General features: G+C 33.5%; 4 protein-coding genes and 1 long non-coding RNA gene across 5 annotated transcripts; 1 reads left to right on the top strand and 4 right to left on the bottom strand.

The window, feature by feature from the left end:
- Window positions 1-44,792: 44,792 nt before the first annotated feature.
- On the bottom strand, window positions 44,793-46,049 carry LOC130450043 (uncharacterized). Its single transcript, XM_056788204.1, has one exon. The coding sequence runs from the start codon at window positions 46,047-46,049 to the stop codon at window positions 44,793-44,795; it is 1,257 nt and encodes a 418-aa protein (XP_056644182.1).
- Window positions 46,050-68,787: 22,738 nt separating this feature from the next.
- Window positions 68,788-70,271, bottom strand: LOC130450104 (uncharacterized). The gene is made up of 2 exons (XR_008910538.1): window positions 69,283-70,271; window positions 68,788-69,199 (listed from the first exon to the last, which is right to left on the bottom strand). It is a non-coding gene; the product is annotated as an uncharacterized LOC130450104 (long non-coding RNA).
- A 13,776-nt stretch (window positions 70,272-84,047) lies between these two features.
- Window positions 84,048-87,643, top strand: LOC130450041 (piggyBac transposable element-derived protein 1-like). Its single transcript, XM_056788203.1, has 3 exons — window positions 84,048-84,159; window positions 84,205-85,719; window positions 87,441-87,643. Exons 1-3 carry the CDS (start codon window positions 84,048-84,050, stop codon window positions 87,641-87,643), a joined length of 1,830 nt encoding a protein of 609 aa, XP_056644181.1.
- Window positions 87,644-111,635: 23,992 nt separating this feature from the next.
- Window positions 111,636-111,995, bottom strand: LOC130450040 (uncharacterized). Its single transcript, XM_056788202.1, has one exon. It carries the CDS (start codon window positions 111,993-111,995, stop codon window positions 111,636-111,638), a length of 360 nt encoding a protein of 119 aa, XP_056644180.1.
- Window positions 111,996-112,650: 655 nt separating this feature from the next.
- On the bottom strand, window positions 112,651-265,081 carry LOC130450039 (putative ammonium transporter 2). Its single transcript, XM_056788201.1, has 11 exons — window positions 264,955-265,081; window positions 249,877-249,963; window positions 245,817-246,015; window positions 242,728-242,873; window positions 241,321-241,484; window positions 224,982-225,171; window positions 223,801-223,871; window positions 181,919-181,976; window positions 173,341-173,418; window positions 129,356-129,534; window positions 112,651-112,971 (listed from the first exon to the last, which is right to left on the bottom strand). The coding sequence occupies exons 1-11, from the start codon at window positions 265,079-265,081 to the stop codon at window positions 112,666-112,668; spliced, it is 1,605 nt and encodes a 534-aa protein (XP_056644179.1). The 3' UTR covers window positions 112,651-112,665.
- Between the last annotated feature and the right edge of the window lie 23,277 nt (window positions 265,082-288,358).

Raw genomic sequence — 288,358 nt, 5'->3', positions numbered from 1 at the left:
TAGGATAGGTTAGGTTAGGTTAGGATAGGTTAGGTTAGGTTAGGTTAGGTTAGTTTAAAGTTTTATGAGAATAGAAACTGTTCGAGGTGTAACATATAAAAGTTGTATGAAATAGTAATAATAACGAAAAAAAAATCGTGTCTATAAAACCGTGCCAAGTTTGGCGTCTGGCCGGCAGAGGGCGCTAGTGTCTATAAAACCGTGTCAAGTTTGGCGTCTGACCGGCAGAGTGCGCTAGTGTCTATAAAACCGTGTTAAGTTTGGCGTCTGGCCGGCAGAGGGCGCTAGTGTCTATAAAACCGTGTTAAGTTTGGCGTTTGGCCGGCAGAGGGTGCTAGTGTCTATAAAACCGTGTCAAGTTTGGGGTCTGGCCGGCAGAGGGCGCTAGTGTCTATAAAACCGTGTTAAGGTAGGCGTCTGGCCGGCAGAGGGCGCTAGTGTCTATAAAACCGTGTTAAGTTTGGCGTCTGGCCGGCAGAGGGCGCTAGTGTCTATAAAACCGTGTTTAGTTTGTCTTCTGGCCGGTAGGATATAAGAACTTGTCGAAAAAGATGAATTGCGAAAATTGAATGGAGATGTTTTTTATGTAGAAGCCGTTCGAGGTGTGTTATATAAAAGTTGTATGGAAATAGATGTTCGCTCGATGTATGAAATTGTCGAAAAAGATCAATTGTGAAAATTGAATGGGGGTGTTTTGTATGTAGAAGCCGTTCGGGGTGTAACATATAAAAGTTGTATGAAAATAGTAATACAAAGGGAAAAAAGTATTATGAAATTAGATTGCCGCTCAATATAGGTACTTGTCCAAAAATAAAGAGATAGATGTATGTTAGGTTAGGTTGTGTGAAGCGATGCATATCTGGGACACTTTCTGATTGGTATTATGAAGATTTGCCCATCCACACTAAAAAAAAGGTTAGGTTAGGTTAGGTTAGGTTAGGATAGGATAGGTTAGGTTAGGTTAGGACAGGTTAGGTTAGGTTAGGATAGGTTAGGTTAGTTTAAAGTTTTATGAGAATAGAAACTGTTCGAGGTGTAACATATGAAAGTTGTATGAAATAGTAATAATAACGAAAAAAAAATCGTGTCTATAAAACCGTGTCAAGTTTGGCGTCTGGCCGGCAGAGGGCGCTAGTGTCTATGACACCGTGTCAAGATTGGCGTCTGGCCGGCAGAGGGCGCTAGTGTCTATAAAACCGTGTTAAGTTTGGCGTTTGGCCGGCAGAGGGCGCTAGTGTCTATAAAACCGTGTCAAGTTTGGCGTCTGGCCGGCAGAGGGCGCTAGTGTCTATAAAACCGTGTAAAGTTTGGCGTCTGGCCGGCAGGGTGCGCTAGTGTCTATAAAACCGTGTTAAGTTTGGCGTCTGGCCGGCAGAGGGCGCTAGTGTCTATAAAACCGTGTTAAGTTTGGCGTTTGGCCGGCAGAGGGTGCTAGTGTCTATAAAACCGTGTCAAGTTTGGGGTCTGGCCGGCAGAGGGCGCTAGTGTCTATAAAACCGTGTTAAGGTAGGCGTCTGGCCGGCAGAGGGCGCTAGTGTCTATAAAACCGTGTTAAGTTTGGCGTCTGGCCGGCAGAGGGCGCTAGTGTCTATAAAACCGTGTTTAGTTTGTCTTCTGGCCGGTAGGATATAAGAACTTGTCGAAAAAGATGAATTGCGAAAATTGAATGGAGATGTTTTTTATGTAGAAGCCGTTCGAGGTGTGTTATATAAAAGTTGTATGGAAATAGATGTTCGCTCGATGTATGAAATTGTCGAAAAAGATCAATTGTGAAAATTGAATGGGGGTGTTTTGTATGTAGAAGCCGTTCGGGGTGTAACATATAAAAGTTGTATGAAAATAGTAATACAAAGGGAAAAAAGTATTATGAAATTAGATTGCCGCTCAATATAGGTACTTGTCCAAAAATAAAGAGATAGATGTATGTTAGGTTAGGTTGTGTGAAGCGATGCATATCTGGGACACTTTCTGATTGGTATTATGAAGATTTGCCCATCCACACTAAAAAAAAGGTTAGGTTAGGTTAGGTTAGGTTAGGATAGGATAGGTTAGGTTAGGTTAGGACAGGTTAGGTTAGGTTAGGATAGGTTAGGTTAGTTTAAAGTTTTATGAGAATAGAAACTGTTCGAGGTGTAACATATGAAAGTTGTATGAAATAGTAATAATAACGAAAAAAAAATCGTGTCTATAAAACCGTGTCAAGTTTGGCGTCTGGCCGGCAGAGGGCGCTAGTGTCTATGACACCGTGTTAAGTTTGGCGTTTGGCCGGCAGAGGGCGCTAGTGTCTATAAAACCGTGTCAAGTTTGGCGTCTGGCCGGCAGAGGGCGCTAGTGTCTATAAAACCGTGTAAAGTTTGGCGTCTGGCCGGCAGGGTGCGCTAGTGTCTATAAAACCGTGTTAAGTTTGGCGTCTGGTCGGCAGAGGGCGCTAGTTAGAATTATGAAAACCAAAGTATTATGAAATTAGATGTTCGCTCGAAGTATGAAATTGTCGAATAAGATCAATTGTGAAAATTGAATGGGGGTGTTTTGTATGTAGAAGCCGTTCGGGGTGTAACATATAAAACTTGTATGAAAATAGTAATACAAAGGGAAAAAAGTATTATGAAATTAGATTGCCGCTCGATATAGGTACTTGTCCAAAAATAAATAGATGTATGTTAGGTTAGGTTGTGTGAAGCGATGCACATCTGGGACACTTTATGATTGGTATTATGAAGATTTGCCCATCCACACTAAAAAAAAGGTTAGGTTAGGCTAGGTTAGGTTAGGATAGGATAGGATAGGTTAGGTTAGGTTAGGATAGGTTAGGTTAGGTTAGGTTAGGTTAGTTTAAAGTTTTATGAGAATAGAAACTGTTCGAGGTGTAACATATAAAAGTTGTATGAAATACTAATAATAACGAAAAAAAAATCGTGTCTATAAAACCGTGCCAAGTTTGGCGTCTGACCGGCAGAGTGCGCTAGTGTCTATAAAACCGTGTTAAGTTTGGCGTCTGGCCGGCAGAGGGCGCTAGTGTCTATAAAACCGTGTTAAGTTTGGCGTTTGGCCGGCAGAGGGCGCTAGTGTCTATAAAACCGTGTCAAGTTTGGGGTCTGGCCGGCAGAGGGCGCTAGTGTCTATAAAACCGTGTTAAGGTTGGCGTCTGGCCGGCAGGGGGCGCTAGTGTCTATAAACCCGTGTTAAGTTTGGCGTCTGGCCGGCAGAGGGCGCTAGTGTCTATAAAACCGTGCCAAGTTCGGCGTCTGGCGGGCAGAGGGGGCTAGTGTCTATAAAACCGTGTTAAGTTTGGCGTCTGGCCGGCAGAGGGCGCTAGTGTCTATAAAACCGTGTTTAGTTTGTCTTCTGGCCGGTAGGATATAAGAACTTGTCGAACAAGATGAATTGCGAAAATTGAATGGAGATGTTTTTTATGTAGAAGCCGTTCGAGGTGTGTAATATAAAAGTTGTATGGAAATAGATGTTCGCTCGATGTATGAAATTGTCGAATAAGATCAATTGTGAAAATTGAATGGGGGTGTTTTGTATGTAGAAGCCGTTCGGGGTGTAACATATAAAAGTTGTATGAAAATAGTAATACAAAGGGAAAAAAGTATTATGAAATTAGATTGCCGCTCGATATAGGTACTTGTCCAAAAATAAAGAGATAGATGTATGTTAGGTTAGGTTGTGTGAAGCGATGCACATCTGGGACACTTTCTGATTGGTATTATGAAGATTTGCCCATCCACACTAAAAAAAAGGTTAGGTTAGGCTAGGTTAGGTTAGGTTAGGATAGGATAGGATAGGTTAGGTTAGGATAGGTTAGGTTAGGTTAGTTTAAAGTTTTATGAGAATAGAAACTGTTCGAGGTGTAACAAATAAAAGTTGTATGAAATAGTAATAATAACGAAAAAAAAATCGTGTCTATAAAACCGTTCCAAGTTTGGCGTCTGGCCGGCAGAGGGCGCTAGTGTCTATAAAACCGTGTTAAGTTTGGCGTCTGGCCGGCAGAGGGCGCTAGTGTCTATAAAACCGTGTTAAGTTTGGCGTTTGGCCGGCAGAGGGCGCTAGTGTCTATAAAACCGTGTCAAATTTGGGGTCTGGCCGGCAGAGGGCGCTAGTGTCTATAAAACCGTGTTAAGTTTGGCGTCTGGCCGGCAGAGGGCGCTAGTGTCTATAAAACCGTGTTAAGTTTGGCGTCTGGCCGGCAGGGGGCGCTAGTGTCTATAAAACCGTGTTAAGTTCGGCGTCTGGCGGGCAGAGGGGGCTAGTGTCTATAAAACCGTGTTAAGTTTGGCGTCTGGCCGGCAGAGGGCGCTAGTGTCTATAAAACCGTGTTTAGTTTGTCTTCTGGCCGGTAGGATATAAGAACTTGTCGAACAAGATGAATTGCGAAAATTGAATGGAGATGTTTTTTATGTAGAAGCCGTTCGAGGTGTGTTATATAAAAGTTGTATGGAAATAGATGTTCGCTCGATGTATGAAATTGTCGAATAAGATCAATTGTGAAAATTGAATGGGGGTATTTTGTATGTAGAAGCCGTTCGGGGTGTAACATATAAAAGTTGTATGAAAATAGTAATACAAAGGGAAAAAAGTATTATGAAATTAGATTGCCGCTCGATATAGGTACTTGTCCAAAAATAAAGAGATAGATGTATGTTAGGTTAGGTTGTGTGAAGCGATGCACATCTGGGACACTTTCTGATTGGTATTATGAAGATTTGCCCATCCACACTAAAAAAAGGTTAGGTTAGGCTAGGTTAGGTTAGGATAGGATAGGATAGGTTAGGTTAGGTTAGGATAGGTTAGGTTAGGTTAGTTTAAAGTTTTATGAGAATAGAAACTGTTCGAGGTGTAACAAATAAAAGTTGTATGAAATAGTAATAATAACGAAAAAAAAATCGTGTCTATAAAACCGTGCCAAGTTTGGCGTCTGGCCGGCAGAGGGCGCTAGTGTCTATAAAACCGTGTTAAGTTTGGCGTCTGGCCGGCAGAGGGCGCTAGTGTCTATAAAACCGTGTTAAGTTTGGCGTTTGGCCGGCAGAGGGCGCTAGTGTCTATAAAACCGTGTCAAATTTGGGGTCTGGCTGGCAGAGGGCGCTAGTGTCTATAAAACTGTTTTAAGTTTGGCGTCTGGCCGGCAGGGGGCGCTAGTGTCTATAAAACCGTGTTAAGTTTGGCGTCTGGCCGGCAGAGGGCGCTAGTGTCTATAAAACCGTGTTAAGTTTGGCGTCTAGCCGGCAGGGGGCGATAGTGTCTATAAAACCGTGTTATGTTTGGCGTCTGGCCGGCAGAGGGGGCTAGTGTCTATAAAACCGTGTTAAGTTTGGCGTCTGGCCGGCAGAGGGCGCTAGTGTCTATAAAACCGTGTTTAGTTTGTCTTCTGGCCGGTAGGATATAAGAACTTGTCGAAAAAGATGAATTGCGAAAATTGAATGGAGATGTTTTTTATGTAGAAGCCGTTCGAGGTGTGTTATATAAAAGTTGTACGGAAATAGATGTTCGCTCGATGTATGAAATTGTCGAATAAGATCAATTGTGAAAATTGAATGGGGGTGTTTTGTATGTAGAAGCCGTTCGGGGTGTAACATAAAAAATTTGTATGAAAATAGTAATACAAAGGGAAAAAAGTATTATGAAATTAGATTGCCGCTCGATATAGGTACTTGTCCAAAAATAAAGAGATAGATGTATGTTAGGTTAGGTTGTGTGAAGCGATGCACATCTGGGACACTTTCTGATTGGTATTATGAAGATTTGCCCATCCACACTAAAAAAAAGGTTAGGTTAGGTTAGGTAAGGTTAGGATAGGATAGGTTAGGTTAGGATAGGTTAGGTTAGGTTAGGATAGGTTAGGTTAGGTTAGGTTAGTTTAAAGTTTTATGAGAATAGAAACTGTTCGAGGTGTAACAAATAAAAGTTAAGTTTGGCGCCTGGTCGGCAGAGGGCGCTAGTGTCTATAAAACCGTGTTAAGTTTGGCGTCTGGCCGGCAGAGGGCGCTAGTGTCTATAAAACCGTGTTAAGTTTGGCGTTTGGCCGGCAGAGGGCGCTAGTGTCTATAAAACCGTGTCAAATTTGGGGTCTGGCCGGCAGAGGGCGCTAGTGTCTATAAAACCGTGTTAAGTTTGGCGTCTGGCCGGCAGAGGGCGCTAGTGTCTATAAAACCGTGTTAAGTTTGGCGTCTGGCCGGCAGGGGGCGCTAGTGTCTATAAAACCGTGTTAAGTTCGGCGTCTGGCGGGCAGAGGGGGCTAGTGTCTATAAAACCGTGTTAAGTTTGGCGTCTGGCCGGCAGAGGGCGCTAGTGTCTATAAAACCGTGTTTAGTTTGTCTTCTGGCCGGTAGGATATAAGAACTTGTCGAACAAGATGAATTGCGAAAATTGAATGGAGATGTTTTTTATGTAGAAGCCGTTCGAGGTGTGTTATATAAAAGTTGTATGGAAATAGATGTTCGCTCGATGTATGAAATTGTCGAATAAGATCAATTGTGAAAATTGAATGGGGGTATTTTGTATGTAGAAGCCGTTCGGGGTGTAACATATAAAAGTTGTATGAAAATAGTAATACAAAGGGAAAAAAGTATTATGAAATTAGATTGCCGCTCGATATAGGTACTTGTCCAAAAATAAAGAGATAGATGTATGTTAGGTTAGGTTGTGTGAAGCGATGCACATCTGGGACACTTTCTGATTGGTATTATGAAGATTTGCCCATCCACACTAAAAAAAGGTTAGGTTAGGCTAGGTTAGGTTAGGATAGGATAGGATAGGTTAGGTTAGGTTAGGATAGGTTAGGTTAGGTTAGTTTAAAGTTTTATGAGAATAGAAACTGTTCGAGGTGTAACAAATAAAAGTTGTATGAAATAGTAATAATAACGAAAAAAAAATCGTGTCTATAAAACCGTGCCAAGTTTGGCGTCTGGCCGGCAGAGGGCGCTAGTGTCTATAAAACCGTGTTAAGTTTGGCGTCTGGCCGGCAGAGGGCGCTAGTGTCTATAAAACCGTGTTAAGTTTGGCGTTTGGCCGGCAGAGGGCGCTAGTGTCTATAAAACCGTGTCAAATTTGGGGTCTGGCTGGCAGAGGGCGCTAGTGTCTATAAAACTGTTTTAAGTTTGGCGTCTGGCCGGCAGGGGGCGCTAGTGTCTATAAAACCGTGTTAAGTTTGGCGTCTGGCCGGCAGAGGGCGCTAGTGTCTATAAAACCGTGTTAAGTTTGGCGTCTAGCCGGCAGGGGGCGATAGTGTCTATAAAACCGTGTTATGTTTGGCGTCTGGCCGGCAGAGGGGGCTAGTGTCTATAAAACCGTGTTAAGTTTGGCGTCTGGCCGGCAGAGGGCGCTAGTGTCTATAAAACCGTGTTTAGTTTGTCTTCTGGCCGGTAGGATATAAGAACTTGTCGAAAAAGATGAATTGCGAAAATTGAATGGAGATGTTTTTTATGTAGAAGCCGTTCGAGGTGTGTTATATAAAAGTTGTACGGAAATAGATGTTCGCTCGATGTATGAAATTGTCGAATAAGATCAATTGTGAAAATTGAATGGGGGTGTTTTGTATGTAGAAGCCGTTCGGGGTGTAACATAAAAAATTTGTATGAAAATAGTAATACAAAGGGAAAAAAGTATTATGAAATTAGATTGCCGCTCGATATAGGTACTTGTCCAAAAATAAAGAGATAGATGTATGTTAGGTTAGGTTGTGTGAAGCGATGCACATCTGGGACACTTTCTGATTGGTATTATGAAGATTTGCCCATCCACACTAAAAAAAAGGTTAGGTTAGGTTAGGTAAGGTTAGGATAGGATAGGTTAGGTTAGGATAGGTTAGGTTAGGTTAGGATAGGTTAGGTTAGGTTAGGTTAGTTTAAAGTTTTATGAGAATAGAAACTGTTCGAGGTGTAACAAATAAAAGTTAAGTTTGGCGCCTGGTCGGCAGAGGGCACTAGTGTCTATAAAACAGTGTCAAGTTTGGCGTCCGGCCGGCAGAGGGCGCTAGTGTCTATAAAACCGTGTTAAGTTTGGCGTTTGGCCGGCAGAGGGCGCTAGTGTCTATAAAACCGTGTCAAATTTGGGGTCTGGCCGGCAGAGGGCGCTAGTGTCTATAAAACCGTGTTATGTTTGGCGTCTGGCCGGCAGAGGGCGCTAGTGTCTATAAAACCGTGTCAAGTTTGGGGTCTGGCCGGCAGAGGGCGCTAGTGTCTATAAATCCGTGTTAAGGTTGGCGTCTGGCCGGCAGGGGGCGCTAGTGTCTATAGAACCGTGTTAAGTTTGGCGTCTGGCCGGCAGAGGGCGCTAGTGTCTATAAAACCGTGTTAAGTTTGGCGTCTGGCCGGCAGGGGGCGCTAGTGTCTATAAAACCGTGTTAAGTTTGGCGTCTGGCCGGCAGAGGGGGCTAGTGTCTATAAAACCGTGTTAAGTTTGGCGTTTGGCCGGCAGAGGGCGCTAGTGTCTATAAAACCGTGTTTAGTTTGTCTTCTGGCCGGTAGGATACAAGAACTTGTCGAAAAAGATGAATTGCGAAAATTGAATGGAGATGTTTTTTATGTAGAAGCCGTTCGAGGTGTGTTATATAAAAGTTGTATGGAAATAGATGTTCGCTCGATGTATGAAATTGTCGAAAAAGATCAATTGTGAAAATTGAATGGGGGTGTTTTGTATGTAGAAGCCGTTCGGGGTGTAACATATAAAAGTTGTATGAAAATAGTAATACAAAGGGAAAAAAGTATTATGAAATTAGATTGCCGCTCGATATAGGTACTTGTCCAAAAATAAAGAGATAGATGTATGTTAGGTTAGGTTGTGTGAAGCGATGCACATCTGGGACACTTTCTGATTGGTATTATGAAGATTTGCCCATCCACACTAAAAAAAAGGTTAGGTTAGGTTAGGTTAGGATAGGATAGGTAAGGTTAGGTTAGGATAGGTTAGGTTAGGTTAGGTTAGTTTAAAGTTTTATGAGAATAGAAACTGTTTGAGGTGTAATATATAAAAGTTGTATGAAATAGTAATAATAACGAAAAAAAAATCGTGTCTATAATACCGTGTTAAGTTTGGCGTCTGGCCGGCAGAGGGCGCTAGTGTCTATAAAACCGTGTCAAGTTTGGCGTTTGGCCGGCAGAGGGCGCTAGTGTCTATGAAACCGTGTCAAGTTTGGCGTCTGACCGGCAGAGAGCGCTAGTGTCTATGAAACCGCGTTAAGTTCGGTGGCTCGCCGGCAGAGGGCGCTGGTATCTATGAAACCGTGTTAAGTTTGGTAAATGACCGGCAGAGGGCGCTAGCGTCTATGAAACCGTGTTAAGTTCGGTGACTGGCCGGCAGAGGGCGCTAGTTTAGTATTATGAAATTAGATTCAGCTCGATATAGGAACTTGTCGAAAAAGATGAATTGTGAAAATTGATTGGAGATGTTTTGTATGTAGAAGCCGTTCGAGGTGTGTTATATAAAAGTTTTATGAAGATAGTAATAATGATGAAAAACAAGTATTATGAAATTAGATTTTCCCAAATATATGAACTTGTTGAAAAAGATGAATTGTGAAAATTGAATGGAGATTTTTCCATCCACACTAAGAAAGAGGTTAGGTTAGATTAGGTTAGGATATATTAGGTTAGGTTAGGTTAGGTTAGGTTAGGTACTTGTCCAAAAATAAAGAGATAGATGTATGTTAGGTTAGGTTGTGTGAAGCGATGCACATCTGGGACACTTTCTGATTGGTATTATGAAGATTTGCCCATCCACACTAAAAAAAGGTTAGGTTAGGCTAGGTTAGGTTAGGATAGGATAGGATAGGTTAGGTTAGGTTAGGATAGGTTAGGTTAGGTTAGTTTAAAGTTTTATGAGAATAGAAACTGTTCGAGGTGTAACAAATAAAAGTTGTATGAAATAGTAATAATAACGAAAAAAAAATCGTGTCTATAAAACCGTGCCAAGTTTGGCGTCTGGCCGGCAGAGGGCGCTAGTGTCTATAAAACCGTGTTAAGTTTGGCGTCTGGCCGGCAGAGGGCGCTAGTGTCTATAAAACCGTGTTAAGTTTGGCGTTTGGCCGGCAGAGGGCGCTAGTGTCTATAAAACCGTGTCAAATTTGGGGTCTGGCTGGCAGAGGGCGCTAGTGTCTATAAAACTGTGTTAAGTTTGGCGTCTGGCCGGCAGAGGGCGCTAGTGTCTATGACACCGTGTCAAGTTTGGCGTCTGGCCGGCAGAGGGCGCTAGTGTCTATAAAACCGTGTTAAGTTTGGCGTTTGGCCGGCAGAGGGCGCTAGTGTCTATAAAACCGTGTCAAGTTTGGCGTCTGGCCGGCAGAGGGGGCTAGTGTCTATAAAACCGTGTTAAGTTTGGCGTCTGGCCGGCAGAGGGCGCTAGTGTCTATAAAACCGTGTTTAGTTTGTCTTCTGGCCGGTAGGATATAAGAACTTGTCGAAAAAGATGAATTGCGAAAATTGAATGGAGATGTTTTTTATGTAGAAGCCGTTCGAGGTGTGTTATATAAAAGTTGTATGGAAATAGATGTTCGCTCGATGTATGAAATTGTCGAATAAGATCAATTGTGAAAATTGAATGGGGGTGTTTTGTATGTAGAAGCCGTTCGGGGTGTAACATATAAAAGTTGTATGAAAATAGTAATACAAAGGGAAAAAAGTATTATGAAATTAGATTGCCGCTCGATATAGGTACTTGTCCAAAAATAAAGAGATAGATGTATGTTAGGTTAGGTTGTGTGAAGCGATGCACATCTGGGACACTTTCTGATTGGTATTATGAAGATTTGCCCATCCACACTAAAAAAAAGGTTAGGTTAGGTTAGGTAAGGTTAGGATAGGATAGGTTAGGTTAGGATAGGTTAGGTTAGGTTAGGATAGGTTAGGTTAGGTTAGGTTAGTTTAAAGTTTTATGAGAATAGAAACTGTTCGAGGTGTAACAAATAAAAGTTAAGTTTGGCGCCTGGTCGGCAGAGGGCACTAGTGTCTATAAAACAGTGTCAAGTTTGGCGTCCGGCCGGCAGAGGGCGCTAGTGTCTATAAAACCGTGTTAAGTTCGGCGTTTGGCCGGCAGAGGGCGCTAGTGTCTATAAAACCGTGTCAAATTTGGGGTCTGGCCGGCAGAGGGCGCTAGTGTCTATAAAACCGTGTTATGTTTGGCGTCTGGCCGGCAGAGGGCGCTAGTGTCTATAAAACCGTGTCAAGTTTGGGGTCTGGCCGGCAGAGGGCGCTAGTGTCTATAGAACCGTGTTAAGTTTGGCGTCTGGCCGGCAGAGGGCGCTAGTGTCTATAGAACCGTGTTAAGTTTGGCGTCTGGCCGGCAGAGGGCGCTAGTGTCTATAAAACCGTGTTAAGTTTGGCGTCTGGCCGGCAGGGGGCGCTAGTGTCTATAAAACCGTGTTAAGTTTGGCGTCTGGCCGGCAGAGGGGGCTAGTGTCTATAAAACCGTGTTAAGTTTGGCGTTTGGCCGGCAGAGGGCGCTAGTGTCTATAAAACCGTGTTTAGTTTGTCTTCTGGCCGGTAGGATACAAGAACTTGTCGAAAAAGATGAATTGCGAAAATTGAATGGAGATGTTTTTTATGTAGAAGCCGTTCGAGGTGTGTTATATAAAAGTTGTATGGAAATAGATGTTCGCTCGATGTATGAAATTGTCGAAAAAGATCAATTGTGAAAATTGAATGGGGGTGTTTTGTATGTAGAAGCCGTTCGGGGTGTAACATATAAAAGTTGTATGAAAATAGTAATACAAAGGGAAAAAAGTATTATGAAATTAGATTGCCGCTCGATATAGGTACTTGTCCAAAAATAAAGAGATAGATGTATGTTAGGTTAGGTTGTGTGAAGTGATGCACATCTGGGACACTTTCTGATTGGTATTATGAAGATTTGCCCATCCACACTAAAAAAAAGGTTAGGTTAGGTTAGGTTAGGATAGGATAGGTAAGGTTAGGTTAGGATAGGTTAGGTTAGGTTAGGTTAGTTTAAAGTTTTATGAGAATAGAAACTGTTTGAGGTGTAATATATAAAAGTTGTATGAAATAGTAATAATAACGAAAAAAAAATCGTGTCTATAATACCGTGTTAAGTTTGGCGTCTGGCCGGCAGAGGGCGCTAGTGTCTATAAAACCGTGTCAAGTTTGGCGTTTGGCCGGCAGAGGGCGCTAGTGTCTATGAAACCGTGTCAAGTTTGGCGTCTGACCGGCAGAGGGCGCTAGTGTCTATGAAACCGCGTTAAGTTCGGTGGCTCGCCGGCAGAGGGCGCTGGTATCTATGAAACCGTGTTAAGTTTGGTAAATGGCCGGCAGAGGGCGCTAGCGTCTATGAAACCGTGTTAAGTTCGGTGACTGGCCGGCAGAGGGCGCTAGTTTAGTATTATGAAATTAGATTCAGCTCGATATAGGAACTTGTCGAAAAAGATGAATTGTGAAAATTGATTGGAGATGTTTTGTATGTAGAAGCCGTTCGAGGTGTGTTATATAAAAGTTTTATGAAGATAGTAATAATGATGAAATACAAGTATTATGAAATTAGATTTTCCCAAATATATGAACTTGTTGAAAAAGATGAATTGTGAAAATTGAATGGAGATTTTTCCATCCACACTAAGAAAGAGGTTAGGTTAGATTAGGTTAGGATATATTAGGTTAGGTTAGGTTAGGTTAGGTTGGGTTAGTTTAAAGTTTTATGAAAATAGAAACCGACAGAGGGCGCTAGTGTCTAGTATTATGAAATTAGATTCCGCTCGATATAGGACCTTGTCGAAAAAGATGAATTGTGAAAATTGAATGGAGATGTTTTGTATGTAGAAGCCGTTCGAGGTGTGTTATATAAAAGTTTTATGAAGATAGTAATAATGATGAAAAACAAGTATTATGAAATTAGATTTTCCCAAATATATGAACTTGTTGGAAAAGATGAATTGTGAAAATTGAATGGAGATTTTTCCATCCACACTAAGAAAGAGGTTAGGTTAGGTTAGGTTAGGATAGATTAGGTTAGGTTAGGTTAGTTTAAAGTTTTATGAAAATAGAAACCGGCAGAGGGCGCTAGTGTCTAGTATTATGAAATGAGATTCCCCTATATATATATGAACTTGTCGTGTATGATATAAAATTATATTGTATTATATATGTATTATATAAAAGTAATAAAAAGTATTATGAAATGAGATGTATGTTAGGTTAGGTTGTGTGAAGCGATGCACACCTGGGACAACTTCTGATGGATATTATGAAGATTTTTCCATCCACACTAAAAAAAAGGTTAGGTTAGGTTAGTTTAAAGTTTTATGAAAATAGAAACCGTTCGAGGTGTAATATATAAAAGCTGTATGAAATAGTAATAACGAAAAAAAAAATAATTTATTATCAAAGTAGATTCTGCTCGATATATAAACTTGACGAGATAGATGTATTGTGAAAATTAGATTAGAAAAAGTTCGTGTTTAGTTTGTCGTTTGGCCGGCAGAGGGCGCTAATGTCTATAAAACCGTGTTAAGTTTGGTGACTCGCCGGCAGAGGGCGCTAGTGTCTATAAAACCGTGTTAAGTTTGTCGTCTGGCCGGCAGAGGGCGCTAGTGTCTAGTATTATGAAATGAGATTTCCCTAAAAATATGAACTTGTCGAAAAAGATGAATTGTGGAAATTGAATGGAGATGTTTTGTATGAAGAAGCCGTTCGAGGTATATTATATAAAAGTGTTATGGAAAATATCAACAATAACGAAAAAAAGTATTATGAAATTAGATTCCGCTCGATATAGGAACTTGTCGAAAAAGATGAATTGTGAAAATTGAATGGAGGTGTTTTGTATGTAGAAGCCGTTCGGGGTGTAACATATAAAAGTTGTATGAAAATAGTAATACAAAGGGAAAAAAATATTATGAAATTATATTCCGCTCGATCTAATAGGTACCTGTCCAAAAATAAAGAAATAATGTATGTTGGGTTAGGTTGTGTGAAGCGATGCACACCTGGGACAACTTCTGATGGATATTATGAAGATTTTTCCATCCACACACACAATTTTGATCGTGGGATTATGGATATTTTTTTGTCCCCAAAACGTACTTCCCATTTCTTCGCTATCGTGTAACGTAAAAAAGTTCCACACCCCCAATTGAGGTTCTCCGAAAATTCGGACTTTTGGATCCACCTAGACCTCCCAAAAAAAGGGGCCAATTTCAAAAATTCGAATATTTTTGGATTGAGAAAAATCACGACTATCAAGCTAGGCTGAAAATTTTCCGAGATTCGAAAAAAATATTTTTGGGGATTTACTTTTCAATTTTTCCCCGTAAATTTTTTCAAATGAAAAAATCGGTTTATGTATTGCATACATTGTACACATTATTCTCTATCCCAATAATTTTTCAATTTTTCTCTAGCTCGAATAATAAAAAAGTGGGTTTCAGCTGCACCGTAGAACTTTTTTGAGGGGGGATTATCGGGGTGGACATAATTTTTTTCGTTAGCCGAAATACTCGAATAGAAACATTTGAAACATCTCGTGAACGTAACTGGTATTAAATTGTTTTCTCCAAATTTGATTCTCCATCCATCTATGTGATTATTTTCGCCAGCTAGCGTCATCAAAAAAGTGGCACGGTTCGCTATTAATGGGAGGACAATCCGAGGCTTGATTATTAGTATTATTTTTTAGATTGGAAATATCGTTTTTACGAAAATTCAATTTTCATGGATTTTCACGGATTATCCCCTTGTCAAATTTTTTTTCCGGAAACTGACAACTATTGTCGAATCCCTATATCATTTAACCCCCATGTACAAAATTTAATTGAAATCGGAGTCAAAAGATTTTTTCTCCATTTTCATTCCACAGGGGTAACCCTTTGAAATGTCGAATTCCGTTGCAAAAGCTCAAAGTCAAAGCTCTCTAACTCGCCTTGTGTAGCCAAGTGAAGAGAGGTATATTTTTTCTATGATAGTACCTATGGTCTTATTTCGATTTTTCCTCATTACCACGTTTTAGCTGATGATCTGTAGATAATATGAATTTTTATGTGGAATTTTTTGAGAAAAAAATTTGTCTCGACTTTCACCCTGTATAATACGCGTATGTTTGGAATGAAGAATTGCAATGAGACTAATGAGTGAAATGGAGATTTTCTTAATCGATTGATACTATAAATAGCATGATAACTCTCATAGTTTCGAATTTATTCAATATTATACTCAGGGATGACAACAATATTCCGGAAATTTCTCGGTTTTGTGCCAAATTTTTGAAAATATGGGTTCGTCTTAAAGTATGGGGAAAAAGATTAAATATCATATATTCGTCAACAGAGATTTCAGAAAAAGTATTATTTTTTAGATTGGAAATATCGTTTTTACGAAAATTCAATTTTCATGGATTTTCACGGATTTTCCCCTTGTCAAATTTTTTTTTCCGGAAACTGACAACTCTTGTCGAATCCCTATATCATTTAACCCCCATGTACAAAATTTAATTGAAATCGGAGTCAAAAGATTTTTTGTCCATTTTCATTCCACAGGGATAACCCTTTGACATGTCGAATTCCGTTGCAAAAGCTCAAAGTCAAAGCTCTCTAACTCGCCTTGTGTAACCAAGGGAAAAGAGGTATATTTTTTCTATGATAGTACCTATGGTCTTTTTTCGATTTTTCTTCATTACCACGTTTTAGCTGATGATCTGTAGATAATATGAATTTTTATGTGGAATTTTTTGAGAAAAAAATTTGTCTCGACTTTCACCCTGTATAATACGCGTATGTTTGGAATGAAGAATTGCAATGAGACTAATGAGTGAAATGGAGATTTTCTTAATCGATTGATACCATAGATAGCATGATAACTCTCATAGTTTCGAATTTATTCAATATTATACTCAGGGATGACAACAATATTCCGGAAATTTCTCGGTTTTGTGCCAAATTTTTGAAAATATGGGTTCGTCTTAAATTATGGGGAAAAAGATTAAATATCATATATTCGTCAACGGAGATTTCAGAAAAAGTATTATTTTTTAGATTGGAAATATCGATTTTACGAAAATTCAATTTTCATGGATTTTCACGGATTTTCCCCTTGTCAAATTTTTTTTTCCGGAAACTGACAACTCTTGTCGAATCCCTATATCATTTAACCCCCATGTACAAAATTTAATTGAAATCGGAGTCAAAAGATTTTTTGTCCATTTTCATTCCACAGGGATAACCCTTTGACATGTCGAATTCCGTTGCAAAAGCTCAAAGTCAAAGCTCTCTAACTCGCCTTGTGTAACCAAGGGAAAAGAGGTATATTTTTTCTATGATAGTACCTATGGTCTTTTTTCGATTTTTCCTCATTACCACGTTTTAGCTGATGATCTGTAGATAATATGAATTTTTATGTGGAATTTTTTGAGAAAAAAATTTGTCTCGACTTTCACCCTGTATAATACGCGTATGTTTGGAATGAAGAATTGCAATGAGGCTAATGAGTGAAATGGAGATTTTCTTAATCGATTGATACCATGAATAGCATGATAACTCTCATAGTTTCGAATTTATTCAATATTATACTCAGGGATGACAACAATATTCCGGAAATTTCTCGGTTTTGTGCCAAATTTTTGAAAATATGGGTTCGTCTAAAAGTATTGGAAAAAAGATCAAATATCATATATCCGTCGCCGGAGATTCCAGAGAATGTATTATTTTTTAGATTGGAAATATTGTTTTTACGAAAATTCAATTTTCATGGATTTTCACGGATTTTCTCCTTGTTATAATTTTTTTTCCGAAAACTGACAACTCTTGTCGAATCCCTATATCATTTGACCCCTATGTACGAAATTTGGTTGAAATCGGAGCCAAAATATTAAGAAGAAAAGTACAATGATTACTCGACTCATTATTTTCAGCTCAACGGATTTATTATTACTATTATACTAAATTCGAATTTCAAATTTTTTTGTTCTTATGTTCAAGGGTAAAATAAGGAGAATATATTCTATTCAAACAATATCATTGTTGTGCTTTCGGATTCTGTATATTTTTATTCATATTATTATACCATAGACGTGGGATATATAATTTTTCAAGGGATATAATTTACAAAAAATTTTGAATCTTAATTCGAATAAAATTCAAATATTGTGGATCGTGTGATGGAAAAAATGAAATAAGGCGTATTTTTATACGAGGATACCAATTTTTGAGTTATTTTGCCGAAGTTTTATAGTTGAAAAGAGAAAAAAAATATTTTCTAAAAATTCTTCAAGTAAAGTACGAGGAAAAATACTAATATCACCATCGGCTTTCTCATCCCCGAAAACCCCTTATCTCAAATGTTCAGCCAAATCGTAAAACAAAATTTAACAACCCCTCCTTAGCCGGTCCTGATGAAATTTTCGAAGTCAATTTTAACCCCTTAAACCTAGTTTTGGAAAATTTTTATGATCGGAACCGTTCTTCTGGCCAAATTTTACCCCTCCTCACAAATTTTCATCCAAATCGGAGCACCTTGAAAATTTGCCCTTCAGAGCCGGTCCTTGTACTAGTTAACGCGCAACATGAGCTGGGTTTTTGAAGGGGAAGGAGACGTCGTAGAAAAAAAATAAAAAAACCGTTGTATAGAAAATCAAAAATAATGAAGATTGGGATAGCTTCGGATCCTTCTAAAAAATCTTCAGAGGGGTAGGGGGGCGGCCCCCCCTTTCAAAAATTTTTGGCTACTCACCTGGTTATACTTTATGATGAAGGGTCTGAATTGTTTCGACAAAAATGTCATGCCCCCCTCAAGCGAAGCTTACCTCCCTCTCAATATCATAAATAAAAAACAACTTTCTTAGTATGACCAATACCAAAAATATGCAAGAGACAAAAAATATTGGGAAAATAAAAATACGTATATAGGCATATAGATATCACCTTCACCTCACGAGATTATCCTCGAAATTTCGAGATTACGAAAACTTTTCGAAACCACTCTGTATATGAGCAAAAAAATTCTATGTTTCTCCTCTATCGATTGATATATATAACTTCACCCATCGGTGTTAATAAATGACGTCACACGTGACGCTAAATTTTGAGGTTAAAATTTTTTTCTCACTTTGGTAGCTATATGCAGCATCTACCTAAAAACACCATTTTGATACTATTCGGAGCAACTCTTGGGAGGGTGGTGTGCTAAAAATATTTCGAGCCTATTTCAATTATAGGCGCTCAAAATCCGGAAGATCCTGCGAAAATCGCATCTCCAGGTTCAATATTTAGCGATTCCTGGCACCCTCACAAAGTGGAGGGAATTCAGTAATAATTTATACCAATGACTAGGGTATGTCAAGGCGCTTCCCGCTGGTATATTTAAATGTCAAAATTCCAGAAAAACCTCCCGTGGATCCCCCAAAATTTTGTTCGTGGGATTATGGATATTTTTTGTCCCCAAAACGAACTTTCCATTTTTTCGCTATTTTGTAACGTGAAAAAGTTGCAAACTCCCAATTGAGGTTCTCCGAAAATTCCGACTTTTGGCTCCATCTAGACCCCCCAAAGGGGTAATTTCAAAAATTCGGATATTTTTGGATTGCGAAAAATCAGGTCTCCCGAGCTAGGCTAAAAATTTTCCGAAATTCGGAGAAAAATTTTTTGGGAATTTACTTTTCAATTTCAATTTGCGAAGCGAGGGATGTCGATTAACCCGACAAAGAGTGTTGCCATATCGGTTAACGTTAACCAAGGCAACAAACACTCTTACGTGGTTACTCGGCCTCTATTCGCGGCAGAGGGTCAGTTCATCCGCCAATTAACACCTCAGGATATGTTTAAATACCTGGGCAGGCAGTATGGAGTCTTGGGACAGACTCGATCCACCATTTCCGACCTCAAAATCCAACTCGATAGAATAAACAAAGCAGGACTTCAACCGGTACAGAAACTTAACATCGTTAAACACTTCTTGTTACCGCGCATACAAGATCAATTACAAAGCGCCATAGTCACCAAGAAGACTTTAGAAGCCGCTGATACGATCATCAGAGTATCCGTTAGAAAGTTTCTTCGTCTGAACCGAACATGTGCTAATGATTATCTGCATGCCCCTATAAGAGGTGGCGGCCTGGGTAAAACTTGCTTATCCGAACAAGTGTCCGCCATAATGAAAAGACGCTTCAATAATTTAATAAATAGTGCTATGCCAACAACGGCAGCTGTTCTTTCCCTGCCTTATAGCGTCAAACTATATGAAAAACTGTTGATGTGGACAAATAACAGCGGCGGCAGCAGTAGCATCATCGCACGGCAGATGATCGAGAGACTGGAAAACGGATATTCTGGCAATGGTCTCCATCAAGGTGACTGCTCCACAGAAAGTGGTAGCTGGGTCAACAACCTTCCACCCTACTGGTCAGGGACAGATTTTAAAAGAGCTATGCAGCTTCGAGGCAATCTTCTACCCATACTTCTACCAATCCTGTCCAATCCACTACATGAGAGAAAATGTAGGATGGGATGTGATCGTAACGAGTTACTTAGCCATGTATTACAAAAACGTCCTGCGTCACATTGGCAGAGAATAAGGCGGCACGACCAGCTCGTTAATTCGCGAAAAATTGCCGAGAAGAAATGATGAGTAGTAGAATTTGAACCCGACATTACATGCATCGACGGCGCATTAAAGAAACCCGATCTCGTGCTCCAAATAGGTTAAAGAGCCATAGTGTGCTAGCTCCCTTTCCCTAGCCGCTCTAAATAGGAGCGCCATTTATAGCGTGCCACGCTTCCCAAGTGCCATGACATCCCGATACCCTGGGAAACATATCGTCGTGGCCCCTCTAGTCGTGAGAGCACGTGGAATCTGGTGTCGAGATAATATCATTTCTAGTATTCTAAGCAAGACATCAGATCTTACATTAACAAAACTATTATTGGCAGCCTTTCAATTTATCGCTATTTTATGGCTCAATCTTAAATAGACTGACGAAACATCTACTCAAACTAAGAAGCCTCAATATGATTTTCTCCCGAAGGTGTACTACCATTAGATACAGGTAGATTTAATATTTTATATTTTTATTCTAAATATTTTTATAGATACCATCCACCTTCGGCTATCGAGGACCACTGTGCACTTCCAGACCTGGTACCTGGGAACATGGACAGGGAGTGTCGTGGGATCCTTTCACACGCGCACCAGCCTAATACAGCTGGGGAATACAATGTCTTGGCCTCGCTTTGGAAAGGAGTCCGTCCTGGAAAGTGGCGCGGACTATGAAAACGAAATATTGGCGAGGCAGGTTAATTCCTAAGGCCCCATGTCGTGCTGTTGTGACCACCGAGTACCACCTTTATTGATTTAAGGAACCAGGGTGAACTAGGGTGGCACGTAGTCTCCACTGAAGGGACTGGCAAATGGAAGAAGCGGGGTTTGGGACCTTGTATGTGACAGACCACTTTGAGTAGATGATGACAAGTGTTGAGAACTGGCTCTGTCCAGGTCCGTGCGGCTTGCCGCGAAAAGACACACCTAGTAATAATGATGTATTATGAAATAGTATATAGTATTATGAAATTAGATTGCTCTCGATATAGGAACTTGTCGAAAAAGATGAATTGTGAAATTTTAATGGAGTTGTTTTGTATGTAGAAGCCGTCCGAGGTGTATCACATAAAAGTGTTATGAAAATAGTAACAAAAACGAAAAAAGTATTATGAAATTAGATGCCGCTCGATGTATGAACGTCCGAGGTGTATTATATAAAAGTTGTATGAAATTAGTGATAATAATGAAAAACAAGTATTATGAAATTAGATTGCGCTCGATATAGGAACTTGTCGAAAAATATGAATTGTGAAAATTGAATGGAGACAATTTGTATGTAGAAGCCGTCTGAGGTGTGTTATATAAAAGTTGTATGAAAGTAGTAATAATAATGAAAAACAAGTATTAGGAAATTAGATTCCCCTATATATATGAATTTGTCGTAAAAGATGAATTATGAAAATTGTATGGAGACGTTTTGTATGTAGAAGCCATTCGAGGTATATTATATAAAAGTGTTATGAAATATAAACAATAAGAGAAAAAAGTATTATGAAATTAGATGGCCGCTCGATGTATGAACGTCCGAGGTATATAAAACTTGTATGAAAATAGTAATAATAATGAAAAACAAGTATTATGAAATTAGATTCCCCTATATCAGTGGTGCTCAAACGGTCGATCGCGATCGACCAGTCGATACAAAGTTTATTATTAAATAGTGGAAAATGAGTGCAGTGAAGAAATCTAAAACGTATCATTTTAATAAGGATTGGGAGGAAGAATTTTTCTTTTGTATGGTGAAGGATAAGTGCATTTGTGTTATTTGTCGTGCGTCAGTTGCAATACCTAAGCGTGGTAACTTAGAGAGGCATCATAAAACGGTTCATAAAAACTATCAAAAGGATTTTCCGCTACAGAGTGAGTTAAGAAAACGAAAAGTAAGTGATTTTATATCTTGTTTAAAATAAGAATAAACCATGTTCAGAAGACCAGCCAAACAATCAAAAGCTGCTACGATCGCGTCATTTAAAATATCTGATATATTTGCGAAACACAAGAAACCATTCGAAGATGGATCGGTGGTGAAGGAAGCATTTATTGAAGCGGGTGAGACTTTATTTGGAGATTTTAAAAATAAAACAGAAATCATGTCTGCTATTAGAGAACTTCAGTTATCTCGTCCGACTGTCACAAGGCGTATTGTCAGGAGTCAGGACATCGCAGATAAACTAAAACATGATATCATGGAATGTACATACTTTTCTTTACAGTTCGACGAATCCACCGGTATGACAGACACTGCCCAGCTGTGTATTTTTATTCGGATGGTATTCAATGACATGTCGGCTAAGGAAGAATTTTTGACAATCATTCCTCTGAAGAGGAAGACCCGTGGCGAAGATATATAAGAAGTTTTCTTTAATTTTGTAAAAAACTACGAGCTACCAATATATAAATTAGTGTGCATTACAACCGATGGAGCACCAGCAATGACTGGAAACAAAAACGATTTTGTGGCATTGTGTCGAGCTAATGAAGAATTCCCTTCATTTTTTTCATTCCATTGCATTATACATCAACAAGTTTTGTGTTCCAAAGTTTTAAACACGGAGGAAATTATGGGCATTGCAACAAAAATTGTGAATTCCATCCGTGCACGTAGCTTGCAACGGCGGCTCTTTCAGTTGCATTTGGAAGATAGGGGGTCAGCTGAACACACTGATTTAGTTCTTCACACAGACGTCAGGTGGTTAATTCGCGGAAAGTTCCTACAAAGGTTTCAAGAATGATTGCCCGAAATAACAGCTTTTCTAGACGAAAGAGGTGATGACACTCAGATTTTGAAAAACGAAAAATGGATTCCTCAGTTTAATTATGATATGTATGAGGTTGAATTATCAAATATTTTGAGACAATTCGAAATGCGTTTTTATGATTGCAGTAAATTGGAAAATATAACATTATTTATGAGTTATCCTTTTTCATGTGAAAACATTGAGGAATTAGCTACTGAAATAGCAAGTCGGTTTAATATGAACTCATGTTCTGTTGAAAATGAGTTGGTGCAGATTATATCAGATATACATCTCAAAGCTACAGCATCTGATACAAATTTCTGGTGTTTTATATCTGAAGATAAATATCCAAATCTAAGGCAAATCGCCCTTCAACTGTCGGCATTGTTTGGGTCAACTTACATGTGCGAGTCTGCATTTTCTGAACTGAAGATAATTAAGTCAAAATATCGCAATCGACTAACTGACGATCATATGTCATCATGATTGCGATTAGCACTCAGTGGTTACGTACCATCTTATGGAAAGTATACTGATGACATGCAGTGCCACGCTTCAACATCTACCGCCACTCTTTAAATAGGTTTAACACCATATGTAACTCTTTTGTTTTGTAACAACCATAAAACTCGCAATTTTGAATAACTATGAGTTTTTCATTGATATTGTAGAGAAGAACCTAACTGAACCTAACCCAAACCTTGACTAAAATAATGTACCTATATTGTGCAAAAGCTAATATCTATAATATCTATATCTATAACATAAGCTAATATCTATAATAATATATACCTACCTAGGTAGGGTGTATTGTGTATGTACGACAACCCTGCATCACACATACTTGCAGCCTCTCAGAGTCGATCGTAAGTATTCTAAAAATATTGAGGTAGATCGCCAGCAGTTCAAGTTTGAGCACCTCTACCCTATATATATGAACTTGTCGAAAATGATGAATTGTGAAAATTGTATGGAGCCGTCCGAGGTGTGTTTTATAAAAGTTGTATGAAAATAGTAATAATAATGAAAAACAAGTATTAGGAAATTAGATTCCCCTATATATATGAACTTGTCGAAAAAGATGAATTGTGAAAATTGAATGGAGATGTTTTGTATGTAGAAGCCGTCCAAGGTGTATCACATAAAAGTGATATGAACATATTAACAATAAGGGAGCTTTTGTGAGCTTTTACAGTTTGCAGCCCCTCCTAATCAAGTTCTGTACACCTCCGTGGTAGAGTCGGTAACACGCTAGAATTTATTTTGGCGTGGCTAACGTACAGAGCGCCCCAGATAGGATTCTTAGTCTTGATCCAACACGGCAATCTCTTGGCTATTCTAAAAGATTGGGATTATCCGAAGACTGCCCCACGGTCACCTATCTGGCTCCTTTATCGGACCGTGCCCACCTCCAGACTCCAGGGGGTTTTAGTTTTAGGGATAGTACACCTTCCGACTTTTTATCTAAGTGGTAGACAAGTCTTTTCCTGTCTATCCAACTATCCCCTAACAACTGAATCGAACTTACGACAGACCTAGTTTCAGTCCTAGAACTATGGTCTTGTGCATATGTGGTAAAACTTTCGCCACTGATACTGGGCTTCAAACCCATTTAAGAAGGCTACGCTGCCGGGGTGCACCCCCGGCTGACGGCAATGTTTGCTCCGTATGGAAACAAACTTATAAGTCTTAAGCTGGAATGCGACAACACATGCGGAGAACACACCCCGTGGAGTACAATGAGGAGCTTGAGAATATCTACGAAAAGCCTAATGCCCCCGTTGAATTCGAGGATGAAGACTACATAGAAATGTCCAAACACGAACTCGCCTATACTGGCCGTTTTATTAACAAACATCTCCAGAGTATCTATTTTAACCATACAATCGACTCAATCGAATATAGACGGAAACAGGATGGATACAAGGAACTCCTCGAATTCCTTAGAAAAGAAAACAACATCGAGGCCCTCGAACAACTTGAGAACGAAAACGCGCGGCCCCACGAGGAAGCAGAAGGTGAAGTAGTGGAGTTCTCTCTTCTCGAGAGTCCTTGAGATCGAGGCAGGGACTCGAGCTTTAAAGATCGTCAAAGTCTTAATCCGAATGCTGAGGAGTTCGTACCCATTGCGATAGAACACCAGCATAACACTATCTCTATGTTTTTATACAATTACTGGCACGCTAATGACGGATGGAACACTTATGATAGCACTTTATTCTGTTACTCTCATTTCACCAACCTAGCCCGCCATAGTGAGGGAGTGAGAAAAGAGGTGAATTAATATATTACTGCACTCTTTAACGAAGCAGGGACTGGGAAGCCCAAAGCGAAGGCAAATTGAAACCGCAGGGCCCCAGTCTTTAATAACAGGAACCATGAGCGTTTTTATAAATACAATGTCGTCCAACGACGATATCGATCCGATCGAGCCGCTCTGGCGCGTGATATCCTGGACGGGAAATCGCTCTGGGGAGATGATGTACTACCTGACATTGCGTCAATAGAGTCCGAGTACAGGGGCATATTCGGAAGTCCCTCTCTCCTAGACAACAAACCAATCTTAGATCAGAAAGAGGAACATAACCTGGACCAGCCAATTACAGAGTCAGATATCCTATGGGCCATTACATCAAAATCAGGGGCAGCTGGTCTAGACGCAGTGCCCCTGCTAGCTCTTAAAACGGCCCCTGTGAAGAGATTGGTTCTATTATATAATGTCATGTTTCTCTTTGGAGTTACTCCCGAGGTGCTCCGAGGGAACAGAACAACACTTATTCCTAAACGCTTGATTAACAACTGGATACCGATCACAATATCATCGGTCATTGTCAAGGTGTTTCATCGTGTCCTTGGCAAGCGTTTCTGGGCGTTACCGATACACGCCAACCAAAGAGGTTTCAAGAAGATCAATGGTGACTTGCTGAATAACATCTCACACCAAACGCTCATTAAGTAAAGAAGACGTAGAGTTAAGCCATACGACATCTTGTCGTTAGACCTTTCTAAAGCCTTCGACACAGTATCGCAATGGTCCATTCTGCGAGCTCTGAAAAGGTTCGGTATAGACGAGACAACAAAAAGGTATATAATGGACTCCTACCTGAAATCTTATACCATAGTCTCTGCTGGCAACAAGAAAACAAGGAGAATTAACAAATGTCATGGTATATTATATAAAAGTTTTATGAAAATATTAACAATAAGGGAAAAAAGTATTATGATATTAGATGGCCGCTCGATGTTTGAACGTCTGAGGTGTATTATATAAAAGTTGTATGAAAGTAGTAATAATAATGAAAAACAAGTATTAGGAAATTAGATTCCCCCATATATATTAGCTTGTCGAAAAAGATGAATTGTGAAAATTGAATGGAGAAGTTTTGTATGTAGAAGCCGTTCAAAGTGTATCACATAAAAGTGTTATGAAAATATTAACAATAAGGGAGCTTTTGTGAGCTTTTAAAGTTTGCAGCCCCTCTTAATCAAGTTCTGTACACCTCTCCGTGGTAGAGTCCAATAGTACACCTTCCGACTTTTTATCTAAGTGGTAGACAAGTCTTTTCCTGTCTATCCAACTATCCCCTAACAACCGAATCGAACTTACGACAGACCTAGTTTCAGTCCTAGAACTATGGTCTTGTGCATATGTGGTAAAACTTTCGCCACTGATACTGGGCTTCAAACCCATTTAAGAAGGCTACGCTGCCGGGGTGCACCCCCGGCTGACGGCAATGTTTGCTCCGTATGGAAACAAACTTATAAGTCTTAAGCTGGAATGCGACAACACATGCGGAGAACACACCCCGTGGAGTACAATGAGGAGCTTGAGAATATCTACGAAAAGCCTAATGCCCCCGTTGAATTCGAGGATGAAGACTACATAGAAATGTCCAAACACGAACTCGCCTATACTGGCCGTTTTATTAACAAACATCTCCAGAGTATCTATTTTAACCATACAATCGACTCAATCGAATATAGACGGAAACAGGATGGATACAAGGAACTCCTCGAATTCCTTAGAAAAGAAAACAACATCGAGGCCCTCGAACAACTTGAGAACGAAAACGCGCGGCCCCACGAGGAAGCAGAAGGTGAAGTAGTGGAGTTCTCTCTTCTCGAGAGTCCTTGAGATCGAGGCAGGGACTCGAGCTTTAAAGATCGTCAAAGTCTTAATCCGAATGCTGAGGAGTTCGTACCCATTGCGATAGAACACCAGCATAACACTATCTCTATGTTTTTATACAATTACTGGCACGCTCTCTCGGGAGAGCCTGTAACTCCTAGAGAGCGCGTCCCCGGGTGGCGGATAGGGGAATGCTTCCCAGATATGGGTGGTAGGGCGGAAATCAAATACGCCCCGTGGACCAACAGGAAAAATCTGCAGCGTCTGACCCAGAGTGGGCGGCTGCAAACAGCGACGGCTCCCCAGGTTAGGGGCGGCTGAACCTACACTCACCAAGACGTCTGGCCAACGTGGTGTTTTATGGCTAAACCCCTCTCATATGAAGACATACCAAAAACAATGGCCCCCAGTGCCCAGCGGCTCGAACGACCCTGGCCAAGGTAGCGGTCAGACCAGTCGTAGAGCAGGGGGTGCTAAGAATCCCTGGGTAAAACAAGGCTGCCAACTTCACATTGCAACTTATAACGCTAGGTCAATTGGAAATGAGGAAAGGTTAACGGAACTACAGTACGAACTGGACAGAATAAACTGGGATATTCTGGGAATATCAGAAACAAGGAGAAGAGGTGAAGAATCCATTAGACTAAGATCAGGACATATCCTATTCTACAAAGGAAGAGAAGAAAATAGTTTGGGTGGTGTGGGTTTTCTTATCAACAAACGAATCTCCCCAAATCTTCAAATACTTAAAACCATATCAGATAGAGTAATATACATAACACTTAAGATTAACTCCAATATAACAATTAAAGTCGTTCAAATCTATGCCCCAACAAGTAGTCATGAGGACGAAGAGATCGAGGTGCTGTATGATGAAATCACACAGAGCCTAACAGAAAATAAGACAAGATACACGCTGATAATAGGAGACTTCAACGCAAGAATAGGAGAGCAGTGTAATAGCTCACAGTATGTTGGACAATTTGGACTGGGGAAACGAAATGAAAGAGGGACGATGCTTGCAAATTTCCTGGAAAAAGAACAACTATACATAATGAATACGTTTTTCAAAAAAAGACCTCACAAAAAATGGACCTGGGCCAGCCCGGATGGAATTACAAAAAACGAAATAGACTACGTGCTGACACCAAATAAACATATCGTCCAAGAAGTTGACGTTCTTAATTCCTTTAATACGGGCAGCGACCACAGATTAGTCCGGTGCAGGATCGTATTAAACACAAAATTGGAAAGAGCAAAAAAATTCAACAGCACGCAATACCGTATAGATCCTGATACAATAAGAGACAACAAGTCAATATATAGCAAAAGATTGACAGAACGACTAACAAAGGAAACAACATCATCACACGAGAGCTTGGACGAAACAAACAATAGACTGGTAAAAGAACTGAAAGAAACAACTACAAGTTTAGTATCATCAAAAACTAAAAGAATAGAAAAGTTTACAACACAAACCAAACAGCTACTGGAAAGAAGGAGAGAGCTCATTAAAGACAACAAAAGGAATACAGTAGAGTATGCCGAACTAAACAAAACAGCAAGGAAAATGGCCAAGCAGGACATACGAAAGTATCAAGAAAATCGAATAGAGGAGTTGATACAGCAAAACAGAGGTCTGAACATCTTTAAAAAAGAAAACGCACATAAAAAAGAAATGATCAAATTGAGAGACGGACAAGGTAACATAACAGAAGATCGAAGAGAGATACTCAAGGTAACAGAGAAGTTCTACACAGGTCTGTACGAGTCCAAAATAGACAATGAGTATGTTAGAAAAGCAAACAGTGACCATAAAAACAGGATATGTAACGTTGGCTCCGAGGATCTACCTGAGATTGAAGAGGAAGAAATTGTAAAAGCTTTAAATCAACTAAAAAACGGAAAGGCGGCAGGTGACGATAACATCATACCGGAAATGTTGAAGGAAGGTGGAAGCCTACTGATAAGAGAGCTTAAATCATTATTTAATACATGCCTAACCGAGGGAAGAATACCACAGGATTGGAACACCGCGATAGTCATACTGATATATAAGAAAGGTGATCCAAGCATCCTAGAAAACTATAGACCAATCAGCCTGCTATCACAGATCTACAAGCTTTTTATGAGAATAATAGCAAACCGCCTTGAATTCAAACTCGACGCATACCAACCCTATGAGCAGGCGGGCTTCAGAAAAGGCATGAGTACAATAGAACATCTCCACACCGTAAGGACACTGAACGAAAAAGTAACGGAATATAACATCCCATTATGGATTGCCTTCATAGATTTTAGAAAGGCCTTCGACACAGTTGAATTTTGGGCAATTATCAGGTCAATGAAAAATGCAAGAATAGACCAACGATATATTGACATTATACAGACACTAAACGACAACTCAAAAATGAAAGTAAGGCTATATGAAGACACTGAGGAAATCATAATTAAAAGAGGCGTTAGACAAGGAGACATTGTGTCACCCAAATTGTTTACACTGGTGCTAGAAGACGTTTTTAAGAGCCTACATTGGGAAGACAGAGGAATTGATATATCGGGAGAAAAACTAAGTAACCTAAGATTTGCCGATGACATTGCCATTTTTGCCCCAAACAGTGAAGAATTAGAATACATGCTTATAGAACTACAACAAGAAGCAAGAAAAGTAGGCCTAGAAATGAACATTTCTAAAACCAAATTCATGACAAACCAACGGACAAACAAAGAGAGTATAAATGTGCGAGGACAACAGATAAAGAAAGTGAACTCTTATATCTACCTAGGTCAAGAATTAACATTGGGTAAAACCAATCAAGAACTTGAAATTAACCATAGAATACATCTAGGATGGGCGGCCTACGGGAAGATGCGACACGTCTTCAACTCCAACCTACCCCTCAAACTAAAAACCAAGGTTTACGTGGAATGCATTCTCCCAGTAACAACCTACGGATGTGAAACATGGGTCCTAACAAAGAAAATCTTGAATAAATTAAAGGTACATCAAAGATCAATAGAACGGAAAATGATAGGAATAACGCTTAAAGACCATAAAACCAATGAGTGGATAAGAAATAGAACCAAAATCGAGGACATAGTGAGGCGAATAGGTAGTCTTAAATGGAACTGGGCCGGACATGTTGCTCGAAATAACACCAACTGGAGCGGAAAAATAACAAGATGGAGACCTTGGGGGGAGAAAAGAAGCACCGGCAGACCACAACAAAGATGGTATGATGATATCAAGAGAACAGCCGGACTTAACTGGTACCAAGTGGCACAGAACAGGGAAAACTGGAAAAATATGAGAGAGGCCTATATCCAAAGGATAGAAAACGGCTAGAAGAGAGAGAGAGAAGAGAGAGACTGGCACGCTAATGACAGATGGAACACTTATGATAGCACTTTATTCCGTTACTCTCATTTCACCAACCTAGACCGCCATAGAGAGGGAGTGAGACAAGAGGTGAATAAATATATTACTGCACTCTTCAACGAAGCAGGGACTGGGAAGCCCAAAAAGGAGGCAAATTGAAACCGCAGGGCCCCAGTCTTTAATAACAGGAACCATGAGCGTTTTTATAAATACAATGTCGTCCAACGACGATAGCGATCCGATCGAGCCGCTTTGGCGCGTGAAATCCTAGACGGGAAACCACTCTGGGGGGACGATGTACAACCTGACATTGCGTCAATAGAGTCCGAGTACAGGGGCATATTCGGAAGTCCCTCTCTCCTAGACAACAAACCAATCTTAGATCAGAAAGAGGAACATAACCTGGACCAGCCAATTACAGAGTAAGATATCCTATGGGCCATTACATCTAAATCAAGGGCGGCTGGTCTAGACGCAGTGCCCCTGCTAGCTCTTAAAACGGCCCCTGTGAAGAGATTGGTTCTATTATATAATGTCATGTTTCTCTTTGGAGTTACTCCCGAGGTGCTCCGAGGGAACAGAACAACACTTATTCCTAAACGCTTGATTAACAACTGGATACCGATCACAATATCATCGGTCATTGTCAGGGTGTTTCATCGTGTCCTTGGCAAGCGTTTCGGGGCGTTACCGATACACGCCAACCAAAGAGGTTTCAAGAAGATCAATGGTGACTTGCTGAATAACATCTCACACCAAACGCTCATCAAGGAAAGAAGACGTAGAGTTAAGCCATACAACATCTTGTCGTTAGACCTTTCTAGAGCCTTCGACACAGTATCGCAATGGTCCATTCTGCGAGCTCTGAACAGGTTCGTTATAGACGAGACAACAAAAAGGTATATAATGGTCTCCTACCTGAAATCTTATACCATAGTCTCTGATGGCAACAAGAAAACAAGGAGAATTAACATCGATAGAGGCGTAAAGCAGGGAGACCCTTTATCGGCCTATCTTTTCAACTTAGTAGGGCGAACTAGAGAATGGTGAGTCGGGCATACCTGTCTCAAATGACATGAAGGTGTCAGTACTAGCGTATGCGGATGACCTTGTGCTGTTGGCAGAGTCTGTCAAGGGTGCCACTAAGCAGTTTAGAACTGTTACTGAGTTCTTTGCGAAGCGAGGGATGTCAACTAACCCGACCAAGAGTGTTGCCATATCGGTTAACGTCAACCGAGGCAACAAACACTCTTACGTGGTTACTCGGCCTCTATTCGCGGCAGAGGGTCAGTTCATCCGCCAATTAACACCTCAGGATATGTTTAAATACCTGGGCAGGCGGTATGGAGTCATGGGACAGACTCGATCCACCATTTCCGACCTCAAAATCCAGCTCTATAGAATAAACAAAGTAGGACTTCAACCGGCATAGAAACTTAACATCGTTAAACACTTCTTGTTGCCGCCCATACAAGATCAATTACAAAGCGCCATAGTCACCAAGAAGGCTTTAAAATCCGCTGAGACGATCATCAGAGTATCCGTTAGAAAGTTTCTTGGTCTGAGCCGAACATGTGCGGATGCTTATCTGCATGCCCCTATAAGAGGTGGCGGCCTGAGTATAACTTGCTTATCCCAACAAGTGCCCGCCATAATGAAAAGACGCTTTAATAATTTAATAAATAGTGCTACGCCAACAACGGCAGCTGTTCTTTCCCTGCCTTATAGCGTCAAACTATATGAAAAACTATTGAAGTGGACAAATAACATCGGCGGAAGCAGTAGCATCATCGCACGGCAGATGATCGAGAGACTGGAAAACATATATTCTGGCAATGGTCTCCACAGAAAGGGGTAGCTGGGTCAACAACCCTCAGCCCTACTGGTCAGGGTCAGATTTTGAAAGAGCTGTGCAACTTCGAGGCAATCTCCTACCCACTAGGGGAATCCCGTCCAATCCACTACATGAGAGAAAATGTAGGATGGAATGTGATCGTAACGAGTCACTTAGCCATGTATTACAAAAACGTCCAACGTCACATTGGCAGAGAATAAGGCAGCACGACCAGCTTGTTACGCATACGCGAAAAATTGCCGAGTAGAAATGATGGGTAGTAGAAGTTGAACCCCACATTAGATGCATCGACGGCGCATTAAAAAAACCCGATCTCGTGCTCCAGATGGGTTCAAGAGCCATACTGTGTGACATTGCCGTCAGCTGGGAGGGATCTAGCTCCCTTTCCCTAGCCGCTGTGAACAAGAGCGCCATTTATAGCGAGCCACGTTTCCTAAGTGCCATGACATCCCGTACCCTGGGAAACATCGTCGTGGCCCCTCTAGTCGTGGTGGGAGCGCGTGGAATCTAGTGTCGAGATAATAATATCATTTCTAGTATTCTAAGCAAGACATCAGATCTTATATTACCAAAACTATTATTGGCAGCCTTTCAATTTATCGCTATTTTATGGCTCAATCTTAAATAGACTGATGAAAAATCTACTCAAACTAAGAAGCCTCAATATGATTTTCGCCCGAAGGTGTACTACCATTAGATATAGGTAGGTTTAATATTTTATATTTTTATTCTAAATATTTTTATACATACCATCAACCTTCGGCTATCGAGGACCACTGTGCACTTCCAGGGAACATGGACAGGGAGTGTCGTGAGATCCTTTCAGACGCGCACCAGCTTAATACAGCTGGGGAATACAATGTCTTGACCTCGCTTTGGAAAGGAGTCCGTCCTGGAAAGTGGCGCGGACTATGAAAACGAAATATTGGCGGGGCAGGTTAATTCCTAAGGCCTCATGTCGTGCTGTTGTGGCCACCGAGACCCACCTTTATTGATTTAAGGGTCCAGGGTGAACTAGGGTGGCACGTAGTCCCCACTGAAGGGACTGGCAAATGGAAGAGGCGGGGTTTGGGACCTTGTATGTGACAGGCCACTTTGACTGCATGATGACAAGTGTTGAGAACTGGCTCTGTCCAGGTCCGTGCGGCTTGCCGCGAAAAGACCCACCTAGTAATAATGATGTATTATGAAATAGTATATAGTATTATGAAATTAGATTGCTCTCTATATAGGAACTTGTCGAAAAAGATGATTTGTGAAAATTGAATGGAGATGTTTTGTATGTAGAAGCCGTTGAAGGTATATTATATAAAAGTGTTATGAAAATATTAACAATAAGGGAAAAAAGTATTATGATATTAGATGGCCGCTCGATGTTTGAACGTCTGAGGTGTATTATATAAAAGCTGTATGAAAGTAGTAATAATAATGAAAAACAAGTATTAGGAAATTAGATTCCCCCATATATATGAGCTTGTCGAAAAAGATGAATTGTGAAAATTTAATGGAGAAGTTTTGTATGTAGAAGCCGTTCAAAGTGTATCACATAAAAGTGTTATGAAAATATTAACAATAAGGGAGCTTTTGTGAGCTTTTAAAGTTTGCAGCCCCTCTTAATCAAGTTCTGTACACCTCTCCGTGGTAGAGTCCAATAGTACACCTTCCGACTTTTTATCTAAGTGGTAGACAAGTCTTTTCCTGTCTATCCAACTATCCCCTAACAACTGAATCGAACTTACGACAGACCTAGTTTCAGTCCTAGAACTATGGTCTTGTGCATATGTGGTAAAACTTTCGCCACTGATACTGGGCTTCAAACCCATTTAAGAAGGCTACGCTGCCGGGGTGCACCCCCGGCTGACGGCAGTGTTTGCTCCGTATGGAAACAAACTTATGAGTCTTAAGCTGGAATGCGACAACACATGCGGAGAACACACCCCGTGGAGTACAATGAGGAGCTTGAGAATATCTACGAAAAGCCTAATGCCCCCGTTGAATTCGAGGATGAAGACTACATAGAAATGTCCAAACACGAACTCGCCTATACTGGCCGTTTTATTAACAAACATCTCCAGAGTATCTATTCTAACCGTACAATCGAAACAATCGAATATAGACGGAAACAGGATGGATACAAGGAACTCCTCGAATTCCTTAGAAAAGAAAACAACATCGAGGCCCTCGAACAACTTGAGAACGAAAACGCGCGGCCCCACGAGGAAGCAGAAGGTGAAGTAGTGGAGTTCTCTCTTCTCGAGAGTCCTTGAGATCGAGGCAGGGACTCGAGCTTTAAAGATCGTCAAAGTCTTAATCCGAATGCTGAGGAGTTCGTACCCATTGCGATAGAACACCAGCACAACACTATCTCTATGTTTTTATACAATTACTGGCACGCTAATGACGGATGGAACACTTATGATAGCACTTTATTCCGTTACTCTCATTTCACCAACCTAGACCGCCATAGAGAGGGAGTGCGAAAAGAGGTGAATTAATATATTACTGCACTCTTCAACGAAGCAGGGACTGGGAAGCCCAAAGCGGAGACAAATTGAAACCGCAGGGCCCCAGTCTTTAATAACAGGAACCATGAGAGTTTTTATAAATACAATGTCATCCAACGACGATAGCGATCCGATCGAGCCGCTTTGGCGCGTGAAATCCTAGACGGGAAACCACTCTGGGGGGGGGGGGCGATGTACAACCTGACATTGCGTCAATAGAGTCCGAGTACAGGGGCATATTCGGAAGTCCCTCTCTCCTAGACAACAAACCAATCTTAGATCAGAAAGAGGAACATAACCTGGACCAGCCAATTACAGAGTCAGATATCCTATGGGCCATTACATCAAAATCAGGGGCGGCTGGTCTAGACGCAGTGCCCCTGCTAGCTCTTAAAACGGTCCCTATGAAGAGATTGGTTCTATTATATAATGTCATGTTTCTCTTTGGAGTTACTCCCGAGGTGCTCTGAGGGAACAGAACAACACTTATTCCTAAACGCTTGATTAACAACTGGATACAGGGTGTTTCATCGTGTTTTTGGTAAGCGTTTCTGGGCGTTACCGATACACGCCAACCAAAAAGGTTTCAAGAAGATCAATGGTGTCCTGCTGAATAACATCTTACACCAAACGCTCATCAAGGAAAGAAGACGTAGAGTTAAGCCATACAACATCTTGTCGTTACACCTTTCTAAAGCCTTCGACACAGTATCGCAATGGTCCACCCTACGAGCTCTGAACAGGTTCGGTATAGACGAGACAACATAAAGGTATATAATGGACTCCTGCCTAAAATCTTATACCATAGTCTCTGCTGGCAACAAGGAAACAAGGAGAATCAACATCGATAGAGGCGTAAAGCAGGGAGACCCCTTATCGCCCTATCTTTTTAACTTAGTAGTGGATTAGTAGGGCGAACTGGAGAATGGTGGGTCGGGCATACCTGTCTCAGATGACATGAAGGAGTCAGTACTAGCGTATGCGGATGACCTAGTGCTATTGGCAGAGTCTGTCAAGAGTGCCACTAAGCAGCTTAGAAATGTTACTGAGTTCTTTGCGAAGCGAGGGATGTCGATTAACCCGACAAAGAGTGTTGCCATATCGGTTAACGTCAACTGAGGCAACAAACACTCTTACGTGGTTACTCGGCCTCTATTCGCGGCAGAGGGTCAGTTCATCCGCCAATTAACACCTCAGGATATGTTTAAATACCTGGGCAGGCGGTATGGAGTCATGGGACAGACTCGATCCACCATTTCCGACCTCAAAATCCAGCTCTATAGAATAAACAAATTAGGACTTCAACCGGCACAGAAACTTAACATCGTTAAACACTTCTTGTTGCCGCGCATACAAGATCAATTACAAAGCGCCATGGTCACCAAGAAGACTTTAAAAACCGCTGATACGATCATCAGAGTATCCGTTAGAAAGTTTCTTGGTCTGAACCGAACATGTGCGGATGCTTATCTGCATACCCCTATAAGAGGTGGCGGCCTGGGTATAACTTGCTTATCTCAACAAGTGCAAGCCATAATGAAAAGACGCTTCAATAATTTAATAAATAGTGCCACGCCAATAACGGCAGCTGTTCTTTCCCTGCCTTATAGTAGTAATGTAGTAAATGTAGAAAATTGCCGAGTAGAAATGATGGGTAGTAGAAGTTGAACCCAACATTAGATGCATCGACGGCGCATTAAAAAACCTGATCTCGTGCTCCAAATGGATTCAAGAGCCATACTGTGTGACATTGCCGTCAGCTGGGAGGGATCTAGCTCCCTTTCCCTAGCCGCTCTGAACAAGAGCGCCATTTATAGCGAGCCACGCTTCCCAAGTGCCATGACATCCCGATACCCTGGAAACATATCGTCGTGGCCCCACTAGTCGGGGGAGCGCGTGGAATCTGGTGTCGAGATAATAATATCATTTCTAGTATTCTAAGCAAGACATCAGATCTTACATTACCAAAACTATTATTGGCAGCCTTTCAATTCATCGCTATTTTATGGCTCAATCTTAAATAGACTGATGAAACATCTACTCAAACTAAGAAGCCTCAATATGATTTTCGCCCGAAGGTGTACTACCATTGGATATAGGTAGATTAGTAGATGAGCAACGTATGTCTGACTACAGAAATAGGGAAAACCGTGTGTTAGAGAGAGAGCAGCGAGACAATGTGTAAGACAGAGAGAGAGAGACTCCGTTTTTGCGCATGCGTAAAGTTATATATTCGTTGCGATGATAACAGCGGGAGCCCTGATATACCAGGTCGGTTAAAAGTTTTTGGGTTTTTTAAAAATTATATATTCCGTTATTAATGTGATTGGAAATTAGTTTTTTGAGGATAGCAGAAGAGTGAAGATCATGTTAATCATTATATTAGCTGCAGTACTATGTCCAGTACTATGCGTTGTCGACCAACATTATGCTATGAAGTATTTACACCGGTTCGGGTACGCAAATGAAAATGATTTGACTAAACTTGAGGATTATTTGTTGAGTTTTCAAGAAAGATATAATATCCCTGCAACGGGAGAATTAGATGAAAATACAATTCAACTTCTAAATAGACCAAGATGTAATGTGAGTGAAGCAGCTTCCGACGATGATCATTCTTTTAGAGTTAAATCAAAATGGTCAAAATTTGATTTGAAATGGTATTTCCCTCAGGCAACTCCAGAATATCTTAAAGTAACCAAAAAGGCTTTTGAAGTGTGGAATAACAGTTCAAAGTTTAAATTTGAATTAATACACAAAATACGGCCTTATGCTCCCGATATATCTATTACAGTTGTACGGGGAAAGCACTATTTTCGAGCAAATTGCCAAGGTAGAGGTGAGTGCTCCAGTACATTTGATGGCCCCGGAAAGGTGTTGGCACATGCTTATTTCCCAAAAGGCAACAGTTGTATAGAGCTTCATATTGATGCTGATGAGAAGTGGGATTTAAGTTTGGATGGATCAAGTTCAGAAGATCAGACTAGCCTACTTATGGTATTAATTCATGAAATTGGGCATATTTTAAGAATTGCTCACAGTGTTATTGAGACAGCAATAATGTATCCATGGTATCAATTCAACATTGCTCCTAAATTGGATGAGGATGATAAAATGGCCCTTGAAGCTCTTTATGGACCAATCAATACATATGTAAATAATCCTTTCAAACCCACATCAGCGCTGCCACCGACTACAAAGACACTTGCACATCAACCAAATGAATCGGATAAAAATTTATGTGTCATAATACCGGAGTATATGTTCATTGCCATGGCTGGTGAATTTGAAAATTACCATTTATATATTATTAATGAAAATTCCCTATGGAAAATTGATTTGAACTCGAAACTTATTCCCTCGCAACGAGAAATACTCGATGATTATTTACCTGAAGAAGTGGGTCCCATAATTCAGATTTTTCAAAGTTCTTCAGATAATTTAATAGCAGTCAATGACCGTAAATACTATGTAGCAGATTTTCCCGCTCTACAAATATTTGAGGAAAATAATTTAATTATACCTAAGAATTCTCAAATAAACACAATGTTTCAAAGCAATCATGGGAAAATATATGTATTTTATAACAGTAATTATATTGAATTTGACAAGAACTTGAAAACTGTTCGGAATAGAGGACAAATAAAAGATATTTTCCCTGGACTACCCACAGATGTTACAGGAGCATTCCAGTACATTGACGGACACATGTACTTTTTCAAAAACACCACATACTACAAATATAATGAGTTTACCAAAAAACTTGTTGCAGCCGAACCCTTTAATTGGAACGTGTTCGATATTCCATGTCCAAATGGAGACCTTTTAAATCATCTCAAAATTTTATTAACAAAAATAATTTCTTTTTATCAATGATGTTGTATATTTTAAATAAACTCTTATTAAATTTTTTTTTTTTTGGAAATTCCCGAACGCCAATCTTAAGATAACTTTTACCTATTAATAAGAAATTTTTTGATAACGCAGGAAATTGATAAGAATATTTCTAAACCAAATGGACCACATGTACAGGAAATAGTGAAAATTTATTAGAATATTCGGAAACCATATGGACCACATTTACAGGAAATTACAAAATTGTCAAAATTTTTTCTAGAACATTCTATCACAATCGTATGAAGATAATGACATGAGTATAAATAAGATGTTGCATTGTGTTGGAGTCGGTCTCTTCCACTGCCAGCAAGAGAAACCAGCTCTGAAGAACAAATACTAGTATCTGTTAAAATTGTGCCTTAACAAAAAATGTAAGTATTTTTTTTTCTTGTGCGTTACGCGCTCTCTCTCTTTTCAGATGGATTTAAAAAAAATTAACGCAACGTCTCTAATTACAGAGAGAAAACCAATAACAAAAATACAAGAACCTTTGAATACTCTGAGGGCTATAAAGAAGGCAAAAATAGTCAATTCCAAATTCGGAGAATCAGTTTTATTGGATTTAGATACAGAAGTAGTGTTTTTACCGCAAAGAGTCACAAGTGTCTACAAACCAGTCATTGAAGAATTTGAAAAGGAAAAATACGGAATTATATTCAAGGGATTAGTGGATGTTGGAAAAAATCAACGGCTAGCGTCATTTGAAATTGAGGAACTATAGACGTGCCTAAGACACACAAAGAGAGAGAGAGAGAGAGAGAGAGAGAGAGAGAGAGAGAGGTGAGTACCATGAATATTGTAAAAAAATCTGAAAATTTACTGCAAGTCATTAAAAATGTCAGAAAAATATTGTTTGATAAGATAACGGATAGAGATGTGGAAGTTTGGTTGAATCGATTGAAAAAACAAATTAAAGTATGTAATTTGACAATTAAAAAAGGAGGACTGCATGTAGGTACAATTAGGAAATTACAAACATACATAGGACATTTCAAACATTTTAAACAACTTATTTCAAATAGGAATATAGGTATGGGGCTGAATAATAAACTGAAAAATAGGGTTAAATGGGAAAATGTAGCTTCTGCATTTACAAGAAGAATTAAAACCGGACTTATAGTAAATTTATATCATAAGGACTTAACGTAATTTTTAAATGATTGTCAAATAATTTTTAAAAATAAAATAAGGGAAATTTTTAGGAAAAAATATTTTGTTGTTAAAGTTTATGTTTGTTTTTGTGGAGAGTTCATTAAAAAATCTGGTGAAAATGAAATTTCTAGTTTCCATTATTTTAAGACTAAAAATTCTATTATCGATGTATCGACCGATATAGAGCGATGGTTTTTCGAGAACGTCAAAGATAAAATTAATTTTAAATTATCAGAATTTCAAGAGAGGGACTCTGGTTTTGCATTAAGTAAAATTATTTCTTTAGAAGTAAATTTCAATAAATTTGAAATTGGAAACGGCTCATCTTATATCAAACTTCCAGAACCTATTCAAAAAAAGCGAGGGTGCATAAACATTAAAAATTCTGACCAAGCATGTTTTTATTGGTCAATTGTTAGTGCTTTGTACCCAGCCAAAAATCATAAAGAACTCACTTCCTCATATCCATATTATAGCGCAGTCTTGAATACACAAGACTTGGAAGCTCCGATGCCCCTGCATCAAATTTCAAAGTTTGAAAAATCTAATAACATTTCCGTCAATGTCTATGCCTTGGATTTAATTGAAATAAATAATAAAAAACCATTTTACAAAGTATATCCAGTAAGACTTGCTAAATCAATACACGAGAAACATGTAAATCTTTTATTAATTCAAAATACATATTTTCCAAAGCTAAACGATTATGAAGCACCTCCTATAGATAATGACAATTCAGAAATTACATATCACTACTGCTGGATCAAAGATTTGCCACGTTTAATTAATAGTCAGTTAAGTAAAACTACATATAAAAAATTTATTTGCAATCGCTGCATAAATTATTTCAGTAGTGAACGTAAATTGAATGTCCACTTGAAATTATGCTCTGAATTAAATAATTATAAAATGTCTTTTCCAAAATATGAATCTGTTAGTTTTAGAAATTATATATATAAACAAACTACGCCTTTTGTAGTTTATGCCGACTTTGAGTGCATGCTAGAACAATTTACAGATAAAACACAGCTTCATAATAAGACAAATAAATATCAAAAACATATAGCATATAGTGCTGGTTACTATGTAAAATGTAGCTACAACGAAGACTTGAGTTTTTTCAAGAGCTACAGAGGTAGAGATTGCATGGATTGGTTTGCAAATGAATTATCGAATTTAGCTGAAAGTATTAAATCAGAAATTAAAACTATTACACCTATGGAAGAAAAACCAGATTTACGTGTGACAACAATGTGTCACATATGTGAAAAGGGTTTTTCCTCTACAGATATCATTGTTAGAGATCATTTTATTTTTTGCACATCAAGCATGCAATTTAAATTTCAAAAAACTGTTTGTTGTACCTACAGTTTTCTATAACTTAAGTAACTACGATAGCCATTTCATCATTTCGGAATTAAGTAAAAGAGGAAACATCAGTTTACTCCCCATAAATAAAGAAAAATACATTTCATTTACACTTAACGATTCAGATACAAATATAAAATTTCGATTCATAGATTCACTGAGGTTTTTGGGTGCTTCCTTGGAAGAATTGGCTGCTACATTGAATGATAATGATTTAAAAATTTCCAAAAGAGAATTTAGTAATTTAAGTGTCGAACAATTTAAATTAATAGCCAAAAAAGGGGTTTTCTGTTACGATTTTATAGATAGTTGGGAAAAATTAAATACTTGTGAACTACCACCAATAGAGGCATTTTATAATAAATTGGAGGATAAAAACATCAGTATTGAGAAGTATTCTCATGCTCATGCAGTGTGGAAATCATTTGATATTGAAAATTTGGGTCAGTATTCTGATCTGTACTTAAAGACCGATGTTTTACTTTTATCAGATGTTTTCGAACAATTTCGAAGAAAATGTTCAATTTCTTATGGTTTAGACCCTGCATGGTACTATACAATGCCTGGATATACTTGGGACTGTATGTTGAAATATGTAGGATGTAAATTAGAGTTATTGCATGACGTAGACATGATCATGTTTATCGAGAAAGCAATTCGAGGAGGAATTTCGGTTTGTAGCAGTAGATTATCGAATGCTAACAATAAGTACATGCCTGAATATGATTCTACAAAACCCTCAAAGTACTTACTCTACCTGGACGTCAATAATTTATACGGGTGGGCTATGTGTGAACCATTACCATACGGAGGATTTGAATGGTTAGATAATGAAAATTTTGATGTTATGTCTGTGGCAGATAATTCTTCCGTAGGATATATGTATATTACAAGTAGACTTGGAGTATCCACATGAATTACATGATCTTCACAGAGATTTTCCATTTGCTCCCGAACACCGCAAGCTTGTAGGCTCAAATTATTCCAAATTAATGACAACGCTTTATTGTAAAAAAGAATACACAGTTCACTATCGTAATTTAAAACAAATGTTAGCCAACGGTTTGAAAATTAAAAAGATACATAAAATTCTGAAATTCAATCAATCTGCATGGCTGCGGCCCTATATCGAACTAAATACTCGTTTGAGGGCTGCAGCTACCAATGACTTTGAGAAAAATTTATATAAATTGGCAAATAATGCTGTGTTTGGAAAGACGATGGAAAATATACGGAAGCACCGAATTGTAAAACTTGTTAAAACCTGGAATGGTCGATACAGCGCCAAAAATTTGATATCTAGTGTTAGGTTTCATAGTCGAACAGTTTTTAATGAAAACCTAATTGCAGTAGAACTCACTAAATCAGAATTGGTTTTCAATAAGCCTCTTTATGTTGGTATGACAGTTTTGGATTTGTCGAAGCTGTGTATGTATCAACTCCATTATGATTACATGATTCCGAAATTGGGTATTGATAGATGTAAATTAATGTATATGGACACAGACAGTTTTGTGTATGAGCTTATCTGTGATGATGCATATGAGGAGGTGCTAAAAGCTGATTTAACAAAATTCGATACTTCAGATTACCCCATCAATAATAACTATAATATTCCACAGGTAAATAAAAAAGTTCTGGGAGTTATGAAAAATGAAAACAAAGGCCAAATTATGACTCATTTTGCAGGCTTGAGGTCTAAAATGTATTCTATTAAAGTTCAATCAAGTGCAATAGTAAAGAAGGCAAAAGGAGTTCGATATAATGTAGTAAAAAACAAAATAAATTTTGAAGATTATGTAAACTGTTCAAATGATTTCAAAGAAAAAAATATTACTCAACGCTGTATTAGGTCATATGCTCATAACATATATAGCATAGAACATAGAACAAAAATTGCGCTAAGTCCTCATGACGATAAAAGATATTTGATTACCAATAGTTATGATACGCTGCCGTGGGGTCATTATAGTATTCCAAACTTACTCTCTTGTAGATAATGAACTCCTCAACATTAATGGAATTATGCATCATAAAAATTTGTGAAACGATAAAGTCAGCAGCCGATTTCGCAGAGCAATCCCCTCTTCCTCGGAAATTGACCGAAAAAATTGTGAAAAAATTTCCTGTTTACAAATGGAATGCGATGATAAAAGAGGCTGAGAGTAATCCAAATTCTTCATCCATTGGAATAGAATATATTGACTATAATAAAGAAATACCGTTATATTTAAGAAACACTAAACAAATTGGGGAGATATGTTTGAAGAATCTACTTACTTCGTATGGTCTAGTGGATATTCGCTTCCACAATATCGTATAAATGTTTGTAAATCATGTTATTTTGTATATAGAACGGTCCATAAATATTTAAAAAAGAACATTTTTGTTAATTATGATCACTGTCATGAAGTATTTGATGGTGACGAAATTGTTGAATGTGTATATCAAGAAATGTCCTATTGGTGTCAGAGTTGTTTTAACAAAGTCTTATTCATGATAAAATCACATGAGTCCTGTATTAATAATTTACATGAGATGCTTAGAAATAATCGTTTTGATGGTTCTGATATAGACAGTGACATTGATACTTTTGAGGCCGCTATGCAGTAAAAACAATATTCATGGAATGTATCTCTCTCTCTCTCTCATAAATGTAGAATATTGTCGTTTTCTTATTATAAAATTATTCCTGTGTTTTTGCGGTATTATGAACGGTGGCGGTTCATAATGCCACATCAAAATATCTGTTTTATCATAGTTTTTTAGTATGCGTTTTAGGTGATTTATATGAGCGTTGTTAGTGTTAGACATAAGTCTGTGCCCAACAGGGCTTTATTAGAAATGTATTTTTATTTTTTTTTCTTTCCACTGGTCATTGTGATGTCATCCTTCATGTATAAGTGTTATACTATGACAGTCACGAGAGTAATAAAGAGTTTCAGCGATAATGTGAGCTTTTATTTAAGAAAAAGCAGTAAAAACAATATTCATGGAATGAATCTCTCTCATAAATGTAGAATATTGTCGTTTTCTTATAATAAAATTATTTTTAAAATTCTTGTGTTTTTGTTAGTTTCCAATATATCTTTATGTAATAGCAGTAAAAACAATATTCATGAAATGTATCTCTCTTGTCGTTGCGTCAAACGTCACATCGTTACGTCACGTCGTTATGTCAAACGTCACGTCGTTACGTCAAACGTCACGTCGTTAAGTCAAACGTCAAGTGCTGCGTCAAACGATCATCAAACGTGTCTACGTATGAGAATGTTCTCTTTCGTAATATGTCTTCAGAAGAGTACAGACGTCGAATTGAAGAGTTTATTAATAGCATTGGCGAATTAAAGAAAGATATTGCTTTCTATGGAGATAAAAGTGAGGTTATGGAACAAATGCAGAATCTTAGTTTATTTGATAAGAAAGTGACGTGGAGCAGTCTTCACTGGGTACCTGAAGAGGTCCATCAGTTGGCCCGTAGACTGTCGCAAACTACTTATCCGTTAAGACGTATTCAACCTACACCATTTTCAACAGAACAGAAGGGGATATAAAAAATGAAATTAATTCTGTTTTTGCTATGTCATGTGTAATATTAGTGGCTGTATTTTTTTTAATTTAAAAAATTATTTTGAAAATTGTAAAACGAAAATTCCAATCTTCATGTAATATAAAAGTTGATGAATATACAGAGTGTTTCAATAAAACCCATATTTTTTAAAAAAAAAAAAACTTTATTTATAATGGTAATACAGTATTTAAAAACCAGTAACGGAGACGTTGTACATTTCTTTCAGTACATGAAAATAGTCCAGATGCGTGACAGGGGTTTGGATCTTGAGCAAAGTTTCCAGTTTCACAGGGTGTACCATCAAATTTGCAAACGTCAATAATATGTGGAAAAATACCGAAAATGTGACATTTCATTTGCAGAAACTCGACTTTTTGTTGTCCTCCTGCGACATACAATAACTTGCTTTCTAATATTTCATTTACTTTAGAATATTCTACATCTCCTGAAGAGTATCGAATGCCGTGCACATTTCTTTCCAAGTATGATGTGGTCTTTTTGTCCTCGTTACTTAATGTAGAAAACGGTCGCGGTGGTAAAAATATGTAATGTGAACTTTTGAAGCCAATTTCTATGGTGAGCTCGAGGCAACGAAAAGACCGTCTACGACAAAACCTTGAATGTCTACAAAAGCTACTCTCATGTTGACGTCTGATCGAACACTAACTCACAACATCTAGTTCAAGCTTTTAACAATTTCGGTGAGGGGGAAGTATTCCATTACACAATCGTGAATTATGATGCAATATACTTTGGTATTTTCGGGAAAACCTATGTTTGCTTCAATGTCAAGTTTCACATCGACTGTGGATGCCTTCATGCTTTCCTCCTGTTTTGAACAATCGATAACAAACAATGCTCGTTTCTTGAAAGAAGAATAATCCAGCAGGGGGCGCTTCTGTGTGGAGTTTGCGTAGTTGGGATAGAATTCAGTATAGTTAAAATAGGCTTCATTGTAATCAGTTTTAGCGAAATCCAATTGCATTCTTTCATTGTGCCAATAATAACCATTAAGTGACAGTCTTATACTTTGTACGTCGGTATTGTCAAATAAAGTCGGGTCAGCTGTACTCAAGTTACGTTTGTCGGTTTGAAAGAAAACAATAACAAAACGAGGTCTTTCAACTGAAGTGGATGTCTTGACAGCCCAAACTTCATGTCTTGCTCCTTTAGTAATTGAGGGTAATTCGTGTAACTCCCACTTCCTAAATGGAATAACTATAGGTTGATATTTTTGAATGGATTTCATGAGATTTAATTTTATGTCGTCATTAGGAAAGATATGTTTAACTTTTAGCTCAACGCTTGTAATGTTTAATTTAGCTGTTGTAGTGGAGAGCGTTCCAGAGACATTCTTTTCAGTAATATATAAGCAATCATTATCATTTCGTGCCCGAACTAGTCGTATTGTTTGACGCCCACATGTAATCAATGAATAATCGTTGAAAATGCTGAAAATATGTTTGAGAGGTATTTGAAGGTTGAAGGACTTGTCGCTAACATTCAGAATAGGATCTTTTGGGTAATTCCAGCCGGCTATAGCCATATGATTGGAATCTTCTTGGTTATAACAAGTCATAGCACGTACGGCACTCACTATTCCAGGATCCCGAACTGTTTCCATTTCTCTGGCACTTTCACTGTACGTACATGAATCGAATAGAAAGGCTCCAACATTATTTGCTAATTTTACGTCACCAGCTCCGTGTATTTCAAGCGAACCTTTAATGCACAACAAAGGTTCGCTCATTGCAAAGAACGAATCAACCTGATTAATGCTAAACTCCACAATGTCACTGCAATTGAATGACTTTATAAATGGAGCATAGGTTCTGTATTCAGCCTTTCGAATTGAATCGTCAAACATCGGCTTACGGTAGATATCAAACATTGGAGGCATGTTGTCGTTTTGGCGTTGACGTTTTCCATACATTGTTGTTATTTTTCAATTTAAAACCCAACGATTGCAGAACCAATTTGTTTGCGAACGTGAGTTGCTTTAGCTTTGATGGTAGCTTATCTAATGAAGTTGAATGCTCTGTAGACTGTCTTTTATGATTTATTATTAGTCCCATTTGCTTCGCGCTCTAAGCTCCAACACCAACGTACTTAGTTCTCCACGAAAGTTTACAGGCTGACCGTCTTGGTCTAAAGCGATGACGGTGATATTGGTTATTTCACGTTGTGGTATAACAGGTAAATAGAGCAAATTATGAGGAATTTCGTCTATGGAATATCCTGGATCCACTTGTATGACGAATTCGTATATAGTATGAGCAGGTCTGTTTGCATCGAAGGCTCCAGTGGTAATGTTACAATCGAAGCGACTACTAGATACTTTAATGATTTTGACGGGGAGATCTGACGAGTGTATTTTGTTTGCGTCGAGTATTTTCGGTCAAAAACCCAAAATTCTCCCAATACTATTATCTTCTTTGAATGAAATTTTGTATTTACTGGAAATTTCACATTTCAACGTATTGTGATTGGGTTTTAGTGAAAATATACCCTCTGGTCTAGTTGAATTGTCCACACCCAATTTATCTCGTATAAACGCTTCAAGATCGGCAATTTCGTAACATCCTGTGGGAAAATCAAAACTTTGAAGCTTGCCCTTGGTATCGTAGTAGTAAAACTTACAATTTTCAATGTTTAGTATACTGTGATAAGAATGAAAAGATCGCAAAGCTATTTAGTAATCATTATTCGGATCGAGCACAATAGGCGTAGTAGGTTGAAAGGTAAATTCATGATTGATGATGTTTACTCTCAGCAACTGTGACATGGTGACTAATGGAATTCGGGTGATGTTTGAATTTAAATAATACTACTTGTTTATTCTATTTATTGTTACAAAGAAAACAAGTGGCTTGAGAACTCGGAGGACCATCACAATGTGTTGTCCAATCAGGTCGGTTGTAATGGATGAAACAAGGTAGTCGTATTTGTAGTTCAAAATTTCCTCGATATTCATTGGGAAGTTTATGCCACATATCCAACAATTCCCAAGGTCTTACACACTCTATTAGATGTTCAATTGGAAAGTGCTTTAGTTCTTCGGCAGTAAAACTATTCAACGTTTTTCCATGGTAGATATGTTGTAGTAATAGTTCTACGCTCGTCATTGTTGCTGTAGAAATTTCAAACACAAATGTCCGCAATTTATTTGATTGTAGTTTTGATATTGGGTATTGTTGTAGAAAATTCTCGCACTCTTTCCCAGATATTCAACAACTTCTTTCGGCGGCTTCAAATTACCAAATGAATCAAAATACTCTACATCGTTGTTTATCTTTCTGTAAGCCTCCCAATGACTCCCACTATTCTTAGAGACATCTAAATTAACCACTGCGCATTCTTGTCTTCGAGGACCGTCTTTGGAGAGGGTGTCTCGCATGAAAACTCCTCGAAAATGTGATATTTTAAGTAATTTTGCATAATGCGCAATGTCAAAGTCAGATAGTGCATGATTGGGTAGCTTTATTAGTTTTTTTTTGTTTTTTTTTTAAATACAATCCAAATCCACCTTTTGAATACTTTTTCAAGTATAGGCCAGATCCTACACGTTCCTTATTATGACGTACATCTTCCTCCAATTTCTTTTGCGCATGCTTAGCATCAATGACGGTTTTTGCAATCCCAGCAGCACCACCTGACAAAGCTCCAAGTGCCGAAAGACCGGCAAACAAAGGAATAAGTGGTAGGAAACCTCCGGATTTCGCTACAGGTATTACTCGAGGAACCTCGACTTCTTTTTTGCCGCCAAATTCTTTAATAAGTGCTTTGGCTGCTCGTAAGGCAAACGTTGCGGTGTCTTTCATAGATGTTCCTCTCTTCAATGACTTTCCCACTTTCAGAATAACATCTCGATGCAAGGAACGACGTTTGCGACGACAACCCATTCCCAGCTTTCTTTTCACCTTCATTCCGCCTGTTACAAGTAATGCAGCAGCTTTCTCTCCCAGTGAAGCGTCTTTTGATTTGACGCGTGCCCAAGCTTTATCTTCAAGTATGATCGGCTTTGTGTCGTTCTTCGAGAGACTTATTCTTCCAGTAAGAAATATCGTGTTGTTTACAAGCAGCGTCCAAGGGGTTGATGCCCGGATCTCCACGATCAAGACGTTTTTCCAATTTTGTACCGGCTAAAAAAAAATGTATTTTTCGGAAAAAGGGTGGGGGGGGGCGGTGGTTTACTTACGTCCACAGTACTGATAGCTAGGTAAGTGAAGTTCAATAGTTTATTGATGAGAGAATTCAAAATACCATCTCCTTCAAACACCAACATTAAGACTGACACGCTCAATTGGTGACACCTATATTTAAAGAGTAGTACTACGAAAAACGACACACACAATGAAAATAATTCAACAAGAGCAGACTATACCCATTGAAAATCTGGATTTCACCTCAACACCAACTGTTGGCAAACATGGTAAATTGTTGCCAAATTCTTTCCGTGCCATTATATGTGGCCCCAGTGGGTGTGGTAAGACGAACGTCGTGCTGGCGCTCCTATTCAATCCAAATGGCGCGAAATTCAAAAATGTTTATGTCTATTCAAAATCGTTATTTCAACCAAAGTATCAATTGCTACAAGAAGTTATAGCGCAAGTCAAGGGTGTTGGGTATTTCCCATTTAAAGACAATGAGGAAATAATTAGTCCAGAGAAAGCTCGACCAAATTCCATCTTTTTATTCGATGACGTAGCCTGTGACGGTCAGCAGAAAATTCGTGAATACTACTCCATGTGTAGACATAAAGATATTGATGCTGCATATCTTTGTCAAACATACTCAAAAATACCGAAACAGCTTATTCGCGACAATTGTAATGTTATTGTGTTATTCAAGCAGGATGAGGTGAACTTGAAACATATATTCGACGAACACGTATCTCCAGACATAAAGTTTGACACATTCAAAAATGTGTGTTCAAAGTGTTGGTGTGATCGCTATGGTACTTTGGTAATTATGAAGGATTTTACCCTTAATGGTGGTAGGTATCGCAAAGGATTCGATAAATATATAAAATTGTAAGCTGCATCTTCAGTCCATACCAAAATGTCTGACGATAAGGTTGCTAATGCATTGCGCAAGAAAAAAGTGTCCGAACTTGCCAGATCGATTCGCAAAAAATACTTGTCGTTGAAATTAGGTAAATCAGAGCAAGATGAGTCTATTAATAAACTATTCAAACCGATATCTAAACCACTTGAAGAAATTGTGCAATCCTCAAAGACATTACAAAAAACGATTACAAATTTAAATCCAAAAGAGGAAATAAAGAAGGAAGAACCCGATGATGTGTTTACACCTTTTCTCGAAACGGAACCGGTGGCCGAAACCGATGAATTCGGAAATATTACACGTTCTCAATCTCCAGAAGAGATGCGCCCCGAAATTTCCCAGGAAGCTTTCGCAGACTATTTGGACCAATATCCAGCCATCAGTCATCAGTTCATTGAAGATTACTTCCAAAAAGATGATAAAATTGATAAAAATTATGGTCCGATATACAACGATGAAATCGGTTGGTCATTAGGCAAACGTCGAATTGCATTTGATGGAAAAACCGGTAATATAAACATACTACCTGAGAAAAACAAAGGAGGAAGATATGTAATTGGAACACCAGGATTGTATGAGCTTCTATTTTACCGAGACCCCAGTTACAATGATCAAGATTTACAGAACTATAAAAATCTTTTGACAACAACTGAAGTTCATTTAGACACGTTAGATCGTCTTAAGGGGTCAAGTACTGAAAAATATCACTACATCATAAAACCTTTATTCAAAACAAAATCTCTAACGACGACGAATAGATCGTCTCAGGTATTGACTCGTCTAAAATCGATTCCTTCAGCAAAAGGAAAAGGCATCGATCGTTTAAGATATAATGATAAACCTATGGAGTATATTTATTGGGATGATGCGAATGAATTGGTGGAACGTTTGAAGTAGTTGATTACTTCAAAAGAGGCAGGTAATACGTCACACGACAACGAAATAGTAGCAATTATCAATGAACTCAAGGAGGCTGATATAATAGAATAATACAAGTTGAAACTTGTTCATTTTAATTATGCCAGTCGATAAATTCGGACATAGACATCAAACGCCCTATGCGCGTTTACTAGTGAAAATTACGTTTCCTCATACACAGGACGGTAATATTGATATTGAAAATTTGTAATGTTAAGGAACCGACAACAAATAGTGATGCTGCAACAAAAAAATATGTTGATGTGCAGTTGAATGACCTACGTGCTATCAACTCGCCATTAATTCAAGCACGTGGTGTGGTGCTGCAGCAACAAGACCGTGATATAAAGGATTTAGCTGTAGGATTGAACGAAATGAGAAATGAGCTTCATAAGACGAAAATCCCCATATTACAGGCGCACATTACTAACTTACAAAATAAAACTAACGAAGTTGATACATTTATTTCGCGAAATCCCCCTGTAGCAGCTAGGGATATGGCTACGAAGAAATACGTTGACGATTCAATTGTTGCAGCCAAAATATTTATTCGAAAAGAATTCACTGCTTCTATTAACATGTGTGTTGATAGCATACGTGAGTTACAAAAAGAAATTACAGAAAATATCAGATCCGTCTCTGATATGAAAACTAACGTTTCGGGCATTGTAAACAATATTAAGGTTATGAATACGAATACCGTTAACCGCATTAACAGTCTGGAGCTGAAGCTAGCTGGTAGTACGTCATAATATGTATTCTAAAGAAAAAATTCATCTTGTAAACGAACTCCACAAACCGATACGGAAAAAATTTCCTCGGAGACGCACTATTATTAAGGGTCTTGACGATCTTTGGCAAATGGATCTTGCGGAGATGAGGAATTTTGCATCACAAAATAGGAATCATAAAATGATACTGGTCGTCATTGATTGTTTTTCAAAGTTTGTGTGGACAAGCCCACTAAAAACGAAGACCGGAGAGGAGATTACTCGGGCATTCTCGCTAGACGAACACCAAAAAATCTGCAATCTGATCAGGGAAAGGAGTTTTACAACAGCAAATTTCAAAATTTAATGAGAAAACACAACATAAATCATTATAGCGTATTTAGTACAATGAAAGCCTCTATGGCAGAGCGAGTTATAAGAACGCTAAAATCGAAACAAGTATTTCAGTTTAAATGGCACCTACAAATGGATTGATATTCTGCCTGAAATAACTCAAAACTATAACAATACAAAACATTCCACATCAAAATATAAACCTTCTCAAGTCAACAAATCCAACGAAAAATCTATTTTGAATAACACCTATAGTCATTTAAAGATAGCCGGTCCACGAAAATTTAAAGTTGGCGACATTGTGCGCATATCCAAGGCAAAGCATGTCTTTGAAAAAGGATATACACCCAATTGGACTACAGAACTATTCAAAATCACCAAAGTTAAAATTACCAATCCTGCTACGTATTTACTTGAAGACATGCAAGGTACACCAATCAGCGGCTGCTTCTATCATGAAGAACTACAGAAAATATCGAATCCAGACATTTACTTAGTTGAAAAGGTGCTCAGAAGAAAGGGTAACAAAATGTACGTCAAGTGGCTTGGTTTGGATAGCAAACACAACAGTTGGATAGAAAATATTGATATTGTATAGATTTTTTTTTTCGGTTCGCCGCGCTAAAAACCTTGAAATAAGATATATATATATATATATATATATATATATATATATAATATATAGATAAGATAGTGGTATTGTCGACATCGAATCTGATTCGAGTAACTACAGTTCAGAGTTAGATAGAATATTGGAAAACTATGAGACTGCTGTCAAGTCTGAAAACATTTACCTGCTTTCAACACAGTATCCAATTTCGGGGTATGAAGTAAAATGTGGAATAAGTCCTGCAAGATCATTCACACCTGCTGTTATCTTATCTCAACATCTTAAGTTCAGCAAAATATCTTTCAGTACTTATGAATGGAATACCTTTATCTCAATTATGTCACAACAGATCTTTCATACCGGAGACGAGTTCAAACCTGATTCATTACCATGTGGAGATTACTGTACCATCACCCCATTGAATTACGATGACAGTAAGGTAATTTTAGTCAAGAAACATGGTGTTGAGTATTACATGGATGAAGAAGAAGTATCGCAAATTTTAGAATTAAATAATTTAATTATACAACGTATATCTGTGTTAGACAATTTGAATTTTTGTGAATATTATTATAATGTTTTGAATTTCTGTAAAAATACCTTCTCCGAAAGTCCTTTACAAATTTTATACGCATTTTGTTCTATTACACCAAACGATATGGTACACAATGCTCTTAGAGAATTTGTATACTTTTATAAAGTTAAAGTTAAAGTTAAATGATTTAAATAAATAATTATTATTGTTATTGTTGTTTTTTTTTATGTTACTTTTAAGTCACCCGGTATACGTTACTTTTAACTGTATTTCAGTAATAAGACGCTATCAGTTAACCTCAGATTTTTATATTACAAGATTAGCGCTCCCGCTGTTATCATCGCAACGAATCTGTCTCGATTACGTGCGTGATACCTTACATTGACAAAAAATCTCTTTTTATTTATACGTTATACTTTTATGTTACAAGATTAGCGAATAATAATGGTATATATAATTTTTTAAAACCCAAAGACTTTTAACCGACCTGGTATATCAGCGCTCCCGCTGTTATCATCGCAACGAATATATAACTTTACGCATGCGCAAAAACGAAGTCTCTCTCTCTTTCTCTTACACATTGTCTCGCTGCTCTCTCTCTAACACACGGTTTTCCCTATTTCTGTAGTCAGACATACGTTGCTCATCTACTATTAACGCCTAATAAAAGGTGAATCTTCAACACCACCCATGGTTTCCGATTTTTTCTCATCTATTCTTGGAAATTACAATCGTAACCGGCGGAATTGCGATACTTTTCAACATTACGTATCATCTTTGTCTCAAGACTTGGTATATATGACTCACAATGGAAACATTAAGACCTCGAAACACATCTGCTTAAGCATAACTTGAAAAAGTATCACGAGCAGTCGTAAGGTTATCGATATAATAAATCGTTTCGGTCATTTTATAAGTTACACCGCAATCGAAGAGCTAGAAACAGAAGCAACGTTTTCAACAGTTTCACGAACCGGAATATGTCCAGAGTTTATTAATAAAGATAAGAATCTTGCAGCAGGTATGGCATATGACAATTATGACCGAATCGTTGAAACCAAGGATGGAAAAGACACTCTTCATGATACAGTTGGAATAATGTATCAAAATATTGACCCCGATTTCGTAGACAATGTAGATGAAGAAGATGATAGAGAAGAAACTGTAGTTAGTGGACGTAGAAGACGATCTTTTGCAGACATTGATGTTGAGTTACCACAATGTGCTAAAAAACTCAAAAAAACTACTAATATTCAAGCTGAAAGTCAGGAACAGAATAATATAATCGTGCATGGAAGTCTTTACAATCGGATTGATAATATTTTTCTGCTAAGTCATGCTTTGGGATTGTTAAATACCCCTATGTGGACTGGTTTTACCAGTAGGATAATGACAGATGACACTCCACGACAATTAATTTCGTATTTGACTCCGATTAATCACTCACCAACAAACAATGCAGTCGTTTTGGCAACTATGCAACAATGCATGTCAGCCTTGCAAGAGTTAAATCAAGAATACATGCAAGTAACTTATGATTTAGCTATTGCAAAGATTGCACTCCAAATTCAAGCGACAGAAAGTAATACTTTCAAAAAATTATTTATACATTTGGGTGCGTTTCATATAATGATATCGTATTTCAAGGCAATCGGAAAAGTTATAAATGATTGCGGTTTATCAACCATCATGGTTGAAAGCGAAATGCTTGCTAGTGGATCTGTTTCAAGTTTCATTGAAGGCAAACGTTTTAATCGCTGTAAAAGATTACATACAATGATGGCTTTAGGATTACAAATAATACATTTTAGATCTTTTCTAACACATAAAAATATTCAAATTTCCGAAGATATCATTGAAGAGATTGAACGATTACAGAGTTGTCAGACACATTCATTTTTCATTCACAATGAAAGCTTGAAAGAGATTTGTAATGATTATGCTATTTACGAGCAACAAACATTAAATGGTGAATATGATAAAACAGCTCAATTTTATATGATTTATATCAAACTCGTTCATCATTATTTACAACTGAGCAGGAGCATTCGTGCTGGTGACTATCAATTGTATCTTAATACTTTACCGAAAATTACAAATTTATTTTTTGTATGTAATCATCAAAATTATGCAAAATGGACGGTCCAATACCATTACAATTTAATTAAAGTTCCTACTACTCATCCAGGCTTAGAACAGGACTTTCAAAATGGATTTTTTGGAATCAAGCGTACCAGTAAGCCGTTTTCAAGACAGCCTATTGATCTTACATTAGAGCAGACTATTAATGCAGATGCTGCGAGAACGCTTACTGGTATTTCACATCTGACTCACTCGATTTCAGCTCGACAAAGGTGGGCGAGAAGTCACGACATTCGCTCAAGTATAATTACACACGTGTTGGATGAGTTAGGAATAACTAGAAAACAAGATATTTCAGTAGAGTTGCAACCACATAATATTAAGAAAAGTGTTCAACAACTCAAAAACTTTATCAATTCATTTCATCAATATGTAAATCCCTTCAGCTCAGATTTACCGCCTGATCAATTATTTAACATAAGTTCCGGGAAAGCTGCATCAACTCAAGTGGAAGAATTTCTCTTAAATATCCAAAATATTGGTGAAGAGCTACGAACATGTTTTATATCTGAATGTGCACCTGATCCGAAAAGATTTGAGAAAGCCATCAAGAAAACAACACTACACAATTTTTCAAGTCTACTTGTAAAGAAAAAATCTGTTAAAATTGGAGGTAAACAGCAAGAGATCAAGTTACAGCGAGATTTATTCGGACGTTTGTTGGGAATTTCGATGGATCACCAAATTGATGTTCTCAAAATTTTAGCGTATCCAATATCTCCTGTACCTCTCGCTTTATGTCACTTAGACGGTGGTTTCTGTAAAACTGATAAATCTGTACTAACAAAGTGCCTTGAACCCAATATTGATCAGGAACCACCACCTAATACAGATGTATTCTTAATTGATGGATTTTTCATTCTGCATTCTATGAAAAGTTCCCAAAACATTCGGAAGTATTTCTAAGAAATTTTTACAAATGGTATTAAAATATTCCACTCGGAGAATTGATGTAATCTTTGATCAATATTTGTTTCCATCAATAAAAGATAATGAAAGGTGTTTACGTCATGAAGCATCGTTGATTGATTACACAATATCAGGGCCTGAACAGGTGCGACCATCAGATTTTGCAAAAGAATTGAAGAATACTAAATTTAAGGAAGCTTTGGTAGATTTTTTTACAAATCATTGGTGTACTGAGGAAATGAAATCATTTTTGGGTAACCGACAAATTTTTTTAAATTTTCGAAATTGTCAATCATATAAAGTTATTGATGACAAAATTCAATCAAGTGTTGTTGAAAATTTATGTTGTCCTTTACATGAAGAAGCTGACACCAAGATTATTTATCATGCTTGCAATATCACTGACCAGTCGAATATTGTTATTAGATCTTCTGATACCGATATTTTAATTATAATGATTGGGAATATGAAACAATTACAAAATTCTAATTCTAATATTTGGATGCTCAATGGAACAGGAAATAACGAAAGATATATTGACGTCACAAAAATTTATAACGAGCTTGGTGAATTGTTAGCCAAAAGCTTAATCGGCTTCCATGCGTTCACTGGGTGTGATTTTAATCCGGCTTTCTTTAATAAAGGAAAGAAAAGACCTTTCACTTTGCCGAAAAAAAATGTAGAATTCCAACAAGCATTTGCTACTCTTGATGAAGAAAATTTGACTGAGGATCAGTTAAACGAGATGTTTAACAGTATTCAGAAGTTTACCTGCCAGCTCTACAATACGAAAAAATCAGTTGACGTTGATGATGGAAGGTACCAACTTTTCATCAGCAATTATAAAGCTTCGGATGTTAATGAAAATTTTAGCAAGAAAATTCAGAATTTTGATGCAAGCTCAATACCACCGTGTAAGAGTGAGCTTTACCAACAATTTCTAAGAGCAAATTATATTTCATCTGTTTGGAAAAATGCTTACAAAAAGCAACTTACTACGTTGGATCCATTAGAGTATGGTTGGATGGAACAAGATGATAAGTTTGTATTTAAATGGTTCGAAGGAGACCAACTTCCTACATCTGTGAGTGAGTTAATCACCAAAATCCCTGGTAAGTTTATACTAATTAATTCTTTACCCAATATATTGAATCAAGGAACCCATTATTTTTATTCTATTATTTACGTTTTATTTTTTCAGAATCCTATTCAAAGGATAATGAAGACGAGTTAGACAACGTCATATGTGACTCCGACGATGACGAATGAAGATTCAAATCAATATAAAAATATATATATTTTGTGAGGCATGATTTCTTTTTTTAATCTATTTTTATTATTTTAAAAGAATAAAAAAAAACAAAATAATATAAATGTTAAAATAATTATTTGTTATCTGTAATCAACCTCAATGTATGAGATTCATTCAAAATGGGTTTACTTTTTAATTATTAAACTTATAAATTTTATTCCACAATTAACAAAATTCAAAATTAATTACTATAAAAACATCATTGATGTAAAACATAGACAGTCTATGCATACATCTCTGACCGTGTAGTGACTAAGTTTTGTTATCTGCTGGAGTGTGTACTCAATGAAAACGTCTGCTGTGGCGAATATAGGTTTTTAAGACCCTATTAAACAAAATATATCAATGGCAGATCTGGTCAACTACTTTGAAAATTTTATTTTTTTTAGTACTTACTTTCATACCTGTCTGCCATAATGTTTAACGCGTGATAATGATCTGCCATTGTTATTTTTCGATAATAATAATAATATATTTTTAAATTTCTAAATGGCAGACGTGGTCAAATGAATTTAAAATTTTCTAAAAATCACTACCTGTCTTACCTGAGCGCCCGCCGCGTCCACCACTCTGGGCTTAGTGAGTCCCCATCTCATGTATGGTAGGTATAGGGGTCTCAATGTACAAAAGCCCAGGTCTGGTCAAATACATACAGGTAGCTTTTCACTGGCTCTTAGACTAAACCGAATCCGAGCGTTGAGACCTTCGCTTTGAATAGACTCACCTGGCGTAACCGTTTTCTGTCAGATAATTTTAGTTTATTTCGCAGCGTTGACAGAGCTACATGTTGTAAGCGTGATAGAATACTTAATATTTTTTAATTTCTTTTTATTTTAAATATTTGCATATACAGTTTTTTATGGAAAATGTCTAGTGACAAAGTGTGTGTTTTGTAACTTGCAAAAAAAATGAAAAATTCAATCTATTGACGGACGAAACTTTAAAAAAATGTCAAAGTATTTTCTGTGTCTGAATCTGTGTATTGAAGACGTCAGTTCATCGGTAGTTGGTGAAACTTAAAAAGATGATAATAATGCACAAGTTGATACACCATTAGAACAAGAAATTGGCGGTACTACTGAATCGGTAAACTCGCCATCAATAAGTATGGGTAATGTATGCTTCTTTTGTGACAAAAAAAAAACAAAAAATTTCGAGGAAAAATATTAGCTTTGCATACTTCTGAAAAAGAAAAATGTCGAAAAAGCGTCCTTGAAAATCTAAAGACTGATACCGATTAATATTCGGAAATAGATGATAAACTGCGAGATATTGATGGTGACAAAGTATATTATCATCATTCTTGTCGATATGACTTCCGGAACAAGCAGACAACATCAAACAAAAATCCTGAGCCTACCTCGTGGCATACTTCTCGAGAAACTTATCAAATTACTTTTGAAGAAATACAGGCAATGATTGAAGATTTTGTAATTTCAAAAGGACGTTATTTTATTCCATATTTACATAAGCAGTATATAGAGTTATTTAAAGAATTAAATAGCGACTTGGAAGAAACATCAAGCACAGTAGTTTCATTACAATACCTGGAAGACAAAATTCGTAAAAATTTTGCTGGTAAAATTCAAATTCTACACTGAGATCATAAAAAAGTAATTGCACCTATAGGAATCACTACGATTGATGAACTTGGTAACTTACTTTTTCTTACCAGTTCATTAGTGAACTGGAATGATCCCAATCTTATTCTTAGTAAAACATCAAAGCACACTTGAGAAAGATTATGATTCAGCTGCAGTTTTCTTAGTTGCCTGCCATTGTGTATTTTTAAAGATTTACTAATAGTAGATATTTTACTTTTATTCCTTTTATTAGCTCTTCCAGAACAGTTGGTTAGTACTTTCTTCTTTAGTTCTTTAACCATAAAATAAATCCCAAAGAAAAAAAATTCCGAGTAGTCAGATAAGTAGATAAAATAATAGTCCGAGTACTAGTACTAGCAAAAGGACATATCTACGAGTGCAAACAAGAAACACTCAACGAGTATATAAAACAGCTAGAAGGAATATTGACGGAATTCCAAAACAGATTTCAAGACTTGAAAATTTTGAAATCGTCTTGAGTTTTTTCTGAATCTATTTCCAATATAATTAGGACCCAAAAAACAGCTGGAGAATTAGAATTAGTAGAGATGCAAGAAGATCAAACTCTACAATTAAAATATAAGTCGACGCCGATTACTCAATTTTGGAAATTTGTACCAGAATCGAAGTATCCCGAATTAAAAAAGGCTGCTTGTCGAATTATTTCAATATTCGGAACAACGTACTTATGTGAATCATTTTATTCTACTTTAAAATTCTTGAAATCCAAACACCGATCAGTAGATCAGTATTAACTAACCAGCATCTGAAAGAATTATTGAGAAGTGCTCTGACAAATTATTCACCAAATTTTAAAAAATTATCAAAAAAATAAATCATGTTTAACTTTTAAATTCAATACAAACATTTTGTACTTTTATTTATATGTTTTCAATAAACATAATTTCTGTAAAAAAAGAAAAATAATACCCTTTTTGCCTACATTTTTAAATGCGGCTCGCGAAACATTTCAAATTTTTAAAAATGGCTTGGCAACCCCTGTCCTATATCTTTGTCCATAAAATTGTAAAAATTTTCTAGTCTCAATGAGGCTTATATATGTCTTAATACACTCGAAGACTAGCTGCCGGTACATGTAAACCTGTTTCTAAAGTTCGCAACAAAATTTTCTGATGTGATTCTTCTAATGTATCTAGTGTTTCCTATGTTATATTGGGACATTTGGTAAACACACAACTATCATTACATTTTATAGATTTAAATTTTTTGATCATTTATTGCGTTAATTTTCATAAAAAATTTATTTCGATTATAGTAGGCAGGGGCACATTGATACGTATCAATATGCCCCAATATTTTTTTGAATGTATGGTAATGTAAGACATATATTTTTATTTTCTTTATAGAAAAATCGTTCGAACATTTAAACGCAAAACGAACAGAACTTCAATCGATGAAATTTCTGCCATATTTGACGTGTTGGATGGAAAATTATCAATAAGAAAAACAGCTGCAGATCTAATTAAAGTGAGAAGAATCACATCAACTATTAAATTTTTTGTTGATGCGTTTAGTAACGATGATTCTTCCACATATGTTCATTTAGAAATTTAATTGTTCAAAAATACTTTAGAATGTATTTAGGGAGGATTATGTTGGAACAACCTCATAAACTATTGTTTCTGTAATTTTTTAGCCAAGCCATCTTCAACTATTCTTTATCAAGATGTATTCATTGCCTTTTTATTTCTGCTATTTGGAATCCAACAGAAAGCTATAATAGTGACGAACAAAGTTGAAACTATTATCGAAAATATAAAATTATGAGATACTTTTTATATAAGATTTAATTTATATGCGGAGAATCATATTACTTTTGAATTTTAGTTGATGCGTTTAATAACAATCATTCTCCCGCACGAGTTAATTTCAGTTTTTTCAAAGTGTGTTGGGAAAATTATTTTGGATTCCCGCAAATAATGCATACGTGTAAGTAATAGCTTCAAAACCGCGCGCTATTCACTTGTCTAGCAAAGCAAGTTAACATTTGTGTCACCGTTGATTCCATTATCCAAAGTTTAACATTTAAATAAGATATCATTTCAAATAGACAAATCTAAGTTATATACCAAAAATTGTTTGAAAGTTTTAAAAAATCTCTTAAAATTACGAAAGTATAAAATGTACAAAAGTTGTAAACGAAGTGTGGCGAAATTATAAATTACAAGCAAAGTTCGATAAAGAACTAGATATTAGTGTATCTAATCCAATCTACATTTTTTTCCAAGGTGGGTGACGAAATCATTTTAGGTACCTATGAGTAGTAGAAATATTAGACGATTATCTGTAAACCTGCAGAAAAAAACACAAATTATTCAGCAAGCTTCAAATATTAAAAACAGGAAGAGGATAAAATAAAACTCGGTAATTAATCACATCAACAGCAATGCAAAAATAATGATAATGCAGATAAACAGAGAGCAAAACCTCCTCAGGAAGCTATGAAAAATAAGATTACTCTACGTGAAAAAAATCTGAACGCTTTGTATTCTGCCAGAGATACTATGCCAAGCCGTGCTGAAGTTTATAAACAGATCATTAAGTTGCGAATACATTTTTATTTGAGATTGCAACAGATGATATAAGACGAACGGAATCTATTCGCAACGTAAAAACTGTTGATGAACTCACAGAAAAATTACGTAAAATAGATTTTGACATTAGTCGCAGTGGGACAGACCTTCGTTTAATTCCCAGAAAATCTAATTCTGTAGAGGGACGAAGACATATATCGACAGTCCCTGTTAAGCTCATTAGGGCTCAAACTGATCACCACCAGAGCTACTTAGCACCTCTCCTAATGCACATGGAATATAGAATCAAATTGCCTGACTAAGATTGGGAAATCGCTGAGCGTCATAAATTAATACCATCTGTTTATGCTGATATCAAAATCACTTCCAATATGCTAGGACAAATGCAAGCCGTTGGATATTCTGGACCAATATACATATACAAGTGGAAAGCTTAGCTCATCTACTGTTCCTGATTTTCCAGACATTAAATGATATTCATAACATGTGCGTGAAAGCCAATACTTGCTTCAAATTGTAAGACAAAATGCTGTCGTCCATGTAGTGGCCTATTCAGATTACTAGACAACAGGTTTCTTCCACCACCTGTAAAAGAAAAACAAACAGTTGATGACTTGGTTTTGGATGAAGGGGGGCAATTTCTTGATCTTCCAGTCAATTTAACTGTACGCTTAAGTGCTTCACTCAAATATTTCCTGCAAATGCCATACAATAATTTTTATCCGACGGTCAAATCGAGGCTATAAAGTCGAACACGCAAAACGTGTGGTCTTTGTCGTGCTTCCGTCAAGTCATTAAATCGTCACATCGAGAAGATCCATAAAAAAGGAAACACGCACAATGATAGGAAAGTTAGACCTGTAAGAGTCGCAGCTCGTCTTGCTAATGAACTGATGTATATTATTCAAAATTTAGAGGACCATGATGTTGAATGGCTCGATGAGAACGACGTAGACATTCCAAAATCGGATGAAAGTGAGCAGACTCACAACACTGATCAGCAATCCAATATCATCGAAAACTTAGAATTATGGATTCGGGTTTCATGGGCTGAAGACTTTTAATTTGAATGTATTATGTGTGTCAAAAATTTAAAATAATTTTGTTACCTCGTAAGATTACAATATTTTTGTCCCTAAGCCTCGATGACACTGGGTTAGTTTACAAGCTGCTAGTCGGCGAGATTAAAAGCCAGCGAGTGAGCGAGTAAGCGAGTGTCGATGACATGAAAATCTTTCTATTCGCTCAGTAGCCAACTAGCCAGCGAGTTGAAACCACGTGTTGTTTTGTGTGACTGTGTGGGGTGCTGTCTGCATTTTTCGTTTAAATTTTAAGCTGAAAAATGAAGTGGAACACTCGTGATATAATAGAGTTTCTCAATAACTACGAGCAGTACCCAATTCTAGGGAATATAAAAAACAAAGACTACTGTAACACAAAAGTAAAGGATGGAAGTTTCAAAAATCCCTTAGTTAAACTTAATGAAAAACAATTGACTGAGGGTATGGATGTGAAGCAATTAAAAGCAAAAATAAAATCAATTGAAGACGTATACAGGCAAGAAATAAATAAAATTAAAAGATCCAAGAAAAGTGAATGTGGTACTGAGGAAGTATACACGCCAACGTTGGTATTGTTCAATGTAGCGAAATTTTTGGCAGAGGTTAAGGTCACACGAAGGAGCAAATCAAACCACGTGAGTATTTTAGCTATTATATTAAAAAACTAGATATTAGACCGTTATTCCAGCTTTCTCCCACTGCCACGGCAAGAGAATTTCATCTGTAAAATGGGTAACATATGCTCTTCTGATCTCCTCAGCAGATCGACTGTGATGATTTCCACGTAAATGATTAATAGGCTGCATATTAATAGCATTTTCCCTCCAAAGTCCAGGTGTGATATTTCCGGTATTCAAGTCTCTCCATCTACTGCTTGTTGTGGCATGTAGTTACCAGGATCAGTCTTTCTTAGCCAGTGGTGAAGACAAAAAGCAGCCCAAATGACTTTATCTATTGTTTTCCGGCGCCAAATCAATCGGTCTCGAAAATATTCTGAATCGCCATACTAGTATTAGGCATTTTCTACGACTCGTCTGGCACGGGAAAGACTATAATTAAATATTTTTTCGACAGCACTAAGACCTATTTTACTGTACGGTTTCATGAGATTTCTCCTCAAAGAGAAATCATTATCTCCAATAATAACGCCATATTCAGGCAAGCCAAGAGTCTTAGTTTTCATTGCAATGTTCAACGTACTATCTCTAAATATTGCACTATCGCTTGCTCGTCCATTTGCACCTACGTCTATGTAAATAAAACAGTAATCAGCATCAACCATAGCAAATAATATTATACCGTAGGTTTTTTTGTAATTGAAACAGACTGAACCGGAACACGGCAGCCTCTTGACGATAACGTGTTTTCCGTCGTTTGCACCAAAACATCTAGGAAAATTCCAACGCTGAAGACATTTATTTTCGATTTCTTTCCATTCATCAGCTTGTTTTGGGACCTGAGAACAAATAGAAGTTAAATTTTAATGTATTTTCTAGGAACTGTCACAAAGTAGGTCAGACACAGCACAAGATGAAGACAATAAAAGTGTCGATTCTGAAAACGACAACGATGTCTTCTCAGAAGAAGTCGCCTGAAAAAATGGGAGCACCCTCGACGCCAAAGAATAGGTCTAAAAAACTACCAACATCCGAAACACCTACTGAAATATCGCAAGCTATTAAAAAATTGGATGAAATTGCCAAGGAGTCATCAGATGAGAAGCCTTATGACCAGTTTGGTAATATTGTAATTGTAATAAATCTACTCACGTTATATTTAAACCGTCCCCCACTCAGTTGTCTCGGGTATTTATTTTCATTTTCGCCGATACTAAAGAGTTTGACTATTCAAACTTCTACTGCTGTTATTATTTGGAGACTACTTTCAAACAAGAATTGTTACAAATAGCAGTTATAAGAATCAAGATGCAAAAACTGCAGATTCAAATAAAGCCATCAATTTGTCAAGTTTGAAATTCAAAGTTGATGAGTAGAGAAATAAGATCATTTTAAATGGAGATTTTTAAAATTTCTTTAAAAAACGAATATTGAAATAATTGGTTTGATATCAGTTTTGTGTTACGACGGTTTTCCGGCCTGCAAAATTTCTTGTGCTATTACACCGCTCTTATTTTAGGCTTAAACCGCACGTTAGAAAAGGTTTCACGGGCGCACGAACTTTTTCGTTTGGGAAAACCGGCTGGCATTTTCATATCCGACCTGTGCTGACCTTAAGAAGTGGCGTTTGGTGATGTACTAAGTTGGGGCCGCCAGTTTACAAGCTGAATTGATGCGCACCTTATCAACCCTGTTTTTTGTAACCAGCTCTGGGATTAATATTATCTCGATTGAAATAAGATCATCATACCTTATAATGTACAAGCAAACAAGCAGAAAGCGAAACTTATTATTCTCGTTGAACAATGTGAGTGGAAATAGTGGGTGTTCACACAGTCTTCTATGAATATATGAAATTTGAAAAAGACAATGTTCTAGAAGATGTACAACTGCTAAAACAAATTTATCAAACCTAAAATTTCTGGTAGCCCCTAGGGTTAATGTAACAGTATAAACTATAAAAAAATTTGTGCTCGGGCTAGGAGTTCTGAGTTATCCAGATAAAATAAAATTGGTTGATTAAATTGGTACCTTTAACACCAAAACTGGACCATAAAAAGTTCACATTTTCTTTTGCAGTTAAAACCAAAGTCAGTTCTATATCATATGGCTAACCAATTTGGATTTTTCAAGTTATGACAAGACACACTAGTCAACATATTGCCATATTTATTCCAACATATGATAATATGATCACTCCTATGTTTCCAATTCAACCAAACTTAATTTGTAGAAGATATGTTAATTTGTTATAACGACCAATGGTTGAGTCTTAAAATGTTTAATTGGAAATAATTTCGAATTTATGCATGAGAATACACCCCCTAAATCTAAATCCCATTGAAAAATAAAGCATACTTCAGCAGAATATGAAAAAATCTTTTTAAAATGAATATCTTAGATGTCAACTATAAATCAAAATCGACAATTCCAAATAAACTTCTTAACAAATGTACACTTTTGAATACAAATTTTATGATCTTGGCTGAATTTGATTAGTACTAGCATGCAAATATTAGGGATAGATAGGATTATTTTTTTCAATAGGATGTTTTCATTTGGTGAAACAAAAATATATTTCATTTACAACTGCTTGATCATATGAATTGGTTGTAGGATAGAACACCTTATCCGTACAAAATTATTCAAAGAATGCATTTCCTATATGGACAGGCAATAATGAAAATGTTAACTGGCCACTTTATAGTCCGGATTTGAGCCCTATTGAACTCTTCTTTTAAATATCTGACTTCCAATGATGCGTATAATAGTTGTTACTGAATGAGAAAAAATTTTCAAGGTAGAGCACGTTTCATATAAAAAGTATAATTAAATAAATATTATGCTATGTATAAAATAGATATTTATGCAACACGCGAGTAAAGTAGTCTTTTTTCGACAAATGTGACAATCACACGAATCGCACACATTATTTTTTCTACTGGCGAACATTTCATCAACATACAGAAGTTTGATGATAATTTTTATTATAAAATACTAATGTTGATGATGCACATTATGTAAGTAATACATTTTTCAACTTTTCTCTTCGCCATGCATAAATGCCACCTAAAAATAATTATTGCCATGTAATGGAATGAACTTGGAACCTCACACATGTGAGCCTCGTACTCTAACCATTACGCTACCTTAATAATTATTTTCTTTACGCCCTACTGCTCAAAATATGTTTATTTTGTATTTTGTTTTACTCAATCAAAAGTATGTCAAAAGTACGTACTTTACGCACGGTAATAGAAAGAATATATTATTTTATCCACAACTATTAATTAATATATCTGTTAAATATGCGATTTTTATCAAGTAATGCCATGCATTACCATATAGAATTGAATAATAATGACAGTTCGATGGAATAATATTACTCAATCGTTGCGTCAAATTTGACAATTTGCTTGTCATTGTATTGTAGATATACTGTCAGTCGGTTTGTGAGTTATTTGGTGTGAACATTCTTATCTCTGGTATCATTAGAGAAATGTCTAATAGTGAATCAGATTTAGAAGATATGTCTTATATACCGCCAGACATTTTAAAATTAGCAGCTAGCGCTACAGAAAATCTCCTACCTAACAAGTCAAAAGATAAATATGATACGGTGTACAAAAGTTTTATGGATTGGCAACTGGCAAAAAAAAACATCGTCTTTTTCTGAAAATGTTAGTGTATTTTGTTAAACTTGCTAAAAAATACAAGTCATCACCAATGTGGGAATATTATTCTATGCTGAAAAGTACATTGAATCTTTACCTTAGTATCCACCTAGAGACTTACATGAAGTTACGGGCATTTTTAAAACGTCAGTCCGAGGGCCATCAACCGAAAAAATCTAAAACATTTACACCCGAGGAAGTCAGTAAATTTATTAAAGAAGCACCAAATCATATCTATCTAATGACAAAGGTATTCTTACAATAACGTAATTTTCAGCTTAGAACTTTCCAATTTAATCAAATTATTTTTAGGTAACCTTAATCATGGGGCTAATGGGAGCGTGCCGCTCTAATTAATTATATTCTATGAAAATTGAAGATATAGAAGATTACAATGGAGCTCTTATAGTAAAATTCCTTTCACAAAAACAATGATTCTTAGATCATTTACTGTATCAGGTGAATTTTACGATATTTGCAAAAAGTATATAAATGCCCATCATTATTTTTAAATTATCAAAATGGCAAAGTTGCCGAAGGTTATATAGATGACAACATAACCAATAAAATAAGAAGAAGAAATCAGATTTCAAACGGAATTAACAAACATTATACTAGCTCTAATGAAGAAGTTTCATTTTTTTTATAGATAAATTATTAAATTATAAAAATTTAAGTAAAATAAAAAAAACACGTGAAAGCATTAATAAAATATCTCAAGAAATTAAAAAGTTATGGAACTTTGAAGTTGCGCTTGCAAGAATAATTTTATTACAAGCGGCGCTCCATCGTGTGACGTCATTTGACCTAGACGACGCAGCACGTATTCGCTGAGTACGTACGAATGTATTGTTGTGTAGTTGCTTGAATTGAACAGCGCGTTCAATTCGCATTTTGTTTATTACCCGATGGCAGAAGTTAAAAAAATGCCTACAAATATTGTATTGTTCCTATGTGTCAAAGCACAACAGTTAAAAGTCCCAATAAATTTTTTTTCGTGTACCAAATAATAACAAGGAAAAAGTGGTGCAAAGTAATGAAGCGTGATTTAATTGGCCCTAAAAGCACTAAATATGTCTGTGAAGATCATTTTGATGTAAGTAACTATTAATAATAGGTGCCTATTTCTGACCAATATACCTATTGAATGGTAAGTAGGTCTGGAATAACTTATTCAGTAAAAATAACTATATATTTTATGTAAATATATTTGTTATTTACTTCATATGTATGTAAGTACTGTGAATATCGAATTTATTTACAGGTTGAAAATGACACAGAAAATTTAGTTAAACATCGACTAGTTGGGGGAACATTGAAGTTAAAAGCCTCATAAATTTGACTGTCAAAAGACGATGAAACCTCAAAAAGAACGAGTAGCGTATGAAAAAAGATGCCGAATTGAATTTTATGAAAATCTATTAACAAAAGAAGTACCGTCGACTTCAAGTCAATCATCTTCGTTTCAATCTCTTGAAATGATTGTGTGATGAAATGGAGTTAGATGAAATAGAGGATCCGCTACCAGAGAGCATTATTTTTACAGAATCAGATAATCATCCCAATAAAAAGAGAAACAAAGGAGTTCAAGTAAATATGAAAACGTCACAGAAAAATCAAGCAGTGCAAACAATTGTAAAGAGAAATAGTGCGAAAAATACAGGAAATAAATACTCCCAAATTGTTTATGAATCTCCTCGGCACTCTCCATCGAGAATATCGATATCTTCTCAAAGCAGTTCCCAATCAAAAGCATCAATATTTTCATTGAACAGTACAAGTTCAGCTAGCTCCTTCTCAAACACAATCAAGCCTCAATATTGCAATGATACCATAAACAAAATAACTAAAAACGTTATTTTTTATATGGGGTTGCCACAAGAGATTTTTTTTCTCACGAAACTACTATCTGAAAGTGTTGTTAGTCCAGTAAGAGATATTTTAATATCATTGAAGAAAATTCGTTTAGACGATTCCTATGTACGTTTGGCTATAGATTTTGATATTTCTAAAAGCTCAGTAAGTAAAATATTCAATAAAACTGTTTCCTTAATAGCTGACCGAATGAAACAGTTAATATATTTTCCACCTATCGAAGAAATTCGTGAAAAGTTACCGATATCTTTTAGAAAGAGATATTCAACTAGTTAGTATTTTGGACTGTTTTGAAATAAGAATCGAAAAACCTTCAAATGCAATGCAACAAGCTTTGACGTGGTCCCAGTATAAACATTGTAATACAATGAAATATTTGATTTCCATTACACCTGTTGGACTTATTAATTTCATTTCTGAAGGTTATGGGGGCAGAGCTAGCGACACAATAATATTTGAAGATTGTGGATTTTTACAATATTTATCATTATGTTCTGTAATGGTTGACAGAGGATTCAAAAACGTATCCCACTTGTTACAAGGTAAAGGATGTCATCTAATAAGGCCTCCTAGCGTAACCAAAGGCAAAGCTAGTTCGAAACTGGAGGTCATTTTCTATGGTAGCACCTCACGCTTGCATCGATACTAGAGTAATTTATTTGTTAGATTCCATAGTTGTTATTGCTTGTGCTATGGTGAATGTTCAACAGAAATTAATAAACGTGTAATCAAAGCTTATTGAGTTTTATTTAATCATTTTATCAAAAATATGCTTCCAAAATAATGTACATTATTCACTAATTATTTTTCTACAATAATCTAAATTATAAAAAATTTCATAAACATCAACTTTTTGAGATGTCTCAAAATCTGCATGAGCAATGCAAAAAAAGGCTTTTGATTTATTCGCGAAATGCATTTGTAGTTGTACTTGAGCTTCACATTTTGCATTGTTGATGTATTTTTTCATGGTTTCAGTTTTCAGTGGACATTTAATTTCAATAGTATGTTCTTCTGTTATGCCGTCAGGAGAGGCCCCTAACATAGGATGTTCCTTGGACAAAAAAAGACCGCACTTTCCGATCTTGACTTTTTTAACAGTTTCTATGTGTGCTCTAACTTGGTCTTCAAGAAGTTTACCTTAAACAAATATAAAACAGGTACTTAAATACGCGAATATTTCTACGTTAATATAAAATTTATAGTTTTTATCAGTTGTATACCTCTTTGTATAGCAAATGGTTCTTTAAATTGATAAGCTCCTAAAATTTTTTCTACAAGTACACCATCCTCAGTATTACATTTCGATGCTTCATGAGCTATAGAAATCAGTCATTTCAATGTTAGTATCCATAAAATAGGTCATTATTTGCACGTTGTTAGTTCTACGATTTTTACATTCCTGTTCTACGATTTTTACATTCCGTTACGAATTTGTTAAAAAAGGTTGTATCTTCAGTAATATTTGAATCAGAATAGTTTTTGTTTTTAAAATCTTTAGCTTTTATAAATTTAATCTGACTTCCAACTTTAGAAAGTGCTGGTTTGGCCCAGTAACATTTTATTGACGTAGTGGCAGGTTCCTCACTTCTTTTAAAGAGCCATATCAAAAATGCAACAGTGTGTTTGCACCCTCCTTGATTAGCAGCACAATCATGACAGACTATACTTTCCACCATTCTTTCGTTTTCATTACAAACCAACGTGCAGTGATAAGGCTTACTTTTCACTTTATGTTCAGGTGAAATTCTGCATTTCACTGTGCATTTAGAGCCCTCACGTTTCACTTGAACATATCCAATAGCTTCATCTCTGTAAGATGCTCGACCGGCCCTGAAAAAATATTGATACATTTGATATCGTTTCCATCAATGCAACACGGTGGGCAATACACGTATGTATTGTAAACATGACGATCCAAACAACCAGTACTTAACTACAATCTGTTTATGAAATGTTTTTTATTTAGAAATCATAGTTGTAAGTTAGACCATGTGGTTGATGAAAGGAACTTAAAAGTATATACTTACTTAAAAAGTTTAACTCCTTTTATTTCAGAACTAACATAAGACGGATTTGACGAAAAAAAGTCCATTACTGTGTATACAGTGCTTTTCGGATAAAAGTATCCACCTTTAATAACTTTTGTAATACTGGTATTTAGAAAAAATCCAAAAACACGTCAATTTATGTTGGAAGGGGCAAGCATTATGGCTTATTTAAACTTACTGGAAAAGCCACCCCCTCACCCCTAGCAGCATCCCCTTTATTTTTTTAAATTACTTTTCATATTTTTATGTAAAATTTGGATACTCCTCATTGAGCTGATCTCAAAAATGTATAATACTTGTAGGTTAAAGTGGTTAGTTTATGAGATAAACAATTTTTCTTTCAAGAGCACAAATTTTACTTATTATTTACTTTCACCTTATTTGCCTGTACTAAAATGGGTTGTACAACAGTTCAAACTCTTTAATCTTTTTAACTGTGCTATTTATTCTACTTAAAAAATCCAAACAACAAAAAACTACTTTTTATTAAAGTTTGACATTGTCAACTAGAATTTGTAGTCACTACTGATAGTGTAATTTGATACATTATTTATTTTGTTTCTCTGAAATGGTTTACTCTTTGCAAGAAAGAATTGAAATTGTAGGGTCATACTACCAAAATAATAATTGTGCAAGAGCTGCTGCTAGAATATTTAACGAATTACATGACGGAAGACATGCAACTCATAAGTATGTAATTCAACTGATGGAGAAATTTACCACAACAGGGTCTGTTTGCAATAAAGTGCATAAGCGAGAGGGACTCGTAAATAACGAAGCAATCCAAGTGGCAATTTTAGGGCAAGTCAGCTTAGAGGCTCAACAACCCCAATCGTTGTCAACAACAAGTAGAGCGATCGGTGTTTCATCTTCTACAGTTTTCCGAGTTCTACATAAATTCAAGTACCACCCATACAAAGTTAAGTTGGTGCAAGAGTTGAATGAAGATGATTTTGATCGTCGTCTAGAGTTATGCGAATCAATGACGCAAATTATCAATAACAAACCACAATTGTTAAACAATATTTGCTTTTCTGATGAATGCTCATGGTCATTAAATGGCTTAGTAAGTAGGCATAATTGTAGATATTGGGCTGAAAGTGATCCACATATTATGCGTGAATTCCATACACAACATCCCCAAAAGTTAAACGTTTGGTGTGGTATCCTAGGTGACCACATTGTCGGACCTTTCTTCATCAACGGAAATTTGAATGGTGAATCATATCTTGAGTTACTCAGGGAAGGGGTTGACCCACGTATTACAACAATAATAGAAAATGATGATAACCTTTCCGAAGATTTACTGGTATTTCAACGAGACGGAGCTCCCCCACACTATGCTATGCCAGTCCGACAATTTTTAAACGAAACATTCCCCGCTCGTTGGATAGGTAGAAGAGGGCAGATGATGGAGTGGCCACCTAGGTCACCGGATTTAACACCACTAGACTTCTTTTTATGGGGGTATTTAAAAACAAAAGTTTATGCTACCCAACCAGAATATCTGGATGATTTACGAGAGAGGATAGAAAATGAATGTCGACAATTAAATCCAGCCGTATTAAGCAATGTCAGAGAGGCATTTCAAAATAGATTATACCATTGTATGGAAGTGAATGGTACTCATTTTGAACACTTATTGTAACTTCATAATAAATAGCACAGTTAAAAAGATTAAAGAGTTTGAACTGTTGTACAATCCATTTTAGTACAAGCAAATAAGGTGAAAGTAAATAATAAGTAAAATTTGTGCTCTTAAAAGAAAAATTGTTTATCTCATAAACTAACCACTTTAACCTACAAGTATTATACATTTTTGAAATCAGCCCAAAGAGGAGTATCCAAATTTTACATAAAAAATATGAAAAGTAATTTAAAAAAATGAAGGGGATGCTGCTAGGGGTGAGGGGGTGGCTTTTCCAGTAAGTTTAAATAAGCCATAATGCTTGCCCCTTCCAACATAAATTGACGTGTTTTTGGATTTTTTCTAAATACCAGTATTACAAAAGTTATTAAAGGTGGATACTTTTATCTGAAAAGCACTGATCAATATTAGACAAATTATCACTTTGCCCTTTGACGAAGCCTTCATTCATTATAGTGAAATAAAAACTACACGCTCATAAATAAAAAAGAAACAAAAATTATAAATTTCGGGTTTCGAAATTTATTTTTAAAAAACTTTATTTTTGAATATTTATATGAATACAATTAATCTCAAGATCGAACTAATTATAAACATTAAATATCGAATTGTTTACAAACATCTTATTTATAGTAAAATAGTGCTGATACATGTTTACGTTATTTGATACAAAAATAGAATAAATGCTGATACATGTTTATGATATTTGATACAATGGTATTGTTTTAAAAATGTCCTTCAGGAATTCTTCGCATGTAACTCCTCCATCCCTAAGAATGAAAAATGACGGAGGTATTTTTCATCCTTTGTTGTCTTTCCTCTTCTAATTCGATGTCTTCTTTCTTCATTTCTTCTATTTTTTGTTTTCTTACAAACTTATATTTATATTTACGAATTATCCAAAATATTATGAAAATTATACAAATTATTATTATTACAGTAAATAGTCCTATCGATACATGACTTTGTGGATTATAAATTTCATGGATTGATTTTATATTCTTAGCGATGTTATTAATTTCATACAATTTATTAAAATCTATATTAGTTAAATTAGGGGATTTATAAATTTCATTATTCAAAAATTTAAAGTTTAATTTCGGTAGTATTATTGATTTCCCTTTTTTAATTTGTACATTGGTTGAGAAAATTTCACTTCCTACTTGAATATTACAATTTTTTGGAATTTTTATAAGTGATGGATACATTAATTTAAAATAACGGTCTGATACACATTTAGAAATTACATCAGTTTCTGAATTTGGGATCACTAAAAGTTCATCATTTGTTACTTGTTCCAATATTGTTTCTTGAAGATTAATTTCACTAATTACACAATTTTTACCGGAATGTCCATTTAAAAGTTCAACAGTACAGTTATCTTGTAATTTGAAAGTTTCTTTACAATAATATTTTTCTTCTAACTCGGGGCATTCTTCTTTGATGAAAGTAACTTCTTTTTGACTTCTGGCCAAGTAAGGTTGTGGAGGGATAAATATTGTATGGTTTTGAATTACGGGGTATAAATGGAAAAATTCATAGGTTTTAGGATAGGAACATGGGTAGCAAATATTATTTTGGTTTTGGAAAAGGTTACTTGTGAACCAAGAAAGAGATAATATGTCATAATATTATTAAATTTTGGTATTTGTTCTTCATTATAAATGGTACTTAAATATTTTATCATTTCTAAAATTTCTTGGCTTAAAATGACTGAGCTGTGAATTGTATTTAATTTAGAAAACGTTATTGCATTTTCAATATTATCAATTAGTGTAATTAAACTCTGACAATCCAGATTAATTTGTGAAATTGTACTTTGAAATGTTATAAAATTATTTAAAGTTATTATTTTGTTTTCAATTGAAATGTGAAATTTCTCTATATTATCAAAAAGTTTCCGTTGATTATCCCATAGAGTCGTAATCGATTTGTTATAATGATCAATTAATTTTTTATGTAGTGATATTTGTAAATTAACTTCGTGAATTATTTGTTTCTGATTTTGTTGTAGGACATTTATAGCGTTATTATATCTTTCTTCATCGTCCGAATCTAAAGTTCCAAAAAGCCATTTATCTATTTTGCCTACAGCATTTATTAGTCCTCTTTTCAATCTTAAATGTGGGTAAATATTTTCTGATTTTTTATCTAAAGTGTTAATTAAAATTTCTGTTCTACTCAATGATTGTTCAGCTAAGTTATGGTATGAAATAGGATTTGTTGCGTTCGCTTGAGATAAATTATTTCTTAGGTTATAATAATATTGTTTTAAATTATTGATTTGTTTGTGAATGAATTCTAAATCTATATAGTAGATGAAAATATGTTTAGTATGTATAAGATTACTAGTTCCTAAATTGATAGGTAATAATAAATTATTTACGTTCGTAACTGTTATGTCTTCTGTTTTGGTCATCTTGTAAAGTAATAGTAACGTTAATACTATTGTCAACTTCATTATCTGTAACAATTTTTTTTGTTTTAGTTTTTTGGTTTTCTAATTATATTTTTATGATATGTCCCTTTGTTTGTTTCTAATAATATGCCAGAATCTTTTATAACTTCGGCTTTTTTGAATTTAGGTAGTTTCTTGCCTCGAAATTTTGTTTTAATGTAGGCTATGTTTTGATTTTCATATGATAGGGGATCGTTTCTGTTTTCATTTCTCTTATTAATTATTTTTTCTTTAATGTTAGTATTTCTATCTTTAATTTTTTCATATAATAATTTGGAGGTTTCTTTGTGATTTTGTATGTAATTAGATATTATTAAATGATCGTCTAAATCGAATGGATCAGGGTTATTTATATGGCCTTTAATAATTTCAAATGGCGTGAATTGCGTTACTGAATGAATTGAATTATTATATGCTAATATTGAGTGTTTTATCAATTGATCGGGAGTCAAATCGTTATTATTTTCTTTTATGCACCTAAAATGTTCGATTAAACTGGAATGAAAACGTTCAACAGGTGAATTAGAATTGCTATTTTTAGACGTGGTATAATGTAACTCAATTTTGTGTAATTTGCAAAAATCTTGTAGGTCATTATTTTTAAACTCTGAACCACAATCAGCTGTTATTTTATAAGGTAACCCATGATGAGTAACGTAATTTAATATGTTATCAACAACTGAAGTTCCATTCACACTTGACATTGAATAAGCTTGACCGTATCTAGAAAAAGCATCTATTATGGTTAAATATGATTGGTTTGCTATTTTAAAGGTGTCAATGTGAATGTGTTCAAATGGTCTACTAGCTGTTGGGGTTAAATTGAATTTTATTATCGGTGGATTTCTATCATATTTATTCTTTTGACATGTTTCACAATTATTAACGAAATTTTCTATATCTTGTATCATTTTAGGCCAGTAATATTTTTCGGTTAATGATTTTTTTAATTCATTGATCCCTCTATGTCCTTTCTTATATATATGATAATATTCTAATTTTTCTTTTTGTTCTTCCTCAGTTAAAATATCTTTTACTACATTTATACAATGAATAAATTTGAATGATGCGTTTTTGAAATATTTTTGTACAGTGGCTATAAATTGTTCTGGTTTTAGAGGTTCTCTAAAATATAATGCATAGAGTAATTTTGGGTCGATATATTCTTTAACAAATTGAATTATATTGCTTTCTAAATTTCTTTTAGATAAGATTACATATATACGAGTGTTGTCAAAACATTTTTCTCTTTTAATCCTTATATTATTTACTTCACCGCTTGTTATTAAAATTTGATGTTTATATGTATTCAATGATCTATTTGAAATTGGAATTTCTAATATTGGTTTTTCTAAAGAAGAATGTATAGTTTCTAAATCTGAATCTCTATTTAACGGTGGTCGTATTTGAATATCTGATATAATGTTTATTTTGTTATTATTTTTATTTTGTATAATTTCTTTGACATCGTCTAAATATGATAAGTCAGGTAATAAGTCATCGTTTATCGGCTCAAAATCATTTGGTAGGTTATCAATTTCTCTTTGAATTATTGAATCTAAGTCATCGATATTAACATTAAGTGATTCTGTTTCCAATGCATTTACGTCACAATCTGGTTTTATTCGTGATAATGGGTCTGCTACTAGATTGGATTTTCCTTTTAAATATTTAATTTCATAATCATATTCTTCTAGTTTCAATCTCCATCTTACTAATCTTGAGTGACATTCTTTGAGTGACATTAGCCATTGTAGAGGTTTATGATCTGTGTATATAGTGAATTTTCTTCCAAATAAATAGGGTCGATAATATTTACATGCCCATACTATTGCTAATAGTTCTTTTTCTATTGTTGAGTAATTCGTTTCTGCGTCGTTTAATGTTCTTGAAGCATAAGAAATTGGATGTCCTTCTTGAGATAATACTGCTCCTATTGCGTAGTTTGATGCATCAGTAGTCAAATCAAATTGTTTATTAAAATCTGGGTAGGCCAATATAGGTTCTGATGTTAAAAGTTGTTTACAAGTATTAAAACAATTAATAAATTCTTGTGTATGTTCTACTTTTCTATCTTTTTTTAAGCATGTCGTCATAGGTTTAGTAATTTTTGCGAAATTTTTAATAAATTTTCTGTATTATCCTAATAATCCAAGAAATGATTTAATTTGTTTTTGAGTATAAGATATAGGAAATTTTTTTATGGCTTTAATTTTTTTCGGGTTAAATTCAATTCCTTCTGGTGTAACAACGTGTCCAAGAAATTCTACTTCTTTGCATAAAAATTCACATTTGTCCAATTGAATTTTTAACTGGGCTTCTCTTAGTTTATAAAATATTGCTTGTAGATTCTGCATATGTTCTTGTAAACTTGTGCTAAATATTATGATGTCATCCATGTATACTAAACAAATTTTATTCTGTAGTTCTTGTAAAATTTCGTCCATTACTCTTTGAAATGTTGCGGGTGAATTCTTTAGTCCAAAGGGCATTCTAAGAAACTCGTAATGTCCATTATCTACACTAAACGCTGTCTTTTCTATTGATTCTGCCGACATTTGGATTTGATGAAAACCGCTGGCCAAATCTAATGTTGTGAAGTATTGCGCTCTTCCTAATTTGTCTAATATATCGGTAATATTTGGAATCGGGTATCTATCAGAAATAGTTTTTTCGTTTAATTTCCTATAATCAATTACTAATCTCCATTTCTGTTTTCCAGATGTATCTAATTTTTTACTGACGATCCATATAGGTGAACTCCAAGGGGAATATGATGCTCTTATTATTCCTTTTTCTAACATTTCGTTGATCTGTTTTTGTACTTCTTTTTTGTGTATGTATGGGTATCTATAAGACTTTACATGTACAGGAATTTCATCTGTTGTCTTTATTGAATGTTTTATTTTGGATGTAAATGTTAGTGGATCTCATGGCTTTAGAAAAATATCGGACAATTTCTTACATAGTTTAATTATATTGTTCCTTTCTTCCTCATTCATGTGACTAGTTCGAATTAGTTTACAGATATCTATTTTATTTTTTTGCCGATTATAAGTTTCTTGCCAATTATGATTTTCGTTAATTAGTTTTTTATCTTCTTTTGAATAATTAAAATTGTGAATTTCGTATTGATTTATTTCAAATGGTTGAGCTTTCAGGGGTTCATTTAAAGTTATAGGTATTGTTTTAAATGATTCATTTGTGTTATAATGATTATAATTTGATTTTTTATATTATTTTCTTTTCCCATTAGTTGAATAAATAAAGTTATGGATTATATTATTAAATTTCTTATATATATTCTTATAGTTTCTTTTAAAAGTTTACTAAATTTTTTTTTATATATATATTTTACTTATTTTATTTTCTATTGAATCTAAATCTTATCTATTCTTATAACATAATAATAAAAAGAAAGAAAAGTCTTTGTATAAAAATCCATTTTATAATTTCTTGAATTGCGTACCATTTTAATGAATGATAATATCTATTTTTCCAAAATAGTTCTTCAATTAAACTTTCATTTAGTTTAGCATCTAATTTTCTATTGAAATATTTTGAACTTATTTCATTATTATTTTTATCAAATTCTTTGTTAATTGTTCTATAACTAATCTCAACTTCGTCATTTTCATTATTTATTTCTCTTTTATCAATGATATTACTTTGATTTTGTATATTCAATATATTTGTATTTAATTCAGGTTTTATAACATAACATTCTTTTTCTAATATATCATTATCTATTTTTATAACATCATTTATATCTTTTTCGTCCCTTGTCATATCATTATTTATTTCATTTATTTCTCTGTTTAATTCTATTACATTTTCTTTTACTTCAATTTCATTATTCTTTTCATTCATTTTTATTTTATCTAATCCTATATTGTTTAATTCCACTTTTACAAATAATTTACTAAGATCTAGTTCTACTTGTTCATTTATTTCTTTACAATGATTTAATTCTGATTCTTTTATTTTTATTAATTTTTTAATTTCTGGTGATGAATTATTAGATGTGAAATTTATTTCAATTACTTGTTCACTGGGTTTTGATTCGTTAATCTCTATAAAATTTTCAAAATATGTTAATGCATCATTAGGAGTAAAATTTATTTCTTCTATGTTTGATTCTTTTTCCGAGGCTCTTTCCGAAAATTTACGATTCGATCATTACCTTCGTCGCGTTCAAACAAATGGTGAAAATCAATTATTTCTTCTTCTTCTTTATTTTTGTAATTATTATTATATAGTAAAATTCGGTTCATTTCGTGATTTAAAATATTTGTTATTATTTGTATTATTATTATAATTATTATTATTATTTATACGTCTACTTGGTCTGTCAGAAAAATTTCTTGATGTCGTTGACATCGGTTCGGGTCTAGGTAAACGATTTACAGGTATTTGGTTCGGGCGGAAAACATTTTTCCTAGGACCAAATACTTGCGCATTCGTTGGGTAATTTTGTCTTCTTTGCGGTATTGGATTTACATTTATTGGTTGACTAGGGAAATTATTATTGTTATTATTATTGTATCTTTCATTATAATAGTTATTATTATTTCTATCATAATTATTATATCTATTATAATTGTTATTATTAGGTTGTCGGTAGAAAGAATTATAATTGTTATGTTGATTGTTTCTATTATTTCTTGACGGATTCATTTGAACATTAGTATTATTATTATTATATTTAACTTTAGGTTCGTAAAATTGACCATAAAGTTTTTCGAAATTTTCAAACTCGTCTACATAAGCCATAGCGTCTTCCAGAGAATTAGGCTTTTTTAAGTACATATTGTTACGTATAACGCCTGAACATCCCGCAATAAAGGTGTTTAAAGCTGTTTTCTCACAGTGATTAATTTGACATCTTTTATCAATCTCTCCTAAGTTTAAATTATTACTTATAATTTGTTTAGTCTGACTTTTTAATAATTGCAATCTGTTACCAAAAGCTATCAAATTTTCATTTTTAAATGGTCGTGTTCTTATTAATTCCTGTAAAATACAATCCAAATCGCGCCTATCTGCAAAACATTGAATCAAGGCTTCTTTTAATTTAAACCATGTATTCAACTCAATTCTATTTCCCACCATTAACTCGGCTTTATCTATTAACTTTTCTTGTATGCATTCTAATACGTGATTATTAATATCTTGATCGTTATAAACTGAATACGTCTCTATAAGGTTCTCACATCGATTTATAAATTTATTTAATGTATTTTTATTTCCATCATAAGGTTTAATATTCTCTAACTTTAATTTAAATAAATCCCAATTTAGGGTTTTTGGATTTGACGTTGCCATTTTTATATATTCTGAATTATCTTTTAAGTTTAATTCACTGAATGTATTTAATAATTTATCAAAATCTTTCATAAAATAATATATTTAAAATTATTAAATTATCTCTTCCCTATTCAAAGTTCTGATAAGGATGGATAAAAAGGAATCAAAATAATAAGGAGACTTGGCACTTACAGCTTGTCTGAAGTCCTGTCCCTCGTTGAATATGTAGATCTAGTGCTGAGGTACTGGAGTACTTAGCCGGACTTTATCGCACTTTGCGTAAACTCGCGACCGCACTAATCCGAATGACTGCGCCAATTATAAATTTCGGGTTTCGAAATTTATTTTTAAAAAACTTTATTTTTGAATATTTATATGAATACAATTAATCTCAAGATCGAACTAATTATAAACATTAAATATCATCGAATTGTTTACAAACATCTTATTTATAGTAAAATAGTGCTGATACATGTTTACGTTATTTGATACAAAAATAGAATAAATACTGATACATGTTTATGATATTTGATACAATGGTATTGTTTTAAAAATGTCCTTCAGGAATTCTTCGCATGTAACTCAAACGACTGTACGTAAATAAACACGAACGAAGCAAGAACCCTAGCGCAACTCGGAAACTAATACTTGAATGATTCGTGGTGCGGTGATATTGAATAGGTCAAATGACGTCACAGGCGAATCAGAAACCACAGACGTTCCGTACTAAAATACGTAAACTTCAATAATTTATTTCTAAGTCATTTATAGATGGATTTCAAAAAATTTTTCAGTGATTAATTACTTTTGATCTATATTTTAATACCATCACGTTAAATATAATATTAACAACATCATGAAACTTCTCCATTACAATGAAAAACCTTGTACTAGTTCCAGTGCCAGTCCAAGTCCCATGATTTTCAATCAGACTTAGATGACTGACAAAGTTATCCCTGGCATGAATTTTAACAATTGTAATGTAACTATTAATAATTATTATGTAAGTAAATAAACATAAATTTATTTTGTATTAATAACGTAATACCATTAATAAATAATAATGTTCATTTGAAATATATTTTGGATTATTTTAATAAACTATATATATATATATATATATATATATATATATATATATATATATATATATATATATATATGGTGTGTGTGTGTGTGTTGCAACATCTAAGTGGGTAATAGCCATTATGCGCATCATTATATGCTTGTTGAATAATATACTAATATTATATAAATATATTTTAAATGGACCGCATAAACAAAAAGTATACTACCTAATAATAAATGAAACACAAAATAAAAATCAAGAAACATTGGTAAAAAATATAACTTAAGGTCTAAAAATGTTTTAAAAAATACAAAAAGATTCATTGGAAGAATTTTCATGTAATATAGAAAGAAATGTAGGAGAGGACAGAGTCCTATAAAACTTACGGAAAAAAAAATGGCGGAATATTTAAACAAAGAGATAACAAAGTTTTATTCATTTGTGTGATATTGTACACATTATATCCACAAGTATAATTACAATTATTGAAGCAATATCCTGAATAAAAGGGAAGTGAAAGAACACAACAAAATAATATCAATACCTAAGATAAATGCACATCAAAACTTGGACAAAAATAGTTGCCTCTCTTATGTTTATTATATTTATGTTGTATAGGAACACTTTAATCGACGTGGCAGCAATGCACGACCTCTGCGAGTTACAATTGATAATTGTAAATTATCATTGTGAATAATTTTTTATGGCACTTCCATTTTCTATATCCATGTTTATTTTGTTTTTCAACATAATTTGAAATGAAATATTAACTAAGTTGGAATTTCTGGCACCGTTGGCATTGGTGATATGCACGTCAGGTAGTGTAACTGTGAGTGTTTGTGTATTGGTAGTGTAAAAAGTGTGTTCAGTATGGAATATTAAAACACACAATAATGTTAAGAGGTTTCAGTCAAATTTATATTGTTTCAAAAGGTACTTCAATTTATAAAGTGTTTTAACAACCATGGTACGTTAAAAACCAGATGTAAAACAAAAACATTTAATGTCACTGATAGCTCAATGTTAATGCTCCGTACATTAAAGTGCACGTCCCGGGTTCTAATCTGGTCTAGGGAAATTCACTTTTTTCATGTGTACAGAACTAAATTAGGAATATTCTTAGAAGCAAAACAGAAGTGTTTAATGTTTCATTAATCACTGCCGGGATGAATGGGTATTATTAAAATCGCGCAAATAAAATAAAATGGCAAAAGTGAAAATATTTAGTTAATTTCAGTTGTTGATAGCCCATGTTTCAAGGTTTTTTATATTGCTTATGTAAACCCAAAAAAATTATTTGTTACAAAATAACTAGTAGTAAAGTAGTTTTTTAAATTGTATGAAAGTATAAAATGTGCGTCGTGTGTAATATGAAAAAATAAAGATGCTGGTTTAGTTAATCCATATACTGAGCCTACTTTAAAAATAAATATTGGATTACATTGAAAATTCCTCATGAATATAATTGTAAGTAGTCATTTATTCACAATGCTACTCGAATTTTACATAGTAACATTTCACCAAAACATCAGATACATGCAAAGCCATATAATTAATTCGATATTTGTTCACAAAAATTTGAATTGTATAGGCGACATAGAACTAGAAGAATTAATGTACTAAGAAAATATGAAACAGTTAATTAGTTTTTAGTCCAGCATCCTACTTACGATTCTCCTTGGCGATCACTAGTTATCTCGTGTATCAAGCAGCACACCTATGGGATTACTTGCGACAGCTCAAGTATGATATAGGTTTAGAATTTTTAATCAAATACAAGCGGTGACGTGAAATATTGATCGTTCTAGTTGAGTAAAACACAGAAGCAAACAGGTGCCGGTTCCTTTATCACAAACTTTAGTTTTTCTAACTTCCAACATAAACACTGAGTCTGGTAACAGCCAAGATGGCTTTCATTCTCTATTATTACATAGCACCAAGTCCCTTCTTCGTCATACTACTTAAACATTCACAAACTATCCACGCACATAGTACCGCGACCGTTAAATTCAAATTATTAACTTGGTAATAAAATAGTAATATATTCAATATACATATTGAAACAAGAAATCAATTCGCTATATGTATCATATTACTCTGCGAAACTTGCACTAAATTCATCAGCGAAAATTTTCCAAAATTAAACGGAAAAGGGGATTTCAATTTTGAGTGAGATTGTGGTTACCTAGACTTAGGAACCATTTTCCGAAAAGAAATATGAAGTAATAAATGGCTTCATCAATTTACCAAATAACGCATACCAGCTGCTGTCGTGAATTCTATTTCTAAAATTCTATTTTGATAGTGCACATCGATAACCTCATATACCCATTTCTAAGTAAGCAAATCTTTAATCGTCATAACAACGAATTTAACATTTAACAGTATAAATCAAACTCGAATTATATTTTTCAGTACTAACAATATTCATTCTTGAATGAATAATATTCATTAAGAAGTTATTTACAATAATCTTATTTATAATAAAATAAATACTGATAAATGTTTGTGAAATTTAATCCTATTGCTCTGAAATTATCTTCATGTAACTCTCGATTATTTTTTATTCGAGATACAAAAATGGTCACCTGATTGCAAACAGCACGATCAAAATCAAAGAACATAGATGAAAACAACATAAACAATCATTACACCATCCCTTAAAACAATTCCCCACCCATTTTATGGACCGACGAGGCAAATTTTTCAAATAGGAATATGTTTAATCGTAAGAACATGCACTATTGGTGTCGAGAAAATTTATAGTGTGGTTTAATTGGCAGCAAAATAGTTGGACTAGTTTTTTATGAACGTACTTTGACAGGCAGAAGATACGTTGATATCCTATAAGAGGTACTGGAAGAATATTTTAATAATCTCAATTTAGAAGCACGTAACCAAATTCATTTTCAACAAGATGGGAGCTCCTCCCCATCAGGTACGCGAAGTCGGAATGTTGTTGGAAAGACCTTTCCAAGATAGGTGGATTGCTATACAAATGGCTCTAGATCTCCTGACATAACTTCCCTACACTTTTACTTTTGAGGTTATGTCAAGAACGAGGTCTATAAAAGAGGATATACGAATCTGGGCGAACTTAATTTAGTATCAGACACATTATAGCATCCATCGACGGCAGAACAATTTTTAAAGCTACGCAATGTTTACTAACAAATACTCGAAAATGTATTGAACAAAACGGCGATATTTTTGCACACTTAACCTTTAACGTCACGGGCGGGGTCTGCGCAGACCCCACGCACTGTTTATTAAGAGTATTTTTTGAAATTGACACCTTACAATCGCGCGTTTCCGGCTAATCTCAGTGCGCCGTGAGGCCTTTCGGCAAGCGGACGTTCGTCACTCTTCTGTTAAGGTAAGTTCCATTTTTGTACACGTGGGGATACTTGCAGACCCCACCCGTGATTTCAGAATTGGTGTTGTATAAATGAAAAATGAATCGCCGACTAAACGAAAATCATATTGCGCAAATTATAAACGATTTTAGTGACTCGGAAAGCGAAGGCATAGGAGACACGACTCAAGAGAACATTTTGGAAGAAGTAGGTGATATAAGTGACTGTGAATGAATACATAGCGAACATAATTCAGCGTCTGAAATAGAGGAAAGCGATGAGTCTTCCGCCGCTGAGTCCGCAGAAGATACAACCAGTAATAGTTTTTACGGTAAAAACCGGTTTAAATGGAGCAAAACTCCTCCACATTCATCTCGTATTAGACAGCACAACATTATCGAAGAGCGCGCGGGTTTGAAAGGGCCTGCTCTTTCTAAGAATGAAATGTCACCAATAGAAACATGGGAACTATTGCTTGCTGATGATATAATCCAACTTATAGTGCAGTATACTAATCAAAAGCTAGAAGCTAAATATATTTCACCACTGATACGACCTTACTATGCCAAAAACATAGATAGTTGTGAGTTGCGAGCTTATTTTGGATTACTTTTACTTACTGCAATTTTCAAGTCAAATCACGAAGATGTTAGATCATTATGGGCATCTGATTACACTGGTAGAGACATATTTCGTGGCGTAATGGGATTGAACAGATTTTTGTTCATTCATTTCAATATCACATTTGATGACCTTAGCACACGGGAACAAAGGAAGTCCACTGACAAACTGGCTTTGATAAGCGAAATGTTTGATAAATTTATCCAAAACTGCAGTAACAACTATACTTGCTCGGAATATTTATGTATAGATGAAATGTTGGTGAAATTTCGTGGTAGATGCTCGTTCAGGATGTTTATCAAAAGCAAGCCTGGAAAATATGGGCTGAAAATTCAATGCATGTGTGATGCAAAAACCCACTACTTGTACACAGGAAAGCCTCTAATACAAAGAAATTCTTCACAATCCGTACCAACTCAGGATGTTTTGAAGTTGACTGAACCGGTGTATGGATCAAATAGAAATATCACTGGAGATAGTTGGTTCACTTCGATTGAACTAGTGGATCTTCTCTTACAAAAAGGACTCACATATGTTGGCACCATACGAAAAAATAAACGAAAAATTCCACGTGAGTTTCTCCCCAATAAGACAAGGCCCGTGGAATCTTCCTTATTTGGATTTGTACGTGACAAAACATTGGTATCACACGTACCAAAAAAGAACAAGAGTGTAGTTCTACTTTCATCAATGCACCATAAAATATCAGTTAATGAGCAGTCCAAAAAGCCGGAAATCATAGAATTTTATAACAGCACTAAAGGAGGAGTAGATGCCTTGGATTTGAAATGTTCAAATTATTCATGCTCACGTCGAACACGGAGATGGACAAACGACGCAATTTTTGGTGCTATAATGAATGTTTCAATTGCTAATGGTTATGTTCTCTGGGTTCTATCCAATCAAAATAAGGAAAAGAGCCGACGAAAATACATAAAGTCTATTGCAATGTCTCTTATAAAGCCACACATTTGCCAAAGACTGGAAAATAATACTAACTTGACCAAAGATGTAAGAGCGATAATGATCAAGTTGATCGACAAAGAGCAGACTTTGCCTAGCTCAGATGAACCTGGTCCTAGTGCCCCAAAAATTAAGCGAAGATGTTATAGTTGTCCCAGATATAAAGATAAAAAAAGTACTATTGTCTGTAAGTCTTGCAAGAAAACTATTTGCAAGCCTCATTCAGTAGGAATTACTTATTGTTTACCATGCCTACCCAAAGAATAATTTTTAACGTTAGTTTAGGGTAGTACGTTTCAAGTATTGTCATTTTTTTTTCTATAATGTTAATTGTTTAATTTTCGTATAATTACTTCTTTTTGATTCTTATTTTATTAGAAAAAAATATTAAGTTAGTTAGAAGTTGACTTTTTTGTTAAATTTTAGTACATTGAACATGTGCCTTAAAAATTATATGTAGAAGATTGTTAATTTTATAAAAATGTTTCTTACTGTCTAAATACTGATTGTTTTATAATTAATAAACAATTTTCATAAATATTATAATGTCTTTTCTTATAATCTAAAACGACTCTTAAAAAATATTTTAAAAAAATGATTTTATAAGTAAATTTATATTGGGGATACTTCTAGACCCCACGCGTGACGTTATGTTAACCTAAACCACGCGTGTACTTAAAGGTTAATCTAGTTTGTATTTGTTTTTTATACTGTAATAAAATATTTAGATTATTCTTGAGGTTTACCTCAGCCAACTTGTTAAAAAAATAAATATCCACAGCCAACTTGTTAGAGAGGAATAAGTTAATAAGTTGGTTATTTTTAGATTTAGACTAATGCTAAATTAGAGCTTTTATATTCTGTGAGTAATTTGGAAAAGTTTCAGCAAAAAATATACAGGGTGTTCTATTAAAAAATATTGTATTTTTCTGATTTACTCGAAAACGGTATAAGCAATTGTTTTTCTGTTTTCACCATCTTAATCAGCGTGAAAAATACTACTACTTTGCTGATTTAACAGACTTTGTATCTAGTATATCAAAAGAGTTAGCAATAGTGCGCACTTAATTTGAAACACCCTGTATATATATATATATATATATATATATATATATATATATATATATATATATATATCCCCTATAGGGATCAAAGCACACTACAGCTGAAGGTAAATCGATAGAAAATATGACAAACTCTCTAAATCTCAACATCTTGAACGACGGAAGATCAACAAAGCTCGACATATATACAGGAGCATAGCGATAGACATCACTTTTGTGCGAACCAACTTTAACCCCCACATTAAACTGGGATGTAATACCATATTTATTTGGAAGCGAACATTTTCTCATAAATATGTCATATTCATCAAACTACTCGGAGAATAATAGTTTGCTAAACCCAAAATGGAACCTAAGAAATGCTTATTGGGCAAAATTTAGCGAAACAATTGAGACTAAGATTAGCACTACAAAAGTAGAAAATCTTACTAGAAATCTTCACATCCACTATTATAGAAGCAGCAAAAACACACAGGATATAGTAAAATATTAGTAAACCACTATTTTGGTGGAACAAAGATTGTCAAAGCACGATCAGAACATATAAACACTACTTTAACAAGTTTAAAAGACAAAACTCAACAGAAAATTTTATCGATCTAGAAAAGAAAGAGCTCAAGCAAGATATGTTATGAAAAAGAGTAGACACTAGACGCGAATCATGGATTAAATTCGTGTCTACTATAAACTCAACCTCTTCATCTTTAGTATGGTAAAATATCCGGAAGATGTCAGGAATTAAACAACCATCAAGAAGTTCATTCTCAGCTATAAATGATACCCTTATCACAAAATCAAATGTAATAGCATAAACATTAGCCTCATAATATGAACATAACTCTAGTGATTCAAACTACGACCAGACATTTATACAGAATACAGGAGATAATTAAGAATGAAAAATTAATAGATTTTACTGAAACTGAAACAAATTCCATCAATTACCCTTACAACACACCTGAACTTTATGAGGCTCTTAGATTAACGTTACTTATTAAAACTACATATGGATTGATAATATCTTCCCTTGCTGGTGCGATGCCGTGATAACTCCACTTTTGAAACCCCACAGAACAAGAACTAAACCAGACTCATATCGACCAATATCTTTAACTAACGTTCTATGCAAATCATGAAAAAAATTATCTGGGTACTCTGGGTAATAGAGTAGAATAATTTATTGATACCAGAACAAAGTAGATTTCGCCAAAACAGATGCACAGCCGATTATCTGATTGAAATATTTAAATTAAAATTAAATATTGAATTTAGAATTCTGAGTTTAAAATTTTACGAGCTTTAATAACATCAAAAATCACGGCAATCTTAATTAATTATTTCCCAGACGATGGGAATACATAAGTATTCGAAAGCTCGGAAAATATATTGAAGTTAGTCGTCCACTTTGGTGTGTCTTTGCCACGTTCCCAATAAAAATAAAAAACTACAAATATATATGAGTTGTAAAGAAGTCTTTGCCAGCTATATATATATATATATATATATATATATATATATATATATATATATATATATATATATATATATATACATATATATACATATACACAACACACTATACGATTAGAAGTTACACCGTATTCTTCAACAAATGATTGTTTGCAATTACAGATACAAGGACAAATATATCATTTGCATGGTTCAATGGTGCCAACACCAGATGAACCGCATCAATTTCTGCAAATATATTTCATTTCGTCGATGGTGGATCAGCTGAATGTGCGGTACAATATACAGGGAACACAACAGTTAAAGAGACGAATTATTGAACAGTTGCAAGCATTTTTTTACGCTAATAATGCTGTGGATACACACAAATTTGTCATAAGAGCCAACAGGTGAACATGTGCGAAGATTCAATGCACCCACCGTTAATGATGTTGCTGCAAGTATTGTTGGAGATCCAACTAAATCGCGAGACATTGTCGTTCAGAAGAAGCAATATCATGCATCATGTAAACGAGACACATCGTTTGTACGATGCGTTACAATATCCAATCATTTATTGGCAAGGGCAAGACGGATACGACATCACGTTGAAGATGGTCGATACAATTACAATTTCTATTATTGGTTTCCATTAACAATTCATTTAATTTTGCATTTTCAGGCGTATCAACGAATAAAAATCTAAGCGCAATGAATTACCATGCGTATCGTATGATGATTCGTACACATGAGGAGAATGTCATTCTGAAGTGCCGTCGGCTATTCCAGCAATTCGCTGTCGACATGTATGTCAAAGTCGAGACCGAACGTTTAGCGTTCATCCGATTCAATCAGGCAAAGCTACGACCTGAGGTCTATATACACTTGCGTGATGCTATTCATTCAGATGGTGATGTTCAGAATATTGGACGTCTGACGATTCTCCCATCATCTTATATCGGAAGCCCACGCCACATGCACGAATACGCTCAAGACGCTATGACGTACGTGTGAAATTTTGGAAATTATGGAATTATTTATTACGTTCACATGCAATCCGAAGTGAACGGAAATTGAACGTGAGTTGGAACCGGGCCAAAAACCGCAAGATCGCCATGACATAATCGCCAGAGTATTTCAGCAAAAACTCAAGGTTATGATGGATGTGCTTACTAAATATCGAGTTTTTGGTGACACACGTTGTTATATGTACTCGGTGGAATGGCAGAAGCGTGGACTACCGCATGCTCATATCCTAATTTGGTTGCTGAACAAATTACATTCAAATGAAGTGGATGACATCATATCAGCTGAAATTCCTGAACCAGTCACTGATCCCCATCTACACGATATTGTGACGACACAGATGGTGCATGGACCGTGCGGTGCATTAAATCCATTATCGCCTTGCATGGCTGATGGAAAGTGCACAAAACGATATCCGCCACCGTTAGTTACTGAAACAGTCACAGGGAACGATGGATGTCCAGTTTATCGTCGGCGTTCAAAAGAAGATAATAGTCGAACTATCAAAGTTAAAGTTCAAAATCAAGAGATTGAGATCGGAAATGAATTCATTGTACCATATTGCCCGCTGCTATCACGAATTTTCGAAACACATGCAAACGTTGAGAGTTGTCATTCGGCCAAATCAATCAAATATTTGTGCAAAAACGTCACAAAAGGCAGCGACATGGCTGTGTTTGGTATTGCGTCGGAAAATGCGAATGACGAAATCAGCAACTTCCAAATGGGCAGATACGTCAGTACTAATGAAGCACTGTGGCGATTATTATCATTTCAAATTCATGAAAGATATCCCACAGTTGTACATTTGTAAAATGGCCAAAGAGTTTACTTCACTGAAGCTAATGCGGCACAACGAGCTGAGAGACCACCATCGACAACATTGACTAGCTTCTTTGCAATGTGTGAAGCAGATCCATTCGCAGCGACGCTGATGTACGATGAAATGCCCAAGTATTACACTTGGAATCAATCAACAAAGAAATTCCAACGTCGCAAACAAGGAACCCCAGTTCCAGATTGGCCACAGGTGTTTTCCACTGATGCACTAGGTCGCATGTATATTGTTCATTCTAGAAATGATGAATGTTTTTATTTGCGACCACAGTTGGTAAATGTATGTGGACCAAAATCATTTGCGCATTCGAAAACTGTAAATAGCCACCAATGCCAAACATATCGAGAATCATGTCAACTATTAGATTTGCTGGAGAACGATTCTCATTGGGATTTAACACTTGCGGATTCAGTTGTTTCATCAAATACGAACGCTGTTCGCAATTATCATCACCACATGTTTTCCTTCACAACCAATTCAGTTATGGAACAAATACAAAGACGACACATGTGAAGATATCTTGCATCGCTTGCGCATTCAAACGAAGAATCCTGACATCCAAATAACCGATGAAATCTACAATGAAGGATTGATTCTGATTGAGGATCAATGGTTGACTATTGCAAACAAGCTACTGATTGAAGTAGGAATGATTGCGCCAAATCGATCGATGCACTATGCATTCAACCAAGAATTAAATCGAGAGCTGCAATACAATGTTGATACATTGCAGGAATTCGTTCGAAATAATGTGCCGTTGCTGAATGAACAGCAAAAAAAAAGGATACGAAACATTAATGCAAGCAGTGGACAATAATACTGGTGGTCTATTCTTCCTGGACGCACCTGGAGGAACAGGGAAAACATTTGTCATTTCATTGATTTTGGCCACTATTCGATCAAGATGTGACATAGCTTTGGCGTTAGCATCATCTGGAATTGCGGCGACTCTTTGAATTTTTGAATCCACCAAGACTTTGCAACGGTACTCGACTTTCGGTAAAAAGACTTATGACTGAGGCAACCATTATTAACGGAAATTACTCAGGTGAAAATGTATGTATTCCTCGAATACCAATGATTCCGACTGATCTTCCGTTTGAATTCAAACGATGCAATTTCCAGTTCGCCTTGCGTTCGCAATGACAATCAACAAGTCGCAAGGCCAATCGCTTAGTGTTTGCGGGATAAATTTAGAAAATCATTGTTTTTCACATGGGCAGTTATACGTTGCGTGTTCACGAGTTGGGATACCATCCGCTTTGTTTGTGTTAACCTCAGACCAAAAAACAGAAAATGTGGTTTACCAAAGAGTACTTCAATGAAACAGATAATTTGCGGACACGTATAACGCTTCGATTCAGTATTTACTTTGGATTCACTTTCATTTACTTAGAGAAGTTCAACTAAATAACACTTCATTTTTGTAATCGAAATGAATTCATTGCTGTTGTGAAATGAAATAAAATTTTTCATTTTTAAATATAAAACAAAAAAAAATTTTCTTCATCTTTTAATAACCAAACGAAATGTTACATAAAACGAGGCCATCTGGTGGCGAAACGGAGTTCGCCGGGTTTGTTAGTTGAATATAAAATTGAGTATATTCATATATATATATATATATATATATATATATATATATATATATATATATATAAATATATAAATTTCTTTAATTTCTTAAACCTTTTGATATGTTTATGATTCTAAATGTTCTTGAATTTATCTTTATAATTTTTGGATTATCTATTTTTTAAAAATTATTTGAAAAAAAAAACAATTTTAAAATAGAAGAGATCTAAATTACCTTACACGCTCCGGCAGGACAATTTGATTGTAAGGGGGGCAACTCGAAAATGGACTCAACACGAGCTTGGAGTCCAATTGAAGAAAAATGCAAGTTCTTAAAAATTGCGGCCAATTTATATTATAAGTTCGTTTGACAAGACCAAAATCTCAACTGGGTTTTTAGAATCGTCAAGTTAACCTCTCTGCGGCAGATGGTATGCTCCGCGTGGACCCTCAGAAGCATTAAGATCTTGCTAAACAACACAGTTGATTACATCTGAATCAAATACCTTAAAGAAGGTAAACTGAGGCGGCTCATAAGGATCTGTGGTCCAATGATGCCTAGCAAAAAGAAGCTCGTACTGGCACCACCCGACTCTGAGACAGTTATGTCAAACAAGTGGCACTGTAAGGCAAGATCAGTCTCAAACGTGACGGGTCACATGAGTCTGAGAAAAATTTCTTTTCTTCTTTTAAATTAAATCATTACTAAAATTACTTTGAATTTGAATTTTAGTTCCTCATTATATGTTTTGAAAATTTACTTACTGTGTTTCTCAAACAATTTTCTAGTGAATTCTTCCAAAAACCTTTCATTTCTATTTATTAATTTAATTATTCAATTTTTTAATATCTCTTCCCAGAGAAACAACAAAATATTCTGAAATTATTGTTACAAAAAAATATGTTCAAAATGGTTGTCCTTGTATTGCAAGGCTTGTAATCCTAATAAAATACCCAATAAACCAACATTTTAGTAATCATTCAAAGATTATCTCTACTTTGCAAATAGTTTAATATAGTTACAAAGCTTGAGATTAAATTAGTACCTATTTTCAAAAAAAATTACAATCATTACCTTTTATATGGTTGACATCACTGAATCTATCTACATTCAACTGGCGAGAAAAACAAAAATTTTTTCTGTTCTTTCTAAAAATTCCATCAAAATGGTCCCGTTCCCTGGGCTCATCTAACACATGTGATAGGACAATTGGTCGATACAGTTGATACTGGAATTATTAATACAATATCATAAGAAAGACATGTTCTACTATTTCAATGTTCAAACATATTAGTTAGACCTATTATGAAGTTGATCACGGTAAAGGAACTCCAGATGAAACGGGAAAGACATGCAAATAAACAACCAACAAAATAGAAGATATTCTAACTAAAATTTATTATTTCGCTAATTCATTAGATGAACAATGTTATGATATAATAAACAACCAGAGCGTGCCGTCATATTGTTATAGTTCACTATCCAAGTGTTCTTTAGAGTTATTTAAAAAGTGTTTAATAAGTTTACTGTTGTTTAAGATGGTAATATGTTTTGTGCAGTTAACTTTGTTTGGAAAGTGATTCCTGACCTTCACTATAAACGTCTTCAGGCCGAAACCGAATGCAAACTTACCTAAGCCAACACCCATGTCCATTAGCACACGAGCTACCGCTCCAAATATCCAAAATAAACCAATAAATAAAGGGCCGCCGCCATCTACAAACAATTTTAGACAATCTAAACGGCCGAACTATACTTCTGAAGAATTATATAACGTCGATATTCAAGAAAACTATGATCCCGAAAATTGGGAATATTTGAATAATAATTATGATGATTCTGATCATACTATTGATCAACTTTACCTAAATAATTCTAATTCTAATAATGATGATAGAGTAAATAGAAACGAAAATTTTCGTTAAGTACCTCGGAAAATTTGCCTATAAATAACAGTCCTAACATAATACCTTTTAATAACGCCAAATCAAGTGAATTACCTTTATCATTTTACCCAAATTTAATCTAAAATTTCTCGTAGATACCGGATCAAGTCGATCATTTATAAATCCCGACTTGGCTTTTAAATACTATTCTAGAGAAATTAAAAATGACCCTTTCGTAGTAATAACATTATTCCAAAAGTCTGCTCATAAATATCGAGCCGAAATTCCGGCCTCAAACATATTTAACCTCCTGAGTCCAATAAAATTAAAATTGTATATTTTTAAATTTCATAATGTTTTCGATGGATTTCGATTATTATTATTTCGATTGTTGGATTAGATAATTTCAAGATATTACAAGCAAAACTAAATTTCCAGGATTTCTTATCACTCTTAGTCAAATAAAACTACATTATCACGAAGTTAACGTTGACCTTAATCTTGTAACTGTATCTTCTAGATCGCAACAAGTTGTTAAAATAAAAACAAGTGTCACTCATGGAAATATTATTGTACCTTATCAAAAATTTGACGGCAGCATAGTGAGGCTAAGAACCAAAACATGGAGGTAACAGTGCAAAATACCTTCAGAACGAGACAGCAACCGTAGGTAAATAACTAAAATAAAAAACGGGACAGGAATTACCACTCCGGTACGTGGGAACGGAATTGTATCAACCCCGTCGGTGGACCCTAAATAATCATACAAATTTCACTTAGGCATGAAACAAAATAAATAAAAATTATATTTACCTTATAGCGGGTACATGAGGTTCCAATCACCACAAGACCTATTCGGATTCAGAGAAATAATATTAACGCACGTTCTCACAATCCAGTGAAAGAAATTATTTAAACCATCACCCAACCATAAATGGATGGAGATGATTTAGTTAAAAAACGACTTTTGAAAAATGAAGACACGAGGCAAGGATCTTTTTCATTCCTCCTCCAAAAAAGTGACCAATATTAGGAAGTAACCAAAAATGACAAATGACCACTGACCAGACCAAAGTTCAGAGTCGTTTCTTAGCGAGCACCAATCAAATTGTATCATCACACAGAAGAAAACTGAGTATTAATTTGAAAAGAGAAGATATTACAATGGAGCAAACCTGATTACCATAAAATAACTAAAACGAAAATATACAAGAGTGTACTATGGAATGAATTGAATTAAAGTAATTGCAAATGAATAATCCGGTAGTGCACAATTATTATACTCTAGAGTGAAGTCAGACATGTACCCAGATATGTCGCGGAGAATTGCCTAACAAACAACACAGACTAAAAGTCAAGCAGGTGTTTGAATGACATTCGGATATAAATAAATAAATATCTTTTAAAGGTACAATTCGAGAGAATAGTTCAATTTCAAACTGTTTTCAAAGGGAAATTCGGAAAATAAACTATAGAAATAGAAAGAAGGATTATCAGGCTATTAAATGCCAAAAGGATTATAGTGAAATCTAGGAATTGTGTTATATACATGGCTGTCAAGTTAAAGTTAACTTTATAACATGTTAAAAATAAGGTAAAATTTAATAATTAAGACAAAAATGCAAATTAAATATCAGGTAATGAATAAGAATATAAGGAAAATGAGCTCAAAATTTTGATAGAAATTTTGGTATATGAGTTCGAAGAGAAATATAGTATAACTTGAGTTTGATAACAGGTAGGTTCTAAATAAATAAGATAAATATGTAATACAAAGCTTGGGACAAAACAAAGAGAAAATCATGAAAACGCTGCACATTCCCTCTTCAAATTGAAAAAAAAAATAGTATGAAATGAAAGAAAGAAAATAAGTAGGGAGAAACAAAAACGATCAGCTGTTTGCACAAGTTAGAATGATTTATTCACAATTTAAAGGGGCGGACATAAATTAGATTTTGCAACAAAAAAAACTCGAGAAAGTGATCAGAGTGAAAATCTTTTATATATAATCCACAAATTTATAATATGTACCTAAATCTCATATTCAAAGAGCCCAAAAGTGAAAACTACAATTAGATTGATTAGATAAAACTTTATTTGGGTGCCAGAATTTATCACCGGGCTTAAATGTCTTCTGAGATTGTAGGTTTTAACATTTCGTTCATAAGCCTTACATAATTTTAGAAACAGAGAAAATCATTTCTTTGTATGGAATGAGGAAACATTTATAGCTCGATTCTGATTAACTAAAGTAACGGTCCAATTTATAATTGCAGAAATAGGGGAAGTTATAAAAACACAAGAGATAGAGGAGCACAAGAATAAATTCTCCTCAATCTTCAAATGAAAAAATTTTAAAAAGATTTAAATTCTGAATTGATTGTTTTATTTATATTTATATATTACAAAATATACATTTTTATATTATTTTTTTTAACTTTTTATTTCTTTAACCTTTTTATATGTTTTTTCAAGATACATCTTGATTTTCTTTTCTATGAGTATCAGTTTGTAATAACATATTAGATTTGAATTGTGGACCTACTTCCGCCAATTTGCGAAATTATTAGGATTCACACCAGCAATGAAAATTTAGTGGTCCAAAAGGACCACCTAAGTTATGAATTAGTTGTCCAAAAATATAACGTGGTAGACAAAAGTAAAAAATTAACATATGCATGCTACACACACTTTTATACATATTTTTACGGCATATATAAATTCTTTTATGCAAAAACAGCACAGTAAATATAAAACATAGGTTTTTTAAAAAATATTTTGGGCGACAAATTTGTCGTCGATGTGTATGATTCTGGCGACATTTCTTGATGATTTGGCGACCTATGTCGCCATGCTGGCGTGAACCCTAGAAATTATATTAATTAATAGATCACCTGCATTATGAATATCCAAATAAAGATAAAATCAAAGTACAAATAGTTTATAGCTTTCTCCTTTGTATATGAACCATTAGAAAAATTTTTAAATATTTATAATTGAATGTATGTTTAATCATAGGAAATGAGAGTTTCTAGAAATGGTTTACAAACAGGGAACAAGAAAGCTATCAATGAAAAAATTATTATGGATTTGATAAGGGCGTTCTTGTGAAAATAATTGATAATGTTAATAATTGGAAGATTGTTTTTTATTTAAACTAGAATTATGGAAGTATGTCTTTACAATGTTAAGGATCAGAAAGAACTAACTACTAACAATAATTTAATATTTTGAGTCTTAGGTTTTATTTTATATTCAAAATAAAACCTGGTTTTATAACTCAAAAACCTTATCTTTACTTTTAGGAAATACTAAAATAAATTATTTTAGAAGACAATGTGCTTAGCAACTGTTATTCAAATAGAAAACTTTCGCTTCTAAATTATAATGAATTAAAAATATGAAAAGTATAATATCTTGAAAAATGACGACTCATCCAGAATTTGAAACAATATTACACTAAATGTGGGCTCAGTTATTCAAAATCTTTTAAAAAAATCCATGTTGTCGTATGTTTCTAAATAATTATTTCCATGTCGATATATTTTACGTCTTCGGACAATAATTTTTCCTCTTCGGATGAGCTAGAGCTCGAATTAATGTAGCACTTTGTCTAGCGGTTGTACCGCGAACCTTTTATTTTTTAAAACTTATTAAAAAGATCCCTGCGGAACCATAAAGTTCAAATTAAAAAAAAACATTTAGTCCAAATGTCAATTATGAAACGCGCGACTTAATTTAATGGGAACTTTAAATACATCTTTTCAACTATAATTTTTGGTTTTTATTTGATATAATAAACTAAATACCTAAAATTACGTTTTCAACTCAATGTATCAAACTTATTCAAACTTTCTTTTGCGATATTGGTACTGATTCCTGTATCAATGGACCCACATTCTATTTGTTTCTTCGCTCTCAAAATAATGAGAACTAAAAAATCTAAATCTAAATCATCTCTAAAAGATCTATATAAATACTATAATACATATAGACGGAGAGCTAGGCTACATAAAAACGGTTCGAAAGGGTTCCCAAGATGAGAGCCTGAAAGTTGCAAGTAAAACCATAGTACATCATTAAATGGCTACTCTGCTGGTGCGGTCTTAACTAACAGCGCTAAGCAGTAGCAGAGGTTTCATCATACCCAAAATCCTTGGCAGAGGCGATTGAAAAGTGGCGGAAATAGTTTTTTCTGATAATGAGTTTATTTGTATCATGGTCGCATTGCATATTATACCAGTACAATAATTTACTACAAATTCCAAATCCATTCTATCTTATAAACTCATCAAAAGTACTTGAATCATACCCAAATTTAAACTTAGAAGCCACCTTTATAGTAAAGACAAACAGAATAGACTAAAACATTTTCGAAAATATTTCAAACTCATACATAAACACAACTAACCGAATACAAAGGATTGAACTTTGATATTTCACTAAAATTGAAATACATAGTATTTTTTGTTATTTTTTTATGTTTATGAACTAAGCACATAATAATAAGGTAGTATGTCTGTGTGTTTATATTTGGAAATTATCCTATCAATGAGGCAAAAATTTCACCTGTTCAAATGTATATAGACTGATTTTTTATCACATATGATAATATGGTTATAATACTATATTCTATGCCATAACAATTAGGTAGAAAATTATAATTTCCTCCATTCTCAAGTTATACATGAAAATTATGCTTTTGTTTTATCCAGCATAGAATGTTTGAATGAAATAATATCAAATATTAGTTTTATTTGAAATTTACTATAGACATGTACCAACAAATCTTCGATACGACGTTTCGTGCCTGCACGAGGCAAATATATAGGTTTTTAATGAGGATATGCTTATTTATTATAATTATTAGTCAATTTAAGCGATATAGCACACTTTTATCTCGAATAAATAACATCACTAATGATTATTCATAAATACGTTTCTGTCGTAGATACTCGTTTTGATTTTGTCAAAAAATGTACTCAGAGCTTTACTTTAAACATTACCTGGTGTTTTTAATATAAAAAAGAACTTTTAATTTAATGTCCCTCCATAATATAAGCTTTACGAGAAGAAATGTATTCTGATGTTCGACGAAATGTTTATTAAGAGGAATCTTGGGTACAACATAAAAACAGATTTAATTGAGGGTTTCGAAGATCTGGGCGAGTTTGGAAGAAAGCCTATATTTATAGCAACCGGAAAATTCCTATTGCCTACTTTGTATCGAATGGTGGGGAGTCATATGCTTCTTTTTCATAATGAGAAAAAATATTATGTTTTTTTTTGATGCTCCTAATCTGTTTAAATGCGTTAGAAACAATTTTTTGAACAATAGTTTCATATTTAATGGGCAGTACATATGTTTTTCTGATATTCTAAAAGTTTATGATCTTGATAAAAGGAGCAAAACAGGAAAAGCCTTATTGAAACTGACTGATAAGCACATCAATCCGAATTCTTTCGAAAAAATTAAGGTTAAATTAGCTGTCCAATTGTTGAGTCACAGTCTTTAATCTGGTGAACTTGTTTCTGTTGTAATATTCGTTTCTTCTATAATATAAATAAAAGAAATTTATACAGGTTCTTCTATACTTTTATTATATTAGAAGTAAAACTACACAAAATGACTTGAATCTGAAAGTAACCATTTTTTTTTATTCTTGACATAATAATCATCCTTGTCAACTAAATTGCTGGGTTACGTTCAGTAATTTTTTACAACAGTTTCAAGTACAGCTAAAAACACGGTTAACTAACTTTGTTTTAACCATGAACAATTTATTTGATGCCCTGAATAGTACAGGTTTACATTCAACAAAACCCTGTAATCGTGTTCTGAGCGATACGAATCCAGAGGTGCTGGCAGCTTTAAGCTCAGGATATGATTTATTTGAAAATCTATACAAAGTTGAAAAAAAAGGAAATTTCACCAGACCCGATAGCTTTGATGGTTTTCTCCTCACCATTAATCACCATTTAGAAGCTTCTGATGACATAGACAATGGACAAGAGCTTCTTATATTCTATAAGAATTATTATTTAAAAGATAAGTGTGCATTGAAAACTCCAACATTATTGAAAAATTTCACCATGATAGTACTTAATAGCTTCGACAAAAACATAGGGAAAATTTCAGATAATAAAATAATATTAAATTTGAAAAAGAAAATTGTTGGAAAAATAGAAAAAATTCTTCCCGAGTGGTATGCAACAAATGCAATCTGTTGTAGTAGTCATAGGCAATACATTTTCAATTTATTATTACGAACTCCGATTGCGATTTTCAAATATTGTAAAACTTTTTCAAGTTCATTAAAAACTAGACAAACTAAAAAAAATGATAAATTATTTATCAATAGTTCAGCATAACTGAACAACCAATATATTTTGTATGTTTCTTATGGTATATTCTTTCTGTTTTTTTTTGGTAAATCTTTTTTATGTCACGTTTCGGTAGCGTTAATCCAGCTACCGTTATGAAGAATAATGTTTTATAAAATTGTTGGCCCATAGCTGACATTAATGAACAAATTCGAAAACTAGAACATCAATATTATATATAATAAGATGGTTTAGGACTGATGCAAAAAATTGTAGTACATTTTTCAAGGTCCATTCACGGTAGATTATATTTTCGATAAAAGGTGAATATTGAAATATTTGTGTGGATTGTAGTTTGATTTCCAATATTCAACAACAATCTGGGAACATTCTTGATGCAGTACAGTGATTGTAATAAAGCTTCTTATTGTCACCAAATAGAAATCTTATCCAGGTCTTCTTTAATTATTGCCAGGCTACAGAAATCCTGCCATTTGCCACATAGTATATTGTGTCTCCAAAGTGCCATTTTAAACTGTAACAATATATTCCTTGGTTGAAATAAAGGTATCTTGTACCATTTTACTTAATAAAACTGAAAGTCCCAACCAACCTTATATACCCTCTGGCAATCTGATACAAATTTGTTGAAAATATTCGCTATTGAAGCCAATTTATTAGTCTCCTTTCTCTGTGCTCTGTCAAGTGTATTGTCAAACCGAAGACAGTGAAGCAAGCACAGAAATCTGTTTTTAGACATAACACATCTAAAAACATCTCTTCCGGTACTATCAGTAGCTAATATTAAATCTGCGTCTTCGTGGTTAGATTTGAATACAGCTGTGTACATCAATAGGCCAATAAAAGCTTGCAACTCAATCATATCAGTATCCTTTAGTTCTGGGCGATTCTGCTTCGTATATTTACATCTTTATTCAGCCAGCTTCTCATTGGTTCTTAGCAAAATATTCGTTAACATCTCGCTATTTATATATTGTTTTCATAAAGAATAAGGATCCTTTCCATCATTTTCGGTCAAATTGGAGGTAGATACTCGGTTAATGACATTATGCTGTGGTGTTCTAACAGATGATCTGTTTGGAGGTGATTTAGACCACTCATATTTATTCTTTCCTTTAAAACATCCCAGCCTTGAGAGCGGAACACCTTCATCTGATGACGATGACGACGCATCCAGGTATTCAGGTTGAGTTTCTTTGGTATCAGAAATATCAGTGATATTATAGTATCTGTATTATGCTCACTGTGCTCCGGACAAAAATCTTCACTAACGTCGTCAATCTCAGATCCGCTGGAATCTTTATTCGCGATCCAACTCTCAATCACTCGCGTATAATTTGGATTAGATACATTTATACCTATCTGAAGTCTCTTTGAATGCTGTAAATCTGTTGCAGAACTATGTCTCTTACAACCTAAAGGTTCTGGTCTATCCATAGTTTATAATATCTGTAAAAATAATAGTTTACTGTAACAATGAAATAAAACAAAAAAACTTACGTAAGTACCCATGTGAGGACTGAGAGGCTGCATCGGAATTTCAAATTGTAATTATTCACCAAATGCACGCGCGACGTCACGCCAATTATATTTTCGATAGCCGAAAATATGTTTTTAGAAACTTTATTAAACTCGAAATTACAATAATTTAATGAACAAAGTTAATTTCACAAGCGAATCAACTATAATTCATTGAATGAACTAAATTCATTAAAAAGTTATTTACAACACTCGTATTTATAATAAAATAAATGCTGACAATGTTTATGACATTTGATCCTATTGCGTTTCATTTAAAGGATCTTCTGGAATTTTCTTCATGTAACTCACCTTCCTGTTTCAATGTCAACGTGGGCACTGTTCTTGCAGCTACTTAAAAGCAGGTAATTACATCCTTCATATTAGATAACTAAATAAAACACTCAAAGTTTTAGTAAATGAATTTATTAGAAAATATCGAACAGAAATAATAAATAAAGTAACAATAATAACTACACTTTTTATGAAATTGTTGATATGAAATTATACTAATTATAGACTGAGCGTTTGAAAAAATTATCAGATACTATAATTAGTATGGTCCTGTATATATTGCTTGTGCATTTTACAGCTACAACATTGTTAGTGGAAAATTCGAATGGCCAACAAATAGTAAATTTATATAAATAATAAATAAAATAAAATAAATAAAATAATAAAAGTTCTTTTTTATATTAAAAACACCAGGTAATGTTTAAAGTAAAGCTCTGAGTACATTTTTTGACAAAATCAAAACGAGTATCTACGACAGAAACGTATTTATGAATAATCATTAGTGATGTTAGTTATTCCAGATAAAAGTGTGCTATATCACTTAAATTGACTAATAATTATAATAAATAAGCATATCCTCATTAAAAACCTATATGTTTGCTTCGTGAAGGCACGAAACGTCGTATCGAAGATTTGTTGGTATATGTCTATAGTAAATTTCAAATAAAACTAGTATTTGATATTATTTCATTCAAACATTCTATGCTGGATAAAACAAAAGCATAATTTTCATGTATAACTTGAGAATGGAGGATATTATAATTTTCTCCCTAATTGTTTTGGCATAGAATATAGTATTATAACCATATTATAATATGTGATAAAAAATCAGTCTATATACATTTGAACAGGTGAAATTTTTGCCTCATTGACAGGATAATTTCCAAATATAAACACACAGACATACTACCTTATTATTATGTGCTTAGTGCATAAACATAAAAAAATAACAAAAAATACTATTTCAATTTTTGTGAAATATCAAAGTTCAGTCCTTTGTATTCGGTTAGTTGTGTTTATGTATAAGTTTGAAATATTTTCGAAAATGTTTTAGTCTATTCTGTTTGTCTTTACTATAAAGGTGGCTTCTAAGTTTAAATTTGGGTATGATTCAAGTACTTTTGATGAGTTTATAAGGTTGGATTTGAATTTGTAGTAAATTATTGTACTGGTATAATATATATAAAACTATTGGACGAATTATCTTTTATTTGACGATAATTAAATACCTACTTATGTTTAGTATTGAACATTTATAAACAGTTATTTATTCACATTCACTATTTTTTATTCCTTTATGAAAAATAATTGTCTTAAGAATAACTACCCGAGTGTATGATCCATGTTTGACATCTGGTATGATCATTCACAGGAAATCTGTACATTTCAATTGTAGGATCTGATCTCTTACTTAGGCCACACTTGAAATAAACACTCTTATTTCCAGCCATTTACAAAAAATTGTAAAGAAGAAGTGAACATTTGTTATATATATATATATATATATATATATATATATATATATATATATATATATATATATATATATACATTTTAGTAATTAGTTCGCTAAATGTACAGTTTTTTTTTTTCGAAATTTTGAGCTGTATATTAATTGGAATAATATCCACTTACCTTAAAAATGAAATATATATTCAAGTTCAAGGATTCTCAAATAAAAAATAATCCAAATGCACAACCAATAAAACTCAACAATAACACAACGAACACAATACAATAATGAGCTCACATTGCAAATTTGCTATAGGCACTCAAAATAAGAAACTTTACAGCACAGCTTAAGGGATGAATATAATATTTTAAATAATTTTGACGCCATTTGTTATTGGGGTAATTCGGCAACCAAAGCTAAGAAAACATGTAATTCAAGCTACAGTAGCTTGTACAGTAACTCTCCACTGCCATCTATTGGTGGCGTCCACCTCGTCAAATGATATCCTCATAAGGTTAACCTACTATCCTATTCTTTATACAATGGTATTACTACCTGAAACCTGAAATAATTTCTTACTTCTTGATTTTGAAGACGTTGTTTCCCTGGAAATCGAAATCAAAGTTTGAATCAATATCAATCATTCGACAATTCGTTATATCTTGGATACTAGTGTTGATATTATCTCTCACAAATATCTCGAAAGGTTCTCATCCCTTTTATAAAACAAAAAATAGTAATTAAAAAATTGGGTTATTTTAAATTTTCAATATTTTTATTACTAATATGAGCACACCAAAAATCAGAAATATTATAAATTTATCTAGATAAAAATCTAGATAAAAACACAAATAACTTTCACTCTCACTATATTAAATAAAACAAATGATAATTATTAATAGGTAGTAAACAATAACGTTTGTTTACAATCGGCTTAGTTTGACGGGCTTGCCGGCTGCAAATGCGCATACATGCATACAATTTCGGTTACTGAAAAAATCATCTGCTTTTTTCTGTATTAGTATTAATCCTGTGGTGAAGACTGATTGGTTTCTAAAGTGTCGTTTAATAATGTAGTAATTCCATGTTATTTCAGTTGGCCAGTTAGATAAATTTTCCACAATTTACTGAAAAACAAAGTCCTTCACTTCATTGTGAAGTGGAACAGGAACAGGAACAAATTAATAATACAAGTGTAGTTCATGGTTATTTTACAACTAAAAATACTTTATAGCGGATAGAGAGATGAAGTAAGTATTAAAAGTGCTCCTAGAATTGCGCTGAATAAGAATATCGCCACATAAGTATCCTGATAAATTTGAAGGAAAACGCCAAATATTATGACAATAATAATACGAAATAAAATCACTCCACACCCTTTGTCTAGACTAGCAAGTTTTTGAACTGTTATTTATCGTATACATCTGTATACTTTTTCGACTTCTCTTTTATTGAAGATAATTCCTTCTCTCTCCTCTACATAAAATTCTTAAAAGATACATAAAGCACTAGCATAAATTGAGCGCCACATATTTACTGAAGCGCGGCAGATCAATATACAGGGGGTTACCTTATACCTGTCTAAATACCTCCGCCAAATATGAGCCCCATATTTAAGGGGGATCTGATTCAAAATTTTCATCAGAATTTCTCGTCAGATTAAGGTAGGGTGGGTTAGTTACATGCTAAAAGGTTCGATTCCACTAATTTGACCATTTGAGAGTTTCGTTGGGTATAAATTCTTTTTTTTAATTTAGATTCGTGTCTAAAATCCATGTTTATACTCACATTTTTTCACAAACTGAATTTATTCAATTCATGCTTAGTTGATGCAGTGCTTTCAATTTACAAAAAATTGTTTCTGTTTATCACTTATATTTAAATCGGGCACGGGCTGATTAAAATCAAGTGATTAAAATCATGATTTAAATCGCTCGATTTTTAAAATTAAAATCAATTTTCTTCATTTTTATTCAGAATCGGATAACAACATAAAATAAAAGTTTTCTCAAAAATGAAAATAAGTATCTGCTTTTAGCAAAAACAACAAAAAAGAAGTACATAATTCTAAATTCTTAAACTAAACGTAACACCTAAATTTTATTAATGTATATTTTTAGTCTATTCATTTTCGTTATACAATTTAAACAAAAACACGAGTTTTCCTCCTTCTTCTATGCCTAATCAGTTTCTATAATATCCGAGTGTACAAGACCAAAAGAGCTAAATACGCGTTCTACTGAAGCTGAAGACGCAGTGGCACACAGGACTGTTTTACTATCGGCATTTTGTGATAACCACCGTTTACATAACTTGCTTAAATGGAGCATTGCGGGCATTTAATTTTATTACTAAAGGTAACAGTCCAGTGTTTTCATATAATTGAGTGCAACGTCAATTTATAGGTTGAGAAGGAAACCTCGACAGGAATATTCTTGCAAAAAGCACAACAAACGCGTTTGTACTCGGCAGTACTCGAGACTGTGTAATGAGACAAGAATTTTCTTGCAAGAAGCGCGACAAATGCGTTGTCACAAGTTTTTGAGTCGCAAATTGTATTATAATTTTTAGACTTATACATTAAAATAATTAACAATAATTTCGAAGAATCAAAATGTTCAAATTTTATATTCAAATTTAAAAAATAATAAATCGTGATTTTTTAAAAAAATCAATGGTTTTTGATTTTTTTTAAAATCAGATTTTGCCCCAGCCTGTTTTAAATGAAAACCAATGCCATTCAATTTCTTTCTATTATTGTAATTTTACTTAGTTTATATTCGTTATTTATTAATTTAATATGGGTGATGCTTGCATTCATGAGACATAAAGATGAACCATATATATCATCTTAATCTGACGAGAACTGGTGTATTCAGTGTGTTTTGATCGTCGCCAATAAAATAAGAAATTTTTAGATACATTAAATATGGAACATATTGAAAAAATCAAGTAAGCGTACTATTCCATTATTGTACTAGAATTGAGTAAACACAATAACTTTCTGCTAAAATTAGCAAGAATATAAAAATAATGTATTCACAAATGTTAACTTTAACAGTACAGAATGAAAAGAAAAAATAATAAAAAAGGCAATTAACAGCATGCGGCGTTCCTAAGTGGTCGCTAACTGCGTGAATCGGGCGAGAACCTGTTCAATGTTTTAACGCTTATCCATAAAACTAGAACGCCACCAGCTAATGTTAGCTGGCTTCTGTCATAATCGAGGTCATCAGCTCCCGTTGTATGTATTTCATTACTGTTATAACAATTAGTTTACTTTCTCATAATGAAGTTAATATAGAAATGTCGTTTGCAACACTTGTAACTTTTTTAAAAATATTTCATTTTCAAATATACAGATATTAAAAACTTTTTGGATTTTGAATAGTACTTAAATAGATTTTACTACAACAAAGATTACAATAAAGATCTTACTATACAAAAAGCCGTGAAAAACATGTGTTTTGTTATTTTATAATATCTCATCTGCTGATTAAGCATGTCGGTCGGAAACCATCCTATGTTTCCTTATGTTTACATTTCTCTTCCCTCCTTTGGCTCAGACTTCGTCCTCGAAGTCTTCGAAATGTCTTGTTATATTTCTTCTAATACTTGGACCTGGGCTGGTTGCAGCTTGGGTCCAAAAAGGAATTTTGAAATTCTTCTTCTTTAATAAAATTACTAATAAAATTGCTGAAACAGAGATTAATAAAGTAACAGATGCGGCACTGCGCCCTGTAGAAATCTGGGGTAGATTTTCCAACGGCTCTATTGGTTGAATTTGACCATGGGTTTCTGGAATTTTCACTTTTTCTATTTTGATTTTATGGTCTGGTGTGAATTTCATGGGTACGGCTTCTGGAACGGAAATTACTTGGATGGTTTTCTTCGTGTAAAGTACACTTCAATAACAATTGATTCTTCAGTTAACTGGACACTGGTTGATCGGATCAATTGATCTTGGATTTTAATAAGATGGACTATTCCTATTAACATGACTTGTGATGTTTCCTGCACAAAATTTTCGGTTGCTATGCATTTGGTGCAGTTATTAACATTTGGAATTAGGCATCTCGAAGATATATGATTTATACAAATAATATTTTCGTCTCGACCAATACATTTTTTCATACCATCTGTTGTTGGCATAGAAATTAGCAGGTGGCAGCAACATAATGTGATCTTCGTTGGGTATAGGATAAATTCTGAATGTAGGATAAGGGTTTATATGAAGGATTGGGATCTTGATTATTATGAGCATTGTATTGGAGGTTACGCAGATAAAAGATCTAGAAGATTCTATGAGTTCATAGGGATGTTCATCGTTAATAAGAAGGGCATCTCTGGAGTAAATTTGAATAAGTTCGTTTTTCACAAATAGCAATTCTTTTAAAGTAAATAATTCAATATATGTTATATCTAAATGTTCTAATTAGTTTAATGATGAATTCGTTTACGTTCTGAAGATTAATTATTTCATTGTGAAGAGCAATATAACCGTCTAAATCAGCAGATAATTTCTTAAGTGCAGATACAATTGCAATACTATTATTATTTATTTTTATCAACAGTTTATTAAATCTAGTATCTAAGGATTGACCGAATGAGATTTGATTATTAATTTTTTTTATAATTTCGTTCTCTTTCAACTCTATAGCTATTATATGTGTTTTTAACAAAGTTAAATCTGAGTCATCCGGATTTCCTGTGATGTATTTTATAGTTGTATCAAGAAAATTAAAAAGTGTTTCATTTGCTTACGCGTTATTTTATGAAGGTCATCATCAGTTGTTTGTTTATGTAGGTGATTATATTAGCATATAGGAGTGAGAGAGGTCCGTCTTTGATAGGAGTTTTGAGGAAATTATTTGGATCAATAATTAAGGTTTTGGCTAATAAATTTAAATCTAATAATGTAATACATGTCTATGGTAATGTGAAATTTCTTTTGATTTTCCCAATTCTTCGGCATAATATCCATTATTCGGAATATTCCGGATCTTGAGAGGATGTCCCAGGGATAGGGTTATCTTGCAAAGAAGTTGTGTCATGAGTCATGAGTGTGCGTGTGAGTGTATGTGTGTGTGCGCGTGTGTGTGTATGTGTGTGTGCGCGTGTGTGTGTGTTTTGTGTTTAGATTAATGAGGTGCAGGGGGGAACCTTCAAAAGGTACTCACTTGGATGAACCTTCTACCTGCCAGGCGAGTTATGTGGGATTCTTACCGCACTAAACCTTCCCTAACACCTCTAACTCTGCTCCTGGAACGGTGGTTCCCCGACGGCACTCTTCCCTCCCTCTCTCCACTCCTCCCGTGTCTCTTCATAAGAGGGGCACTGGAAGATCATATGCTCCGCATCCTCGGTCGCATTGCCGCAATGATGACAGTTTGGGGAGTTATTTCTCTTGAATCTGTGCAGGTATGCCCGGAAGCACCCATGTCCAGTCAAGAGCTGGGTGATGTGGTACCCGACTTCCCCGTGCATTTTATGATATCTAGGATAACTCGATGTGTACACCGACCTTTCGTTGAGCAGTCCCATCTCTCTTGCCAGAGACGAAGACTCTCAGGCCTCTTCTCGTCGCAGAGGACCTTCCGCTGCTCTTCCTTCTTCCGCCTATCTTGCCGTTGTCGTTCTCCTGCCAAGATGTCAATAGGCGTGCATGATGCAACGACATTGACCGAGTCGTGTGGTACCATTCGGTATGCTGACGCCACTCTGATCGCTGATAGCCGCTGGACTGATGACATTGTCTTGCGGTATGATGTTATCTCCATCGATTTTGCCCACACTGGTGCTCCATACAGCAGGACGGAGCTGACTACAGTTGCCAGTAGTCGTCTCCGGGTTTGCCTGGGGCCTCCGATGTTGGGCATAATCCGTGAAAGCGCGCCCTGGACTGCTGAATCCTTCTTGCTGACGCTAGCTATATGCTCCTTGTATTTTAGTCGGGCATCCAAGACTACTCCAAGGTACCTAATATTGGGTACCGACTGTATGTCGTGGTCGCCTACTCTAATGGTGATGGTCTCCATTTTCTTCCGGCTACTCACGAGAAGTGCCTCCGTCTTGTGCTCCGCCAAAGACAGGTCAGCTGAACGCATCCACTGTCTTATCCTCTGATGGTTGTGGAGAATGCTGCTTGTAGCTCCTCCAGATGTTTCGCCATGAGTACGACTGCCACGTCGTCGGCGAATGCAACGAGTGTTGTGTTCTCTGGTAATTCTAGGTGGAGAAGACTGTCGTACATCACGTTCAACAAGAGTGGCTCCAGGACAGAACGTGTCGTTCTTGATGTCGAGTGTGACGATGAGACAATACTTTTTGCAACCGCCTTCCCACCTCTATCCTGAGATGGCTTCCTTCGCGATGTTCGTGACGAGTTAAAGTGCGTCGATGGTAGATTTGCCTCCTAAATCCACATTGGAATTCAGAGAGTTGAGGGTCGATGTACTGCTACAATCTGTCAGCCACCATCCGTTCCATGTTCTTTCCTTTTGAGTCAAGCATGCAGAGTAGATGAAAGGATGATGGGTCGTCCGGTGGTTTCTTCCATTTTGGGAGAAGAGCCAACCTCTGCTGCTTCCATCAGGATGGGAATACGCCTTGTCGGAGGCAGGCGTTGTACATGTCTATGAACATGTCCGGTCTCGCGGCAATTGCACTCTTGAGTGCGATGTTGGGCGTGTCGCTTGGACCTGGTGCCTTGCCGTTCTGCAATCTGCTGCATTCCTTCATGAGTTCTTCCTTGGTCACTCCTGGGATATCCATTTCTCCATCCGACCATGGGTGGTCGGGGAGTTCTGGTTTCTCTGGTAATAAGTGTACGATTATTCTGAGTAGCTTGTCAGGACATGTTGGTGTTGTTGTGGGTAGGCTTTTAATCCTATGCATGACCGTTTTGTACGGTCTGCCCCAAGAGTCCCGATCAACTTCCGTGCAGAGTTCCTTCCAGTAATCTCGTTTACTCGAGTTGATAGCGTTTCTAAGGAGACGCCTCTTCTCTTCATAGTTTCGTCTCAGTTCCTCGGTCATTTCCCTGTTTCTCTTACGGGTTCTCTGGTGTTGCCTTCTTGCCTTGAGACATTCTCGCCGATGTTGTGCGATGGTCGAGTTCCACCAGTGGACTGGTGTTCGGCCGTTACTTGGGCGACACCTTGGCATTGACGCGTCGCTAGCTGCCTCAATGGCCGCTGCTACCTCCTCTGTGATGCCTTCAGCAGTTGTTGACTGAGGCGCTGCAGATCCCCTCATCACGAGGTTGAAGGTCTCTACGTCCAAGTGTTTGCTATTTTAGCCCACTGTCTGCCTCCTTATACCTTTTTGGCGCTGCCCGTTTCTGGAGTTGATGTTGATTTCCCAGATTATAGCATGATGGTCGCTATTTGTGAACTCCTCATCTATCTTCCATTCACAGCCCCCTCTCGCGAGGGCGCTGCTAATGAACGTTAGGTCGATGATGGAGCTCGCGGCGCCCTTACGAAAGGTACTCGTAGTCCCCTCATTCATCAAAACGTGTCGAGAAAACTTTTGTAGGGCTTCACTCTCCTGTCCGTCTCGCGGCTGCCCTATTCGATGAACCAGGCATTAAAATCTCCGGAGATGGTGGCTGGCTCGTGTCTTCTCACGTTCGCTACTAAGATGCCGAGGAAGTTCTCGAACTCTTCGAATGATGCACTCGGTGGTGCGTAGCAGCTATATAGGTGAACGCCCCCCCTATCTTGGCCCTGACGCACCCTCGGGTGGGGTTAGTAGGTAGCTGTTCGAACGGCAGTCTACCACATGCCCATATTGCTGCCTTTTTGGTGGTGTCTGAAACCCAAGGCTTTTTTATAAGAGGGGGGAATCGTTTTTACGGATTCCATGCATAGGTGGTACGCCTGGATATGTGAGACTCGACTCTGCAGCGCTAGTGCCCCTACTCACTAAACCCTAAACCTCTTATCTTCTATTCTCTCATCCCCCGCAGACCAGCCTTTTAGGCATTACATCGCAGAGGGAGGAATTAGGTGCTCTTCCTTCTGGTAGCTAAGATTTTATGTCTTCTTTCTTCTAGTGGACGTCATTCGCTCTTCTTCTTTCAATGGAACGCAGTTCCGTAAGGACTTCCGTGACAAACGAATTGATAGCGTTCCAGACAGCTTCTGATGACAGCATTTCTTCTACTATTATCTCTGGCTGGATTCTCTTCTTTAGGATCGTCTCCAGCTTATCTCGTTGTGGATAGAATCGTGGGCAGTCAAAGAAAACGTGCTCTGCGACTTCATTGATTCCTGGGCAGGACGGGCACTCCGGTGAATCATCATACTTGAAGCGGTGAAGATATGTCCGAAAGCATCCATGTTCTGACAACATCTGCGTCAGATAATAGTTGACCTCGCCATAACTCCGATTCAGCCAAACGTCGATCTTTGGTATGAGCCGGTATGTCCATCTTCCTTTTGTTGCGGCACCCCACTGCGATTGCCATCGTGTGATGCTGTTCTGCAGTTCTTCAGCTCTGAGTTCCTCGGCACTTAGTGTAGTTGACCTCTTTCGTTGGTAAAGGTTCCTTCTTTCCTCAGCTAGAACTCTGAGTGGCAAAGTTCCGGAAATGACACAGACTGCTTCCTCCGATATTGTGCGGAAGGCGCTGGCTACTCTTACAGCATTTAGACGATATACTGGTCCAGCCTTTCTCCTTGCAGCTCCAGCGCATCTGCCCAAATGGATATTCCATAAGTGAGCACCGATGTGACAACTGATGATAATAGTAGTCTTCTGCTCTGCTTTGGGCCACCGACGTTAGGCATCAGTCTTGCGAGATTAGCTCTTACTACCGATGCTTTGGCAGTGACGTGTTCTACCTGCTGCTTGAAGTTGAGTCGGGCATCAAGCATCCCTCCCAGATATCGGATATACGGTTGTGATGTGATTTCTTGTGTACCGACTATCAGCTTGATTGTCTCTACTGCTTTTCTGCTGTTAATAAGCACTGCCTCAATCTTGTGCTTCGCCAGTTGGAGATTCATTATGCATGTGCGTGTTAAGAGTTAAGAGTTAAGTTCAGTCGAAACGAAAAAAAAATTTTGCGAAAGTATTACAGAAAAGTGTTTAAAATGTGGACAAATACATGATGTTATGGATGTTATGAAATGTGATGTGAGGAATTTTGTATAAACTGCGAACATAACGATCACAAGTCTGCTTACCATTTACCAGGGTCAGTTAAAGGCTATGAACCAAATACCTCAGATAATGAAAATTGAATTTCTTGGTCGCAGACAAATCCTTCTGAATAAACGCCAGACAATTTCTCTTTTTATAGTTAAAAAACTTCCCACCTTCAAATCGCTAGCCACAATTACCAGTTCTGCTCCATATATTGAGCAGAGACATACATTAGCGTGTCCCTCTTTTATTTGATTTTGTTGATAAATTATCTTGACTTTAATAGAGACTGATAGCAGTCGAAATGTCAATATTATATGCTTTTAAACGAAATTTCAAATATCCAAATATTTCAAAAAATTCAGTAGTATCTCTATATAGGATAAAGACAGCTAATATAAAAATAAGTTGTTTCGAATTTTTTATTTGAACAAGAACCAATCTCTACTCACAATTCTCATTATATTAGTAGTTTTCTATCAAAATTGTTAGAACCATTTTTTCTAAGATCTTGTGATATCAATAAAAATTTTATTGGTGCCAAGAAAGTTGAGAAGATGGATTGTGTTGCACGGTTCTTGGAATACAGTGGTTTCTAGCCACATTTGCGATTTTCTTTTTGGAAAATAATTTCTTGGAAATGTTGATTCCCATGTTCCTATTTTCTGTGATATCTGTTAGTACTTTGGATAACCGGTATCTTTTCTTCTGTATCAAATTTTTGACAGTATTCACGTGGTTATGATGCTCTGGATTTGTACCAACTGTTTTTAATTGATCTATTTCCGAAGTATCCAGAATTGAACGAAAGGCTGAAATTGCTCGAGAAACTCCTATCTGAAAATAATATATTGTCACTATTATATTATTGTACATCAGTACCAGTCAAATGTTTTATTTTTAACAAAGTCTTTGCCAGCTAGTTTATGACCGTTTTTGTAGTGGGAATGTGGCAAAATTTAATACTAAAATGTACTCATTCTAATATATTTCCGATACCTGTGTAATCATCTTCACGAAATTGATTAGTTGCTTGCGGCGTTTTAAATTTAATTGTTTCTTTTAATAAACATCCATTGAAATCAATCAAGCTGGACAAAGAGTCAATTGTTTGATGAACTTGATATCTCACTTCAATTGCTGACCGCAATAGATTGAGGCAGCTCAGTCGTCTTATTTGTTGTGATATTACAATTTTTGATATTGGAGGACGGATGAAGATGTATTAAATGATAGTATGCGAAAAAAGGATTCGGGGGTATGAGGTTTCTAGGAAGACGTTAAGAAGAATTTTCAGGTTCTGTTGTGAAAAATGGGATTAACAATCCTCAATACTCCATTTTTCATTTGTTTTACCAAATTCACTTTTATAGAATGTTTATGGTATGAGTGGTAAATCAGGTATCTACTTGAGGAACACAGTTTCCTGTAACAATCTATTACGAATAGAATTATCCAATCTAAGAATAAATCTCATGTCAAGAAATGGTACGGAATGGTTGGTGTATTCTACTTATATTGTGAATTGGATATGTAGGTCATAGCTGTAGAAAGTATCTAAGATTTTGTCCAATCCATTACTAGGTACAGAGAAGATAATGTTATTAATATATTTCCTAATGAAAAAGGGTGTGAAGTAAAGCACAGGGATAACCATGTCCAATACATAGTCCACGACATTGGATGCCAGGATAGGTGACATCGAGGCAGCGATTGGTGTACGAATGGTTTTTTTATTAAGTTTATTATTAAATATATGTGTTATTAAAAAAAATGTTATTAATTGTAAGAATTGATTGTTATTTATACTGCAATGGGTACTGATCTCTTGCCAATTTTTATCAACAGATCTTAGGCAATCTTCTAAATAGATATTACTGAAAAGTGAAACGACATCTAGGCTAGCCAACACGTGATTGTCTGAAAATTTTATGTTATTAAATTGAATCAAGATATCAAATAAATCCTTTATAAAATAGTCATGATTTTAAGTAATTATACGATTCAGTTGAAATATCTATTACAAATAGCTCAATTTGTTCCGTTGGTGCCCCAATGTAGGCTACAATCGGTCTCATGGATAAAGTGGGTTTGTGGACCTTTGGGAAAGTGTAAAATTTATGTGAATTACAATTATAGGTATAAGTGTTTTCTTACTAGAGTCATCTATTTGTTTGTAGTCTAGTAGTATCTAGTGGGATTTCGTTATTATTTCAGTCTGCATGTTCTTTGGAACGACAAGTAATTTTAATCCATTCTCGTATTTATACAATATATCATGCTCTAAATAGAAATCTTCATACTCGCTATTTAAGCCGACTTCTTCGTCGTTTTCGCTATTTAAGTCGTCTTCTTCGTCATTCGAACCGTCTTCTTCGTCTATTTCGCTATCTAGATCACCCTTTTGGTTTTCTTTATCAATAGGGCGAGAGAAGTTTACTAAAAAGGAGCAACTTGAAGTCGTTTTTGTCGTCTGTATAATTTAGCCCAAGTATTTGACAAACAGCAATTAGATCAGGAAGTTCAAATTTATCTATAACTTTCTCCATTCTATCCAGATATTAATTAGATTCGTGACTAAAATTGAATCCTGGAAAAGCACGTAGAGTTCTTCTCGGTTCGCCGTCATTAGAAAAACAAATATAATGTAAAACTTTTATAACTTTGAGTTTTGCATGCGTAATATTGTACCTACGAAACCTAACGTTGTCATCATTAAAATAATAAGATTTATTCTAAGCAAAATATATGAAATTTGAAAAAATAGAAGAAAATAGCTCTTTGTCTTTCGTTTAGAGCTTAAAGTAGAAATTCAATCGAAAGTTCCGCGAATTTGTAAAAGTGGGCATGTGTCTAATCAATCGTGTTCTTTTTTTCAGTTGTCATAACTTTGGCAGATTCATAATTTATATTCATTCACATGTATCAGGATATAATCGAAAGTCGAAAGTTATCGGACTGATCACTGACCTTTTCGACTGACCAATGTACTTAACAAGGTAATGTCACAGTCATTAGGGAGAAACAACAGTATTTAGATTTATCCAAAGAACGAATCCACCATTATACATCACACGAAAAACTTAATCAAATTCTATGAAAATTTAACACCATTAACAAACAACTTACCTCAATTAACCTATAAATTTCAACTTTACCTATAACGACCTAATCCATAAAATTTATTGAGACTCATATTCTAACCAATAAAAGTTCAGCTACAATCTATTAAAATTTGATTTTATCCATAAATTAACCAATACACCCATTACAACCATTAACATAATTCACTACAACATATCCTTATCTAGCCTATAAAGATTCAACGTCATTCAAAATCTAACCAATTTAAAATTAATAAAAACTCTTGTAGTAACTAAAATCAATATTTCAAATAATCAATATTTCTATCAACATCAATTTGAATATTGAATTCTGAAACCTATGAATTTTCAAATTTTCTACAAGAATTTATGTAAATAAATAGTTCAATGTTGTGAATTAAGTTATTCAATGGCGCAATCAGGTTGGATTTCCATAATTGCAACAATTTCGTTTCAATAATTGATGGAAATCGAACTCGAGTCGCGATTCGTAAGTGGAGGCGTTCGCAGTGGATTAGTTACCAAGAAATCGAGAATATTATCCATGGAGGACCACTACGACTATTCACAACGTCTATCATCGAAAGTTGAGACAAACATTGCTCAGTCTTGTAAGAAGTGCACACCTAAGAAAAGGTTCTGTTCATCCTTATATATTTTGGATAGAGAAATATTGGAATTCATATTTTTATAAGAAATTTTGAATCAATTTCATATGTCTATTGACTTATTCAGTGAGTTTGATTTGATAACTTAATCGATCTTTCTAGATCAGAGCTAGATTCAATAGAATAATGAAAAAGAGAAATATTAAATCCAAATAAAATTGTAATAATATGGCAGATTTCAAACCAAAGTATGTAAACTGCGTACCAGACTTTGACGGTAACCCTAATGAACTGAATAGGTACTTCTTCGTATGCGAATCACTTATTCCTTATTTTTATAATTGAGAACAACAAAATCATTTCCAGAATTTATATTTGATTAATTCCTTGATTTCTATATATCGTGGTAATGCTAAACTGGTCCTAAATAATCCAAACGTCACTTCTTGGACATCACTTAAGGACACCCTTTCTAGAAATTTTGTAGATATAAGAGATAAGGCCTGCTTAAATCGTGATCTTGTTATGATGAGACAGGGAAATAACGAGCGACCTCAACATTTTAATGACAGAAATTTACAAATTTAAATTAAATTTGAGTTACATGCAAAAACGCATAATAAATTATTAACGAAGGACTGGCATAAAAATTTAGTTCGGAAAAACTTGTCAGGTCTCAGAGAGTAACTTCGAACAACTATGCGTTGTATGTACAAAACTTTCAAAATAAAAATGTAAATAAACAAAACCTAATTAAGAATAGGATCAATTTCAATAATAGAGATAATTTCAATAACAGAAATACCTTCCACAATCAAGGTCATAATGTACAAACTCTAAATAATGATAGTTTTTCAAATGATAATTCATTTCAAGTCCCAAACTATTTTCCGATGAGCCCCGTAAATATTTAACCACGGTCTTCAAGAAACCAAAATTTTCCAACCAACTCTCAAATTTTAAAACGAAATAGAAATATCAATATTTTTAGACTTAATCAAATACCAAAACAAAATTTACCGAATCCAACGCTACTGTCCGTTTCTACTCATAATACCAACAACAACCTAACCTGGAACGATAAAAATTTCGCAAATTATTCCAACTAAAATCAACCTCGAAGAAATTTTGTATCCGAAGAATTATTACAAGCGGAATAAAGATTTTACCCTCAAAATTCTAATTCAGATCCCTATAATACACAAGTAGATAATTTTGGAGATTATCTAATTGATTTCAAAAATCCCGAAATAATTTTTTAAGGCCAGCCTTACAACAGTTTTACCACATAGAACCACAAATAATACCTGTTACAAGAGTGAATAAAAGTGAATTACCCAACAAATATCTTCCTGAATACAAATTAAAGTTTTTAATAGATTCCGCGTCTTCAAAATCCTTTGTTGACTCAAATGTAGCACTTAGATTATTTTCTAAGTATTCTAAAGACGACCCATTTATTGTATAAACTGCCTTTCAAAAATATGCTCATAGATATAGTACTTTAATACCTTTGTCAAAAATATTTAAATTACTAGAACCTTCATACCAAAAATTTTTGTTCAAATCTCATAGTATATTAGACGGCTTAATAGTAATGGATATATGTAAAACTTTACAAGTTAATATAGATATTAATAAAAAATACTTGTCAACCCCTTATACGAAAATGCAGTTGCTTTGTAATCCCACTAACAGCGAAGTAAATTTGATAAACATAGCGCCTTGTTGTGTATAAATAGTAGAAGGTGAAGTTGAAATTTATAGGTTAAAGGAAATTAGTTGGTTGTTAATGGTGTTGAATTTTTAAAGAATTTGTTTTCGCACCTGTAACGACCTAACACATAAAATTTATTGTCATTTATATTCCAACCAATAAATATTCAGCTATATTCATAACGAACTAGCCCATTGAAATTTATTGTTATCCATAAATTAACCAATCAATATTGAACATCATTTACTACAACTCATACTTATCTAACCTATAAAAATTCAATGTCCTTCATAATCTAACTAATTAAAAATTGATAGAAATTCCTGAAGTAACCAGAATCAATATTTAATCAATTAATCAATATATCCATCAACGTCAAATTAGATAATGAATTTTGAAACTTATGAATTTAAAATTTCCACAAAAAATAATACGATTCAAAACTTCCGACAATCTTAATCAATGATTGTGAGTAGAAATTTTATTATTTTTATACAAATTTCTATTGTATTTGACCATAATTTCAATCTCTGACGATGAATACACAAGTATTCGAAAGTTCAGTTAGGTTAGTCCACTTTGGTGTTTCATTATTGTCACGTTCCCAATAAGACCAATAAGAAACCGCTAATATATATATATATATATATATATATATATATATATATATATATATATATATATATATATATATATATATATTGTTATGGTATGATAATGTGTAATGTTTATTTTTATAAATTTTTTTTTAAATAAAATCAGATTTTAATTTGGGCGCCATTAATAATTATTTGAATTTCGTTATTTTATTATGTTATTATTATTATTTTTTTATTCTCAGGGTATTATATTGTGAGTTCAAATTAAAAAATTTTATTGCGATAAATTGTTATGGTTATAAGGTCAGATGATAATAGTCTTAAGACCGGGTCTGTCCTTTATAATGAATAAAATATTCAAAATATACAATTTCTTAACTAGCTATTACAATTATTTTATTTTACAAACATTCATTCATTCATTCATACTCGTAATTACACTCATAAAACTAAATTATATGGAAATGTGAACACAAATATTATATACTAAAAGAAATACTTAAACTTAATAGAACAGTACCTTAAGTGTTTGTTATGTTGTATTTTTAATTTTTTTTTTAAATTGGAAATTGTTACGGCCTTCCAGAATAAACGGATACTCCGCTGTAGTTCCACTCCTGTTCTTTTCCTTTTCACAACTTCTTTATCTTGGAAATTGTCCCTTTGTGAGTATTCTCACTTATTTCACTTTATTTAATTTTTTTTCACTAATTTCTTATTACTACACTTATACAATTATTAATTATCAATCCTTTGAATATTTTATGCCTTTTTTATCAAGATTTTAATTTTTTTAAATTTCAATTAAAATTATTTTACTCTTTTCTTTCTTGTCAAAAATTTCTCTCGTTGTTGATTCTTTTCTTAATTGTTTTTTTTAACCAATGATATTTATTTTAAAAGTTAGTTACTAAATTGTCATTTCTAAATTTTTAAATTATTGTGACTTTATTGAAATAATATTATTCTATAATTTCTTTGTTGTATTTATTTCATTCCTATGTTATTAATTTTATCATTGCAGTTGTCAAAATTTTTATATTTTATCATTTATAACCTTAAAATTTATGTTGGTATGTCACATAAATTTTTGAAGTTGGTGCTCCTGTTTTTATCTGTCAATTTATGGATTAAATTCTTTGATTATACAGGATTTGTCAAAATTAAATAATAATTTAGAATATAGTGTTGGCCAAAACTTAATATAAAGAATGTTATTTATTTTATTGTGATAAACTGCTCTAAGTAACCGAATAACAGAACTGAACTTATTGCTTTATTTATATCTTATTATTATTTAATAATTTATTTTGGATATATTCATACCATAACAATATATATCATTCAGTGTCCTTAGTGGCTCAGAATATTTCAATTTAAAGAAGAGTTTCAGTCTCGTCTCAATGGCAGCGTTTAGAGGACATTAGTGACATGATTTAATAGTGTTCTAGGAAACAGGATTTGGTAATGCAATGTTGAAAAACAAATTGACATTTGGTAAAAAGTCCCATTTGCCAAATATACAAATGATTTCACCCAATATCTTTGTAGCAAATTCCGCATTTCCACTACATGAAAACATCATGCGACCTCATCCAGGGATACACTTAACCCCTTCAGCCCCACCGGGACATATATGTCCAACACTACCTAGGGGCTAAATAATCATGTAACTTGGTATAAAAAATGTCTAAACTGGTTTTTGGTGATAACCTTAATATTTTAGTTGTATCGTATCTTTGGGGAACATTCTGCACAAAAAGAGCCTGAGCTGATTTTGCACTCTAGTTTTGTTATGCATTGGAAAAAATTTTTGTCAGAGGGTCAAAAAATAGAGATGAAGGATTCCCTAACCTTTTGTTCAAAACACCGATTCTAAATGACAACGTTAAATCTGAATGAATCGACAATATCGGCAACAAAATCAGCGATCTCAGAACCGCTAGCCTCCTAAGGTTTGGGAATCGATCACTGAGGTTTATCATCCAGACTGTGAAAGGTTATAAAATACCTTTTGAATCAACCCCTATTCAAATTAATTCTTCACTGTCCAGAAATTGTCGGAGCAGGAATATACATTCAATCAGAAATTGATATACTACTTTCAAATGGATCAATTGTGAAAGCTGAGGAAGTTCCAGAACTGTTTCTTTCTTCATTTGTTCTAGTTTCTAAATCTGATGCTCAGCATTATTCTGAATTTGAGAAACTATTGTCTTGCTGAAGAGGTCAGGATTAATTGTAAATTATGGAAAGTTGAAATTGGTGCCCGAAAGGAAATATATATATTTGAGGTTTATTTTGTACTCGGTTTCTATGTAGGTTGAGCTTTCGCAAGAAGAAAAGATCATTCAAAATATCATTTAAGATGGCCGATTCATAATTACTGAAGGAGATTTGTTTATTACCAGCATATGATAGAGTAACTGCGATACTAAATGTTCTAGCTGGACTTAGACCGCACCCAATTCGACACGTATCAGTGTAATATTCAGAATACAATAAGTACCGTGTTTCGATTTCGGCAGTCATTTCATACTTTTCCAAAATTCTATTCAATTTGCTGCTATAGTTCATTTCACTTGCGTCACTGCAATAACCACTATCACTCATATTGACTTTTCAGTAAGGATTGATAATCCAGAGTGGAGTTCATCTCAATTTATAGTCTACACGTCTTTCTTCAAAACTGTATTTATACACAACGTATCAAAAACTAGTTCCCACAAAATATCAGTGTTTTCTATCCAACTATTATGTTTGCTATCCGAACTGAGCCATTTAACGTACTTTTTGGCGCCTCTTTTTCTAAGTACCTTTTCTATTCCGTTGACGATTTTGAATCCGTAGTCCAATTGGGTGTAAAATCTCTCTCAAAAGTATGCTTTGATTTACTTATGCGTACAATATTCTAACTTTAAATTATCGTGGACCAGCGATTTTCACATGACTATAGATTCGATCTAAAATAGTCTTTTCGTTGGATTCATTCACTTGAGATGGTTTTTACTTTGTTGTCAAATGTTCGTATTGTTGTATTCTTTCTTATTTTAGGTATAACGTCAATCCATTTGTAAGGGCAACGTAAACTGAAATGTTTGTACAGATTTGATTTCAACGTTCTAATCGTACGTTCACCAATATCTGCCTTTCTGTGCTAGATGTATTGTAATGATTAATATTGTATTTTTTCATCAAAGTCTGAAACTTGCTGTTGTAAAATTCCTTTCCTTGATCTGATTGTAAGTTCTTCGGGGATCGTCGAGTTTGAGAGAGAATGCTCGACTTCTTCACCCGTTTGGGTTTTAAGTGGACGTGTCTACAGAAACTTTGAAAAACACTCGATGACAATTAAAATCATTTTGTAATTTTTATTTTGAGGAGCGTAACCCATTTCAGCCAAATTTGTCATATATTATCAAGACTTCTAATAACCGGAAATTTCCTTCGCATCGGTTTGTGAAGCTCGTTTTCAAGCTGAATTTGCTCTTTGGACGACATATTTAGAGCTAACTTTGCTTACGTGTTAAGATTTCACACTAAATTTGTCTTTTTAATAGTATCCTGACATTTGTTATCTCTGAAGAAAGGTCAGATATTTTGGGTATTATTGTCATTCGAAACTGCTTGAACTCCCTTTCCAATATTTGAACCATATAATTACTGTCTTTGTATTTTGTTTTTAATTCCTTTATGAATACTTCATGCATGTTGACTTTATCTTTGATTTGTTGCTTGTTCATGTGTCAATGCCTGAAATCTTGGTTCGTCGTGTATTCTTTTTAAATCCCGAGATAAACAATCGTATAATTTTTGACTGCGGGTTTCAAATTCCTTTCTTATAGTATCTTGGTAACAGCAACTACATCCTCTACATATTTTTTAGTTGGCATATTTTTCGAAATGTCATTTATTTTATTTTGCAATGCTTGTGTATATGCTTGTGATATGGGAATTTTTGTTTTATGTAGTTTATTCCTAATATCTTTAAATCCTATCGCTAAATCCTGTATATCATTATGTTGTTGCTCAAATTGTAATTGAGGTACTTTATGGAGCTCGTTCAATTGCTTATCAATATATTTTTTCGTAACCGCATCACTATCGTTTGTCGGATCATTCACATTACAAAATTTCAAACTTTCAATATAATGTCACCATATAAGGTATGGTGACAATGATATTTAGGTAGTCAACTGAAAGTTGATGTCCGAATTTATCGACAGACATGTTTAGAATGAATAAATTTCAATATATCCATGTATTATATCTGCCCCTTTCAACTCGTTTATAATAGCAATTATCTCGTTCTCAAGAGATGTGTTGCCAGCTTTTTACGGCTGAAAGCTCCAGCACTTTTTTATCGAGCATATGTGTGACCTTCCGAATTATTGATTATAAGACTTTATTACACACTGTCATTGTCCTCCAAGTTCTCAAGCATCATGTTTTCTTCGTAAACGAGCACTCGAGTGAATTGTCTATTATCTAAACATTAAGTTGTATCAGTCGTCATGTCACAGCTGTTGCAAGTGAACAGTATTAACCATATATTTACTTTTCAACCTTCCACTCTAATTGTACTAGACCCGAAGACAGATTATGAAATTGCATCTTGGTCTTTTCATTCCTATTATAACATAACGAATGTGGATATCAATGTGCAGATATCAAGGTATTTATTCAAAACAAATTGGGTGCAGCCAATTCGACTAGACCGGAAACTATACTTTCACTGAAACCAAACAAAAATATCCTGATCCTGGATACGTCATTGACGAAACGCCTCAGAACTGTTGTATCTACCTGTCATACCTCAGCGTGAAATAACTGATATCACAGTACTGGCTTTAGATCAAAACGAAATTCGAATCAACTTTTGAGGGGAGCGTAGCACTTTAATCCCGGAAATTTGAGCTGGAAGCCGATGAGCCTAATAATAGATAACAAGAAGCAATCGATTTCTCAATTAGTACAGAAGGTGTCCCAATGAAAGTATCTTATATTCGCAAACAAATTCTTTCTACAGCTTTGGGTTATTCATTAAAGAAGAAGAATGATTAAATGACTACGTCCAAACGACATGCATCCAATGTTTGATATTTATCGGAAGCTTAGATTTGATAAGTTCATTCGAAAGGCAGAATCTTGAACTTATGCTCCATTTATCAAATCATTCAACTGCAGTAACATTGTAGAGTACAGCATCAACCAAGTTGACTCATTCTTTGCAATGAACGAAGCCTTACTATACATTAAAGGATGTCTAAATGTTCATGGTACTGGAGATGTAAAACTAGTCAACAATTTTGGTGCTTTTGTAACTTCAATGAAAGTGCACGATAAAGGGAGGGAAACTGTTTGAGATCCCGGAATTGTTATTGCTGTACGTGCCATTTTTTGTTATTATAAAGAAGATTCACATCATTTGGCCATTGTTGGATGGAATACGTGGAAAAATGGAAAAATACGTCAACGTAAAAGTGTTGATGCTGCTGCTACTTGAATTGATCATGTTGAAGAGTTGTTGACTTAATCCTCTTCAGTGGATATGTTGTTGTTGTTGTTGTTTGAGGTAACTTAAAATGCTGCTGCTGCTTCAATTCTTCAGGTGCCCAATTTATTTTGTAGTATACTTGCGGCGTTTTATCGTTGTTCGATGAATGAACAAGATATATATTTTGGAATCGTTTCATAACCGTACGTTTGTCAGAATGAAAAATAATGTCTCAATTCAATGTGCTGATTTTAACAATAAATTCCTCAAGTCTACTTCTATAATCTACTGCAGATATAATTGAACTGAAGTATCTTATACATTCTACTAAATTTAATGACTAACCAGATAGCCGCTGTCGGGTATGCCTTATCTGGCTATTGACATATCTTCCACCATTATCAACAAAATGCCTTTCTATTATTAAAAAATACCCACATCCCGTATAGACGATACTTTGATGCCCATTAATTAATAGTGAGTCAAGAATGATTCATTGGAATTTCTTAGCGACCAAATGACATCAAATATCACTTTGGTTATTTTGTTTATTAAGATTATCATTATATCAAGGCTCATTAGTTGCATTTTTCAACTTTTTCGGTTATACAATTTCTCGACTAATCTGTATTCGCTGCCGGGTATGCCAATACCCTTATGTCACTTGTTCGCTTATCAACAAAACGCCCTTTCATTATCAACAAAACTCTACGTCACGTCGGGAGTTATCACCTCGCTTTTTTTAACCCCGTATTTCAATTTCGTCTACCCACACAATAGCCTGTATTTAAATTTGGTCGACTTACAAAACATGTACGTTGTTCGTTATCACTTTGCAAAACACGTCTCGTCACCTCTTTTTAACACTCCGTATTCCAATTTTGCCGTTATCGCCTTACACGTTCGTCGACACAGGTCACATCTTTTTAACACACCCTGTATTTCGATGCCGCGGTTAAGCAGCCGATAAGATTCATAATACGGTACTTCCGTCCCAGAATCTGTTCAGAGCATCTACTAGTATGTGTATATTCCAAAAAAATGACACAAAACATGATTAAAACCTATATAACAATATCTTAAAGTTTATTTATGTTCAATTGGTGATAAAACGTATTCTTAATGAGATAACATGTGCTCCAAAAATACTTGTTCAATTATAAATTTTGTTCTTGAGTGCTCTTGAGCTCTTTAACAGTGTTCTTCTTCTTTCCCACATTTGATGATATTGAAAAAGCATTTTCAATACAATTAGCCATTTCAGTATGATCTTGAGCTCCCCTTCTATTTTCTTGAAGTAAGAGATGTTTTTCAAGTATATTGACAAAAGTTGTCTTCGGTCTCTCCTCATATGTTTTAATTGATCCGAAATTTGTGTTTTCAACACTTTCCAACTCACCCTCTTCTATTTCCTGGCTGCAGTTCTGTGTCAGCAAGATTTTTGTGTCCCAGATATTTTCTTATTACTGCGAATCGAATTGTGATGCTAATGCGACATTTAGTTCTGAAAATAAAAATAATTAGAGAGTGCGCAAACAGACTCTATTTATTACAATACCTTCGCTTTACTGCGAAAGGTGTTAAAAAGGTCATGGAGAGTTCATTCGCCTCGAGTATATAATCCGGAAGCCATGTTTCGAAGGAGCCGAAGGTTCTGAACTTATTTCACAAAACTGTCCACCTACTTCTGCATTATTTAGCTTAAATATGGGAAATTATTTTCAAAGGGTGAAAACTAGTCCACTGACCTATTTTACCAGCATTCACTCCTATAGTTTCCCAATCATTTTAGTTTTTTTTAGATTCTAAAACGGATATCTGAAGCACTGAATATTTTATACGAACGCGTTCATCATATAGTTCACGTCAATTTGGACATGAGAAAAATTGATGCAAAATGGATGCCCGAATGTTTGAATCTTGACCAAAAACAGAGACATCTTAAATCGAATTGTTACTATGGATCAGAAACGAAATAACAATCGATGGAGTGGCGACACTCTGGTTCGCCAAGACCTGCTGGAAAAGTTCTTGCTTCAGTTTTTTGGGATTGAGTAATCATGATTGATTTTTTGGTTAAGGGTTGAACAATAACTGGAGATTACTATTCGACATTACTGACCACTCTACGGGAAAAAATTGAAGAACAAAAATGCGGAAAGCTATCCAAAGGTGTTTCCTTTTTGTAGGACAACGCCACTGCACACAAATCTCATGTTGCCATGCAAAAAATTCATGATTTTGGGTTTTAATTACTAGAACACCCCTTTTATTTACCAGATTTAGCTCCATCTGACTATCATCTCTTTCCTCATCTGTAAAAAAGTTTGAAAAATCGTAAATTTCCTTCCAACGAGGAGGTAATAGAAGCTGTGGAGGTCTGGTTTGTAGAGCAAGAAGAAAAAATTTTTTTGAAACGCCTAGAGATGTTGCAGGTTCGCTGTAATAAATGTATCCAATTAAGAGAAAATATATGTTCAGTAATAAAATTTTTTGACATTGAAATTTTGTTTGGTTCTATAGTAAGCTAAGAATTTTTCAATATATCCTCGTATAATATCATGTATTAATAATCAGATTCTCATATTTCATCAATATACTTTATGTTTTCTTCCCCACACAGTCTCTAATAGTTCCTGAAAATGATGAAATCTGATTCTCAATAATGTGTGTTTATAATAAGAATGTCAAATTAGTCCTATTCCTTATTGTCTTGCTTTCGCTACAATATTGCCACTATGTGTCCCCTTCTTAGATTAGATAGATTGAATTGTTTCGTGTTTTCTATTTTTATTCCCTGACGAGGTATTCAGCAATGTTTTTTAGAAATCAACTATTGGTGAATTGACGACATCTGTTTCCATAATTTGAAGAGTTTATTAATATTTTATTTTCATTTCGAAACCTGAAGACTGGCAGCCCTATTTACACCTACGTCGTTGGCAGTTGAGTACCGTTCTAACTACCCTTGTTTTGCACGTTTCGATTGCAAAACGCCGTTGGTCTTGGCTGATAGAGGTATTCAAGAATTTTAGAAATTTCTCCGGAAATGTATTTTTTCAAATGGTAGCTTATGTAGTAACTATTAATGTGCACGCACTAACCATGTGGTTGTTTTCTGTGATTTTTAATATTTCTTGCCTTTTTTGCAGTCACTCTGGAATAATTGTATAGACCTGTATGGTGACCTACCAGTGGTATTCAAGTTTTGTGTCGTGATACATCGAGAATAGTGGAGCCCCACCCATTGGGGATTATGAAATGCTCCCTACCAGTTTTCTGGTAATTGGTTTTGGCGATGGGGCTGTTATATATGTATATTGAATTTGGGACAGATATCTTCACCTTTATAACGGATTAAACACCACTGAGAGACTTGTCAGCCTGTTTTTGTACGCTCCCCATACTTTATTTTGAATCGCCTCAATGTTTAGCAACTATTTGAAAGTAATTTTAATAAGATATTTGGATCCATGATGAAGAAATAGAACACACTCAGGACTGAGTGATCAACTGGCTAAGGAGCGATGGTTGCTATGCTGTCCCAATGCAGATAAGTTTTGAAGATAATTGATTTTCATCATCAATTTCATGTCATTCTTCATGAAAAGGTGTATGCAGCTTTATTATTTACTATATATTTTGCTTCATACACAAGTTTAAGTTATTAACTTATTTAAGTGTTATATTTTAAGGTCATATTTAGATTTTGTTATGTGAAGTATATAAACCACTCGGTCTTAGAGTCATATTTGGTTTTTTGTAAAGTCATCGTATCACTCGGACTTGAGGTCATACTTAGTTCTTTTTTTTTGTAAAATGTATGTATAATTGGATTTTAGGATAAATTTTAGTATATTCTACTTTTTTTCCATAAAGTGTCTTGGTTGTTTGAAATTAGACAGAAGCATTAGCTGAAGATAACCAGTTGTGATCTCAAGATATCCTGTTTGGGGTGGTTGTAGCGTGTGGTCTTTTTAGATAGCATATGCCAGTGTTCCTGTTTACTCTAACTTATATTGCATACCGCTACTTTTCCAGTCAATTCACATATAATATTTAGTAAACAGTGATTAACTTCTTATCTTTTATGATAAAATTTGTTTATCTAGTTGCTTAGGCTTTTAGACAATTACCATAGTTCTGGTACAAGGTGATATAGGTATAGATTAGGTATGCCTCTGCAAGATTCTAGTCATACATGATGAGAATATTGTGGCGCGGAAATAAATTCTTTGAGTATCGGTATTGGTGAACATTCTATTCTCTACTGTCTTAAATCTAGTGACTGGCCACCGCCTGTATATTTTCTTCATTTGAAATCAAATAGATAAGAATTAGATAGAATACCTAGGTCACACAATAACAGCAGAAACAAACCTATTATTTGAAAAACACGTATTGAACGTACGAAACCTCCCTAGATTTGCAACTAAGAAGCAGCTGCAGGGCTTCTTAGAAACATCAGGCTGGCTCAGGGAGCTCGTCCAGAACTACGCCAAGAAAACATCTTCTGCTGAGATGAGATTCATCTAGATCGCAGAGACAGAGGCCTCTTTACAAAACATAGGAGCAGTATTACGGCTCCCTCCTCCACCTGTCCAGATCTGATCCAATGCAAAGTCTCAGCCTCAACACCTCAACAACCCAAAATGGAAGCAGTCTTTTATAAGAGGGGGGGGGCAAAAGCAAAAGAAGCATCTGCTATGTCAGTACCAAGTTGAGTCCTGTCGGACATATAAACGAAATGGGGATATCCAGAAGCCGTAATACAGACAGGTCAGTTCCGAGGCAACAATTTCTTCTTTCTCTTCATATTATTATATTTATATGTTACTTGTTTCTCAATGAAAAAACAATTCCAGAAGGTTCAGTCGAAAATAGTATAAATACGCAACCGAATCAATGTCTGTCTGGTTTACTTAATATGCTAGTATATGGGAAATTGAGAGCCCATTAGAGTTTCGAGGATTTGTTTGTAATTTTTATTATTATGAGAGAAATATGTATTATTAAAAATGAATGTCATCAATTCAATATTTCCTTTATTTATTACACCAATTCTATTGTAAAGCCATTGGGCAATGAACTGTGGGAATACTGTATCTTTAAAATATTAAATAACTTTGAGGGAGTCTTCGATATAGTAATAATTGTTAGTTATAATTTTTGTCAAAATTTTTTAGTTAACCAAACAGTAACAGGCTCATTTCGAGTTTTTATTGGCCTAGATGAACATGTGGGTTTACTAATTTTTTGTGACCAAATAGCAGAAATACCGTTATTTCCTGTTCATGTTTCTTTAGTTTGTTTCTCAATTTATTTGTCATTAAAAATTTTTTTATTCATTTATCACCATTATTAGATGTTTCAAGCGTTGGATCATTAGTAAGTTCTTTATATGATATATTATTGTTAATAAGTTCTCTAGATAAATATAAATATTGCTGTTTCTCCATTATTACTTGTGACATTACCTTTGTCAGATGGTATCACTAGCAAATTTTGATTTTCGTTCAAAAACGTCTTGGTTATATGTTGTTTTTTATATAGAGATTCATTATGTTTATGAATATGGTTACTTAGATATTTGAGCTATAACGAAAAAAGATATGAAATCAATATTTGCTAATATACTTCTAATTAAAATATCTTTAGTGATTAGAAGATCAATAATGAATATAAAATATATTTACATTTCCATGTTTGATTGAATGCTCAATTATATCGGCACCCATAAGCTCAGTGTGTACATCCATTCTTATAGTTACAAAATGGTTGATAATTCCTAATAAAATGAATGTAGATAGGACTCCCCAACTTAGAAGGCAAAGTGCTGTCAAACACTGAACTCCAAACAGATGCCATCCTCCACCTGCATAAAAATGAATGGAGTCAAAATAAATTATGTATTTTAATGAGTTTTTGATACAAACGAAACCAACATGCACGACTTTTGCTTGTTAGAGATTTGATATGTCAGATTTTGATTATAAATTTTGATGAATATAACAAAATATAAAATGTGGGGCACCGGTCTAATCCCATCCAGCATAGGATTTTCTTATTGGTAAACATGTGGGTGTTGGAAAAATTAGCGTTTGCAGAAGACTGCGTCTGTACCAGACACTTTATAATTTTTAAGGCAAAAAAAAATTTCTGATAGATGTTTATGGGAAAGTACGTGAAATGATACTTTTGCGCACAAGTCGCGAAAATGAAAGGCACGAGGTATATAGGTATATCTTCAAATTTCTTTTGTGTTTATGTTTTTATATCGTCTTGACCTTAGGTCTCTTCTATTATAAAATTGGATTTCGATGTTTCGAAGATAGATAAAAATTTTGACGTTTCGACTACTTTCAGTATTTATCAAAATATGATATTGACACTGACAATTTGTTTATTTATATTGATCAATAGAATCAATAGAACACCAAAATCAAATAAGAAATTTATCAATTCCTATTTTTTTCATTAAAAAATATGTAGCAGTAATCAATTGAATTATTTGTAGTTTTATCATAATTTATACAATTTTTTTGGTATTTCATGGTTGTTTAATGCAGTTCTATTTTTTATCGTATTGACGATCTCTTAGTCTATATCCTAAATACTGAGATATTTGCTCTCTGTAGACAGCATCACAATTAGTACAAGTTACTTGATATATAATATTATTTCTTTCGTTTTTTCGTTTAACAGATTTCAGTTTAGTGAAATATTTGGATAGTGCATTATGTCCTTTATGACATACTAATATCAAATTTATTAAAATAATTAGCTAGTCCTTGTCCTTGTAACGAGAAATGTTTTACGTTTTGTTTTTTTTTTGTTATGTTTCTTAATTTATTATTATTATATTGATAATTTGTTTATCTTCTACTTGAATATGTTGTTTATCATTTTTCCAGATAATTATTTTCTTTCAATTCAGTTTTTGTTTTTTGAATAACTAAGTATCTAAATTCGGGATTTAATAGTTGTATTTATCTATCACCAAAACTTAATAGCACTGATATTTTTTGTGACAAGAATTGAATTTTTCAAAAACTTCAAGATATTCAAAATCGAAATGGAACAAAATAATGAAATCAATTTTCTTGATGTCACATTATATAAAGTTAACATACGAATAGAACGAAACCAACTTGGTCATCAAGATAGATGAACTATGAAACAAAAAAGATCAGTGATAATAAAACTGGCTAATAGATCTATCCAATTACCAGATCCTGAATTTAGATGCTTAGGTTATCAAAACACAAGAAGTGTAACGAAAGAAAATAATTATCAGGAAAAAATACTTGTTACGAACAAGTTCGCAAAATGGTTCCCTAGGCCAGCCTTTTCCAGGCCTACAATGGAATTTTAAAAATTCGGTAAACTCCGGCGGCAAATTTCGAGTGGAGTCTTTCACATTTTTTTATAAATAGCAGAAGCGCCTTTTTAATGTTTCCTTTTAGATCTTTTTTTATAGTATTTCTTCCAAATAATTTCTACGAAAAGAACGAATTAGTGAGAGTAATCGCAGAATATATTTAAGTGATATCTATAAGTAAATTAACATAAGTGTAGTGATTGTATTGTATGAGGTGTAAATAAATCAAAAACGTAAGAAACAATGTTTGTAAATTCACTCCACGAAAAAAAGATTGTAAATAAATATGAAAAACGTCACATTCGTCACAGAATGGAGATATTGTGAATGACACATAAACATGGCGAAGAGACTTGGGACTTGAAATTGTCGGAACTGAAAGTCAAACTGGAGAATAGTGAGTTTGAAACGTACGACAAGAAGAGAGAATTAGTAGAAAGATTCAAGCTGGCACTGGTAAGTGAAGTTGATCTCGTCACTTTCTAATAAAATGGACGAGAAGATTTCAAAAACGATATTTCTGTGAATATAAAAGACGATATTTCAAGTCCAAAAAATGATATTTCGGCAAATATTGATGACACGATTTTCCCTATGAAGGTCGATATTTCGACTATGAAAAATGATATTTCGGCCAATATGGATGACAAGATTTTGTCCGTTAAAAGCGACATTCCTGCTTAAATTTTAACAATGAAAACGGACATTGCTACTGATGTAGAAAACAAAATATCATCTCTAAAATCAGATATCAAGAACAGGATGACAACGGTGAATGAGAAGATTTAGAGGATAAAGTAAAAACGATTGACGAGAAAATAGGGGAGCTAGAGACAAAGAAAGCATATTTAAGAACAAAAGGTACTCCAACAGAAGAGAAGAAGATCGAACATACAAAACACTATGCAATATATAAGCATCACTCAAAATAGAGAAGATCGTCAGTTCTACACGAGTCAAGAACCCAACGTTTGACGGTAAAACGTCTTGGACTTGCTAGAGTGAATAATTTGTCCGATAAAGAAAACGCATTGAACTTGACCATTGCAATGCGGGGCGACGCCTTAGACGTACTCCAGACGATACCTCTAGAAGAAACTGACCACTTTTAACAGTTGAAAGAAAGGTTGGACATGCAATATCGTAACGATAATCTAGAAAACCTAAATCAATCGCAGTTGCAGAACCGAAGGCAGAAACGTGACGAAACTTTTCAAGAGTGCGGAGTAGACATTGCCCGACTTGTTCGATTTGCTCATCTATCAGCACCATAGAACATGATGGAATGTTTGGGCACCTAGGCATTTATTAATGGCCTGCGTGACCACGAGATGTAGGGGATGTTTCGGTAAATCCATCCGAAAACGTTACTAGATGTCCTGACTGCTGCTCTTGAATACGATGCATCCACTATAACTTCAGAATATAACGGGAATACAACCATACAAGAAGAAGGTGGCGAGGATAAATTGGACCAAATCGTCAACTTGTTGAAAGGTATGGTTAACAAGAAGCCGAGAGAGAGCAAACATCTAAATTGTGGTAAGTCAGGGCATGCACACAGATTATGTAAGCGTCCCGGGACTTCCGCAAACAAGAAAATCCAGTCACAGGGAAAATAAGAACGAGTCGCTTACAAGGGGGAGCACCGAACCAGGATATGAAGCTTGCCTCCTTCCACTGTGGTTCAAACTCTGTTAACACTAAAATAAAATTTAACTTTACATCACCAAAACATTTTTTCACGAATAATTTTAATAAAATGACTACTCCACAATTGCCTATTTTAAAAAAAGACTGTTTTGATATGATACCCGAATTTGATCGAAACAATGCATTACTTCCTAGGTTTATTGAAATTTCAGAGAAATTAGTAAGTAAGTTTTATAATACTGGAGATGTAGGGGATTTACAAAACGAATATTTGATGTCCAGCATCTTAGCAAAAATAAAAGGTGAAGCAGCCATAAACATTTCTTCTTGTACAATTAGAACTTGGGAAAATATAAAAGACGCACTTCTTAATACTTACGCTGACGAAAGAGATATTTACACTTTAAATATAGAACTTTCAGAAATGAAGCAAGGTCTTTCGAATTTTATAATAGAATCCAACATTTATTAAATCTTCAAATTTCTTATCTCATGACACATTCTAATGTTAATAAACATTTGATTTTGGGTAATTACTTTAAAAATTTGCCACTCGGAGTATTGCTACGCGATTTAAAAGAACTTTTACGCACATTAATGCGTACGAAAAATCCAGAAAATTTGAATATTGCTTTAAATGTTCTTACAAATGACTTTCAAGTTTATATGACCCAGAATAATATCCGAAAAATGTTTTTTCCTCTTTGAATACGCAAAATAATTCACATAAAAATAAAACCAATTTCCAAAATAATGTGGCATATAGGCAGCCACCTCCTAGGCAAAATCCTATGCAGAATTATCATTATACTAATCGAAATTCCACATCAAACCCGCAAAATCATCCATCAACTTCTTATATCCCTGCTAATAGAAATAATACAAACTTTTCTAATAATGGTCAAAACATATGAGTATGTCTACAAGAAATACATCTAGACTCCAACATCAAAATTATCAAAATAGGTTCCAACACAATCCGAATCAACCTAGAAATTTTATCTTGGAAGAACTCCATAATATAGACGATTCCGATTGCACTAATGATGAATCCGATAATTTTTTAGAGACGCCAGCCACGGAACCAAGCCAAACATTATCGATTTGTTAAACTTAAATAATTCAGAAAGTGTGGTACCCTATATAATTTTTCCTGAACAAAATCTTAAAGTTTTAATTGATACTGGTAGCACAAGATCCTTTGTGACACCAGCAGTAGCTGAAAAATATTTCAAAAAATGTCATGTCAATGTCAAAAAAACATTCCATGTATAATCTGCCTTTGGTAGCAGTCAACAAAATTTCTGCACACTCATTCCAATCCCTAAAATGTTTAATTATAGGCAACCGCTTAATTTAGAATATTGCGTTTTCAAATTTCACGATCATTTTTTTTGTTTGTTAGGATTAGATAATTTAAAAATACTTAATGCTATTATTGATTTAAATAATAATTTGCTTATGACTCCTTATAGTCAAATTAAATTGAATTACTTTGACATTAAAACTAGATCCACGAATTGTATAGTAGTGCCTCCACGTTATGAACAAGTAATTAAATTGAATATTGAAAATGTAATAAATGGTAATTTAATTATACCATATACTCGAATTGGGAAATTAGAAATCCCGGAATGTTTAACAAAAGTTGAAAATAATATAGCTTCATGTACAATTTTAAATCCTTCAGAATCCAACTTTCGAGTAGATTTAAGCCCTTCTATTAGTGTTGAGACATTCGATGAATACGAACAAACCCTCAACCCAAATTTTAATGAAATTTATTGTGAAAATGTTAAATTTGATGTTTCGAAAGTTAGAACTGAACATATGAATTCCGAAACTTCTAATGAAATACATATTTATACAAAATCATAGAGGCCCCCCGAGATTCACCGAACAACGGAAATTCAAAATCAAATACGAAAATTGTTAAGTGATAATATTATTAGACCATCCAATTCTCCATGGTCAAAGTAACTAGCTCAAAAGCCGAAGTTTCGACTCGTTGTTGACTATCGAAAACTGAATGAGATCACAATTGGAAATCTATATCCATTGCCAGATATTACAACGTTACTAGATAAGCTTGGCCGTTGTCAATATTTTACAACATTAGATCTCGCTTCTGGTTTCCATCAGATCGAAATTGCTCTGGAGGATATTCCGAAAACAGCCTTTAATATAGAAAATGGGCACTATGAATATGTGCGCATGCCCATGGGTCTGAAAGGAGCTCCTGCAACCTTTCAAAGAGTCATGGACAATATCCTAATAGGTATACAGAACAAGAAATGTTTGGTGTACCTTGATGATATAATTGTGTTCAGTACCAGGTTTACAAGAACACATCATAAATTTAAAAGAAGTATTCAATCGATTAAGAGATTCTAATTTTGAATTACAAATTGATAAATGCGAATTCTTGCGAAAAAAAGTAGCATATCTGGGACATATTGTAAAACCGAACCCAGATAAAATTTTAGCAATTCAAAAATTTCCAATACCAAAAAATTCAAAACAATTAAAAGCTTTCCTTGGACTCCTAGGGTATTACCGAAAATTTATAAGAGATTTTTCAAAATTGACTAAACCGTTAACTATTAGATTGAAAAGAGATGCAATTATCAATGTAAATGATTTAGATTATGTCGAATGCTTTGAAATGTGTAAAAATCTGTTGATGAATGAACCAATAGTTCAATATCCAGATTTTACCAAACCCTTTAATTTTACGACAGACGCCAGCAATTATGCTTTATGTGCTGTTCTAAATCAAGGAAAAATAGGCTCTGATTTACCTGTGGCTTACGCCAGCAGAAATCTAAATGATTAAGAATGCAACTATTCTGTAATCGAGAAAGAACTTCTTGCCATAGTTTTAGCAGCCAAATACTTCCGCCCCTATCTTTTTGGCAGAAAATTTACAATAGTTACCAATCATAAACCACTCCAGTGGTTATTCTCACTTAAAGATCCAAGTTCAAAACTTGTTAGATGGCGCTTGAAACTTGAAGAATATGATTATGATATCGTATACAAAAAGGTGCTTTAAATACCAATAGAGATTGTTTATTCCGAATTCAAATAAATATCAATGAAACTGAATTACAAGAACCTCAATGTTCTAGAAATTTATTAGTTTATATAGACAAATTTAATGAAAAACTCTCATCAACTCCCGATGATAATGTATCGCTAATAGTTGAAACAGATAATGAAAGTAATAATAAGAATGACGACGAAGGTATAACTGTTCATACAAATGAAGAAAATCCTGTAATTAGTATACTAATTTCAGATTCAGCGATAAATGTTGGTAAAATCAATTAACATTTTCAGAAGTAAATTTCGAACCAGCCGTACCTACTATTATGAAACTGTATGAAAAGAAACAAAGAACTGTTGTGCAATTAGCTAAAAACAATTTTGAGCAAAATGTCATTAATATCGTGGAAGAATACATAGTACCTAGAACTAAATATTTCATTTATTTCGAAGACCCAATTTATGTAAAATTCATTGTCATTCTACAAAATCACTTTCAAGATTCTCAAATTGACTATGTTAAATGTAATAAAAAATTAATAGATGTTTCTTTAAAGGAAGGTAAAGAAGTGATTCAAAATTACCACGAAGGTAAAACTAATCATAGGGGACTAGATGAAACTGAAAATCAATTAAAAGCTTTGTATTATTGGCCAAATCAAAGAGCAAACTTATATAAACGACTGTGAAGTTTGCCAGTTCAGCAAATATGATAGAAAACCAATAAAACCATTTTTAAATGTTACTTCCACAGCTACTAAACCTTTCCAAATTTTTCATTTAGACATGATAACCTTAGAAAATAGAAAATTGCTCACGATAATAGATTCATCTTTTAAATATGGTCAAATGTATGAATTAAAATCTAGACAAGGAATAGAGGTAGCTCATAGTCTAATTAAATATTTTACACACCACTGTATACCAAAACAAATAATTTCCGATAATGGAACTGTTGTAAAAGAACTATTAGAAATGGATAAAATTAAAATTAATTTCATAAGTTCCCAACACCTAGAATCGAATGGAATTGCTGAAAGATAACACTTTACGATTATTGAACACGTCAGACTTTTGAATAATCAAAAAGATTTTAAAAATTACACTATTGAAAATAAAATACTTTTCGCATTATTAGCGTTTATTCTGCATCAAAATTGAAACCAAACGAAATAATTACCGGACACATAAACACCTTTCGATATAGAAATTGATCAACAAGTAGTTAATGATTATATACAAAATCATAAAGACAAAATGAAAATTTTATACTCGAAGTTAAATCACAAATTACAGGAAAACAAATCAAAAGTAATCTCTAAAGCAAATAAAAGCCGTGAAGAATTACCAGATACAATACCCACTAAAGTCTATGTGCGTAATAAACAGGCACAAGGTAAAACCAAAAATAAATATAAAAGTGAAGAAATTAAAAGCAAAAATATCCGACTAAAAACAGCTAAAATCGCTACTAGACACAAAAATACTTCAGAAAATATTAATTTTTCAAACATAAAACATCCTAAAAAGACTCCCTATAAATTTATTTTAGGTTCGTCACCGTCGGAGACGCAACAGTCAAAATAAAAGATGTTACCCATAACTTGGGAATACTTCCCATAAATCTTGGATATGCCAAGCTGCAAAAATCCAGTCATACTTTTGTTCATTTTTATAATTTAAGTCCATTACTAGTAGAATATAATAAGTTAAGTATTCAATATAATCACGTTAAATATAATATGTCTAATAATACATTTTTTCTATCTGAAACAGAAAATATTGTAAATATAATAGAGTACACTAGGAATAATATAGAAGAAAGAATTAACTCAATTATGGAACATCTAAAACAAAACCAAGAAAACTTGCAAAATCAAATTAGAATGCAATATTCTGTTAGTCACCAAATAACTGATAATTTTAATAAGACAATTCAGGACATTCAGTATAATGAAAAAATATTAAAAACGAAAATATTTGAGATAAGAGATTTTTTAGATTTTCAAGCAAATACGTAAAATATTATTTATTTGAAAGAGTTATTCAACGAACTTCTTATCACATTCAATGTAATTATTACATCCAAGTATTATAAAATCTCACGATTTATTTGTAGAGTTGCAAAAAGTGCATTATTACTACCAAGCGGAATTACCCTTCGAATTAAAACATAAAAATATTTTAGAATTTGAAGCCGTCATAGACGTAGTTTGTAAAGTAGAAATTATCAAATACAATATTTTTTATCGATACCTATTTATTATGATATTTTATTTAATCTTTTTTATATGTTACCTATACCTACAGAAATTGAATCAGAATACGTAACATTAATACCTAATTCAAAATTTTTACTTAAATCAAATAATGTCATTAAACCTCTAAATGAAATTTGTACTCACGGCAATATTTTTCAATGTCATAACCATTTGCAAGACAATAATAATTATGGATGCGAAGAAAACATATTGCTAGCAGAAAATTCTACATATTGTCAATATACAAAAATTGAAATAATTAAGAATCACATTGAAACTATTCCGGAGATGAATCAATTTTTGGCAATATTTCCTGTAGAAGAAAAATTAATCATAAAATGTAAGCAAGAAACTGAAGTGAGAGCTCTTAAAGGCATTTATTTAATAGAAAATTCAGCATGTAAGATTATATTTAGGAACCAAGAGTTAATATTTCAACAAAAAACGTTTGGACAACCTTTTGTCATAAATGAATTAAATTTGAAATTAAATCCATTACACGTTTCTCCAATGAAGATTGATTTATAAAGTTTAAAAATTAAGGATATTCCAAATCAACTGGTAACGCCAATATTCACGGGAAACAATAATTTTCACATTCCCAGTATTTATACTATTCTTCTTATTTATATAGCATTGATATTGGCCATCTTGTGGATTATATATAAGAGAACACATTCAGGAAGGACAAGTAAGAATCACCCGCAGGCAATAGAAGATTGGATCCAGCTTCCAGGAGAAGCTTCCTTCTAAAGGGGGAGGTGTCACCTACGCCATTGCTCTTAGGTGGACAGTATATTGTGTTGATTAAGAACTTATTTTATTGTAGAATTGCATAGTTTGTGTTTATTAAAAATTTATTTAATTCATGATTATAATAAAAATATCAGTCTTGTATTTGAAATTGTTGATAGAGTTTATTATAGAAATAAAGATAGTTTTCAAAAACACGGTTTCAGTTAATTAAAAGTTAAGTGGCGCAGTCAGTAGGATAGTCAATCGAAAGTTAAAGCATATAACAGTCGGTTCGTTCTACGATTTGTTGACTATTCGAACAAGTGAAGTTTAATTATTGGAACTCTTAGTTGTGCGAACTGAGTAACTCAACTAGAAGATCTGTGTTGTGCCAGAAACCGGAAGAATCAAGAAGATGATAGTTGTTCCTGTGCAATCCGAGCCTATGGGAAAGATCTTCATTCTATTGCTGTAATTGTTTTTATGTCATATAGAGGAAATATTAATTATTTATCCGATATATATATATATATATATATATATATATATATATATATATATATATATATATATATATATATAGTAAAGAAGTTTTTGCCAGTTATATTATGAGCGGTTTCTTATTGGGAACGTGGCAAGGAAACACCAAAGAGGATAAACTTCAATATATTTTCCGAGCTTTTGAATACTTATGCATTCATCTTCTGGAAAATAATTAATTAAGATTTCTAGTGATTTTTGATAGTATTAATGCTTGTGTGTGTGAAGGGGGAGCGGTTGGCATCATCTTCTGCTATTTGCCACATAATAATTTTGGTTTGTATAGCAACTAAAATGTAACACTACTTATATGTTTATATCATTTGTTTTTATGAATTTTATGATAGAATCTAGAACCGATTTATTGTTTGAAGAAATTATTGTAGAAATATTTACAGGTAATTGGAATCCATGTTTCGTCAATTGAGCTATCAGTTCATCTGTAGGTAAAATATGATTGGTGCAATCGAAGAATATATGATTTATGTCAGCAATTTTATTATTATTGCAAGTACAATTTGGAGAGCTTACTAAGCCAAGTCTGTGAAGATGCACCGGGAAGCGGCCATGATTCAATTTTATTCTTGATGTTGTGCTAGAGTAATATTTACTTTTGTTGGGGAATTCAAGGTGCGATATTTTTTTTTGGCAGTTCAGGGTGAATAAGGTAGTATTGATTTTTAGATTTATTAGCGATATCATCCTATATTTTCGACCAGTCTGATTTAATATGATTTCTGGAATTACTAATGAGATCAGAGTACTGTGGGGGATACTATGTAACTGCTCCCGTGATAGATTTCCTGGCCAAAACCTGCTTTTTCATTACATATGATCCCCACATGAGCCTTGGTCCAGATAAATGTTATATTTATATTTGAAGAACTAATGAAATATGTAAGTTTTTTTGAGTTGAAAATTACATTGTTTCTGAAATGTTTGAAGGGGGAGCCCTGAAGAGCTTCCAGAACTGATTTGGAGTCGGATATGATTACAACGCCTTTTGTTTTTTGTTTCAAACACCATGTTAGTGCTTTTTCTATAGCAAGAGCTTCTGCGGTAAATATTGAACATATATTTAGTAATCGGCAACGAAATTCTATATCAATATTAGAGTTATAGAACGCTAAACCTTCGTTCCATCGTCACTCTTCGAACCATCTGTGTAAATAATTGTGTGATCTTCAAATTTATTCAATATAGTTTTCATAAGTGCATTATTTAATGAAGGAATATCGGTGTATTCAATAAAGATTATGTATGATATAAGTATTGAAAAAGATAATCTCAAATTTGCATCTATAGATTGGATATATTTCATTATATATATATATATATATATATATATATATATATATATATATATATATATATATATATATACTACTACTACTACTACTACTAATACTAGTATATATATATATATATATATATATATATATATATATATATATAATTATATATAATATATATATATGGTAAAGCGTACTACTGAGGTACGAGACATTATTCCACTCACTATTCTCGGCAGAAGAGCTGGATCGAGCTTTAAACAGGATCAAATTAAAAAAGGCTGCAGGACCCGACCATATACCACCGGAGATAATTAGATGTGTCGCACAAAGACTTTCACCAATCTGTCTGAATGTAATGAACCACCAAATCCTGAAGGGCGAATTCACAGATATCTGGAAAACCGCCAAATTGCTGCTCATAGAAAAACCACATAAAGAAGGACAATCAAAACTCACATACAGACCGCTGTGCCTAATAAATTGCATGGGAAAACTACTAGAGCACCTTATAAAAGAAAGAATAGTTGAAGAAATCTGCAGAACAGGAGGCCTTGCTGATACACAGTTTGGATTTGTGAAAAAGAAATCGACCATAGACGCTATGCTGAGAGTAATGGAAGAGGTAAATAAAGCAAAAAGACTCGCACATCAAAATAGAAAACTATGCTTGCTAGTGACCCTGGATGTCAAAAATGCCTTCAACTCGGCACCCTGGCAAGGCATCGTAAGAGAACTTGAAAAAAGAAAGATAGCACCATATTTGATACGAATGGTAAAAAACTACTTTACCAACCGAAGGATCTTAATTGGCGACAGAACTAACATGGAAGTGACAAGTGGTGTACCGCAAGGCTCTGTACTTGGACCCACTTTGTGGAACGTCTACTACGACGATGTACTACGCCTGGATATGCCGCCAGGAGTCGTGCTTATTGGATTCGCTGACGACTTGGCGGTAGTAGCGAGTGGGAAGACGGAGAACGAAATCGTAGCTGTGACCAACTTAGCAGTGCAAAGGGTTGTGGAATAGATGAAATCCAGAGGACTAGAATTGGCGTCAGAAAAAACAGAGGCAACGTTGCTGGTGGATAGAAAGATTGTTAAACAGGTGACTATCGATATAATAGACACACCGGTCTTCACTCAACCACAAACTAAATACCTAGGGGTATTTTGGATGCTTTGCAGCATACTTCTGCAGATTCAAAATAAAAGACTCGCCACTTTGCCAGTATTGTGGCAATGAACAGGACGATGTTTATCATACCTTTTTTGTGTGCCCTAGGTGGCAAAATGAAAGAAGACGAGCTGAAACAGAAGCAAATACCATCATAACCCCAGAAAACATAGTCCAAACCATGCTACAGTCTCCTACAATGTGGAACGTGATATCTACTATGGCGTCGAACATTATAACACAAAAGGAAAGAGACGAAATAACAAGAGCAATTAGAAACTATTAGACAATAAAAAAAAAGGATAAGAGGCAGGGCATCACGACGAAGTAATACAATACCTTTAGGTGGTTCCATCGCGATGCCAGCAGGCAGGAAAGAGGGAAGGGTTTAGTCGGTCGGTGAATGCTGGAGGCAGCACCAACCCGGCACTATTCGAGCAAATAAGACCGCCATGTGCCAAGCATGAATGTCTGGTAGCAGATTCCTAATCCTCTAAAGTAATATATATATATATATATATATATATATATATATATATATATATATATATATATATATATATATATATATATATATAGTAAAGTATTTTGGGTGGTATCAACAAAAGCATCAGCTAGTGGCGGAGAGTTTTTATCTAATATTTGTTGGTAAGATTTTGTATATTTAAATTTGCTATTTTTGAAAACGACAATGAATTAAATGCTCTGCATTTAATGATTTGTTTACGAGCTAAATACAGCCTTCTAATTTCAGTAGAAGCTCTATCCTTTGATACAGTATACTGCATGATGGAGGTCTCTCACGCATCGCTCATAAGTATTATGGGATTATGAGGAATTATTGTTATATTATCGTCCATAATGTCATGCAAATCTATGGTATAGATATTAAAAAGAATAGGGTTGAAAATAGAACCTTGAAGTAAACCATTATTCACTATTAAAGGGCCATGTAATACATTACTGTTATCGCGAATAATTATCTTACGGTTTTTGAAGAGTTCCAAAATGATACCCCATACCTTTTTGTTTATACCCATCATATTCATTTTAGACATTGGATGTTGAGATCAACAACATCGTAGACTCCTTTGAGATCAATAAAGAGACATAGATAAATATTCGTTCTTAGAAAAAGATAATTGGATATCTGAGACAAGTTGTGCTAGAGCGTCTACAGTTCCTTGACGTCTACTAAAACCATATTGACTTTTTGGTGCCAAGGAGTAACTTTCTATAAAAATCTCCAGCGTTCAAACGTTCAAAAGACTTTGTTATGCATGAGAATAAAGAAATAGGCCGACAAGATGTTGAAGAATCAGGTTTCTTATTGGGTTTTAGTATTCACGTTATGATAATCTCCTTCAAATTATCTGAATAATCTTGTCCAAGCCACCAACCAATATATATATATATATATATATATATATATATATATATATATATATATATATATATATATATATATATATATATATATATATATAACTTAACTTTTAATTTACTGGAACCGTGTTTTTAAAAACTAACTTTATTTCTAACATAAATTCTACCAACAACTTCAATTACAAGACAGAGATATTTTTTATTACAAACGTGAATTAAATAATCTTTTGGTAAACACAAGCTAAGCAATTCTACAATAAAATAAGTTCTTAATCAGCACAATATACTGTCCACCTAAGGGCAATGGCGTAGGTGACACCTCCCCCTTTAGAAGGAAGCTTCTCCTGGAAGCTGGATCCCATCTTCTGTTGCCTGCGGGTGATTCTTACTTGTCCTTCCTGAATGTTTCCTCTTATACAAAATCCACAAGAAGGCCAAGATCAATGCTATATAAAGAAGAATAGTCCAAATACTGGGAATGTGAAAATTAGTGTTATCCCTGAATATTGGCGTTACCAGTTGATTTGGAATATCCTTTAATTTTAATTTTTTTAAATCAATCCTCATTGGAGAAACGTGTAATTGATTTAATTTCAAATTTAATTCATTTATTACAAAAGGTTGTCCAAACGTTTTTTGTTGAAATATTAACTCTTGGTTCCTAAATATAATTTTACATGCTGAATTTTCTATTAAATAAATGCCTTTAAGAGTTCTCACTTCAGATTCTTGCTTACATTTTATGATTAATTTTTCATCTACGGGAAATATTGCCAAAAATTGATTTATCTCCGGAATAATTTCAATGTGATTCTTAATTATTTCAATTTTTGTATATTGACAATATGTAGAATTTCCTGCTAGCAATATGTTCTCTTCGCATCCATAATTATTATTGTCTTGCAAATGGTTAGGACATTGAAATATATTGCCGCGAGTACAAATGTCATTTAGAGGTTTAATGACATTATTTGATTTAAGTAAAAATTTTGAATTAGGTATTAATGTTACGTATTCTGATTCAATTTCTGTAGGTATAGGTAACATATAAAAAAGATTAAATAAAATATCATAGTTAATGGGTATGGATAAAAAATATTGAATTTGATTATTTTCTACTTTACAAACTACGTCTATGACGGCTTCAAATTCTAAAATATTTTTATGTTTTAATTCAAAGGGTAATTCCGCTTGGTAGTAATAATGCACTTTTTGCAACTCAACAAATAAATCGTGAGATTTTATAATACTTGGATGTAATAATTACATTGAATGTGATAAGAAGTTCGTTGAATAACTCTTTTAAATATTTAATATTTGCCGCATTTGCTTTAAAATCTAGAATATCTCTTATCTCAAATATTTTCGTTTTTAATAATTTTTCATTATACTGAATGTCCTGAATTGTCTTATTAAAATTATCAGTTATTTGGCGACTAACAGAATATTGCATTCTTATTTGATTTTGCAAGTTTTCTTGGTTTTGTTTTAAATGTTCCATAATTGAATTAATTCTTTCTCCATCTTCAGAGTCCAAGTTTCCTGTTATTGTTTTTACTATTGATCCAAGACCGTTAATTAACCCTCTCTTTGGTCTATCTAAGGTAGAATGAATATTAATGTTATCAAATTTTTCTTCTATACTATTCCTAGTGTACTCTATTATATTTACAATATTTTCTGTTTCAGAATGAAAAAATGTACTATTAGACATATTATATTTAACGTGATTATATTGTATACTTAACTTATTATATTCTACGAGTAGTGGACTTAAATTATAAAAATGAACAAAAGTATGACTGGATTTCTGCAGCTTGGCATATCCAAGATTTATGGGAAGTATTCCCAAGTTATGGGTAACATCTTTTATATTGACTGTTGCGTCTCCGGCGGTGACGAACCTAAAATAAATTTATAAGGAGTCTTTTTAGGACGTTTTATGTTTGAAAGATGAATATTTTCTGAAGTATTTTTGTGTCTAGTAGCGATTTTAGCTGTTTTTAGTCGGTTATTTTTGCTTTTGATTTCTTCACTTTTATATTTATTTTTGGTTTTACCTTGTGCCTGTTTATTACGCACATAGACTTTAGTGGGTATTGTATCTGGTAATTCTTCACGGCTTTTATTTGCTTTAGAGATTACTTTTGATTTATTTTCCTGTAATTTTTTATTTAAATTCGAGTATATAATTTTCATTTTATCTTTATGATTTTGTATATAATTATTAACTACTTGTTGATCAATTTCTATATCGAAAGGTGTGTTACTGGTTATGTGTCCGGTAATTATTTCGTTTGGTTTCAATTTTGTTGCAGAATGAACGCTATTATTATAGGCTAATAATGCGTAAAGTATTTTATTTTCAATAGTCTCATTTTTAAAATCTTTTTGATTATTCAAAAGTCTGACGTGTTCAATAATCGTAGAGTGGAATCTTTCAGCAATTCCATTCGATTCTGGATGTTGAGAGCTTATGAAATGAATTTTAATTTTATGCGTTTCTAATAGTTCTTTTACAACAGAATTTTTTAACTCAGTTCCATTGTCCGAAATTATTTGTTCTGGTATACAGTGGTGTGTAAATATTTAATTAGACTATGAGCTACCTCTATTCCTTGTCTAGATTTTAATCCATACATTTGACCATATTTGGAAAATGAATCTATTATCGTAAGAAATTTACTATTTTCTAAGGTTATCGTGTCTAAATGCAAAATTTGAAAAGGTTTAGTAGCTGTGGGGGTAACATTTAAAAATGGTTTTATTGGTTTTCTATCATATTTGCTTAACTGGCAAACTTCACATTTGTTTATATAAGTTTGTATAGATGCTCTTTGATTTGGCCAGTAATACAAAGTTTTTAATTGATTTTCAGTTTCATCTAGTCCTCTATGATTAGTCTTACCTTCGTGGTAATTTTGAATCACTTCTTTAATTTCATTTAAGGGAACATCTATTAATTTTTTATTACATTTAACAAAGTTAATTTGAGAATCTTGAAAGTGATTTTGTAGAATGACACTGAATTTTTCATAAATTGGGTCTTCGAAATAAATAAAATATTTAGTTTTTGGTACTATGTATTCTTTTACGAAATTAATGACATCTTGCTCAAAATTGTTTTTAGATAATTGCACAACAATTCTTTGTTTATTTTCATATAGTTTCATAATAGTAGGTACGGCTGGTTCGAAATTTACTTCCGAAAATATTAATTGATTTTTACCAACATTTATCGCTGAATCTGAAATTGGTATACCAATTACAGGATTTTCCTCATTTGTATGAACAGTTATATCTTCATCGTCATTCTCATTATTATTACTTTCATTATCTGTTTCAACTATTAGCGATACATTATCATCGGTAGTTGGAGTTTTTTATTAAATTTGTCCATATAAACTAATAATTTTTTAGAACATTGAGGTTCTTGTAATTCAGTTTCATTGATATTTATTTGAATTCGGGATAAACAATCGCTATTGGTATGTAAAGCACCCTTTTTGTATACAATATCATAATCATATTCCTCAAGTTTCAAGCGCCATCTAACAAGTTTTGAACTTGGATCTTTAAGTGAGAATAACCACTGGAGTGGTTTATGATCGGTAACTATTGTAAATTTTCTGCCAAAAAGATAGGGGCGGAAGTATTTGGTTGCCCAAACTATGGCAAGAAGTTCTTTCTCGATTACAGAATAGTTGCATTCTGAATCATTTAGGGTTCTGCTGGCGTAAGCCACAGGTAAATCAGAGCCTATTTTGCCTTGACTTAGAACAGCACCTAAAGCATAATTGCTGGCATCTGTGGTAAGGTTAAAGGGTTTTGTAAAATCTGGATATTGAAGTATTGGTTCATTCATCAACAGATTTTTACACATTTCAAAGCATTCGACGTAATCTGAATCGTTTACATTAATAATTGCATCTTTTTTCAGTCTAATAGTTAATGGTTTAGTTAATTTTGAAAAATCTTTTATAAATTTTCGGTAATATCCTAGGAGTCCAAGGAAACCTTTTAATTGTTTTGAATTTTTTGGTATTGGAAATTTTTGAATTGCTAAAATTTTATCTGGCTTCGGTTTTACATCTTCTGGCGTGACAATATGTCCCAGATATGCTACTTCTTTTCGCAAGAATTCGCATTTATCAATTTGTAATTTAAAATTAGATTCTCTTAATCTATTGAATACTTCTTTTAAATTTGTGATGTGTTCTTGTAAACTGGTACTGAACACAATTATATCATCAAGGTACACCAAACATTTTTCGTTCTGTATACCCATTAGGATATTGTCCATGACCCTTTGAAAGGTTGCAGGAGCTCCTTTCAGACCCATAGGCATGCGCACATATTCATAGTGCCCGTTTTCTACATTAAAGGCTGTTTTCGGAATATCCTCCTCAGCCATTTCGATCTGATGGAAACCAGAAGCGAGATCTAATGTTGTAAAATATTGACAACGTCCAAGCTTATCTAGTAACGTTGTAATATCTGGCAATGGATATCGATCTCCAATTGTGATCTCATTCAGTTTTCGATAGTCAACAACGAGTCGAAACTTCGGCTTTTAAGAAGCATCTAGCTTCTTTGGGACTATCCAAATGTTGCTAGACCATGGAGAATTGGATGGTCTAATAATATTATTACTTAACATTTTTCGTATTTGATTTTGAATTTCCGTTCGGTGAATCTCAGGATACCTGTATGATTTTGAATAAATAGGTATTTCATTAGAAGTTTTAATGTGATGTTCTATTTTACTTGTGAAGGTGAGCTGATTTCCTTCAACATGAAAAATATCACTATACTCTTGAATTAATTTTAATACAGATTGTTTCTCTTCGGAATTCATGTGTTCAGTTCTAACTTTCGAAACATCAAATTTAACATTTTCACAATAAATTTCATTAAAATTTGGGTTGAGGGTTTGTTCGTATTCATCGAATGTCTCAACACTAATAGAAGGGCTTAAATCTACTCGAAAGTTGGATTCTGAAGGATTTAAAATTGTACATAAAGCTATATTATTTTCAACTTTTGTTAAACATTCAGGGATTTCTAATTTCCCAATTCGTGTATATGGTATAATTACATTACCATTTTTTACATTTTCAATATTTAATTTAATTACTTGCTCACAACGTGGAGGCACTACTATACAATTCGTGGATCCAGTTTAATGTCAAAGTAATTCAATTTAATTTGACTATAAGGAGTCATAAGCAAATTATTATTTAAATCGATAATTGCATTAAGTATTTTTAAATTATCCAATCCTAACAAACAATCAAAATGATCGTGAAATTTGAAAACGCAATATTCTAAATTGAGCGGTTTCCTATAATTAAACATTTTAGGGATTGGAATGAGTGTGCAGAAATTTTGTTGACTGCTACCAAAGGCAGATTTTACATGGAAGGGTTTTTTGACATAAGATTTTTTGAAATATTTCTCAGCAACTGCTGGTGTCACAAAGGATCTTGTGCTACCAGTATCAATTAAAACCTTAAGATTTTGTTCTGGAAAAATTATATAGGGTAACACGCTTTCTGAATTATTTAAGTTTAACAATTCGATAATGTTTGGTTTGGTTCCGAGGCTGGTGTCTCTAAAAAATTATCGGATTCATCATTAGTGCAATCAGAATCGTCTATATTATGGAGTTCTTCCGAGATAAAATTTCTAGGTTGATTCGGATTGTGTTGGAACCTATTTTGATAATTTTGAGGGGGTCTAGATGTATTTCTTGTAGACATACTCATTGGAGTTGGATTTGGAAATCTTTGGTTCTGATTGGGTTTAAAGACGTTTTGACCATTATTAGAAAAGTTTGAATTATTCCTATTAGAAGGAGTGTAAGAAGTTGAAGGACGCTTTTGCGGGTTTGATGCGGAATTTCGATTAGTATATTGATAATTCGGAATAGAATTTTGCCTAGGAGATGGCTGCCTATATGCCACATTATTTTGGAAATTGGTTTTATTTTTATGTGAATTATTTTGCGTATTCAAGGGTGAAAAAACATTTTTCGGATGATTATTCTGGGTCATATAAACTTGAAAATCATTTGTAAGAACATTTAAAGCAATATTCAAATTTTCTGGATTTTTCGTACGCATTAATGTGCCTAAAGGTTCTTTTAAACCGCGTAGCAATACTCTGAGAGCCAAATTTTTAAAGTAATCACCCAAAATTAAATGTTCACTAACATTAGAATGTGTCGTGAGATAAGAAATTTGAAGATTTAATAAATGTTGAATTCTATTATAAAATTCGAAAGGCGTTTCATTACCTTGTTTCATTTCTGAAAGTTCTATACTTAAAGTGTAAATACCTCTTTTGTCAGCATAAGTATTAAGAAGTGCATCTTTTAGATTTTCCCAAGTTCTTATCGTACAAGAAGAAATGTTTATGGCTGCTTCACCTTTTATTTTTGCTAAAATGCTGGACATCAAATATTCATTTTGAAAATCCCCTACATCCACAGTATTATAAAACTTACTAATTTCTCTGAAATTTCTATAAACCTAGGAAGTAATGCATTGTTTCCATCAAATTCGGGTATCATATCAAGATACTCTTTTTTTAAAATTGGTAATTGTGGAGTAGCCATTTTATTAAAATTATTCGTAGAAAAAAGTTTTGGTGATGCTAAGTTAAATTTTATTTTAGTATTAACAGAGTTTGAGCCTGAATTTGAGTTATTTGAATCAGAATTTGAGTCAGAATCGTCAGATGTGTCAAGTAAATAATTAATATTTCCTCTATATGACATTAAAAACACTTACAGCAATAGAATGAAGATCCTTTCCATTGGCTCGGACTGCACAGGAACAACCAATATCCTCTTGATTCTTCCGGTTTCTAGCACAACACAGATCTTCTAGTTGAGTTACTCAGTTCGCCCAACTAAAAGTTCCAATAATTTAACTTTACTTGTTCGAATAGTCAACAAATCGTAGAAACGAACCGAATGTTATATGCTTTAACTTCCGATTGACTATCCTACTGGCTGCGCCACTTAACTTTTAATTTACTGGAACCGTGTTTTTAAAAACTAACTTTATTTCTAACATAAATTCTACCAACAACTTCAATTACAAGACTGATATTTTTTATTACAAACGTGAATTAAATAATCTTTTGGTAAACACAAGCTAAGCAATTCTACAATAAAATAAGTTCTTAATCAGCACAATATACTGTCCACCTAAGGGCAATGGCGTAGGTGACATATATATATATATATATATATATATATATATATATATAGAAGAAATATTTTAGCGGTTTCAGGAATATTATATATCATTTTGTATGTGAGGGAGCAGTATTTCGCGACGTTTTTAGTGAAGTATGCAGCTGTTCTAGAATAAATGGAAAGTTTTCTCTTGATAAAAATGGACGGCTTAAAACTGATGGCGGAGCTAAGGAGTTTAACATTTGATCTATTAATTCTGGAGTTAAGTTTGGTTTTTTAATTTGGTGATATTTATTATTAATACATTTAACTTTGTTCCATATATTAGACAAAGGAGTACTCTAGTACTTTATTTAAACTATTTAAATATTCAAGCCAACATTGCTTCTGTTTTCTCTTGAATATTAATGTGGCTTTGGCGGCAACATTTTCATAATGTAGATAGTTCTCTAAATTAGCCAGACGTTTATATTTATTCAACGCTTTTTTCCGTTCTATAGATGCTGATGAACCGGTAGCATCCCACCAGTATGGTCTAGGATGAAACAGTTCGTGAGATTTTTTTATGAGCATCGCTTGAGACTTGAGTTTTGATTCGATAATACTTTTGAAAAGGTGCCGGTCTGCAAGAGAGTCTGTCCATTTAGTTGAAGGGTTGATTAGAGTAGACAAAGACAAGGTTTGCAATTCCATAATTATTGGGTAATGGTCCGATCCCATTGTATCATCAATTACTTCCCAGTGTATTTTACTTGCTAGAGTTGTTATGGTTAAATCAACTGCTGATTTATATTGATTTGGGGAGGGGGTTACTCTAGTGGGAGTACCGTCATTGAGTACCACTAGATCTAAATTATCTACCACGTCGGCTAACATTATTCCTCAAAGGGAATTGTTGAAATAATTGTTCCCAATCTTTATTTTCGCACAAACATTAGGGGGTTTGTATATTGACACAAAGGTGAGATTGCCGTTAGTTAATTCTACTGCACAAACTTCGATGTTTTCATTGAAATAGTTTTACTTCTAATGGCAGATAATTGAATTTTTAATAAGAATTCCGACACGTTCATAACCATCATCTCGACATTTTTTAAAAAGTTATAACCTTTCAAATGAATTGTTCTTTATGTTTTCAACCACAATTCTGGTAAAAGAATAATATGAATATTCTTCTCGTTTAGAAATTTTTCGAGGCTTCCTTTGTTTTGAAGCTAGGATCGAATGTTCCATTGGAGAATTTTCATGTTATGGTTAAACTCATCATCGCTATCAATACTCATTTAATCCATGTTATTCTCATAATTTATATCTACCTTGTTGAATGTATTGCGTCTAATATAAAATATTGATTATAGATGATCTTTAACCTTAATTTCATCGGATGATTCTGGTTTTTATATTAATTCATAAATAAATGAGGTAATATGGGCTATGATTTGATTGGGATTGGGAGTAGTATTATATATGGATGAAATGAGAGGTGGGGCAGATTTCTTGGTCATATTATTTTCATTGGAATTATATGAAGTGGCGTGTGAGGCCTGTGCCTAATGCCTGGTATGAGTAGATTCAGGAATATTGCAGGTTGGTGACAGTGGAGGGGAGACGCATTTTCTTTTCTTGGATATTTTTGAGTTAATTTCAACCGAGTCGTTTAGAATTTGGGATTTTCTGAGGAGGTTGTTCGCACCTATAGATGACACTTCTGGAAAATTCTCATCATTTTCAGTAATTCGAATCTATTATACGTGGCTATTTTTTATGAGATGGATGTTTTACTACAACCTTAGCTTCTTTGAATGTTGCATTCTCGAGGGCCATTGTTTTTTTTAATATTATATTGCTTGATATACTCTGGGCAGTTTCTAGAAATAGAGGTGTGATCTGACGTGTTACAAAATAAGCATAATATTTCTGATTCGCATTTTTTATTCTCATCACTTTCGTAATGTTGGTCAGTGCAAGATTAACAACGCTTTTTACTTTTACATTGAGTTGACGTGTGACCATAACGTAAACACTTGTTACATTGCACCACAGGGTGTTCATATGGCTCTACATTGAATCTTACTAAGTTAATTTTGACTGTGTCTGGAATTTTGTTGTAAAATGGTGACAATTATCATTATCATTATCATATCTACATAGCTCAACAACTGGCGTATCAGATTCAATTTCAGTTTTTAAAAAATTTTCTGAGAAAAAACTATCGACCATTCGAATGACTCCTTTTTTGCGTAAAGAATTTAGGTATAATTGCGATTAGGTTATTATGTTTTATCAAATTGTGGTTGATTAAAGAATTAGTAATATGATATAATTTGAATTGTATTCTGACTCTTTTAATACCTATGGATTTGATATCTGAAATATCATTTTTAAATTCTTATGATTTCCTCAAAAAATAGCCCACTTTGATAGGAAATAACCTACATAGGTTCTTATCTACATGTTCAAGATAAACGAAATAAGGTCCTTTGTCAGTGTTTTGATATCTATTGTTAAAACAATATATCGGTTGAGATTCATTGAAATTTTTGTCGGGCGGCCCCAGTGGGCCGTCCTTGTGTTCGGACTTTTATTTGATTCGAAGAATTGAAATTCTATTTAATAAAATTGAAAAATATATACTAATTAGATGGGTGTACTTATCTTTTAGAGAAAAAACTACCAAAACTTTTTTTGGCACCAACACTATGTAAACGATCTTACTCGTAGTAGTGTTAGAACTCGACTGTGGAATTAATGCTTGTTATATTGAGTTATATTGAGTTTAAAAATTCTTCTTGATTTTAGGTCTCTTCTGTTTTAAAGTTAGTTTTTTTTGATAATTTTCAAGAGAAATATAAATTTTGACGTTTCGACTTTTCTTTAAGTTTTTATTTTGATAATATAATAGAATTATATCATCTACATACTTTTTAATGAAGAATAATTTGAAAAGTAAAACAGATTTTCTTTAATTTTAAGGTAGTCTTTTATATAATAATCATTGTGATGATCATAAGATTTAGTCAAAATTTAAAAGCATTAACAATATCAAAAATTACCGAAAATCTTAATTAATTATTTTCCGGACTATGAATGCATAAGTATTCGAAAGCTCGGAAAATATATTGAAGTTAGTCCACTTTGGTGTTTCCTTGCCACGTTCCCAATACAAAAACCACTCATAATATAGCTGGCAGACATATTTACATTAAATATATATATATATATATATATATATATATATTCATTCCTTTTATCAAAACAGATTTCAATGAATGTTGAATTTTCATATAATTTGTGTATTCAGAATCCAAAAGATATGCATAAACTACACTGAGGTTATTTAAACCATTTTCTTGTTAAAGCATTAATCATTATGGGTAATATATGTTGCTTCTAAAAATAGACGCCTTTTGTAGATTTCTTTGAGAGCTGACAATTAGGGGTGGGCAAAATAATCGATTAATCGGGTGATCGATTAATATGTATATATATATATATATATATATATATATATATATATATATATATATATATATTTTGATTTTTCGGCCAATAAATTATTTCTAACTGAGGTAAAATTAAAAAATAATTGTTGAGCATAAAAACAAAAAAACAAAGAATACTTACATTAAAATGGAGATATTTGAACCATCCATATAAAGAGAAGGCAAAATTGGGGCCAACAAATAATTCTGCGTATAAACAAAATAGCTATATTCCTTGATATACGAGCTACTCTAACTAATTATGAATAATAAATCAAGTATTAACTGGTATAAAATAAAATCACTAATAAATGATTTTGTTTTTAGAATGTCGAGTTATAAAGAGGAAATGGAAGATCTTTTGTCGCCAAGCAATATCGTGACCCAAACTACTGATGTAGACGAAATCTCAGTAGTATCGACAGAATCGACTTCTTCTTCATCACAGATACCTCCATTAATACAAGTCCCTCCAACTTACAAACAATCGTCCATATAAAGCTTTACGATGACAAAAAAGTTGCAAACCAAAACCGACATGGCTTTGGCTTTTTTCGTAGGTACAGAAATGATTTCTTATAATATAGTAGAAAAAGACGGCTTCAAAAAATTTGTACAAGTTATAAATGGAAGCTCTAAATTACCCAGCAGAAACAAATTGTCACAAAAGTTTGTATTTGTACAATGAAACGCACCGATTTTTGAAGCCATTTTAAAACAAGTCAAATTTATATCTTGTACCACCGATTGCTGGACTTCCATTGCAAACAGGTCCTATATCGCCTTTACATGCCATTTTGTTGACGAAAATTATCAGTTAGTAAGCGTTTGTTTGGGCTGTTATGAAATGGATGAAGATCATACTGCTGCTGCTACTACTTATGTAATAATCTTATATATTGAAAAAATTGATGATTTACTCAAATGCGATTTCCCCCTGTACATTACTTATGGGAGTTTTTCACATACACACGTTCTATCCTCAATATCTCAGGTTCTATTCAAGATAGAGACTTCGTTTTGGTTTAAGAACACTCGCTGAAACACCTTCTTTCTTTTGAGTTTTTGAATACTTAAATCTTTTTTTAAACTATTGGGGTATTGAAGAAATAGCAGATTAAGGTAGTAATGATGGGAATAGCCCATATATGTTGCTTTGGACATGCAATTAATATTGCAGTAAATGTTTTGAAAATGCAAAAGTAAGCAAAACTATAGGTAAAATTAAAAAAATCAGAATATTTTTACACATAGTTGAAAAGCTGTTAGAGATTTGAAAATAATTTGAGAATAATAATATTTTATTGTAGAATTGCATAGTTTGTGTTTACCAAAAGATTATTTAATTCATGATTATAATAAAAATATCAGTCTTGTATTTGAAATTGTTGATAGAGTTTATTATAGAAATAAATATAGTTTTCAAAAACACGGTTTCAGTTAATTAAAAGTTAAGTGGCGCAGTCAGTAGGATAGTCAATCGAAAGTTAAAGCTTATAACAGTCGGTTCGTTCTACGATTTGTTGACTATTCGAACAAGTGAAGTTTAATTATTGGAACTCTTAGTTGTGCGAACTGAGTAACTCAACTAGAAGATCTGTGTTGTGCCAGAAACCGGAAGAATCAAGAGGATGATAGTTGTTCCTGTGCAATCCGAGCCTATGGGAAAGATCTTCATTCTATTGCTGTAATTGTTTTTATGTCATATAGAGGAAATATTAATTATTTATCCGATATATATATATATATATATATATATATATATATATATATATATATATATATATATATATATAGTAAAGAAGTTTTTGCCAGTTATATTATGAGCGGTTTCTTATTGGGAACGTGGCAAGGGAAACACCAAAGAGGATAAACTTCAATATATTTTCCGAGCTTTCGAATACTTATGCATTCATCTTCTGGAAAATAATTAATTAAGATTTCCAGTGATTTTTGATAGTATTAATGCTTGTGTGTGTGAAGGGGGAGCGGTTGGCATCATCTTCTGCTATTTGCCACATAATAATTTTGGTTTGTATAGCAACTAAAATGTAACACTACTTATATGTTTATATGATTTGTTTTTATGAATTTTATGATAGAATCTAGAACCGATTTATTGTTTGAAGAAATTATTGTAGAAATATTTACAGGTAATTGGAATCCATGTTTCGTCAATTGAGCTATCAGTTCTGTAGGTAAAATATGATTGGTGCAATCGAAGAATATATGATTTATGTCAGCAATTTTATTATTATTGCAAGTACAATTTGGAGAGCTTACTAAGCCAAGTCTGTGAAGATGCACCGGGAAGCGGCCATGATTCAATTTTATTCTTTATGTTGTGCTAGAGTAATATTTACTTTTGTTGGGGAATTCAAGGTGCGATATTTTTTTTTTGGCAGTTCAGGGTGAATAAGGTAGTATTGATTTTTAGATTTATTAGCGATATCATCCTATATTTTCGACCAGTCTGATTTAATATGATTTCTGGAATTACTAATGAGATCAGAGTACTGTGGGGGATACTATGTAACTGCTCCCGTGATAGATTTCCTGGCCAAAACCTGCTTTTTCATTACATATGATCCCCACATGAGCCTTGGTCCAGATAAATGTTATATTTATATTTGAAGAACTAATGAAATATGTGAGTTTTTTTGAGTTGAAAATTACATTGTTTTTGAAATGTTTGAAGGGGGAGCCCTGAAGAGCTTCCAGAACTGATTTGGAGTCGGATATGATTACAATGCCTTTTGTTTTTTGTTTCAAACACCATGTTAGTGCTTTTTCTATAGCAAGAGCTTCTGCGGTAAATATTGAACATATATTTAGTAATCGGCAACGAAATGCTATATCAATATTAGAGTTATAGAACGCTAAACCTTCGTTCCATCGTCACTCTTCGAACCATCTGTGTAAATAATTGTGTGATCTTCAAATTTATTCAATATAGTTAATAATAAGTGCATTATTTAATGAAGGAATATCGGTGTATTCAATAAAGATTATGTATGATATAAGTATTGAAAAAGATAATCTCAAATTTGCATCTATAGATTGGATATATTTCATTATATATATATATATATATATATATATATATATATATATATATATATATATATATCTACTACTACTACTACTACTAATACTAGTATATATATATATATATATATATATATATATATATATATATATATATATATATAATTATATATAATATATATATATGGTAAAGCGTACTACTGAGGTACGAGACATTATTCCACTCACTATTCTCGGCAGAAGAGCTGGATCGAGCTTCAAACAGGATCAAATTAAAAAAGGCTGCAGGACCCGACCAAATACCACCGGAGATAATTAGATGTGTCGCACAAAGACTTTCACCAATCTGTCTGAATGTAATGAACCACCAAATCCTGAAGGGCGAATTCACAGATATCTGGAAAACCGCCAAATTGCTGCTCATAGAAAAACCACATAAAGAAGGACAATCAAAACTCACATACAGACCGCTGTGCCTAATAAATTGCATGGGAAAACTACTAGAGCACCTTATAAAAGAAAGAATAGTTGAAGAAATCTGCAGAACAGGAGGCCTTGCTGATACACAGTTTGGATTTGTGAAAAAGAAATCGACCATAGACGCTATGCTGAGAGTAATGGAAGAGGTAAATAAAGCAAAAAGACTCGCACATCAAAATAGAAAACTATGCTTGCTAGTGACCCTGGATGTCAAAAATGCCTTCAACTCGGCACCCTGGCAAGGCATCGTAAGAGAACTTGAAAAAAGAAAGATAGCACCATATTTGATACGAATGGTAAAAAACTACTTTACCAACCGAAGGATCTTAATTGGCGACAGAACTAACATGGAAGTGACAAGTGGTGTACCGCAAGGCTCTGTACTTGGACCCACTTTGTGGAACGTCTACTACGACGATGTACTACGCCTGGATATGCCGCCAGGAGTCGTGCTTATTGGATTCGCTGACGACTTGGCGGTAGTAGCGAGTGGGAAGACGGAGAACGAAATCGTAGCTGTGACCAACTTAGCAGTGCAAAGGGTTGTGGAATAGATGAAATCCAGAGGACTAGAATTGGCGTCAGAAAAAACAGAGGCAACGTTGCTGGTGGATAGAAAGATTGTTAAACAGGTGACTATCGATATAATAGACACACCGGTCTTCACTCAACCACAAACTAAATACCTAGGGGTATTTTGGATGCTTTGCAGCATACTTCTGCAGATTCAAAATAAAAGACTCGCCACTTTGCCAGTATTGTGGCAATGAACAGGACGATGTTTATCATACCTTTTTTGTGTGCCCTAGGTGGCAAAATGAAAGAAGACGAGCTGAAACAGAAGCAAATACCATCATAACCCCAGAAAACATAGTCCAAACCATGCTACAGTCTCCTACAATGTGGAACGTGATATCTACTATGGCGTCGAACATTATAACACAAAAGGAAAGAGACGAAATAACAAGAGCAATTAGAAACTATTAGACAATAAAAAAAAAGGATAAGAGGCAGGGCATCACGACGAAGTAATACAATACCTTTAGGTGGTTCCATCGCGATGCCAGCAGGCAGGAAAGAGGGAAGGGTTTAGTCGGTCGGTGAATGCTGGAGGCAGCACCAACCCGGCACTATTCGAGCAAATAAGACCGCCATGTGCCAAGCATGAATGTCTGGTAGCAGATTCCTAATCCTCTAAAGAATATATATATATATATATATATATATATATATATATATATATATATATATATATATAGTAAAGTATTTTGGGTGGTATCAACAAAAGCATCAGCTAGTGGCCGGTGAGTTTTTATCTAATATTTGTTGGTAAGATTTTGTATATTTAAATTTGCTATTTTTGAAAACGACAATGAATTAAATGCTCTGCATTTAATGATTTGTTTACGAGCTAAATACAGCCTTCTAATTTCAGTAGAAGCTCTATCCTTTGATACAGTATACTGTATATGGGATTATGAGGAATTATTGTTATATTATCGTCCATAATGTCATGCAAATCTATGGTATAGATATTAAAAAGAATAGGGTTGAGAATAGAACCTTGAAGTAAACCATTATTCACTATTATAGGGCCATGTAATACATTACTGTTATCGCGAATAATTATCTTACGGTTTTTGAAGAGTTCCAAAATGATACCCCATACCTTTTTGTTTATACCCATCATATTCATTTTAGAGCATAGGATGTTGAGATCAACAACATCGTAGACTCCTTTGAGATCAATAAAGAGACATAGATAAATATTCGTTCTTAGAAAAAGATAATTGGATATCTGAGACAAGTTGTGCTAGAGCGTATACAGTTCCTTGACGTCTACTAAAACCATATTGACTTTTTGGTGCTAAGGAGTAACTTTCTATAAAAATCTCCAGCGTTCAAACATTCAAAAGACTTTGTTATGCATGAGAGTAAAGAAATAGGCCGACAAGATGTTGAAGAATCAGGTTTCTTATTGGGTTTTAGTATTCACGTTATGATAATCTCCTTCAATTTATCTGAATAATCTTGTCCAAGCCACCAACTATATATATATATATATATATATATATATATATATATATATATATATATATATATATATATATATATATATATATATATCTAGAAGAAATATTTTAGCGGTTTCAGGAATATTATATATCATTTTGTATGTGAGGGAGCAGTATTTCGCGACGTTTTTAGTGCAGTATGCAGCTGTTCTAGAATAAATGGAAAGTTTTCTCTTGATAAAAATGGAGGAGGCTTAAAACTGATGGCGGAGCTAAGGAGTTTAACATTTGATCTATTAATTCTGGAGTTAAGTTTGGTTTTTTAATTTGGTGATATTTATTATTAATACATTTAACTTTGTTCCATATATTAGACAAAGGAGTACTCTAGTACTTTATTTAAACTATTTAAATATTCAAGCCAACATTCTGTTTTCTCTTGAATATTAATATGGCTTTGGCGGCAACATTTTCATAATGTAGATAGTTCTCTAAATTAGCCAGACGTTTATATTTATTCAACGCTTTTTTCCGTTCTATAGATGCTGATGAACCGGTAGCATCCCACCAGTATGGTCTAGGATGAAACAGTTCGTGAGATTTTTTTATGAGCATCGCTTGAGACTTGAGTTTTGATTCGATAATACTTTTGAAAAGGTGCCGGTCTGCAAGAGAGTCTGTCCATTTAGTTGAAGGGTTGATTAGAGTAGACAAAGACAAGGTTTGCAATTCCATAATTATTGGGTAATGGTCCGATCCCATTGTATCATCAATTACTTCCCAGTGTATTTTACTTGCTAGAGTTGTTATGGTTAAATCAACTGCTGATTTATATTGATTTGGGGAGGGGGTTACTCTAGTGGGAGTACCGTCATTGAGTACCACTAGATCTAAATTGTCTACCACGTCGGCTAACATTATTCCTCAAAGGGAATTGTTGAAATAATTGTTCCCAATCTTTATTTTCGCACAAACATTAGGGGGTTTGTATATTGACACAAAGGTGAGATTGCCGTTAGTTAATTCTACTGCACAAACTTCGATGTTTTCATTGAAATAGTTTTACTTCTAATGGCTTACAGATAATTGAATTTTTAATAAGAATTCCGACACGTTCATAACCATCATCTCGACATTTTTTAAAAAGTTATAACCTTTCAAATGAATTGTACTTTGTGTTTTCAACCACAATTCTGGTAAAAGAATAATATGAATATTCTTCTTGTTTAGAAATTTTTCGAGGCTTCCTTTGTTTTGAAGCTAGGATCGAATTTTCCATTGGAGAATTTTCATGTTATGGTTAAACTCATCATCGCTATCAATACTTATTTAATCCATGTTATTCTCATAATTTATATCTACCTTGTTGAATGTATTGCGTCTAATATAAAATATTGATTATAGATGATCTTTAATCTTAATTTCATCGGATGATTCTGGTTTTTATATTAATTCATAAATAAATGAGGTAATATGGGCTATGATTTGATTGGGATTGGGAGTAGTATTATATATGGATGAAATGGGAGGTGGGGCAGATTTCTTGGTCATATTATTTTCATTGGAATTATATGAAGTGGCGTGTGAGGCCTGTGCCTAATGCCTGGTATGAGTAGATTCAGGAATATTGCAGGTTGGTGACAGTGGAGGGGAGACGCATTTTCTTTTCTTGGATGTTTTTGAGTTAATTTCAACCGAGTCGTTTAGAATTTGGGATTTTCTGAGGAGGTTGTTCGCACCTATAGATGACACTTCTGGAAAATTCTCATCATTTTCAGTAATTCGAATCTATTATACGTGGCTATTTTTTATGAGATGGATGTTTTACTACAACCTTAGCTTCTTTGAATGTTGCATTCTCGAGGGCCATTGTTTTTTTTAATATTATATTGCTTGATATACTCTGGGCAGTTTCTAGAAATAGAGGTGTGATCTGACGTGTTACAAAATAAGCATAATATTTCTGATTCGCATTTTTTATTCTCATCACTTTCGTAATGTTGGTCAGTGCAAGATTAACAACGCTTTTTACTTTTACATTGAGTTGACGTGTGACCATAACGTAAACACTTGTTACATTGCACCACAGGGTGTTCATATGGCTCTACATTGAATCTTACTAAGTTAATTTTGACTGTGTCTGGAATTTTGTTGTAAAATGGTGACAATTATCATTATCATTATCATATCTACATAGCTCAACAACTGGCGTATCAGATTCAATTTCAGTTTTTAAAAAATTTTCTGAGAAAAAACTATCGACCATTCGAATGACTCCTTTTTTGCGTAAAGAATTTAGGTATAATTGCGATTAGGTTATTATGTTTTATCAAATTGTGGTTGATTAAAGAATTAGTAATATGATATAATTTGAATTGTATTCTGACTCTTTTAATACCTATGGATTTGATATCTGAAATATCATTTTTAAATTCTTATGATTTCCTCAAAAAATAGCCCACTTTGATAGGAAATAACCTACATAGGTTCTTATCTACATGTTCAAGATAAACGAAATAAGGTCCTTTGTCAGTGTTTTGATATCTATTGTTAAAACAATATATCGGTTGAGATTCATTGAAATTTTTGTCGGGCGGCCCCAGTGGGCCGTCCTTGTGTTCGGACTTTTATTTGATTCGAAGAATTGAAATTCTATTTAATAAAATTGAAAAATATATACTAATTAGATGGGTGTACTTATCTTTTAGAGAAAAAACTACCAAAACTTTTTTTGGCACCAACACTATGTAAACGATCTTACTCGTAGTAGTGTTAGAACTCGACTGTGGAATTAATGCTTGTTATATTGAGTTATATTGAGTTTAAAAATTCTTCTTGATTTTAGGTCTCTTCTGTTTTAAAGTTAGTTTTTTTTGATAATTTTCAAGAGAAATATAAATTTTGACGTTTCGACTTTTCTTTAAGTTTTTATTTTGATAATATAATAGAATTATATCATCTACATACTTTTTAATGAAGAATAATTTGAAAAGTAAAACAGATATTACAATGTCCAAGATATAATCCATTACATAATCTGCTAATATAGGGGCTATTATTATCCCCCATTAGTGTTCCAAAAATGTATTTGTAATTTTTTATCATTATAAAAATGGATGTTTTCAATTCTAATAGAGTTTCTTTATTAAGTTTGCATTACTAAATAGGGATATTACATCCAATCCTAACAATACATAATTTGGTGGTTATGTCATATTATTAAAAGTTTCTTTAATTTTAAGGTAGTCTTTTATATAATAATCATTGTGATGATCATAAGATTTAGTCAAAATTTAAAAGCATTAACAATATCAAAAATTACCGAAAATCTTAATTAATTATTTTCCGGACTATGAATGCATAAGTATTCGAAAGCTCGGAAAATATATTGAAGTTAGTCCACTTTGGTGTTTCCTTGCCACGTTCCCAATACAAAAACCACTCATATATATATATATATATATATATATATATATATATATATATATATATTCATTCCTTTTATCAAAACAGATTTCAATGAATGTTGAATTTTCATATAATTTGTGTATTCAGAATCCAAAAGATATGCATAAACTACACTGAGGTTATTTAAACCATTTTCTTGTTAAAGCATTAATCATTATGGGTAATATATGTTGTTTCTAAAAATAGACGCCTTTTGTAGATTTCTTTGAGAGCTGACAATTAGGGGTGGGCAAAATAATCGATTAATCGGGTGATCGATTAATATGTATATATATATATATATATATATATATATATATATATATATTTTGATTTTTCGGCCAATAAATTATTTCTAACTGAGGTAAAATTAAAAAATAATTGTTGAGCATAAAAACAAAAAAACAAAGAATACTTACATTAAAATGGAGATATTTGAACCATCCATATAAAGAGAAGGCAAAATTGGGGCCAACAAATAATTCTGCGTATAAACAAAATAGCTATATTCCTTGATATACGAGCTACTCTAACTAATTATGAATAATAAATCAAGTATTAACTGGTATAAAATAAAATCACTAATAAATGATTTTGTTTTTAGAATGTCGAGTTATAAAGAGGAAATGGAAGATCTTTTGTCGCCAAGCAATATCGTGACCCAAACTACTGATGTAGACGAAATCTCAGTAGTATCGACAGAATCGACTTCTTCTTCATCACAGATACCTCCATTAATACAAGTCCCTCCAACTTACAAACAATCGTCCATATAAAGCTTTACGATGACAAAAAAGTTGCAAACCAAAACCGACATGGCTTTGGCTTTTTTCGTAGGTACAGAAATGATTTCTTATAATATAGTAGAAAAAGACGGCTTCAAAAAATTTGTACAAGTTATAAATGGAAGCTCTAAATTACCCAGCAGAAACAAATTGTCACAAAAGTTTGTATTTGTACAATGAAACGCACCGATTTTTGAAGCCATTTTAAAACAAGTCAAATTTATATCTTGTACCACCGATTGCTGGACTTCCATTGCAAACAGGTCCTATATCGCCTTTACATGCCATTTTGTTGACGAAAATTATCAGTTAGTAAGCGTTTGTTTGGGCTGTTATGAAATGGATGAAGATCATACTGCTGCTGCTACTACTTATGTAATAATCTTATATATTGAAAAAATTGATGATTTACTCAAATGCGATTTCCCCCTGTACATTACTTATGGGAGTTTTTCACATACACACGTTCTTTCCTCAATATCTCAGGTTCTATTCAAGATAGAGACTTCGTTTTGGTTTAAGAACACTCGCTGAAACACCTTCTTTCTTTTGAGTTTTTGAATACTTAAATCTTATTTTAAACTATTGGGGTATTGAAGAAATAGCAGATTAAGGAAGTAATGATGGGAATAGCCCATATATGTTGCTTTGGACATGCAATTAATATTGCAGTAAATGTTTTGAAAATGCAAAAGTAAGCAAAACTATAGGTAAAATTAAAAAAATCAGAATATTTTTACACATAGTTGAAAAGCTGTTAGAGATTTGAAAATAATTCAGAAAAAATACTACACTAAGGAAAAAAAATTCCTTCCTTTTCTAAAACGCGATAGTGGTCTCTCTTAAATTTAATCAAGATTTTAGAAACTTTGCCTAGAGAAAATTATGTAATGGGACCTATCATTCTACCTATTTCTTTGGAACATTGGTAGATGAATACGATGAAACTAAAATTGATGAAGACATTGTAGAACTAAAAAGGGAAATAGCTTCATTAATTTTAAACACACTTAAAAACAGATATGAAAGCAACGAGAAAACTCATAAACTATTGCAGACTGCCACCTTCATAGACCCACGCATTAAAAGATCCTTTTTTAGTTTTGCAGAAAACCAGATAATTGAAGATATAATATTACAACTTAGTAGCGAATTAGAAAAAATTCCAATTTCTGAGAATATAGCTGCGTCATTAGGAAAAAAGAAGAGCGGACTTACATTAATTTTTAAATCTATGAAAACTGTTGAAGGTAGTAATGCTGTGAGTTAAAATGTAAAAATTTAAAATTAAATATATGAATATGCCAGTCATTGATGTTGAAGAAAATCCACTGATATGGTGGAAATATAACGCACATGTATTTCCTTTCCTTTCTCAATTTACAAAAAAGTTTCTCTGTATTCAGTGTTCCATCTAAGCGAGTATTTAGCAAAGGATGCCAAATAGTAACTGACTTAAGAGTGTCACTAACTCACTAACTGGAGATCAGATATATATATATATATATATATATATATATATATATATATATATATATATATATACAGTGCTTTTCAGATAAAATTATCCACCTTTAATAAATTTTGTAATACTGGTATTTAGAAAAAATCCAAAAACACGTCAATTTATGTTGGAAGGGGCAAGCATTATGGCTTATTTAAACTTACTGGAAAAGCCACCCCCTCGCCCCTAGCAGCATCCCATTTATTTTTTTAAATTACTTTTCATATTTTTTATGTAAAATTTGGATACTCCTCTTTGAGCTGATTTCAAAAATGTATAATACTTGTAGGTTAAAGTGGTTAGTTTATGAGATAAACATTTTTTCTTCTAAGAGCACAAATTTTACTTATTATTTACTTTCACCTTATTTGCCTAATAAATATCTTTCAAGATAATAATTTTTTGTTGCTTTTAGTTGCAAGCCTAAATCTAAGACAAATTATTTCTCAGACCTTTTGATATATTAATGCGTCTAAATGTTGATTTTAGGTCTCTTTAGGTTTTAAAATTAGTTTTTTTAGATAATTTTTGACGTTTTGACTTTTCTGCAAGTCTTTATCAAAATATACACAGCTTTCGAAAAATACTTATGTATTCTTCGTCTGGGACTGAAATTATGGTCAAATACAATATAAAAAAAAATGTATAACAATAATTTGTAGTGAATAATGTTCAATATTGATTGGTTAATTTATGGATAACATTAAATTTCAATAGGTTAGGTCGTTATGAGTATAGCTGTATATTTATTGGTTAAGTGAGGTTAGTTGGTTGTTAATGGTATTGTCAGTAGGGCTGGGCAATTATCAAAAAATATAATCGATCATCGATCATATAAAATAATCTATTATTTTTGATTAATCGAAAATAATCGAACAATCCATAATAAACGATAAATCGAAAATAATCAATTTTCGATTACTACTTAATACTAAACTTAATATGAATGTTGTTTATAGTTAATGCATAAATTAACAGTTAATTTTCCGATTTCTTCTTCAATTTGTCATTAGTTTGTAAATATTTCATAGGCGTGAGTTGCTTAAAGATTCAACAAAATGACAGCCACTAGGAGAGTAGAAAAATAACTAGGAGATATTAGAAATTCAGGATTGTAAACATTTCGTTATATAGAAGTTGATGAAACTAATGTCTTAACTTGTCAGGGTTTGATAGTTCTAGATAATCCTTCTTATAGCCTCGATGACACTGGGCTAGTTTACAAGTTGCTAGTCGGCGAGTTTAAAAGCCAGCGAGTGAGCGAGTAAGCGACTGTCGATGACCCGAAAATTTTTCTACTCGCCGAGTTGAAATCACGTGTTGTTTTGTGTAACCGTGTGGGGTGCTGTCTGCATTTTTCCTTTTAATTTTAAGCTGAAAAATGAAGTGGAACACTCGTGATATAATAGAGTTTCTCAACATCTACGAGCAGTACCCAATTTTATGGAATATAAAAAACGAAGACTATTTTAACACAAAAGTAAAGGATGAAAGTTTCAAAAATCTCTTAGTTAAACTTAACGAAAAACAATTGAAAAATCCAAGAAAAGTAGATGTGGTATTGAGGAAGTATACACGCCAAAGTTGGTATGGTTCAATGAAGCGAAATTTTTGGCAGAGGTTGTGGCCACACGAAGGAGCAAATCAAACCAGGTGAGTATTATATTAAAAAATATATACTAAACCGTTATTCCAGCACTTGTGATCCATTGAGAAGAAAAGAGCGAAAGACAGAATCTAGAAGGAAGAAATAATATCTTAGCCACCAGAAGGAAGAGCGGCAGCTAATTCCTCTCCCCGCGAAGAAATGCCTCACGGAGGTACCATGAGAGATCAGAGTATACAAGAGAAAGAGGTTTAGGGTTTAGTGGGTAGGGGCGTCAGTGTCGAGTTTTAGTATGACGCTGCGTCGAGTCGCCACTTATCCAGGCCAAACAGCTATACCCAGAAATCGTAAAAAGGATTCCCCCCGTAAGAAAAAATAATCACATACACACATACACACACACACACACACACCTACAGCAGAGGAGAAACTGCTAGCAGGCGCGTCTCACCGAGCGGATGGGAAGATGCCCTATGTCCTTGGATGAAGCTTATTTTCCATAGCTGACGAGGGCAGAAGGTAGGAGCCAAATAAAATACGCTCCCGTGGACAAAACTCCCCTTTTAAAGGGTCGGTCATCACCATCGGACCGAGGAGGGCCAGAAATACATCTGGCCAGCGGGTCACATACACAAGCGGATACGGATGACGCTGCTCGAAAGAGATGTGCGATATGATCCCTATAGCGCGGTGTATATGGTAACTCCCGGCATCTACGTGCCGCACCCATGGAAGCAAGAGGAAGCCGATGAAGGAAGCAGGTGCAGGGTCGAAGCGGTTGAATTTTCCCGCTTCAGGGCCAGAAACTCTCACAGCAATGGGGGTAGCTGTAGGAGGGATCTCCCCCCCACTTCCGGAGGCATCGCGTTCGGAGACGACCTTTTGCTTTGGAGTCATATCATAGTTTATGTTTAATCAACAAACACAAAAGAATGGAGGAAATGGGCCTCATGCTCAGCAAGACGCACTACTACTCAGTGTGAAGAAGAAGAGAACAGATGCGCTAGAACATTTGGAAAAGCTAGTCAATGGACTGCAAGATTTCCTTCAAAATAAGCTAAATGACCACAAGGAAATCAAAACGACGTCAATGAACCTCTGCAGTGCCCTTAGAAGGTTCAAAAATCAGGATCAACAATGGCAGGAAATGCAACAGCGGCATGGCCACGTCACCCTAAAACCAAGCGAGTCACTGCAGACGGCGACGCCAAAACAAGCGGAACTACCACCTGTTGAAGCGATGGACACCGGAGCAGAAGCTGACACTGAGTCAGTTGCTGGTGACCTCAATAAAAATGTCCCCAAGAAGAATAACAAAAGGGCATGGAGTTCACCTGATCCTGTGGACACGCAAGTGAAGAAGAAGCTGGACGCGAAACAAAGTCCGCCGACGAAACTAGCGACGCTCGACGCTGAGAAGAATCAGACCAAAACGGCTTGGAAGCTTGTTCAGTTCAAGAAAGACTTGAAGAAGCAGAAGAAAGAACAGCTACGGAAGGAAAGCCAACGAAAAAGCCCCGGCCGGAGCCTAAGCGCAAAAAACCGCGTCAGCGGATCAAGCCAGATGCACTAATCATCCGCCCATCTGAGCCGGCGAAGTACGCACAGATTTTGCGTCGAATAAAGATGGACGTCCCCGAAGAGCAGGTCAGTACCACCGTGGATAAGATCCACAAAACCAGGGCCGGAAATATGCTGATAACGCTCTCTAGGAAAAGTACCGACAAAGGCTAGGCCTTGCAGAAAACTATCGTGGACATCCTACAGGAAGACGCCAAAATAATCTGTAAAGGCCCACAGGAAGATGTCGAATTTCGAGATCTTGACGATACCACAACCAGGGAGGATATCCAAGCCGCCCTACAGATGGAAATTGGAGAGTCCTGCAAGATACCACTGGAGACAATTAGGATCCGAAAAGCCTACAGAGGTACTCAGATTGCTGTTGTGACTCTACCAGCAGCTGCAGCGAAGAAGATCCTGGAAGGAAGCGGTAAAATCCGAATCGGCTGGGTAAACTGCCGAATTAGAGCAACGAAGAGACCGATCCAATGCTTCAAGTGCTGGCACTTTGGGCATCATGGATCTCAATGCAAAAGCAAAGTAGATCGTTCTAAGCTTTGCATCAGGTGCGGACAAGAAGGGCACAAGATTGCCGGGTGTAAAAATCCAGCCAAATGTGCATTATGCGCCGAGAACCAAAGCGCAGAGAATGCTGCTCACAATGCCGGCAGTCACAAATGCCCGGTATTCCAAGAGGCGCTTCAGAGGATGACAAGCAAAAGAACATGAAGATACTACCTCAATCATTGTGAGGCTGCGCATGACTTGCTCATGCAGATGGTGCGCGAATTAGAGCTTGACTTGGTACTGATAGCGGAGCCATATAAACACCTAAGCACCCAACCCTGGGAATCGGACAGCACATCCAAGGCTGTCATCTGGTCATGTGGCAAGCTCCCTTTCCAGAACGCAGTCGACAACAACAATGCGGGTTTGTAGCAGCATCAGTAGAGGGCATCCGCTTCTATAGCTGCTATGCACCACCTAGCCTCTCTATTGGTGACTTCACTGATTTCCTGTATCGACTAATCGAAGATGCGAAGCAATACCATCCAGTAGCGATAGCCGGAGACTTCAACTCCTGGGCAGTCGACTGGGGTAGCAAACATACCAACGCACGAGGGAAGGCACTGCTGGAGGTTTTTATTACACTAGATGTAGTCTTGCTCAACAGCGGTGACACGCCGACCTACACCAAGGGAGACGCAAGCTCGATTGTAGATCTCACTTTTGTCAGTAGTAGCCTTGCTAAAGGTAACGACAAATGGGAAGTATTGGATATCTACACCGCCAGCGACCATCATGCAATATTCTGGGAAATATCAAGCAACCAGAATTTCAGGAGGCATATCAAGCTTTCTAACAACGTTGGTTGGAAAGTAAAGTCTTTTGACCCAGAATTATTGTTAATAGCTCTCGACAGTGATCCGATCAACTTTGGATGTGTGGAAGAACAGACTAAGGACCTGATGAGGAGAGTAACACATGCTTGTGATGCAAGTATGTCTCGTAAACGTGGCATGAACTCAAGATCTTCAGTACATGGGTGGAACGACCACATCAGCAGCCTTCGTAAAGAGTGTCACAGGAAGAGAAGAATCTCTCAGCGCGGCTATCAACGGCCCAACTCAGCGGAGTTAATCGCAGAGTACAAAAAAGCGCGTCATGAGCTGAATAAAGCTATCAAAGAGAGCAAAAGAAGATGCTGGAAAGAACTTATATACGAGGTAAACAAAGACGTGTGGGGTAGACCTTATAAAGTGGTCATGACCCACTTGAAAAAGCAACAAATGCCATCACCTACGTGTCCTCATCTCCTTCAAAAAATCGTCACTGCGCTATTCCCACAGCAAAGAAATTTCGATTACCAGTTGGCTCCAAGTGAACTGGATCACATACCATCTGTCACTGAAGAGGAGCTGATGGAGGCCTGTAACCGTGTAGGAAATAATAAAGCGCCGGGATTGGACGGAATCCCTAATATTGCATTGAAAACCATCTTAAAGACAGCACCGACATTGTTCCTAGACGTGTACAACATCTGCTTCAAAGAAGGGACCTTCCCAAAGAAGTGGAAACAGCAACGACTGGTACTGCTTCCGAAAGGAAAAAAGCCTCCGGATGAACCGTCATCTTACCGTCCACTTTGCATGTTAGATACAGCAGGTAAGATTTTAGAGCGTATAATTCATCAACGAATAGAAGAAGTAGTCGATCAACTCCTAGCAGACAACCAGTATGGATTTCGGAAAGGACGATCAACACTGGACGCGATTAATCTGGTTGTTAATATCGCTAAGGAAGCGATCGCAGGAACCAGATGGAAAGGCGGCACAAAGAAGTATTGCCTGGTGACGACATTAGACATCAAAAACGGCTTCAATTCCGCCAACTGGAACTGCATCATGCAAGCTCTACGAGAGAAAAGCGTTCCAGAATATCTGTGTAGGATAGTAGCCAGCTACTTTACCGATAGAGTTCTCAAATATGACACGAAGAATGGTCCTAAGGAGTACGATATTACAGGAGGTGTACCTCAGGGCTCTGTTCCAGGCCCACTCCTGTGGAATGTCATGTACGACGGACTGTTAAGACTGAAACTACCAAGTAACGTCAAACTGATAGCGTACGCTGATGATGTAGCGGTCGTGATCATTGCCAAACATCTTGATGAGATAAGCCATATGTTCGACATCACCTTTGACAAAGTCAACCAATGGATGGACGAAATGAATCTCCAACTGGCGAAGTACAAGACTGAGGCAGTGCTTATTAGCAGCAGAAAAGCAGTAAAGACCATCAAGCTGAAAGTCGGTACACAAGAAATCACATCACAACCGTATATCCGATATCTGGGAGTGATGCTTGATGCCCGACTCAACTTCAAGCAGCAGGTAGAACACGTCAGTGCCAAAGGATCGGTAGTAAGAGCTAGTCGCGCAAGACTGATGCCTAACGTCGGCGGCCCAAAGCAGAGCAGAAGACTACTATTATCATCAGTTGTCACATCGGTGCTCACTTATGGAATATCCATTTGGGCAGATGCGCTGGAGCTGCAAGAGTCATGGAGAAAGGTTGGACCAGTATATCGTCTAAATGCTGCAAGAGTAGCCAGCGCCTTCCGCACAATATCGGAGGAAGCAGTCTGTGTCATTTCCGGAACTTTGCTACTCAGAGTTCTAGCTGAGGAAAGAAGGAACCTTTACCAACGAAAGAGGTCAACTACACTAAGTGCCGAGGAACTCAGAGCTGAAGAACGGCAGAACAGCATCACACGATGGCAATCGCAGTGGGATGCCGCAACAAAAGGAAGATGGACATACCGGCTGACGCAGATGTTGTCAGGACTTGGTTGTTTTCGGACATATCTTCACCGCTTCAAGCAAGATGATTCACCGGAGTGGCCGTCCTGCTCAGAAATCAATGAAGACGCAGAGCACGTTTTCTTTGACTGCCCACGATTCTATCCACAACGAGATGACCTGGAGACGATCCTAAAGAAGAGAACCCAGCCAGAGACAATAGTAGAAGAAATGCTGTCATCAGAAGCTGCCTGGAACGCTATCAATTCGTTTGTCACGGAAGTCCTTACGGAACTGCGTTCCATTGAAAGAAGAAGAGCGAATGACGTCCACTAGAAGAAAGAAGATATAATATCTTAGCAACCAGAAAGAAGAGCAGCAGCTAATTCCTCCCTCTGCGATGTAATGCTTAAAAGGCGGGCCCGTGGGGGATGAGAGGATAGATGATAAGAGGTTTAGGGTTTAGTGAGTAGGGGCAATAGCGCCGCAGAGTCTAGTCTCACATATCCAGGCGTACTACCTATGCCTGGAATCCGTAAAAAGGATTCCCCCCCCCCGTCAACGGTTCCAGAAACTCCAACTTAGTTGTAATGACTCAACGGTCAACGCAATAGAAAGGTACGTAAAACTTAGTATTAAGTAAGTGTTGCTATTTGGTTTCTTGAATCATGTGGTAAGTTAAGTGTTTTTCTAGGTTTTATCAAAGTTGACGTAAGCAAGAGCATGGTTTCGGGCAGAGTTCGTGAGTTTCCAAGAAGGAAATGGCTGGATCGTGAAATCAAATATCTCTACAGTAAACGAAGTATTCTTGAAATAGAAGCATACGCACTTTACAGAAAACTAACACATAAATTAAGCGATTGAGAATTTGAAAACTGGTGTGAGTTTGAAAGGAACATGTTCAGGGTTATTGATTCAAAATTTAAGATATATATATATATATATATATATATATATATATATTATTTATATTATTTATATATACATATATATATATATATGAATATGAATTTCTATTTTTTTACCAACTTACTTTTTTGCAATAATTTCATGATATCACAACAAAATATAATGTAACACGTCAACATGCGGTGATATGTATGTGCCAGGATAAGTGAGACCCCGTATAATTATTGTTTTGTACAGAAAAAAAATCTTGATAGTTAATAATGTTAGGTATAGGGAATGATGGATAAAAAAATAAGAAAGTTAGTAGTGCTCTCTGATACTTACATAAAATACAGAGTGATTCGTTTGAAAAAACAATGTATCATTATGTTGATTCTCCCTGTATAAAAAATATGAAAACTAAATATGACTATAGTCTCCCAAATTTTCAAATTGATACAAAGAGGCACTGAACTTCATCACAGTAATCAATCAGCCGTATATTCGATACAATTTATTTTTATATGGAAACGGGAAATTTTCACTCAATAATTCTGTTATGTCATGAATTGGAAATATTTTCAAGCCACATATCAATATTTATTTTCATTTTATGTAGAGTCTAATTAAATTGTTGGATTATTTTGATTTTTTTTTCATTTTGGACATGCTTCTCGTAATTAATTTTTTCTGAATAAAAAATTTGTTAAGCAAGTGTTCTGTAATATTTTACAATTTGTTACCTCCGTAGTGAACAGTTCTTTCTAGTTCTTTTTTGATTTTGAATGCTCAGTGATACAAAAAATGATGATTTTTTATTTAGTTGTGTTTATAATTCCGTTTTTTTTCTGAGGTAAGTGCGTTTTTGCAATACAAACCTTTTAAAAGACCTTTTCTACCGTAGGTTGTTTTAAGTGGAACAGGATTTTCAGCAAAAATTCCCACAGCCAGAATCCCTACAAATATTTCAATACTTCATTATTACAAATATACGAAAAGGTACGGGGATTATGGTAACATTCCAATGAATTTCAAACGTTCCATTTTCTTACTATTACAATAAACTGAGGTATTAGTAAATCTATAACCAACCTAAACAAATCTATGCGTGAACCACGGTCTTACAGGTCTGGAATCGAGGTTATCGGGGTGGGTTCATTTCAAGGGTGCTAAATTTCCTCACTCTCTTGCCGCCAGGTCAGCATTGTGATCGAAAGATAGTACAAAATTGTGTTAACCTAATAATAATAATTATTATTATTTCTATAATTATTCTCTTATATGGACTGAGGAAAAATTCATAACTAGATTAAGGTTGAATAAAGTAAAAATCCAAATTATTACTCAAATATAGGGAAGTTATGAAGAACACGAGAAAATAGTAAGAGTATCAAAAACATTACACCTTTCTAGAAATTTTCAATATCATTTATCTTTTCAGGATTTATGCAATTACTAATTGTCAAGGGGTATTAATAACTTTAAGATATCTTTAGATATGTATATGTGTGATATATGTATGTGATATAGGTATTAAGTCCACTGCAAGTCGAATAATTGAAAAAGTATCAACTTGTATAGCAAAACTTCGTCCTGAAATGAATAAAATCCCCGAGACGGAGCAGCAGCTGCAAAAGGCGAAGAAGAATTTTACAGTATATACCGTTTTCCTAGGTGCATATATGCAGTAGGTTAAGCTCACATCAAAATATTATCTCTCCTGGAGAAAATACTGTGGAAATTTTTGATATGAGAGCTTCCTGAACTTCCTATAGATGAAAATATGGCAGTAATTATGGAAGAAGTAACAACCGTTTTGATTTCGTCCTAACAGATATAAAGTATTATATACACTATTTAGGCACAATCTAGCTGGATGTAATTTAATAAGAAAATATTTTCAACGTTTATTGTGAGCATTGATTTGTTGTATTCCATGTATAAAGTTATAATTTGTTGGACATAATATTAATAAATGAGTAATTCATACTTTTGTTGAATATTTATAGCATTTTTCACTCTTTTAGTTCACCAAGATCAATTCAATATCGTTACTATATCGTTTACTATAGGAATATTATGATTTAAACTGTGAGATTTAATTTAAAAGTGGAATTTCAATTTCATATTCCTCTTCTCTATGTTTCAATTCTTGTTTATATTTGTCTTGGTTGTGTTTCATCTCTATGTCATGTTAGTGAAACAGTATAATTATAAGTGTTGGTTTAGTGGTGGCATAAACAGTGTCATATATTTTGTTTAGTATGATTTTTAGTGTATCTGTTATTTCTCTTTCTGCCACTCTTGTCATGTCTGTCGTTATTTAGTCTTGGTTTTGAACTTATTTCATCTTCTGTTGTTCATGTCTCGGTTAATCCTATATTATCAATGGTCTCTTTGTTTTTTGTTTCGTTTATATCCTTTTAGTTAGTGATCCTTTTTTTGTATTTATCTGCTATGGATGTTAGGTATTTTCGCCTTTTTAGTTTTCACTTTTTAATTGCATGTTTTATGGTCTCTAGCCATCAATTTGTTCTCTTTGGTTCCGTTTTGACTATTCTTGTCGTTCCATATATTTTTTCCGCTACATATATTATTATGTTTCTAAATTCTGTCCACATTTCTTCCGCTGTGTTTCCTCTTTTAATGTATTCAATTTTTTCTTTTCTCATTTCTTGGTATCTCATTGTATTATTATATAAACTCATTTTCTAGGCATAAGTTTATTATTCTTTCACAGTTCTTATTTGTCTCTTGTCCCTGTTTTCCCATACACTATTCGATACCTTTCTCTTTTCCAACTTAACCACTCAAGTTACCCAATATTATCAAATCACTGTTACTTACGACTATTTTTTTGTAACTCTTCAAATAATTTTTCTTTCACTCCTATTTTCTCATCTTCAGATGGTGCATATGCTATAATCATGAATATTTCCCCATTTTCTCTTTCTTCCTATATGTTCACTGTGACAATTCTTTCGTTTGAGATTTTCGTTTATTGTATACTCCATCTTTTCACTAATAGCGCGACGCCCACTCTGACATGTTGTTCTTTTCTCACTCTCGACCATATCATCCGGTATCCTTCACTTGAATTTATTACTCCATTTCCATTCTTCTTCGTTTCTGTTAATCCTAGATACTTCATGTTTCATCTTCTTATTTTTTGTCTCCTTTACGTTATGGTTTTCATATTCCATGTTTCTATAGTGCTCCCTTTTTCTTTTCCTTTTATCTCACTTATTACTATTAATATTCCATTTCCTCTATTTCTATTCTCTTTTTATTAACCTTCTGCTTTATTCTTTGATCTCTCTTCCAATCTTGTTGAGTAATTTCTTCTTTTTTCTCTCAGTAGTAATGTTTCTCGTTGCGCTCTTGCCCTTATACATTGCCTATTTCATCAACCATAATGCTCCCAGTGTTTTATCTGTCGTTATTTGTTTTTGGGTCTTTAGGCACCCTGACGAATTTATTTTCCTTTTTATCTCATTTCCAGTCCTCTCCCCCTATATTTATTTTCATGTATCCGACATTCACTTGCTGTCCATTATCTCTCCTTTGTTTTGTTTCTAGTAATATTCTGTGTATTTCTTCCTTTTTTTCATGTCAGATTGAATATATCTATGTTGTATGTGTCTCTCATCTTCCTCTTTATATATCATATCTTATCTCCCATTATTCCCTCATTGTTTATTTTTACCTTAATTCCCAGCTCTTTGTTTTTGAATTCTTTTATTTCTTCTTTAAGTGTATGATTGTATGGGAAGTCGCTTGATGATAAGCTTCTCAATTCTTCTTTTCTCTATATTTGTTTTATTTTGAGCATAATTTTATCTTTTCTATCCATTAATTCTTTTATCACTATGATGGGTAAATATCCATTTTCTTTTTGTTTAGCTGTTAGTTAATTTGCTTCTTCAGAAAAAATCTTCAATATCTCTATCTTTATCCTATTTTCATCTCCGCTACTTTTTGTTTCTATTCCCTCTTCCCATCCAGTTTTCTTTATTGCTCCGCCACTGGCCATTTTTCTTATCACTTATTGCTATGGACCTTAGGAATTTTTTTTACCTATTCGATTTGGTTCCTTTTTCATGTTATTTTTCCCAGTTTGTGTTAGATAAGTATTAACTTCTATTTTTCTATTGTTTATCTCGTCAACTAATAAATCTACCCCGGGTTCACCCCTCGGAAGGTTGATTTTTTCGTTATTACTACTTTATATATTCAACTTTATTTTTCTCGAAAGTAAATAATACTTGGAAGGACTGACCTTCATCCCTTTTGTAAATTTTGTAAATGTTTTAAGTATTTCCACATCGCTTTTGTCTTGATATCCCTTATTTAGATGTAATTTATTATTCATTATCAATTTTTAATCGATAGTCGTACCTTTTGTCTCAACTGCTCTCTATGCGATTCAAAACTCAACTCTTGAAAAATAATACATTAGTTGAAATATTCAATTTTTCTAGAATCTTTCGAATAGATACATTTTCTGGATATATAATATAGGTACATTATTTTGTGAAATGTTGTGTGTTTGTAACATTCCTTAAGATTATTTGAGTAATAGTTTTCAACAGAATTTTTTTCCCAATCTTGTGTAAACGAACGTTGTTTTTATTGGTTAATCAACCACGATAATTTTTTTCTTGTTGAGCATAATGTATCAATCATAAACTATAGAGAGAAAAGAAAATTTTTATAAAGATAGCACATCAACGCATTTGAAAAATTATATGAATTATGAATTACAGTGAAATAAACCTCAATATTGATCTTGCAATTTGAATCATGCTTTATTTTTTTCCTCAGAATATATCTTGAATTGAAATGAATATGGAAAACCCCAAATCAGTTAATTATAGCACAAGAGACGCTGAATGAGGCACTCGCTGACTTTAGATTGTATTCTCTATATCAACATTTCCATCTCAACCGTACCCATGTCCATCTGTAGATAGCAGCGCCGCGCTATGGCTATTTGAAACACTTAAAACTCGGACAACAAGAGTCCCACGCTGCTATAGAGGATTGGGCTTAGTTTCCAGACCTGTATATAAGACTGTGGTGCAAACACATTACTGTGAAACTTGCATTGGGTCGAATTTGCTAAAATTATTTAAACGCAAATCTGAGAAAAAAAATAGATATGTTTCTTATTTAGATCATTTTGTTTATATAATTTACCATTAGGCATATTGATATCGACAAAAAGGTCGACAGAGATCACGTCCTTGATAGGGGATATAATTCAATATTCGTCACGGCATGAGTTTTGAGAAAAGTGTAATACGTTCTGGTTGAACTAAGTAGTCCATATCGACACCTAACAGGCCAGCCCTGTAGAGAGAGCCAAAAATACGTTAAAAACGTAGTTATGTATACTGATGGACTGCAATGTTTGAAAGAGACGTTCGAAATGGTATGCTTCAATCCTGTCAGAGCTTTCTTTGCCAGGAATAGCGTTGTCATGCAGATCAGGTTATGGAGCGTAAACGCCACGGACAAAGGCTTCACTCCAAAGCTCTCTCCGAAATACTCAGGACCTTATACCAGTTGTTTGTGACCTGAAAAGTCGAACTGGCAGAAAGCTTTCTCGAAAACAAGTCAAAGAATACGTCCGGCCTATACCTATGACTTGAAATAAATATAATACTTTCCGTAATCAAAATAAGGTGCTCTGAATCTTTTCGTCTTTGCAGTTGCCACCAGCATCTAGCACACCCCTGTGGATGCCAACATATTTTCCGAGAAAAATAACATTGAAGGTAGGAAGACTTGCTAGGACCGACCCGAGAACGTTCAATAGAGAACTAAGTAAAGATACTTGACCCTCAATTGATTTTCGATTATGCGATGATTTCATCACAGATGTACATACCTCAATAAACGGGCTAGACCACTTAAGGGGTGGATGTTTAGACGATTTTCTTTATTTTGTTCTGACTGGAAAGGGTGTGCAACGTTAATAGTTAATATTTTTACCAGAATGTTTTTCAAGTATAACAAGAAAGATAAGCCAGTTTCAATGTAGAATGTATTCTGTGAAGCTATTATTCCCAAGAGAAAGCAGCAGAGGGAGCTCTCTATGAGCCAGCATCAAGATATGAATTAGAGCAATTTCTCTGTTTTACTGAACCGGTGGAAGAGATCCATGTAAGCCAATATAAGTTACTGAATTGTGACGGGAAGGTCATTGACTGTATCTGCATCAACAGCCGAAAACCAAACTGCACCTTTCAAGTGAGAACCCGTGTTGGATTTGTATTTATTTTATATATCCAAATAACTCATTCAGGTAAACAAGTGAAATTTGGTCCTTTGACTTCAATGATTTCGTTATCACCATAGTCATATATGATACTCTTAACAATTCCAAATGATCTGAAGTGAATACAGATACTGTCGGATGATGAAGTTATAAGTGGTGAAAATAGTTTAACTAGTGTCACTATTGTTATAGTCTATTTCAGAAATGTATATAGCAATAAAATGGGGAATTCCGTCCAGTTCGGCTCAATTTCGGTGTCGACCATAGGTGTAGGTCCTGAGATATTGTGTAGGGATTACTAAGATAGTAGATTATACAGTTACGTTTTGCGATTAACAGGTACCGTTTAGTGCCTGTGCCTAAGTCCAACCCTATTTCAGATTCAGCTTAACCATGCGCCGTAAGGGCAATGGTGCCTTACCCAAAATGTTTAGACCTTTATAAGTATATTTGTTTAGTTTAACGCATCAGCATTTGCTGTTAATCCGTAAAGTGTTCACAGTATTATGAGACTAGTAATGGCGACATTTACACCAACGAAAAGATGTTCCAATAATTCTCCACTATCAGTGAATGAGAAACTTATTATTTTAAATGTACACTATTGAATGAAATACTAAAACTCGAAATTTACTGTACAAGAAACTGTCGACCGATGTTCCCGAATGACTGGAGTTGGAAAGTCCACCGTTTTTAAATGGCGACGAAATTACTTAAGAAGTATAAAGCAGTACAGAACAGAGCAGACGAAAATTCTCTATCTTGATGAGACGTGGATTAATAAAGGTTATACAGTACCAAAAATATGGCAAGTCAAAAATATAACCAGTGTTCACAAAGCTTTCATGGAAGGCCTGTCAACGGGTATTAAGGTACCTTCAGGTAAAGGGAAAAGACTAATAATCGTCCATATTGAAAGCGAAGAGGAATTTTCAAAAGAAGGTTTGCTAATCTTTCAGTAGCGCAATACGGGAGATTACCACGATGTTTTTGAATACTATTTTGGTGAAATGATAAAATATCTTCCGGCTGATTCAATAGTAGTTATGGATAATGTAAGTTATCATTCTCGACGCATAGAGAAGACTCCAACTTCATCTTGGAGAAAACAAGAAATTTGATAAAAAAGAACTTCAGTTATAGCAAATTAACACAATCATCGTTTTATGAAATACGCCGTGGAAGATATAGCAGAAAAACATAGTGTAAATGTGCTGCGCAAAGACGTTAAGCTACTGTTTGATCAAGCCATTAAGGAGGTGACACCAGAGAACTGGCGAAAAGTAGTCCAGCATGTTATTAAAGAAGAGGAAAAAATGTGGCTTGACTACTTGATCGATCGGACCGTCGACCCATCAATTATAACGTCAAGGAGAGATGACAGTTTCTCAGATGATAAAGAATATCATGATTTTTTATAATTTAATTTCTGTATAATGTATGTTTTTGTATAATGTTCAATAAAAAATAAGTGTACCTAATACTATGTACATAATGCCTAATTTTTATTCTGTTAAAACAAAACACTCTCCTTTTTACGAGTATCCTACCAGCACGCCTTTTGCACTTTATTTTCAGTGTTTGTAAATAGATAACGATAGGCTAAGCCCATAAATTGACCCTAACCCGGGTGGTACTACCTGCACTTGATAAAAAAAATTTTGTACAATGAAATCAATGCCAAACTATGAAAGTGGCTTAAATATTTGTTGGATCACTCTGTGGCCCCTTTGTATACCTAATGAGTTTTTATTGCTCTATACATTCCTGAAATAAAGTATAGTGACAATTAAATTCCTCGTTTGCGCTTTAGGACAAAGCCCGCCACAAAACTTATAGCAATATATTGTGGTATTGCTACTTTGTTATTGTATATGCCTTATGATAGGTATTGATAGACAAGTAATCCTGACTAATTGAGTTTCACTCCTAACATCTATAAAACCATAATTTAACAGTTAAAGACATTACAGCAGCATTCAAGCAACCAAATAGAAATATTATCTCAAACCACGGTTTTTATAGGGTAGAAACTTGATCACAAAAAATTCTCCAAAGGATTCAAGGGTCCAATTTTTTCACCGACGAATAATTTGATTGTGCAGAAACTTATATTTAAATGGAATGAAAGGATTCAGAATGCAAGGACTTCTACTTAACTCATTACTTGCAAACTATTCGGTCCTGCAAGAGAGAAGGATAGCAACGCACCGATTTATGAATGTTTATTGAATTACTTCGGATTTCTCCTTCCTATTGAAAAGATGATTGTATGTTGACGATTGTACTACTTGGCTGATAGAATAATCTGTCTATAGACAAATGTCTAGTCTATTTGTGGCGGGTTTTTATTTCCTCTGCTTTGAGCTCTGAACAGCGTAAACTAAACGTCAAGTCGACACTAAATAACAGCAAAATACTGAACATACTCTCTACATTACAGTCTCTGAAGACGATAATTTGGATATCGAAAAGAGTATCAGACAGTGTAATTGTGATTTTTAATGTGGTTTGTTTTCAATCTAGATATCACCAAGGGTGCTAAAAATTCCAGTTACAAAATATCTTTTGTGGACATGTAACCTGTATAACTATCTCATTTGAGAAAACAAAAATGTGCTTTTTGTAACAAATGATTCAAATTCAAACGCAAAAATGGAATTTTCAAATATTTCTATGAAATAGTTGAGTTTGATAAAAGGATGTTAGTCTGAACCCAAGTAATTTGTTGCTTGCATCTATTCCACTGGAACTGCTTAAGTTGTATAAAATTTACTGTACAATTATGAAAAGCCATCGAAGCTCACTCGATTGTAATGTCAGAACAAAATAAAAAAATATTGGTATATTGTAAACTGAACTTCGAAGATATCGTACTGATTTCATTAGAATAAATTATATGGAGCTAAATTCATAATTTCCGTTAACTCAAGCTCTTTAAGGGAATTTTCAAAATATATAATGCAGGATGTGACATCACCAGCGGTAAGATTTGAATGAAATTCACTAGCTACCACTTTCTGCTGAAAATTTAGAAGTAAAGATCGTATAATGCAACCGACATTGGCAGATATCAAGTTATTATTCCACAATCTTTGATTATGGAATTTAGTTACGGATAATACCACATGTGAAATACTTAGTAGAATGTTATTTGAGCAGATATACATTACCCCATATTCCACCTACACCGTGAACTGAACTGGCACCCACGGGGTCATCAACACCTATCTGAAAAACGATTTCATTGATACTTTATCTATATTACCAAAGTAAATTGAGAAATTTTAAGAAGAAATTATTACACAACTTAGTATATATTTTAGATATAATCATTCATTAATCAGTCCTCATTCTCATTCGGGTAGCCGACGAGTGCAAACGCATATTGTTCTATCTGGATAAATATTGTTATCTTCGTGCTAATTTCATATTAACGTTTTTATTATACTGAAATCTATTAAAAACCAAATATCAACATGTGATCATTAAAATTCAATTTGCGACCGTTTATTTATTTTATTTTGTGAAACTATTGACTGCAAATAAAACAAGAAATCCACCAGTATCCAGAGCTACTAGCAAAAATGACTACATTGAATAAAATAACCCAATCGTCTTTATCTTATCAAAACTCATCTCATGGTCCAAAATCATATGTTGATGCAACGTTAACAAAGCCTCCTCCCCTTACTTTTCCTAGACGCGAGCAAGCAATTATTATGCATTCTATCCCCAGCACCGTTTTATTCGAATACATAAAATCTATAGGAGATATCGTTTCCCCAAAAAACATTACATTCGCATCAAGAATTTCTAACAACCGTATTTGCATATATCTCTCCTCAACAGCAATTTTAGATGATCTTCTCAAAAGTCACCAGAACATTTGCATCAACTCTACAATAATTCCTATTCGAAGACTAATTTCACCAGCTAAACGCATTTTAATATCGAATGTATCCCCTACTATCCCACACTCTGTTATCGAAAATGCTCTCAAGGACATCGGACTGCAAATAGCTTCTCCTGTTTCATTTGTGAAATGTGGCGCGCAAGGAGATGAATACGCTCATATCATGAGTTTCCGTAGAATTACTTACGTCATCCCTGAAAATGATAACTTTAGCATAGAAACTCTTCGAAACGATTCTGATTACTCACGATGGTACCCCGTATCGTATATTTGTCTCTACTGATAAATTGGTGTGTTTTCTCTGTAAACAGAGTGGACATACTGCTGACTCTTGCACCAATCCCACATCGTCTGAACCTCAAAATGACATATCTTCCCATTCTCCTTCACTACCACAATTACCAGCTTCTACTTCACTCAGCGGTTCCTCCTCTTCCCCCCTGTTATCTTCTGAACCTCTGTAGAATAATTTATCAATATCTGATCAAACTAATGCTGAATCACCATCTAACCCTACACTTCCTCACTCATCTCATGGCCAAAAAAGAGCTATATCCTCTGACAGTAATGTTGACACCCCCAGCCAGCTATCCCCCACAGAATCTCCATTACCAACAGACAACCAAATGCCCCCCCCCCCATCATATAAAACATCACACAACACAACTAAGCCTTGTAAGAAAAAACCTAAAACGCTAGTCACCGAAAATCCTAAACTCACTCTCAATTCTCAAATCTCTATTCAGAACCTTTAAAAGAACAATCCGTCCAATCTCACGCTCTCTGAAATCCAAGACAATCTGGTTCTTCTCCAATCCCATATTTCTGTTGCCCTTAATAAAAAACAAGAGGTCATTGCAGCTATATTTGATATCGACGGTGCTTTTGATTCTGTCAGTAGACAGTCAATTCTAAATAAACTAACTTCACTAAATATCTCCGGACATATATTTCATTTTATTCGGAATTTCTTAACATCAAGGACATTCAAAATCTTTGCTAATGGAATTTTCTCGTCAACCTGTGCCCAGACTGATGGTGTTCCCCAAGGATCGGTTATAAGCCCCACTTTATTCAATCTAGCAATAAACGATATTTGCTCTGATCTCCTGCCTCCCATCAAGTATGCTTTATATGCAGACGACTTGGTTATTTACTGTCATGGCACATCTACTCCTACTACAACTAATCTAATTCAGTCAGCAGTAAACACCCTAAGTAAAAATATAATTCACTTAGGATTAACTTTCTCACAAACAAAATCCAGAATTATTAAATTTAGTAGACGACCATCTACATTATCTCCTACTATCCTCATTAACAATGACCACCTTCCTGTTGTTGATCACTGTAAAATACTTGGTCTAACATTCGACTCTCGGCTCACCTGGAAACAACATATTCGAGAAATCAAAGGCGAATGCGGAAAAAGATTAAACCTTATTAAAATCCTTTCGCATTACCACTGGGGAGCAGACGAAAACTCCCTTATCAAAATTTATAGGGCCATCATTCGCTCGAAATTAGATTATGGCTGTCACATATATATCTCGGCCACAAAATCTGATCTCGATCTCTTGAACTCAGTGCATAATACAGCTTTACGCCTCTGTTTAGGTGCTTTTCGATCTAGTCCTGCAGAAAGCATTTACTGCGAAGCTAATGCCTCCGTATCGGCTAGCCCCTTCAATCCTGTCTACTCGCTTCTCACATCAAATTCTAACACGTTACACAACTCCTCAGCCTTGCCATTATTAAAACCTATCCCTTTAATTTTATCCCAGCTGCTTGACGGCGTCAACCTCAAACAAACTAGCCCCCTTCCTATCCCCTCTACTCCCCCATGGACTATCAACATTCCTCAATTCAACACATCCCTTATGAGATACAATAACCATGCAACACCCAAACAATTAATTATAAATGATTTTAATGACATAATAATGAATAACCACTATGATTTAGTGTTATACACAGATGCATCCAAAAATGAAACAGGAGTAGGCTGCTCTGTTACAACGTCACAAATTGCAATAAAATCTTCCCTTATCCCATCAACCTGTAACGTTCACACAGGTGAACTATTCAGCATTCTACAGGCCATCAATTCAATCTCTCCACCTTATAAGCTCGTCGCCATATGTACAGACTCACTTGCCTCTATTTTATCCATCCAAAATATATTTGTCCAATCAATACATGACTCCTACCAGCTTATCTGATCCCAAGGAATAGCAGTTACTTTAATTTGGATACCTTCCCACATTGGCATCGAAGGCAACGAACTAGCAGACAAACAGGCAAAAATTGCAGCTACATATACCGTCACCGACAATGTAATTATTGGAAAGGATTTAAAATCACAGTTCAAAAGAAAATCCAGAGTTACATGGCAGCAGCATTGGGACACTATTAACACATCCCTACGTCTAATACAGCGTTCAATTGGTAACCAACCTATTATCTTCGCTGGTCTCTCAACGCAAGACTTAACTGCGATTAAAAGAGTAAGAATTGGCCATTCAAGACTTACTCATGGATATCTTATGACTACTACTGCCAGACCATTTTGCTCCAGCTGCAACTCGTACCTAACCATGAAGCATATTTTGACTGAGTGTCGCAAATATACCGTCGAAAGACAACAGTTTCGGCTTAGCCAGAACTACAATGAAGTCCTTAACAACTCGGAACAAATTACCTCTCTACTTCAGTTTCTCAAAGATGTACAGCTATACCACCAACTATAGAACAATTGTGTTACTGTGTATTCATATTGTATACTTGTATCAATGAACCATTTCATATTTAATGTATTATAACCGCTCCCGTGCAAGTGGCCATAGTAGCCGAGCACGTTAATTTTAAATAAAAAAAAAACAGTCCTAAAATTTGAAGTAGATTCGAAAATAACAATACAATGTAATGAAGAGATAAAATAACGTTTCATAATTCCATTCGTTCATATGAGGTATTTAAAAAAAACTGAGAGATTAATTTTGATATTCATACACTATATTTTCTTATTATTTTTGAGGTGTAAAAACAATTAAAAGAACGGAGTAGTTGAATGAATACTATAATGGAAGTGCTTTGTACCTTGAAATGATTTTGAAGTGGTTCTCAGCTTTAAAGAGAGACTACAGAACATGAATGACACTAAACTCCCAGAAGCGTCCTAAAGTGATTTATAGAATACATGCCCTTAGACTTAGAAGAACAAAAGCACTTGTTCACGCTACTGAAGTGAATACCCAAACCGCACGGATACGTAATATTTTATATAGGTACAACAAACGAAAATTGGGTACACCAGTATACACCAGAAACACAAATACAGTCTTAAGAACAGACTTCATCCAAGGAACGTGCTTTTGGCGAATAAAATCATGGCTACAATGTTTTAGAATTTGAAGGTTGTTATTTTCAAAACACCAGGAATTTTACCGGAAGAGGGCCTAGGACTACTAGATCGACTATAGATACAAGTATGGATATAATGAAAAATACAGAAGACAAATGGAGAAAATGGCCGAGGATATCAAGAAAACACCAGAAAAACAAAGAGAATATAGAGAAGAAATGAATCAAATGAAGAAAGAAAACCTACAGAGGAGCAGATGGGGATAGCGACTACTTTTTAGTAACCGCAAAAATAGCACTGCATAGTGAATAAATAAAGGAACATCAATAGCTAGGACGAATAAAAAACTCGTAAGCAATGAAACAACAAAGGAAAATACAAAGAAGAATTGGAGAGGAAACTAGCAGAACAACAGAGCTGTAATGTGAACAGTTAACTAAGAAATAGAGAAAACATAGAAATAATACCACAGAAAATAAGACAGGGACAAACGGACAAATGGTAAAATATTAAATGTATAGAATAAGAGAAATGATACAAACTGGTACAGATAAAGACGTGTAGGAGCAATAACGGAAAGGAATGGAGAACATAATAAATAAGTGAATAAAGGAATTGATAATTTTGAGTGGAATATAATAATGGGCAAGCTGAGCAGAGGAACTTGTATATGAAAAATAAGATTGGGTAAATAAGAATGGATGAGACCGAAATGTTTCGTAGATATGAAGAGCACTTCAAAGAAATATTAAATGCAGATAATGATGGAGAGGGAACATTGGAAGAAAATCATAGCTCAAGATAATCCTGAAAAAGACAAAATAGAATAAAAATCAAATGGGCAGAATTGCACTAAAGACGAGAATCTATCATTCAACAAGGATATATGGAAACAAGAGATTATGCCAGAAAAATGAGAAACGACAATAATGGTGGCAATACACAAGAAAAGGAAAAAATATGTATGCAGAGACTACAGCGGTATCACGCTACAGAATAAGACAGACCATATAAAAATGGAAGAAGAAGAATGGAGGGAACATGATTCGAAACCACAAATGTGAGTGGATATCTAGAAGATCAGGCATAGACCATATTTTTACTTTGAAGCAAATGCAAAAAATGGCTTACATAGATTTACAAAAATCTACGATACTATCAATATAAATTATTTGCACAGCATTATAAACGACTTCAGTATACCAAAAAAAACCAATAAGTCTTACCAAAATGAGACGCGAATATACTAAAATTTCCAGACCATCGCGGGATTAAAAACAGGAGATCCGTTATACATAACACTGTTCAATAAAGTATTAGAATAGATAGTGGAAACGGTTTGAAAAGAACAGGGACACAAAAAACAAAGACATTGGAAAACGAGCTTAAGGCAAGTAGGGAAAGAAGGAGCAACAAAAAAAGGAAGACCAAGGAAACTGTGGTAAGCAGAGGTGATAGAATTTTAAATAGTTTTGTTCATAATTTATCTTCATTTTATGTCTCTATCGATTAAAATTCCATTTGAAAGCATATATTATTGACGGTCGGACTAATTTCAATAGTATTCCGGAATATGCGTATTTATGTTCATCAATAGATCACCTACATCATGAATATCAAAATAAAATTAAAATAGAAATTTGTTTCAAACTAAATTTCAATTGATGAGACCTAATTGTGGTGTGATAAATATTGTAATATATTTTACAAGATATAAATTCTGACGTTTTTTCAATGTAACATATAAAAACTGCTACTTTATGTAAAATAGTTATGATTATTATTTCCATTTGTTTTTCCAATTCTAAATTGTTTTCAAAACATCAAAATTAACATCGTTAATATAACAGTGGCGCAGTTAGTAGGATTTCTAAACTCATTTAGAACAAGGATTCTACGTAACTAAGTGTGATTGTTCCTAAATCTTCAAGAAATATTCAAGCTCCAGCTCGATTTCTATTCAAAGCAAACGGTCTCTTTAGCACCAGGAACATGCAAATTAGAAACTATGTGTATCAAATCTCACGGACAAAGATTTCAGCTGACAAGAAAGGAATGAAAAGATTGGCATAAGAATCATCTCGTTTCATTATTGCGAATATTTTCATTAATTTTCAGTTTTATTACCATTATTTATTTTTATTTCAAATCTATTCATTTGAATTATGAATACAATATCTGAAACATGTAGCGGAAGGAACACTAATTCCAACGATCCTGCAACCACAGAAAGAGGTTAAGCAAATTAGGCGACAAATTTTGGACCTTATAGATTATCTCAAACATTTTTTATTATTTAGGACGGTGAGCAAATTTTCCTAAATACTTCTATAAATGCTTGTAAAACAGCTTATAGAATGGCCGATTACGACAATAAGGTACTTTTAACTAAAAAATAAACTTAGAGGGCAAGGCGCTGAAATCTTTGATTCACGCGAAGATATTAACTACATACTTTCGATATATTCGCGATGTAAATTTGTAGTTTGTAACACAAACGAATGCGAAGACATTAACTTCACCGAACAAGACAATTTCAGTCACAATGATTCATATTCATAATTTTGACGCCGATAATCTTCTGAACACAAATCATAATTATTATCAGGATTTTCAACAAGTTCTTTGGAAACGAAACCACATGATTCGCTGAACTACCAAAATTCAAATTTGTCGATCCTAGATCTCACTACACAGATTCAAAGCATAAGTTTGAACTATCTAGAATTAGACCTCGAACGAATGAAAAGTACCTCATCAGTTATATTATAATTATGATAAAATGATATTAAAGATGCAACAAACTCTTTTAAAATTCTAAGTCCTTTTGATGACAAACAATATCTGATACTAGAGTCATTTAATATGCTTCCTTGGGGTCATTATTATAAACCATATTTTTTTTTGTTTTTGTATTGTAGATGGTGCAACCCCACACATTAAAAAGCATGTGCAAAAAACAATTTGTTGTAATATTCATAATCTAGCAAACTTTATTCAACATACGCCACTGCCACAGTCATTAACGAAAAATGTCGCAAAAAAATATTCATCATATAAATGATGATGATGATATATTGATAGAACAAGTTATCGACGGTTCTTTTACCCACATACAATTTGTCGACTGTCGAAAAATAATGTCAATCCTCATGAGAAATACTGTTTTGTCAGCAGACCGAGATGAACATAAATATGACAGTGATTAAATGTGTATTATTATAAAATTAATATTTGTGTAAAATGCTTCAGGATTTTCAAATTAGCTCATAAGAAATATAATATGTGTGTAAAATTTGTACATTATTACGATATATTTGACAGCAGCGATTTGATACTCGGGGATATATGTATATCTAAATATTATTGGTGTCAGAGTTGGTCCGAATCGGTTTTATTCGAAACTAAAACTATGGAATCATATATGCATACATCTCCAGTAAATCACACAGTTTGAATAGAAATATTCCAAATATTTCAGAATTTTCTTTCTTTCCCAAGGATTGTGCAAAAGAACACATGAAAAATATTGATTTTTTTTATTTTTTTTTTCCAAATCATTTACAATTCTTGTCCTATAAAAGTGAATGAATACCTTAAGAGCCGCATTTAACAAATCATTCTGCGCTATAGAACAAAAATAATACAATATTTGCAATGGACTTACACAATCATTAGCATCATTTATACAAAAATCTATAACATTCACAATAATTTAATTTCCTAAAAGAGAAATTCAAAATTTGATGAACTTCTTCTTCAACCATATAATAGCTTTCATCGTGTTTGTATATAAAAATAACTTTACTGCCTTAGAGTATGTCTTGTTTAATGGTACAGTATTCACCACATGAAAACGATATGGAATGTGTAGGAGGATCTTGGTGAAAGAAATCATCCATCTTGTGTGTGAGTGTGGCAATAAGGATGGATCATCACTCATAGACATCGAATTATATTTTACCTGGACTTTAGTGCTCCCTCAAAATCACTGCGAGTAAAAATGATCTGACTGGACTGATTCCACAACTAGAACTGCAAACTTTGTACGTTGTACGTTGTTTCGAGTAAATAGTAGAGTTCATTATTCGCAGTATCTTCATATATATATATATATATATATATATATATATATATATATATATATATATCAACGATATTGTCTATATTCAAATTGTATTCTTCAATATGTAGATTGTGGAAATCAGCATGTTTAACCGATAGGTGAAAAATTCATCCTCTTCACTTGACTCGATACTACTATACCCGCTATCTGACGACATGATTACAACTGAGAAGGAACTTGAAACTGACTGATAATAGGATCTAAAAACTTCAATTTATAAGACCTTTCTTAGAGAAATAACATTCTTATCAGTTATTTGCGGTTTTTTTTTTTAATAACATGCTTAAGCTACTTTTCAATAACATATTTGTCGATGGTCGTCGAGAGTGAGTGAGTGAGAATATTTGAGAATATTTGAGAATAATCGAACGAGTTCCTCGCCCGTCTTTGTCTTCAATGGATGTGTCCACAAAAATTTCAGAAAACAATCAATAGCGAATCGAGTATCATTTTATGGATTACCAAAGATCATCTAAACCTTTAATAATTGTATGACGCCATGGACAATTCTTACGTACAGGTTTGTGGAATTCGTTTATGAGCTGTTTCTTCTTCTTCTCTTTGGAAGACATAATGATACTTGTGTGTATCACATGCACCACCGCTATTTATCTTCATCTCCAATTGATTAAGACGGTCTTGTATATACAAAGCTGCAATATTGCCAATAATACCTCTAACGCTCTTTTTCAAATCAGTCATTAATTTTCGACAATCTTATAGGTGATCTGTACGAACACCATTCATATATTTGTCTAATTGGTTAAACGTACATCCTCAACAGCATTTTTAAATTCTTTTCGCAGTCTTTGGCTATGACTATGACATCATCAACGTATTTTTTAGTAGCCGTATGTCGACCTGCTATAGGAGGGCTTCTCGAAATAAATTCTTCAATATTGTTAACTTTATTCAACACGTCATCCACACATTTTTCGAAATATTCATTCATTCATTTATTTTATCTTGCAATACTTGTTTATGTGCATGTAATATGGGGATTTTTGTTTTATGTAGTTCATTCTAAATATCATTAAATTCTATCGCCAAATCTTGTATATCATTATGTTGTCACTCAAATTGTAATTGAGGTTCTTTGCGCAGCTCGTTCAATTTTCAGCATTAATGTCACTATCGATAGTATGCGGAAATGTAGTTTTGGGTAGATTATCGTAATGATATCTTTTTGAAAGATGATGTCCAAATTTATCGACAGACATGATTGGAATGAACAAATTTCAATACATCTGCTTCTTTCAACTCTTTTATAATAGCAACTATCTCGTTGTCGTAACATGTGTTGCCAGCTTCTTTCAACTCTTTTATAATAGAAACTATCTCGTTGTCGTAACATGTGTTGCCAGCTTCTTTAGAAGAAATCAATAATCTCAATCTATCTACCATTTCATTTGTATCGTCCCAATAAATGTATTCTATAGGTTTTTCATTGTAGGCTCCTCAAAGAGGACGAATAATATTTCTATACTTAAACCGTTGTGAGACTTTTAACCTGCCTCCATAATTTCGGTGAACGCCTGTTGCGTGGAGAATACTTTCATAAGTTTCTAAATCTTCATTGGCGTAGTTTGGATCATCGTAAAAAATAAGGTCTTAGAGTTCCTTTTGTCCAATACTACTGTCCATTATCACTTAGTGTTTCAATACTTTCAATACAGTTTTTTCATCGAAATCCATTCGTCTAGTACCCAACATCAACCATTCCTGTTCAGCGTTATATCTCGGGCCCTATATTTCATCAATTTTATCGTTATGCGACCAAAAGTTCATAATGCATTGCTGACTAATTGATCAATGGCTTCCTTAGGTAAAGGTTGAGGTTGTACTTCAGTGTTATCATCATCATCATCATTAAGTTCTTCATTAACAGGGCGGCCGTTATCTTCAATTACACTCTCTAAGGGAAGAAACTTGGGAGATGATGTTCCTCCAGGTCGAAAATGTGAAGAAATATGATTTTCGAATGGAACTGATAAAATGTTGTTGCAGGAACAGCAATTTCCGTTAAGGGAGTAGTTATGGGCTTAAATAGCTTATTCAATGACTCACCATGCTCTGATTTACCCAATTTTAATGCTGAATATGTTTTACGAATTGCTCTAACTAGCTCATTAACTTTGTTTTTACGGAGAGCTATAGCGACTGCATCGTCAGACATTTTATTGTTAAATGAAAAATGTAGTTGCTGTTTTAAAGCTTTATAAATTTATTGAAGCCTTTGCGATATCTGCCGTTACTGAGAGGGTAATTTTTTTTAAATTACTATCGCACCGTAAGTATCTGACTAAGATTCTGAGCAAATGTTTCAAATCAATTTCTTCCTGCTTAAATAACGCTATCATATTACAATTGTCTCGAATAAAATGCTTAGGTATCTTGGAATATGTTTGACAAAGATAGGCAGTATCGACATCTTTGTGTTGGCTCGAATTTTCTGTTGTACATCGCGCGCATCATCATAACATTTCGCAATAACTGATGTTCCTATTGAATCAACGACTTCGAATAAGCGTAGACATTTTTGAATTTAGTACCATTCGAATCGAACAAAAGTGGCAGCATAACATTTGTTTTACCACAACCACTTGGACCGCATATCACGTCACGGAACAAGTTTGCTAACAGTTTACCATGTTTGCCCACCGATGGCGTTGAGGTAAAATCCAAGTTTATAATGGGTGGGGTGTGTACTTGTTGAACGATCTTCATTTTATGATTGTTCTGTCAACACTACAATTCTATAAATATATATGTTGCTACTTTTACCTATCACGCTCAATGTTGATCTTTGAAGGAGAAGGTCTAGTGAATACTCTAATTGATAAATTACCATTGGAATTGCATTTACAGATCTATCAGTATTGTGGACGTATGTAATATATATTCGGAAGCTTCAAATGTTGCCAGCACTAGAATTACATCTGGAATAAAACTCGAAAAGAGGCATGCACTGGGCGACTCCGGAATTAATCCTCTGGATGCCGCCTGTAAACAGCATGGTATATCTTATTCTCTGAATAAATCACTTGATAAACGGCATATATCAGGTCAGATACTGGAAGACAAAGCGTGGAAAAGAATAAAAGACACCTATCTGGAAGAAAAAACTGCTGCTTCATTAGTAACAGGTGGAATGAAGGTGAAAAGAAAACTAGGAATGGGTTGTCGTTGCTCAAAGAAACGCGGAGTGAGATCGAAGAAGCGTTATTCTTTCAATAGCGATGTTGTTTTGGGAGTGAAGAAGTCCATGAAAAGAGGATCATCCCTAAAATATACTGCCTATGATTGCTTTAAGAGTAGCTAAAGCACTTAAATAATTTGGAGGATCCAAGAAAGTTGATGTTTCTCGTGTAATACCTGTAGCAAAGTCTGGAGATCTCAAAAAAAGTTGCAGGAAGATGTATGTCATATTAATGGAATGAAATGGAAAGTGTTGGTGAAGTATTGTACCTGAATAAGTTAGCCAAAAGTAGATTTGGATTAAATTTGAAAAAAAAAGACTATCAATGAACCTACCCAAAACTGTAAGATACTGATATCAGAAATTATGAATTACTTAAAATAGGATATTTTCGAGGGATTTTTAGGTGGGACACTCTACCTAAAGGCGGTCCTTGAAAACAAGAATGCACAGTGGTTAGGTACAGAAAGATTAACAACAACGTACTTTGATTCATTCGGTAACTTGAAGCCGCCGAAAGAGCTTGTTAAATTGTTTGAAAAAACCGTTCCAATTTCCTACAATAACGGACAATATCAAGCCTACAATCAGATCAACTGTGGACATTTGTGTTTAAATTTCTCACAAAAAAATGACGACAGGTATCGAATTATTAATGAAGCATGTTAATTATCAAAAATCGTTGAGAAGTTTTACAGCTGAAGAGCTCCAGCACTTTCCCATCGAGCATTTGATAGCACGTTGAGACGTTCAGAACTATTGGATATATGGCATAAGCTTCCCAAAGAATATCAAGCACATTTCGAGGTACAAATACATCTGCCTTGTTTCGTTCATTACAATCAACCTGACTGGACTACACGTTGTGGTGGCCTTCTCCCAAGCATCATGTTTTCTTTGTGAACGAGCACTTGAATAAATTGTCTATTATTATTATTATTTGAACCGACACGCTCCTCAAGTTTTATCAGTCACTACGTCACAGCTGCTGCGAGTGAACTCAGTGAACAGTATCAACCATATAATTACTTTTCAGCCTCCGACTCCAATTGTACTAGATCATATACTATCATATACTAGATCCTATCATAGCATACCAAATGTGTAAAACATTAAGTTTTACTAATGTTAAGTTCGATGTCTTTATTATTAAAAGTTTTGTATATGTGGCAACATTGTTATAAAGTTCTAGCGGTAGGGAAGCCAGTCTTCCATCAGCTCTGCACGTGGTAGCATGTAGTTGTTAATAAATGAGAAACATACAGTCCACGATTTTTATTATAAAAAATTAAAGTGCCCACGAAAACCAGCCCAAATAAAACATAGTCCAATCGAGCCTAAAAATATAATATGAAACGACTAGAATAATACAGTTAGAGTTGAGGTGATACCAGCGTTTCCAGTAGTTTTGTGAAGGTCAGAAAACAGGTCAGAAAGAGGTTCTCAAGTAGATTCAGTGACGCAATTAACAGGCTATCAAAAGTTCTATTACCTGCGTCAGGCTCTATCAGCAGAACCCCTTAAAACCATTAAATCTCTTAAAGTTACAGATGCGAATCACAGTATTGCGTGGTCGAAAATGATAGATTTCAGGCAAAAAAACAACCATGCATGATATAGAAACATTCATAAAAAATAAATGTGAAATATTAGAAAAAATGTCGGCTGATAAAAATAATAAACAACATATCAGAAAAATCTCAGCTTCATTTGTCACATCCATTTCTAATCAGAAAACTGACATAAAATGCCATTTGTGTCATCAATCGCATTCAATTTATACATGTAAACAATTATTAACTATAAATCCCCAAGAACGCTGGTTAAAAATCAAAGAAAATAAATTATGTGTTTAACACCAAATCACCTGTTCTGGAAATGCAACGCAAAAGGATGTTCAAAGTGTCATACACATCATAATTTTTTATTGCATTATGAAAAGCCAAATATTACCGCTGGGGCAACATTTTGTATCAATAGCGATAGCGAATCGTCTCAAAAACTGATTGATTTCAAAGTAATTTTATTTCAGAAAAAATCAAAAGTTGAGTATTCAGTAAATTTCGCTGTGAAAGGAGTCGGCCAAGCTTTAGAAAACGTAAACAAAAATTTAAAATTCAAATAAAGTCATGTTATACGGAATTTCAAGCTCAGTTAAATTGTCTTGTATTACCCAATACTATGGAAAATTTACCATTCAACAAAACATTATTAAACATACTGGATGATGTACAGCTGGCAGACCCTAATTTTAATAGAAATTGCGCATTAGACATTTTAATAGAATCAGATTTTTTCTGGAATTTGTTATGTACGGGACAAATGCTTAGCATGCTTAAATATAAGTCAAGATATTTTAAGCCAACAACTTGTTAAATTTTGGAACATAGAAGAAATGCAGTGTAATCAGCAAAATTTATCCTCCTCGGAATAATATTCCGAAAATTACTTCCGGGAGACTACTCGCAGGGATAAATCTTGTAGGTTCATTGTTAAAATTTCATTTAACAAAAAACTAAACAAATTAGGCAATTCCAAAGACATGACGATTACAAGATTTGAGTCATTGGAAAGGAAGTTGAGTAACAATCTCGACATGAAAAAGGACTATATTAAATTTATGGATACATGTCTAAAATCACGAACAGTGCAGATAAAAATGCAAATGAAGTATTTTATTTTGAGATTTAGAAAATATTATTATGTATTAACCGGCGACATCTCGAAGATGTATTGTCAGGTGTTAATTGATGAAGATGAGCGTAGTTTTCAACGAATATTGTGACGAGCGGACCCATCGAAAGTTATTCACATTTATGAACTCAATACTGTGACATTTGGCATGGTGGTTTCAACGTACTTAGCTATAAAATACTTACATTAGTTAACAGAACAACATATTGAATCACATACCGCGGCAAGTAAAGTCATAAAAAATGATTTTTACATCGACGACTTGTTAACCGGGGCGGATCAAAAGTTGAACATTCATAAAGAAATCATCAAAATATTGAGTAGTGCGGGTTTTGATCTCAAAAAATGGCTTAGTAACGATTTAAATATATTAGAAAGTATAAACGATGATAATGGCTTAGAAATGGATATCCTACCGTTCGGAGAAAACGAAGTAAATAAAACTTTGGGAATTTTATGGAATGCTCAGAATGATTCAATAACAGAGAATAACCAGATTTATAATACAAAAAGGTTAATTGTATCAACCATAAGTCAAATATTTGATCCCTTGAGATTATTAGGGCCATTTATAATTAGAGCCAAAATATTGATGCAGGAGATGTGGTCAATGAATATTTCTTGGGACACGATAATTCCACATAATTTAATAACAAAGTGGAATGAATTTAAAACCGACCTAGTATTTTTGAAAAATCTAAAGGTACCTAGACAAGTTTTATTTTCAGATTGTAGTAGTATAGAATTACATGTTTTTTGTGACGCATCCGAGAAGCCATACGGTGCGTGTGCGTTTCTTCGATGTGTAAGTACGAACGGGAAGATAACGAGTAATCTTCTCTGTGCAAAAAATCGTTACCAAGATTGGAATTATGTGCAGCCTTGTTAGCTGCTCGACTTTCACACACGATCACTGACGCTTTAAATTCAAATATCAATAAAACCTATTATTACTCCGATTCAACGAGAGCACTCGCTTGGATAAAGCGTGAACCACATCGGTTTGCAAATCAAAGTGGTATAACATAAAGTCTAATGAAAATCCCGCGGACATTTTGTCACGTGGGTGCTCAATGAATAGCCGAATATCTAGTACGTTATGGTGGCACGGTCCATGTTTCACGGATTTCTCGGCATGTAATTTCACAAAATGAATTAGCTCACACTTCATGAAAACGCTCAGAGTAACGGCCTATATAATGAGGTTTTGTGACAATGCAAAATTTAGAAATTGTCCACGTGTACAGAAACCTACAATTTTACAACCTAATGAGTTAAAAAACGCAGAAAATTTTTTGATAAAGGAAATATGAAGGTTTCAATTTCCAGTAGAATATGCGTGCTTGAAAAATAATACTCCCTTACCAAAATAAAGTTGAATTCTCCTTTTTAATCCGTTCTTAAAGGATGATATTATACAGGTAGGTGGGCGTCTATCTAAATCAAATCAAATATATGATACAAGGCACCCTATAGTTCTTCCAGGGTCTCATGTTTTAACTGATCTGATCCTAACTCATGTGCATCAGAAACTATTTCACTGCGGCACTCAATTGCTTTTATTTAATATTCGAGAAAAGTATTGGTCTATATCGTCAAGGCATGTTTGTGAAAAAATAATAAGAAAATGCCTCATATGTATCAAAGCTCGACCCAGAGCTGCGACTAATTTAATGGGAAATCTCCCGGAAGTTCGCGTCAACACATGTTCTCCATTTTTAAATGTGGGTGTTGACTTTGGAGGTCCATTTTTGATAAAATATAGAAAAACTCGTTTTCCGAAACCAATTAAAGGTTATTTGTGTCTTTTCATATATATGAGCACAAAGGCCATACATTTAGATCTCGTCACTGACCTTACTTCAGAAGCCTTCATGGTTGTATTTAAACGATTTATTAGCAGGAGAGGGCAACCTGTAAACGTATATTCCGATAATGGAACAAATTTTAACGGTGCTAGTAGAGAACTTTCGAATTTATATAAATTCATCGAGCAACATAAAGAGAATATAGCTAATAATATCAGTTCGCTTCATATAGCTTGGCATTTTATTCCTGCCAGAGCTCCCAACTTTGGCGGAATCTGTTGAATCAAAAAATTTTACACCCCTTACCTCGGGTCATTTCTTGATAGGCAGAAATATTCAGGCAGTGCCATAATTATCCCTTCAAGATGTACCGATGAGCAGACAGAAGAGATTCCAGCATCTACAGTTTATAGTCCAGAATTGCTGGATCCGTTGGCAAAAAGAATATTTGTCACAATTACAGCACCGCCTTAAATGTAAAATCAAAGGGTTTGAACTTTCAACCGTTGGTTTCTTAGTCCTGATTCAGGGCGACAATCATACTTTCGTTGCTGATTGGCGCTTGGGAAAAATCATCAAGTTGTATCCCGGACAAGACGGAGTAGTTCGTATAGTAGAATTAAAAAAGTGTGGTGAAATTAAACGTCCAGTTCATAAATGTGTCTTACCTTTGAATGAGTGACAGTTTTGTTATAAAATTAATTGAAAAATATTCATTTTATATATTCAATATTATGATTATTCATTTATTTTTATGTTTTATGTTTTGTATATGTGGCAATATTGTTATATAGTATATGTTATATAGCGGCAGGGAAGCCAGTCTTCCATCAGCTCTGCACGTGGTAGCAAGTAGTTGTTAATAAATGAGAAAAATACAGTCCACGATTTTTATTATAAAAAATTAAAGTGCCCACTAAAACCAGCCCTAAATAAAAACAACTAATTTGATCGAAACACATGGAATACTATTGTTATTCCGACGGGCTGCTATGAAATTGCATATACCGAGGCATTAATTCAAAACCAATTCGACTAGACCGGAAACTATATTTTCACTGGAACAAAACAACAACACGCTACAATGCCAGATTTTTAGCAAATATGATATTTCATTGAAAGAACCCAACGACAGCATAGATAGAATCTTGGTGTTTTCTCCACAAATAATCAAATCGGGACAACTGCACTCTTTAGACCTACCCGTAAATATTATAAAAGTATCCGGCATACATTTCTATTGTAACATTAGCACTGGAGCCTTTGTTGGCAACAGATCTGCACACACCGTATATGAGTTTGTATTGAAAGCTGATCCTGGATACGCCTTATAACTTGTATCTACTCATCATACCTCAGCGTGAAATAACGTGAAATATCACAGCACTGGCTTTAGATCAAAACGAAATTCGAATCAACTTTTGAGGAGAGCGTAGCACTTTAATCCTTGAAATTAGAGCTGGAAGCCGATGGACCTAATAATAGATAATAAAAAGCAATCGAATACACATTAGTACAGGAGGGTTTGTGAAGAAGAAAAAGGAGATTAAACAACCACGTCGAAACGACATGCATCCAATGTTTGATTTTTATCAGAAGCCTAAATTTGATGGGTCCATCCGAAAGGCAGAATATCGAACTTATGCTCCACTCATTAAATCATTCAACTGTACTGATATCGTAGAGTTTAGCATCAACCAAGTCGACTTATGAGCTCTTTGCAATGAACGAAGCTCTGCTATACATTAAAGGATCTCTTATTGTACATGGTACTGGAGATTTAGAACTAGTCAACAATTTTGGTGGTTGTCTCTTTAATTCTTGTACCCACAATAAAGTGTACGAGAAATGGAAACTGTTCGAGATCCCGGAATTGTTAACCTTTCACTAGGCGCGCGGTTTCATGTGACGCGGTATCTCTCAGATACATGCATGTAAATAATGTATTATTTTATTTGAATTTATTAGTTTACGCCTTAATAAGCTTCTTTAATATTCTACTAGCAATATTTACTTACCTGGCTACCTATAATACTTGCAGACAATTTTGAAAAAGTGGAAATTAATTTTGACAAGTGTAATTATTTAATTGTATTGATGTAAATAGAAGCAAATAATGGTAGAAGATGAGAATACATTGCAAATACGTGAACAAAAATGTTTAATGCTTATAATATTTAAATTCCAAAAATTAATTAAGTACCTGGTTTACAACAAAGTATCTAAACAACTTTGAATCTTTGAATGTTTTTTCAAACACAGTACAATCTCGTATTTTTGACAACGATATGAACTGAATGATGTTTTACAGTTCTGCTGCTGATAGCATGGCCAACAACGTTGTCGTTTTGATGCCCTCGACGTTTCTGCTTCAGGTTCTTGAAGCTTATATTTTTGTAGCAAGGTTTTCAAGCCCATGGGAAGATTTTCAATTTAGGCCCTGATCCGAAGTTGCTCGTCTACCAAATTTAGTGCTAATTTTTTCAAGTACTCTATTCTTGAAGTAAATTCATTTTGGTTAGCCAAAAAAATGGTCTGGAATTCAAACCCGCTATGTTCATAAGATGATAAAAAATCACCATTGGCCATCTTCTGGTTGATCTGCCAACATTATAGGATGCACATAGTTTGTCGACAACGTCTACACCGGATTTTGTATCATTGTAAAATAAAATTATTTCCGGTTTTTTTGAAGTGTCATTGGAAACTTTTGTAGATGAAACGTGCATGCTTAAAAGTACAGTCTTTCCTTGTTTCGGAACGTATGAAACGAGAGTTTCATCTCTTGTGTAGCAAAAAACACTGCTAAAACATTCGCGATACAAAATCCGGGGGAATTTTATTCTTTTATTTTTTCGTATTGTACCTACATATGATATCTTATTTTTCTCCAATTCTTTTACTAGTTTCAAACTAGTAAACCAATTATCCGCAGTAACATTTCGACCGGATCCAATTATGGGTTTACAAAGCCGCATTACTACCGAATCCGCTGAATTGGACTATTGGAAAGGTCCTTCAGGTTGTAGTCCACAATATATCTCCAAATTGGCGGTGTAATATAATTTGGCATCACTAAGACAAAATATTTTTATGCCATACTTGTTTGGTTTTGATGGAATATATTGCCTAAATGAACATCTACCTCGAAAACCTGGCAACATTTCATCGATCGTCACATTTTGGCCTAGATAATAATGTTTTTGGCAGTTTTCAATGAAAACAGTAGAAAGCTCTCACGGGGGCCAATTTATTCACTTGACGCCGCGTTGCTCTGGTTTCTCTGTTGTCAAATCTTAGACACCTTATCAAAAACCTAAAGCGTTTTTCAGAAAAATGTTTATTCCTAAACCGTCAGTGACCCAGAATTCGCCAAGTCGTTGATGAGCTCCTTTGAATACACCCAGCACATATAATAAATATAATAATTTTGTTCCATTACCTAATTTTTTTCAAATTAGCAAAAAAAATTATTTGAACATTAGTGTACTTACAACAAAATAATTCTCAACCTCTTCCATAGCTTCATCTTCCTCTTCGTTGTCAATAATTTCATGTTCGGTGTCTAAATCAATGGATCATGTTTCGACCCGATCCTCTGAATCTGATTCATCAGATTCATCAAAAGCATCGTCGGCGACATCGACACTAGATTCATAATTTTCCTCAAACATTAGTCGTTGGAGTTCTTCGACATCTTCCGGTTTCGAAAAATCAAACACTTTTTTTGCACTCATTGTTGAAAAAATAATTTTACAATGGATTTTCTGAACATAAAACGCCTTACACGCACAGGTCTACGAAACAAGTGAATCACTCAGAAATGTAACGTCGATGGTCGCTGTGTATCGACCGCCGCCATTTGGGTTTTATGGCTATAACAATGGAACAAAAGGATGTTTGCTAATGTTGTTCTATGAATTGATTGGAGACACATTGACCTAAGAATACGCCGCATACAGCAATCCTAACATTATTCGTTTTCGAAAAAACTGCAAATGGAAATAGCATGTATCTAATGTAAATGGCTAATGGTGTACGCGGCATGGTTTGTTATTGCCATAATCAATGCTGCTCACAAATCATTCATTTTCACATTCCCCTTAAGCATATTTTCAACATTTTCAACGATTATCCTTCAATCTCATGTGGACGGCAAACGATAAGACTAGTTAGAGCTCGAAATGATAATGAATGTATCATTATCACAGAAGCAAACAATTCCGTTACCACCACCACTGCTTCCATTGAAATTACTAGCATGGAGTTGAAAATTGAGTATATCTATCTCAACGATGACATTAAATTGGAATTTATGAAATCAATTCAAAAGGATCAACCGTTAGTAATTCCTTTCATAAAATGGGAATTACATGAATTACCTGCTATTACTAAAGGCGCTCGACGAAAAGTTTGGGCTGTGAAAACTAGTACTTCAGTAGAAAGACCAAGCTATATCATTGTTTTCTTCCAAACCAACAAACGTGACAATAATAAAGCTGATTCAATTCTATTTGATAATATTGATATTCAAAGTATGAGGCTTACGCTTAATGATGAATATTAGCGAATGCAGTGGATTTTAATAAAACTGCCTACAATGAAGAATATTTCCACTACACCGAATTTTAGCCTAGTTATGTGAATTCATCGCAATAACGCCCTCTGTTACATTATACAGCATTCAAGGAACATGCTCTCTTTGTTATCGATTGTTCGAAACAAGAAGAATACACGAAGGCATCAACAGTTGACGTCAAACTCGACACCAGAGGTTATTGCATCATCATTCATGATTGTACAATGAAACATCACACTCTCACAGAAATTATTAGAAGTTTAAATTAAACATACACACACATTTTACATGTCTCGCGTCAGTGTATAATCAGACGTCATCATGAAAGTAGCATTCGTAGACATTCAAGGATTTTTCGTAGACGATCAATTTGTTCCTAATGAAATAACCATCGAAATTGGGCTTAAATCATGCCACATTATGTTTAGCCCTCCGCAGCCTTTTGCTCCATTAAGTTATAAAGAGAAGAAGACAGTGGCATACTTGGAAAAGAATTTACATGGCGTCAGATACTTTTCAGGGGAAGTTGAGTATTCTAGACTAAATGAAATAAACTAAGCTCATGAATGCGGCTGACTATATTTACCTTCGTTGCTTACGTCAGCAAATTATATATTAAAACTTCGAATTTGGATTTTTAAAAACAAAAATTACAATTACAATATATGTTTATTAAGCAACGTTAGAACAAAGAATGAATTTTTAAAAGAAATGCAGTTTTTATTATCTTCCACGTTTCCGCGAAGTCATCACATTTATTATATGTTATCAGCTGGTACTTCATATGTAACTCCTCCCTTCTAAGATGAGAACAATACGGAGTGGTGTTCGATTTTGGACTCTTCTGGGTACTCTTCTATCGAATTTTCTTTCTTTTTCTGGTTGTTGCAACATTTTTGCAGAGTTTTCTTGATTTTCTTCTTAAAAATCCATCCCAGTATAAATAAAATTATGGCTAGTAAAGATAAGCTACCAGAAATTTTGGGATAGTGGTTGGATATTGGGATTTTTAGTGGTATAAGTTGATTCGTCATTCTGCTTATTTCTTGAATGTCTTCTAAATTGATTTTTTCCATTTTGGGTGTTTCGTATTCTGCAATCGTATCGTATTCTTCCGTAATTGGTTTGGGAAGAAGTAGTGGTTTTCCTCGTTGTATTTTGACGTCGTTGAAGAATTTTTTCGCGTTGATTTCTATTTGATATGACCTTGGTATTTTTATTAGTGTAGGTTTTTTTACTTCTAGATATTTGTCTGTGTTGCATTTGGAAAAACTTTTTCCGTTTTTGCTGGAATAATAATTATCTCGTCTTGTGTGATTTGTTCAGTAAGTGATTCTTCTAATTTTGAACTTATTTTTTGGCAACCTTTAGTCGAATGGTTTTCGAGGAGCTGCAGGGTGCAATTGTCGTTAGGAGAGTGGTCTTCAATGCAGAAATATACATTTTCTAGTAGTGGACAGATTTCTTCTATAAATTGATTATTCGAGTTGTTTCGTACCAGATAGGAGTATTTTAGGGAGAATATTTGGTTGTTTTGAATGATGGGGAAGAGGTGATATAATTTAAGGACTTCGGCTTTGATAATTGGTATATGTATAGCAAAAATTAATTTATTTTTAGCAACCGAAACTTGAGTGCCTAAAAATTGGTAGTATGTTAGAATGTTTTTAAATTTCGTAATTTGGTTGTCAGGGTAAATTTTCCTTAAATATTCTAGCGTTTTTTGTAACTCTTGACTAGGAATAATAGAAGAATGAAGTGTGTTTAGTTTTGCGAAAGCTATGGAGTCTTCCAAATTATCTAAGAATGTGATAATATTTTGACAGTCTAGATTTGTGAAATGATTGCTTGAAAGGTTAAATACTCGTGTGATTCAGTGATTGATTTTTGCACGCTGATTTGAAATTTTTCGAGAGAATTTGCAAATTTTTCTTGATTTTTTGATAAGATGTGAATTGTTACATTGTAATTTCTTATAAGATTCTTGGAAAGTGAACTTTGTAAGTTTATTTCCGTAATCATGTTTTGTTGGTTTGTTTCTAGAATTTTTATTGCGTTATCATATTTATTACCATCATCGGTATCAAGTGTACCAAACAACCATTTTTGTAGTTGACCGACCCCGTCAAAGAAACTTCTTTTATTACGTATATGAGGTTGTAAATTATCAAGTTTCGTACGTGTAATTTTGATGAGAAATTCTGTTCTCAACAACATGTCTTGAGATGAAGCATGATATGAGATTTCATTAGTTGCATTTCTCACTTCTAAATTATTTTTTATAATGAAAAAATGTTTTTCAATGTTGAACAATTGCTTAATAATAGGTTCTAAATTTAAATAATGTATGAAGGTATGTTTACTATATATGAGACGGGAGTCTCCTAATTGTATCGGTAATAAAGGATTATCGATAGTAGTTAGGTCTATGTCTTCCGTAGCGTTACTCTTGTGCAGTTTTTGTATTGCCAGAAGTGCTAGGAATATTATTTTCATCTGCCCCATCTTCCTGAAAAATTTGTTTTTTATTAGTTTTGGGTTTTCTTGCACTTGCTTTGTGATAAATGTTTTTATCTGTTATCAATTTATTTTTTGTCTGAGCTAATATTTTCAATTTTTCGAATTTTGGAAGTTTTTTGTTTCTTGTTTTTGTACGAATATAGGCTACTTTTTCGTTTTTGTAGTGAGGGGTTTCGGTGCGCTTTTCGTTCCTATCATTAATAATCTTTTCTTTTATGGTTTTATTAGTCTCTGTTATATTTTCGTAAAGTCTTGTGGCTGCTTGTTTATGAGCTTGTACATAGTCTGATATTATTATGTGATCATTAAGGTCAAAAGGGTTTGTTTCATTTATGTGTCCCTTTATTACCTCGAACGGTGTATATTTGGTGACACTATGAATTGAGTTGTTATACCCAAGTATGGCCCGTTTTATCAATTGATCTGATGTGAGACTTCGATTTTGTTCTCTTAAACATCGTACAAGTTCAATAAGTGTGGAATGAAATCTCTCCACGGGGAATTTCTGTTTCTAGCGGTTGTGAAGTGAAGTTCAATTCGCAATGGTCGCAAAAGTTTTCAAGATCTTTATTTTTAAATTCCGTACCCGAATCTGCTGTTATTTTTATGGGCAATCCATGGTGTGTTATAAAATTAAATAGGCATTCTACTATAGATATTCCGTTTACAGCTGATAAAGGATAGGCTTGGCCGTATCGATAAAATGTATCTATTACGGTTAAGTAAGTGTTTCCTGAAATTTGAAAACAGTCAATATGAATATGTTGAAAAGGACGTGAAGTAGTTGGTGTTAGGTTGAATTTTACTACTGGTGGGTTTCGATCGTATTTGTTTTTTTGACAAATTTCGCAATTATTCACGTATTCTACAATGTCATCGGACATTTTTGCATCTCCTACGTTATTTATTATTGATTCATTATCCATAGCATTCAATTCTATGCATGGATTTCTACTTAGGGCATCTGCGGCTGAGTTCGACGATCCTTTTTTATATTTGATGACGTAGTCGTACTCTTCTAATTTTGATCTCCATCTGACTAGCATAGAATTTGGGTCTTTCATGGAGAAGAGCCATTGCAGTGGCTTGTGGTCTGAATATATTATGAATTTTCGGCCGAAAAGGTATGGGCGAAAGTATTTGCAGCTCCATAATATTGCTAGGAGTTCTTTCTGAATCGTTGAATAGTTTATTTCGGCTGGATTGAGAGTCCTTGATGCATAGCATATAGGGTGGTTATTTTGTGAAAGAACTGCGCCTATTGCGTAGTTGGAACTACCTGTAGTTACTTCAAATTCTTTATCGAAATCCGGATAAATTAAAACTGGTTCAGACGTTAAGATATTTTACATGTTTCAAAACAATCTATAAATTCTTTTGTATGTATTACTTTTTCGTTTTTCTTCAGGCATTTAGTCATGGGTTTTGTGATTTTAGCAAAATTTTTTATAAATTTACGGTAGTATCCTAATAATCCTAGAAAAGATTTTATTTCTTTTTGTGTTTTTGGTAAGGGAAAGTTCTTAATAGCTGAGATTTTTTTTGGGTTCGGTTTTATCCCGTCTGTTGTTACTATATGACCTAGAAATTCTACCTCTTTTCGTAGGAATTCTGATTTGTCTAATTGAATTTTAAGTTTCGCTTCGCGTAGTTTCGAAAAAACAAGTTTTAAATTTTGAAGGTGTTCTTGAAGTCCGGTACTGAATATTATTAGGTCGTCCATATAGACCATACACACTTTATTTTGGAGATCCTTTAAAATTTCATCCATAACACGTTGAAAAGTGGATGGCGAGTTTCTTAACCCAAACGGCATTCTAAGAAACTCATAATGGCCGTTATCTACAGTAAAAGCTGTCTATCCAAATAGGGGATGACCATGGTGAAGTTGGGGGCCGTATTATGCCTTTATCCAGCATTTCATCTATCTGGTTATTTATTTCTTGTTTATGAATATAGGGATATCTGTACGATTTACAATGTATAGGAATTTCGTCGGTCGTTTTAATTTCGTGTTTTGTTCTTGCCGTGAAGGATAATTTATCACCCGGTTTAAAGAAGATGTCTGAAAATTTTCGAATAAGCTTTAAGATTTCAGCTTTTTCTTCCGCGTTCATATGGTTTGTCCTAATTAATTGTGATATATCGATATTTTTTTTTTGATTTATTATTGTCTTCGTTATTTAAATTTAGAAACGAATTAACATTAAAGGTATCATAACTAGTTTTTTCAAATGAATCTACCTCTAAAGGTTCTTTAAGATTAACTGAAATTGTTTAATCTGTTTTGTTTTGGATTTCTACAAGAGCAAATCCGTCTTCAGTCAAAATTTGCGGTATATATAATGGTCCTTTTTTACCTTCATTTATCAATATTTCTCCATTAAAAATAGAAACAGGTAACTTCTTTAGAATTTTTTGTTGTGGTTCTACTGAGAATAATATATTTGAGTTTTCTTTCCGTTTATATCTGAGAGGTATCTCAGTATTTGGTCCTATTAATTTGTTATTTATAAGATCAATATTAAAGTTCATATTTCTTAAATCATTTAGACCTATAATACCATCGAAATATTCTTGGAAATCAAATAATGAAAAGGAGATGAAATAGTTTGGATTCTGAAATTCAGGAAATGCTCTAAGTGTTGATTGATATACAATATCTCGACTACCCAAAGCTGTCTTAATTTGTGCATTAATTCGATTAACGGAATTTGGATAAGTTTTTTCTATAATATCAGGTTTAATAATTGAACGTGAACTACCGGTATCTATAAGTAATTTTAATTTGGGATTATTAATTTCTATGTAAGGTAATGCGTTTTCTGTTGAAATGTTAATTTCTACTAAGGTATTCCTTGTTGTTGGCTCGTTTGGATAAAATTTTCATTTTCTGTCTTGTCATAGTTATAATACATTTGATTTTGGTCATTATCGTCCGTATTTTGGTTCTGATAGTAATGTTGTTCGTCTGATTGGTCGTAATCGTTTGTGAATAGCTCTTCGGAAGTAAAATTTGAATTCTGTCCAGAATTTCGAAATTGTTGATTTCGATTGTAATTGTTATTATTTGGCCATCTTTGTCTTTGTGATAATGTGGAAGAATTTCTTGAAGTCGTTGACATAGGTGTTGGTTTAGGAAGTTGGTGCATGGGTTTTTGGTTTGGTCTGAAAACGTTTTCTGGAGGTCCGAATACTTGTTTGTTCGTCGGGTATTGTCTGGGGGGCATTTGTCTAGGTTGGATGTTAATAGGTTGACTGGGGAATTGATTAACTGGTTTATTATTGTCGACGGAATGATAGGGTTGTTGGAAAGAGGGTTGTGTTTGGGTTTCAGGATAGTATCTTGGTTGTGAATAAGGTGGTCGATAATTACTATTAAATCTGGACGTCGTTGCTCGGTTATTGTCATTTAGATTGCCATATAATTTTTCAAAGTTTTCAAATTCGTTCAGATAGGCCATTGGATCTTCCAGTGAGGCTGGATTTTTAAGATGCAAGTTATTTCTTAAGGTACCACTACAACCTGCTATAAAAGTACTAAGTGCAGTTTTATCATAATGGTTTATTTGGCACACTTTCTCCGCGTTAGTTATGTTAGGATTATTACTAATTTTCTGCGCTATACTACTTCTTAATAATTGAATTCGACTTCCAAAGTTCATCAATGGTTCGTTCCTAAATGGTTTAATTCTAGTGAGCTCTTGTACTAAACAGTCAATATTTCTACGATCAGCGAAACACTGAATCAGGGCTTCTTTCAATCTCGGCCAATCTGTTAACTCAGCACGATTACCTACTAATATTTCTGCTTTATCTATAAGTTTTTCTTGAACTGATTGGAATATGTGTTTAGATAATTGTGCATCATTAAATTGCCGATAATCATTAATAAGGTCTTCACACCTAATTAGAAATTTATTTAACGTGTTACTGTTACCGTCATACGGTTTAATATTATCAATTCTAGACTTTAAAAGATCCCAGTTCATCTCAGGCATATTTAAAGTTGAATTTGTTGATTTGAAAGAATTGGTGAATTGTTTATTAATATTCCGTTTAGTGTTAATATTATTTTTGTTATCTAATCCTATATTTGAAATTCCGTTAATTATTTCATAAATATCGCTCATGAAAATAATTTAAAATTAATTATTATAATAAGCAATTTAATCTCAATGAACAAAATTTATCTATATTTACCAAAATCCTTATACAGAGGGGTTTGGAAAGGTAAAAAGGAAAAGGCACTTACAGATTGTTCGTCGATTCGAGCACTCTGGTTTCCTGCTCCTTTTCTTGATTCCCTGCTCCTGTTGCCACAACTTCGAAAGTTTTTAAGTTCGTAATACGCACTTAAGGTGTAGAAACTCCAAGGTCCCGAATTTCACTTCCGGCACAATGCGAAACTGTTCACTTCCGAAACCCGTGCGTATCCTACTGACTGCGCCAATTATATATTAAAACTTCGAATTTGGATTTTTAAAAACAAAAATTACAATTACAATATATGTTTATTAAGCAACGTTAGAACAAAGAATGAATTATTAAAAGAAATGCAGTTTTTATTATCTTCCACGTTTCCGCGAAGTCATCACATTTATTATATGTTATCAGCTGTTACTTCATATGTAACTAGCAGATAACTGACTTTTTCACTACAAAATGCCATGTTATTGGCGTTTTTCCTACTAATATCGATGTCTGCAAGTTTGACGGTACATAATACGCAACTGGAAACTTTGTACGGGATCGAAATCCTTCTCATACTACTGGCTCATTCTCCTACACCCAAAGAAACGTAGAAAGTCTCCGGCAATGGTTCACAAATATTATCTTACATTTGTTAATATTATGTAATTTTAAATAAAAAGAAAAAATGAAATTTCATTCGAACACCTTATATACTTATCACTTATTACTTTACGTTTCACAATTTTCAATACAATTTTTAACAGATAAATAAATATAGATATCAATATGACGCAAGTCATTGCAAACATATTGTTTATTTCATATTTCATGTTAGTAAACGTGTTGCTGCTGCTGCTGCTGCTGCTAGTTGTATTGATCATGTTGAAGAGTTGTTGGCTTAATTTTCTTCAGTGGGCATGTTAATATTGTTTGAGGTAATGTGGAATGCTGTTGCTCAAATTCTTCATATGCCAAAATTATTTTCCAGTTAACCTGCGTTGTATCGTTGTTCGACGAATGAACATAACATAGGTTTTGGAGTTGTTTCATAACCTTACGTTTGTCTACATGAAAAATAATGTCTCTATTTAATTTGCTGATTTTGACAATAAATTCCTCAAGTCTACTTCTATACTATAATACAGATATAACTGAACTGAGTTATCTTATATGTTCTACTAAATCTAATGACCGACCAGATAGTCGCTGTCAGGAATGCCAATACCCCTATCTAGCCATTGATATATCTCCCTCCATTATCAACAAAACACGCACGTCACCTCGTAAAACGAAGATGCGCTATTGAATCATTTAAGAATTATATTGCACAAAATTATAATAAATATGAAATTTGAATACATTATTGATTTTTTTTCGACTACACCCTGTATCCCAGTTACCAGTTATGGAATGAAATTTACCTATAATCCGCAATATCATTGTTTCATTTGTACGAGGTCGTTAGCCTACTGTATCTGCAATACAATATTTCTTTATTGTTAATTATAATAAAATTAAAGAGAATGTAAAGTCATTGTAGTAACATAAAAATCTATGTTGTTCGAGAATTATATTCTCAAACTAATGAATGATCATTCGATTTTAGAATCGATGATCTTTCAAAAATGATTAATAAATTTACGACTACCTGATCTCAAAAAAAAAATGGGAGTGAGTTGTCAGTGCATTTAAAAATGAAAAGTCAAATTAATTTCTCTTGATGAATTAACATAGTTCTTTTATTCAATTTACGTTTCAAGTGTTATTTACTGTATTTGGGCGCAGGACAAGTTTTGTGTTTAACATTTTGTGTAGTGTAGTCATATTTTATTATAACTTTTTATCCTGAAAGTGTCTCAATTTATATCGACAGAAGTCAATAAGGCACCAACTACTGTAGCTTTACGACCTAAAGTAGTTGCTAAATAAAAGATTATTCATAGTGGCGTATGTCTTTTAGCCTTATACTAAAATACCGTTTTGTGCTACCAAAAATCAGCAACTGCTACAGTCTAAGTGCTGTACAGTTAACAAGTACGTGCAGCGCTCCTTACGCTTAGATATAAATAGGCGTGTGGGTAAAGTGGTTGAAGAACACGGTCATTTTCCAACCATCTTTGTGGTCCTTCGAGCCGGATAGCAAAAAAGGTATTTACAGAGCCTTTCTTCACACTATTCTTCGAGATTATATGCAATTGTCACAGAAAATTCAACTTCCTTCAAGATATTCAAGTTCCTGTGTCCCTAGACAGCAGTAACTTCCAGTATTCAAGGTAGGATCAAACCTTTAATCTTCCCAAGTGCATTGTGTGTTAAAAAAATCAATATATTGCTAGTTCATTTAATATTTCCAAATATTCGAACTCAATTTAGTATAATTTCAAGTTTCAATTGTAAAATTCCAATCTATTCTATTTCGTACAATTGCAAGTGAAATGTCTCTGGAAAATTTAAAAACACAGAGAAGATCTGTGAAATCTTCTATTACCAGAATGAATAACGGGATAACTTCCCAATCTACTGTTACAAATGAAACTGCATTTATGAATGAATGTATAAACAGACGCGACAAGCTTGAAAAGTATTTCTTACAATAAGAAAATATTCAAGGTCAAATTGAAATGCTTATTGAAAACTCTCAGGATGAATTATCAGATAACGAAGACATAGACTTAGTTGAGAAAAAATACTTCACAACTAATTCTGAACTATCTAGAATGATTGATGAATTGACATCGAATGATAATTCAAACTCTCAGAGTCAAACTAATAATAATTGTAATATCGACGTCAAGTTACCTGATATTTCCTTGCCTAAATTTAAGGGTCAGACGTCAGAGTGGCCTTCATTCATTCAACTCTTTGAAAATCTGATTATTTCTAACAATAGCTTAACAAATATCAAAAAATTGCTATATTTAAAAGCTTCCCTTTCTAACGAGCCCTTGCAATTGATAGACGATCTAGAACTTTGTGATGACAATTTTCAAATAGCTATAGATACTTTAAAACAAAGGTATGATGATCAAAGTGTTCTACTGTATAACTTAATTGATCAAATATACCAACAAAAACCTGTGAGCAAAACTTGCCCTACGCTTTTACGTGAAATAACGGTTAAAATGTATAAAATTATACAATCAATGTCAAAACTAAATTTAAATCCAAAACAGTTATTAGATTATATTCTTATTTTCTGGATAGATCAAAAACTAGATCTACCAACTCGTAAATTATTTGAACAAAGTAAAAAACAAGGTGAAATCCCGTCCCTTGAGAATTTTTTCGATTTTTTGAAACAACGTAGTGGTATTCTAGAGCGCACTCAAAATATTCAAGCTTCTACTTCTAATTCAAATGATACTAAACAAAAGTTTAGTCCCAAATATTCGAAAACAACTGCTCACGTGAATTCTATGATTCCTACAAACAGTCAATCAGACTGTTATTATTGTAAAAATGCTTCACATCGTATCTATACGTGTGAATCATTTAATAATTTGTCTATCAGTGATAAATATAAATTCATACATTCGAATAATCTCTGTAAAAACTGTCTAGGAGGTCGCCACATCACAAGGGATTGTAAATCTCTAAAATCTTGTTCAATATGTCAAATATATACTTATCTCCATTCTGACTCTTTCCGTGCAAATGATAATGCACATAATAATAATAATGGTTCTATTTCCCAAAACCGTTATAACAACTCACAATCTATTCACTCCAATGTACATACGACAAATGGTCAACATCCTCACACCAAATTGATAAATAATCGAAATAATAACTTTAATCGTCAAATTGACGAAAATTCACATTCTCACCAGGCTACTGATAATCGACAAAATCCTTCTAGACCACAGAAGAATTATGATAATGCTGAAACCAACGAAAACTCACAAGATAATAATTCTAACGTATCTGCTATACAAACACAATCCTTATCTGCTCTATCCACTGAATGCCACGTGCTTCTAGCTACGGCTAAAATAATTATGTATGACTCTCACAATAACCCATTTAAAACTACTATTCTGCTAGACAACGGTTCCCAAAACTCATTTGTTTCACAAGAACTAGTAAATAAACTACATTTGAAAACGTTTGAAAAAACACTGCAAATTTCCGGCATATCACAAACAGTATCAACCACAAATAAAATGGTTCATTTAAAATTCTTTCCACATTCCAATCCAATCAAACACTTTGAAATACTTTGTGCAGTATTGCCAAAAATTACTTGCAAATTACCACAAGTGAAAATTAACGTAAGCCAGCTACGTCTGCCTACTGATATTATTCTAGCCAATCCAGAATTTAACATACCATCGGATTCACATTCTAGTTGGGGCCGATTTATATTACAAACTTCTTACACCAGGTATCATAGATCTCGGTAAAAAATTACCTAGTTTACAAAATACTAGCTTAGGCTGGATAATTGCTGAAACTATTCCAAACAGTGCTTCTTTTAATTCCGTGAATATTCAAAATAATGATTCCGTGTTTACAAGCTGTAATCATATTTCTATATCGAACAAAGACCTAAGTTCATCTCTTTCTAAATTTTGGGAACAGGAGGAAATTCCTTCTAAGAGTATTCTCTCGTCTGACGACGAACTAGCGGAAACTATTTTTCAAAATTCTACACAAATTCTGGAAAACGGCAGGTTCCAAGTCAATTTCCCGTTGAAATCTGAAAAAGAACACCATAAACTCGGTGAATCATTTCTGATCGCTAAAAGGCGATTTCTCTCGCTCGAAAATAGAATCCATAAAAATCCAGAATTATTTTCTGAATATAGTAAATTTATTTCTGAATATGTAAACTTGGGACATGCAAAATATGTCACTTTTAACCTCACTAATTCAAAAAACGAAATAAAATATTTTATCCCACACTTATGCGTAATTCGTGAACAAAGTATATCTACAAAACTTCGTGTTGTCTTTGATTCTAGTTGCCCTACCTCAACAGGTGTTTCTTTAAATGATATAACTTGGAGCGGGTACCAGGTGCAACCAGATCTATTCGATATTCTTTGCCGTTTCAGGCTAAATAAGTTTGCGATAACTTCTGACGTACAAAAAATGTTTCGTCAAATTTCTATAAACACAGAACATCGTTTTTTACAAAATATATTATGGCGAGAAAATCCTCAACAACCCCTGCAGTGCATTGAGTTATCAACTCTAACTTATGGTTGCAATTTCTCTCCGTTTGTAGCGACAAGAGTATTGCAAGAGATTGCAAATAATAATAGTTCCAATTTCTCTTTAGCGGCAAACGCCCTCATATCCGAAACTTACATGGATGATATAATTTCAGGTACAAATTCTGAACATGAATTGATAAAATTAATTCAAGAATTAAAAATTGTATTAGGAAATCACGGGTTCAATTTACATAAGTGGGCCTCAAATAACTCAAACGTTCTCGCTGAAATTTCTGATTCAAACAATTCTTCCTTCTTACAAAATCCTGAAAAATGCATTAGTCTTGATTTAGAAAATTCTCAAAATAAAGTTCTAGGCCTAAATTGGATCCCAGCTTCTGATAATTTGAACATTTCTGTCCCCACTACCTTTTCAATATTCCCCGCAACCAAGAGAAAAATTCTCTCAACCATATCGCGATGTTTCGATCCTCTTGGACTTTATAATCCCATAATATTGTCTGGAAAACCTTTGGTCAAACAATTATGGCAAGCTAAACTTGACTGGGACACAGAGATATCAGATCCAGTCATACTGGAAAAATGGCATACATTCGTAAGCAATCTTCCTAAGCTATTTCAATTAACTATTCCAAGATTCATTTTTTTGGACAAATCTATCAATCTCATCGAAATGCATGGTTTCTCAGACACGAGTCTGAAAGCTTTTGGCGCATGCGTGTATTTACGAACCATTTATTCTGACAATTCTGTTTCCTGTAATTTAATTTCGGCAAAATCGCGTGTATCCCCCGTTTCTACCACAATTACACTTCCTCGGCTAGAATTATCAGCCATGCTCCTACTGTCTAATTTAGTGGACAAAATTTATAAAAACTTTCAAACAAAGATTAATATTATTTCTGTAAATCTCTGGTCCGACAGCCAGATCGCTTTATGCTGGCGCAATGGTGAACCCAGCCGCTGGACAGTATTTGTAGGCAACAGAGTTGCTAAAATTCAAGCCATAACTAAAGATCATTCATGGAGGTATGTAAATACTATCGATAATCCCGCTGATTTGGTGTCACGTGGCACTAGCGCAAATAATTTAATTTCTAATAAACTTTGGTGGCATGGACCAAAATTTCTATCAAATCCCACTCTCGATTTATCAAAATTTGATAATTTTGCATACCCAAACCTTCATCTTTCTGACATTCCCGAAACAAAAACTGTCGTCATGACTACCCCAACAGAAGAAAATTTTCTTTTAACTTTATTTTCTAAATTTTCCTGTTATAAGAAGTTGCAAAGAACAATGGCGTTCGTACATAGGTTCATCAGAAATTGTAAGAATTCGAACAAATTTTCTGGTCCTTTGACAGTATCCGAATTGAGCAAATCTGAAATCTTTATAATCAAGACCCTACAACAAACTAAATTTCAAAAGGAAATTAATGAGATTAAACATAATAAAATTTTATCTGATAAGCAAATAAATAAGCTGAAACCTTTTTTAGACGATAAAGGAATGCTTCGAGTCGGTGGACGTCTTGCTAACGCTGACCTTTCTTTTAACCAAAAATATCCATTACTTCTGCCGTCAAAAAATATAACTGTCAACTTAATGATTAAAGCTGAACATGAAAGGCTTGGACACGCTGGAGCTCAAACAGTGTTGTACAATTTTCGACTAAATTTCTGGCCATTAAATGGTTTAAAAATTACCAAAAAGCTTATTCAAAGCTGTCATAAGTGTTTTCGTTTTTCAACTAAGCCATATACACAAATTATGGCAGACCTTCCACGAGATAGAGTCATCCCTGCTCGACCGTTTCAAAAAACAGGACTGGACTTTGGTGGGCCATTTCTCATAAAATCTTCCAAATTACGAAAAGCTCCCTTGGTGAAATGCTATATTGCGCTTTTCGTATGTTTTGTCACTAAAGCTATTCACATTGAAGCTGTTACTTCTTTATCAACTGAAGCCTTTATCTTGACCCTAAAACGGTTCATTTCCCGTCGTGGCAAACCTGCCAAAATTTATTCCGACAACGCCACTAATTTTCAGGGCGCTGATAACACTTTTAGAGATTCAAAATAATATTGATTCTATTCAAAATTTTTTATCGCATTCCAAAATTGAATGGAAATTCATACCTTCTAGAGCGCCACATTTTGGAGGAATATGGGAAAGCGGAATAAAAAGCTCGAAAAAGCTCATGTCAAAAATTCTTGGAGACTCCAAATTAGCATATGAAGAGTTCTCTACAATTCTAGCCCAAATAGAGGCAATTTTAAATAGCAGACATATATCACCATTATCTAATGACCCTTCTGACTTGGAATGTTTGACCCCAGGTCATTTTCTTATCGGCGCTAGCCTAACTTCCTTTCCTGAAAAAGATAATACCACCATCCCTGAAAATCGGCTGTCACTATGGCAACAATGTACAAAGTTACAACAACAATTCTGGCGCCGCTGGTCGACTGAATACTTGAATCAATTAGAAAATCGACCAAAGTCTTTCCCTAATCTGAAAGTTGATTCTTTAGCTCTTCTTAAAGAGGATATGCTACCCCCTCTACAGTGGTCTACAGGAAGAATCATCGAAACGATGCCGGGGCCTGATGGGAATGTGAGGATAGTAAAAGATAAAACAGCAACTGGTATATACTCCAGAGCCATCTCTAAAATAGTCCCTTTTCCTGAGTCTGATGAGTCCCTTCTCGGTGAAAAGTGACTGATATTCAACATAGGCTTGTAAGTTATATGAACCACCTTGTTGTTTACATTTTTTTAGTAGTTACATTGGTTACTAGAATGTAGTTTCCAATAGGAATCGTTAATTTTTCTTGATATCATAAAATGCATTGAATTTCCTTTCTCGATTTTTAATTTTTACCGTGCGATATTGACATGCTGACAAACATTTTAATACTATTTCCCATTTATCGAGCATTTTGAAACTTTTCAAGTTTCAAGGGGCCCAATATGTTCGAGAATTATATTCTCAAACCAATGAATGATCATTCGATTTTAGAATCGATGATCTTTCAAAAATGATTAATAAATTTACGACTACCTGATCTCAAAAAAAAAATGGGAGTGAGTTGTCAGTGCATTTAAAAATGAAAAGTCAAATTAATTTCTCTTGATGAATTAACATAGTTCTTTTATTCAATTTACGTTTCAAGTGTTATTTACTGTATTTGGGCGCAGGACAAGTTTTGTGTTTAACATTTTGTGTAGTGTAGTCATATTTTATTATAACTTTTTATCCTGAAAGTGTCTCAATTTATATCGACAGAAGTCAATAAGGCACCAACTACTGTAGCTTTACGACCTAAAGTAGTTGCTAAATAAAAGATTATTCATAGTGGCGTATGTCTTTTAGCCTTATACTAAAATACCGTTTTGTGCTACCAAAAATCAGCAACTGCTACAGTCTAAGTGCTGTACAGTTAACAAGTACGTGCAGCGCTCCTCACGCTTAGATATAAATAGGCGTGTGGGTAAAGTGGTTAAAGAACACGGTCATTTTCCAACCATATGTAAAATAAATTAACTAAAATTTTTAAAAATATATTTTGTGATTTCAAAAATATAAAGTGGCGCAGTCAGTAGGATACTGAAGGGGATTATATAGTTAATATCTCTTTGGTATCAACCATTACTTCGGTGATAAGAAGAATCTACGTAACAAGAAAGAAGAAAATAGTGATTAAGAAGAAATGGAGATAACCACAATTCTGTAAGTTGCTCATTCCTTGTAATTTATGTCATTCTCCTCATCTATTGCATTATATATAGAAGAAAATCGCCTTAGTGTGAATAGTTTTAATATAAGTAATATAGAAAACAATGTATCTTTTGATCTATAAAAGGAATTCAGTAATTTGTCAATTGAAGATTCAATTAATAATTCCTTCATATCGAATACAAATGATATAAAAATGTCAATTCCGAACTTTGATACTAAACTTTTGGATATTGTTCCAAGATTCAATGGGAATCCTTTGGAACTATATTCTTTCATAGATATTAGTAATTCTGTTAATTCTACTTGTGTTCAAAATATAAGTCTTATTTGTGGAATTTATTCAAAATTAGTAGGTGATGCAAAAAAAGTAAATAGTGTTTGTATTGATAAAAGTTAAATCTGTTAAAGAATCATTAGTTGCACATTTTGGCGATCAATGTGATGAAAATGGCCAACTTTTTGATTTAGATCCATTAAGACAAGGTAATTCCGAAAATCCTGACATTTTTACATCAGGGTTATGTCAAATTTAAGCCAATTGTCTAACTATGTCGATCTTCACGAAAATGGAGAGAGTAGAATAAAAAAGATTTTTTACGATACGCTCTGAACATATTTTTGTACGGGTTAAAAGAACCATTAGGTTCAACTATTCGTGCTATGAAACCTAATACAATAGCCGTAGCCAGACAACAAATAATTTAAGAAAATAATGTAAGATATCTATTAAGAAAAAACCTCGATAATTCTAAGACTAGACCTGTACATAGACAAAAACATTAACTCTTCGAATCCCCAGTTGAACATACCACCGCAAAATTACCAAAATCCTAACCATTTTCCACGTGGCCCAATCAATATACAATCACCACATCAGGTTTTTCATTAATCACAAAGTTTTTTCGATGTCCTTATCTGTTACGACACACTAAAACAACTAGGTGTCGAACTAGATCTCAAAAACTTAATCGTCAAAACAACTAAAGCTCACCTTCTCCTTTCACATTACGAAAGTATAAGAAAATAACTATTTTTCACTAGAATAGAACCTAATTCTATCGAATCTGCAAAAATTCCTGTAGCTATTCATAATGTTATTGTTGGCATACCGTCAACCAAATTATCCAATTGTATCTTACAGATATCCTTTCATCCATAAATCCCAGGTTGAAAAACAAATATGCTATGTTAGAAAAAGGCATCATCTGTTCAAGCAACTCTCCTTGGAGTATCCCAATTTGGATAGTTAACAAAAAACCTAACGCTTTTGGTAAAAAGAAATAGCGCATTGTAGTGGACTATCGTAAACTTAATGAAAAAACCATAGAAGATCGTTACCCTATTCCCAACATAACTGACATTCTCGACAAACTTGGCCGATGTTAATTCTTCTCAACTCTCGATTTAGCTAGTAGATTTCATCAGATAGATATGCATCCGGATGTTATGAAGAAAACAGCTTTCAGTGTTGAGAACGTTCATTATGAATACATTCGTATGCCATTTGGAATAAAGAACGGACGTTCAACCTTCCAAAGGGTAATGGATAAACAAAATGATGATGAAAAAGAAAACATCAGTGATGAAGAGTTACTTCTTATTGTAATTAAAAATGTTTTGATCTTATGCGTCGTCTAAAAAATGTTGTGTACGCCGTGGGTGAAATACTACTTTGTTGGACTCATCTTTTGCTGTTTAGATGTTTCCAGGCTCGTCCAACAAAGTAGCACTTTCAGTCTTTGGCATACAAATAACTATGTAGCAATTGTAGAACACTACCTACTTGGACACACATACCATAGTTAGTAGTAATTCCCAATTAAGCCACCTTCTATGCGTTGTTTGTTCCAGTTATCCATGGGAAAATATTCCTTAAACCTAGAGCAACGCTCTTCACTTATGATTAGATACAGAATTTTATGCAAATAGAAACCATCAATATTCATTTCGTCATGTTAATCTTTGGAAAACGTTGAGAGAAATTTAGGCACATTTTCAACCAATAGGTACAAAACCTGGTCTACATGGACGATATAATTCTTTTCTCTGCATCCCTTCAGGAGCACATCGTCATTTTAAAGAAAATCTTTGAAAAATTAAGAGAGAGTAACTTAAAGAATCAGCTAAATAAATTAGAGTTTTTAAAAAAAGGAGTTGCATTCCTTGGTCACGCCAGACGGGATAAAACCAAACCCGCAAAAGATTCAAGCTATCCAAAATTACCAGATTCCGAAAACGGTTCGCGAAATAAAATCATTTCTAGGATTGCTAGGATATTATTGCAAATTTATTAATAACTCCGCGAGAATAATTAAGCCTTTCACGCTGTGTTTGAAAAAGGGCGCTAAAATAAATATGAATGATCCACTTTACATTAAAACTTTCGAAGATTGTAAGCTTTACTAACTAACCAACCAATTTTAGCCTACCTCGATTTCACTTTATCATAACTACAGACGCTAGTAATTTTGTTATCTGTGCAATTATATCTCAAGGCCCTATTGGTCAAGATAAACCAATTTCATATGCCTCACGCACACTTAATTATGCAGAAACATCCTATTCTACAATAGGAAAAGTACGTTTGGCAATAGTATACAAAATATTTTAGACCCTACATTTTTGGTAGAAAATTCAATATTGTTACAGATCATAAACCCCTACAGTGGTTAATGTCTCTAAATGAGCCAAACTCGCGATTAGTACCTACGTTGTAGATTAAAATTGAAGGAATTTGATTACGACATTGTATACAAACGATGTAAACCAAATAGTAACGCGGACGCTTTAAGTAGAGTAGAAATTTACCCTGTAGATTCAACACCATTTCTCGAATAGATGAAAGAATTCAACAAAATCCTTAACCACACCCTCAATCCAGAGAATTCTTCCATAATTGCCCTGACATATAACCTGACAACGAAACAGTAGACACAAATAAAGAAGACTCAATCGTAGGAATACATATTACCGACAGACCTCCTAATAATTTTGTCAACCAAATTATTATTATAAAAGTAGATAAAAATCCTCGTCAAGAAATAAAAAAGCTTTTCGATTAGACTGTCCAAACTAGATGGCAACTATATGTTACCAACGAATCCTTTCAATCTCAAATGATAACATTCCTCAAACAATATGGATTTCCAAAGAAACAATACGTATTTTACTCTTAAAATGTCGACAATGAAGCTCTTTATAAAAATATGTGTAGATTCATACCAGAAATATTTAAAAATTCTGCCTTCAAGTTACTCAAATCAAACATCCTTCTATTTGATGTCCTTAATGAAAATATGCAGCTTAACCTAATAAAAAACTGTCATGAAGGTATAACAAACCACAGAGGTATAAATGTAATTCAGGAATTGAAAAAAAAAATTTTGGCCCAAAATAAATGAAGATGTAAAAAATTTTATAAATAATTGTAGCATATGTCAACAAGCGAAATATGAAAGACGTCCCCCTTTAATAAAATTGCAGTTAACTCCAACACCCATTAAACCATTCGAAACTGTGCATATAGATGCTTTTAAATTTGATAATACTATGGCATTAACAATTTGCCACAGTTTTTCCAAATTCGCTTACATCATTCCATCACTTTCAGCTATTCACGTGTACCAATCTTTATTAAAAGTCGTTTCCCGTTTTAAAACACCCGAAAATATAATCTCGGATAAAAGGGAACCGAGTTCTGCCAGAAAATGATCAAAGAATTTGCCAAATTATATAATATCAATTGGCGCTACACTCTCTCATTCAATCCAAATAGTAATTCAATTGTCGAAAGGTTTCATTTTACACTCCTAGAACATATGAGAACTCTTTCAAATACTAGACCAAAACATATCCCTTTCAAAAAACTGAGTCATTCAATTATAGGATATAATAATTTTATACACTCCGTGACAAAACAAAAACCAACAGATCTCAATTTTGGACATCTAGAACTTAAAGATCCTTTTATTATAAACTCCGACGAACAACTTATAAATCATCAACTCAATGAGCATAAGGAAACAATGAAAATACTATATGACAATTTACATAAAAGCTTACTCGAAAACATATAAACAAGTAAACCTTCTTACAAACCGGAGCATGTTCTGGAATCAGAAAGTTACAACTCCTCAAAATAGCTACCACAAACTTTTTTTTAGACCTCCATGGAATCTGACTAACGTTATTTTACAGGATGACGATCCTCCCATTGACAATGATTCAGAAAATTCAAGTGCACAATCTTAAAGACAACCCCGGTATTCTGCCTTACAAATTAGGAAATGCTAAAGTTAAAACTGCTACACACGCCTTTCTCCACTAAATTCCAATAAAACCTATCCAAAACCAAATAGACTCACTAACTTCCTCTTTTCGACAATTAAGAATTGTAATTGAAAACTCCACAGCTCCCAATAGACTTGCACTTTTACAATGTACAAACACTTACATCTTGAATTTGATAACATGAATAAAAAAATGTTCTAAATTTTTCCTAGCAAATTATCCAAAGGAGCATTAATCAATCCTCTAGAATCTCTCGTAAAAATCATATCAGGAAACCTAGACGAACAAAACGCAATAGAAATCAACAACAATATTTCTCAATTAGAAAATAGCCAAAATAAAATTATAAGAAAGCTCAATAATCACATTTCATTAAACCAAAAATCTATGAATGTTCTAAATGATACTCAACATTGAATAAAAACCAAATATCAAATTTCAATAAAATAAGAGAAACACAAACAATATTAAACGAATCTAGAAGTAACGTTGATAATATTTAGAAATAAGAGATATTATAGATCAGCTAAAATTTAATTTAGACATAATTTTAAGATTTTTAACAGATATCGAAAACTCAATAGGTTTTTCTTTATTAAATGCCGTACAACCCAGCACCCAGCACAGAACATCTCTATATATGGCCTTAGTAGTACCATATAATAATCTTAATCTTTTGCAGTATCTACATATTTAGGAAGAAACGCTTGATATTAAGTTTGTGTAGAAGAAAAGAAACTCCCAAGAGCCCCGACATCACTGAAGTTGCTCCACCGCCCTTACGCCCTTGAGTTCCAGTTGAGGAAGGAGGAGTTATGGAATGAAATTTACATATAATCCGTAATATCATTGTTTTATTTGTACGAGGTCGTTAGTCTGCTGTGTCAGCAATACGATATTTATTTATTGTTAATTATAATAAAATTAAAGAGAATGACTTTCGACTACATACTGTTTCCCAGTCACCCGCGCCATCTCTCCGACTGCACCCCGTATAATGTCTATGACCGCAGCAGCGACGTCACACGATAAGGTCACTACGACGATAAGCTCTTCCATATCACGCCCGCCTACCTCAACGCCCAGCGCCACCAGTGACAAAAATTGGAAGGGGTGTTCCGGTATAGTGACTTTTCCGTCAAACTGTACTATCAATAAAAAAACCCAAGCTATTGGATAATGAACATATGATAAGTAATTTATCAATTCAAATATCAAGATTCTGTCTGGTAATATTTTGTTGAAACCTGTTTGTTAAAAGAGTTTAAAGTTGGTGTTTAACCATCTGGTTCCCGACATATTTCAATATAAATCTCTCTTCCTCTTTTCTTTTTGGTTTATATATGGATTGGATTCTCTTGGCTTCATTAAAACAAGTGGATTTCAACGACTAATATGAAATAACAGTTTAATTATTTTATATTAATATATAATCTCACCATGTCAAACAGTGGCATGGAACAGCAAACTAGAATGGCTCCAACTGTGCCAACTAATACTGCTTCCCAACCTAAAAAAATTAAATATTCAGAGAAAATAAAAGGCTATAATAATGGAGTTTGAAGATAATTGACTCAGTGACTAACCGATATCATTTTATCATTAACACTTCTATTTAAAATTATTAGTCACTAATTAATTTATCAATTTACTTCTGCTCACAGGTCGCTCTTATTGACAATTTATAAGTGGCTGAGCATTGTAGTACGAGAGCTTTCCTCTGCCCCTATTTGCAATTCGAACATGAGAAATATTTAGTATGTTGTAAACGACTATTTTACCGAAATTATATGAAACAAAAATAGGAACCTATGAAAAAAAAAACAGGAACATCAGAAACCAAACATTGAACTTGAGAGAACTAAATGAGGATGAATACTTTGATACCCCTTTTGTAAGACAATTGACTACATACCAGAAAAAATAACGGACATCAACAAGAAATTCAAAACCAAAAGTCAAATCTTGAGCAATCCAATAATTCGAAGAATATATCAGGAATAACATTAATGAAACGATAACCCCGGGCTTAGATTAAATATAATATAATAATATATAGAAATATAACAAATTAACTCCGGAAAGCCACACTAGAGTTTGGGAAAGTCTATGAATGATTTAAAATCAAATCTCGAAGTTATTCGAGAAATTGATGCTTATAAGAATTAACCATATAATCTCACTTATGTCCATTCCATCTATTTTGATTTCATGATAAACATTCTATCATAGATCAATTCTATCGTGCGATAAATGAATAGATGAACCATTAGAAGAAAATGTAATTTCCTCAGCTGAAATTGATAGTGAAAATGGAAAGGGAGTACTCGGAGCTTCAATCAATAAACGTAGGGGTTACCCCCAGGGCATTAATGTTTGGCTAGGTTAGGTGTTAGGTGCTTTATCCCCAATTCACGGGTGATATCTCGAAGCAATGAAACATTGCTACATTCGCTGAAGACAGTAGGAGAAGATATAAACGAAACAGTCAACCTTCAAAATATGGTTAATGACATTGAACACTGATCTGAAGACCGTATAAAAGTTAATCAACACATATCAACCCATATTAACCTCACTAACGAAATAATATCTACATTCTTAGAGAAGGTATGTGTACCTTGATATAGGAAGCATCCAGCGGTTATCGAGACCAAAGACCCAAGTATTCCATTTATGATATCAATAGTGTTAATTTTTCCATTTAGCCTTATCATGGTATAAACTATGCTGGTCGTTCCTCCACCAAAGCTCGAAATCATTGTCATTACAGCTGCCCTGGCGGCATATTCCCATTTTCGATCACTTAACTGGAATTGGAAGTAAATAATGAAATTCTAGAAATTTCTTCTCACTTCTAAAAAATTTCTCCATAATTCACACAGATATTTTCGCTATTTTAGAGCTTCAATTTAATTATTATCTTCACAAGGTATTCAGGCCACTCTATTTATATTGAACACGCTGTTTACACTACCCACCAAGTTATAGTCTTCAGAAACTGAAAGTTAACAGTTTAACCACCAGTTTCTGCGAAAGAGAATAGACAAAGTGGACGGCCTTTATCACCTTTATCAAGTTAGTTTCAAATAATGGGGTGAAGCTTAATTTCTTTTTCAACACGCTTATATTAGCTTCACCTGTATGTGGGTTCATTTCTTTTTAACTTTCCATTAGACTAAAAACAAGCTTAGTTTATAAAAATTTCGTTATTCTTACCTCTGATCTCCGTGTTTGAAATTGAGAACTTCGACAATCTTATTAACTACACCGTTACGGGTCTATATAAATTTCGAGATGTAGGTATATAACCAGCAAAGCCATTATATGAGGGTTGTATCAATTGAATTCATATAGTTAAAAAACCACGCTTTCATAGCACATGAAACCGAAAAGCGAGAAATAGATATAATTCTGTAAAAAGTAGAAAACACGTTTTTACGCACATTAAGCTAAAGAGTTGAAAATAATTTTTAAAGCAAGCCTGAAACGATATTGAATGAGAAATACTAGTACTATACGGGAAAACTTGGAGGGCGCGTTGCTCCATACTTTTTTTCACAACAATACATTTATTTTTTATTCATTACTATTCAAAGCTTAAATTTAAAATTATTTAAAATTTTTCATAGTGTTTCATATTATTTTAAAAATATATTCATTTAATTCCATTTTTATTCGTTGAAGCCATATACTCTTCAAAAAAATAATTCTTTTGTGCCTGTGCTATTAACAAATTAATATAATCATCGACCACTTCAGCACTAATCGCTCTCGACTTTTTCCTCTCATTTCCTTCAGATCCAATAATTTTTTAACCTCAGAACATAACTGGAAACCCTTATAATTTTCATAAATAAATAAAGATTAGTACCCTAAGGATTATTTTTCATAGTGCTAGTATAAGACTATTTCATGAATTTCAATATCAATAAACTTCTCTCTCATATTCCATGCAGATTCATAAGTGTAATTCCTGTACATAACGTATCGGTCAGCGGTCTTGCTCTTACTGTTACCTACGAAAGTCGACCATTTATTCGATTCACTCCCGATCCACGCCAAGGTGATTTTCAAATTGCTCCAACAAAATAATTAATAGAATTCCCAATCTAGGGAGGCTTATATTGTTCAATAGGGCCACTCGGAATTTTGCACACAGGAGATTAGAAATCACACAGGTTCTACTAACACACTTAACGTATAAACACGCACCATAACATTTATTTAAAGAATCATAGAGCCCATGTAATTCTATTTTACTGAATTGCTTAGCATCACAGGTATTTTTTAATTATTCACGAGCAATTGCTTCATAAATTGCAACCACTTTTTTGCCAACTCCGCTGAAATTCTTTGGCATAAGGGGCCATAGCACTTGCATGCTCCTTATTTTGGCTTGGCTCTCCATAAACTTTCCCTTGTTTTTGCTGATGTGAGCAAATCATCGACAAAAAAGTCGTCTACAATGATATCTTAAAACTGATCGTCATTCAAACTTATTCATGTTGTTTGTAGATCACCTACTGGCATCAAACACAATACGACATTTTGTAATTCTGCTGTCAGCCTTCCGATAAGCATCTTCTTCATTTTCCCAAGTTCTTTTGGAGAATACTGGGCGACTTAATGAATATTTGCAAAAGTGAGTGGTATCTTCTTTTTTCAGGAGTGTGCCATTCGCATCCTTATTGTTGCTCAATCAGAAAAAACACCTTGGTTAATGGATTGCTAGATTAAAAACGAATTGATATTCCTGTTGGCGAAAGAAAGATATCATGTAATGTAAATATGGCTTTACAGGTTAGATAAGGATCCACTCCTGGGAGCTGTAAGACCTTGAAGTTGGTGGAGTGGCTCAGTAACTTTCTCTCTTCTTGTGTCGTCTTGACGGACTGGTGGAGAGGAGTGAAGCTAAGAAACATCTTAAAAATCCAAAGCAAAAATGTTGTACGCTGATGCAATGACAATTTGTTGTCATTGCTTGCTTGGTTAGATAAGGATAAGTTTTAGTGAATGATGTTTAATATTGATTGGTAAATTTATGGATAACATTAAATTTCAATAGGTTGGGTTTGTTATAAATGTAGTTGAATATTCAGTGGCTAGATATAAATGAAAATAATTTTTATAGGTTAAGTCTTTATAAGTGAAGTTGAAATTTATAGGTTAGGTGAGGTTAGTTGATTGTTAATGGCGTTCAATTTTCATAGAATTTGTGTCTTCAAAATCTAAAAGATATGCATAAATTACACCAAGGTTATTTAAATCAGTTCTTATTAATGCATTGATTATTTTGGGCAATATATGTTGCTTCTAAAAATAAACGTTTTTTGTAGTTTTTTTCAGTTGTCAAAACTTTGGCAGATTCATAATTCATATTGTGTCCTTCGTGATAGACATGAGTCGCTAATGAACATCTATCAGGATATAATCTGCTATAACTCTTGTGAGAAGTTATCCGACTGATCAGTGAACTTTTCAACTGACCAATGTACTTTTTGTTACAATTTAAACAAGGTTTTCATATACCATGTTAGATCGAATAAGATCATTATTTTTGATTTTGACAAGAGTTCATAAGGTTTTTTTAAGTTTTTTTAGTCGTCTCATCGCTCAATAATTTCATCATTTCATTATTATAATCTCCTAATTTCATGATAGCAGTGTTATTAGATTTATCTGCCTCAAAAATTTTCAGATTTCTATTTTCATTGATGGATTCTTTAGCTTTAGTTACATTTTGAGGTATCATAATGCTGCGTTGTTTGTTTTCCAATTTAAAATGTGTGATAATATTACAAGTATCAGATCTTATTTTCTTTTGAATTCCGTTATTTAGATGGTTGGTGTTGCATTTAATATTACATAAGATATTTGTATATAGAGCAGACGTCTCAGTATTTAGAAAATAGACTAAGAGATCCTCAATACGATAAAAAAATAGAACTGCATTAACGAACCAAGAAATATTAAAAAACATAGAATCAAAAATACTCAAACATTGCCGTGTGTTGATTCGCTTGAACTGCTGTCATTGTCTTGACTATTCTCGAGGTCTTCATCGCAGTTGCCGCATTTCGAGAATATAATCTCAAACTGTGTAGAATCGTCTTTCTTCAAAGTGTCACCGAAATGCACATCTCGACTTATCTTTATGCCATTTGTCTTGATGTCGAGAAGGCGATAAGCTTTCGATTCTTCGGAGTAGCCGACGAAAATTAATTTCTCGGCTTTGTCATCTAACTTTTTTCGCTGCTGATCGTCGATGTGTCTGTAAGCTACGCAGCCAAAAATGTGTAGATGCTTTAAGTCTGGTTTGATGCCGTACCATAATTCAAATGGTGTTTTACCTGTCGCTCGCGTAGGCGATCTGTTTTGCAAATAACATGCAGTGTGAATTGCCTCACCCCAAAACTGTTTGCCTATCTGAGCGTCCGAAAGCATACATCTTGTAGCGTCTGTCAAATACCTGTTTTTTCTTTCTGCGACGCCGTTTTGCGGCGGCGAATAGTGCGCGGTGTACTGAATGCGAATCCCTTCCTTTTGCAGATATCCGCGTAAATCATTATTTACGTATTCACGGCCTCGATCTGATCTGATCATCTTGACGGTCTTGTTGAACTGAGTTTTCCCCATCTGCACAAACTGCTTGATGAATTTCGTAGCTTCAATCTTATGCTCTAAAAGATACAAGTGCGTGTATCTCGAAAAATCATCGATGATGGTTAAAACATACTTTTTACGACCGACCGTGAGCTCCGGCATTGAGCAGACGTCTGTGTGAATTAAATCGAGTGGAGCCTTTGTCTTGCTAAATGACTGTTTTGGAAATGCTAAGCGAGGCATCTTGCCCTTCAAACAGCACTCGCAGATTTCCCGCATACCGCAATCGACTACCTGGATGCCGGTAGCAAGACCCTTCGCTGCCATCTCCTTTATAGCATCTGGATTTCGATGCCCGAGACGTCGGTGCCAAACTTGTTGGCAGCTTTCGGTGTGTCCTTCACTGATTTTTTCTTTTACGACTTGATTGGCCGTACAGGCCCTTTGCGCTGTCTTTATCTCGTAGAGATCTGAATTTGAGGGGGCGCGTGCGACTGCTTTCACCTTTCCATCTTTTACGATGCTGCAGCTATCCTTTTTAAAAATAATTTCGTAGCCGTCGTTGGTCATTTTCCGAACCGACAATAAATTTGTCCCCAAACCGGGAACGAGCAGCACGTCGTTTATTTGCAGTTGTGAAAATTTTTCGCCGTCGGCCGAACACTTTATGGCCCCAGACCCCTTGCCTTCGATTGCCGCTCTCGTCTCGTCTGCGAGGCAGACAAATCCCTTTTTACTGGGGTCTATCTTGTCGAAAAATTCTCGAGTCTGCACCATGTGGCTCGTTGCGCCTGAGTCCACAATCGTCCTGCCATCGTGCGAAAAATTCACTTTACTTTAGTTCACTTCAGTGTTTAACTTTAAATTGTCCTATACTGCGTTACTTAACTTTATGAGCACTTTTATTTATTTACTTTATTGTATTATTGGGCTAGGGCCATAAACCTGTTGTTAAATGTTAATAAACAATAAGTATTATTAGATTGACTTTATTAATAATACATAAATGAAGAACAATAGTACATGAATAAAAGTATGCACGTAACGCAGTATATAAAATGCACTTGAAAAAGTCTTTCGTTTAATTATAAATGAATGGACTGTAAAAAACACTTTTGTATAAACACTGATAACTGGATGTGAACTGCTGAATGCGACTGGCTGTCGCGTGGGCTGGTGGCGGACTGACCGTGGTGGGTCATCCTTCGGGGCTCTTCAGACGGAAGGGGAAGAGCAATAAAATTTGGCTCTCTTGGTTTCCCGTCTACCTGGCATTTTCAATTCGCACAGGCACAATTATATTTAGTGTGCGCATCGTTGCTATACTCCAACAAGAACAAATTTCTAGTTTGATTTTATACTTATTTGGATATTCATGATGAAATTAATGACCTATTGATCAATTGTCAGTGTCAATATCATATTTTGATAAAGAAAAGTCGGAACGTCAATTTTCATCTATATTTTAAAAATTATTAAAAAAAATAATTTCGAAATAGAAGAGACCAAAAATCAAGAAAATTTAGAAACAAAAATGTATATGTATGAATGTATAATATAGATAAAATTTTACGTTTTGGCTTTTCTTTAAGTCTGTTTTGAGGATCAACATATGATGCCCAAAATGATCAATGCATCAATAAAAAAACTGATTCGAATAACCTCAATGTAATTTATGCATATGTTTTAGATTTTGAACAAAATATATAAAAAATTCACTGCCACTGACAACCAGCTAGCCTCACCTAAGCTATAAAATGCTTAGCTCTACTCATGATGACTTGACGTTTAAAATATAATGTCATTCATAATCGAATTAATAAATATTCAGCTCCATTTATAACGACCAAGTCTATGAAAATTTGATGTCATCCATAAACTAACCAATCAATATTTAACATCATTCACAACAACCTAACCTTAACTAACCTATGAAAATTCAACTTCATTTATAATCCAATCAATGAAAATAATGTTTCCATAGTAACTAGAATCAATATTTCAATCAAATAATAATAATTCTATCAACCGTCAATTTGATTATTGATTTCCTAAATTCCATTAATTTCATGTTTTTACAAGAACCTACAACATTTAAAATCAAATCTTATTGTACGTAATTTCATTACTTATACAAATTTTCATATTGGCCATAATTTCGGTCCCGCGTTCTTGAAACGAGAAAACAACTACTTTCGTGGCTAATGCCTCGACGAGTATTGAATTACAACTCCTCTGAGAGTGATATAATCCACCTTTTTGTCTATATTTAGTGTTTCCATATTGGGAATGTGGGAAAATTGAACACATAAGTGGTCTAACTCTAATATATATTCCAAGCTTTTGAATACTTATGTATTATCGTCTAAGACTGAAGTTATGGTTAAGTACAATATAAAAATATATATAAATGTATGAAAATAATAAAATATACTTATAATAACATTCGGCGGCTTTAAATGATGTATTTTTTTGAGAAAACTTAATATTAATGGAATTTCAAAATTCAATATTCAAATTGACGCTTGATAGAATTCAATTATTGATTCTGGTTACTATAGAATCATTATTTTCATTGGTTGGATTATAAATGACGTTGAATTTTTATAGGTTGAATATTGATTGGTGAGTTTATTTATGACACTAATTTTTTACAGGCTAGATCGTTATGAATGGAGCTGAATAATTATTAGCTCGATTATGAATGACTAGAGAGTTTGTAGAGTATTTCAAAATATTTTTGATGAAAAATTGGATGAGAAATTTTGAGGACTTCATTAATCTTAGTGTTACTTGGGTGATATGAATGATAGAATTATTTTATTGAAATATTGATTCTAGTTACTATGGAAACATTTTCATTGGTTGGATTATAAATGAAGTTGAATTGTCAGTGGCGTTGAATTTCTTATAGAATTTATTTTTTCACAATTTAAAAGATATGCATAAATTACATCAATGTTATTCAAACCAGTTTTTCCATGGATGTATTGATCATTTTGGGCAATATATGTTGTTTCTGAAAATAGACATTTTTGGAGTATTTTTCAGTCGACAAAATTTTGGCTTATTCATAATTCATATTGTGTCCTTCATGATACATATGAGTTGCTAATGAACATCTTTCAGAATATAATATCATATCACTCTTGTGGGAGGTAATCCGATTGATGATGACCTCTTCGACTGACCAATGTACTTTTTGTGACAATTTAAACAAGGTATTTCATACACTATGCTAGGCAATCTCTATTATCGGTGTTCTATCTTTTATTTTAGTAAAAATAGATTGAATATTAAGTGTTTGACTGTAGCCTATCTTGATATTGTGTTACTTAAAAATTCCAGAAAGTTCAGGAGTAAGTACATGAATTGCTATATGGTAAAGGTATATAAATAGGTGAGATAGAAATGTCGAAAATGACGTTTGATTATATTGATTCAATATTAACAATCAGTGTTAGATGTGTTGTAAAAAATTCGTTTCATGAGATATGAAGGATATGAGTTTTTATAAAAAAGTTAATAAATTTCAAGCTCTTTTTATGAAAAATTGTATTAGAAATTGAGAGAACACTATATTTCATTCGTTTGATCAAATTAATGTTAGTGTTACGTGTGTGATAACAATAATAATTGATATATCTTTCAGAATTTGTTGGTTTTCTAGACCAGTAAATCAAATTCCTATTATCGTCGATTCTTATAAATTTAGTATCAAGCAAAGGTAACGATTTTTCAGTGTTCTCTTTTTCTGTATTGAATTTGTATATGAGGATCGAAACTAATGGAGTAAAATAATAAATGATCAATTTAATTATGTGGAAGGGATACAATTATATCATCTTCATACTTTTTTATGAAGAATAAGAAGAAGAAAAACAGATATTGCTAAGTCCAAAATATAATCTATTTTATAATCTGCTAATATACGTGATATTGAAGACCCCTGTGGTGTTCCAAATATTTGTTGGCAATTTTTATTGTCATTAGAGAAATATGTATTATTAAAAAATGAATTTTATCGATGCAACTAATAATTGTAATAAATTAATCAAAAAAGTTCTTAACAAAAACAAATTGACAAAAAAACTCAAAAGAAATGAACTAACTATAATGGTATTCATTCTAAATTCTACTATTTACAAAAAATTCATAAACCCACTGTATCAGCTAGAACCATTGTAGCATTAATTAACATTCCGATTGAACCTCTTACTAATTGGTTAACTGAAATTTTCACTTAATCTTATGATAATATTACACTAAATACTCCTTCAAAATCAAAGAAATTTAAATAACATTGTATTACTATAGAATAACGTCAGTAATGTCCACTTAAATTTATGTCGTAGAGCACTGAAACATGGATTGAGTGATATAACTAAAAATTGCAGACTAAATAAATGAAACTGTATTAGAATTAGTAACATTTATTTTTAATAATACATATTTCTCTTATAACAATAATAATTACACACCAATGAGCTCTTCAACATCACCTACATGGTCACATTATGTAATGAACTATATTTTGCACTATGTAATGTCTGTTTTACCCTTGATATTATTCCTCATAAAGAAGTAAGTAGATTATATAATTATATCCCTTCCAAATAATGAAATGGACAATTTACTATTCAACTTCAATCGTTTCGATCCTTATGCACAATTCAATATAGAAAAGGAAAATACTGAAAAATCGTTACCTTCTCTTGATATTGAATTTATAAGAATGGTGGACAGAAGAATTTCAATTGACTGGTGTAGAAAACCAATGAGTTCTGAAAGATATATCAATTATCATTCATATCACCCACGTAACACTAAGATTAATTTAAACATTCAAATGAAAAATGTCCTCAAAATTTCTTATCCAATTTTTCGTTGAAAATATTTTGAAATACTCTACAAACTCTTAAGTCATTAATAATCGAACTAATAATTATTCAGCTCCATTCATAACGACCTAGCCTGTAAAAATTTAGTGTCATCAATAAACTAACCAATCAATATTCAACCTATAAAAATTCAACCTCATTTATATTCCAACCAATGGAAATAATGATACTATAGTAACCAGAATCAATAATTGAATTCTATGAAACGTCAAATTGAATATTGAATTTTGAAAATACAACATTTAAAACCGCGGAATCTGAACTTTTTCCTCTAAGTTTAATAGTACATATATATAGGGTGATTCTTTAAGAATGTCTAATCTCTGAACTGTAGATTCTAGACCTCAAAATATGATGAATATGCTCAACATGCCTTATGCAAATATTGCTAGTTTCCGAGATGTTCAAAGTTTAAATTTAAATTTTGATTTTCGCAATAATTTTTTATGTTTTCACAATTTCTCTTCGAAAATTGGCAATTTCACGTTTTTTGGCACGAGGAATCATAATTTGCACTCTAATTTAACGCTAGTTACACTTGTTTGTGTTAATTAATCAAAGTAAACTTTTTTTGGGCTAAACTTACAACTAAAATAATAAAAAAACTAGTCCGGACCCGTGCTGCTCCGCAGCAGTGACTATGTGGGTAATTATAGCTTCGTCATAAAATCAATCAATACTTACGTTGTCAAAGGTATACAAAAAGTATCGGGGCGCGGTCTAAAAATCAGCCATCATTTCTACATTGTTCATAATACAATAGACTATATAATTTCACAATTCTTCCTTCCAAACAACATTGGCTGTGCGTCGCCCCTTTGGTTCTCTACCTTGACATTGAACGATTTCCCAAGTGATAGGGCTACATACAACTCTGTAGCTATATTAGAACCTGAGATATAGATCTTTGAATGTAGAAAAATTGCCAAAAACCTACAAAAATCCATAACTCCACATTGAATGTCCGCGCCTAGCTCATCTCCAACTCAACCGATTAAAGTGTTCAAAAACTCAAAAGAAAGAGGGTGTTTCAGCGAGTGTTCTTAAACCAAAACGAAGTCTGTATCTTGAATAGAACTGAGATATTGAGGATAGAACGTGTGTATGTGAAAAACTCCCATAAGTAATGTACAGGGGGAAATCGCATTTGAGTATAACTTGAAAATGGTGAAAATTAGATGAAATCCGATGGTTGATGGCTGATCTGTGCATCAATACCTTTCATTGAAAAAAAAATTAAGCAAATCGGTTAGGTAGAACGCCTGAACGGACTCGGAATGGAAATCATCAATTTTTTTAATATATAAGATATTAAAAAGCGTTAAATTCTACAACAAAGTTACTCTTCTTTGATTCGTGTAACTCAATCGGTTATCGAGTTATTTGCTTCTAAAAAGTTAAATAAATTTTAATTTTTTCATAAAAAAATTTTATTATTCCTTAAATATGTAACAATAACAAATTTGTAAACAAAAATGAAAAACCTCAAATTTTATGATCCGCTTTCGTAAAGATCTCTTAATATCAAATAATCCTTGTCTATTATTTTTAATTACATCCGCGGCTTCTTCTATTTTCTGTCGCAGTTATGGAAGAGAAGTAATTTTTTCTTTGTAAACTAATGCCTTCATTTGCGACCAAATTGAAAAATCCTAAGAATTTAAATCAGGGCCTCTTGGTGGCCAAGCAAACTCACTTCCATGACCAATCCATCGATGCGGAAACTGTTCGTTAAAGTATTGAAGAACTTGTGAAGAATAATGTGGTGGTGCTCCGTCGTGCAAAAACCACATATTTTGTCTTAAAGCGAGAGGTATATCCTTTAGTAATTCGTGTAAATGTTCTTGAAGAAAATCTAAATAAAGAGGTCCGATTAAACTGTTTGCCAGTTCAAAAGGACCTATTAAATACCCAAATATTATACCACACCAAATGTTAACCTTAAACTCGTACTGAAAATGTGTTTTTCTACGACCGTGCGTTTTAACCCACTTTCCCGCACGCATTTTAGTTTTGAAAGTGTCACTTTCTCGCACTAGTGCAGGAAAGTAAAATTATTTAAATTTTGACCTTATTAGATAGTTTTTTACTTCTGAGATTATAACTATTGTTATTACAGGTAAATAAATATTTACGAAATAGTCCATCAAATAAAATTTAAGCCTTTTCTAGCTTTTTGTAACATTTTTAATTTTTTGAAAATATAAAATAATACAGATATTTTTTATTTAACCATGTAATTGTTACTAAAACGTCAAAGTTGTTCAGAACGTCTTGGAAGTGACTGAATAAGCACAATCTTCTTCTAAATTAAACCACATTAAATCGGATCCGATATAATAATATTAATGGATTCATCCGACGAAGAACTTCCCGAAGCCATTTTGAAGGCTGCAAATGAAACTAATTCCGAGCTGTTACCTGCCAAATTACTTAAAACCGTTGCCGTCAACATCATCTTTATGCGACCTGCAACCGATGCCCATCAACGTCATCTAACTTCCAGTTGAAACCAAATAACTCCACTGGACCGGCAATTCTTACTAGTCTACAGAATACAACAAATTGTGTTTTCAATATTAATATTTATAATAATTAGTAGTTTTTAGTTAAAGTTTTGTATATTATTATGTTTGTTGGAATCAAATAATTTTAGAAAAATGGATTGGTATACTTTTTTGTATATACGGTCGTAGAAAAAATAATGTTCCTAACTCATGCGTAAAGTGTCTTTCCCGCACTTGACCGCTTGCCAGAACTCCGCTCCGCGTCGTTCGGGACAACTGCAGTTGCGTGAGGGAAAGTAACACTTTCCGTACTTGTTAGGAAAATAACAATTCCCTCATAGCATGTGGATTTTCAGAATCCCAAAATGATTATTTTTATAATCAAATATTCCTCGTCTGGTAAATGTTGCCTCATCAGTAAAAAGAATTATATTCAGAAAATCTGGGTTAATATTTTGTTTATCTTGCAAAAAATGGGCAAATTGTAGACGCTTAGGTAAATCTTGAGGTAATAAATTCTGAACAGGAGTGTAATGATATGGATGCAATTTTTCCCTCTTCAGTATCCTAAAAATAGACGATTGGCTTATACCTGTTTGCAGACATAATCGGTGAGTACTGATATCTGGATTCTCCGTAACACAAATTAAAATTTCATCTTCTTCATCCGCAGTGATTTTTTTTGTATCACCGTGTTCAGTTTTAGAGCGTAAAGGCCCCGTTTCACCTAAGCGGTTGTAAAGAATTCGGTACAGTTTGTAATTGGGTTGCCTTCGATTTGGGTATAATTGTAAATATCTTCGAGCCGCAGCTGGACCACTATAATTTGATTGAGCAAACACACAAATCATATCGCACATCTCATTATTGAAAAAATCGTTATGCCTAGGCATTATTTGATAAATAACTATTACACTTGTTAATAACTAAATTGTTAATAACTGGTATACTGATGTTTTACTTATTCTTATTATTATCCAATTTTTGCTTCTACACAAACTGTCTAAAAGTGACACAAGCCTACTTGAAAAGAAAACGAAAAATTAAACCACGGCTTAATTCACAAATGTGATTTTGATATTAAGAGATCCTTACGAAAGTGGATCACCACCACATTATTCTTTACTAGTTCGTCAATACTTAAACGAACAGTTTCCGCATCGATGGATTGGTCTTGGAAGTGAGTTTACTTGGCCACCAAGAGGCCCTGATTTAAATCCTTTGGATTTTTTAATTTGGTCGCAAATAAAGGCATTAGTTTACAAAGAAAAAATAATAGACAAGGATTATTTGATATTAAGAGATCTTTACGAAAGCGGATAAAGTGTATTGAAGTAAATGGTGGTCATTTTGAGCATTTGCTTTGAAGTTTTTTATTTTTATTCACAAATTTGTTATTCTTACATATTTAAGGAATAATAAATTTTTTTTATGAAAAAATTAAAATTTATTGAACTTTTTAGAGCAAATAACTCGATAACCGATTGAGTTACACCAATCAAAGAAGAGTAACTTTTTTGTAGAATTTAACGAGAATTTAACGCTTTTTAATATTCTTTTATCATTTTAGTTGTAAGTTTAGCCCAAAAAAAGTTTACTTTGATTTAATTAACACAAACAAGTGTAACTAGCGCCAATTTTCAAAGAGAAATTGTGAAAACATAAAAAATTCAAAATTTAAATTTAAACTTTTAACACCCCGTATCTCGGAAACTAGCAATATTTGCATAAGGCATGTTGAGCAGAATCGTCATATCAAGACCAACAGTGGGTGTGTTCCTGTCAACAGTGTTTCGGTGAAATTCCAAGCTGTAGGCAGATTGAGGCCTGGAAACAACCGAAAAAAAAGGGCTGATTCGTTGCTGAAACCACGGAATCGGATCACTACTTACCAATAAACGAATAAACACCCTATCCCTACCCCACCTATCTCTTAATAATGGCTCCAAAGGGGGAGTCCAAACGTCAAGAAATTTCGAAATTCTAGCACGATTCAACCCGTTGTTCATATATACAGTGTGTCTACTTAAGTTGGAACCATATTATAGAAAAGTTTTTTATTAGTGGTTTTATGAAAAAAAGTTATTCTTGATAAAAAGTTTTTTATGGTCCAAAAGCTGAAATGCAACCATCAGATAACAATTTTTTGAAACAGTATACGAGGTTTGTCAAAAAATTTGAATTTCACAATTCAGACAAATGTTATGGAGTGAAGTTGTTTTGAATTGAAAGTTATATTCAAATATGCAACTACGGTCATTTATTATTGGAATTCAGGTTTTGTGATTATTTTTAATCATTCCGTATTAATTATTCTGGCTGGATAAAATTTATCTCTCTTACCTGTTAAAAATATGATAATCTTTCTATTCATTACTGTTTTTGAACAACCTTGTAATTTACATATGGAATAGATGCATAATAATTATTTATTGTAGAAATTGAAAAATCCATACAAAAAATATTTATTAAATAGAAACAAACATAATTAAATTTTAATTCTATGATCTACAGCTTCCACATATCAACCTTCTCTTTGTAAACATTTAATTGTTATTTTGTCAAACTCTTGTGTTACTTTCCGTCAAATCAGCAGACCTAGGAGGCCAAAAAATATCTGAATACCTGTGAATCACCTTCCCATTAAACATATTTTCAAGGAGTTCTCTAACGTTCAATGTACTATGGATGGAAGCACTGTCTTGTTGGATCCAAATTATCTTCTTGTAACGGAAGGTCGTGCAAAAAATCACTTTTCTAATAATTGTAAGTATTGTGCGGCGTTTAAGGAATGTCGAAAAAAAAGGTCCAGCCAATGTATTTTTGTATAAACCATACGTTCGTTCTAAAAGAATAATTTTTTTAATTTTATTACAAAGTTTCGATCACTGCTAGACCACCAGCGACAATTTTGTGATGAGACGGTTTCGTTTGAAGAAAATGTTACCTAATCGAGAAATATTATAGTTCTTGTGAAAAACGGGTTTCCATCCAACTTTCCTTGGATCAGAGCTCAGAATTCAAAACGAATATCGTAATCCCTTGGTAGTAACGTGTGTAAAAATTGCGGTTTGTATGCATTATGTTTATTACCTTTCAAAATATTTGCCACTGTATTTTCACTTACTGTAGTTTGGATTGCAGAGGTCCTTTTTTTAATGACATTATTGGGTTATTTACGACAGAAAGTATCACTTCAAATTCAGTGTCTTCATTCGCAACCCGTTCTCGGTGCTTATTCTTAAATTTATTTTCTTTACTTCTACTAGCCTTAAATTTATTCAAAATTTTTGTAACTGTTGAATGCCTAATGCTTCTATGCCGATGTCTATTATTAAAAATATTTGCGGCCTTTATATATGTTTTGTAATTATGCATTATGCATTACATATCGGTAAAAGAATATCTATACCAAGGATGCTAAGGACAGTTTTCTCGAGATGTTTCATTACTAATTGTACTATAACACTTGAAATGGAAGCTCTCATAGCATAACCATCAATTTGTTATTATATTTCATTTTCATATTTCAAGTACTTTGTTGTTAGTGTCAGTTCTATAGATTTTGTGAATTCGTTTCGAGATAATTCTGTATATTCTTCAATTTTGTCCAATATATTTCTCACAAAGGGAATAGCAATATTTGTATATAAAGAAACGACATCTAGCGGAATAAATACACATTCGTTGGGAATTTTTATATTTTTAATTTTTTCTTGAAAATCTAATGTATTTTTGATATAGTATTTGTTTTGATATGAAATTTTTCACAAAATATTTTCCAAATATTTAGATAATATGATGAGAGGAGTTTAAATACTTGGAACAATCGGTCAAAGAGGAATGTCAGGTTTGTGCAGTTTTGATAAACCATATATTTTAGGGGGTGAGACATTATGAATTTTCAGTTTAATCGCATCTTAGAAAAGAATTAAACAAGACTCTAATTCTTAGCAAAAACAATATAATGATCTAGTTCGATCTTGGGAAGAAGAACTTTTCATTTCGCCATCAGATGCAAAAAGAATGTAGATGATATAATTGTATCCCTTCCACATAATTAAATTGATTATTTATCATTTTACTCCAATAGTTTTGATCCTTATATACAAATTTAATATAGAAAGAGAAAACACTAAAAAATTGTTAACTTTTCTTTATACCAAATTTATAAGAATCGACGATAATAGAATTACAATTTACTCGTATAGAATATGAGTTATGAAAGAATTATCAATTATCATTGATACCACCCAAGTTACACTAAGATTAATTAATCAAACAAACGAAAAATTGCTGATACAATTTTTCATAAATAGAACTTAAGCTTGATTGACTTTTTTATGAAAACTCATAGGTATCCTTCATATCTTTTGAAACGAATTTCATACAATACCTCTGACACTGATTGTTAATATTGAATCAATATTATTAAACGTCATTTCCGGCATTTCTATTTTACCTATTTATATAGGTACCTTTACCATATAGCAATTCATTTACTACTGAACTTTCTGGAATCTTTAAGCAACACAATACCAAGATAGAGTCAAACCCTTAATATTCAATCTATTTTTACTAAAATAAAAGATAGAACACCAATCAAGAGAAATGCAAATGTCAGTATTCTCTTTTTTAATTAAATCACAATATTCTGGTTCCAAAAATAACACCTTCTCTGCCAATATCTATGTCATTCGATGTTTTTAGGAAATTCAAGGAAATTATCTATATTTAGACATTCCTTATATCTGTTACTTGATGCGAAGAACAAAGAGAGTTAATAGTAAAAGGTGAAAGTGAGTTCTTCTATTTTAGTATACCTGTAATTATGAGGAGCTACTCGTATTCTTAGTTTGAATCGAAATTGATTGATAACTTGTTAAACAATCACAATTATGCCATCATAACATACATTAAGTAGCTTGAAAAAATGATACTTTACCCCGTACGTGCTTCCAGAGTTAAAAGCTAACCATCCCCACCACAGGACAAACAAACCCATAACGGCGTTTACAGGATTTCCTAAAGGCATAGGCGTAATTCCATTATCATATCGCCCCAATCGAGGTCCTAGCATGACGGCACTTGCAAACGCTGCACTTCCACCTTAAAATATCATGATCTTTCATTAATTATGTCGTTGAACTCCAGATTAACCACCAAATAAAAAAGTGAGATAAAATTGTTAATTGCGGACTGGGGTGTTTAGAAAAAACTTATCGCGAGTTTTTGGGAAAATTCTAGAATATTGATCTTGTTCTATCATAAGCAAATGGATAATTTTATAATTTCAAAGAAAATAATTGAAAAGGAGTTCGCTTGAGAAAAGTTACGTCTAATACTTAAGAAGATAAGTGAAAAACTTTACATATGGAATTTAGAATTTAGGTTGTAGAAATAAATATGAACTGATGTCAAAGATTATTAAAAATGAACTGATGTATAGAATGGACTATTGAAATATTAAAAACTTATTTATTTTGTAATAAGTAAACTATTGAGAGAGACAATAAATTGGAAAGAGAATTAATTAATGTATATTATCTAGAGTTTATATAAAATATCTAGTATTTCCGGTAAATAATGCTTGGAAACGGTGGCTGTTGTAGAAAAAAAATAGCTGGAAAATCAATGAGAACGAAGGAACAGAGGATATCGTGTGAAGGAAAATTTTTCATAAAGTAGTCGAAATGTACATTCAAAGTTATCAATATCAAATTATCTGTGGTTAAATCAAAATCTGAATATTGAAGTATTGGCTCCTTCATTAACTGATTCGTTGTTATGAATAGCTGAATATTTATTGATTCGAATATGAATGACAATAAAGTATATAGGCTAGGTCGTTATAAGTGAAGTTGAAGTTTATAAGTTAAGTGAGGTAGATTAGCTGTTATTGGCGTTGAATGTTTATAGAGTTCGTTGTTTCAAAATCTAGAGATATGCATATATTACAGTTTGTAAATCAGTTTTCTTATTGATGAATTGATCATTTTGGGCAATATATGTTGTTTGAAGAAATAGACGTTTTCTGTAGTTTCTTTTTTTAGTTGTCAAAACGGCATACTCAGAATTCATATTGTGTCCCTTCATAATAGATATAAGTCGCCATGAACATATATCATGATATAATCTGCTAGCACTTCTGTGGAAGGTTATAAAAATATGTAAAATATATTACTGGAAATAACACAATCTAAAACCGCCGATAATTAACTATTTATTGTGTGTAAATTTTATTATTGTTATACATATTTCTTATATTGTACTTGGCCATAATTTAAATCTCGGATGATGAATATATAAATATTCGAAGAAGACGCTTATAATCAGTAAATCAGTGTATTACCTATCAAATGTACTACACCAGATCCTGCAATGTCCACTGCTCCCAGTTGTTTCAAGAATCCATGTTGACCCCAAACCCATCCCGCTGGAATACAGTATATAATGGTATTCAAGAAACTGAAAACACAGTATGCTTTGAAGTTACACCTGAAACCGGAATTGATTAACAGCTAGAAAATTAATAATTACCAGTAAAATGTAGTAGAAAATTCCTTGATTTTAATTTGTGTTTTAAATTTACTGTAGGTGGAATCAATATGTGTTCCGTATCATAGACTGGTAAAAAATGCATGCAAAATTGGATATAATCTGGAACAAACTAGGATCCGTTACACTGGGAAACAAATTTTAAATTTTTTTCTGATGACTTAGATTTTCAAACTATTTTGTAGGTAAACTGATTCCCGTATTGTGATTGGTTTTCTCATATTCTGTCACGTTTCCTCTCTACAGTTATTGTTCATACGACTACGGTTCACAGGAGGCTTAGAATACACATTTACTTTGACAATATTTATTTTTCATTTATAAATGAACTAAAAACATTCCATATGTCTGCTTTTGGTTTAACGAGCTATAAGTAAGTGAACAGCTCCGATTCATTTTGTTGTACAAGTGGCATTTTTAACATTCTCAGCCAAAGGAAAAACATCAGTAGTTTTGTTAAGCAATCTTACTTTGCAAAGTGTGCAAGCAATTTGTGGAGTATTTACGGATGTAGACGAAAATAACATGTGATTGCAACTTTTGTATAGTAAAAACGTAAGCATCCAACAAGAAAAGTAAATAAAGAATTGAATACTTCAGTCCCCCGTCAACTATACTCACTATACCTCAGTCAGCTCAAATTGTAGTGCCAGTTTTACAAAAACAACCCTCTTTGGCACTACAGGAATATGAGTCTGGTGATGGTCGAAATGACTAACGATAAAAATTTTCAAGTCAAAAACATACATTTCTGCGGTTATTTTGAAGTGATGACTGTCGACTTTATTTTAAATCGATTCAAATCTTAGAGAAGTTTATGATTAAAACCACTATTATCACAACAGATATTACTGGAAAGATCTTGGCAGATGTAGATTTCCTTACTGCCTCCACAATTAACATCCAAGAAAGAAACATCACCAATGCAAAAGCAACAAATATAAATACTAATTATATTTTAAAACATCATAATAATTCAATTTTTCACTCTCAACTAAGCAAATGAGAAAAAAATTCCAAGAGCAACTTAGATCTGATCTTAACACAATCAGACATGGGAAATATAACTGTTATCTTAGAGAGATTACAAATTCAAAACTCTTAAATGATATTATTTCATACATCGAACTTTCATCTGACCCCACATAATTCAATTAAATCAATTTTCATTAATAAACAAATGGACAAACTTTCATATTTTCACATATTATACTTACAATATAATTTTATTATTAATTATACCATCAATAACCAATGGGAATTATTTATTTCTTTATATTCTCATAAATCACATGGATTCAATCATAAATGAACTTAACAATCAACGATCCAATCAATTTTTAGATCAAATGATCAATCGATATGTGAGTGGGTGATAGGATTTTTCCCCCATAGTAAAGTCCCCATTTAGTGGGTTGCAATTTATATATGACTGATTCGCGAATTCGGCTCGGTTAGCTCAGTTAACCAATCTAATTAATCCCATTCAAATAATCAAGTCAAAAAACATTAAATTTAAAAACGAAAAAAACTTCAGCACCGACCGTAATTTCTAAAGCAAGTGTTATAAAGATCCTAAAGGAGCGTTTAAATGTGATAAAAACTAGTGCGAGATTGGTGCTTGAAATTCTCAGCGCAATGCAAAAGCAGTGTCTAGTTGAATGCAGTGAGCTATTTTTAGAGCTTTGCCGCGAGTGCAAAGAAAATGTAATCCGATCAAATGTAAACGGTGATTGAACTATGATCTTTTACTAAGAACCGACATGGAAAAGAGATTCCACGGAGTGGTATTAGAAAGGTGAGATCGTGCAAAAAAGCAAAGAACAATCGCTCAAAAAAAGCTCCTGTCAATTGATACAAAGAAATGCTGAGAAATTTAATCGCGGCGCTTCAAAAGACGTCTAGAAAATCGTGACAGGCGACAAATCATGGATCTCTGCATATAAACCATAATCTAAACAACTATCGACTGTATATGTCTTTCAAGACGAGTCAAATCCAATTAAAATTGTTCGCACACGAACTACTTCGAAGCAAATGGTGACCTGTATTTTCGAAATAACTGGACATATCGTACTACCATTCCACTAGAGCAACGTAGAGCGGTCTGCACTGAATGGTATATCAGCATTTGTTTGCCAGAAGTGTTCGGAAAAATCAGGTGCACCAATCGCAGATGACGAATGATTCTCCACCACGACAATGTGAGCTCCCACACACAGTTAAAACATCGAATTGATGGTTCATCCGCCATACGTTCCTTATTTGGCACCCTCACTTCTTATTCTTGTAGATGAAAAATAAACGCATATTTTTTAGGTACCTCAATCGGAATGAAAAGAATCCTTCGACAACTGGTTCAAACGCAGTATTTTGGAAAACAATAAAGGCATATAACCAATTATTAATAATTGTTTTTATATATCAAAACTTGAATTACAAAATTTGGAGAAATCGTCAAAACTATTTAGGTACATTTTTATAATGTGTCTGTTGGAAATATCAGTAAAAAGGTCTAGACTTGAATTAAAAGATTAGAAACCACCAACTAAATATTGAAATTTCTGGTGTGCTGTTGCCAGAATATGTGCAATAATATTAGTTGCATTCAGCGTACATACACACACAGGTTTCTTCAATCAATTTCATATGCATTGATCAGATAACATTACAAATAACAATTGTGAATAAGAGAATCTGTTTATGGAATGAATATTATTTATATAAAATATAAACAAATTCAAATTAGAATAATATATACGATATTTCCCTATTTGTTTCACAATATTATAAGCAATTGTTAGAAATAGATTATTCCCATTTGCTGCATGTGGTATAGATTTTTGGTTCGTAAAAAAAAATCATGTAATAGGTGAAGATTACCTTTCGGCCATTGCTCCACTTACTATCGTTGTTGCAGTAGTTGCAAACGATAACTGGAATAAAAACGCGGTATATATTGATCCTTTCAATGGATCTTCCAACAAAGGGTCGATGAAAAAATCTCCCATAGCAATAAAACCATTATTTAGTTCACTTCTTCCAAAAGAAAAAGCGTAACCAAACATCCAGTATGTCAGACCTAAAAATAATTTAAATTGAAAAACTTGATGACAGGTTTCACTGAAAATATGTTACAATGATAGATATAAGCTTGGGGAATATTATTGATCTGATTCCAATGGATAATGTGATCAGTTGGTGAATTATATCCTAATAGGTGTTCATTAGCGATACACGTCTTTTATAAATGACATTCTATGAATTTCTCCAAAGATTTAACAATCCAATAAAAATACATTCACAACAACCTAACCTTATCTAACCTATAAAATTTCTTCAAAATCAGTTATCCACTTCCGAATGTGGTAATCACTTTTCCATCGAAAATTCGAATACTCTATTCAATATACATAAACATTAATGCAAAAGAGTCCCTACTTGATTTTAACTTTAAGCATGAACGCAGATCTGAATTATCATTATTTTCCTAATCACTGAGTTCTCAATCATTTTCCACTTCAGACTCTCTAAATTTTCTTCAACAGTATGATGTTTTGCACTATTATCAACATCATTCAATTCTACATTATTTATAAACATATCACCTTATTTACTCATTCAATCGAGCCTTAGCAGTACAATTTGTCATTTACTAATATGTTTACTTTTTACCTTTTTCAGCACATTCGTCCGATCTACTATCAGTGAAACCTTGAGAAAGCTTCACAATGCAATGCTTTTATAGCCAGCAACTGTGTATGTTTTATGTGGTTCAATTTGTTCAATATCTTCGAAACAAGAAGTCGTTTTAGATAAGAAATGTTCTTAGAAATAGAAGTAGAAAGGAAAACAACATTCTCAAACACAAAGACAGCATAAAGCCTTACAATATTTGAACGATTTCGATTCTACATAATACTCTTTTTAACAAGCTGAATATACTTCGTATAAAGATTTTATCAGTCATTATTCTAAGACATAGTAAAAAAGTACTTTGATGTCTACCGAACGACATTAACAGGCTACTAAGGTAAAAATGAGGTATTGCTCGCGATTTCCATAAACCTGCACCGCTTTGCATAAAAATTTGGAATTAAGCTGGACTTACTCTCATCTTCAAAATATACCTTATGACAATGTTTGCTTATTACTCCTAGGGTTGAAAACCACCCCCCTTATTGCAGAATATCAATAAAAATACTTTTAAGGTTTGAACCAAAGTTGTTTCATGCTTTAATATAGTATTCATAATTTTTCAACCCTTATTTCGAAAAAAATTGGAAAAATATTTGAAGACATATTTACTTATTTTCTGTATCGACTTGAATATTTTGCACTCGTAATTTACAACCCCTATAAATCATTTCCTATTTCGGAGAAAAATATTTACTTGTACAATTATTAATATATTTATTTCAAATTGACATTTTTTTATCTTTTTCAATTTTAATATTATGTATTTAAAATTTTTAACAACTATAAATTATTCCTTATGACAAAAAAGTTTTGTATAATATTTAATTACGTTGGAAATATGTTAAATTAAGACAGAAAATTAGATTGTATTTAGTTTTTTGGCGATATCTCCGTTAATTTTCTAGCAAATTAGTCGCTCAAAACGTAGTTTTATAGGGAATTTTAAGACCTATGAGTTTAAATTTCAATTTTAAATTTCTTTATCCCTCAATTTTTTGAAGGGCACTGTTTAAGGGGTTCGAATATCGTATCAGTCATACTTTAGGATACGATTTGTGAGGCCGTATCTCAGTTATTTCAGAAGTTACGAAGAATTTAAAAAAAGAAAATTATTTGTTACAAAAAAATACTATCTTATTGTTTCTTATCAATTTTTATGTATATTCTATAGCTTTTTAGAAATTTTGAAAAAAATGAGAAATTTTTAAAAATTTCAAAAATGATTTTTCAACTTAATTTTTTTCGAAATTATGCATTCTAAATCGTTCAAACTGCCAGAAATTATTATTTTTACCTAAATAAAGTGAATCATTACTAGATTACATTGTTATTGCAATTTGGGTACTAATGCTAAGGGTGAAAATGAGGATTTTTTCTACAATAAAAATATAAATCGATTTTATTTCCGATATAACTTTCTTAGTTTTTATGCTAGTTAGACTAACCCTCATTTTGAAGCTTTTAAAAGTAATTTGAAAAATATTACATGTAATTATCTTGAAAAGTGACTCGGTTTGTATTACAGCTAAAGCAAATTTAAAAAAAAAACAATCTCTTTGTTTTTTCACAAGATTAATTTTTTTCCGATAAAATCAAAAGTATTTGAGTTATTCATGAAAAATAGATTGGAAACGTGTTTTTTTTTTCAAGAAAAATTTAAGTTTTCAATAGCGCATAACTAAAAACTACCGATTTTTATAAAAAAATTCTAGGAACATTTTTTGCTCAAAATTTGGTCCTCTATCAATTTCAGTGGTTATTTTCAAAATAAAAAATTTCATTCTATAGTTAGGGTGGAACTCACCCCTAGAGCAAAAACATACATCGGAAAATATGGGTTTTGCTTTTTGAGGTATTCCTTAAAAGTAGTCAAAATTTCTTAAAAATCGATCGTCTAAGCCTAAGATTTAGACGATCCGCACGTCTCTTCATTCACAGAATATCTTAAACAGTCTCCTAAACAACTAACCAACTCTGACGCACTTCTCGTCTAATTTTTGTATTATATAACTTCTCCAACAATGGGTTCGTCGCGATGTTGTTGGCTGACACAAAAAACTATTTGGGTACTTAGTTAAAGTTAACAGAATAGAAATGGAGGAAACGATAGATAAGTGAAAAAGAAACGAAACTAGAACTTTGAAAAGTTTGTAAAGATATAATTCCCTACACATATATGTCCAACATTCAGAATTAAAAATGATTTTAGAAGTTCCAATATTGAGAAAAAACCAATTCAAATTATATCAGAAATTTTCTCCTTTTCCAAATAAAAAAGCAGCTCTGCTCTTAGCATGTACTACTCGAACGAGAAATGGTATTTTACTGTTGGCACCTAGAAGACAGAGACTATTTATGTCACTATGCTTATCTCTATAGATATAATCTAATACAACTCGATATTTGCAATTTTGCTAAGATCGAAGTGAAAGATCATGTTTACACGTCCCTGGAACAAACCACCATAAGTACCAAACCTCTATAAGCAGAGGAAGTCGAATACAACTTGAAACTTCAAGATATACCAATCCCAAAACAACCAAGTTTAGAAGCTCTACAAGAAGGAAATAACATGACAGTCAACCATTTTGCTCTAGTGTTGTGTTTAATTATTCTAGTATTTCTTCAATATTTGTTTAAAGAAAAGGGGACGTCTTCGAGATCAGTTCCAGAAGAGATTGTCCCACCAAGGGCACCATAATTTCAATCTTAAGGGGGGAAGAGTTAAGGAACTTGGACCTTGAATCACAATCACAAACTCATTGAGATAGAACGCCACTATAAATACATAAGTAAAAATACTGTTCATGTAAAGTGTAGTATTTGAATGAAAAGATCTTTTTAAAAAAATATGAATCCGTTCAAATTATTTAATTTTTATAAATACCGACCAACAGAAATTATATTGGATATCGTTCTTGAACTGTGATTATTTTTGTTCTGAAAAGCTCCACCAAATTAAATAGTCGGTTATTGCGGTTTTCTATATTTATTCACAATTCAATTATTCATAATATCGATATTATAGTGAAATAATTAGACACTATATTTTATATATGACTCCCATGACATTGGCAATGAGTTTAGGTATAGATCCATTAAACCTGGTTCGGATCTATTTATGCTTTAAATATTCCAGCTTGCACCAGTTCCTTCCTGAAACTGAGTCTTACTACTTGGACTTTATGATCGTGAATTAAATTAAAATATAAAATTTGAGTAAAATGAATAAAAATTCACTCACCTCCAAGAACAATATCAACAACATTTTTCATCATTATATTAACTTCGTTTTTTATAGAAACGCAACCTGATTCAAGCATTCCAAATCCTATAATAAAAAACAATTATAATTCATTGTGTCAAAATGTCAAAATGTCAGGAGCTAATGCTATGCTATTGAGGGTGAATAGAATATCTTTTATTAAAAAATTTCGAATATATATCGTTATCTATACATATATAGCATTCTATTGTATAAAAGTAACAACATTCCTAGTTACAATAATCAATTAAGAATTTCGGTGGTTTTGGATCGTATCCTCATGAAAAATAGGTTTCAAAATATAATATTCAAATTGACGTTGATATATTTCAATTAATCAATATTTCTATCAACGTCAATTTGATTATTGAATTTTGAAAACTATGAATTTTAAAATTTTTTACAAGAACAAGCGAAAATCTTAATTAATTATTGTAACTAGAGATTTTATAATTTTTATACATATTGTTTATATTGTATTTGATCATAATTTCGATTTCATAATTTCAATACACTTCATGATCCGCTTTCGTAAAGATCTCTTAATTGAAGTAAATGGTGTTCATTTTGAGCATTTGCATTAAAGTTTTTTATTTTTGTTTACAAATTTGTTATTGTTACATATTTAAGGAATAATAAAATTTTTTTATGAAAAGATTAAATTTATTGAACTTTTTTTGTAGAATTTAACGCTTTTGGATATTATTTCATTATTTTAGTTCTAAGTTTAGTCCAAAAAAAGTTTACTTTAATTTAATTAATACAAACAAGTGTAACTAGCGCCCTCTATTAGCAATGTTAAATTAGAGTACAAATTATGATTCCTTATGTGAAAAAACGTGAAAATGCCAATTTTCGAAGAGAAATTGTGAAAACATAAAAAATTATTGCGAAAATCAAAATTTAAATTTAAACTTTGAACACCCCGTATCTCGGAAACTAGCAATATTTGCATAAGGCATGTTGAGCGTAATCATCATATTTTGAGGTCTAGAATCTAGAATTCAGAGATTGGACATTCTCGATTAATCACCCTGTATAATATTACTTCTTTGATTTTTTGGTGTTTTAGATTTTAAAGTAGTGAAATATTTGGAGAATATATTATATCCTTCATGACTTATAGTAATTGTTGGGAAAGTGCTTGTACCTATGGTACTGAAAAATATTTTATGTTTTGATGTTTTGTTTGTTTTGTTTTTTAATTGATTGTAGTATATGTTTATGCTTTTCTAGAATGTGTTATTTATAAATTTTCAGAATAATTATTTCCTTTCAATGCAGTTTTCGCTTTTTGAATAGCTAAGCATCTAATTCGGGATCTGATAGCTACACTCTGATCATTTTTGTGAAATAATTCAAATTTCTTGAGTGCCAAATTGGTTTCTTATAGCATTCTGTTCTTATGCTATTGTTAATTTTATATATTGTTACATCAACAAAATTGATTTTATTATTTTGCTCGACCTCGATTGTGAATTGAATATTTATATCGAGTTTGCTTAGATCTTCGTTTATTAATTGGCTATAACACTTGAAATGGAAGCCCCCGTAGCGCAACCATTAATTTGTTTATAAGTTGTGAGTGTATAGCTCCTATAAAATCGTTTTGAGGTATTTCTATATATTCTTTAATTTTGTCCCATTTTTTTATTAATATATTTTTCACAATGGTAATAGGAATATTTGCTTATAAAAAAACCTCATCTAACGGAATAAATATATATTCATTAGGAATTTTTATACTTTGATTTTTTCTTTGAAATCCCATTCCATGAAATCTCTCATTAATTTTCCTAATCAATTACTCCAACAAGAAAATAACAAAAATTATTTAAAACCATAACAGTTAAAATGAATGAAGTAATTCCTATTGATATTTTCCAAAAATTTGAAGAAACACATCGAGAATGAACTGAATCACTTTATGATAGTGCAAAGGAAAAAATATTGAGGAAATTGAAACAACAACCTATTGCTGAAAATACAAATAAAATCAAAATGGATAGAAAATTTAACTGATACTGTCATACCAAATGAAGTGAAAGAAGTTTTATCTTTAGGTCCCAATTTTGCAAAAAATATTTCTATTGACAAAGAATTACTTGTGAAAAATATCTTATGAAATATTTAATGCAACACCAATCATCTAAATAACGAAATTCAAAATAAAATAAGGTCTGATACTTTATTTATGTTATCATGAAATCAGGAGATTATAATAATCAAATGTTAAAATCATTGAATGATAAAACAACTTACAAAAAAATTAAACAATTTCCTACGAATTTTTATCAAGAGAAAAATAATGAACTAGTTCGATCTTGGGGGAACAACTTTTTATTTCGCAATCAGATGCGAAAAAATTAAAAATTCCCAATGCTCCTTGGAATATATGGTTTATCAAAACTGCACAAACCTGACATTCCCCTTCGATCGATCGTTTTAAGTATTCACACTCCTCTTACCCATTAACTAATTATTTGAAAAATATTTTGAAACAAATTTTAGATGAAAACAAATACTATATAAAAAACACATAGGATTTCAAAAAAAAATCAAAAGTATAAAAATTCCTAACGAATATGTATTTAATTCGTTATATTTGGTTTTTTTCGATACAAATATTCCTATCAATATTGTGAAAATAATATTAATAAAAAAATGGCACAAAAAACAAGTATGATAGCACAATTAATAATGGAAGATCTTGAAGAAACTATCCTAAGCAAACTTGATATAAATATTCCATTCTTATTCAGATATCTTGATGAATGCATTACTGCCGTACCAAAGAATCAAATTGAAAACATAAATAAAAAATTCAATTTTTATCACTGAAAACGTCACATTATATAAAATTAACAATAACATAAGAACAGAATGGTATATGAAGCCAACTTGGTCCTCAAGATATTTAAACTTCAATTTGTGTCATCCTATGTCACCAAAGAGATCAGTGATAATAAGTTTGGCTGATAGATCTATCCAACTATCAGATCCTGAAACTAAATGTTCATCTATTCGAAACACAAAAACTGCTTAAAAAGACTTTAAAGAAGTCTAAACGTCAATTTATTTCTATCTTTTGAAAATTATTTGAAAAACTAATTTGGAAACAGAAAAGACCTAAAATCAAGGAAATCTAGAAACATAAACAATATTAAAAGGTCTTAGAAATAAGAAATTAAATAAATTTATATATGTATATACTGTTCACCAAAAATTCATTCATTCTATCAGCTCGACCCATTGTAGCATCAATTAACACTTCCATTGAACTCCTTTACAAATTGGTTAACTGAAATTTTGACTAAATCTCAAGATTATCACAATGATTGTCATATAAAAGACTCCTTCAAAATCAAAGAAACTTTCAATTATATGATATTACCACCGAATCATGTATTATTAGGATTGGATGTAATATCCCTATTTAGTAATGTTTTCTTAAATATATGCCTTAAAACATAAATGTAGCATATAAGTGAAAACTACAAACTTAATAAAGAAGCTCAGATTTAGAATTAGTAACATTCATTTTTAACAATACATATGTATTGTTATATGTAATAATAAAAATTATCAATAAATTTTTGGGAACACCAATGGGGTCTTCAATATCCCCTATATTACCAGAAGTTATTTTCAGTGAAAATAACTATTTCCAATTATTGTTCCACAAACAGTATGGGTACTTTAAAATCGAAAAGTAATATTCAACCTTCTGATGGTGAAAATTATAATGCGTGAAAGTTTAGAATCCGTAGTCTTTTAAGAGAACTAGAAGTGATTCATGGATAAACCGGAACCAGTGGAAACAAGTGGAAGAAATCAGAATCAACCACGAAAAATGTGTTAATTGAATATTTGTCCCATTCGTATTTAAGTTATGCGAAACGGGCATTCTCAACAAAACAAATTTTTACTGTATTATACAATATCTTTGAGCAAAAAGTGTAGCAAAACTACTTGGAGTTCGAAAGAACCAATTTTATTTTAAAATTAAAAGAGGTAAAACTCTTCTCAGTTATTAGGGCTACTAGACAAAATGAAGAAACAACACTAGCACATATATTAAAGCAATATATATATATATATATATATATATATATATATATATATATATATATATATATATATATATATATGTATGTATGTATGTATGTATGTGTGTATAATATTAAGCAGATATATGAATTAAAATAACCAAGAAATGTGGGAATGTTTAAAACGAGTATTTGGGTACTTATGAGGTACTATAGACTTAAAACATGTGAAGAAAACATATGATAAAATGTTTACAGGATAAGTTGACTCTAATTGGGAAGGAAACGATAATGAAAATCCTAATCTATACTCTAAGAAGAAGGGAACAACGGATTATTTATTTAAGTTGTTTGATAGATTTTAGCATCAGGTATAAACCTTCAAACCAAAGAACCTATCTTAATACATGAAGATAACAACGGATGTATTAGCATATCTAATAATTCTACAAACCACAAATGATTCAAGCATATTGATATCAAATATCATTTCTCTCGAGAACAGTGTGAGAAAAAGACTATAATTGTTAAACATATTTCAACAGGTGAGAAAATTGCAGATATGCTGACGAAGCCAATACCAAAGGTCAAATTCCTGGAGTTGACAGCAAAAATGATTAGGCTTAATAAATAATGTCTAGATATAATATTATAATTGTATTTTTTTTATTTTTGAACTAGAAGGTATTTTTTAGGTTTCCCTTATCGTGAAGGCAGATGAATCACTATATAAGCGGTTGATAACCGTTCCAGACAAAGAGTTAACGGAAGGTATGTCGATTAATATTAGAAATATGGTTTTTAACTAGTGTAACTTATGAATGAAAGAGATTAATTTTTGAGAGGACGTGTGAGAATATTGAATGCAAAAATCCGTCTCTTTTAAGATATTGCACTTTTATAATATTGATTACACTAAGATTACGGAAGTGAAGTTTTCTAATTTAAAACATGTGTTAAACACATTTTAAACCTTGTCAAAGAATATATTTTGGCATTTCCTAAAATAAAGAAAAAAAGGTTTTCGAGATACAGGTAATAAAACCAGGTATAGATTTATGTATAGATTAGATAATGAAATTCAAAATGTATTAAGTTCAGGTAATAGGTAATTTAGTTCTCTTCGATCATCAACATTGTAAGGACATACCTCCGAAACTCTAATAGAAATAAAATAATCTTCCAATTGATAACGTATCTAGTTTTCTCATAAATATACCATTATCTAATCCATAATCCCAACATAATCATCAACAATTCTTTGATCTATTTCTATATGAAAAGATGTGTTACTATTTAGGTTTCAAAATTGTTACAGAATGAAGATAGAGATAGAATAAGCTATTAGTGCGTAAATTATTTTATTTTCGATAGGCTCATTTTTTGTATGTTTTTGATTGTTTAAAAGTCTTATATGTTTAATAATTGTCAAATTAAATCTTTCAATGATTTCATTTGATTCTGGATGCTGTGTAATGAATTTTTTATGCGTTTTTAATGACTCTTCTATAACAGAATTTTCAACAAATAGGATCTTCGATTTAGGTAGTAAACATTCTTTTAAAAAATTAATGACATCTTGCTCAAAATTGTTTCCAGATGATGGTAAAATAATTTTGTTTAGTTTCATAAAGTTTTATTATAGTAGGTGCGGTGCGGCTAGCTCAGAATTTACTTCTGAAAATATTATTACCAACATTTACCGCGGAATCTGAAATTGATGTACTTATTACCGGATTATTATGATTTGTATGAACAGTAAGACGGTCATCATTATCTACATTAATCTCAATATTGTTATCTGTTTTAACTATTAAAGATTCATTATCATCAAAGCATTCTGATAACACTTTTTTAAATTTGTCCATATAATATAATAAATTCTTAAACACTGAAGTTTCTGTTGTTCTGCTTCGTTAATATTTATTTGAATTCGAGATAAACAATCACTATAAGTGTTTGAAGTCCTTTTTTGTAAACAATATTGTGAACATATTCTTCAAGTTCCAAGCGACATTTTACAAGCTTTGAGCTTGGATCTTTGAGTGAGAATATTAACTGGAGTCGTTTAGGTCAGAGCCTATTTTCCCTTGGCTTAGAACAGTACCCAAAGTGGTTAAGTTGAATAGTTTTGTGAAATCTGGATATTGAAGTATTGACTCATTCATTAACAGATTTTTACACATTTCAAAACCTTCGACATAATTAGGATCTTTTATATTGATAATTGCATCTTTTTTTATCTCTTTGATAATGGTTTAGTTAATTTTGAAAAAATTTTTTTGGTATAGGAAATTTTTGAATTGCCAGATTTTTTTCTGTTTTACACCTTCTGACGTTACAATGTGGCCAAGATATGCTACTTCTTTTCGTAAAAATTCGGATCTATCAATTCTTAATTAGACTCTCTTAGTCTATTACAAACTTTCTTTAGGTTGTTAAGGTGCTCCTCTAAATTGATACTGAACAGAATTATATCGTCAAGATACACCAAACATTTCTCGTTTTGTATACCTCTTAATATATTGTCTACAACTCTTTGAAAGGTCGAAGGAGGTCCTTTCAAACCCATCGGCATCAGCACATATTCATAGTGCCCGTTTTCTATGTTAAAAGCTAGTAACGTTGTATGTCCGGTAACGGATAACGATCTCCAATTGTGATTGCATTTAGTCCGCAACAAGTCGGAATTTTGGCTTTTGCGAAGAATCTAATTTTTTTGGTACTATCCAAATATGTATTGAATGTTGAATTCTATGAGTTTAAGAGTTTTCACAAGTTTTAATAATATCAATTCAATAATATCAATTCCTTGCCACGTTCCTGATAAAAAACCACTCATAATATTATTGGCGAGAAAAAACTAATTTTAAAACAGAAGAAACCTAAAATCAAGAACATTTAGAAGAATAAACATGTATTGGAGGTCTAAGGAATAAGAAATTGTACTAACTCTAAATATTTCCGACCTTCCGAATACTTATGTATCCGTAGACTGGAAAGTATGGTCAAGTCAAATATAAAAATGTCTATAAAAGTATAACAATAATAAATATTAATAACATAAATTAAATAAGAATTGCTGTGGAAGACAATAATACATCTTATAAAGAACTCTCAAAACCACTATTAATCAAAATGAATTAATAAAAAAAATTATCCACAAAAAATAATTGACAAATACACTCAGAAGATATTTCTGCTAAATTCTATGGTTGAACAAAAATTCATAAGCTTACTCTATCAGCAAGACCCGTTGTAGAATCAATTAACACTCCGAGTGAACCTCTTACTAAGTAGTTAACTGAAATTTTGAGAAAATCTTATGATTATAACAATGATAATTATATCAAAGACTCCTTTAAAATCAAAATCATTTAATTTCCAAAGAGTATGTCGGTTTGCTGTTAGTCAGCTTAGCAGCTTCAGTAAAAACATTAGTAAAAACAATTTCATTAGACTAATAAATGTTCCGCTTTTAAATATATATTAAAATCTTAAAACGGTGAAATCAAGATAGTGAAAAATAAAAAAAATTGTTTGTTAGCCAAACTATATGAATCAAGGTCAACAATCGACAACAACAGGAATACTTCCACATCAGTAATACCCTATAATATCTAAGAGTAATACTATCATGAACAAGCAAGGATACCACCAATTCTCCAAACTGAAAAACCAGAAACAAAATGAAGATAAGACACTTGTTGAAATTACAAAAACAAGATGCAGATGCAGATCACATTAATCCAGCAGAAAAAGATACAATACAATTTCTCTTTGCAAAAAATTCAAAAATATGAATGAAAATTCAGACTTAAATTTACTCACTTTGTTAAACATTAAATATGAACCGTCGATGATATACCCATTTATCGCAAAATCATATTAATACCCCTATAATTTGAAACAGAAAATTTCAAATTAGATTCAGAAACTCTTAGATAATGAAATTATCAGACAAGGTATCTCCGTACAACTTTCCTACTATCGGAAATTGAATAAAAAAACTATTGAAGAGTACCCCTTTCCTCGCATCGATGAAATTCTCGACAATCTTGGTCGAAGTAATCATTTTTCTACTTTAGATCTAGCACCAGGTTCTCACCAAATTGAAAAAAACTACTTTTACAGTAGATAATAGCTACGACGTATATACATATGCCATTCGGTTTAAAAAACGCTCCTGTAATATTTCAACATGTCATGGTCACAATTCTTCGTCCTATTTTCTATCAGTCATGTTTTGTATACATGGATGATGTAGTTATCTTTCCAAAATTTCAAAAAAAGGCCATATCCAACAAATAAAACAAATATTTAGTGAATTATAAAAATAGAATTTGACAGTTTAATTAGATAAGTCTGAATTCTTTAGAAAAAAAGAAGCCTTCTTAGGCCATGTTAAAACCAATGGTTTTTCACTAAATCCAGATAAAATCAAATCAACTCATAGTTGTCCTTCACCTAAGAATGAAAAACAAATAAAATCATTTCTTGGTATGCTCTCATATTATCGCAAATTCAAACAGAATGTCGTCAAAGTAACCTAGCCGATAAATAGATATATTAAAGAAAGAACTAAATTAGATTCGAATGAGTAAGAATATATCAATGCTTTTCAAAAGTATAAACAACTTCTTTGTAATTGTCCAACTTCAGCATATCGCGATTATACAAAAACATTTACGTTAACTTAACGCTTCTAATATCGTTCTAGGTAGTGTACTTTCACAAGATTCTGATCCTATAGCAATTTACTCTCAAACACTTGATTCAGCTGGAAGAAACTTTGGTTTTACAATCGAAAAAGAACTTTTAGCTATACTAATGAAAACTTCCGACCATATTGATTTTGAAAAAATTCATTATTGAAACTGACCATAAGCCACTCGTCTGGCTACGTTCTTTTAAAGAACCCAATCAACGTTTAATAAGAGGAAATTAAAACTAAAAGAATTTGATTTTCAAATAAAATAAAATACAAAAAAGGCGAAGAAAATTACGTTGCCGATGCATTATTTAAAATTTAAAATTCATATAAAACCTTATTAAACTTCTAAATTCAAAAACAAACACAGAGAATCCGAAAGATATTGATGCTATATCAGTTATAGCAAAAGCAAACTCCGATTCCGTTTTAACATTAAGTGAAGATAACCGAATTTTGAGTAAAATACTCGACAATAATAAAATTACGGCTTTGGATGATTCTAGGCAGAAAAATCTCTAGATTCTGCTCACTTTTCGTAAATAATCCTCAAATACGGAGACAAAAACGACATTGATTATTCCCAGCCCTTTGGCAAAAACCGATATATTTAAAGTTTCAGATATGGATTCGATTACAATGTCATTAGCTTCATGTTTTTATTACTCAATTTTGCTTCCAAATAATGTTCTAAAGCCTTAGAACCAAATATAAAAATAATTGAAACAAACATTTTCCTAAAAAATATTATTAATAGAGATGAATGAAATATCTTCGCAAGGATTGACACCAATACTTGAAGAAAGATTAAACCTCCATATTATCAGTATTTGGACTGTATTTCTGTAATCTTGCACAGTATTGATTATTGTTTGGTTATTTTGGAGGAGAAGGTGTTATATAGTTCAAATACCCTAATGGACATTGAATAAATTTCTTAATCCTTATATTCTGTAATTATTTTTTTTATTACAGAATGCGCAGTGGTAGATTTGATGATGATCTTTCTGAGTTGAGAGATGGACATTCTACGATTATGTTTATGTTATAGTCAATTTGCAATTGCATTTGATACATTTTGGTTCAGGTTTCGCATCAAATAAGTAGCTATGGGTCAGTCGCGTATGGCGTAGACAGAGACGTGTTAGAACAACTTCATCTCTGCGATTTTTCGGTAGTATTGACCATGATTTTACTTCACGAAGTTTATGTGTGGACGTTGACCATTTGTTCTCTCATTTATTGAGCACTTAACGCTTCAGGATTGATTTAATATCAGCAGTAATTGAAAAGGTCGCGCACTATCACTATTCTGTGAGTATGATGTGATTATGTTCATTTGATGAAGCGGCGATATGTTTAGCTTGATATATTGCATGTAATTCAGCAGCGAAAGTGGATGGTGCTGGAGGAGCTTGTCCATGGTAGAGTCTGAGAAGATTCGATAGGAAGGCAATTCACTTAGATATAATCTAATTCTAGCATAGAAAGGTTTCAGGGTTCTGAGTTTATTTAAAGAAAGATTTGGGAATTTCTTGGAGAAGCAGTTTTAGAGGGTTGGATTGGATTTTAGTTTGGCTGCATACGTAAGGCTTAAATATATTCTTCTGTCTCCTAAAGATGGTTGCCCTAATTCGCAGTACAGGCTTTCCACTGTTTTAGTTTTGGATGCACCTGTTATCAAACGTAAAACTGAATTATGAAAGCTGTCCAGTTTTTTCAGAAGCGATTTGTTTGCTGTTAAATATACAATTGATCCATAGTCTAGTTTTGATCGAATAAGTGTTCGGTGTTAATAATGTCTGTCGATCTGCACCCCATTCTTTGTTTGCTGTCGTTTTCAGTAATATTAATCGTTTGTTGGAAGCTAGGAGATTTATTTATTTTATTATTGTTAGTTTCCGAGATACGTTTAAATTTAAATTTTCGCAACAATTTTTTATGTTTTCATAATTTTTATTTAAAAATTGGAAATCTCACGTTTTTTGGCATGAGGAATCATAATTTGCACTCTAATTTAGGATTGTTAATAGAGGGCGCTAGTTACTCTTGTTTGTGTTAATTAAATCAAAGTAAACTTTTTTTGGGCTAAACTTACAACTAAAATAATAAAAAAATATTAAAAAGCGTTAAATTCTATAAAAAAAAGTTACTCTTCTTTGATTCGTGTAACTCAATCGGTTATCGAGTTATTTGCTTCTAAAAAGTTCAATAAATTTTAATTTTTTCATAAAAAATTTTTATTATTCCTTAAATACAGGTATGTAACAATAACAAATTTGTAAACAAAAATGAAAAACTTCAAAGGAAATGCTCAAAATGCCCACCATTTACTTCACTACACTTTATGATCCGCTTTCGTAAAGATCTCTTAATATCAAATAATCCTTGTCTATTATTTTTAATTACATCCGCGGCTTCTTCTATTTTCTGTCACAGTTATGGAAGAGAAGTAATTTTTTCTTTGTAAACTAATGCCTTCATTTGCGACCAAATTGAAAAATCCAAAGGATTTAAATCAGGGCCTGTTGGTGGCCAAGCAAACTCACTTCCACGACCAATCCATCGATGCGGTCCAAAAAAGAGGTTCATTTAAATTGGTTGGCAGTTCAAAAGGACCTATTATATACCCATATATTCCACCATACTGATATCTGGATTCTCCGTAACACAAATTAAAATTTCATCTTCTTCATCGAAAAATTAAACCACGGCTTAATTCACGAATGTGATTTTGATATTAAGAGATCTTTACGAAAGCGGATCATAAAGTGTATTGTGTTCATTTTGAGCATTTGCATTGAAGTTTTTCATTTTTGTCTACAAATTTGTTATTGTTACATATTTAAGGAATAACAAAATTTTTTTATGAAAAAATTAAAATATATTGAACTTTTTAGAAGCAAATAACTCGATAACCGATTGACTTACACGAATCAAAGAAGAGTAACTTTTTTTTGTAGAATTTAATGCTTTTTAATATTATTTTATTATTTTAGTTGTAAGTTTAGCCCAAAAAAAGTTTACTTTGATTTAATTAACACAAACAAGTATAACTAGCGCCCTCTATTAGCAATCTTAAATTAAAGTGCAAATTATGATTCCTCATGCCAAAAAACGTAAAATTGCCAATTTTCAAAGAGAAATTGTGAAAACATAAAAAATTATTGTGAAAATCCAAATTTAAGTTTAAACTTTGAACACCCCACGTATCTCGTAAACTAGTCATATTTGCATAAGGCTTGTTGAGCTGAATCATCATATTTTGAGGTCTAGAATCTACAGTTCAGAGATTGAACATTCTTAATGAATCACCCTGTATACATTGCAGATATTTACTTTTTGATTAGTGTGTAGTTCGATAGCTACGGCTTCTAGGTTTGTAAGGATCGTGATTTCTGCAACGTGGAGAGATTTTTCCATATATTATTGCTATTCCATTGTTGAAAAGATGTAAGATCAATGAAAATGCAGAGAGAAATAGAAGAAAGAGAAAAATATATCAAAGTAAATTATTGGTTCAGTTAATTAAATTTTATTTGAGATGATTCACTTTCTATTTCTGATATGTTTAATTGTAGCTGAGAAAACAGTTTCTTCTTGAGTTTAGAGCATCTGTGCTCAAAGAAAGGGTAAATTTTAGTTAGCATGTATATTGATTAAAATCATTTGTATAGTTCTTCATAATACTTGTTGGATCAGATGAACCGTAGACATTTTCAAAAAGGTCAGATATCTGGTTGTAGTCTAATATGAAAGGAGGATTCTGTTCTGAAATGACATTTCTAATTGGTTCCATGAAAATCTGGTTCATTTTTAGGCTTTTCATTTGGCCTGGATACCCAGACCTTCTCGATAGGTAATAATTTCATCTATCATCGTCATCAACTTGCCTTCTAGAATACATACATGTTCCGTAGTATCTTATAGATTTATGGGCAAACTCTTCAAATTCTGTCATCAAAAGGCACAAAAGTTTATTATTTTTAGAGGTTTGAAACAAAAAACATCGATTAGTAACTTTTTTGTTGATAGAATTCATGATATTGTTACCAACAAGTTCTTGAAATGGGTCCTTAAACCGGCCCTGTCCGGCTATTTTGGAATTCTAAAATACGGCAAAAGCGACAACCTTTGATATACGATTGAAATACCCGGAATTCCCTTGATATTTTTTTATATAACTTATAGCAGGCGGTTTATTTATATTTTTTCTTCCAAATAATTTCTAGAAAGGTCTATTTTTTCATTTGTTTTGTTATTTCCTAGAAGTTTTTAGAATTCTTCTGGGGCATATATAAGGAGTTTCTGTAGCGCAGTTTAGTTGATAATAAATAGTCGTAGTGACAGAACGAATTAGCAAAGTAATCGAAAAATTTTAATAAATAATTTGAGTTAGTTAATTAATAGTGATAATTGAATTATTGTAAGGAAGTTAAGTGTAATTTATACTATTTTAATAAATTGAAAACGTAAGAAACAGTGTTTATTAATTAACGTCACGAATAGAAATCATTTAAATAAATAAGAGAACATCGTGCTCGGTTTGAGCATTCCAAATTGAAATTAACGTTTGCGTGTTTTTACGCGTGCGAAAATCTATGTAATCGCTTTCATCGGTTGAATAAATTCATGATAAAACTTCTGTTTAATTGGAATTCTATTAACGTAATATAAAGTGATTCTTTTTTAGATACCTAGCAATCTCAATCGGTATCGAAATTGCGTTATTCACTGAATGAGATACACATATATAACGGTAGTTAATTTATAAGCTTCTATCGAGTCATACGAGTTTCACCACATAAAATACGCTAAAGAGATCGTTGTTCAGGATTTATTAAGCACATACGCTACACTTTTTGGTATCTTCTGCGATCATGCAATTGTATTGAATAATGACACAAAAAAAATAGGGTTGTATATTTGCACTTGTATGTCATTTAAAAAATAGCCGGAAGTGACTATGCATGAAAGTTACAAAACAATGCATAATTTGGGGGTATCATTACTTTCTTTGGTAGTAAAAAATACGAATGTTGACTTTTCACATCGTTAACCTTTAGCATGTCCATAAAGCTGTATATTCGTTAATACATTTACAATTTTCACTTTTAATATCAGGCTGGCGCTTAGGTTTTCGCTTTAAGGATAAAAATATTTTATGATAACGATTCTACTTTGATTTCCTACACCCAGAAGTACATGGACTAAGTAACATTTGTTTGATTTTACAAGAATATAAACAATATTGTTCTATGGAATGATCGTGACGTGAACAGTACAGTTCCTTTCCTCCCTGTACACAATCATTAACACTTAGTATTTGAAAATCTACACAATTCTGAATATAATGTTTGTGCCAATCAAAAAAGTGACAATTTTTTTGGTATTTAACCCATTTAATGATAATAATAAATATATATAAATGAAATGAATATGAATTAAATGAAATAGTCTATTCAAGTATCCCTATTTTCAAAGGATTCTTTGAGAACTTTCCATACCCTTGAATGTTTTGATGCGTTGTCAAGTAATTGAGACGACTCTTCATTCATTTTACTTAAACGAAAAAATCATTCACATGATTCTCTAAAATGTGAATATTATTGTTTTTCGCTAATTGAACCCAACCAGCTGCGTAATTCGCTTCAGAAAACTCTAGGCCACCACCAGAGGACCGCAACATAAGTGTGCGTGAGGATAATGAAACCTTTTTATATCGCTGATTTTGATAGATTAAAGAATTGCATGAGTCCCCAATTTCTAGCTAATTATTATAATTACCATCAAATTCAGGCAATTCCATCACCTGTAATTTTATACTGAATTCGTTCAAGCTTGCGACAGTGTCTGTAGTGAATACTGAGGATCTCGTGTTAATCGCTTCTGTTGTCTACACCTGTTTATTCAATTTACCAGTACAGCATAATAACCAAATTTTTCAATACGTGATATGGACCTTTCAAGAAGTATAAGCGATAAGCGTAGTTTGGATCTAGATAATTTACATGGAAACAAGAATTTCGAGTCGGACATACAATACCACAGAAAACTTTTTATCTCAATAAACTGCACCAACGGCAATTCAACAGTTGGAGAATATCTCTTAGACAAAATAACTTAATAATAATTAAATTTAAAATAGTTAAATCGCCCCTGAAGTAGTAACTAATATAGGATAAAAAGTAATTTCTACGAATAAATATTGAATCACAAAGTTTCTCAGGTAAATGCCTTGACTATTTGCTATAAAATTTCTGGAGCCCGTGAATCAAAGTAATATGACATACTCACCAGTTTGCATTGTAAATATCATGAATGAACTAGTAATAACCCAATTTGCATCTTCCAAGTTGATTGCATATAACCAAGAAATTGTTACATTTTCCCCTACAAACCCGTACGAAGTATTTGAAGACATTTTCGTCGTAATACCTGTTCTCAAATATTGAAAGTAACTGTAGAAAATCGTGACTTGTGTTCGTAAACAACTAAATATTCAAAAGACGACTATTAAATCTACTTGAATGTAAAGTAAATTATACAGCACACATTTCTTTCTTTGTTATACTGAAATCTATACGATAATTTCTTAGTGAACTGTGCAGAATGAAAAATCCATGCAGTGAATAAAAATGATTTTTGATGTGATTTGAAAAATGAACATTTTCAGAAATAAGGTTGTTTGAATAAGATTTTATATGCGATACATCATTCTGAATCCAATATACTTTAGCTTATTCCAGACTATTTTTCAAAAGCAAAAGAAAGAATTTCTTCATATTTTAGTTTCATTCGTTTTATCAAAAAAAAAAAAAATACGAAAATTAATATTGTAGATTTTATAAATGTCGCATACAATGCGCAACTTAATATTTGATGATCAGGTTTGTTTCAGTTTTAACTCCATTCAAAGTATTATTTATAGGAATTCTTGATCTTTCACAATATTGTATTCTAAATTTAATTGGAACATTTTTAAGATAGTCCTTTCAATTTAAATAGTCAATCTGTTGTAATTTTAACACTAATACCTAAAAATCCACTCATATTTCCTTGTTCTTGTATCTTAAATTTTCTTGACAGGTTTTATTCTAAACTCTACATATCAGTTTCATTGTTACTGGAAGTTACTCATCAGCATGAAGTAGAAAATAAGTTTCTAAGCAATGGTTATGATAGAGGTATAAACAAGGATCATTTTTAAGCCTAATTAATCCTGATTCCGATATAAAGTCATCAAATTCTATATATAAATGTTTCTAAGTGTTCTTGATTTTAGGTCTCTTCTGTTTTAAAACTAGTTTTTTTTTAATAATTTTTGAATCGATGTTTCGGCTATTCATCGTCTGGAAAATAATTAAGATTTTCGATGATTTTTGATAGTATTAATTCTCTATTTTCAAACGCATATAATTCAATATTCAAATATATATATATATATATATATATATATATATATATATATACAGTGCTTTTCAGATAAAAGTATCCATCTTTAATAACTTTTGTAATACTGGTATTTAGAAAAAATCCAAAAACACGTCAATTTATGTTGGAAGGGGCAAGCATTATGGCTTATTTAAACTTACTGGAAAAGCCACCCCCTCACCCCTAGCAGCATCCCCTTTATTTTTTTAAATTACTTTTCATATTTTTTATGTAAAATTTGGATACTCCTCTTTGAGCTGATTTCAAAAATGTATAATACTTGTAGGTTAAAGTGGTTAGTTTATGAGATAAACAATTTTTCTTTTAAGAGCACAAATTTTACTTATTATTTACTTTAACCTTATTTGCCTGTACTAAAATGGGTTGTACAACAGTTCAAACTCTTTAATCTTAAGATTAAAAATTTTTAACTGTGCTATTTATTCTACTTAAAAAATCCAAACAACAGAAAACTCTACTTTTTATTAAAGTTTGACATTGTCAACTAGAATTTGTAGTCACTATTGATAGTGTAATTTGATACATTATTTATTTTGTTTCTCTGAAATGGTTTACTCTTTGCAAGAAAGAATTGAAATTGTAGGTTTATACTACCAAAATAATAATTGTGCAAGAGCTGCTGCTAGAATATTTAACGAATTACATGACGGAAGACATGCAACTCATAAGTATGTAATTCAACTGATGGAGAAATTTACCACAACAGGGTCTGTTTGCAATAAAGTGCATAAGCGAGAGGGACTCGTAAATAACGAAGCAATCCAAGTGGCAATTTTAGGGCAAGTCAGCTTAGAGGCTCAACAACCCCAATCGTTGTCAACAATAAGTAGAGCGATCGGTGTTTCATCTTCTACAGTTTTCCGAGTTCTACATAAATTCAAGTACCACCCATACAAAGTTAAGTTGGTGCACGAGTTGAATGAAGATGATTTTGATCGTCGTCTAGAGTTTTGCGAATCAATGACGCAAATTATCAATAACAATCCACAATTGTTAAGCAATATTTGCTTTTCTGATGAATGCTAATGGTCATTAAATGGCTTAGTAAGTAGGCATAATTGTAGATATTGGGCTGAAAGTGATCCACATATTATGCGTGAATTCCATACACAACATCCCCAAAAGTTAAACGTTTGGTGTGGTATCCTAGGTGACCACATTGTCGGACCTTTCTTCATCAACGGAAATTTAAATGGTGAATCATATCTTGAGTTACTCAGGGAAGGGGTTGACCCACGTATTACAACAATAATAGAAAATGATGATAACCTTTCCGAAGATTTACTGGTATTTCAACAAGACGGAGCTCCCCCACACTATGCTATGCCTGTCCGACAATTTTTAAACGAAACATTCCCCGCTCGTTGGATAGGTAGAAGGGGGCAGATGATGGAGTGGCCACCTAGGTCACCGGATTTAACACCCCTAGACTTCTTTTTATGGGGGTATTTAAAAACAAAAGTTTATGCTACCCAACCAGAATCTCTGGATGATTTACGAGAGAGGATAGAAAATGAATGTCGACAATTAAATCCAGCCGTATTAAGCAATGTCAGAGAGGCATTTCAAAATAGATCATACCATTGTATGGAAGTGAATGGTACTCATTTTGAACACTTATTGTAACTTCATAATAAATAGCACAGTTAAATAATAGTTAAAAAGATTAAAGAGTTTGAACTGTTGTACAACCCATTTTAGTACAGGCAAATAAGGTGAAAGTAAATAATAAGTAAAATTTGTGCTCTTAAAAGAAAAATTGTTTATCTCATAAACTAACCACTTTAACCTACAAGTATTATACATTTTTGAAATCAGCTCAAAGAGGAGTATCCAAATTTTACATAAAAAATATGAAAAGTAATTTAAAAAAATAAAGGGGATGCTGCTAGGGGTGAGGGGGTGGCTTTTCCAGTAAGTTTAAATAAGCCATAATGCTTGCCCCTTCCAACATAAATTGAAGTGTTTTTGGATTTTTTCTAAATACCAGTATTACAAAAGTTATTAAAGATGGATACTTTTATCTGAAAAGCACTGTATATATATGATATATAAAGGAGTCTTTGCCAGCTATATTATATCTAGGACTAAAACAAAACAAATACCATATATATATATATATATATATATATATATATATATATATATAACAATAAAAAAATTTCACTTACAATAATTGATTAAGATTTTCGGTGATTTTTGATAGTATTGATGCTTGTATGAATTCTCAAACTCATAGAATTCAATCTTCAAATTGACGTTGATGGAAATATTGATTAATTGAAATGTTCATTCTGGTTCTGGTTATTATAGGAATTTTCATTAATTTTTATTTGGTTAGATTAGATGAATTACTACTTCTTCTAGAAGATATATCACTAGCAACTCGTAGGTCTATGTTGTTTCAGCCCGATGGGTGTCCGGCGCATTTCTCCAGACAAGTTAGAAAATTTTTAGATAATGTTTACCCTGATAGGTGGATAGGACGTGGAGGCCTATTTTTTGGCCAGCAGCTCACCAGACTTAACCGTCTTAGATTTCTATCTCTGGGGCCGGATTAAAGACCTTGTTTGTGCAATTAGACACACTACTACAGATAACATGATAGAGAGAATACGAAACGCCATTCAGAGTATTTCGAAAGCAGAAATTGAGACTGCTGTACAGTCTACTCTTCAAAGAATAAACGGTTGAATCGAAAATGATGGGCGACAATTTGAACATTTAGGTCGTCACTAGCGAGGTACCTTAAGTTATATTTCTATTTTATCTTCCATAACGCAGTTTCCCGGTGACAGCATAAGTAGGTAATATTGACATAATAATTGGAGCTATTATTAATAGAACAAGAAAAAATAATTTTGAGGAGTCAAAAAATGTTAAAATCCGTTCAGTCAAACCGGAGTAATTTATGTTTAAAGGAAAATACTATTTAGTCTGTAATAACCACGAGGACTCGAAACCTAAACATTCGACCGATGAATCTGAGCCTTTACAGTGCGAGGACTTTTTATTCCAATGTTACGAGTATATTGTGTTGCCAATTTGACAGTTGCGTCAAAATATCCTATTATAAAATATTTCTTCAGAACGATACCATCCAATCAAGTTTATTACAGTATGTGCCAAGCATGATATTCTTGAGTTCAATATTTGGGCTTTGAAGATCCTCAGACAACTTTTTTGTTGAATCAAGATTCATTCCCAAATGCGAAAGGCAATGATAGAGTCAAAGTCTGCGTATTGAGAAAACCAGACAGGCAGATTTTGATGCTGGCTTTTCGTTATCAATAAGGTCTAGAAAGGTTCATACTAAATCAAATACTTGTTATAAAAAGGTAATTGTTGACAATTGCATCATGCCGTTCAACAAAATTCTGGGTGTCGTTTAGTTAAAATATTTTCCATTTTTTAAACCCTTTGAGCTGAATCATGCATTTCTTATGCTTGGTTCTAAACAAGCATGACTTGAAACCAAATTCAATTGATGCGATGCAGAGTGTATGTATAAAGCAAGATGATTCAGCTGTTCAAATCTCTTCAGTCGTAGAGGACGTAATACATTATACATATCTTTCACTAAATTAAAATCTAAAACACCAAAAAACAAAAGAAGTAATATTATGTATCAAGTGCCTTGTACTAATTGTAACGGCAAAAGTCTCAGTATTTAGAAAATAGACCAAGAGGTCACCAATACGATTAAAAAAATAAAACTGCTTTAACGAACCATGAAATATCAAAAAACATAAATTCAATTATAAAGATTCAAAAATTCTTGAAATCTAATACACGAAAAAAGGAATTTTCAGAAATGGATCATCTTCAAACTGCTCCAAAAAATGTAGCATTTATCAGAAAAACAACTTAAAACGAGTTCTGTGGTGATATTATTGTGGAAAAAATTACAGAAAAAGTAGAGAAATCGCAGTTATTTCCGTTGATTGGTGATGAAACTTTAGATGCAAGTTCTAAGGAGCAGATAACTATATGCCTCAGATATTTAGATATCGACTTTGGCCACATTAAGCAAATGTTTGATGGGTCTGTTGAAGCCAAACATGGACTCATGGGACAAAAACTATCAGCGCTTATACTAAAGAATTCAGAGAACTGGGACTCGATATTTCTAATTTGAGAGGCCAAGCGGATGATTAATGTTCAAACATGGCAGGCCATTTTCGAGGCGTTTAAGCGAGAATTGAACAGTTGAATCCTCTTGCCTTATACATACACTGTGCATAGCATCAGTTGAATTTGGTTTAAAGTCATATACTTGTTTAGAACCAAGCATCAAAAATGCATGTGGAACTATTAAAAATGTTATAAACTTCATAAATGATTCAGCTCAAACGGTTTAAAAAATGGAAAATATTGTAACTAAACAACACCCAGAAGAGAAGTGGCATGAATTGATTAGCATGTGTTAAGCGTATTTTGTTGAACAGCATGATGCAATTGTCAACAATTACCTTTTTATTACAAATATTTGATTTAGTATGAACCGTTCTAGATCTTATTGATAACGAAAAGCCAACATTAAAATCTGCCTGTCTGCTTTTATCAATACGCAGATTTGACTTTATCATTGTCTTTCGCATTTTGAGAATGAATCTTGAATCAATTGGCCCAATTGGAAAAAATTACTAATTATTACTTTTTCAGCTATTAAAAACTGGCAAATTCTTTTGTTTTGAGCACTTTATATTTTCTATAAACATTTTAAATACTTTTACAGTAATTACATGTTACATACTATAATTACAAACCAAAAAAAAAACAAAATCCAAATGTAATCAGGAAAGCTTAAATATTAAACATACTTTTAAAAGTTACCATTGCGTAACATCCCCTTTATTTTTAATAACTGCCGTAATTCTTTGAGGCATGGTGTTTACTAAATTCTGGCAGTATTCGGGGTTAAAATCATCCCAAATTTCTTGTACTCTTTCTTTTAATTCTATGATAGTTATAGCTGGATTTGCACGCAACTGCTTTTTCATTTCATGCCAAAGTGTTTCTATTGGTGATAAATCTGTACTACGTGAAACTCACTCTAAAAGTGGAATATTGTTGTCTGAGAACCATTTTATGGCCTTTCTTGACTTATGACATGCTGCTTCATCTTGCTGAAAAATAAAGGCTTTCCCAGCGGTTAAAGTTACTTCTCTTGTTGGCAACAATGATTCTTCTAAAATATCCAGGTACTTTTCAGTATTGTCAATTCCGTTTATGAAATGCAGTTTTCCCACTTCTCTTGCAGATATCGAGCCCCACACCATCACAGATGCCGAAAATTTTTCTTTCCGCTTCAAACAATCTGGATGAAAGCTTCATTTTTTGTCGAATAACTCTACTTCGATCGTCACCCACGCAAACTTCAAAACGAGACTCATCACTCCATTGTATACATCTCCACTGTTCAAAATTCCAATTTTTATGCTCTTTGGCCCATTTAAGTCAATGATGGCTTTTCCTTGGCCTATGTAAAGAAAATTTAAATTTAGAAAAATATGCATTAAACTAAGGTATTACAAAATTCACGTTGTATGTCCGAAATCCTAATTTTTGAGCCTCTCCGTGACATGTGGATTTGAAATCCGCCTACCCACTGCATAACTCCAAAGTACACTTAGTTGACTATAGTTTTTGACGTCTGTTTTGTTGAATTATTCTTTTTAACGCTCGTTTATCTTTGTCTGAAAATTTCGATTTTCTTACGTACCGGCGTTTAGGGACAATCGAACCATTTGCTTTATACAAGCGAACTATATTTCGAACACTGTATTTTGACCTGTTTACAGCTTCCGCGATTTCTGAGTTCTTTTTCCCATTTTTGAATAAATTTATTATGGTTAATCGAATTTTTTCATCAACTTTTCCTCTACAAATTTTAAAAATTATACTCACCTTATTACTTCAAAAATCTATCTGTCACTTAAAAAAACATTTTGTGAAAATATGACTTACACAGCCTACTTTATTATTTGCGTATTTTAGACTTAATGAAACTTTGAACACAATTTTGGAAACAATGAACCCTGGTAATATGCATAAAAAATTATTATCAATAAGACCTATCTATTTTCACTTATTAAATATCATTCAAAATATTTGACAATATTCATCCAAAACCGATTTTAGACGTAAAACTAAAAGTTTTAAAACATTTTACTAACAGCTACTTTCTGGCATTTTAAAATAAAGTTTAATAATTTCGAATTTTTCTAAGTGGGCCAACTGAAATGGGACGGGGCTCGTAACATTGGAATAAAAAGTCCTCGGACTGTAAAGGCTCAGATTCATCGGTCGAATGTTTGGGTTTCGAATCCTCGTGGTTATTACAGAATAAATAAGTTAATCCCACTTTTAGATGCTCTCATTTGTGAAATGAAGAATAGGTTGTCCACAACCAACACTGAACTCATCCAGTTTTTTAGTCTTGTCCCATCATTTATAAAACCAGCTGAATACAATGATGAGATCGTGAATGTACCAAAAAAATTGTGGGGAATCTAGTTCACTTCAATTAGGTTGTCTGATCGTTTAATAATTCCATCATTTTATTATTATAATCTTCTGATTTCATAATAACAGTTTTTTTAGATTTATCTGCTTTCAAATTTTTGAGATTTCTATTTTTATTTATGAATTCTTTGGTTTCAGTTATATTTTGAGGTTTGATATTGGTCTGTTGTTGTTTGTTTTCCAATTTATTTTTTAATTTAGTGATAATATTACAAGTATCAGATTTATTTTATTTTGAATTTCGTTATTTAGATGATTGGTGTTGCATTAAATATTTCATAAGATATTTTTCACGAGTAATTCTTTGTCAATAGAAATATTTTTTGCAAAATTGGGACCTAAAGATAAAACTTCTTTCACTTCATTTGGTGTGACAGTATCAGTTAAATTTTCTATCCATTTTGATTTTATTCGTATTTTCAGCAATAGGTTGTTATTTCAATTTTCTCAATATTTTTTCCTTTGCACTATCATAAAGTGATTCAGTTCATTCTCGATGTGTTTCTTCAAATTTTTGGAAAATATCAATAGGAATTACTTCATTTATTTTAACTGTTATGGTTCTAAATAATTTTTGTTATTTTCTTGTTTGAGTAATTGATTAGGAAAATTAGTGAGAGATTTCATGGAATGGGATTTCAAAGAAAAAATCAAAGTATAAAAATTTTGATTGATATATTCTTTGGTTTTAGTTATATTTTGGGGTTTGATAAAGATAAAATTTCTTTTACTTCATCTGCTATGACAGTATCAGTTAAATTTTCGATCCATATACAAATGAAATAAAATCAAATGCCTTGTCATTTTGGCTTTAACGATATTTTACGCACCTCTGGAGTCCTCGATTCTTTGAAAGCGGATGAAATTTCTTTGATTGCCAAAAAAGACAAAATTATTTGCGAATTTGGTAAAAAAAATATTTAAAATGTCATTAAGACAAACATTTAGTAGTTGTAGCAAAAATATATATGAGATGTTTGGCTTGATTATTAATGGAGGTTAGGAAAATTGACACTAAGAACTCGTTTATGATGATAAACATATGGCATCCTTGAGAATTTGAAAAGATTGTACAAGCAGTAAAATCTATTTCTCAATACCACGAAGCTACAAAAACATTTGAATCTTCCTCATTAGCATTGCAAATGGGAACCTTGATTTAAAAAAAAAACAATTAATACAGCATATTACTTGGAAATCCAAAAAGATATCAAATCGCCTCTTTTAAAAATCTTAGATGTGATGACAAAACTTATCAACGATGAATGGGCTATAGAAATAACAACTGAAGCTTATCAAAGTTTGAATGTTAAAAAACCAACAATAATACCGTTGACTGAGAATTTACAGGTAACTATATCTTCGGAGAGGGGGTTTGTAATTGTCACTTTATTTCACTATTATTTTGAATTTGTCTTTCAAAGCGTTATTCAAATTTAATTTGAAACCAAAATTATACAATATTAAGTTAATCTACAATTTTTAACAATTCAATTATTTGTTTTCTAAGTGTACAACTTTTTGATTAAGATCTGATAAAAACCCCAATCTATATTTTAGGCCAAGAATTCAAGTAATTGGACTCTATGTAACTTGAACATTAAAAACTAAAATGGTCTAGTGGAAATTATAATTTGGTCAAAAATAAGTGATACTTTTTTTTTAGAAAATGAAGATTTATTTTGATGATGTAATTGCAAATTCAAAAATGCAATTACAAAAAAAAATAATAACAGTGAGGAAGCATTTGGAAATCGATGGAACATATTGCAGTTTACTTTTATTTAATAAAAGAAGGTGGGAGAGCTTCAACAGATCATGTTATATGCATACCAAACCAACTAGTACATCTTCAGAAGACTTTGAAAAAATGCTCACATCTAGTGAAATAATTTTATATAGTTGAAATATATATAGTGAAATAGTTTTATTCGATAAAGTTACCCAAGACGGATTCGATGTATCCTTGAAATACAGTAACAACTTTACGAATCTCCGAACCCCAGCTTATTTGGTTTGTGTCATACTGAGGATCCTATAATCGGGTACCATGTTTTTAGATAGTGAACAACTTGCCACATTTATGGAACATACATCTAAAATCCATCGTGAGTGGTATCGATTACCTTCAGATGTGTACCAAACAGCAAAAATATATAAAATGCTACTTCTGGCCCAAAATAGTAATGGAAATTGATAATGGAAACATATATTCCGTTAATGCAATAAAAAAGAGAAGAAAAACAAATGAAAAAGATAAGGCAAAAATACATAGGATTACTTGAACCAAACTTGTTAATATGTTAAACTTTCTCTAACTTTAGACTTTTAATAACAGTAAGAAATTTTTTGTTTGCTGGGCCTTTTTTACGATCACCAACATGAAGCATTAGGCGCGAAACCGTTTTTGCTTCCAGCGTGTACTATTATAATGTGTTTCCCTTTAGAACATGGACCATTCAAACAGCGATTTTTACTTTGTCAACCCAATCGAAATTTACCATGTTTCATCTAGACAAATTATGTGTCTATTAGAACTTCAGTAGTCTTTTATTTGACGTAAATAATCTTGTTGTTATCGAACTATCCTTGACGATTCGGTTATTGCCATCCGTTAATTCAGTTTTTTGTATTTAAAACCAAATGCTGACTAAACTTGACGCAATGTTTCTAAACTGGATCAATTGTATTCTGGATAATCTGCTACCTTTTGTTGTATCATTATTAATGTCGCAACTCTATTCTCGTATATAAGCTATAAATTGTCCTACGTATAAAATCTTCAGTAGTTATGTCAACTGATTTCAGTTTTTCTTTGCAAGTTTTTTGGTTCTGTGAATCCATAGCAACCCCTATCGGTAACTAGTCGGTAAATGGAAAATCTATTTACACTAGTTAATTCAACAATTTTTATAATGATGAATATTTTCCTTTTTTGTATACCTTAATCTTTATTAATAAATTCATACCTGTCTTCCCACTACACGGTGCAATTTCAGTTTCTTCATTCGCCCATGTTTTAAAGAACGCCATATTTCTATTTATTGAAAGAAATTTATGAATTGATTAAATATCACCAAACGAAGCTACTGCTTATCGCAGACTGTATCTGGCAGAAGTATATCAAATAAATTGTGACATACACCTTCCGACATCTTTGGCCAATAGAAATTCATTTATGTTTACGTTTCGATTCAACTCGGCAAGGGTCTGGACTACCTAAAGGGCCGTAAGACAAACCTGCAGCCGGAAAGAGAATTAAGAAAAGTCTCGGCTCAGTTGGAGCTAGAAAATGGGCTTTAGAGTACATAAAACCAAGGAAAGAATCTTCCAACGACTCAAGAGAGGGAGAAGCTAGGAGGAGAAGCACTGAATACTACACCAAGGAGTGGCTGCAGAACACAGTCAATACCGTAGAACCCTGAGTTAGTAGTATCTCTCAAGATAGAAATTCGATATTCCTTACTCTGTCTGTTAAGGGACTGAAGGAGAATAATTACAAAGAGAGTCAAAATCTTTAGTGCCGAAGGCAACAAAAGATTAGGGAAGCGGAGGGAACTTCAAGGCCCAGCCAATAAAATGAGAGTTCCCCAAAGGCAATGCGTATATTAATAGTCTCGGCTTACTTTTCTAACAAGAAAATGGCACATGACAAATGAAACCACTGCCTTGAATCATTTAAGTATCAATTTTTGACTTGGAGGCGTACCAACTCACCCAGAGGAATAGAGTTCCAAACCTAATTGGGAGTCGTACATCGAGAGCCTCCAACTAAATCTGGAAAAATATTCCTATAATATCATAGTAGAGAAACGATAGAGGAGCTAAAAGAAGTCTCATACTGCTTGTCCCACTTAATCAATGTAGCATATGAAAACAACTGCCTAGAAAAATCGAAAGTAATCCAAAGATATACGTGCCTTAGTGAAACAGAGAACTGGGCCACTTAAGAACTGCTGAGGTAGGAAAGAAGTTTAACAAGCAAAGAATACTGGCAATTAGGCAAACTTTAGAACATACCTATCAAACTATGCCAAAGATCTTAAGGAATTAAAGAGAAAAGTGTGGAGACGGCTCTACGAAGAAATAAGTGTGTTAGTCACAGCACAACGTCGTCAAAAAATTTTAATCAAACCTAAACTGAATTGGGCTACAGAATCCAAACAAAAAATATTGCAATATTGAGCAAGAAAGTTTAGAGATCTGAAGATTAACTTTCCCGGCTCAGAAATAATGTAAAATTTTGAGAACCAGGAGGACATACAAAAGAAGAGACGAATATTCCTAGCAACCACATGGCAAAGTAGAATTTTTCTGGCTATGCTACAAAAAGGTTTCGATATAATGAAGAAATATCTCAAAAAGCTTTATGAATTCAGCCTGACAGCTTACATACTCAAACTATGGAAAGAGGCGAAAGTAATGTTTATAATAAAAGATCAACTACTTAGTCAGCTCTATTAGCCTCACCTTTATTTTAAACTAGAAAGGGAGCCATAGAAAATAAATCAGAAGCATGGCTCTGGCAAGGAAGACACTTCACATCAAACAATTCGCTCATCAAAAAGGCAAGTGCACTCTATTGTCTAGATCCATTTAAATGTATATATTCCTGTATATTGCACAACGAATCCATATATTGAACGAATAGGATCTTTTTTACATCTTAACGATCCTGTATACTGAACAACATATTTGCGTGTGTATCATTTGTTCGATGACAATTCCACCAACGTGGTTACATCACTAACGTCACTTAACATCTATACAACGATTATGCTTTTTTGGTATCACATCGTAACTTTTTTTTAGAAAGTTCTGTGGATTGTAGAGTTCGGGAAATACTTGACTGGCATGCCTTCTTCTTGACATTAAATAATTTCATATTTATCTGTGAAATTTGTAATTTGAGTTCTAATTTCTGGAAAATCAGCTTTACATTAATGCGTATTAATCAGTCTTACATATTGTTAAGATACGTGGTTAAACAAACAAATCACTCAGGCTTTATTGCCTGTTAATAAGAACAATAAATGAAACATCTGCACATAGAAATGGGCCTGTCAAGGCACACGTCGTGCGATGAGCTCTTCCACACATACAAGAGATCATGACCTCAACGATACACATGCGTACAAATATAAATGTAGTACTCTGAACACAAACAGATCTGGAAACTAAGGTAGCAGGGTAGGTTAGGTCATAACAGTTAGCTCAAGATCAGCAGTGTTGTTGATGGTGAGCATATTTTTTTATTTTAAACATTTTATAGTTTTATCTTTCAGCATTTCGTTTCCTCGGTACAATTCAAAGGTGTAGGCAGATTGAGGCGTTGGAATCAACTAGAAAAAGGGGTGATTCGTTGCGTGGATTAGGCAGATTGAGACCACGGAATCGGATCACTTCTTACCAATGAACGAATAACCACCATATCCTCACCCTTCTCTAGATAATAACTTTGAAGTGGGAGCCGATATATTAATGCATCTAAATTTGCTTGATTTTAGGTCCCTTCTGTTTTAAAATTAGTTTTTTTATATGTTAATTTAAAATTATCAAAAAAAACTAATTTTAAAACAGAAGAGACCTAAAATAAAGAACATTCAGATGTATGAAGTTCTAATAGACACATAATTTGTCTAGATCAAACATGGTAAATTTCGATCGGGTTGAAAAAGTAAAAATCGCTGTTTGAATGGTCCATGTTCTAAAGGGAAACACATTATAATAGTACACGCTGGAAGCAAAAACGGTTTCGTGCCTAATGCTTCATGTTAGCTATCGTAAAAAGGGCCCAGCAAACAAAAAATTGCTTACTGTTTATAAAGGTCTAAAGTTAGAGAAAATTTAACATCAAAATTTAAAATCAATAAATTGTGATAAAAGTGTCTCAGTCGCATCGCCTGGTGAGAGCACCGGATCTAGAAAACGGGAATTTGCCCTAAGGGTTCCAAGTTTCGTCGCTGTGCCGATGCTGACTTTTTATATACAAAAAAAAAATGTTCACAGTCCTATTCACATTCACATTATTTACATATCCCTTCATACCATTTATACATCTCCTGATACTATTATGAATAAATAATTTTTATTTTTGTGTTTTAAAATTTAAAGTCTCACTTTGGTTTGAAAATTTTACAGCCACACGTTTGCTTACAAGTTTTACGACCTCATATTTGTTTGAAAGTTTTATAGTCACATGTTGGATTGGAATGTTACAGCTCCACATAAATTTGAAATGTTATAGGCCCACGTTAGTTTGAAAAGTTTCGACCCCACGCTGGGCTTTGGTGTAATCACCAAATTTTGATTTATTTTCATGATTATCTTTTTAATAATTATAATTTAATTTAACTGCGACAAGCTCATTTTCAATGTAATGTTTTTCTTATTTATTTAAACAGTTATTAACTCTTATCACTAAACACAGCTGTTTCGTAACATACTAATTTATTCAAATACATCGTTTACTTTTTACGATTCAGATGTGTTCGCTACGACATCGGATCATTCACGGACTACTACGAGTGTTGAACTCGTTTATATACACACTATATCATTTCCAGAATGTTAGAAATCTCTATTTTGCCGTCAACAAATAAAAATGTCTTCTCATAAATTGACTATAAAAACTGTTATAAAAATAATAAAAGAATTTTGGTTTTCTTTACGAAAAATTCGTTTTTAAAAAAATATATTTATTCTAGCAATTACAAGTTTATTGTTAGAGATCTGAACAGAGAATGAATAATATTAAATGATATTACAAGAAAGAAAGATTTATCTGCATATGTTGTTAAATAACAATTTCTCAGAAAGTATAGTGTTTCTGCTGCGCTTTTAAGTTTCCTTGATAAGCGGCGTATGTACCTCCCTCCTTAAGTCTCGAAAAGTATGGATTGACTTTTCGATTTTTGGGCCCTTTCCAGGTTTTCTTGACTTTTTTCTTTTGTGTGTTTTCGGCATATTAAAATTTTTGATTTGAATTTGAACAAAACACCTGCTATCAAAATAATGAATATTATCGCTAAAAGGCTTTCGATTATTGTTACATGACTCTGTGTATTGGAAATTTCTTGGATTGGCTTCAATTTTCTTGACAATTCGTTGATTTGGAAAAGATCATCGAGATTTGTTATGTTATATTTTTCGTAGTGTTTTGAAGTTGATAATTTGTTTGTTTCTAATTTAGGCAGGACAAATGGTTTACCGTAACTGATTTCGTCGTCATTGATGTATCGTTGATTATTGATCCATAGTTCACAGTTTTTTGGGATTTTGACAAGTGATGGTTCTTCTATTTCGAGGTATCGATCGGATTGACATTTTGAAAGTATTTTTTCTTGTTGAATCGGCATTATCAGGACTTCTTTTGTTGTAACTTTTTTGAATGATTGTTTCTTCTATATTGACTTCTAGAATTTGGCAATCATCGAGAGTGTTCCCTTCAAGTAGACTAAGGGTGCAATTATCCCTTTGGACAAAATTTTGACGGCAATAGTAGGTACCTTCGAGTGGTGGACATTCTTCTTTTTCTGATTGGGTTTCATTTTGCGTTCGTGCCAGGTAAGGGAATTTAGGAGTGTACATTTTATTATTTTGGATTATGGGAAAAAGGTGGTAAAATTCAAATGTTTCGGAGATGAGTATAGGTACGTGTATAGCAAAGACTAATTTCGAATCAATGATTGATACTTGAGTTCCAAGAAATTGGTAGTATGTTAAAATGTTAGAAAATTTAGGAATCTGTTTTTCTGAATATAGTTTTCCTAAATGTTGAATTATGTCCAGTATCTCGTAACTAGAAATTATAGACGTATGTACAGAATTAAGTTTCGAAAATACAACTGCGTTCTCAATATTATCTATAAACGTTATTGTTGACTGACAGTCTAAATTAATCTGATACAACATACCTTGAAACGTTAGATAACTTTCTAGTGTTTCAATTTTGTTATATACAGAGGCTGAAAATAGTTGTAACCCATTATTAAAGTTTGCTTGATTTTTATTTAAAGTAGTAATTGACTTATTGTAATGATCAATGAGTTTCTTATAGAGAGAAATTTGAAGGTTAGTTTCATGGATAATGTTCTTTTGATTTTGTTGTAATAAAGTAATTGCGTTATCGTATTTTATCTCGTCATCTGAATCGAGGTTTCCAAATAGCCATTTGTTTATTTTACCAACGCCATTTAGCAAACCTCTTCGATTTCTGATATGAGGATTCAAATTTTCGAATTTTTTCTGTACAGTGTTGATCAAATACTCGGTCCTTATTAACATGTTCTGTGCTAAAGCGTGATAGGATATAGTGTTTGTAGTGGTTACAGTTGTAATACTATTTTTTATGTAATTGAAATGCGTAACTAGACTATCTATTTGCTTAATAAGTTGGCTTAAATCTAAATAATGTAAAAACTTATGTTTACTATATACTAATCTAGCGTTTCCTAATTGGATAGGAAGAAGGAAGTTTTGAATTTTCGTAACCTGTATGTCTTCTACACTACAGGTCGCTTGAAATACGCGAAGAATCAGGTAAAGCATCAGGATTCGCGTGCTCGTCGACATCCTGTAACAATTTCCGAACATTACTTCTTGGTTTTCGGACAATACTTTTATATATACGTACCTTTATCGGTTTTAAGCAGAATACCTTTATCTCTGATTATTTTAGTTTGTTTAAATTTAGGGAGTTTCTTATTTCTTAATTTAGTTTTTACGTAGGCGGTTTTTTGATTTGAATAGTCTAAAGGTTCGGACCTTTTTCTATTTAATTTCTCTATAACCTTTTGTTTAGTTTGTTCGTTTTGTTGTTTAATTTTTTCATATAAGCGTTTACTGGTTTCTTTGTGATTTTGAACGTATTGAGATATAACTAAATGATCATTCAGGTCCAACGGGTCAGGATTGTTTATATGTCCTTTTATAATTTCGAAAGGCGTGAATTTTGTTACTGTATGAACTGAATTGTTATAACTAAGAATCGCGTGTTTCATTATTTGATCCGGTGTCAAATTTTTATTATCTTCCTGTATACATCGATAATGTTCTAAAATACTTGAATGAAATCGTTCAACTGGCGAGTTGGAATTGCTATTTTTCGCTGTGGTATGATGCAATTCTATATGGTGAAGTTTGCAAAAGTCTTCTAAATCGAAATTCTTAAATTCAGAACCACTATCTGTTGTTATCTTTTGAGGTAGTCCATGGTGAGTTATGAAATTTAGTAAAGAGTCTACTGTGGAAAATCCTGTAACACTTACTACGGGGTAAGCTTGTCCGTAACGCGAAAAAGAATCAATTACTGTTAAATAAATTTTATTTGCAATTTTAAAAACATCCATATGTACATGCTCAAAAGGCTTAGACGCTGTGGGTGTTAGGCTAAATTTGGCGACAGGGGGATTCCTATCATATTTATTTTTCAAGCATGTATCGCAATTATTGATAAAGTTTTCTACATCTTCGATCATTTTCGGCCAGTAGTATCTACAACTAAGAGATGTTTTAACTTCGTTTATGCCCCTATGACCTGATTTATATATATGATGATATTTAATTTTTTCTAATTGCTCTTCTTTTGTTTCAATATCTGTTACTGATTTGGTACACATTGTAAATTTAAATGCAGAATTCTTAAACATATTCTGTGCAGTTACAATAAATATTCTCGATAAGGGTTCGTTCTGGAAATAAAGTGCATAATTTTTCCTGGGGTCAATATATTCTTTAATGAAGTTTATTATATTATTTTCGATGTCAATTACCGGTAATGTAACGTATAGACGAATATTTTCGAATACTTTCTCTCTTCTAACTTTAAAGGTATTTATTTGACCATTAGTAAGATATATTTGATTTTTATACATATTTAATGGTTTTTCGGTAATTGGAATTGATAGAATAGGATTTTCAACAGATGTATGTACTGTTTCAATGTCTTCGTTATTATTAGGATTTGGTTCTTCCGTTATAGGTAATATTGGTAAATTATTGTTTGCGAGATTTTCTATGTTTGAGTCGTTTTGGTTAAATTTATTTAAATCTAATATATTTGTAAGATCTAAATTATCTAAATTCGGGAGAGTACTGGAATTAATTCTTTCAAATTCTTCATTCATTATTTCATCGATGTCACTTAAATTGACATCCATTGATGCAGTTTCTAATGCATTTATATCGGGATATCGAGATAATGCATCAGCTGCTTTGTTACTTTTACCTTTCAAATATTTTATATCGTACTCAAATTCCTCAAGTTTAAGGCGCCAGCGTACAAGACGTGAATTGGGCTCTTTTAATGACATGAGCCATTGCAATGGTTTATGATCTGAAAAAATTGTGAATTTTTGACCAAATAAATACGGTCGAAAATATTTACACGACCAGACTATCGAAAGTAACTCTTTCTCGATTGTAGAATAATTTATTTCTGCGGAATTAAGTGTTCTACTAGCATAACAAATAGGATGATTATTTTGAGATAGAATAGCACCTATGGCATATTTAGAAGCGTCAGTAGTTAATTCGAAAGGTTTACTGAAATCGGGATACGCAAGGACTGGTTCTGAAATTAAAATGTTTTTACAAGTATTGAAGCAATTAATAAATTCTTCGGTATGTTTAATTATGTGATCCTTCTTTAGACATATCGTCATCGGTTTCGTAATTTGAGCAAAGTTTTTTATAAAATTTCTATAGTAACCTACTAGTCCTAAAAAGGATTTAATATCTTTAGCGGTTTTTGGGATAGGGAAATTTTGAATTGCTTTGATTTTATTCGGATTAGGTTTTATCCCATGAGGAGTTACAACGTGACCTAGATACTCTACTTCCTTGCGAAGAAACTCGCACTTGTCTAGTTGTATCTTAAGCTCTGCGTGGCGTAGTTTTGAAAATACTAATTTCAGATTTTGTATATGCTCCTGAAGGCTAGTACTGAATATGATAATGTCATCCATGTATACCATGCATATTTTGTTTTGGATGTCTTTAAGGACTTCATTTACAGCTCTTTGAAATGTAGAAGGGGCATTTTTAAGACCGAAAGGCATTCTAAGGTACTCGTAATGTCCTCCATCTACGTTGAAAGCCGTTTTTTCTATAGAACATTCGCTCATTTGTATTTGATGGAAGCCGCTTGCCAAGTCGAGGGTAGTAAAATACTGGGCTCGACCTAATTTATCCAATATATCGAATATATTGGGAAGCGGGTACCTGTCATCAATTGTCTTTTCATTAATTTTCCGGTAATCAACTACCAGTCTCCATTTTTGGGTATTTGATGCGTCCATTTTCTTTTTAACAATCCATATTGGGGAGCTCCAAGGGGAACAGGACGGTCTAATTATGTTTTTATCTAACATCTCTTGAATTTGTCTCCTAATTTCCTCTCTGTGGACGTAAGGATATCTGTAAGATTTAGTGTGAACCGGTACCTCGTCTTTGGTTCTTATAATATGTTTAACATTTGAAGTGAAAGTCAATTTGTCCCCTGGTTTTAAAAATAAATCAGAATATTCTTTACACAATGAAATAATTTTTTGTTTTTCTTCTTTATTCATGTGATTTGTACGAATTAATTCGGTAATATTGTCATTAGGTTTTATGAAATTATTTTCATCAAAATCATTAGCAAAGCTTTCAAATTTAAAGAGTTCATATTGTGAATATTTAAATGGAGTAACTTGAATTGGTTCTCGTAATGTTATCGTTATCGAATTATTTGTGTGATTTTGAATTTCTATTGGTGCGAAACCGTTTCTCGCTGTAGATAAAATTTGTGGAATTATTATATTTTCTATTTTTCGAGCGTCTACAATAATATCCCCATTATCTATATTTACGGGTAATTTCTTTATCGTTTTTTCTCCGGGGTCTATTGAAAAAGAAAACTCAATATCGTTTACTTTTCTATACTTAAAAGGCAATCTTAGGTGAGGTCCTAATAGTTCTCGATTAGTTAGGTCAATATTTATATTCATACCTATTAAATCTTTAATACCGAGAATTCCATCAAAATAATCGTGAAAATCATATAGTATAAAATCGATTTGATAGTTTTTATTTTTTAGTTCAGGAAATGCAGGAATAAGCGCTCGATACCTAACGTTTTTACTTCCAAGACTAGTAGATATAGTAGTATCAGAATGATAAATTGTATCTGGAAAGTATTTTTCGGCAATAGAAGGTCTTATTATTGATTTAGAGCTACCAGTATCGATTAGCAATTTAATTTTTGGATTTGCAATTTCTATATATGATAGCGGATTAACTGAAAGTATATTTATTTCTATGTTTTCCCGTCTGATGGACGAGCTGCTTGAAAATTTTCATCGTGATTGGCTTCGTCGTTTTCGTCAAATTCTATTTCGTCATATTCATCATATTGATTGTCGTGATTATAGTCTGAATTAGCATATTGATTTAAGTATAACTCTTCGGAAACGAAGTTTGGTTTAGCGTTTGGATTTGATCGGAAAAATCTATTATTATTATTATTATTATTATTATTATTATTATTATTATTATTATTATTATTGATAGGTCTTCGAGTACGTTCAGTAAAATTACGTGATGTCGTGGACATCGGTTCAGGTGTTGGTAATTGATTTTGTGGAATTTGGTTAGGTTTGAATACATTTTTGGGAGGGCCGAATACTTGTCGATTAGTAAAATATCTTTTAGTTTGTGGTATGGATTGAATAGGTATCGGCTGATTTGGCCAACTTTCTCTATTTTGTACGAAATTTGGTTGGTAGTTTTGTCGATTGCTATAAGAATTCGGGTAATTGTTAACAGGTCTGTTATTTGGTACAAAATTTTAATACGTATTAGGATTTTTATAAAAATTTGATTTGGCTCTTTGAGAATTTTGGCTATTCGCATGCTGTATATTAATATTATTAGGTGTATTTTGTCGATTATTTTTATCGTTTAAAGAACCGTACAGTCTTTCAAAATTTTCGAATTCGGCCACATAGGCCATCGCGTCTTCTAAAGAATGTGGTTTTCGTAAATGCATATTATTTTTCAGAGTACCGTCGCACCCTGCAATAAACGTATTTAAAGCGGTTTTATCGTATTGATTTATTTGACAATTTCTTTCTTCGGCAGTTATATTAGGGTCATTGCTAATTCTTTGAATTACACTACTACGAATTAATTGAAGTCTACTTCCAAAATCAATAAGATGCTCGTTTTTTAATGGTTTGGCTCTAATCAACTCTTGCACAAGACAATTTAAATCCCTTCTATCAGCAAAACACTGTAATAAGGCCGTTTTTAATTTTGGCCAAGTATTTAATTCAACTCTGTTACCGACCATGAAGGCTGCTCTACCTTCTAATTTCTCTTGAATACATTCTATAATGTGTAAATTTAATTCTGCATCATTATAAATTCTATATGACTCTATTAAATGCTCACACCTTGTAATGAATTTATTCAAATATTCACTGTCACCGTTAAAAGGTTTAATATTTGATAATTTGGATTTGAAAAGATCCCAATTCATTACAGGAGGAGCCATTTTGTTAGTACCAGTTTGTTCTACGTTATTTTCGACTAAAGAAATATTATTGAACAATTGAACTATGTTATCGAGATTACTAGAGTTTAATTCACTCATAAATTGATAATTTCTTTTTTATTAATTGTATACGTTTTTGAAACTTTAAAACTCAATAATCAATACTATCTTTCCAAAATCCAAAAAAAGGTAGAAAAGGCAAGAAGAGGACAATAAGGCACTTACGTTTCTGAAGAACAGGCTTTTAAAATCTTCTCCCTCGATGATTCCCTGTTGCCTCCAATGTTCACCACTAAAGGGCTATTGCACGATAATTGCTAGTCTAATATTGTTCGTTGGATTCGCACTTAAAACGTTGAAACGTTAAAGCCGTGAAGTCACTAAATTATTTCGCACGATCCGAAATTTTGTTACGCACTGTATGCCCGTAAACGTTTTAGTGATTTTTGATTTCGACGACTTGCGCGATCCTACTGACTGCGCCAATTTTGGTTTTCTTTACGAAAAATTCGTTTTTAAAAAAATATATTTATTCTAGCAATTACAAGTTTATTGTTAGAGATCTGAACAGAGAATGAATAATATTAAATGATATTACAAGAAAGAAAGATTTATCTGCATATGTTGTTAAATAACAATTTCTCAGAAAGTATAGTGTTTCTGCTGCGCTTTTAAGTTTCCTTGATAAGCGGCGTATGTAACTAAAGGAAATTGCCCCCGTATATAAAAAATTATGTAAATTGAAATTGTACCCGGTGACATAATAGAACAGGACCGGCTTCGCGGTCTATATCAGTGGACAAGTTCGTAACATTACTCATCAGTAATGACTCCTTTTCTCTTTGGGTTCTGGCGCTCATATTTATTAAGGATATTTGTTTAAAGATTTTATATTATACTACTTATTAATAAGGATTTACTGATTTTATATTAATAATATTTAAATCCGAAGAGTCACATAACATGTGTTTACAATCACCTACAGAATACCTACTGCAGACAAAAAAATAATTTTTGATTCAAATTTAACAGGATTTATGTAATTATAATTTCAAATGTACATTTCGACACATATTCAATTGTTAATTTTATTGATACCAATAAATGAAATTCACTGATCTTCATTCTATAGTTGATACTCAATACAGGATTTCCAAATTTCTCTCTCAAGATAGCCATCAAACTGCAATATAACTCCAATTTCAGGGACAAATTGTTTTTAAATATTCATAAAATAATTTTACCGATATAATATGCCCTGTTCCAAGTCCTTGCCCAATTTTCGATATTTTACTTTCTCTACATCAACTGTTCCCATGTTTTATTTTCGGCGAGTCACTAGATGTTTTATATAAACTCCAGATATTAAGAAAGCTATCAACAATTTTACAGCTTTTGAAGTAAATAAGTCTTTTCAATTTATTGTCCTCTTCAAGTCAACTTATTACATAATTAATTAGTTTGTTGATATTTTGATAGTTTATTTAATACATATTATACAATGTTTATTTTATTAGTAGTTCATAAGACTTTCTGGAAACGATGATCGGTGTTACGACTTCTAAATTTTATATGGTAGCTAAACCTGGCAACGCTGCGACCACGAGGGCCCAGAAGAGAGACAGCAAAAACCCAGGTCATTCAAGATACACACCACAAGAGTAGCAGACGTAAAATTTATAAAAATTCGTTTAATGTATAATAATTCAATATCAATATATGGCATGCAAGGATAATATAAGTAATTAAAGTTGTGCGTTTACGAAATACAATAGTGTATCATTATTATTATAATAAAAGAAGAAAAGAACAAACACCGAAACCTAAACATTTTGGTCCTCCGATCCGCTTGAGACGATATCCAGCTAATTCTGATGATAGGCCGACAGACAAAAAAGTGAGTTTTTTCCTTAATTTTGCTTTGAAATCCTTTCAAATGTGGCCTTTGTTTGAAGAGTAAAGTTAATTCAACCTTATATCAATTTAAATTATTTCATATATAGTTGAAAATTTAATTTATATATTATATTGGCGTTGCCTTGAGTTGTTGATTTAATCATAAAAATAAAATAAATTGCTATCGCCATATCATAATATTATTTACAATTGATTTATTCATATGCACACAATTCATATGTATTTATAATATATTGGTGTAGAATAGAGTAGAGTTATCCACAA

The sequence above is a fragment of the Diorhabda sublineata genome, chromosome 11 (genome assembly GCF_026230105.1).
Source record: "Diorhabda sublineata isolate icDioSubl1.1 chromosome 11, icDioSubl1.1, whole genome shotgun sequence".
NCBI classification, from domain to species: domain Eukaryota; kingdom Metazoa; phylum Arthropoda; class Insecta; order Coleoptera; family Chrysomelidae; genus Diorhabda; species Diorhabda sublineata.
The sequence above is the reverse complement of the archived record's forward strand: the minus strand, read 5'-3'. Positions and strand labels throughout refer to the sequence as shown.

Bases quoted from the DNA above. Each gene is read 5' to 3' on its own strand.
- LOC130450043 (XM_056788204.1), bottom strand. From the start codon at position 46,049: ATGTATGGAAAACGTCAACGCCAAAACGACAACATGCCTCCAATGTTT.
- LOC130450041 (XM_056788203.1), top strand. From the start codon at position 84,048: ATGAATCGCCGACTAAACGAAAATCATATTGCGCAAATTATAAACGAT. The intron at 84,160-84,204 runs GTGATATAAGTG...AACATAATTCAG, and splicing joins GAACATTTTGGAAGAAGTAG to CGTCTGAAATAGAGGAAAGC. The intron at 85,720-87,440 runs GTAAGTCTTGCA...ACATAACTCTAG, and splicing joins TAAAAAAAGTACTATTGTCT to TGATTCAAACTACGACCAGA.
- LOC130450040 (XM_056788202.1), bottom strand. From the start codon at position 111,995: ATGAATCTCCAACTGGCGAAGCACAAGATTGAGGCAGTGCTTATTAAC.
- LOC130450039 (XM_056788201.1), bottom strand. From the start codon at position 265,081: ATGTCTTCAAATACTTCGTACGGGTTTGTAGGGGAAAATGTAACAATT. The intron at 249,964-264,954 runs GTGAGTATGTCA...TTTTTATTATAG, and splicing joins GATATTTACAATGCAAACTG to GATTTGGAATGCTTGAATCA. The intron at 225,172-241,320 runs GTAAAGTATCAT...TTCCAATTCCAG, and splicing joins ACTCTGGAAGCACGTACGGG to TTAAGTGATCGAAAATGGGA.